The sequence below is a fragment of the Delphinapterus leucas genome, chromosome 7, assembly GCF_059928025.1.
Source record: "Delphinapterus leucas isolate spDelLeu-1000000601 "Yukka" chromosome 7, BTC_Dleu_Yukka2, whole genome shotgun sequence".
In the NCBI taxonomy this organism is placed as follows: Eukaryota; Metazoa; Chordata; class Mammalia; order Artiodactyla; family Monodontidae; genus Delphinapterus; species Delphinapterus leucas.
In genome coordinates this window covers 54,845,640-55,060,722 of record NC_143135.1, presented here as the reverse complement: position 1 = coordinate 55,060,722, position 215,083 = coordinate 54,845,640, and the positions used below count along the sequence as shown (strand labels likewise).

Here is a 215,083-nt window from a genome sequence, read left to right as displayed (position 1 = left end):
AGGAATTCAAGTATCATATGAGCAGTTGGGCTTAACCTTTTAAATTCCTTTTACTCTGAATTCTCTGTGAATTATGAGAATCTTGATTTTTCTGACAAAGACCTGGAAGGGAGCATAAAGATGGCTCCGGTGTGGCACCCTCATTTATAAGTGAATGTCCGAGCCCAGAGAGACTGGGTTAGTAGAAGCAAGTCTGGAACCCAGGCCTCTCAGTCTAATATGGTTTTCATGACAGGGATCTGTTGTTATGCCTTTTCAGTGGCCAACCACGTACCTCGTCAAAGCCAGAAACTGTCACATTGGACTCTATCCTTACGCCTCATATAAAACCAGCCATCAAGTCCTTTAGATTCTGCTTCCTTAAATGTTTCAATTCTCTTCTTGACTCGGTGTTTCTGTCCTGATGCAGCCTTCATCATCACTCCTAAGGTACGGGATTAGCTTCCTAATGAGCTGCCTGCTTCAAATCTTGCCCCCTCCGGTCTACTCTTCACACAGCTGCCAGAGTAATCTTTCTAAAACCCGGATCGGATCACATCATTCCCCTGCTTTAAACCCCTTTAAGTGGGTCACTTCTGGCCCCAGGATAAAGTCTAAACTCCTATCCTTGAAGGCTCTTTATGCCCCTTGTGTCCTCTCCAGCCTCATACTCCGTGTCCCAAACATTCTCTACTTCTCCAGCTGTAGAGGATTATCTGTAGTTATTCCCGATACTTACCATGCTCTCTCTTGCTTCACACCTTTGCACTTGCTGAGCCCTGGAATGTGCTCTTCAGATTGTCTCCTATGGTTCTTTTCTTTTCATTCTTCAGGACTGAGCCTCATTCTGCAACCTATCTGTGTCTCCTGTGGGCTTGGTGCGTTGCACAGCCTCCTATACATTCTTCAAGCATGGTATTTATTGCAGGTTCACAAATGCCAACCCCTGAAGCACGTAGGCAGGGGAGAAAAAGGGGTCAGGTGGCTTTGTCAATCTAATAAATGCATCCTAGGTAATTTTCATGAATGTATTTTTCAAAATTATGAAAAATAATAATCCTTGTACAAATTTAAAAAGGGGGGGTGGTGTCAAGTGACCTGGAAGAAGATAACAGAGACTTGAAGAATCAGCACATTCTCTGTCAGAAGGCAGTTGCTATTCAGCTCCACTCAGTTGTTCATAGGTATGGGCCTGGTGATGTCAGATTTTCTGATTCTTCCAGAGAAGTCAGAAACCTGCATTTTCATGTGAAAAATAACCACGTTAAAAATTTTGGTAACTAAATAAAGTAAATGTTAAAATTACTCTGAGACAAACAGAACCTGTCTCCAGGTAGATTTGTGCCAGTTTGAAACTTCTGCATCGTTACTGCATATTTACATGTCTGTTTCTTCCAACCAGTCTGTGAATAGCTAGACCGTAAGAATGTCTGTGTTGTATCCCCAGCATAGCTCCCGGCACATACCAGGCAAGGAAAGAAGGAATGAGCCCGTGAATCCAGAGCAAGGTTAGCTGTACCATGACATGCCTGCAAAACCCAGCCCTGAGAGTCAGGTTTCTGAAAGGACTTTATAATTGGCTTTGACATGATTGACCTCAGCAAACAGAATTATGGAGAAGGTACACACCTAGCACTTGGCAGACTGCTCGTCTTAGGAACCGCTCAAGCTAGAAGAAATTTAAGTGTGGGCAGAGTGAGGGCTGTGCAAGCACCTTACAAATTGAATCGAAGGGTTTAATGATTAAGACATGGGACTAAGTATAGTGTCATGGAAAAAGAGCTTCTCTCCAGGCTCTGCAAATTTCCAGCACTGACCATGCAGAACAGATTCAGAAGTAGGGGCTGTCAGCAGGTTCTATACAAAGTTTAATAACCTCACTGTCAGGTACTTCTGTCTCAAAGAAGTTTGTACTAAGTTCTGTTTAATGTAGAGACAACTCACTTAGGAACATTGATTACACCCACACCTAATTCAACACCCACTGGAGCTGTCTCATCTTACATTTGACAAAAAAAATTTTTTTATTGCATCAACCAGAGAAAGTCTAAATTTTATCAAACATCCTTCCTAGCTATATAAGTGTCTGGCTTTATGAGCTGAGGGAACTGAGATCTAGAAACATCCTGTCATCTGACAAATGGCTGGTTGTAGAAAGGGCACTGAGCAAGACCTTCTCAGACCTCTAGGCTGAGTCTCAGGTCTGTGAGGATCTCTCTCCCACGGGCCTCCTAAGGTGGTAGAGAGATCAGGACACAGCATTGGGTTCTAATCCTGCCTTTGCCACTTTCTTGCTGGGTAAGCTTAGAAATTAGATCACTTTCCATTCCAATGGGCTTAGCTCATCTTTTATTGCCAGGCCACATCTTAAGTTGCTGTTCAGTCTACGGATTGGCTGTCCTGAGGTCAGATGCCCAGTGGGGCCAGTCAGGCAACAGGATCATGTGGAGCAAAAATCAGCTTTCTGGGCTGTGGCTTCAACAGGGGCTGGGGTGGAGCAATTTTATTTAGTTATGACCATGATAGACACCATACCTAATAAATAAAGAGTTCCCAAATGTTTGGTGAATAAATGAACCTCTTCTTGTTCTTTAAGACTTGTGTTATGTCCTTAGTGATGTCTTCCTTAATTTTCCTCCCATTCTGGTAGGATAAGTTAGTCCACCCTTTGTGCCACCACTGGACCTTGTAACTAGTATAATGTTAGCACACTGTATCATTACTGTCTTGTTTATTTGTTTCTCTCTCACATAACTCCTGAGAGCAAGAACTATATCTTTCCTGTACCCCTAGGATCCAGCAATAATTGGTCATAAGAATATTAGTAAGAGACTCTCAGTAAATGAATATAAAAGAGAAGTACTGAATAAATGTGAGAATAGAGTAGATAATTCCTTTGGGCTCCAACATTCTATGAATCTGTGAAATTATAAGCTGATATATTAAAAACCATAAAAGGAAACCAGTTAGCTTTACACAGCAGCCCCATTAGGAGAAAGATACTGACAATGGTTTCAGTTTATTGAGTCCTTACTACATGCCAATGTGCCAAGACTTTCTATGAATTACCCAACTTAACACCTATGATAACTCCAGGTACTAATATGATCCCTATCTGACAAATGAGAACAGTGAAACTCTGAGAGATTAAATAAATGCCCAACCAGTGAGTGGCCGTGAAAGCCACGGTTCAAAGTCAAGGCTATCTGACACCAAAGCTGATACTCATAACTCTTTAAAGAGGGGGAAAAATGAAAAATAAGGTAATGCTGATTACTATTATAATTCTGTCAGTCTATTCTAAGGCTTCACAAAGGCCACCTGGTATTTAATAGAGCAAAGGCTATCCATGCCAGTAGGGACCATTAAAAGGCATTTAGTCCAGCCCCATCATTTTATAGTGAGGGAATCTGAGGCAGAGAGAACTGTCTGGCAAGGCTCAGGTTTAGTTAGTAGAACAGCCTGCCTAGAACCCTAGTATCAAGGCATAGCTCCTTTTACTGTTATTGATGTGTGGCCTCAGTTCATTCAGGGCTCTGCTCATATGTCATTGCACAAAGACACTTTCCCTGACCACATATCTGAAATAGCCCCTATCACTCTTTTTCTTATCTTGCTTTATTTTTTTTCATATCATTCTACTTATATTATGTATTTGTTTACTTGTTTATTTTGCCCACTAGAATATAAGCTTCATGAGCACAAGACTTTTATTGCTGTTTCTCTGGAGCCTATAGCAGTGCCTGGCATATAAGGTACTTAATAAAAATTGGTTGAATTGATGACTAAACATTCCAAAACATCAATTGCAATGTGATTTTAATGCACTGAAACTTTTCTTTGGCTTTCAAACTTCAAGTCAGAAGGCTTTCTTTATTTTTGCCTTTATTTTCGCTTACTTATGGCCTAACATTTGCCACAATATTAAACTTTGGTAAACTTCTGTCTCCTCCCCTGATTTTCAGCCCCCACCCCCCAGGACAAGGACCTTCCCTAAGTCATCCATGTACCCCAAAGCCTAGCACAGGACCTGGCACGAGCAGCTGTTCAAAAATGCTTGGGGGGGGCTGGAGTGGACAGAGGTAAGAGTGACAGTCACAGGCATCATTGCTTAGTGATTTATTCTCTTAAGGCTCCATCAGCAGGTGGAATGGAAGACCCCTCCCACCCTGATGCCTTGGGTAACCAAGGCATTATACTCCTTCACTGCCTTCTCTGTCTGGAGGACCCGCACATCAATGCCTTTTTTCTTGAGGTATTCCACAGTTGATGGGGGTACCTGGGAAGAAGGAAAAAGATGAGTAAATCAGGGGGAAAGGCCCCCAGGGTTTCTTTCCCTGCTATGAGGCAAGTATATTCTACAGAACTGGACAGTGACAACCATCACTCCTCAATCACCCAGCGTGTCACCAGCCCAGAATTTGGCAGTGAGTCCCAAGGAGTCAAAAAGCCTTCTAAGAAGTTAACAGAAGTACCATGAAACATGTGCAGACAGCTCAGGTGATATGGAAACTGGAAAGAGCATGGATTTTGGAGTCAGTCTTGAATTTAAGTCCTTACTAGCATTGTGACTTTGGGTAAGTGAATTAAATTCTCTGAGCCTTTGTTTCCATGTATGTAAATAGGGATAACAATACCTGCTTACAGGGTTGGTATGAGAATGAATTCAGCTAAGGCATGTAAAACGTTAAATGTTTGAGTCAGTCCAACCTGACTGATTCAAATCCAGATAAATGTTAAATGTTTGAGTCAGTCCAACCTGAGTCTAAATTCTAACTTTGCTATGTACTAACCAAGAGACCTTTGAAAGTCTTTCAACTGCAATTTCCTCCCCTATAAAACGGGGACAATAATACTTAAAATCAAAGGGTTGGTGTGAGGATGAAATTTTATGAATGTATGTACACTGCAGCTCAAACGTCTTCTCAGAAAGGCCTTTCTTGATCACCCCATTTAGAGCAGCCCCTCATAAGTCACCATTTTCTTCACAGCACTTACTATGATCTGAAATTGTCTACATTTTTATTATCCATGAGGGCCATGAACCTTGCCTTGTTTAGCTTGTTGTCCCTGGTACCTAGAATAGTGTCTGCCCCATAGAAGGTGCTGAATAAATATTTGTAAATGAATTTATATAAAAGATTCTCAAGAGTGGCAGCTATTGGATATTTTCTCAACTCTGGCTTGCCTTCAATATTATTTTAAATAGATTTTAATTAGACTCTTCCTTGTCCGAAGGAGCTCTGAGTGAAATGTTTTTTTAAAATGTCCTACATTACTTTTTTATATGTTTGAACAATTTTATAATAACAGTAGTCTTACAGATAGGGATCATTTTAATGGAGGAAAAAACTAGGTTAAACTAAAAAATATAAAGGGCACCTCCATTGGTAGGGAACTGGATTTTACGACATCTTTATAAAGGACAGAATGAGGTAGATCTCTATAAACTTATGTGAAAGGCTGTCCACAATGCAATAATGTAAGTGAATAAAAAGTTACAGAACAATATGTATAGAGCGATCCTATTTATGTAAAAACATGTATATCAGTATGTGTAAGTGTGTATATATTTGCAGATGCATAGAGAGAGCATTGGAGCAGTTACGATTGGGAAGGGGAAATCTTTCACCTTTTTAATTCTACATTTCCGCATTGACTCTTTTACAACAAGCATGTACTATTTCTGTAAGTACAATAAAAATAAACTTTCTTTTTCTGAAAGGGGAAAAAGGCTTAACTTGAATGTGCCCAAGAAAAGAAAAATTAAAAGTACTGTAAAAATGGAAAGTACTGTAAAAATCTAAAGAGCCAAATATTGATAGCTGTAGAGCTTAAAAGAAATTCCAGGATTGAGGAATTTCTGAAAAATAGTTGAAACAGCACAGGCCTATGATTAGAGACTGGAGAGTCCAACCCTGATGAGGAAGAATAGTGCACAGCCACTATTTTATCCTGGGCCATCCCCTGGCTCAGCAAAATGAGGGTGCATGATACATAGAGATGAACTTCCAAGAAGGACATATCTCTAAGGTAAAGATCCAGGAGATTACCAGAAGTCCTCAGGAATGCTGTGCTCACCAATACCTACCTTCAAGGCCTCACTCATCCCTCGGCCAATGACAAGGATCTGCACACCCTTCTCGACAACTTCCTCCACATCTGCAGGCTGCACACCAGGAGAATGCTGGACATGGAAAGAGAAAGTATACCAGCCACCTGCTCTTTTCATCTTTCTTTGCGGTCACCATTCCTGTTAGAGTCATTCATTCACCGAACAAATGTTTACTGAGGTTTACTCTAGGCCAAGCCTCACTAGGGCCCTGGGAATAGCAGAAGATACAGTACTGCCCTTATGGAGCTCTAAGTCTAGTGAAAAATATAGAAGACTACAAAGAAATTTCAGTAGTTTTACAAGTGCTACAAAGAAGTAATGTTCAGGGTGTAGTGAGAACATACAGAAAGGGCACCTAATTCAGACCTGGGGAGTCAGGGCAGGGGGTCAGGGAAGACACCCCAGAGGATGTGACATTTAAGCTGAGACCTAAAGGACAAACAGGAATTAGCCAGGTTAAAGGAAATCAGGGGAACAAGGCATACCAAATACAGGGAATAGCATGAACTAAGGCTCAGAGGAAAGAGCAATCTAGTGAACTACAATTGGTTCCATATGACTGAAGTGTAAGTGACAAGTGAGTGGAAAGAGATGAAGCGGGAGAAGAAAGCACCTGCACACCATGCCAAAACTTGGAAAGCTCCATACCGTTTCCTTTTTCTGATCCCCTTTCCCACTTAACTCCAGGAAAACTTTGATGCTTTAAAACCTATCAGTCTGTAAAGTCTTCCCAGATTCTCCCAGGGATATTTAAGGTAAGGTGTTTAATGAACATTAATCCAACGTTAAAGGATGGTGGCTTCTGAACTGCTTCCACATCAGCAAAGGGGATACAGGAGTTAGAGTTTGGTAAATACCAGCCCAACTACTGGGGAGTGAGTAAGAGTGGAAAATTGTCATGGAAGACATGCTGTTTTAATTGCGTCCTGAAGTATGACTAGGAGTATGCCTTGATGCAGTGGTTGTAGAAGGGGTACATTCTAATCATAGTTAGACATGGTTTAGGGAAAGAGCTGCTGAATATACCAAGACAACAACAAATGTACCAAAGAAAGAAGGGTTTTTCAGTCTAAAAAGCTGATGGTTTAGAGAAGATAGGATTGAAATTTGTTATAAAAGGTAGAAGAACAAATATGAGTATTTTTATTAAATCCTGGAATAATAATATCTTACATGTTTAAAGTTGCAGTTTTCATAATACAGCTATAGAAATTATTCCATGTGATCTGCATTAATAGTAGCACAAAAGCATCCATTCTCCTTGTTTTATAGATAAAGAAACTGAAGCTCACAAAATACACATTAGCCAAGATGACACAATTACTAAGTAGCACAGTTGGGATTTGAACAGAAACATGTTAACCTTTGTTTAATGCACTTTATTAGAATACTGTAACCTAGGGAGCAACGTTGAAACTTGAAAGAACTAGCCCTAATGACCACAGAGTTGTGCTTAAGCCCAGTGCCCGGCCCACTGTAGGCACACAATAACTGTTACTTTAGGTGTAACCTGAATCTTCCCTAAGGCAATTGCCTGTCACCCACACACACACATGAGCTAAAAAAACAATAAAGGAGACAGACTGAAGTATTAAAAAATACTTGATTAACCCCCCTAAAAAGGCAGGAATAAAAAACATGAGGACAAACAGAAAACAAATAGCACTATGTTAACACTTAAACATAACTGTAGCAGTAATTAACTTTAAGTGGACTAAGTAGTTTAATGAAAGGCAGAGACTGAGTTAAAAAGCAAGACCCAACTAAACACTACTTACAACGTATATACTTGAAATATAAAGGCATAAGTTGAAAGTAAAAGGATAAAGAAAGATACAAAATGCAAACACTAAGAAAGCTGATGTGGTTATATTAATATCAAGATAGGAAGTATTACTACAGATAAAGAGTTTCATCTCATGATACTTAAAGGACCAATTCATTAAGAAAAACATAACAACCCAAATCTGTACACTCTTAGTGAAAGAGCTACAAAATATATGAAAACAAAAATAACATGTCTGGGACTTCCCTGGTGGTCCAGCCGCTAAGAAAACGCCTTCCAATGCAGAGGATGCAGGTTTGATCCCTGGTCTGGGAACTAAGATCCCACATGCGGCAGGGCAAATAAGCCCACGTGCCACAACTACTCAGCCCGTGTACCACAACTAAAGAGCCCCTGTGCCACAACTACGGAGCCCATGCACTCTGGAGCCACAACTAGAGAGGAGCCCACATGCCACAACTAGAGAGAAGCCCACACGCTACAAGGAAAGATCCTGCATGCTGCAGCTAAGACCCAACACAGCCATAAATAAATAAATAAATAAATATTTTAAAAAACCCAAAAATAACAGAACTAAGAAAAGAGACAAAACCACTATAGTTGGATTTTTTTAACATCTTTATTGGAGTATAATTGCTTTACAATGGTGTGTTAGTTTCTGCTTTATAACAAAGTGAATCAGCTATACATATACATGTATCCCCATATCTCCTCCCTCTTGCATCTGCCTCCCACCCTTCCTATCCCACCCACCTAGGAGGTCACAAAGCACCGAGCTCATCTCCCTGTGCTATGCGGCTGCTTCCCACTAGCTATCTGTTTCACATTTGGTAGTGTATATATGTCCATGCCACTCTCTCACTTCATCCCAGCTTACCCTTCCCACTCCCCACGTCCTCAAGTCCATTCTCTATGTCTGCGTCTTTATTCCTGCCCTGCCCCAGGTTCTTCAGAACCATTTTTTTGTTTTTTTAGATTCCATATATATGTGTTAGCATACGGTATTTGTTTTCCTCTTTCTGACTTACTTCACTCTGCATGACATACTCTAGGTCCATCCAGCTCTATGGTTGGAAATTTTAACAACCTTCTCTCAGTAAATGATAAAACACATAGACAAAGAGTCTAATTAAGGAAATGGGAGCTTTTAGCAACACTGTCAGTTAATTTGACCTAATAGACATTTATAGGTTACTACACCCAACAACTGCAGAATACACATTGTTTTTTCAAGTGTACATGGAACAGTCACTAAGACCTTATGCTGACATAAGTCTCAGTAAATTTCAAAGAAATGAAATAACAGAGAATATGATATCTGACAAAATAGATTTGTTGATAACAATAAGATATTTAGAAAAGCCATAAATAATTGGAAATTGAGCAACAAAGTATTTTGAACTAAAGGGTAAAGGAAAAATACATCAAAATTTGTGGAATACAGCTATATAATGCTTATAGGCAAATTTATCACTTTAAATACTTAAAATAGAAAAATAATTGTCTAAAATCAATGGTGTAAGCCCCCACCTTAAAAAGCTAGAAGAGAAGCAAATCATATTCAAAGCAAGCAGAAGACAGATAATAATGAATATATGTATGTAAATCAATGAAATGGGAAACAAATGACAGAGAAAAATCAACAAGGCCAAAAGTTGGTTCTTTCAAAAGATTAATAGAATTGAAACCATTGTAAGACTGATCAGGAAAAAAAGAGAAGACACAATTCATAAATACCAGGAATGAAGGGGACATTACTATAGATCATACAGATAGCAGAAGAATAATTTTAAAAATTGGGAGTAAATTTACACTAATAAATGTGACAACTTAGAAGAAATGGACAGATTTTTTTGAAACACACAACTTATTAAAATACAAGAAGCAGAAAATCTGAATAGTCCTATAGATGTTAGAAATTGAATTTATAATTTAAAACCCTTCCACAGAAAAAATTCTAGACACATATGATTTCAGTGTTGAATTCTATTTTAAACATTTAATGAAAATCCTCAACAAAACATTAGCAAATCCAAGGTTGGTTCAATATTTTAAAAATCAATGTAGTTCACCACAAAGTAAAGAAGAAAAATTACACAGTTGTGTCAAATGATGCAGAAAAAGCATTTAATGAAGTTCACCATGTATTTATGATTAAAAAAAAAGAAAACTCTCAGAAAACTAAACTAGAATAGCCAAGATATGGAAGCAACCTAAATGTCCATCGAGAGATGAATGGATAAAGAAGATGTGGTACACACACTTATGGCCACCTAATCTATGACAAAGGAGGCAAGAATATACAATGGAAAAAAGATAGTCGCTTCAATAAGTGGTGCTGGGAAAACTGGACAGCTACATGTAAAAAAATGAAATTAGAACACTCCCTAACACCATACACAAAAATAAACTCAAAATGGATTAAGGACCGGACACTATAAAAACCCTCAGAGGAAAACATAGGCACACCACTCTTTGACATAAATAACAGCAAGATCTTTTTTGATTCACCTCCTAGAGTAATGAAAATAAAAACAAAAATAAACAAATGGGATCTAATTAAAAGCTTTTGCGCAGCAAAGGAAACCATAAACAAAATGAAAAGACAGTCCTCAGAATCGAAGAAAATATTTGCAAATGAAGCAACTGACAAGGGATTAATCTCCAAAATATACAAACAGCTCATGCAGCTCAAAATAGAAAAAAACCAATCCAATCAAAAAATGGGTGAAGACCTAAATAGACATTTCTCCAAAGAAGACATACAGATGGCCTACAGACACATGAAAAATGCTCAACATCACTAATTATTAGAGAAATGCAAATCAAAACCACAATGAGGTGTCACCTCACACCGGTCAGAATGGCCATCATCAAAAATTCTACAAACAGGGCTTCCCTGGTGGTGCAGTGGTTGAGAGTCCGCCTGCCAATGCAGGGGACACGGGTTCGTGCCCCGGTCCGGGAAGATCCCACATGCCGCGGAGCGGCTGGGCCCGTGAACCATGGCCTCTGAGCCTGCATGTCCGGAGCCTGTGCTCTGCAACGGGAGAGGCCACAACAGTGAGAGGCCCGTGTACCAAAAAAAAAAAAAAAAAAAAGTTCTACAAACAAAAAATGCTGGAGAGGGTGTAGAGAAAAGGGGACCCTTGTACACTGCTGGTGGGAATGTAAATTGGTACTGCCCCAATGGAGAACAGTATGGAGGTTCCTTAAAAAACTAAAAATAGAGCTACCATATAACCCAGCAATCCCACTCCTAGGCATGTATCTGGAGAAAACCATAATTCAAAAGGATGCATGCACCCCGATGTTCACTGCAGCGGTATTTACCATAGCCAGGGCATGGAAGCAACCTAAATGTCCATCAACAGAGGAATGGATAAAGAAGATGTGATACATATATACAATGGAATATTACTTAGCCATAAAAAGTAACAAGATAGTGCCATTTGCAGAGACGTGGATGGACCTAGAGACTGTCATACAGAGTGAAGTAAGTCAAAAAGAGAAAAATAAATATAGTATAATATTGCTTATATGTGGAAATTAGAAAAACGGTGGAGATGAACTTATTTGCAAAGCAGAAATAGAATCACAGATGTAGAGAACAAACTTACGGTTGCCAAGGGGGGAAGAAGGGTGGGATGAATTGGGAGATTGGGACTGACATATATACGCTACTATGTATAAAATAGATAGCTAATGAGAACCTACTGTATAGCAAAGGGAACTCTACTCAGTGCTCTGTGGTGACTTAAATGGAAAGGAAATCCAAAAAAGAGTGGAGATATATATATATATGTATGACTGATTCACTTTGTTGTAGAGCAAGAAACTCACACAGCATTGTAAAGCAACTATACTCCAATAAAATTTAATTTAAAAAGTTCAGGGCTTCCCTGATGGCGCAGTGATTAAGAATCCACCTGCCAATGCAGGGGACACGGGTTCAAGGTCTGGTCCAGGAAGATCCCACATGCTGCGGAGCAACTAAGCCCGTGTGCCACAACTACTGAGCCTGTACTCTAGAGCCCACGAGCCACAACTACTGAGCCCACGCGCCACAACTACTGAAGCCTGTGTGCCTAGAGCCTGTGCTCCGCAACAAGAGAAGCCACTGCAATGAGAAGTCCGCACACTACAACAAAGAGTAGCCCCTGCTCGCCGCAACTAGAGGAAGCCCACGCGCAGCAACGAAGACCCAATGCAGCCAAAAATAAATAATAAACAAAATTTTTTTAAAATGTGGTTCATATATACAATGGAATATTGCTCAGCCATACGAAAGAATTAAATAATGCCATTTGTGACAATATGGATGGACCTAGAGGGTATTCTCCTAAGTGAATTAAGTCAGAGAAAGATAAATACTGTATGATTTCATTTATATGTGGAATCTAAAAAACAAAACAGAAATAGACTCATAGATACAAAGAATAAACACATAGTTGCCAGAGGGGAGGTGGTGGGGGAGATGAGTGAAATAGGTGAGGGACATTAAGAGGTACAAACTTACAGTTACAAAATAAATGAGTCGGGCTTCCCTGGTGGCACAGTGGTTAAGAATACGCCTGCCAATGCAGGGGATATGGGTTCGAGCCCTGGTCCAGGAAGATCCCACATGCCGCAGAGCAACTAAGCCTGTGCACCACAACTACTGAGCCTGCACTCTAAAGCCCACGAGCCACAACTGCTGAGCCCACGTGCCACAACTACTGAAGCCTGTGTGCCTAGAGCCCAAGCTCCACAACAAGAGAAGCCACCACAATGAGAAGCCCACACACCGCAATGAAGACTAGCCCCTGCTCGCAGTAAGTAGAGAAAGCCCGTGCACAGCAACAAAGACCCAATGCAGCCAAAAATAAATAAATAAATAAATTAAAAAACAAAAACAAAAAACAAATGAGTCACAGGGATGAAATATGCAGCATGGGGGATATAGTCAATAATAGTGTATGGTAACAGATGGTAACTAGACTTATCGTGGTGATCATTTTGTAATGTATAGAAACATGAAATCATTATGTTGTGCACCTGGAACTAACATAGTGTTGTAGGTCAATTATACTTCAATAAAAATAAATAATAATTATTATTAATATTTTAAAAATAAACTAAACTAGAAGGGAACCTTCCTTAGGTAGAGGACATCTAAGAAAAACCTACAGCTAGCTAAACATTAAGTATAATGTTGAAATGTTAAACATTTTCCCCAAAAGATTGGACATAATAATTTACTTCCTTATTATCTCTTGGACCTGTCCATTCCTCTCCATCTCCACTGCCAGTACCCTGGTCTAAGCTGTCATTACTTCTTATTTAGCCTGTTGCAGTAACTTTCTAACTGGTCTCCATAAAACCACTTTAGCCCTTTCCAATTAACCAGTCTTCAAATTGTAGCTAGAGGAATCTGCAAAACACAAATCCACTCAAGTCACTCCTCTGCTTAACAGCACTCAATGGCTTCTCATTGCCCTTAAAATAACTCCCAAACTCCTTAACATGGTCTGTAAGTTCCCAGCTGCCTCACCAGTCTTACTGCATATCACTTTCTTCACGTTCTAGCAGGAAAACAGTTTGGCATTTTCTTAAATACGTACTTACACAATTCAGCAATCACTTACCTGGGTATTTATCCTAGAGAAATGAAAACTCACATTCACACAAAAACCTGTACATGAACGTTCATAGCAGCTTTCTATTGGGGGTGGGAGGAGGGGTTGTTAACTCTTATTTCCTAAACTTAGAAGCAGCATATCCTACTCTAGATTTTTTTTTCCAGTTTTACTGACATATAGTTGACATACAGCACTGTATAAGTTCAAGGTGTACAGCATATGACTTATGTATATCATGAAATGATTCCCACAATAAGTTTAGTTAACATGCATCATCTCACATAGATACAAAAAAAGAAAAAAAGAAAAAATCATTTTTCTCTTGTGATGAGAACTCTTAGGATTTAGTCTCTTAACAACTTTCATATATATCGTATAGCATTACTAACTACAGTCATCTGTAGCAGCTTTACTTGTAGTAAACCAAACTGGAAGCAACCCAAATGTTCATCAACAAATTGTGTTATAATCCAACAATGGAATACTACTCAATAATAAAAAAGGAACAAATTATTGATACCTATGACAATATGGATGAATCTAAAATGTATTATGCTGAGTGAAAAAGGCAAGTCTCAAAAGACTATATACTGTATGATTCCATTAATATGACAAATAAATGTAACGTGTATTAGGTCAATTGGCAAAATATTAATAAGGTCTGTTTATTAGATAATAGTATTGTATCAATGTTAATTTCCTGATTTTCATCACTGTGTTGTAAGAGAATGTCCTTGTTTTTTGGGGAAATACACACAGGTATTTAGGAGCAAAGGGGTAGAATACAGCAGTTCAGAAAAAAGCCTGTTGGAGAAGAGGATGATAAAGAAAATATGATAAACTTAACATTTGGGTCTGGGTAAAAATGAGAATTCTAATATTCCTGTAACTTTTCTGTAAGTCTTAAATCATTTCAAAATAAACAGCTTAAAAAATAACCCTGTAGTATTGGCAGGTTATAGATTAGCAGGAGGAGACCACATATAGGTACACATACCTACTCACTACTTCCTGATTTATTTCGCCAAGGAAACAAAGTTTAGCATAAGCCAGGTGGCTACACAAAGCAGGAACAGATGCAGCCCATCTTTTCTGGCTTTCTCCATGTCTCTTGATTCCCTGTGGGGTGTACAACTACTGCTGACACTCTTCACTCAGTGAGTGTTCCAGAGCTGATAACATAGCCAGTCTCTCACACTAACACCTTCTTATGTTCTGACTTAACTTCATCAGCATCTTCTTAAGGAATTTACACTAAGACTATATGAGCTTACACTTAAGGGAATATCAGAGTGTTCTAAATTAGAACACCTGCACGTCAAAGAGTGAACCAAATTAATCAGCAGCAACGGTACTTCCTCATCGTGGGAGGGGATGCAGAGCTAGTGGCCAGGTGGCTCTGAACAGTATCTCTGCCTCCAGCTTTCCCTATTCTCCACAAAGATCAGAAGAGATTGGGGGGAGATTAGATTCTTTATCTCTAAAGTAATTTAGGTTTATACATTAAAAAAAAATATTTGTTTATTTGGCTGCATCAGGTCTTAGTTGCGGCATGCAGGATCTTCGTTGTGGCATGCAGGATCTTTCATTGTGGCACACAGGCTCCAGAATGCGTGGGCTCAGTGGTTGCAGTGTGTGGGCTCTCTAGTTATGGTGTGAGGGGTCAGTAGTCCTGGCACGTGCGGGCTTAGTTGCCCTGTGGCATGTGGGATCTTAGTTCCCCGACGAGGGATTGAACCTGCATCCCCTGCATTGGAAGGCAGATTCTTAACCACTGGACCACCAGGGAAGTCCCTAGGTTTATACATTTTTAAAAGGCAAAACAAAAATGGGGATATTTTTTCATTTGATTACAATAATTGGTTCTTAAAGAATGCATCGATAAAACGATTGGATTAGATGCTTTTTTAGTTCCACAGCTCTGTGATCAATCCTAGAACCACCCTGAGCTGAACAGCTATGGTATGAAGAACTAACTTTTTTTTTTTCTGGTACAACGACCAAGGTAAATATTTAACAGAATTACAAATCAGGGCTGGAGAGCTTCACCTGCCTTAAGTAAATGCATTTATCTGAAATACTGAATGATTCCTTCATTTAACAAAGAATAGGGGCTTCCCTGCTGGCGCAGTGGTTGAGAATCTGCCTGCCAATGCAGGGGACACGGGTTCGATCCCTGGTCTGGGAAGATCCCACATGCCGTGGAGCAACTAAGCCCGTGTGCCACAACTACTGAGCCTGCACTCTAGACCCCATGAGCCACAATACTGAGCCCTCATACCTTAACTACTGAAGCCCATGCGCCTAGAGCCCGTGCTCTGCAATGAGAAGCCACCGCAATGAGAAGCCCACGCACTGCAATGAAGAGTAGCCCCCGCTTCCCGCAACTAGAGAAAGCCCGCGCGCAGCAGCGAAGACCCAACACAGCCAAAAATAAATAAATTTATTTTAAAAAACCCCAAAGAATAGCATCTACTTTGAGGAGCACCATGATCCCCAGGCTGTAAGAGCTCACATTCTAGTATAAGAAAACAAGGCCACTGCTCAGTGAAGTGAAAGGTCATAAAAGAGTGCAAAACCATAATCCTCTCAAGATTCAGAGACTGCAGACAGCAGGAGCCCATCAGAGTTGCTGAAGCAGTGGAACTCAATTTGGCTGTTGCGTGCTTTACTGCAGGCCCAGGGTGTCGCATACAGAGCCATGAAAGATAACTGCAACAGCCTGTGGATCCAGGCCTTGGGGGGTGATTACTTACAGCCTTGCGCATAGGTCTGTGTTTGGAGCATCAGCCTGTTATTGAGGCATCCTCACCCTGCCACCAGCTCCCTCTCTGCTTCTTGCAATCCCTCCCGGCAAACCACTAAGGCTCTCTGCCCTTAGTGAGTGTCTGATTCTGTTCCTCTTTAAGAGGCTTTCCATAACATGTCAATGTTACGGAAATCTTATTGTTTTTTCTTGGAGGAAAGCTATTAGCATCTTTTCATGTGTCTGTTGGATATATGTATGTCTTCTTTGGAAAGATGTATATTCAGGACCTCTGCCCAATTATTAATTGGGTTATTTGTTTGTTGGTGTTGAGTTGTATGAGTTCTTTGTATATTTTAGATATTAACCCCTTATTAGATACATTGTTTGCAAATATTTTCTTCCAAAGCCTTTTGATTTTGTTGTTAGTTTCCTTCATTGTGGAAAAGCTTTTTAGTTTGATGTAGCTACATCAGGGAAATAGAAATAAAAACCACAATGCAATATCACCTCAGATCTGTCAGAATGGCTATTATCAAAAAGAGAGCAAATAGCAAGTGTTGGCGAGGATGTGGAGAAAACGGAACACTTGTGCACTGTTGGTGGGAATGTAAATTGGTGCAGCCACTATGGAAAACAGTACGGAGGTCCCTCAAAATATTAAAAATAGAAGTACCAGACAATCCAGCAATTCCACTTGTGTATTTTTGCAAAGAAAATGAAAACACTAAAAGAATGAAATCTTGCCATTTGCGACAACAAGGATGTACTTAGAGGGTATTAAGCTAAGTGATATAAGTCGGACAGAGGAAGACAAATACTGTATGATTTCACTTATATGTGAAATCTAAAAAACAAAACAAATAAACAAGTAAAACAAAACAGAAATTAGACTCATAAACAGAGAATAAACAGGTGGTTACCAGAGGGGAGGTGGTGGGGGAGATGAGTGAAATAGGTGAGGGAGATTAAGAGGTACAAACTTAACCGTTACAAAAGAAATGAGTCACAGGGATGAAATGTGCAGCATGGGGAATATAGTCAATAATAGTGTAAATATTTTGTATGATGGCAGATGATAACTAGACTTATTGTGGTGATCATTTTGTAATGTATAGAAATATCAAATCATTATGTTGTGCACCTGAAACTTGCATAGTATTGTAGGTCAATTATACTTCAATCAATAAATCTGTCTATTGATAGAGTAAAGAAACACGACAACAAAATGCAATGCATGACACCTGACTGGATCTTGGGTTGGAAAGGAAAGCCAGCTATAAAAGATATTATTTTATTGGAAAAATTGTTATAATTTGACTATGGAGTTGATGCTATTTACTATTATATAAATGTTGGATTTCTTGAGTGTAACATTATGATTATGTAAGGCAGAATGCCTTTGTTTTATTAGATACAGGCTGAAGTATTTAGAGTTAAGTATCATGATGTCAGTACTTACTTCCAAATGATTCAGCAAATATAGTTATTCAGAGAGAGAGAGAGAGAGAAAGCCACCGAAAGATAAAAAAGTAAATGTGCCAGAATATTAAAAACTGGCAAATCTAGGCTGATGGTATACAAGTGTTTATTATTTTTTTCCAATTTGTTATATAGGTTCAAAATATTTCAAAATAGAAAAAGGGGCGGGAGAGGTTCAACATAGGCTTTTCAGGTCAACCAAGTTTAGAAGGTAAATGGGAGAACACAAGCAAAACCAAACACACACAAAAGCAGAAAGGGTTAGGGACAGCTCAGCTCATCTATCTTTCCTTTTGTGTCCTAAGTACTAGAACCTTTAGTCTGATCAAATGGACAAGACTTTGAGAATTATGTTATACTTTACACCTATTGCCTGTATTATATATAAAAATAAACCCACAAAATCGGCAATAGTTATAGAGGGCATTTGGGGGGAAATTTGAAGATAGGCTGTATACTAAATAGTAATATTGTATCAAGGATAATATCCTTATTTGTGAGAATGATATTGTGGCTATGTAGGAGAATGTTTATGTTCTTAGGAAAGAAATGCTAAAATATCTGCCATTTACACTCAAATGATTGGGGAAAAATGTGTGTGTGTGTGTGTGTGTGTGTGTGTGTGTGTGTTTAGAGAGAAAACACCAACATGGCAAAGTATTAACAACTTGAAGATTTTGAGAAAGGGTGTGTGGCTATTTATTGTAATATTCATACAACTGTTTCATAGGTTTAATGTTTAAAATTAAAAGGTGGGACTAAAATCAACTACATGTCAATAAAAAATTTTTTTTAAATAGGTGGGGTAAAGTTTCCACATTTCCTTTGGTTCTCTTTAGGTGCCTGCTAATTGGTTTGGCTTTATTTTAAATTTACACTTTTGTCATATCTTCCTCCTTGTCTCCTTTCAGCCTAACAAAAGGATATATAAATGAAAGACCTATGCATGTTTCCACATAGAAAACTCTTCTCCAATAAGATAGTTATTGCTTTAAGATAGAAATGAGTGAGGACAGTATGCAATAGTAGAAAAGTATAGGCTTTATAGTAAGACTCAGGTTCAAATCTTGGTTCCAAAAATTATTAGTGGTGTGACCCTGGAAACGCTATATTTGATCAGGCACACAGCAGTTGTTTAATGATTGGTAGAGATTTGGGAGTAGGTAATAGTAATTATTATTTCAAGGACACTGGTTGAAGACAGTAAATTTTCTTGATATTTCCATCCTGCAATCACTATATCATCTGCCCCTTCCCACCCTTAAACTGATAAAAAAGGAATCACATTAACCTACCTCAGAAGGAATGTCACAAAGTATAAAAAAATTTTTTTAATGACATTTATAATTAAAAATTCAATGCAGCCAACATTTATTGAGCCCATATTTTATGGGCACTGTGCCAAATGCATAGTTCTCGCCCTTAGGGAGTTCACCACTTAGTGAGGGAAACACGTAAATACACACTCAGTACAATACAGGTGAACTGCACTAAGTGCTAAAATAGAGGCACAAAGTATTATAGGAATACTGAGAATGGAGTAAGCAGCTCATTCTCACAAGGATTATCAGGAAGTGCTTCATAGAGGAGATAAAACAAAAGCTAGGAATTAAAGGATATATAAGGTTTCAACAGGTACCAAGGGGAGCAGGTCATTTCAAGTAAAGGAAATGGTTTTAGGGACTTCCCTGGTGGCACAGTGGATAAGACTCTGTGCTCCCAATGCAGGGGGCCTGGGTTCGATCCTTGGTCAGGGAACTAGATCCCACATGCATGCCGCAACTAGGAGTTCACATGCCACAACTAAGGAGCCCACCTGCCGCAACTAAGGAGCCTACGTGCTGCAACTAAGGAGCTGGTGAACCACAACTAAGGAGCCCGCCTGCCACAACTAAGACCCAGTGCAATCAAATAAATAAATAAATAAATAACAATAAATAAAAGGAAGTGGTTTTAGCAAAGGTATAGAGAATCAAAGATCATGGTAGGTTTGTAAGGGAATATGTATTTGGTATGGAATAGCTAGGTCTTCAGATGTGTTATGAAATATAGGGGATGAGAATGAAGGAAAAATTTGGAACTGTATCATTGTTTTAAAAAAATGGCCCTGAACACTATCCTAAGGAGTTTTTGCTTAATTCTGAGGTCTATGGAAAGCCTTTGAAATTTTCTAAGCAGAGCAGTGACATGACTAGCTTTATGTTGGCCAAGTCAACAAATGTACTTTGTTGGATATGGTGGAGGAGAAAACTGGAGAAATAAAACTTTTGTCTGATGTTTCTCTTCTAGGTGACTGGGTGGATAGTGATTCCATTAATGGAGACGGAGAACACAAGAAAGTACCTGGATATTTGTGTGGGGTGGGGAGGTAGGGAAAAGGAAATGAAATCAACTTTGGATATGTTCGGTTTAAGTTGCCCAAGGAACAACTCATATGCAGACGTACAACATGTGATTGAATATTCTGATAGTTTGGATAACTGTTCAGCAAATATTCACTCTTTTTGCCCTCTTACTGTGGGCAGAATATACTTCTGTGCCCTACTGATGTGGGAACTTATGTTGGTGAACCTGGGGCAAGCAAAGCCTTGAAGTATACTTGCTCAGTGGGGCTTATGTTTGTGAGCTTCAGATAACACCATGAGAAGATCAGGTCCTGGCTAGTTCACTGGTCTAAGATGGATAAGAGACATATGGAGTACCCAGCCAGCTTGCCAACTGCAGCCTGGAGTAGAGCTGCTCCAGCTAGACCTATAAGCATGATAATAAACACTTATTATTGTAAATCACTAAGTTTTGGGTAGTTCGTTAAAAAGAATAGCTGAACAAGGGAATTCTTGGGCAGTCCAGTGGTTAGGACTCGATGCTTTCACTGCTGTGGGCACAGGTTCAATCCCTGGTTGGGGACCTAAAATCCTATAAGCTGCGTGATGCAGCCAAAAAAAAAAAAAAATAGCTGAACAATACTACTATATATTTAGAGCATGAAAAATAACTAGAGATAATACCTCCATCAGTTCATGGCATAAACAACTGTAGTACTCTAAAGTAAAAAGAAATCCCCTAAACACTCTCAGGCAGTTAATTCCCTCAAGGATTCCCTATTAAGCAGCATTTGATGTACAAATCAGAGTGTTTCATGTCCAAGACTTTTAAAAGAATTAATGCAGTCATTTCTATAGTTGAGAAACATACTGTAGAGCAGTATTATGTGCTAGGCGTTGTGCTAGGTAACTAAGGGAGAAAAGAAAAAACTTAAAAAGATCAAGTGTCTACTATGTGACAGGCACTGTGGTAGATGCTTTACAAAGATGAGCATATTTAGTATTCAAAGCAACCACGTGAAATATATTATTTTCCAGGTCCCATCCCCAAGAGATTATGATTCAGTAGTTGGGAAGAGTGCAGGAGATACAGAACATGCATTTTAAACAAAGCTCTAGGTGATTCTGATGCAAGAGATCCATGAATCACACTGAGGAATACTGAATGAGAGAAAGAATGAATTTGCATGATGGTAAGTGGCATGCATTTTTCAAATTTATTCTTCCCAACCCATTTCTAACTCTTACATGAAGCCATGACAAACAGACATTATTATTCTCCTTTTATAAATGGTTAAACTGAGGCACAGTCAGGCTATATAACTTGGTTAAGGTATCTAGTTAAAATGTGACAGTGCCTGGACCTATAAATCTAAATATCTACTAGATATCTCTTGATGCCCTATTGTAAGTTCAAGCTCAACATATTCCAAAAGAATTAATCATTTTCTCTACCCAGCCTCTGCCCCAAACACAAACACATCTGTTCCTCCTCTTCATATACCCAGTCTCAATAAATGGCACCACCATGTACCCGTTTATCCATGCTAGTATTCTCCTTTGCCTGCTAAATCTAATAAACTGCCTTATCCTGCCAATTTCACCTTCTTTTCTTAAATTAATTTTTTTTTTTTTTGCGGTACATGGGCCTCTCACTGTTGTGGCCTCTCCCATTGCGGAGCACAGGCTCCAGACGTGCAGGCTCAGTGGCCATGGCTCACGGGCCCAGCCGCTCCGTGGCATGTGGGATCTTCCCAGACTGGGGCACGAACCCGTGTCCCCTGCATCGGCAGGCAGACTCCCAACCACTGCGCCACCAGGGAAGCCCTTAAATTAATTTTTTACTGAAATAGAGTTGAATTACAATGTTGTGTTAATTGCTGTACAGCAAAGTGACTCAATTATACATATATATATACATACTTTTTCATATTCTTTTCCATTATGGTTTATCACAGGATATTGAATATAGTTCCCTGTGCTACACAGTAGGACCTTGTTGTTTATTTATTCTGTATATACCAGTTTGCATCTACTAATCCCAAACTCCCAATCCAACCCTCTCACCTTCTTAATAGTTTTCATATTTGCTGTTTCATATCCACCCACACTACTACTAACTTAACAATAACAGCTTAATTTATTGAGTGCCTACACCATATCTAGCACAGCACAGTAACCCTTAGATCAACTCTGTGAGGTGGGTAATAGTACTATCTCCATTCTATAGAAGAGGACTCTGAGGCTGAATAGCTTTGATTTGATGTCCTTTTGCCTCTATACAGGTAAGTTCTAGTCAACAGCTCAGCTTTTCTCCTATCTTTCCTAGTTCTTCTCTCTCCAACTAGTTCTAGAACACCTCCTCTTGTTTATTCTACTGACAAATGAAACTTAACAAGATGAAAACTAAACCTACAGCAAACTTTTCCTATTTTCCTGTTATCATCACTGGCAACTTCACAGTTTTGTAGTCTTTAGTGTTGAAGTTTACAAGAGGAATCATGATGTAGTAGAAAGGGACAGGGAAGAAAGTTAGAATCTGACCTGAATTTACTATTTGACTTCACATTTTTCTAGCTTTCTAGCTCTAAACTCTGTGCTTATTAAGTTTCTTTAAATACAGAATGAGGTTAAGGGTAATACTAACTCATGTAGTCTTATATGGGAAAAATATAATATATAGCGTTAAATCCATTTCTGAAGAAAAAAATCTCTCCAGTGTGGCACACTCATAAGTTGGTACTCCAATATATCTTAAACCCATAGTCTGGATAATTTTTGTCAGTCAAATCAATCTCCTGCTTAAGTATCTGAAATGGCTATGTCTAATCTACTGAATAAAATGTAAACTGAGCTCTGCAGACACCCGACACCCTCAACTATACCACTGCCTATTCTTACACCACACTAGCTTTACTCTATGAAACAATCCAATGGAGTCATTTGGTTCACAAGCATTATAGCTTCTTATTCCTCAGCCTGCTCTCATTCTGTCCCTTCTATATCTCAAAGCCCTCTCATTTCTTTTACCAATCCTTTCTTTTTATAAAGAAAGGTATATTCCTTTCTTTAAGATCCAGGTTGGTAGCTAACAAACAACTAGGTGTCTGGATCAAAACAATGAGTGCATGCAATTCAAAACAAAGGCACCAAAATGAGACTGGTAGGAGGGGTGGACTCACGATATAATCAAATCCTATACTCCCCGGGTGGGCAACCCACAAACTGGAGATTAATTATATTACAGAGGTTCTCGCACAGGAGTGAGAGTTCTGAGCCCCACTAAGGCCTTCCAGCCCAGGGGTCTGGCACCATGAAGAGGACTTGGCTTTGAAGGCCAGCAGGACTTGAACGCAGAAGCTCCTCAGGATTGATGGAAATAGAGACTTCACTCTTAAAGGGCATACACAAAATCTCATACACCCTGGGACCAAGGATAAAAGCAGTAATTTGATAGAAGACTGGCCCAGACTTACCTGCTGGTCTTGGAGGGTCTCCTGGGGTGGGGGAGACCCTGGGGACATAGACAATGGTGGCAGAAACATCAGGGAGCATTCATCTGCATGAGCTCTCCTGGAGGCTGACACACCTTGGCACATCAAGACCCGGCAGAACGGAACAGGCTGTAGGCTTTACTGCTGGGATGCCTGAGGCCAAATAACAAACTGGATGGGAACATAGCCCCACCCATCAGCAGACAGGCTGCCTAAAGACTTCCTGAGCCCACAGCCACCTCTAGACAGATTCTAGACACAGCCCTGCCCACCAGAGGGCCAAGACCCAGCTCAACCCACCAGTGGGCAGACATCAGAACTAAGAAAACTATAGTCCTGCAGCCTGCTGCAGGCTAGACACTACCCTGGGACCAGCTGGCCCCTGGCCCTTGGGTGACGAGAGGGGAGTGTAATCCTGGGATACATAGGACGTCTCCTACAGAGGACTACTTTTCCAAGGTGGAGAAACATAACTAACCTACCATATACATAAAAATACAAATAGCAATTTAGAAAAGATGAGGAGACAGAGGAATATGTTTCAGATGAAGGAACAAGATAAAACCCCAGAGGAAGAACTAAGTGACATGGAGATAGGCAATCTACCCACGAAGGAGTTCAGAGTTATGATCGTAAAGATGATCAAAGAACTCAGGAGGAGAATGGATGCACAGAGTGAGAAATTAGAAGTTTTTAACAAGGAATTAGAAAGTATAAAGAACAACCAAACAGAACTGACAAATACAATAACTGAAATGAAAAACACACTAGAAGGAATCAATAGTAGATTAAATGAAGCAGATGAATGGATCAGTGAGCTGGAATACAGAGTAGTGGAAATCACCACTGCCAAACAGAAAGAAGAAAAAAAAATGAAAAGAAATGAGGACAGTTTGAGAGACCTCTGGGACAACATCAAATACACTAATATTCGCATTATAGGGATCCCAGAAGAAGAGAGAAAGGGCCTGAAAAAACATTTGGAGAGATAGTAGCTGAAACCTTCCCTAACCTGAGAAAGGAAATAATCACCAAAGTCTAGGAAGCGCAGAGTCCCATACAGGATTAACCCATAGAGGAACACACTAAGACATGTTGTAATCAAAATGACAAAAATTAAAGATAGAGAGAATATTAAAAACAACAAGGGAAAAGCAACAAATAACATACAAAGGAACTCCCAGAAGGCTATCAGCTGATTTTTCAGCAGAAACTCTGCAGGCCAGAAGGGAGTGGCACAATACACTTAAAGTGATGAAAGAGAAAAATCTACAATCAAATAATACTCGACCCAACAAGGCTCTTGTTCAGATTTGATGGAGAAATCAAAAGCTTTACAGACAAGCAAAAGCTAAAAGAATTCAGCACCACCAAACCAGCTTTACGACAAATGCTAAAGGAACTTCTCTAGGCAGAAAAGAAAAGGCCACAACTAGGAACAAGAGAATTACGAAATGGAAAAGCTCACTGGTAAAGGCAAACATACAATAAAGGTAGGAAATCATCCAAACATATAGCTAGTAGGGAGGTTAAATGACAAAAGTAGTGAAATTATTTGTAACCACAATAAGTGGTTAAGGGATACACAAAACAATTAGATGTAAAATATAATATCAAAAAAAGTAATTGTGGGGCTTCCCTGGTGGTCCAGTGGTTAAGACTCTGTGCTTCCACTGCTGGGGGTGTGGGTTCGATCCCTAGTCAGCGAACTAAGATCCCACATGCTGTGTGGCATGGCCAAAAAAAAAAAAAAAGTGTGAGGAGAAGAGAGTACAAATGCAGGTTATCTAAAATGCATTGGACATTAAGAGATCAGCAACTTAAGCATATATACAGACTGCTACACAAAAGCCTCACTGTAAACAAAAATCTCTAATAGATATATGCACAAAAAAGAAAAAGGAATCCAAACATAACACTAAAGATAGTCATCAAGGACTTCCCTGGTGGTGCAGTGGTTAAGAATCCACCTGCCAATGCAGGGGACACAGGTTCAAGCCCTGGTCCGGGAAGATCCCACATGCCACAGAGCAACAAAGCCCATGCGCCACAACTACCAAGCCTGCGCTCTAGAGCCTGTGAGCCACAACTACTGAGCCCACGTGCCACATCTACTGAAGCCTGGGTGCCTAGAGCCCGTGCTCCACAAGAGAAGCCACCACAGTGAGAAGCCCGTGCACTGCAACAAAGGGCAGCACCCGCTCACCGCAACTAGAGAAAGCCTGTGTGCAGCAGCGAAGACCCAACACAGCCAAAAATAAATAAATAAATAAATAAATTTTAAAAAAAAGATAGTCATCAAATCACAAGAGAAGAGAACAAAAGAAGAAAGGGGAAAAAAGACCTCATAAACAAATCCAAAACAATTAACAAAATGGCAATAGTAACATACCTATTGATAATTACCTTAAATGTAAACAAACTAAATGCACAAACCAAAAGATATACACTGGCTGAATAGATACAAAACAGGACCTGTATATATGCTGCCTACAAGAGACTCATTTCAGATCTAGAGACACATACAGACTGAAAGCGAGGGGACAGTAGAAGATATTCCATGCAAATGGAAATCAAAACAAAGCCACAGTAGCAATATTTTTATCAGAGAAAGTAGACTTTAAAATGAAGATTGTTATAAGAGATAAAGAAGGACATATGCATAATGATCAAAGGATCAATCGAAGAAGAAGATATAACAATTGTAAATACATAGGAACACCTCAATATATAAAGCAAATGTTAACAAACATAAGAGGAGAAATTGACAGTAACACAATAACAGTGGGGGACTTTAACACACCCCACTATCCCATCCCCACTTCTGTGGTCACCTTGGAAAGCAACAACCTGGAATCACAGTGAAAACCACCAGCTTTGCAATCACCTAATGGATTAAAGCTCCTTCAAATGCCCATTCCCAGAGAACTGTCATTATTTGACCTGTCTGGTGGTTCCTTGGAAGGCCCCACTCATAGGCTCTCTTTATTTGATCTGACTTGGAGCTTGCCAGTGCAAACCATCTTTTATCCCAGAGAAGCTTGTCAAAAACAGTCACAGACAATTGTTTAACAGTGCAGCCTGCCTGAGGCAGTAGACAACAGGGCAAATGAGAGGTTCCAATAAACTAAAATGAAAAAAATAAGAAATGAGATGTTTATGGGGGCTTTGAAAAGCTCAGGTATGAACCTTGGTATTGAAAAGGCCAAACACATGTCCAGGATTGTGCACATGCTCAGGAATGACATGAAAAGGCCCTAAGATCACAATTCTGGGTACCCTTGAGAGTCTGCATAAGCAAGGAGCAAGCAGAGTTTTAAACTGTCTGGCTAAGTGTTGATTGCATACCCCAAATTGCATACAGAGCCCCTTACCATAAAGTGGAACACCTATTGGTTTTAGGCATATAGGGAAACTTCTGTCATTGTTTCAGGAAACCATATCTAAAGAACTAAAGGAAAGTGTGAGAACAGTATCTAACCAAATAGAGAATAACAATAAAAAGATAGAAATTATTTTTTAAAGGAAATCCTGGAGCTGAAAAGTACAATATTGAAATGAAAAGTTCACTAAAGGGGTACAATGGCAGGTAAGAATCAGCAAAACTGAAAGATAGGTAAATTGAGATGATCCAATCTGAGAAAAAGGATAGAAAAATGAATGAAAACAATGAACAGAGCCTCAAGAGAACTGTGGGACACCGGAAACCCCTACCAAAAAAACCCAAAAAAACACACAACATACTCCCTAACAGTTTTCACAGAGGAGAAGAGATAGAAGGGGCAGAAAGAATATTTGAAGAAATAATGGGTGAAAACGTCCGAAATTTGATGATGAACAACAATCTACACATCTATGAAGCTCAATACATTCCAAGTAGGATAAACTCAAAGAGATCCACATGTAGATGTATCATAGTCAAATTGTCAAAAGTTAAATATAAAGAGAGAATTTTGAAAGCAGCAAGAGAGAAGTGACTTGTCAAATCCAAAGAAATCTTAATAACATTTGATTTCTCATTAGTAACCAGTTAATGCCAAAAAAAGTGGGATGACATTTTCAAAGTATTGAAAGAAAAAGACTGTCTATCACAAATTGTATATCCAGCAAAATTATCCTTCAGAATGGAAGGATCAACTTCCATCACTACTGGATGAAGAGCTCCATTACTTGCACCTAAGTGTAAATTATTAAAACAAACAAACCAACAAACATAACCTAAAAAAAATTTTTTTTAACCCCAATCATGCAAAGACTTTGGAAAAGGTTCAAAGAGGAAACAGCAAATTAAGAAATACGTGTTCAAGAAAAAATATAAATATTTGGTAGGAAAGGTGAAAATCTGTGATATTTCAAGAAAGACTGCTGCCTGCCTCCCTCCTAGTTCAGTGAGGTGAGACTCCACTCCAGACTGCTGCAGCCAAGAACATAGGGCTATTTCTTCTCTCAGCTACCAGCTGTAAGGCTTTCTTCCTGGGAGAATCAGGACATCAATGTTTCTCATACTGCCTGCAGCTATCTATTGCTGAAGCTTAGTCCCAAGTGAGTGTGGTGGAGAGGTAGGGGGTCCCCTTCTTTTATCCAACCTCCACTCATGGAGTGGAGACCCTGTTTTGGGTATGGCACACTGAGAATACTTGAGGAGCTGCAATATAAAGGAAATGAGATTTCAAATCACAATGAGATAACATTTCACATCAGCTAGGGTGGTATAATAAAAACAAAGCAAAACAAATAAGAGTTGATGAGGAAGGATTTAGAAAAATTGGATCCATCATACATTTCTAACATCTATAATGTAAAATGGTGCAGTTACTTTGGAAAACAGTCTGGCAGTTCCTCAAAAGGTGAAACATAGAGTTACCATATGACCCAGAATTTCCAATCCTAGGTACGTGCTTAAGAGAACTGAATGATTTTGTTTATATGAAACATCTAGAATAGGCACATCTATAGCAACAGAACGTAGTAGTTGCCAGGAGCTGGAGGGAGGGAAGAATGGGTAGTGACTGCTAATGGTTATGGGGTTTCCTTTGGGGTGATAAATATATTCTGGAGTTAGTAGTGGTAGCTATTGTACAAGGTTATGACAAAAAATCCATTGAATTGCATACTTTAAAACTCTAATGGTGAGTTTAATGGTATGTGTATTATATCGAGAGAGAGAGAGAGAATGAAAGAAATAGTTACTTTTTACTTGGAACTTTGTCATTATGGCTTAGGAGTTTGAAAATCACTTGGTCAACCTTATGCAGTGTCAACCATACACTAATAGCTTACCTCAGTTCCTGTTTCTCTCCAATCCCAAGCCCGACTTCCCCCTGGCCACACTTTGCAGTCCTTATAGATTTTAGTAGAGCCGTGTACTTTCATTTGCCCCCATGAGAGGGAAGCAATTTCAGGGGAAGACATAAGGAACTTAATGGAACTCTGAAATTAAAAGAAAAATATAGTAAATCAGTTTTAAAGTAAGGTTGAAACAGCTCCAAAATACAGGAGCTATACTATAAACAGAATGTATTTCAAATTATAATGCTGTATACAAAATATAGTAAGCCCTGGTCCTCTATGAGTTAAGAAGCATCTTTCTTATTTATGTGGTTGTCACTTCTTCTCCAGAGGTCTAACAAGTGAAATGTTTTTCTTGGGATCCTGAATCATCCAACCATGGAAACTAGATACTACAATTACTTCTCAGACGCTGGAGGGAATTCTCTGGATTTTTTTTTGTTTTTGTGGTACACGGGCCTCTCACCGCCGCGGCCTCTCCCATTGCGGAACACAGGCTCCGGACGCACAGGCTCAGCCGCTCTGCGGCATGTGGGATTCTCCCGGACCGGGGCACGAAGCCGTGTCCCCTGCATCGGCAGACGGACTCTCAACCACTGCGCCACCAGGGAAGCCCCTCAGGATATTTTTGAGAGATGAAATTAAAGGTGGCGATTTACTTCAGCATGATGGAGTGAGGAAGTTGACAAATCCTTTCCCTAAAAGCAGGTATAAAGCTGGACAAAACTGTCAAAATAAAAATTTGGCACTCTGGAAATAATATTAAAGATATATTGCAAACTGAAAAACGCTTATTCAAGAAAATCACTGAATTTCAGATAAGAACAGTAAGATGTTTTGTTGTTCTTGCCTGGGATTACTCCCATGCCCCTACAACAGTTCTGTTGGCACAGAGGTTCAACTTGATTGGGGCAGGGCATGAAAACCAACAGTCTTGCTGCTAAGGCAGAGGAGGCTCACTTGATTTAGAGCATTTTCAGTTAACCTGGTGATTTCAGTGGCAAGTAAATATGGATGGCAGGTGGCTCTGCTTCCTTAATATTGTAAGCCTGTTTGGAACAAGCAATGGATTGTCAGAGTAGACAGGGATTTAAAAGGAATTCCCAAGAGGTGCTTGATAAGCTCTCTATCCAGAGTGGAGCAAAGGCTGTGAGCATATGCATCAAAGACAGGAACAGGCCTAAGTCATGGAAATGTTCTGGGCCAATGGAGCCTATAGAACATGCAAAGTGAAGAGGTGAGGGGGCTCAGAAGGACTCAGAAGAATGTAAGAGCCAGGGAAGAGATGAAAACATCTGAACATTGAATGTACTCCCCAGCACAGACGCTGATCCATCAGTAGAGAGGGTTAAGTCTTACTGGCTTGAGGTGTTTGAACACAGTCTTTAGCTGTACACTAAGACATATACGCACAGAGGAGAGCCCCTAGGAAGCCAAGCTTAAAAGTAAAAACAAGGGGAACTCCCTTACGGTCCAGTGATTAGGACTTGGCACTTTCACTTCTGGAACCAGGATTCAATCCCTGGTTGGGGAGTTCCCACAAGCCATGTGGCACAGACGAAAAAAAAAAAAGAGGAAAAAAAAAAAGCCCTTAATACAGATTTCAGTGGCCACATGTTGCATGGGAGACAGAATCCACAGATTTAGTTTAGGCAAGTGACTAAACAGAAACAAATAAACTAAGAACAACAATGTAGGGGGAAAATCCAAATCCAGACTCTATAATACATTATCTAAAATACCCAGTTTTCAATAAAAAATTACAAGACATGTAAAGAAACAAAAAAATGTGACTCATACTCATCAACTGAAACAGTATCTGAGCACTCCCATATATTTGATTTAGCGAAGACTTCAAAGAAGCTACTCTAAATATGTTCAAAGAACTAAAGGAAACTATTCATAAAGAATCAAAATTATGATGAAACGGGACGGGCAAGTTAGGGGGATGGGATTAAGAGATACAAAATGCTCTTTATAAAATAGATACGCAACAAGGATATATTGTATAGCACAGGAAATTATAGCCATTATTTTGTAACTTTTAGTAGAGTATAATTTGTAAAAATACTGAATCACTATGTTGTATACCTAAAACTAATATAATGTTGTAAATCAACTACACCTCAGGGACTTCCCTGGTGGTCCAGTGGTTAAGAATCCACCTTCCAGTGCAGCGGACGCGGGTTCCATCCCTGGTCAGGGAACTAAGATCCCGCATGCCGCAGGGCAAGGAAGCCCGTGTGCTGCAACTACAGAGCCTGCATGCCACAACTACAGAGGCTGTGTGCTGCAACTAAGACCCGACGCAGCCAAAAATAAATAAATAAATATTTAAAGAAAACTATACTTCAGTGTGAAAATTATGACAATGACTCAATGAATATAGAATCTCAATAAAGGGATAGACATTTCAAAGAAGAATCAAATGGGAATTCTAGTATTGATAAGTACAATAGCTAAAAGGTGCTTGATTCAGGTTTCTCCAGAGAAACAGCACCAGTAGACTATATATATTAACAGATTTATTTGACAGAAGTGGCTCATGCAGTTGTGGGGATTGGCTAGTGCAAAATGTGCAGGGCAGGCTGGCAGGCTGCTCTCAGGCAAGAGTTGTCATTTCAGTATTGACGTGTTATTTCTTCTTCCTCAAGGAAACCTCACTTTTCCTTTTGCGGCCTTTCAACTAATTGAATGAGGCCTTCCAAGAGTATTGAGGATAATCTTCTTTATTTAAAAGTCAACAAATTGTAGATGTAAACTAGGTCCACAAAACACCTTCATAGCAGCACCTAGATTAGTGTTTGATTGGATAACTGAGTGCTATAGCCCAGCCAAGCTGACACACAAAATTAACCATCAGTCTACCCCTTGTTAATATGGTACCTATATACATGTCCTTAAACTGTATTTAATCTCCAAATAAAGACAATAACAAAGTGATATTTCTCCCTAATATTAATAACTACTAACCTATTTTTAAAATGTGTAATATAACAAAGGACATAAACACACTATCTTTGGTGCTATGGGAGGAAGACACAAATTTATAAAACATGATTCTTGTTGAGAAGTTAATATTACACTAGAGGAGAGAAGACATATGCAAATTACTAACAATTTTTTAAAGGTGACTTTTAAAAATTACAAGGTAACTTTTGAAAAGTGGTATAAGGAAATTGTAATTAACTGTTATGAGGGTTGAGAAAGACTTCTGTACTAGTCTGCTAGAGTTTCCATAGTAAAATAACAAAGACTGGGTAGCTTAAACAACAGAAATTTATTTTCTCATAGTCTGGAGACTGGAAGTCCAAGATCAAAGTGCCAGCAGGGCTGGTTTCTGGTGAGACCTCTGTTCCTGGCTTGCAGATGGATTCTTTCTTGCTTTGTCCCCACATGGTCTTTTCTCTGTTCATGAGCACTCTTGATGTCTTTTCCTTTTCTTATAAAGATACCAGTCCCATTAGAACCCCAATCCTCACGGCCTCATTTAACTTTAGTTACCTCCTTAAAGGCTCTATTTCCAAATATAGTCCCATTGAGGATTAGGGCTTCAACATATGAACTTGGGGGAGGCACAGTTTGGTCCATAGTAGCTATCCTATGGCAGTACTACACAGTCTTGATTACTGTAGCTTTGTAGTCACTTTTGAAACCAGGAAGTGTGAGACCTTCAACTTTGTTCATCACTTAAAAAACCATTTAGGATATCCTGGGTTCCTTGCACTTCCATATTAATATTAGGACCAACTTACACATTTCTACAAAAAAGCCAACATAATTTTTCTTTCAGTAAAAATAATTATTTCATCAGAGAAAGCTCTTAAGAAATAAGAATAGACTGATGCATAACTCTTAAGACAAAAGATGGTAAGGCACTTCTAAAAGTGTTTCTTCAATGAATACAATTCTATTGCAACAGAGAATTCAGTTATCATTAAGAGAAAGAACCAGAAAATGGCTGGATTAAATCTTGTTTATTACTTCTTTTTATTTTCATATATTTTCCTATGAAACTATTTTGAAGACCATAGATTCCTACTTCTGTTGACATTTAACAGTTTTTTCACTACATATAACATATCCATATACTTCTAGAAGTATTTCTTGTAAAAGTGAGTTTTAAACAAACCTAAGTAAATTTGCTCATTACTAATTAGGAATTCCCAAACTGGCTCCACAATTGAATCCAGTTCACTTCAATATACATTTGCCAGGCTTACGATATCTGTAAAAAAAATTGTGTGACAAATGCAAAGATAATATGTTGGGGAGACAGAAATATGTATAAATTATTCCATTATAAGGCAGACTGTTATCAATGTAATTTGACAAAATTGAAGGCTAAGCCATTAAATTTTAAAATCAAAGCATAATTACATTCAATTAAATGCAGAAATATCTTTTAGAGTTCAAGAGTTTTCACAAATGTATAAACTTGCTAGTCATGAAACAGAATGTATCTCGAAATTTCCCTTGTGCACCTTTCTAGTCAATCCCCTTCCAAGCTCAAAAGAAGCTTTTGATTTCTATTCCCATATATTAGCTAGACCTTCATATTGATGGAATTTTACAGTACCTACTCTTTTGTGTCTTTCTTCTTTCACTCAAAATGCTTTTGAGATTCACCTATGTTGTAATATATATCAAGTGTGTATCAGTCTGAGTAGTAGTCTGTTGAAAGACTAGTCACTATTTACCCATTCTTCTTCTGATGAGCATTTTGTTTCTTTTTGGTATTTTGAATAAACTAGTCACTAATTCTGAATGCAAAACTATTTTGTCTTTTCCCCTAAGAGAATGTGAAATTTGAACTATCTTAAGAAATTTCTTATTCATAAATAAAGACTGAGTGTAGGTAATTTAATGCTTATTTAAAGGCTTCTTTATGGAAGTAGCAATAAATCAATTACAGTTTTTTTTTAAAGCTACTTATTTTTTCTATCTTTACCTTTTAGTCTGATATATATAATGCAATTATTTAACTACGTAAATTGGGATTAAATTCTTGTAACCCACAAATTCTCTTAGCCCAAGGCAAGAAGAGACGGTGCTTATCATTTATTTTTTTTCCAAGAACAGACTTAGTGAAGGTATGACCTAAACCTTGCTTTGTAGTACAACATCTCTCATCTTTTGGGTGGATATAACTTTTGATGCCCAAGGACTTTGTTCTAATGCCAATCTTGATTACAAAAGCAGAAACTCTAACCTTATTTATCAGTCCCCGCTTTGAGTAACAGTGTCAGCACTGAGAAAAGAAAAAAATTATATAAAGCTTTTTTTTTAGAAAGTTATATTTACAATCCCATGGGAGAGCAGGTGAGGTGCTGGAAAAGCTGAAAGCAAAGAGAGAGAAAGGAAAGAGGCAGGGGGGTAGTGTTCAGAAAACGATATAACTAAATCTTTCTTTTGGTTTGAAGGTTTTTTTTCCATCAAAATTCATTCACAAAGATATGATTTTATTTAATATTGTGTACCTGCCTTTCATTTAAGGTCAATTAAGTTATGATCTTATGAAGATTTTTGTATCTTTGCAAAACTGATAAGTTCTGGGTCAAATTTTTCTTAAACTGGGGTCTTCGGGGCCCCAGGTATAGAGATATATATACTTGGGAGTTTGAGAGTTCTACCAATATATTTCAGTTTATTTATTTATTTTTTTAATTGAGGGATAGTTGATGAACAACATTATATAAGTTTCAGGTGTACAACACAGCGATTCACACTTTTAAAACACAATTTTTAAAGGTTATACTATATTTACATCCATTATATTGTAAAATATTGGCTATATTCCCTGTTATACAATATATGTTTTAGTTTAGTTCTGTTTCATTCCAGTGTTGTTTAAAATATTTTACTACACATTAAATTAAGACTTCTCTTTTGCTATGATAATTCATCACATTTTCCTAAAGTGAGACTTTTCTTTCTTTTTTTTTAAACTTTTTTTTTTTAAACATCTTTATTGGAGTATAATTGCTTTACAATAGTGTGTTAGTTTCTGCTTTATAACAAAGTGAATCAGATATACATACACATATATCCCCATAAAAATATGGAATGCTTCATGAATTTGCATGTCATCCTTGCGCAGGGGCCATGCTAATCTTCTCTGTATCATTCCAATTTTAATATATGTGCTGCCGAAACGAGCACTTTTTAAACTTTTCTATTGTGGCACAACATAGATAACATAAATCTTACCATTTTAACCATTTTTAAGTGTGTAGTTCAATGGCATGAAGTACATTCATATTGCTGTATAGACTTTAATTACATCAGTATTTCTTAAACTGATATTTTCAAGAGTATTTGTAAATTTTATTTTTCTTTTTTATAAAATTAATTTTTATTGGCATATCTTTACAATGTTGTGTTAGTTTCTACTGTACAGCAAAATGAATCAGCTATACATATACATATATCCCCTCTTTTTTGGATTTCCTTTGCATTTAGGTCACCACAGTGCATTAAGTACAATTCCTATGCTATACAGTATGTTCTCGTTAGTAATCTATTTTATACATAGTATCTATAGTGTATATGTGTCAATCCCAATCTCCCAATTCCTCCCCTCCCAGTATTTGTAAATTTTAAACCAACATTTTTTTCTTTAAAAAGGGTTTGTAGGGACTTCCCTGGTGGTGCAGTGGTTAAGAATCCGCCTGCCAAAGTAGGGGACACAGGTTCGAGCCCTGGTTTGGGAAGACCCCCACATGCCGTGGAGCAACTAAGCCCCAGCACCACAACTACTGAGCCTGCGTGCCACAACTACTGAAGCCCACATGCCTAGAGCCCATGCTCCACAGCAAAGAGAAGCCACCATAATCGCACTGCAACGAAGAGTAGCCGCTGCTCGCCACAACTAGAGAAAGCCCGCGCACAGCAACAAAGACCCAACACAGCCAAAAATAAATAAATAAAATTTTAAAATAAATAAATTAATAAAAAGGTTTGTAATTTTTTTTTTTAAAGTTTTTTGCTGCACCCCACTGGTATGTGGGATCTTAGTTCCCTGACCAGGGATCAAACCCTCACCTCCTGCATTGGAAGGCAGAGTCTTAACCATTGGACTGATGGGGAAGTCCCAAAAAGGGTTTGTATATTATTTGAGATTAAGAATCAGTATTCTAGGTAATAAAGTCCTCTTATAATATAGAATTTTTTTCTCTTGATAAACGAGTATTCTTTCTTTCTTAGTCTGATATAGAACATTACAGTTTTTCCCTTTTTTACCTAGAAATGCAGAACAAAATTCAATTTTTAATTGTGGTAATCATTTTTTCTGTTCCCAATATAATTACTTGCCTATATATTTCTTTATTTTCCTTTAATTATAAATGGTCCTATTTTAAATGGTTTATATTATACTTTGAAATTCTTTTTAGTAAGTAGATACTATATAAATTTTAAATGCACACTGAAATTTTTGGCTCAAAGTAGTAAACTATCAATTACAAATAGCTGAACTCTAAGTTTTAGGAATTTTCTTCAATAGTAGCAACTAATATTTTTAAAGTATTTACAGTGTGCCAGGGCATTGTGCTACTCAATGTACTGTGAATTATCTAGTAAAATCCTATGTTGTAGGTACTATTATCACCCCGACTTTACAGAGGTTCAAAGAAACAAAAAATCTTCCGCAATGTCCTGAGGCGGTTCCGTTAGAAATCAAGTCTTGCTGAACTCCAAAGCTCAGGCTCTTAACCAAAATGCACATTGTATCCCAAGCCGCACATTCTACTTTGCATTACTGATGGTTTTTCCGAGATTCTTTGTGGGAGAATGCTCATTGCTTCTCCCAACGAAGCGGAACCCTGTCTTGTAACAAACTTTTTGCCCTTGCACAAAGTTTCCTACCATGTCCACCCTCAGTGCAGTCCTAGTCCACCCTCTGATCTTGGGCCGCTACAGAGGCTGGTCCCCAGATCTTCGTGCCTCAACAAAGCCCCTCCCCCTCACACGCTGGCAACCACAGCAGGGCCCTGTCCGCTCACACCTTGGTCCCTGTGAAGAGCCTGGTCCCTTTAGACCCTGATTTCCTAGCAGGGCTCCAACTCCGCAGACTTGTGATCCCGGCAGAGCCTCGTTCCATCAGGCCCTCGTCCCCCAGAGTTTTCAGACACTGCTTTCCAGCACAGGTGCGGTTCTTGTACCTTAGCAATATCCCTCAGCAAACTTTCACTGAGACATCTCCATACAAAGGTTCCATCCCAACCCCTAATTCAGGGCACCTCTCCACCTTTCCCTTCTCCAACTTTTTCTCAGAATCGTTTTTTTCCCCCCTATTCTGCTCTTTTGTTGCTTCTTATTCACTCTCCTCAACTTCCCCCACCATCTGGTGCCCCAGTTTCTGTCCCGGGAGTGCCCCCCCAAACTTACCCAACGCCCTCTTTCCAAGGAGCAGCGATCTCGAACGGCTCCCTGCTTTACCTCTCACCTTTGCTCCCGAGGACCCGGCCAGGCGATCCCCCCACAACTCGCGCGGCCCTGAAAAAGTCTTTTGGCCTGTTATCGAGTGAAGCTCCGCCCTCTTCAAGCCTATTGGTCACTGTTCCTAAAACTCCCGCCTCTCCAGCTTCCAGCCCGCCTCCCTGCCCCGCAGCCCTTGTTTTCATTCCCCTTGTCACACGAGGCAGTGGCGAACCCGAAGTGGGAGGAGCGAGGGAGGGGGGCGGAAAGAGAGCAGAAAGCGAAAGGCACGGGGCGCCTCTCTTTCCTACGTCTGACTCGGTTCTCGACTGCTCCGGGCCGCCGTTGTATTGTGGGATCGCTGCGCCGTGCCTGAGACGCTCGGATCCGCAGGGGCGCCCACTTGCTAGCGCCTCCTGTCGTCTGTAAGGTTGCCCTGCCATTCCTCGGCACCCCAACTCCCCCCACCCCCCTATCGCCTCCTCCTCCATCCTCCAGTTCAAAATGGCGGCGGCGGCGGCAGCGGCGGTGGCTATGGCTCCTCCGGGCTGCCCGGGTTCTTGCCCCAACTTCGCCGTAGTCTGCTCCTTCTTGGAGCGCTACGGGCCGCTGCTCGACCTGCCTGAGTTGCCGTTCCCCGAGCTGGAGCGGGTGCTGCAAGCTCCGCCGCCGGACGTCGGCAACGGAGAAGGTAAGCTAGGGGCCCGAACGCCCGGCGGGAAGCGGCCCTGGCATGCTCCTTCTCTCCGCTCTTCACAGACACCCCGGACCTCCGCGGCTCTGTCCTCCCGCTGGGGCGCAGTTCAGCCCGGCCGATCTTCTCCTCCCAGCCCCCGGGGTCTTGGGCAGTGGGGAGGCGGGGCGGAGGCCCCATAGGGCCACTCCGCCCGACGCCCAGCAGAGGTGGGGGCGTCGCGGGCTAGGTCTGGGCTGGGGGCGGGGAGGGGTCATTGTGCTGGTCGGCCGCCCCTGGGACTGCTATCCCGCGGCGGGGACCGGGCCCCCCAATCCTTCTCCCTCTCGGTGGCGGGGGAAGGGGAGCGCAGGTTCCGGCCAGCTTTGCGCTTTTCTCCTCTACTCCTCCCTCACTCCCTCCCCTCCTCCCACCATCCTCGCTACCATCTCCGGGGAGGCTGGGCTCATCTTCTTGGGGCGCCCCTTTCTCTCCCTCCACCTGGGTGGGCGGGGGCAGCGGACACTTCATCTCTCCCTCCCTCTAGTGGGAACTCCCCCGAGAGAGTCGGCTCTGGTCTCTTTTCCTTTCCCCTCCAGGGCTGGTTTAACCCCCCAAACTCCTTCCTCTGAGTCCGGAGGTTTGCTCCTCCTCCTTAGGAGGGGGTCCTCCTCCATTCTCGCTTTGGGGCGTGCAGTCGGTTCAGCTTCTCCACTTTGGAGGGTAGAGGGTTAATTTCTCCTCCCCCATAGTTTTCCTCCTCCCCACCTCCCCCCAAATAATAGAAGAGCATCTCCCCACTTTTCCAGTCCCTTCCCCCTTCATCCTGGCATAAGGCTTAGGGGAAGAAGAAGTCGCCCTCCCATTTGCAGGGTAGGGTGGGGTGGTTAGTATGTAGGGTGGAGGAGGGGCTCAGACGGAGGGGAAACAGTTGAAGAAGGTGCTTGTTGCTCATGTTTCTCTCTCTGGTGCCGCCGGTCTATTATTGGTGTTCGCAAGCGGTGCTCCTTCCACATAAGGCCACCGCGCGGCTTCAGGGCGCATGCTCTGCCCGGCCCCATTGAAACTTCCTGCTGCTGCGGCGGCGGCGGCGGCGGCGGCGGCGGCGGCGGCTGGTGGTTCTTTTCGCTGGAGCATCTCCGCGCTGCGCCTGCTGCTTCCAGCCCTCATTGAGCGCATACACTCACTCCCTCCCTATTTATTCCCGATCCATGCCTCTGCTTTCTGGCACATTTCTTTTTTCAGAGAAGGGTTTTTTTGTTGTACTCTGAGCATTGCCTTTATCTGGGAACAGCCCTTGGCTAGAGAAGAAACGTTTCCAAATAGGTCTTTTTTTTTTTCCCCTTTTTTGTCCGTATTAGGTGGCCACAGTGGACTGGGTATTGTGCAAAACAGATAGCTATTTCCTTTACAAGAAATCAGGGCCGGTCTTTAATTCTCCATGGAAATGAAGAAGTTTCTGTTAACAGAATATATTTACATAGCTAGGAAGAGCCCAAGTGTGAAGTTGTTCAAAATATTACCTGTAGAGAAAATTATATTATGGCTACCAAAGACTCAAATTAATACAGCAGTTATGGTACAGGCATATATCTCTTCTTACCTGCCCAGATCTCCTCTACCATTCATAAACTCTGGCAAATAAAAGATTATATTATATAAAGACTTCTGCAGAATTTCTTGAAAAGTTAAACTCCCCAATATAGTAATTTCAATTGCAATTTGATGGCTATCAAATTGTATTTACATTTCTTTTACGGAAATGATCATTATGAAGGAGAGTGGTCATTATGAAGGAGAGTGCCTTATAAGTTACTTTTAGGATACCTTGGGAAATGATGGTAATGTATCTATAAGAGAGAAATGTGGGAATTTGAGGAAAGGGATTGCTGGTAAATTGTTTTTGGAATGTATTTGGACCAAGTTGGAATGCAGGCATAAATTTTCTGTCCTGGCATTATATTTTGGGTGGTATATAAGATTGCTTGCTTCTCCATTCCTTTTAAGTATTTTGGCCACTGCGTTTGGCTTCTGTTAGTAACAAGAAAAAATATCAGAGTCAGTCTAATACTTCATGTTACTTTTCTATCTAGGATTGAACAATGGGCGACTAGCTAAGTAAAAAATGAGAAGTAATACGAGTTGAGAGATTATACCAGTGGGTTCAGCCATGCATTACTGTTGGTATAGTTTCAACTATAATAATAGATCTTGTCATAAGGTGATCCAAGAATAATAATTAATGTTACGCAGTTCAAGATCCTTGGCTAGTGAAAAGTCTCTGCAGGTGAAATGCTGCTACTGTGCAGGGAAAAGATTTTCAGGCCTTTGGTGATGGTTAACCTACTTGTAGTAGTTGATAATACTGCTCCCACTAAGAAGATTTGGACTGAGTCTTGGGGAAGGAGTTGTGGTGTACTAGAAAGAGTTAAAAGACATTGGTTTTAGTTGAACTAAATATTTTGCTGATAATCTCTGGACAGCTGAATCAACCTCTTGAATAGTGTAAATATGTAGTTTGTGGGGCAAATTACTTAATTTCTATGGACCTCAGTTTCTTGAGTAAATAGAGGTAATATCTGAGGATCAAATGAAATGTTTCAAAAATCCTTTCATAAACCAAGTACTTATAAATATTCTTTTTTTTTTTTTTGGACATGCCGCACTGCCTGCTGGATCTTAGTTCCCCAACCAGGGATTGAACCTGGACCCTGGTAGTGAAAGTGCCAAGTCCTAACCACTGGACCGCCAGGGAATTCCCTAAATATTCTTGTATTACAAATTTTATTAAAGATATTTGTGAGGTAGAAGACACAAAAGTACATTTGGAATGAAAATGTTAAATTTTTAGCTTGTAGTGAGAAAGGAGTTTAAGCACAGTGTAATGTTGAGCTTTTGTGCTCTTGGGGAAAAGTCTGTTATAATCAAAGGAATTTTGCTCTATATACATTTTAGTATTTTTAAAAGGCAGTTCTTAGTGCCATTTCAATAATCCTATTTTATAAAACTTTTGGTTTTTCCTAGTGCGATTATTCCTTAAAAGGTTTGTAAAGTATATTCTTCTGAGTTGCCAGTTAAATTCTTTTTTACCTAGTCATTGTTGTAGGTATATCGACATTATGACATCTTTGAACAAGGCTGTGTTTCTCTATATTGTCCTTGTTTAGGCCCTTTATGATCTTTCCCTTAAATTTTTGTTTATAAGTCTTAATTTGACATTATGGCTTCGGCTTAGAATGCTCTTCATCCCCTACAGTGTCAATTATTAAATTTGGTTTTATAAACTACTTGTTTAGTCTTAAGGATATAAGCTACCATTTATTGAGCATTTACTATGTGCAAACATCAGCTCCTTATTTCTTACAACTATTCTCTGAGGTTGGTACTATTATTCCTATTTGGCAGGCATAGAAACTAAGGTTCAAGAGATTGATTCAGCTGTCCAGTGCCCAAGATTATACAGTTTTTGGTAGAATCTTAGATTTGTTATTGATATTAGTTAGAATAGGAAAAGAATGTGCCAACTGAAGGTATGTTTTATTCCCTCTCCCTCAGTCTACTGTAGCCCTCCCAATTCTGTGCTCTGTATGGACCTCCCCAGCTTCCTCTTGATGGGAGGTGGTTGATAAGGAGGTATGACTGTAAACAAAAGTGGACATTGACTTTGTGGAATTACCAACATCCAAGGCTCCCAAGTGTCTTACCTCTCCTCCAGAGGGCATTCTTCTTCAAGAGAAAAATATAGTTTTTCATTCTTTAAACATAGTCTTTGTATGGGTACTGATTGAGAAGTTATATGTATCTAATGACAGTCTATTAAGGTGTGTATGGATAAGGTTGACTGAGTTACTGTATAGTATTAAGTTGAATCATTAGTTTTTTGGTTTGTTTTGGTTTTTTAATTTTTAGTGTAATTTTAGTTTTGATTTGTGTTTCACATTTTTAAATGAATTGAAGTTTAACTCTTGCAGTCAAAATGTCAAGTATAAAAGCATATACCGGGCTTCTCTGGTGGCGCAGTGGTTGAGAGTCCGCCTGCCGGTGCAGGGGACACGGGTTCGTGCCCCGGTCCGGGAAGATCCCACATGCTGCGGAGCGGCTAGGCCCGTGAGCCATGGCCGCTGAGCCTGCGCGTCGGAGCCTGTGCTCTGCGATGGGAGAGGCCACAACAGTGAGAGGCCCACGTACCGCAAAAAAAAAAAAAAAAGGACATACCTTATTTTTTTAACTGGACTTGTGATTGAAACTTAATATGTTCTCTTCTGTTGGTGATAATCGAATTGTGTGACAGCAGTTTTTAGGTTCATTCATGAAGTAGAAAGATGACTTTACCATAACTAGAGTCACCATCTGTTGCTTTGAGCAAAAGATCTTACCAGGTACATGTGCCAGGAGTTGCATGGATCTACAGTGGTAGGCTGTTGGTGGTAGCATTGCTGGAACCACAACCTCGTTTGGTCGAAATGTCTAGTTTTGGCTCTTCCACCTTTGAAAGAAGAAATATTCTTTAGACATTTATTAGAGGGAAGGAGAGAAAGGTATTTCTTTTCCATCATTTTTGGTATATCACAGAGTTGAGGTAACCAAAAGTTATGGACGTTCGGAGGGAGGTTGTTGGCATTGTCCCAGAACTGGAGGTAATAGGGACAGGAGTTTTCTGGCTAAAATTGGGCCTGTTAATGAAAACTGACTTTCTTCTTTTTTAAATTACTACAGAGTTTGCCTTGAAATTTACCAGTGTTGTTAAATTCTCAGCTAGTAAGGAAGGTAAGCATTTATTAGCTACTTCATTTACTTAATTTGTATATTGAATATTTGCTATATTCTAAGTGCAGTAAACATTATGGTGATTATGTATTTTTTAAAATACCCTTTTTTTTTTTGGCCATGCGGCTTGTGGGATTTTAGTTCCCGGACCAGGGACTGAAGCCAGGCCCTTGGCATTGAGAGCGCAGAGTCCTAACCACTGGACCACCGGGGAATTCCCTATGGTGATTATTTTAAAAAGACATTAAACATGGGCCCTTCTTTTAAGGATTTTCTAATCTAGTAAGAAGTAACAAAGCTGAGCTTGAGTTACTATCATCATTCAAATGCTTATTTTTTTCTCTGGGATTTTTTTTTTTATATATATAAATTTATTTATTTATTTATGGCTGCGTTAGGTCTTCATTGCTGCGCGCGGGCTTTCTCTAGTTGTAGAGAGCAAGGGCTACTCTTTGTTGCAGTGAACAGCCTTCTCATTGCGGTGGCTTCTCTTGTTGCGAAGCACGGGCTCTAGGCACGCAGGCTTCAGTAGTTGTGGCACGTGGGCTCAGTCGTTGTGGCTCGTGGGCTCTAGAGTGCAGGCTCAGTAGTTGTGGCGCACGGGCTTAGTTGCTCCACGGCATGTGGGATCCTCCTGGACCAGGGATCAAACCCGTGTCCCCTGCATTGGCAGGCGGATTCTTAACCCCTGCACCAGCGGGGAAGTCCCCTCTCTGGGATTTTTTTATCAACTGGAGTTAGTAGTCTATGAATTCTAGTCTATAAGTTAATAGACTAAAATTATGTCTATGACAACTTTATGGTGAGATGTACAACCTCATATAGTGTGGGAAAGTAAGAACAATTCAGACCCAAAGTACATTTTAGCCTGAATCATGTATTCAAGAAAGGTATTTCTGTGTGTTCCTGGATTTGAGAAAATTTCTTTGGCTCTCTACCTGATGGATATAGCCTTAATATACTGTGCCTGGGTGTTTTTGTTTTTCTGTTTTTACTGTGTGGCAGATCCCATTACAAAGGGTATCAGCGTGTTTTCTGTTTTCTTTTTATGTTAGAATTTTTGAAGTATCAAATATTGCTTGAGAGAGTAATCTGGGGCTTCATTTAAAAAAAAAGATTGATTCTTTCAACAAATGTTAATTGATTACCTAATGTGTGCCAGGTACACTATACACTGGGGATACATTGGTGAGCAAGATAGATAAGATCCTTGTCCTTATGGAGCTCATAGTTTAGCAGCAAAGATAGACAATGAAGCAGTGATTTTTAAAAAAAATGTTATTATATGGGCAAATATAGTGTACACTCTGTAATGATACATATTTTTAGTGAACTTTGTTTTATAATTTGTTTAGCTTTGTATTTATCCTATCTGTATGCCTTTTTTCCCTATATTTGTACAAGTTTATCTTAATAATTTTCTGGATGGTAGGATTATAAGTTGTTTTTTCTTTGTATCATATTTTTTCACATATCCTTTTCAATACTAATTATGTATCTCTTTGGTAATCACAAAACCAAATTATTTAAGAGCAGTCTTATACCAAGAAGTGAAATGGGTGAAAGTGGTCAAAAGGTACGGACTTGCAGTTATAAAATAAATAAGTCATGGGGATATAATGTACAGTTAATTTTACCATGTATAATTATACAATGTATAATGGTGAATATAGTTAATAATACTGCATTGTGTATTTGAAAGTTGCTGAGAGAATAAATCTCAAAAGTTCTTATCACAAGAAAAAAATTATAGTTATGTGGTGATGGATGTTAACTTATTGTGGTGATCATTTCACAATGTATACAAATATTGAATCATTTCGTACACCTGAAACTAATATAATGTTATATGTCAATTATATCTCAAAAAAAGAATTAAGAAAACTAGTTTTCTAAGAGGCTTTATAAAAGAAAAATTGAGTTGCTGCCTTATTTACTTTTAATCTTGAATTACCTCTCACCATGAATATTACCACCATCCACCCAAGTCACCCAGATCAGAAACCAAGGAGCCAACTTAGACCTCAGTCTCTCACATACTCTATTCCATGTCTTGAGTCTATTTCTTTATCCCATTTTATATTCAACCTCACTTTTCTATCATCATTACTACTCTGTTTTAGTCAAGCTGAACTGCTTGCAGGTCTCTGAAGGTATGAAAGGTTGTTTCACATCTTTATGCCTTTTCTTCATCCTTCTACCTGAGTTGAATATTCTCTTTCCACCTTCCTTCCCTGGCCTGCTCACTGTACTCCTGCCCATCATTAATCTGCTCTTTAAGCACCAAGTGCTCATGTGAAATTTTTCCTGCTTTCTCTGTCTCTCAAGTTAAATTAACCATTTCTGCCATTTTACCGCACAGTGTCCTGTGTAGATTTTATATCCCAATACTCATAACAGAGACTTCCCTAGTGGCACAGTGGTTAAGAATCTGCCTGCCAGTGCAGGGGACACGGGTGCAAGCCCTGGTCTGGGAAGATCCCACATGCTGTGGAGCAGCTAAGCCCCCGAGCCACAACTACTGAAGCCCGCACCCCTAGAGCCCTTGCTCTGCAACAAAGACAAGCCTCCTCAATGAGAAGCCTGCTCACAGTAATGAACAGTAGCCCCTGCTTGCTGCAACTAGAGAAAGCCCGCGCACAGCAACGAAGACCCAACGCAGCCAAAAATAAATAAATAAATACTTATAACACTTTTTGCACTTACAGTCTAGCCTATGAGACTTTAATCTCCTTGAGGGCAGGGGTAATGTTAGTGAGATGAATAGTTTTTTCCCAGTTTATTATAATGCCATGTTCTGTTCTAAAACTTCATTTTATTTATTTATTTATTTATTGCGGTACGCGGGCCTCTCACTGTTGTGGCCTCTCCCGTTGCGGAGCACAGGCTCCGGACGCGCAGGCCCAGTGGCCATGGCTCACGGGCCCAGCCCCTCCGCGGCATGTGGGATCTTACCGGACCGGGGCACGAACCCATGTCCCCTGCATCGGCAGGTGGACTCTCAACCACTGCACCACCAGGGAAGCCCTAAAACTTCATTTTAGAATTAAATCTTAGTTAAAGTTAACTTTTTAAAAAAATATTTTTAAAAATTTATTTATTTATTTTTGGCTGCATTGGGTCTTTGTTGCTGCATGCGGGCTTTCTCTAGTTGTGGCGAGCAGGGGCTACTCTTCATTGCGGTGTGTGGGCTTCTCATTGCTTTAAGAGAGGAGTTGCATTGGGAATATAAAAGAGCAAATACCTAACTTTTCCCAGGGGATATCATAGCATCACTGTAGTTATTATGGAAATTTGGATGATTGAAGAGGAGATGGAAGAGCATTCCAGGTAGTGAACAGCATGGGAAAAGGCACAGAAGTGTGAAATAATATGGTGTGTCTAGGAAATTGCAACCAAACTTTAGGCATTAGCTTTCCAAAAGATTTGTGGTTGAGGAACTTCAGACCATGTGAGAAAATCACATTGGGACACATGAGTTATAAGCTCCTTAGAAGCATATTCTTTTTCTTTAAAGCAAAAAAAAAAAAAAAAAAAGCACATGAAATAAAGGCAACATGTCAATGACTTAGCTCCATAAAGAATTCATTTTGCTTTATTCACTTTGTTTCTAGCATAGTACTTAGCATATAGTAGATGCCCAAATGTTGGTTGAAAGAAAAAATGTCACCTATTTCAAATTAGTAATGATGGCTATTTTGATGTACTTTTAGTTTTTCTTTTTATCCTTTGCTTGCTAGAGGTTTGTCATGGTGTAACTCTCCTTTTCATTTTGGGTATTGGTTATACAGATATGTACAGTTGACCCTTGAACAACAGGGGATTTAGGGATGCCAACCCTCAGTGTGGTGGAGAATCCGCATATAACTTCACAGTCAGCCATCCGGCTGTCTCTGTATGGAGTTCCGCGTTGGCAGATTCAACCAATTGCATATCACATAGTTAAACCAACTGTAGATGGTGTGGTATTGTAGTGAATAAAATCTGTCTGTAAGTGGACCTGTGCAGTTCAAACCCTTGTTGTTCAAGGGTCCACTGTACTACTAAATCCCCCTCTCTGCACTTGTTTTTTTTTTTCTTTTTCTTTCTTCCTTTCCTCCCTCCCTCCCTCCCTCCTTCCTTCCTTCCAACTTTCCTCCCAGGTCCTCTCCATCTTGGGTTTTATTATTACTATTATTGTTTTTAAACGAGAAGTATACTTTTATTTTTTATTATTATTTTTTCTATATTTATTTATTTATTTTTGGCTGCATTGGGTCGTCGTTGCTGCGCCTGGGCTTTCTCTAGTTGCGGCGAGCGGGGGCTACTCTTTACCAATTCTGTTTTTGGCTTATATGGTTGTACCAGGTCTCCCCCCACCCATTTATTTATTTATTTATTTATTTATTTATTTTGGCTGTGTTGGGTCTTCATTGCTGCACACGGGCTTACTCTAGTTGTGGCAAGCGGGGGCTACCCTTTGTTGTGGCGCACGGGCTTCTCATTGTGGTGGCTTCTCTTGTTGTGGAGCATGGGCTCTAGGCGCGTGGGCTTCAGTAGTTGTGGTTTGCAGGCTCAGTAGTTGTGGCACATGGGCTTAGTTGTTCCACAGCATAAACCTGTGTCCCCTGCATTGGCAAATGGATTCCTAACCACTGCGCCACCAGGGAAGCCCTGGTTGTACCAGGTCTTAAGTGCATGCCAAAGCATACGTGTTAACCTCTGTCTTCTAAGCTTATTACTTTTTATAGGAATCCTCAGAGTATAGTTTTAAAATCCACTTTTTCTTTTACCTGTCTGAAGTCATCTCAGGGAAAAGTCGTTATTACTTCTCTGCTAGTTACTTTTTAAATAAAAAAAAATTCTCAGCTCAATTTCTCTGAATTGTTTTATATCATCTCCACCAGGGGTAACTTGAAGTTCTTATTTTTTTTTTTACGGTACGCGGGCCTCTCACTGTTGTGGCCTCTCCCGTTGTGGAGCACAGGCTCCGGACGGGCAGGCTCAGCGGCCGTGGCTCACGGGCCCAGCTGCTCCGCGGCATGTGGGATCTTCCCGGACCGGGACACGAACCCGTGTCCCCTGCATCGGCGGGCGGACTCTCAACCACTGCGCCACCAGGGAAGCCCAGTAAAGCTTTTTTTACCTGAGATATTTTGTCATTTTCATTTGCAAAAAAAATTTGTTGTAATTTTAGAGATTGCTATGTTCTGCTGGGTAAAGATTTGTTAGTTGTTATACATTCTGTTTCCCCCTCCCCACAAATAAAGAGATGGAACTTCAAATAAATTGAAATGCCACTCTAAATAAATAGATATGTTAAATATGTAGTGTGGATTGAGTCCATTATATAGATGAGAATACTTAAGTAAATGTATGTCCTTTGTGTGTGTTGATAGTTGATGAGTAATTCTTGATTAATCTTGAAAGATTATTTAACAGAAATTTTGAGTTGAATTCCTTTTTAGGAGTGACTCTCCAACTGTTACACATGCTATTAGACACCATGTAGTAACTCAAACCTGTATTGTTCCTTGAGTTATAGTTTAAGGCTTGTCTCATGCCATTTAGTTAGTAAAGGATAGCTCCATCATTTTGAAAGACAAAATGTTACTATGTATACTTCTTAAGCTAGAATTATCAATAATGTAAATAATTGTATCTACAAGGAAATTAATATTGGGAGATTTTTTCGATTTTTTTTCTGAGGGTGATACTAGAGCACAGTAAGTTGCCTTTTTTGTATTTTATTTAATTAATTTATTTTTTAACATCTCAACTGGAGTATAATTGCTTTAAAATGTTGTGTTAGTTTCTGCTGTATAACAAAGTGAATCAGCTATATGCATACCTATATCCCCATATCCCCTCCCTCTTGCGTCTCCCTCCCACACTCCCTATCCCACCCCTCTAGGTGGTCACAGAGCACTGAGCTGATCTCCCTGTGCTATGCAGCTGCTTCCCACTAGCTATCTATTTTACATTTGGTAGTGTACATGTCAGTGCTGCTCTCTAACCTTTCCCCCTCCCTGTGTCCTCAGTAAGTTGCTTTAATAACTCAAGCAATGTAAGAATCTTAACAGGCTTCCTCCCTGATCCTGTCCCACACCCAACCTGTCATGTTTTAATTAGCTGGGATTTTAGTTCCATATTGTCATTCTTTTTTTTTAAATTAATTAATTTTTTGGCTGCATTGGATCTTCATTGTTGCGTGTGGGCTTTCTCTAGTTGTGGCACGCGGGCTTCACATTGCAGCGGCTTCTCTTGTTGTGGAGCATGGGCTCTAGGTGCGCGGGCTCAGTAGCTCTGGGGCTCAGTAGCTCTGGGGCTCAGTAGCTGTGGTGCACAGGCTTAGTTGCTCCGCGGCATGGGGGATGTTCCCGAACCAGGGCTTGAACCTATGTCCCCTGCATTGGCAGGCGGATTCTTAACCACTGTGCCACCAGGGAAGTCTTTGTAATTCATTTATATTTATGTTTCTCAGCAATTATTTAAATTAAACTGTATGTTTTACTAGTTTTTTCACTCACCACTGTTTTTGATTCCCACATTTTTCCTTTTAGATTCATTCTTTTGCTGTAGTACATTCTTTTTCAAACAGGATTTCTAAGAGGTGAATTTTGAGTTCTTGCATGTCTGAAAATATATTTATTTTGTTCTCTGTTCTGACTGCCCATTTAGATTGAATACAGTATTCTAGTATTCACAAATAATTTCCCCCAGAGCTTTGATGATACTGCTCTTCTGTCTTCTAGGATCCACTGTTGCTGTTGAGAAATCTGTCAGTCTGATGCTTTTCGTTTATGAGTTTCTTTTTCTTCGTGATTTTTATGATTTTTTTTCTTAATCCCCAGAGTTCTGAGATTTTTTAGGATGTGCTTTTTTCTTTCAATTTCCTTGCTTTTGCTTTTACCGTGTGTGTGTGTGTGTGTGTGTGTGTGTGTGTGTTTGAAAGTGCGGAGTCCTAACCACTGGAAAGCCAGGGAATTCCCTTACTTTTACTTTTTAAGATGATAAAATTACAAATTTATTTGAAGTCCTCTGTATATTACTCCTGTTCTGATTCTCTTTTGTCTGTTCCCATAGGCAACCACTGTTCTGAATTTTGGAGTTTATTGTGCCCATGAACACTTTTATACTAAGAGTATATATTTATGTATATATAAATAATACATTGTATGGATTTATATGCTTTTTTTTATACTTTTTTTTTTATAAGTTTGTTTTTGGCTGCATTGGGTCTTTGTTGTTGCGCACGGGCTTTCTCTAGTTGAGGCGAGTGAGGGCAACTATTTGTGGCCGTGTGCAGGCTTCTCATTGTGGTGGCTTATCTTGTTGCGGAGCACAGGCTCTAGGTGCACAGGCTTCAGTAGTTGTGGCACCTGGGTTTCAGTAGTTGTGGCTCGCGGGCTCTAGAGCATAGGCTCAGTAGTTGTGGTGCATGGGCTTAGTCGCTCCACGGCACGTGGGATCTTCCCAGACCAGGGCTTGAACCCGTGTCCCCTGTATTGCTAGGTGGATTCTTAACCACTGTGCCACCAGGGAAGCCCTGGATTTATAGGCTTTAAAACTTTATATATAATCAATATAATACTATATGCATTCCTCTACAGCTTCCTTTATTGCCTCTCAACAGTATTTTTGAAACATATCCATGTTAATGCCTTGCTGTTTTAGTTATTTACTTTAACTGCTGTATGGTTTTCTATTACATGAAAATACTGTAATTTTTTTTTAATTGGTGGATATTTAGGTTTGTTTTTGTGCTATTAAGAGTAATGTTGTAATGAATATTCTGGCAGCTTTGCCTAGAGGTAGAATTGCTGGGCTAAAGGGTATACAGTCATCCCTTGGTGTCAATGGGGGATTGTTTCCAGGACCCCCTTGTATACCAAAATCCGAGGATGCTCAAGTCCTTTTATTTAAATGGCCTAGTGCAGTCTGCCGTCCATATCTGCAGGTTCTGCATCCAGGGATACAGAAGGTCCATTGTTTTCCTTTTAGCCTTGGTATAGTTGGATTGATTTCCAAATTAGCTTTATCAATTTATACATTGCCAATAGTGTATGAGGGTTCCCATTTATCCAGGTAATCAAATCATAGCATTGTCAGACTTTTTAAATATTTGATAATGTGGTTGTGAATTAGTTTCTTATTGCTCTGATAAGGTTGAACATTTTTTCATGGTTTTTTTTGCCATTCACTTTTCTCTTGCGTGAATTGCCTTTTTATAGCATTTCTCCATTTTCTTTGTTGTTTTCATTGATTTGTAGCAATTTTTTATGTATTTCAGATGTCAATCCTTTGTCATTTTTATATTTTTATTTATTTTTATGTTAATACTGTATATCGTTTTTACTGTTTTTATAGTATCTTGTTGATCCAGACTTTAAAATTTTAGCGTGGTATAATTGTTAATTATTTATTTTTACATTTATACTTTTCATATCTTATTTAAGAAACCCTTCTCTTTATGATTTTGAGGCATAAGGTGTTCATCTGTATTTTCTTCTAAAAGTTTTGTTTCTCAAACTGTAGTCTTAAACCTCCTGGAATTTATTTTTGTATTATGTAATTTTTTTTTCTCCCCTCACTAATTGGTAATGCCATCTCTTGTATACCAGTTTCCACATATACGTGGGTCTATTTCTAGGCTCTTTATTTATTACATTGGTGTATCCTTCATGTGGTTTTACTTGCTATAGCTTTAAAGTAAGTCCTTTTATCTGCTAAGGCAATTTCTCGCACCATATTCTTTTGGAAATGCTGTTGGTTATTTTTAGCCCTTTACGTTCTCATCTGAATTTTAGAATTGGCATGTCAAACTTCACAAAAATCTTTGGTTAGATTTTATTCTGATACCAGCTGGTATACAGGCTTACCTTGGAGATACAGATTGGGTTCCAGACCACTGCAATAAAGTGAGTCACATGAATTTTTTGGTTCCCCAGTGAGTATAAAATTATGTTTACACCATATTGTAGTCTCTTAAGCATGCAATGACATTATATCGTTAGAAAAACAATGTACATACCTTAATTAAAAAATACTGTATTGCTAAAAAATGCTGACCACCATCTGAGCCTTCAGCAAGTTGTAATCTTTTTGTTTTTGTTTTTGGCCGCACTGCACAGCATGTGGGATCTTAGTTCCCCAACCAGGGATTGAATCCACATCCCCTGCTTTGGAAGCACGGTGTGTTAACCGCTGGACTGCCAGGGAAGTCCCTGTTGTAATCTTTTTGCTGGTGAAGGGTTTTGCCTCAATTTTGATGGCTGCTGACTGATTAGGGTGGTGGTTGCTGAAGGTTGGGGTGGCTGTGCAATTTCTTAAAATAAGGCAAAGAAGTTTGCCACATCGATTGATTCTTTCAAAAACGATTTCTCTGTACCATGCAAAGCTGTTTGATAGCATTTTACCCACAGTAGAACTTCTTTCAAAATTGGCGTCAATCTTCTCAAACCCTGCTGCTGCTTTATCAACTGAGTTTACGTAATATTCTGCATCCCTATTTGTTATTTCAATAATTGATTATGTTTGCCTTCTTATGTGGGTGCTTTTCATGTTGTCTCAAAACAATTACAATAGTAACGTCAAAGATCACTGGTTAAAGATCACCATAACAAATATAATAATAATGAAAAGTTTGAAATATTGTGAGAATTACCAAAATGTGGCACAGAGGCAGTAAATGAGTAAATGCTGTTGGAATAATGGCGCCAATAGATTTGCTCCATGAAGGTTTGCCACAAACTTTCAATTTGTGAAAAATGCAATATAAGTGAGACAGTGGCATGGACACATGTACACTACCAAACGTAAAATAGATAGCTAGTGGGAAGCAGCCACATAGCACAGGGAGATCAGCTTGGTGCTTTGTGACCACCTATAGGGGTAGGATAGGGAGGGTGGGAGGGAGGGAGATGCAAGAGGGAAGAGATATGGGGACGTATGTATATGTATAACTGATTCACTTTGTTATAAAGCAGAAACTAACACACCATTGTAAAGCAATTATACTCCAATAAAGATGTTTTTAAAAATGCAATATTTGCAAAGTGCAATAAAGTGAAATAGTAAAACGAGGTATGCCTGTACTGCAATACAATTCAATTCTGACACCAACCATCTGGAACTAGGTCAGATATCACAGGTTGAAGGGCATGGTCACCAGCAAGATTGCCCCCATTGCAGATGATAGCTGCTGGTTCCCATGGCCTGCTTCAGGTTTGAAAATTTGCTAGGCTGACTCACAGGACCCAGAAAACTGCTATACCTATGATTATGGTTTTATTTTAAAGGATACAATTAAGAACCAGCCAAATGAAGAGATACATAGGGCAAGGTCTGGGAGGGTCCCAGCATAGAGCATTCATGCCCTCTCCCTGTGGAATCAGGGTGCATCATCCTCCTGGCACATCAGTGTATTCACCAGTCAGGAAGTGCCACAGAGCTTCAGTGTAGCAGAGTTTTAATTGGAGATTTGACCATGTGATTGAACTCCATTTCCAGTCCCTTACCCCTCCATGGAAGTGGGGCTGATACCACATGACTCAAAGCCCCAACTGTCTAATCATGTGATTGGTCTTTCTGGCATGACTAGCCCCTATCCTAAACCCTTGCATTTCTGGGATAAATCCCAGTTGGTTATGATATGTAATTTCTTTAATATGCTGCTGGATTCAGTTTGCTTGTATTTTGTTGAATTTTTGTGTCCATATTCATAAAGGATACTCATCTTTGCAATTCTTGTGATTTTTTTTCTCTGGTTTGGTGTCAGGATAATACTGGAGTCATAGAATGAGTTGGGGAGTATTCCCTCCTTTTCTATGTTTTGGAGGAGTTTGAGAAGGATTGGTGTAATTCTGTAGATGTTTGGTAAATTCACCAGTGAAGCTATTGAGTTCTGGGCTTTTCTTTGTGTGGGAAGTTGTTTGATTACTAACTTTCTTTACTTTACTTGAATCTCTTTACTTGAATCCCCTATGGGTATTCAGACTTTGTATTTCTTCTTGAGTAAGTTTTGGTAGTTTGTTTCTAGAAATTTGTCTTTTTCATCTAGCTTATGTGATATGTTGATGTTCAGTTGTTCATAATATTGTCTTAACAATCCTTTTATTTCTGTAAAGTCATTAGTAATATCTCCGCTTTCATTCCTGTTTTCGTAGTTTGAGTCCTTTCTCTTTTTCTTCATCAGTCAAGCTAAAGGTTTATCAATTTTCTTCATCCTTTCAAACAGTCAACTTCTGGTTTCATTGATTTTGATTCCACTTACATTAAATTTCCAGATTAGGTAAATCCATAGAGACAGAAAATAGATCTGTGATTGGCCTGGGTTGAGGTGGGGGGAGATTTGGAAGGGGCGTAGGCTCTTTCTGGATTGATGGAGATGATCTGTAATTAGACAGTAGTGATGGATGCACAATATTGTGACTATACTAAAACAACTGAATAGTACACATGAAAATGGTCTAAATGATGGATTTTATGTTATATAAAGTTTATTTCAATAAATTTTATTTTTCTTTGGCCGCACCACATGGCATATAGGATTTTAGTTCCCCCACCAGGAATCGAACCCACGCTGCCTGCAGTGGAAGCATGGAGTCTTAGCCACTGGACTGCCAGGGAAGTCCCCCAATTTTTTTTAGTTATATGACTATATGTGTATGGGTTTATTTCTGGACCCCATATTCTATTTCTATAATATATTTGTCTGCAGTCCAATGTCACTCGTCCTTCACTCAACTCTAGCTTTGTAATGAGTCTTGAAGCCAGGTAGTTTAAGCCCTTCACCTTTATTATTATTCTTTTTTTAAAATATTTATTTATTTAGTTTTGGCTGTGTTGGGTCTTAGTTGTGGCGCACAGGCTCTTTGTTGTGACGTGCAGGGTTCTCTCTAGTGTGGTGCACAGGCTCTCTAGTTGTGGCACACAGGCTCTCTAGTTGTGGCGCGCAGGCTTAGTTGCCCCGTGGCACCAGGGATCGAACCCACATCCCCTGCATTGGAAGGCGGATTCTTAACCACTGGACTACCAGGGAACTCCCTTTATTATTATTTTCAAAGGTGTTTTAACTATTCTAGGTCCTTTGAATTTCTGTATGAATTTTAACATAAGTTTATCAATTTCTACAAAAAATTTCCCTGGAATTTTTATTGGGATTATCTTGAATCTGCAGATGAATTTGGGAAAAATTGATACCTTAAGATAGTGAGTTTTCTCTCACAGATATAGAGAACAGACTACCAGAGGAAGAGGAAGTAGGGGATTAAGAGCTACGAACTATTAGTATAAAATAAGCTATAAGGATATATTGTATAACACAGTGAATATAGCAAATATTTTATAATAACTATAAATGGACTATAACCTTTAAAAATTTGTGAATCACTGTATATTATTATATACCTATAATTTATATAATTTTGTATATCAACTATATTTCAATAAAAAGATACTGAATCTTCTGATAGATGAATATGTTACATTGCTCCATTTATTTAGGTTTTATTTAGTTTTTCTTAGCTGTGTTTTTCATTTTCACTATACACGTCTTCCACATCTTGCATCACTTTTATCCCTAAACGTTTTATGTTTTTTTATGATAATCTATATGGTATTGTTTAAATTTTTTATTTACTAGTTTTTCATTGCTGATATATAAAAATTCAGTTGTTTTTTGTATATTGATCTTGTATTCTGCAACCTTACTAAACTCACTCGTTTTTAATAGCTTTTAAAGATTAAAAATTCTTTATACATGATTCTGTTATCTGTAAAGAAAGTCTTACTTCTTTGCTTCCCATCTGCATGCCTTTTATTTTTTGTTTGTTTTTGTTTTATTTATTTTAACATCTTTATTGGAGTATAATTGCTTTACAGTGGTGTGTTAGTTTCTGCTTTATAACAAAGTGAATCAGCTCTACGTATACATATATCCCCATATTTCCTCCCTCTTGTGTCTCCCTCCTACCCTCCCTATCCCACCCCACATGTCTTTGATTACTTTTTCTTCCCAGAACTACATGTAGAGTTGTGAATATAAGTGGTGGTTATATATGGACATTCTTGCCTTCATCCTGATCTTAGGGGGAAAGCACTCAGTCTTTCCCCCTTAAGTATGTTGATAGCAGATTTTTCACTATGCCCTTCTTCAGGTTGAGAAAGTTCCCCTTTATTTCTAGATTGCTTTATCAGGACTGGATGTTGGATTTTGTCAATTTTTTTTTTTTTTGCATATACTGAGATGATTATGTTTTTTCATTTAAGTTTGTTCATGTGAATTATATTGATGGGCTTTTTTAAACTAATCTTGCATTTTTGGGGATAAACCCCATTTTTAAGTCATTGGTATGGGCTGAATTGTGTCTCCCCCAAGTTTATATGATGAAGCCACAACCCCCAATGAGACTGTGTCTGGGGTAGGGTCTTAGGAGATAACTAAGGTTAAGTGTAGTCACAAGAGTAGGGCCCTAATAGGACTGTGACCTCTTACAAGAAGAAGAGAGATTCCTCTCTTTCTGTTTGCCATGTGAGGATTCATTGAGAAGTTGGTTGTCTTCAGGAAGAGAACTCTCACCAGAACCTGACCATGCTGGCTCCCTTGCTTTGGACTTCCAGGTTCAAGACCAGTGAGAAAATATATTTCTGTTGTTTAAACTACACAGTCTGTATGGTATTTTGTTTTGGCAGTCGGAGCAGACTAAGATAGTCATTATCAATTACTCTTTTTATATGTTTGCTAAAATTGTGTTAAGAAATTTTACATCTATGTTCATGAGCAGTATTAGTCTGTAATTTTCTTTCTTTTGATGTGTTTTTCTGATTTTGATATCAAGGTAATACTGGCCTCATGGAAGAAATTGGAAAGTATTTCCTCCTTTTCCGTTTTCTGGAACTATTTGTATAGAATTGGTATTCTTTAAATCTGTGGCTTAATTTACCAATGAAACCATCTAGGTCTGGAGTTTTCTTTATGGGAAGGCTTTAAACTACAGATTCAGTTTCTTTAATAGATATGGGATTATTCATGTTATCTGTTTCTGTTTGGATGAGCCTTGGTAATTTGTTTCTTCAAAAGAATTTTTCCATTTTCCTGAAGTTACAAAATTTATCAGCATACATTTGCTCATAGTATTCTTATGTTTTTCGTGTCTGTAATGCGTCTCATTCCTGATACTGTTAATTTGTGTTTCCTTTTCCCATTTGTGTTTCCTTTTCCCTCTTGGCTCAGTCTGGATAGAGATTTATCAATTATTTTTTTAGTTTTAAATTTTTTAATATTTATTTATTTGGCTACGCAGGGTCTTAGTTGTGGCATGCGGGATCTTCGTTGCAGGATGTGGGATCTTTAGTTGCGGCATGCAGGATCTTAGTTGCGGCATGTGGGATCTAGTTCCCTGACTAGGGATTGAACCCAGGCCCCCTGCATTGGGACCTCAGAGTATTAACCACTGGACCACCAGAGAAGTCCCAAGAGGTTTATCAATTATTTTAATTTTTCTCAAAGAACCAGCTTTTGGTTTCATTGATTTCTGCTGCTTATTATTTCCTTTCTTCTGCTGCTTCGTCTTTTTTTAAAAGTTATTTATTTTTGGCTGCATTGGGTCTTCGTTGCTGTGTGCGGGCTTTCTCTAGTTGTGGTGAGCGGAGGCTACTCTTCATTGCGGTGCATGGGCTTCTCGTTGCCGTGGCTTCTCTTGTTGAGGAGCATGGGCTCTAGGCGTGTGGGCTTCAGTACTTGTGGCTCGCAGGCTCAGTAGTTGTGGCACACGGACTTACTTGCTCCGTGGCATGTGGAATCTTCCTGGACCGGGGCTCGAACCCGGGTCCCCTGCATTGGCAGGCAGATTCCCAACCACTGTGCCACCAGGTAAACCCTTTCTCTCTTTTTTAAAATAGGGCTTTGATTTATTTTTTTCTCTCATTTTTTTATTATATAACTTTCAAGTATACAGCATTGTAGTTTAACATTTGTGTACAATACAGAGTATCACCACCTCAAGTCTATTTACCATCTATCACCATACAGTTAACTCTCTTCACCCATTTTGCCCATCCCCGCAATCACCTTTCCCTCTGGTAACCACTGTTCTGTTCTCTGTATCTATGCATTTGTTTGTTGGATTTTATTTTGTCCTATTTTAGATTCCACATATGAGTAAAATCATACAGTATTTGTCTTTCTCTGCCTGACTTATCTCACTTAGCGAAATACCCTCAAGTTCCATGCATGTTGTAACAAATGGCAAGATTTCCTTTTTTATGGCTTAGTAGTATTCCATTTGTGTGTGTGTGTGCGTGTGCGTATCTGTGTGTACACATACCATGTCTTCTTTATCCATTCATCCATTGGTGGACACTTAGGTTGTTTCCATATCTTGGCTGTTGTAAATAATGCTGCAGTGGACATAGGGGTGCATATATCTTTCCTTATCCGTGTTTTCATGTTCTTCGGAAAAGTACCCAGGAGTAGAATAGCTGGGTCATGTGGCATTCTATTCTTAATTTTTTGAGGAAATCCATACTGTTTTCCATAGTGGCTGCACCAATTTACATTAAAAAATTTTTCTTTTCTTTTCTTTTCATTTTCTGCTCTGTCTGGGTGAATTCCATCATTTTTCTTTTTGCTTGCTGATTCGTTCTTCTACCTATCCAGTCTGCTGTTGAACCTCTCTAGGGTATTTATTTATTTTGTTCAGTTATAAGTTTTTTCAAAAAGTTTGTTTGGTACTTTCTTATATTTTCTTTCTCTTTGTTGAAGTTCTCACTTGTTCATACATTCTTCTCCCAAGTTCAGTGAGTACCTTTGTGAGTATTATTTTGAACTCTTTATTGGGTCGATTGCTTATCTTTATTTTGTTTAGTTCTTTTTCTGAGATTTGACTTGGTCTTGTGATTGGAACAGATTCCTCTGTCTTCTCTGATTCTCTTTGTTTGTTTCTATATATCTAGTCTTGAAGGAGTGGCCTTATGTAGGAGATATTTTATAGGGCTCAGAAGTGCAGTCCTGCCTGGCCTTCAGATCCCAGCACTCAGTGGGTACCCCTATGTGGGCTGCTTGCACCCTCCCATTGAGTCAGAGTCGCAGCTGCTGCTTTGGTGCACTGGTCCTGAGAATGGCTGTGGGGACTGGCTGCTGGGTGCTGGTAGGAGGGGTTTTCATCTAGCTGGGTTTCAGGCCTGAAGAAGGCACAAGAGGTGGGTGAGGCTCTTGGTGGGCCATGCCCACTGGCACTAACAGGTTAGATGGAGATCTCCAAAATGGCTCCCGCCACTGTCTCAGTCCCTAGGAAGCATCCCAAGTGGTTCCTCCCTCTCAGGTAGATGCTTTAAAATTAGTGAGTGGGTCCCCTTCCCCTCTGGTCCAGGTACTTTTCAAGCTCATGTTTATGCACTGGTTTTTCAGTTGACTGAGTCTGTGTGCAGTCCCCTTAAGAGCAAGTTTTTTGTTCCCTGTAGTTCTGTAGTTTTCCTGGACCTATTCCTTGTTGGTTTTTAAAGCCAGGTGTCCTGGGAGCTCTTCTATTCAGGATTTAAGAGTTGGGATGCCCAATGTGGAACTCAAATCCCTCGCTCTTCAGGGAAAATAACCATACCTTTGTGATCCTTCCCAGTTGTGGATTGTGGCTGGGGTGTGGTTTTTCCTTTGGTGTCACTGTTTCTCTGTTTCTTCTACCCATCTCAGTGCTGTCCTTTTAGCCTTTGTTGTGGAGACTCTTTTCATCCAGTTTTCAGGTCCCTTTCAGAGGGAATTATTCCATATGTGGTTGTGGATTTGGATTTGTTGTTTCCATGGGAGAAGGTGAATTCAGGATCTTTTTACATCATCATCTTGAACCTGGCCTCTTTCGTTTGCTCTTTTTTTAAAATTTTAGTTGAAGTATAATTGACATACAATGTTACCTTAGTTTCAGGTGTGCAACATAGTGATTAGATATTTATATCATTATGAGATGATCACTACAATAAGTCTAGTTACCACCTGTCACCATTTAAAGTTATTACAATATTGCCTATGTTCTATATTCTGAATCTTACATCCCCATGACTTATATATTTTATAACTAGAAGTTTGTGCTTCTTAATTCTCTTCACCTATTCGCCTGTTTGCTAATCCCACTATTCCCCTCCTCTCTGGTAACCACCAATTTGTTCTGTGTATCTATGAATTTGTTTTTGTTTTGTTTGTTTGGTTTTACACACACACTAATGATTTTTAGTTCTATAAAGTTCTCTATAAGTACTTGTTCAGCTGCATGCCACAACACTTACATGTATTTTCATAATTTTTCTTTTTCACTATCATTTCCTCAAGTAATTTTATTTCTGTTTTTTGGGACTCCCAATTATGTGTGTGTTTGACCACTTGAAATTGCCTTACAGTTTATTGATTCTCTTTGAATCTTTTTTCAGTCCTTTTTCACCATCATTTTGTTTGTTTTTTATTGCTGTGTTTTTAAGTTCACTAATGGGAGGGTGGGTAGTAGGGATAGCCAGTCTAGCCTCTATGCTATTTAGTGTATTTTTAACATCAGACACTGTAGTTTTCCTTTCTGGAATTTTCATTTATGTCTTTTTTTATATTATCCATGTCTTCACTTAACATGTTCAGTTCTTCCTCTGGCTTTTTAATCACATGTATTATAGTAATTTATAATCATATAATAAGTTCTCCTGTCCCTTTTTATTCTATTATTTGGTCACTTCTGAGTCAGATCCAATTGGTTTTTCCTTCTCATTATGTGTTTAATTTTTCTGCTTTCCTTTTTGTGTCTGGTAATTTTTGATTTGATACTAGACATTGTTAATTTTAACTACGCTAAATGCCAGATATTTTTGTACACCTATAGTATTCTTAAACTCTGGGATGTGATTCAGTTACTTGGGAACTGATTATTTAATATCTTCCCTCTAAGCTTTGTTAGGTGGGATGGGATATGTGTTTATTCTAGGATTAGTTTTCTTCCAACTGACACAAGACTCATTTTTCTGTAAAGAGTCAGCAACTATCTTAGGCTTTGTGGGCTACTCAGTCTCTTTCTCAGCTACCTATCCCTTCTGTTATAGTGTGGAAGCAGCCATAGAGAGTATTTAAATGAACGAGCATATTGTGAACTTTATTCTTGGACACTGTAATTTGAATTTCATGTAGTTTTCAGTTGTCACAAAATGTTACCATTTGACTATTTTTCAGTTGTTTAATAATGTAAAAACCATCCTTAGTTCTTGGGCTGTACAAAAACAGGAGGAGGAGCAGATTGATCTGTGGGATGTAATTTGCTGACCTCTGTTCCAGTCAATGCTATTTGAAATATGACCTTTTTCCATTTTGGCTGTTGGGGAATAGAACTTGCTCATAAGACTTGTATGGGTGTTGGGCATTGTTTCCTCTGTTCCTTTTAATGCTTCTTTCCTTGACCTTGGGTAGTTTCCTCACATACATACACTGATTAGTATTTTGTTGAAGACTCAGAAGGGACTGTTTGTGGATTTCCAGAGTGGTCTCTGCACCTCTCACCTCTTTGTCACTCTACTCCATGAACGTTAGCTCATATCTTTAATTTGCCTTTTTGACTCCCAGCTTCACCTCTTTGACAGAGGGAAATTGCCAGGTTTTGACCGGGTCCTCCCTCTTTGCCTCCTTACCCAAGTAATACACTGGAGCAGTTTAGTGTTTATCATCTTTGTTTCTAATCTTTCATGTATCATTGTTTATTGTCTTTTGTCACCTCTTATGTAATGTCTCGAGTACCAGTGTCTCATATATTTTGTTCTGTTGTTTAGTTGTTTTAGGCATAAGGTAAATACAGTTTCTGTTACTTCATATTTATTGGAACCACAAGCCTATTACTTTTTTTCTCTCTATCTCTTTGTTTTTCTTTGTTTGTTTTTTACTGTCATTTTAAGGGATTTGTGGAAGAGGGACAGCCCACCTTCTTGGTGTAATGTACCTCCATCATTTTGAGAATGGAAATATGGGGGCCTTTTATTCCCCAAGTGTGCATTGAGTGTCTACTGTATGTTAACCCCTTTTCTGGGTCTTATGGATAATATTTTAAAGGAATTTACATTTTAGGGGGTCTCCAACATTGGATAATGAACATAATGTCCACCTATGAAATAGGAAATATATGTGTTCCTTAGGGATTTACTAGCTTGAGTGAATCATAACCAAAGGTCCACAAATCATTTAAGGTATTTTTAAATGCCAATTTTAGATTAAAAAAATACATATCTATTTGTCCAAATGCCACATAGGCTAAAAATGACATTGTATCATTGCTGTTTTTCTTTCTTTTTCATTTTTTGTTTTATTTTTACTCGTTTCTTTTTTAAAAATATTTTTATTGGAGTATAGTTGGTTTACAATGTTGTGTTAGTTTCAAGTATACAGCAAAGTGAATCAGTTATGTATATATCCACTCCTATTTTTTTTCTGTTTTGACATTCTTTTCCCATATAGGCCATTACAGGGTATTGAGCAGAGTTCCCTATGCTGTACAGTGTTTCATTATTTTATAATATTTTTTAAAATTCAGTCATTTGTATCATTGCTTATTTATATATTTATTTATTTATGGCTGCATTGGGTCTTCATTGCTGCGCGGCGCAGGCTTTTCTCTAGTTAGTGGGGTCTACTCTTTGTTACAGTGCGCGGGCTTCTCATTGCGGTGCCTTCTCTTTGTTGCGGAGCATGGGCTCTAGGTGCACGGGCTTCAGTAGTTGTGGCGCACGAGCTTCAGTAGTTGTGGCATGCAGACTCAGTAGTTGTGGTTCGTGGGCTCTAGAGTGCAGGCTCAGTAGTTGTGGAGCACAGGCTTAGTTGCTCTGCAGCATGTGGGATCTTCCTGGACCAGGACCCGAACCTGTGTCGCCTGCATTGGTAGACGGATTCTTAACCACTGTGCCACCAGGGAAGTCTGATCATTGCTTTTATATGAAATATTCTCAACTCCCTGTGGTAATATCTTTTCCCCACATTGATCAGATATTATTACTGATAGTTAATAGTAACTTTTGCTAAGTAAAACACAGGAGATTTTAATAAATTCAGTTTGGCAAACCAGATTTCTTAAAATGTAGTATTTGTGTTGAGAAATAATGGGACGCAATGTGGTGTAGAGTGAAAACATGGTGTTTAGTGTTAGTTGGGTTAGAATCTTAGCCTTGCCACTTGATATTTGTGTGAGCTGGGCAAGTTATTAATTTGTGAGCCTCTTCATAATGGAGACATGTCTAAAGTTTTAAGGATCCAATATTCCCTTTTTCTTTTTTTGGAAATGTTAGAAACCAGTATCTGATATCCCTATTGTTTCTTTTTAGGTACTTGACATGTGAAAAATAGATTCATTTATAATTCATTCTTCTTTAAATTTGTATGATCTGCTCAGATACATATGCCTTTCATTTTGTTTTAAAAAATGAGGAATTTCATCTTTGGCCATGATGGAGCAATAAGGAGTCTTTACCCACTTGTCGCAAATAGTAAACTGGACCAAAATATATGAACCGTCTCTTATTAGATAGGGCAGAGTAGGACTGTGGTCCCTGAGAGAGGGGAAATAAGAATATGAGCTCTACAACTACCATGGCTTCCTGTCTGGAAGCAAATTTGGGATTGAAGAAGCAGGGAGAGGGAGCCTAATTAGGCTGCAAGCCTCACTCAGTTGAGGAGACACAGATTGGATTTTGGAGAGACTTAGGCAGCTAGAAGTTGCATGGCCAGTTTCTGAAAAGATAGGAACTATGCAAACAAAAGAACTCCAGAAATGTTTATAGGGGCCACGTTGAATCTTTGCTGAATACTAGGTCATGAATGCATAAAGTAAAACGCTATAAGGCTAGGCAGTGAACATCCAGGGAATTACTAGCAGAACATTTACCGAATTTATGCAGGAGACATTTAATTCTGACCAGAGTGAAGGGTCTTTTGGAGCACCCAAGGCATTCAGTGGAGACCCCACTGGATTTGTCATGTAGTAAAGACAGAAAAGTCCTCAGAGGGATAAATGGATCTGTAAATAAATGCCTGCCAAAACAAATCCCAGCTCTCTGTGGAGTGGTTGCAAATACCCAAAAACAGTAGTGTGACTTTGATATTTTCCAGCATCTAAGCAGAAATCACTAGACATTGCAAGAAGCACGTCCAGGGTAACCTATAACCAGTAGAAAAATCAACCCAAAGAAACAGATTAGAAATGACAGAGGTGATGGAGCTAGCAGACAGGGATGTTAAAAATAACTATTATAGGGACTTCCCTGGTGGCACAATGGTTAAGAATCTGCCTGCCAATGCAGGGGACACAGGCTCGAGCCCTGGTCTGGGAAGATCCCACAAGCCATGGAGCAGCTAAGCCCATGTGCCACAACTACTGAGCCTGTGCTCTAGAGCTCACGAGCCATGACTACTGAGCCCACGAGCCACAACTACTGAAGCCCACGTGCCTAGAGCCCATGCTCCACAACAAGAGAAGCCACTGCAGTGAGGGGCCCGCGTGCAGCAACAAAGACCCAGCACAGCCAAAAATAAATAAATAAATTTATTTTAAAAATAGCTATTATAATTAATAAGTGTATTTAAAGAAAAATATGAACGTAATGGCTAGAGAAATGGAAGATATAAACAAGAACCAAATGGAACTTCTAGGGCTGAACAAAAGGGGTATCTGAAATAAAAAGTTAACAGATTTAACAGCAGATTGGACAGTGCAGAAGAACAGACCAGTAAACTTGAAGAAACAGCAGTAGATTTAAACTTAAAGTGAAGCGGAGAAATAGAACTGAAACTAGTCAGTGGCTCATTGGTCTGTGGGACAATACCAAGTTGGCTCAACAAAGTGTATTTGACATCCAAGAAGAAGGATGGAACCAAAAATATTGTAAGAAGTAATGGGTCAAAATTTTCCAAATTTGATGAAAATTCTGAACTCACAAGGTCCAGTAATCTCAACAAACCCAAAGCAGGGCAGACCCACACAAAAATACCATGATATAACCAGTTGCTAAAAACCAGTGATAAAAAAGAGTATTTTGAAGGCAGCCAAGTAAAAAGACATTATGCACAGAGAAACAATGAGGATTTCTTGTCAGAAAGTTTGCAAACTAAGAGATGATGAAACATTTTTAAAGTACTGAATAAAAAAAAAAAATTGTCAGGCTTCCCTGGTGGCGCAGTGGTTGAGAGTCCGCCTGCCGATGGAAGGGACACGGGTTCGTGCCCCGGTCCGGGAAGATCCCACATGCCGCGGAGCGGCTGGGCCCGTGAGCCATGGCCGCTGAGCCTGCGCGTCCGGAGCCTGTGCTCCACAACGAGAGAGGCCACAACAGTGAGAGGCCCGCGTACCGCAAAAAAAAAAAAAAAAAAAATTGTCAATGTATAGTTATATATTCAGGAAAATATCCTTTGAAAACAAGGGTTAAAATAGAAACCGTTTCAGAGAAATAAAACCAGAGAATTTATTACTAGCTAGTTGAAATATACAATAAGAAACATCTTAGATGGAAGGAAAATGGATCAGATGAAAGCTTGGATCTAGACAAAGAGATGATGAGTGCAAGAAATGATAAATATGTTTGAATATAAAATACATTTTCCCTAATTTTAAACATCTTAAAAGATAACTGGTTGTTTAAAGCAAAAATCATAATTTATGGTAAGTTTTACAACATATGTAGAAGTAAAATGTATCACATCCATAGTATTAAGGATGACAGCAGGGAAATAGAAGTACTACGGTGTTGTAAGGGTAACAGGTGTTCACATTTTTGTGAAGTGAGAGAATATCATTGATGGTACACTGTACAGAGTTAAAGATGTATATTGTAAAACCTGGAGCAACCACTGAATATTAAAATAAAGAAGTATGCCTAGTTAGCCAATAGTAGATATAAAATGAGATGCTAGAGTGTGCCCAGTTAATCCAAAAGAAAACAGGAAAAGATGGAAGAAAGGAGCAAAGAAATGGTGGAATATACAGAATATAAATGGTAAGATTGTAGATTTAAATCCAATTATATCAATAGTTGCATTAAATATAAATGGTTTTAATCAGGGTTTGGCAAGTTTCTTTTAAAAGCCAGATATTAAGAATATTTTAGGCTTTGTGATCAGTACAGTGTCTCTTGAAACTGTTCAGTTCTGCCAGTGTAGCATGAATGAAAGTAACCATAGATATTACATAAATTTATAAGTATGGCTGTGCTCCACTAAAACTTCTTTTATATAGACACTAAAATTTGAATTTTATGTAATTGTCATGTGTTGCAAAATACTGTTTTTCCTTTTATTTATTTATTTTTTTAACCCCCAACCTTTAGAAAATGTAAAACCATTCTTAGTTCACAGGCTGTACACTAGCCACCTGTGGTATTTTAGTTAAAGTTAAATAAAAGAGATTGTCAGACTGGATAAAAAAGCAAGACCCAACTATATGCTACAAAAATCCACTTTAATTAGACAGTTATAGGTGAAAAATAAAAGGATAGAAAATGCTCTACTGTGCAAAACGAATCATAAGAAAGCTGGAATAGCTATATTAATATCAGAAAATGGAAACTTCAGAACAATGCTACAGGAGTTAATTTATCAGGGAGATGTGATGATTCTGACAGTGTCTTTTCCCCCAGTAACAGCTTTAAAATATGTGAAGCAAAAATTGACAGAACTGAAAGATACACACACAATCTAAAGTTATAATTGGAAATTTCAGCACTCCTCCTAGTAATTGATAGTGCAACTAGATAGAAAATCAGTCAGAATATAGGACATGAACAATGTTATCAACAAACTGGATGTTACTGACATTTCTAGAACACTACCCAACATGGCAGAAGATACATTCTTTTGAAATGACCCACTATACCTCAGATGTTAGTGAGGATGTGTATCAACTGGAACTCTTATACAATAATGGTGGGAAGATTAAATAGTGCAACCACTTTGGCGAAATGTTTGGGAGTTTCTTATTAAGTTAAACCTACATATACTATACAGCCTATCAGATTCCACTACTATCTACCCAAGAGAAATAAAAATGTATGTCCACACAGAGACTTGTACACAGATGTTCATAGCAGCTTTACTTGCATTGCCCCAAACTGGAAATAACCCGAATGTTCATCAGATGATTGGATGAACAAATATATTCATATAATAGGATACTATTTATAGTAAAAAAGGAGTGGACTGCTAATATATGCAGAACGTGAGTGAATGTCAAAAATATGCTGAGCTAAAAAAGCCAGACAAAATGAGTACATACTATATGATTCCATTTATGTGAAACGCTAGAAAAGACAGATCTTAGTGACAGAAAGTGGATCAGTGGTTGCCTCAGGTTAAAAGTGGGGTCACTGTCTAGGAAGAGGGTCACAAGGCAACCATTTGTTCAGTCATAGTCTCTTCTGGTTTCTTCTTTGTTGTTTTTTGTTTGTTTTTTGCTTATCTTAGTTTCTTCTCTTGTCACATTAGGAAACAGTCATTCATAAAGGCAAGTTTATGGTTGGCAATTTGTAAATTGATAAGCCTGGGTATAGTTGATTGCTTGGTATAAATGCACATTGCCAAGATGGATAGTCTATTTTACATGTTTCCTTTAAAGGTTTTAGAAATTTATTTGTTTCTCTGTCTGCTTCTTTAAGTATGAGCAAGAAACGTATATTATTGTTTATTCATTTGCTAATCAACCAGTTGCTTGGGTTATGAGTTCATGTTTGTGAATAAATTACTTTAAAATTTTATTTTACATTCTTTTCCATGTTATTTTTCTTTATGGTTTATCAGAGGATATTGAATGTAGTTCCCCTGTGCTGTTCAGTAGGACCTTGTTGTTTATCCATTCTATATATAATAGTTTGCATCTGCTAATCCCAAACTCCCAATCCATCCCTCCCCCACCCTCTGCTTGGCAACCACAAGTCTGTTCTCTATGTCAGTGAGTCTGTTTCTCTTTCATAGGTAAGTTCATTTGTGTCATATTTTAGATTCCACATATAAGTGTTATAATATGGTATTTGTTTTTTTCTTTCTGACTTACTTCACTTAGTATGATAATCTCTAGGTCTACTCATGTTGCTGCAAATGGCATTATTTCATTCTTTTTTATGGCTGAGTAGTATTCCATTGTATATATGTAGTACATCTTTATTCATCTGTCAATGGACAGTTAGGTTGTTTCTACGTCTTGGTTATTGTATCAATAAATAGTGCTAATGTGAACATTGGGGTGCATATACCTTTTTGAATTATAGTTTTGCCTGGGTATATGCCCAGGAGTGGGATTGCTGGATCATATACTAACTCTATTTTTAGTTTTTTGAAGAACCTCCGTACTGTTTTCCACAGTGGCTGTACCAATTAACATTCCCACGAACAGTGTAGGAGGGTTCCCTTTTCCCCACACCCTCTCCAGCATTTATTATTTGTAGACTTTTTAATGATGACCATTCTGACTGGTGTGAGGTGGTACCTCATTGTAGTTTTTGATTAGCATTTCTCTAATAAAATAGATTTTTTTAAAGGCCACATCATCTATTCATTCAATAAGTGCTTATTGAATGTATGGTATGCAGTAGGCACTGTCCTAGGTGCTGAAGATAAAGGCCTATTTAATGTGGGATAGAGGTGATCAGACAGGCATTTATGATACAGTGAGATGTATAAGCAAAATCATTTTGGAATATCCAGCAGGGGCACTTAATCCTGATAAGAAAAAAGAATAATCAAAGAATGGATAAAAGAATGATTTCCTAAGGAGTGACAACCAAACAACTCTGAGGATGAATAGAGGTGGGTTGATGATAGAGAGAGCTGCACATGCTAAGGTACAAAGACTAGAAACAGCATGGAATGTTTGGGTATTCCATGAAGTTGAATATGGTGGATTTGTTGAGCCATTAAACCAAAACTAGCAACTCATTAGTCTGGACTTCTAGAGAAGTCTGTATGAGAAAAAGTAACCCATTATATTTGTGAAGCCACTCTGGTAAGGTTTTCTATTACTTGAACATATCCATAACCAGTAGAGTGAGACAACATATTTAAGTTGAAATGAAGGGATGGATGAGATATCTTAGGAACAAAAGAAATGAAGTCCTAAAATAGAACCAGCTTTCAAGGAAAGGGCAGAAGTGGGCCTGCAAATGAATCCAAAACAGGGCAAAGAAATAAGAGGAGAAATCAAAAAAGTGGTGTCACAGGGTGGCCAAGTTTCAAAAATGAAGTTGTGATCACTGCTGTCATATGCTGCCAAGTTAAGGCAAAGACTAAAGCATCCATTTAATTTAACTAATGGAAGTCAGATTGTGGTGGGTTTGGAGCAAATGGGACAGGTGAGAAAATGGAAACTGAGTGCATAGAACTTTTTTCAGAAGGGTAGAGGAGGAGTGTGTGTTAGCTAGAGGGGACTTTATCATACTATTAGTATGACCGCCCCAAGTTGATTTTTCTTTTTGGTTTCTTTCTTTTTTTTTTTTAATATTTATTTATTTATTTAGGCTGTACCAGGTCTTAGTTGTGGCGCGTGGGATCTTCCTTGCGGTCTGTTTAGTTGCAGCATGCAGGCTCTTAGTTGTAGTATTCAGGCTTCTTAGTTGCAGCCTGTGGACTTCTTAGCTGCAGCATGCAGACTCTTAGTTGCGACATACATGTGGGATCTAGTTCCCTGACCAGGGATCGAACCTGGGCCCTCTACATTGGGAGTGCCGATTTTTATCCACTGGACCACCAGGGAAGTACCCCCCACCCCAAGTTGATTTTTCAAAAGAAATCTTCACAAGTCCTTTACTCTTACTTGAATTGTTTTTTGAGGCCAGCAGCAGTTTAAAAAAATATATCCATTGAAAGTCATATATATTAAAAAAAAGTCATATGTAAATGAAAATACTCATAAATATCACATTTTGTGGCTTTTCAAGGGACCCAGTCTTAGTAAACCATTCCTTCTAGGAACATTTTTTTTTTCTTTAAAGTGTAGCACGTAAGCCTGCAGTTGGTGTACTTTCAGTTAGATTCTTACGCAGATAAGAACTGAGGATTGAGATAATGATGCTTCTTTGCCAACAATGAAGAGTAAGCGGTGGGGATGTTAGTTTTTCAACATAACTGAACAATCTCAGTGGAACACGTTAAGATCTTGACTATCCTGAACCTGTAGGAGAAAGGGTTCTTTAAACTGGGATATTTGTATGTCTTTTGGGTTGTCTCTAAACTCTTTGAACATATTTACAGAAATTTTTATGTTTACATTTTCTTAGGATGTCCATAGCTTTCATTCAAAATTAAGAGGTTGTCTTATGTTGGATTCCCCAGGCAGTAGACCCTGAGACAGAAATGTGAGTGCAAATAGTTTATTTGGAAACTGATGCCAGGAAACACTGACAAGGGCAGGGGAAGTGATACTGGAAAGGGGGAAAAAAAGCCAATATGGGATGTGTTTTCAAGTATGTTATTTTATAGGCTACTGGGACTAAATCCTCTGTTGAGCTGAAAGACAGTGTAGATTATATCTCAGATTCATCCCAGCAAAGGGGTTAAGGAGCTCTTTCAGTTACTGGTTTAGGGATGCCCTCAGGAATGCTTAACTCCCCTGCCCTGTAGTCAGAAAAAACCCTCATGTGAAGACTTGCACATGCTTGCAGGTTGGCCTGTACTGGAATCATAAGTGCTGAGGGGATAAAGGTGAGGTGCTGCCAGCATCTGCTACAGAGGTAACAAAAAAATACAGTTTTATTTCTTGGTTAAATGAAAATGTTTTAAAATTGTTTAATTGACTGGAAATTCTGTGACATTAAAGAATTATTAGTTTTTAGGTGGTAATAATATTATTATGCTTATTTTTAAAGAGTCCTTATCCCTTAGAGATACACAGTGAAATATTTGTGGATGAAATCATGATATCTGGAATTTGCTTTAAAATAACACGTTAGGGTGGATCAAGGTGGTATGAATGGTTAAATAACCCATATAAGACTGCCAGAAAACATGCCCTGTTGTCTTTTTCTTTAAATTGTATCAAATGTTAATAAGAACAGATCAGCTCCTTTAGAAATCTTCAGGCAGAACCTGTTTTTTATTGTTTTGCTGATGTTTCAATTGAACATACTTAAATCACCAGTATTTTATTCAGACAACCTGGTTTGCTTATTAATAATTTTTAATAGTCAGTTGACTGGCCCCTGAATAAGGTGTCAGCATTTGCTTTAAATAAGACATGATCACCATCTGGTGGTGAATAACAGTAACTTTGGTTTGTTTATTGCTTTATGGTTTATAAAGTGTTTTCATGTACATTTTCTCATTTATTGAAATAACTGTAGAAGTTACAGTGAATTCATTTGTTATGCTTTCTGCCAAGATTTTAGGAAACTGTAAGATGACATGGTATGTTACTTATATCGTTATCTCTGCTTGTCAAATGAATGTTGATTGAAAGAAAAGTATGATCACTTGTTAGCAAGGAATAAAGATGACATAAATTTCATAAAGAAATAGTTATTTTTTTCAATTTATTTATCTTATTTATTTTGTTTTTGGCTGCGTTGGGTCTTCCTTGCTGCACATGGGCCTTCTCTAGTTGCAGTGAGCAGGGGCTACTCTTCGTTGTGGTGTGTGGGCTTCTCATTGTGGTGGCTTCTCGTTGTGGAGCACGGGCTCTAGGACACGCAGGCTCGGTAGTTGTGGCTCGTGGGCTCAGTAGTTGTGGCACACGTGCTTTAGTTGCTCCGCAGTATGTGGGAACTTCCCGGACCAGGGCTTGAACCTGTGTCCCCTGCATTGGCAGGCGGATCCTTAACCACTACGCCACCAGGGAAGTCCCAAGAGATATAATTCTTTTAATTTAAGTTCATAGATCTGCAGAATGGTCTTTACAAGAAACATCAAACTGATTTCCTAACACCTAAAATCGTGGTATTGAATCATAAAGGCATCTTTTAGTGTGCTTTTAAGTTTTTAAATACCACGGAACATACATGATGGGGATAGAAATCTAGCACTTTATAGAGGCCTGGTGTTAGGAAATCACTATATAGGTATTTATTTAATTAAACTTGTGGACTTCATTATTGACTCCTGTATACAAATGTCCATGGGAGCATTCACATGTTCCATCCCTTTCCTCAAAAGGGAGAGAAAAGGGGAAATAAAACCCTGCCAATAAGTTGTTTTGGGTTAGTGCTGTCACCAGATGGCTCACACAGTGAACTGAAATTCTAAAGCTACTTTTGCCATCTTTTTCATCTCATCTCCCTCATCACTTTCCTACATACTTTTCAGATAATTTTTCTTTCACACCTAAAGGAACTTTCTTTTTTTCTAGCTGTCTGAGAACTTTAAAAATTTCCTCACTCCATCTCTCCCTGTTGCTTTCCTTCTCCTTTATTTTCTTGTCCCATTCTAGTTCATCAAATAGTTGAATGAGCCAGGAACTGTGCTTGGTGGAGGGAATACAACAATGAAAAAGGCAGATAGATCTGACCCTTACCTTGGAGCTTACATCTGAGGGTGGCAGAGAGGAAGAAGAGGAGATAGATGATAGGTAATTACAAAGTGAGACTGTAAAGGTAGTTAAGACTATATGATGTCAAAGAGCCTACCTTTATTTTCTTTCTCTTTTCCTGTTTTATACTTAGTTCTTACTCTCTCTTAATTATCAGTATTGGGGATAAATTTAAAACAATTTTTTAGCTAGCATGCTTGGTTTTCTGCTTTATTTAAATATTAAAATTGTAACATAATTTTTCCCATTATTGTGTTTAACATTATGGATAAAATCAGTTCTTGTGGGGTAGCAAGGCAGTTTGCAGCTTGGCTTTGGTTTCAGTGGATACAGCCTCTTTTGCAGGTTGAGCATTGTCTAAAGATGGTGCTTTACATTTTGAGTAACAGTGTTTGCTTTTGAATTCTAAAGCACAGTGTTTCTCAACCTTATTTTTTCTTTTTCCCATGATCACACTCCTAAAGAGAAAACTTTAATTTAAAATTAATTTCTCCCTAGCAAGAGAATTTAAATACTAAGGGGTAAGATTTTGTCAGGTAGGGCGGTTAAGTTGCTGAGAACTGTAAACCATATCTGAGATTTTTTGCCCTCCTCAAGGATCAGTTTTTGCCCTCTTGGGTGCAGTATTGCTCCCACGGAGAATATATACTGTAGTGGACTTTACTTTTATAATTGTAAATTTTCCAGAAAGCAATTTGGAAGTGAAGTGACTGTTTCAAAACTTTTAACTATGGAAGTGGATAGGAAAACAGCAACAGCAGTCATGGTTGCACAACTTTGTGAATGTTATTAATGCCACTGAATTTTACACTTAAAATGGTTAAGATGACAAATTTTATGTTATTTGTATTTTACCACAATTTAAACATTAATCATAAAACATACCAAAACCCATTGATTTGTGTACTTTAAAAGGATGAAGTGTATGGTATGTAAATTACTTTTCAATAAAGCTGTTGAAAAAAGAAAGAATGGATTGGGAGGAGGAGTAGTCTTTCCGTTGTTACAGAAAGCTGGATTACATTTTAGAAGTGGTTAATGCCTCAGAGTGCATAGGCAGGAACAACCCAAGGTTAAAGATAAAAACCCAGATACTGAGCTATGCCGAAAGGGTGGCTTGATTCATAAGTCAGGTCTTCTGAACTATTCCTCCATCCATTTGGTACTTTAAGAAACATTAGGAAGAGCCTTGGATTGGAAGGCCAGAGGTCTGGGATCTTGCTTGGGCTCTCTTCGACCTTGAGCAATTGACATCACATCTTAGTTGCTAAGTTTTCTAGTTTATCAGAGAGTGTGCTTTCAGTTCAAAAATGCTAAATCCTATGACGACTTCTGTGTTATTCTAAGGCAAATAAATACCTGCCTCAATACTTAGACTTGGACATTGAATATTAGAGCTGGAAGACTTTAGATCATCTGGTACAACTCCATTTATGGATGAGAAAATTGAGGTTTGCACCTCTTTCTCTTGACTCTTTCTAGTGCTTTTCATAATATACATGTAACGCAGTTTTAAAGAATACTTAGTTGGGCTTCCCTGGTGGCGCAGTGGTTGAGAGTCCACCTGCCCATGCAGGGGACATGGGTTCGTGCCCCGGTCTGGGAGGATCCCACATGCCGCAGAGCAGCTGGGCCCGTGAGCCATGGCCGCTGAGCCTGCACGTTCGGAGCCTGTGCTCTGCAACGGGAGAGACCACAACAGTAAGAGGCCCAAGTACCGCAAAAAAAAAAAAAAAAAAAAAAAAGAATACTTAGTTGAAATATTAAGTGCAGGCTTTTAAGTGCAGTATGAACATTTGAAATGATGAAGAGTATGAGAAATAAGACATGGTACACATAAATTTATTTAACTTTATTATTAAATGTCTATGTGTATATGTTGCCTTTCAAAATCATGACTAATCAAACGAAAAGTTGTGGTTTCTGCTTTTAAAAATGAACAAATCAATAGGAATCACATAGAAGACAGATATATAGCAGTTACTTTCTCAGATTGAGATTGGTGAAGGTGCTTGTTAGAAAATATTTTAGAAATTTTGAAATTTCCTAGATTTTGCAGTTTTCCTTGAGGGTACTTCTCTAAATCTCCACTGCTACCACCTTAGTCCAAGCCATCATTATCTCTTGCCTGAAGTATGGCACTAGCCTCCTAGTTAGTCTAGTTGTATTCCCCACTTATACAAAATTAGAAAGCTGTATAATGCAGTTTCACATGCTCATCACCTAGATTCAGTGAAATTTTGTAATTTTGTTTCATCTGTAACTCCATCTGTCCTCTGCTGCTTAGGTTATTATGAAGCAGAGCCTAGACAAAGAATGATCTTTTCAAAACTTAGATCAGGAAACTTTCCTAAATTCCTCCCTTGATTTCTCATTACACTCAAAATATAATCAAAACTCTTTACACGGACCTCAAGGCTTTATAAGATATGACCTTTGCTTACTTCTTCAGTGGCATCTTTTACCATTTTCTCTTTCCTGCCACAATGGAAGCTTTTATCTGCCTCAGGTCTTCTCTACAGGCATTTCCTTGTGCCTGGCATATTCTTCCCTTCCTTGGCTTGGTTGGCTGCTGCTTTTCATTCTTTTTTTTATTAGAGAGCCTTTCGCTGATGGTTTTATCCTGTGTAAAAATGTTTACCTAAAATGTTAGCAATTGGTGCATTTAGGTGAAGGGTGTACTAGTCTTTCAACCTTTCACTAGATTTAAAATTATTGGAGGAAAAGATGTTGAGGGAAAAAAATCCCTCCTCTTCCTTAAATACCATGATATCATTATTTCTTTCTTTTAAAATTTGTTTTGGGTCTCTCTTTCCTTCCTTCCCTACCCATCCCCCCACCCCTCCCATGATTATTAAATTGAGTAGAGAGAAAAGAGAGAAGGGAAATATAATTATCTGATTAGAGTTGGAGGCGTATGTTATTGGAAGCCATTGCCTCAAGTACCTCGGATTCCCTCTGCCAGGATGCTGTTTTTCAAGTACATATAAGGAAAGAGTAACCCTTTAAAGACTGACTGATGTGAGGGTGGCTCACATCATCTTACCTAGAGGTCTTTCCTCCCCATAAACATCTACCTTCTCCTTCAGGAAGAGGTGCTGAATGCTGGTTATTCGAGCCTCCAGCCATACTGATGTTTATAGTAGTACACTGATTACTTTCTTTGTAGCAGAGATGTTTTCACGGCTTTGGTTCTGAAATAATCTGAGCCATGTTTGGTGTGTTTCTTTACCTATATGGGAACAGCAGTATGATTCTAAATGAAACCCAAAACCTAAATGGAGCATTAGAAACCCCTTGGTTTGCCTGCTTACATAACAACTATTCTTGGATTTTTTTTTCCATTATGGTAATAATGGAAAGCTGAGCTTAGTGATTTATATTACACTTACCTGGCATCTCGCATCTATAAACTGTAGCTTTTCAGATAATGACCAAAGTTTTAGTTCATAGTCTTGAGGCTTTTTTTTTTCTTGCTTTTCTGAAAACTTTAAGGTGATTGATTAAATGAACTTTTTGCAGATAAGGTATATAAAAACATACTAGTTACTTCAAGGATCAAGTGGTCTGTGGGACCAGTGTCATTATGGTTAAAACTGTGCTCCCCCAGCAGAGTTTGTAGAAACTGGCAGTAAGTAAAATCTTTTTGTAAGCTTATACTTAAATCCCTGTATCTGAAATCAGTGTTCTTTTATCAATGGCCTACATAAAATCAACTGTTTTGTGACTCTAAGTGTATCGCTGCTTACAACCGTAGAGGAAGTTTAAGTAAAAGACTTCATTGAGAAATGAGAGGAATTATGTAATTTAGTTATTATGACCAGCTGTAAATTTCTACCATTAAAAAGAGAATTGTATATAATAAAACTAGAATTTCAGAAGCAGCAGCATTCTTAAGGCTTGGTGCTGGAAAGATGCTTAGAAAAATGTAAAACTATAGAACATCTTTGGGTGATTGGATCAGTAATACATTCTGGGATCCTAACCACTTACTGCTGTTTCATACCTGCATCATTTTGGCAGGCCCTTCATGAATTCACACAGCACCTGACCTTTTCTTCTGCTTCAGAACCTTTCACCTTCTTGAGGCCTTGTGAAAGAAACGTGTCTGTTAAAGGTTATATATCAAATCTGTCATGTGAAAAGGTAGAGATCTTGGTTCAATTGGGACAAAACCTGTATTTTTCAGAATGACATGAAATTGGTTAATAGATAATTCTTAGAAGGAAGTTAATAATTACCTAATGTTCTCGAAATGAAATTATTTAGGAAATGTTTCAGGTGATAAATAAGTGAATTTATAGATCGTCAGTGCGTGTTATAGAAAATGGTCATGTGTTTAAAAATATGATTGATATTTTATAGCTGCACTGCCCCAAACCCTAGCCACTTACCACATGTGGCTATTTAAGTTAATTAAAAATTAGTAAAATTAAAAGTCTAGTTCCTTAGTTTTATTAGCACATATCAAGTGCTAAGTAGTCACATGTAGCTAATGGCTGCTGTTTTGAAAAGTGCAGGTATAGACTGCACTGTTTAGAGAATGCAAAGTATGGGAATTATAATATTTTCAATTTAACTTTTCTATTGAAGTTTTTGTCTGCTTCTTATTGACTGGCAAAATATTAAGAGCTACAAGTGTCCATAAGGTTATTAGCCTGTCAGTTCTATTTGTAACAAAAAAATATAAGTAAATTGGATGTTAACTAGACATATTGTGGTGATCATTTTGCAGTATTTACAAATATCAAGTCATTATGTTGTACACCTGAAACTAAATATAGTGTTATATGTCAGTTGTATCACCAAAAAAAAAAAAAATTAAGTAAATTGTTAGTAAACTGTGAGTTCTAAATTTTAGTTTTAAATGTGCTAGCTCTATGTGATCCAGCACAGTAGCCAGTAGCCATATGTGGCCCTTGAGCACTTGAAATATGGCTAGGGTGAATTGAGATATGCTGTAAGGGTAAAATGATATGTTTTGAATACTAGGTATCACCCCAAAAGTGTACAATGGATGAAGACGGTCAAAAGGTACAAACTTTCAGTTATAAAATAAATAAGTCATGGGGAGGTAATATACAGAATGGTGACTACAGTTAATAATAGTGTACTAAAAAAAAAAAGAAAAAAAAATAATAGTGTACTGCATATTTGAAAGTTGCTAAGCAAGGAGAGCTTAAAAGTTCTCATAAGAAAAACAATTTGTAACTATGTATGGTGGTGGGTGTAACTAGACTTATTGTGGTGATCATTTTGCAGTGTATACAAATATTAAATCATTATGTTGTACATCTGAAAGTAATACTGTCATATGTCAATGATGTATAATTTTAATTGAGTTATAAATTAAAAAAATAAGTAAAATGTCAAGTAAAAGTCTGAAATTTTAAATGCTGATAGTATGTTGAAATAACATTGAGATATATAGTGCTACATAACATAAATTGTTAAAATAAATTTTGGCCTTTTTTTTTACTTTTATGAATGAACTAATAGAAAATTTGAAATTATGTGGCTCATTTTATATTTTTATTGGATAGTACTGTGTAACAGCCAATGCTCTAATAAGGAAATCTACTTCTACATGCCTAAATCAAGAATGACTATATTTGCGAAGTGGGATGAAAAACATTTTTTGCATATATTTACTTTTGTCCTCTTGGATTTTTAAAAATAGTACCAATTGCATCAAAACTTTTTGTGATTTCATTTGTCTGTGATGTGGAGGATATGCATAAAACACAGGTGCAGAGCTTTTACCTGATAAATGAGTGATATAGATAATATGAATACTGTGGGCATTCCAAGGAAAAAGATGTTGCTGGAATCATTGGAAAGGTATCTCAGAGACTTTAAGGGCTTTTATTGACCCAACATTAAAAGATGAATATGATTCAAATGGCAGAAAACAGTAAACTGGAGCGCTTGAATAAAAGCCCAGATAGGTTGTAGACTGGGTATGCTTAGTGGATAGTGAACAGGCCAGAATGACTTGAATCAAGCATTTCAGTGCAGAAGTAAGAGGGAAGGATTGGAGAGTTAGGTTGAAATTGAATATTGGGACTCTTTGGCTAGGGTAAGAAATCTAGATGAGTTTATATAAGTATTTGGAGCCATCAAAGATATTTATGAACTGGGAAGTGACATGAAAGCAGTATTTTTTTTTTTAAAGATTGGTTTGGTTACAGGAGAGTATCCATACCTGTTTTTCTGAAGTGAGAAGGTGGCAATGATATCATAGAGAAATTGGGAGAGATAGGGAGCAGGTTTGAGATGTAGAAAGGTAGAATCATTAATAAGACTATTATGTTTGGGGAAAAGGAAAAAGGAGAAATTGAAACTGACCTTGGTTCCCCAAATGTCATGACAGAAGTGAAAATAAAGGTATTTTAGCTTTGTATAATGTTTTCTTTTTTTAATTATTATTAATTTATATATTTTTGGCTGCATTGGGTCTTTGTTGCTGCGCGCGGGCTTTCTCTAGTTGTGGCGAGCAGGGGCTACTCTTCGTTGTGGTGTGCAGGGTTCTCATTGCGGTGGCTTTTCTTGTTGTGGAGCAGGGGCTCTAGGCACGCGGGCTTCAGTAGTTGTAGCATGTGGGCTCAGTAGTTGTGGCTTGTGGGCTCTAGAGCATAGGATCAGTAGTTGTGGCGCATGGGCTTAGTTGCTCTACGGCATGTGGGATCTTCCTGGACCAGGGGTCGAACCCGTGTCCCCTGCATTGGCAGGTGGATTCTTAACCACTGTGCCACCAGGGAAGCCCTGTATAATGTTTCCTGTTTTTAAAACTGTAAGATAGCCAGTTCAACCCTTTATTACAGACGAGGAATTTGAGAGTCATTGTTTAAAGAACTTGACCAGAATCATGGTCTCCTTGTCTTAAGTAGTAGAGTTGAGGATTGAGCCCAGGTCTTTTTCTTCCTGATGTATTGTCATTGGCATCTACTCAGTTGCCTAAGTCAGTGCCTCAGTTCTTCTTGATGCTTTCCCTTTGCTCAGTCAGCCAGTCCCTAAGTTTTATTATTTGTTTCCTAAACATATCTCAAATCTCCCCACTTCTCTTGGTACCACCTCTGCCTTCAGGTTACTCCCATCTTTCTGGATTGATATTTTCCTGAATTTATATCGTCTCTACCCTGCACACCACCTCCTAAAACAAATAAGCAAATAAAAGCTATCTGTTTTCCCACAGTTCAGTTTTTGAGATCTTTCTAAATTATAGAGCACTCTCGCTTAAACTTTTTAATAAAATGTAAACTTTGTAGCCTGTTCTTATAAGATTCTTCATGATCATACCCCTTTTCTGAGTGCTTCCACTTCCATGCTCACTTTGTTTTTCAGCCTTTTGTATCTGCTGTTACTTTCATAAGCAGTGTCCTTTCCCCCTTTTCTCCACTTCACCCTCAATCCCGTGTATTCTGGTCTTGGCTTAGTTTGATTGTCTGTTTACTCATCTGTAATCATCCCTCCCCTGCTTCTTTCCTTTACCTCCAGCTCACCCACCATTTACCTCCCCCCCCCCCCAGAAGACTCCCTTAAGTAGGCTCATTAAAGGTAGAGACTATTTCTTGCTTACTAATAGTGGACCCACAGAAATTTGTTGAATAGTGAAATGTTTTTATGCTTCAGGGTCATTTCAAGTTAGAAGTGGCTTTACTGGAGCGTAAAGAATCTGAAAAAATGAATGAAAACAATTAGTCCATCACTTCCCAACCTGTACTTCAGAGCACTTGTATACTACAAGGTATTGTGTGTTTCACAGAAAAAGATTCCATGATCAAATATATTAGGGAATGCTGCAGATTATATCCAAGATAGGGATATAAGACTATTTATATAAGACTAATCAATTAAGGCTTCGGGAAGTTCTGTGGTAAAAATAAATATATATTTCCCTAATGTATTTGATTAGGGAAACTTTTTAGATAGTATAAATGTAATTTCTCTTAGGTTACTAGCAGTATTTGGTATTTGGGAAATGCTAAATGTGTGTGTCCTTTATTTCCCTCAGGTCTAATTAATACAGTTATACCATATAATGAGATGATGCCCAGGGGATATTTGGAGGAACTCTGGTTGTTTACAGTTGGAAGAGAAAACTTGAGGGAAGATACAGCTGTGTTCAAATATTTGAAGTTTCCAATAAAAGAGGAATTGAAAGTATTTTCTTTGAAACTAGAGAATAAGAGCAAGAAACGGGAGGAAGGTGTAGGGAGGCAGATTTTTTACTTTGTGTAAGGGTAACTTTCTAATAATTAGAATTTTGGAAGGTTAAGTAAATTTTCTGTCCCTGTAGTTTGTCAAGCAGAGATTTATAGGGATGCTATAGAGGAGTTTACCACATTAGATAAGGGATGGATCAGAAGAGTAGTTTTCTTCAACAGCTTGAAAACCAATTAGACTCTATTTCTGAGATATCTGTCAATTTGGAATTTATATTCGTTGATTCCTTTCTGATTCTGTGAATCTGTGTCTTGGTCTGCAATCTCAGTCAAGAAACCAAATATGTGGTATGAGAAACACAGTAGAAATTTTAGTTGTATAGTTAAGTGATTTTACTTTATGGTATTTTTTATAGACTTTATTTTTTAGAGCAGTTTTAGATTCACAAAAAAAATTGAGCACAAAGTAGAGAGAGTTCACATATACCCTCTTCCTCCGCACATGTACAACCTCTCTCACTGTCCACATCCCACACTACTATGGTACATTTGTTGAAATTGATGAACCTACATTGACACATTATTATCACCCAAAAGTCTGCAGTTTACATTAGAGTTCACTCTTAATTGTTGATGTTTTGAAAGAAAACATGAATATTCTTGTTCATGTTTAAAAAAGTAGTTTTCAGTTATTTCTTGCCCTAGTTTAGTCTTTTCTGATTCAGAGTTCTAAAAGATAACTAAATCAACATCTATTTTGAAAAAGTATTCAGCATTGAAGAAAGTTCTTTTTTTATCATCCTAAATGTTTACAAATGTTTTATTTTGCTGGCTAACAGTATTTTTTCTTCCTTTTAAGTACCTAAAGAATTGGTGGAGCTCCATTTGAAGTTGATGAGGAAGATTGGCAAATCTGTTACAGCAGATAGATGGGAAAAATATTTGATCAAGGTAAATATTTGTAAATCACCTTCTCTATATTCTATTTAGCATAAATCGATGTTATGTTTCATAATATGCTCTGATTTTTAAAATGGTCTCCTAAAAGTTGCAAAATATGACTCAGAAATCTATATGATTACTACAGGTATATGATTCTTCTTTGCAGCTACTAAGCAATAGTCTAGAGTCCCAAAGTTAGATTTCAGAGGTGTTATCTTTTGTGTCAAACACTGTGCTCAGGACTTTCCATGTTTTCTCTCAGTTTCTTTCATGATTTCTTAAAATCGTCCTGGTCAACTCAATTAAGCTATAGATAAGGCCCAACAAAGTTGTCATTTTTCTTTGAGATCACATAGTATGTGTAGACAGAGCCAAAATTTGTCTTTTACTTAAAAAGTAAAATGTCCAAAGACCTTTAGGTCAGTATGGAAGGCTTCCAAGTTAACAGTAGGCCCAACCTATCCTTAATGAGAACAACCTGGGTAATCAGAAAATGATTGCTTTAGGATAAACCCTATTAAGGGCATGACCATTCAGGGAAAATTGTCTGGATGGAATTGCATCCAAACTTTTGAGATCCACACAATTTTGTGAGGGGTGGGGGGTGATATTTTGAACTCTTAACATACTAGAATATTAGGTTACATTTTTAGGCGATTGAAAACCTGTAATTTTCTTATCGTCTTTTTAAAAATGTATGTTCATGTATACATGTATTTTCATACCTGCTTTTGCAGGCGTGTGCATATGATTGTAGAGTGCTATGAAAAGAGGAACCATCAGGGAACAGGAGTTGCTTGTTCTTGTCATAAAAAATCACATGTGCTGTTTCAGTTATCTTTGCTGCGTAACACACCACTCTAAATTAAGTGACATAAAACAATAATCATTTTAATCAGCTCAGTGACTCTCTGGGTTGGGAATTTGGAAAAGGTCACTTTCACTGTACTCTGTTCGTTGAAGCAACCACAGTTCTCCCGAGATTCAGGGAGAGGAGGCATAGACCTGAACGCTCAGCAAGTGGTAGGAGTGTCTTAACTTTTGAAAAGCGCAATATGAGATGAGATATATTTCAATATTTTTGCACAAGTTTGAAGCCCTGGAAAGTTGGCTCAGCATTTCAAAAATTTGATGCTGTGTGATTTTCTAAAAGCCTTGATTTATATTTAATTAAATCTCTGAACTATATTAAACTGTGGATAATAAATGAGCAAAGTTTTAACTGTTTAAAGTCCTTTTAAACATACCAGTGGGGCAGGGGGTGGATACCAGTGAAGTTGCTGCTTTGCCTTTAACAAAATATGTATTAACAACCTAGGTCTGGACCTTAAAAAGAGGTGCTAGAATTTCAGGACAGTAGTTTTTAACATAACATTTTAAAGGGTGTAGTTGTTTGTAAATCTGTTTATTAAAGTGGGTTGGTTTGTTTTGTGTATGTTCTGAGAACTGAGGTAGAAATATCTTGTATACTACTGTTAACAAAATTTGGGTCCACGGATAATCTCCTTTTGCCCCCTTGTATCTCAGTTTCTTCATAAAATGTGATAATTGGAACAAGATGATTTTATAAACCCCTTTAGTTTTATGGTCATAACTGCAGGTTCTAGCTCAATTTTTTTGAGTTGAGATACATTCACATAACATAAAATTTGCCCTTTGAAAGTGTACAATTCAGTGTTTTTAGTATATTCACAAGGTTGTGCAACCACCACCAGTATCCAAACCAGAACATCTTCATCGCCCCAGAAGAAACCTCATACCCCTTAGCAACCACTGATCTGTTTTCTGACTCTATGAATTTGCCTATTATGGAGGTTTCATATAAATGGAATCAGAATTTGTAGTAGCCTTTGTGTCTGGCTTCTTTCACTTAGCAAAATGTTTTCAAGGTTCATCTGTGTTGTAGCATGTATCAGAACTTTGTTCGTTTTTATGCTTGAATAATATTCCATTGTGTGGATAATATTACATTTTATCTGCTTATCAGTTTATGATATTTGCCTTGTTTCTACCTTTTGGCTATTATAAATAGTACTGCTATGAACATTTGTGTACAGATTTTTGGGTATACAGGTGATTCGATTTTTTGAGTATATATCTAGGGTAGAATTGCTGGGTTATATGGTAATTCTTTGTTTAACTTTTTGAGGAACTGCCAGACTGTTTCCAAAACAGCTCTAACGTTTTTCCCTAGGAACCTGTGAGGGTTCCAACTTTTCCACATCCCACCTTACCTACACTTATTATTGACTGATTGATTTTAGCCCTCCCAGTGGGGATGAAGTACTATCTCATTATGGTTTTGATTTACATTTTCCTTATGATTAAAGGATGTTGAACCTTCTTTTCATGGGCTTGTTGGACTTTGTGTGTATCTTCTTTGGAAAAATGTCTATTCACATCCTTGTCCATTTTTTAATTGGTTGTCTTCTTGTTTTTGAGTTTTTAAAGTTTTTTTATATATTCTGCATACTAGACCCTTACCAGATATATGGTTTGCAAATATTTTCTCCCATTATGTGTGATGTCTTTTCAGTTTCTGTGTAATCTCTTTTGATGCATGGAAGTTTTCATTTTGATTAAGTCCAATATTTTTCTAATGTGGCTAGTGCTTTGGTGTCATATATAAGAAACCGTTGCCCAAGCCAGGTCATGAAGATTTAATTCTATATTTTGTTTTAAGAGTTTGTAGTTTTAGTTCTTAAATTTAGATCTATAACCCATTTAATTTTTGAATATTCTCTCAGATAGGAGCCCAACTATATTCTTTGCACATAGATATCCATTTGTTCTATTACCATTTGTAAAAAACATTCTTTCCCTCACTGGATTGCCTTGACATCCTTGTAGAAAGTCAATTGACCATAAATGTGAGAGTTTATTTCTGAAGTTTTCATTCTGTTGACTTACATGTTGTTATTTATGCTGGTACCATATAGTCTTGATTACTGCAACTTTGTGGTAAATTTTGAAATTGTTCATCTTTTCCAAAATTGTTTTGGCTGTTCTGCCTCACTTTCATTTCCTTACGAGTTTGAGGATCAGCTTATCAGTATCTGCAAAAATGCCAGTTAGGATTTGCATAGGGATTGTATATAATCTATAGACAAATTTGGGGAGTATTGGCTTCTTAACAGTAGTAAGTTTTCTGATCCATGAAAATAGGATGTCTTTCAAAATATGTAGGTCTTTAATTCCTTTCAAAAATGTTTTGCAGTTTTCTGACTCCAGTCTTATACTTTTGTTCAATTTATTCCTTAGCATTTTGCTGTTTTTGAGGGTATTGTAAATGGAATTTTCTTAATTTCATTTTCATATCATTCACTGCTATTGTGTAGAAATATGACTAATGATTGTATGTTGATCTTGTATGTTGCAACTTTGCCAAACTCATTATTAGCTCAAATAGCTTTTTTTGTGAATTCTTAAGATTTTCTATATACAAGATTATGTCATCTGCAAACATAGATAGGTTTACTTCCCCCTTTTCAATCTGGATACGCTTTCTTTCTTTTTCTTGCATAATTGCTTTGCTGGAACCTCTGGTACACTGTTGAATAGAACTGGTGAGAGCAGACATCCTTGTCATGTTCCTGATCCTAGGGGGAAAGTTTTCAGCCTTTCAACTTTTAGTATGGTGTTATTTGAGGGTTTTTCATTGATGTCCTTTATCAGGTTGAGGGAATTCTCTTCTTTTCCTAGTTTGTTTAGTGTTTTTATCATGAAAGCTGTTGGATTTTGTCAGATGTTTTTTCTGCATCTATTGAGTTAACCACACAAATTTTGTCCTTTATTCTATTAATGTGGTATATTACATTGATTAATTTTCATATGTTGAAACCTTGCAATCCTGTAACCAATCCCACTTGGTCATGGTCCGTAATCATTTTTATCTGTTGCTAGATTTGGTTTGTTAATTTATTTTTGAGGATTTTTGTGCCTATGTTCATAAGGGATATCCGTATTTTTTTTTTCTTCTTGAGGTGTCTTTGTCTGGTTTTGCTATCTCGGTAATGCAGGCCTCTTACGTTGAACTGAGAAGTGTTTCCTCTGCTTTTGTTTTTTTGCAAGTGTTTGTGAGGTATTTATTAGAATTTAGCAGGGAAGCCAGGTGCACTTGGGCTTTTCTTTGTTGAAAATTTTTGTTTGTTTATTCAGTCTCTTTAATTGTCATTGATTTATTCAGCTTTGTATTTCTTCTTGTGTCAAGTTCAGTAGTTTGTGCCTTTCTAGGAAACTGTCCATTTTATTAGCTTATCTAATTTATTGGCATACAGTTGTTCATAGTATTCACTTACAATTCTTTTTACTTCTGCAAAGTCTGTAGTAATGTTCCTTCTTTCTTTCCTCATTTTACTGACTTAGTGTTCTCTTTTTTCCTGGCCAATCTAGTTAGAGGTTTGTAAAATTTTATCTTTTTAAGGACCAACTTTTGGTTTAATTGAATTTCTGTTTTTCTTTTTTTTTAATTTATTGATTTATTTATTTTTGGCCACGTTGGGTCTTTGTTGCTGCGTGCAGGCTTTCTGTAGTTGCAGTGAGTAGGGGCTACTCTTCGTTGTGGTGCGTGGGCTGCTCATTGCGGTGGCTTCTCTTGTTGCAGAGCACGGGGCTCTAGGCGCGTAGGCTTCGGTAGTTGTGGCTCGTGGGCTCTAGAGTGCTGGCTCAGTAGTTGTGGCGCACCAGCTTAGTTGCTCTGCGGCATGGGATCTTCCCGGACCAGGGCTGTAACCTGTGTCTGTAGCATTGGCAGGTGGATTCTTAACCACTGTGCCACCAGGGAAGTCCCTACTCTTCTTTTCTAACATGGAAGTTTAGGTTATTAATTTGAGGTATTCCTCTTTTTCAATATAGGCATTTTCAGCTATTGCATCTAATCCCTGCTTAGTTACATTTAGTAAATTAGTATGTTCTCTTTTGTTTTCATTCATTTCTAAGTATTTTCTCTTTTCCCTCGTGATTTCTTTTTTGACCCGTTGGTTATTTAGTAGTGTGTTGTTTCCACATGTTTGTGAATTTCCCCAATTTTTTCCTGTTTTTGATTTCTAATTTCATTCCATTGTGTAGGAGAACATACTTTGTTTGATTTTGATCCCTCTAGTTTTGTTGAGACTTTTTTTGCCCTTACTTAACATATATCCTTCTTCAATATTAAAAAATAATTTTTCTACTTAGATATTTATAGAGATTTGCTAACTTCATACGTATATTTACAGTCCTTTTTTTCCTGTTTTTTAAGACTTTCACTGCCCTGTAAATACACTCTTATGTATAAATGTGTATTTTTCCCTTATCCTTTTTTGATATGCTAAAGTCTCTACTATTTTAGTAAAGAACTATAAACTCTCCATTAACTCTTTATTTCCCTTCAGCTGCCACCCATCTGCTCTTCTTCCCCTTTATATTAGTTATTTATTGCTTTCATGACAACTTACCCCCAAACTGAGCAGCTTAAAACAATGAACATCAAACATTTATTATCTCATAATTTTCTTGTGTTAGGAATCTGGCTCAGTGTCTGTCATTAGGCTGTATGTAGTCAAGCTGTCAGCTTGCCTTGCAGTTTTCTCTGAAGGCTCAACTGGAAGAGGATCCACTTCCAAGCTCAGTCACATAGCTGTTGACAGGATTGGGTTCCTTGTCATGGCTTTTTCATAAGGCAGCTTAAAATATTGCAACAGAGCCAGTGAGTGAGAGAGAGTGCCTGAGATGGAACTCATGGTCTTTTTGTAGCCAGATCTTGGAAATGACGTACTATCACCTTTGCCATATTTTATTTGTTAGAATGAAATCACTAGATTTGGCTCATAACCAAAGCGGGTGGAGTGAAGGAACAAGGGAGGGAATGACATAAGGGGAATGAATACCAGGAGGTGAAGATCATTATGGGCCACGTAGAAGCTATCTATCTTACAGACCTCTTGAAATAATTTTCTTTATTTGCTAGTCTGTTTCTTTACCTCCCATTTACTCCTTAGTCCATTGAAAATTTCCTCCTCTGCATAATTCCATTCCAATAAAATTTCTTTTTCAGTTCAAGCGTTTGAATAGTGTCGCTTATTACTAAATTCAAGTGACACTATTTATTACACATCTTCCCAGTTTCTCTACATGTTCTTTCCTTCAAACATTCTTCTTTTGCCTTCTTTCCTACAGTACTTTCCTGGATTTCTTTCTATCCCTAGTAGTCTCCTTTGCCAGATCTTTCTTTTTATCTAAGCTCCTGAAGGTTTTTGTACTACAGAGTTTTGTTTTAGACCCTCCTCTAGTCTCATTTCACATACTCTCCCTGGATTATCTTATTTATTCCCATGGCTTTAAACCCCGTATGCCAGTGAGTCATATTTCCATCCTGAATCTTCTTAGTTCCAAGGCCAGTATACTCAATTACATAGTGAACATCTTTACTCAAAAAATAAAGTGAATCTGTGTCAGTGTAGAGACTAAACTTCTGTAACAAAATGATTCCAAAATATAATTGCTTAAATAAGCAATAGCTTGGGACTTCCCTGGGGTCCAGTGGTTAAGACTCTTAGCTCCCAATGCAGGAGGCACAGGTTTGATCTGTGGTCGGGGAACTAAGATCCTGCATGCCCTACAGCGCAGCCAAAAAGGGGGGGGGAAAAGCAATAAGTTTATTTCTCTCTGTCATAACAATGACTGGTCTAGACTGTTGAGACAGTTGTGTTCCATGAGGTTATTCAGAGACCCAGGTTTCTTTTATTTCACTGTTGTACCCTAGGACATTTTGCTTTCCTGTGTTGTACAATGTACTTCAGCCTCAGAAAGGAGAAAGAAAGTAAGTTCAGGGCATGCAGTTTTCTTTTAACAAGCAAAGCAGAAGTTGCATATGTTACTTCTGTTATTTCATTAGAAACAACACAGTCACATGATTATACCTATTCGTAAAAGAGGTTAGAAAATGTCAGGTCTTCTTTAGTGGCCACAAACTCAGGAAAATGGAACAGGGTGGCCAGATTTGTGTGGGACAACTGCACAATATTTGGTTCCCTTCCCTTTGGGAGGACTATACATCCCCCTGCTGGTAAATTCAGGCATGGTCATGTGATTAGGCTGGTCGGTGAAATGAAGGAAAAGTGGTATGTTAGTTACACTTTCTGGAAAAAGCTTTAAGAGCAATGTACATTCTTCATGTGTTTTATTACCTTTGATATGATGACTGATAATTTTCTAGATAAATGCTGCTCATTTGGGGGTGAAGATAATGTGCAGCAGAGCCACTACCAACCTGTTATCAAGATACAGTGTAGCCCAGGAATAAACTTTGTTGCTATAAACCTAGGTGTTCAGCAAGCTATTTCTTAAGGGGTAAGATAGTAAATATTTTAGGCTTGTGGTCCTTATATTTTCTTTCACAACTACAATTTCTAAATAAATGGATATGGCTGTGTTCCAGTAAAACTTTATCTACAAAAACAAACACTCAGTCTGTGGGCCAGAGTTTGCCAGCTATTGCTGTAACTCTTTGAGATTTGGGAGTCCTTTGTTACTGCAGCATAACCCTACTATCCTGACTGATACCCTTGGTTAAATAGCATCAATACCACATACTTTCTCAAACCAGAAATATAAGTATCATCCTTGATTCCTTTATCATTTCCCAAACTAAATCTTGGCCGCTCTCTCTGAACTGTTCATTTAACAGATGAAGATATTAAGAACCAAAGGGACCGCATGGCACAGGGATATTAGCTCGGTGCTTTGTGACAGCCTGGAGGGGTGGGATAGGGAGAGTGGGAGGGAGGGAGACGCAAGAGGGAAGACATATGGGAACATATGTATATGTATAACTGATTCACTTTGTTATAAAGCAGAAACTAACACACCATTGTAAAGCAATTATACCCCAATAAAGATGTTAAAAAAATAAAAAAAATAAAGAAGGAAAAAAAATAAAAAACCAAAGGGAGATACTTATTCTTGGCCATGTATCCAAGTTAGTAAAAGAGAACCAGAACTTGGATAGATCTGCTACTTTTATAGTGTTCTTTTTAATAGTCTAGAGTTTATTGTTCCTTGACTTGGTAAATGGTACTATTATATATTCAGAGCTGCTGGTCACTCTGGACTTCATATCAACCAAGTAAATCACTCTCAACTCAGTATACTCAACCCTCTTTGTTTCTACCCTGCTTGCAGTCATTTTCTCTCACCTGGATTAATGTGGGAACCTCCAGATTGGTTTCCATATCTATTTCAGTTACCACAGTGAAAATGGTAAAGCGAAAATCTGAATGATCTTTCTCTTCTGTTTTACGCCCTTAATTATGACTCCTTGTTGTCTTCTGAATGGAAAATAAATTTTTTAACATGGGAACAAAGTTTTTTATGTGATGGACCTTGCTATTTTTTTCTCTGGATTCTTTTCTTGCTGTTCTCTTTACCACATCAGTATGTACTGTGTGGTAGTACATACAGTACAGTAGTTCTGCCATGAAGAAATACTTTTGGTTTCCAGAATGGTCATGCTGTTTCTTGCTCCTTGCTTTTTTGTGTATAACTAAAGTAGGCCTTGCCCTTCAGTCTCATCTTATCACCTTGTTTTATTTCATTCATAGAACGAAAAATCCCAAGTTTATTATTTAAGTCTGTCTCTTCCACAAAAACCAAATCTCAGTGAGGGCAAGGATTTTTGTCAATCTCTATTATATTCTTAGCACCTGAACCAGTGCCTAACACATAGCGATTGCTCAGTCAATATTTGTTGAATCAGTAATTGGATAAATGAACGAACACTGTCCTAGCAGAAGCCAGCCACATGAGTGTGTTTGTGTATGTATGTCTGTGTGTGTGTCTCTGTCTGCTCTCCTGTTCCCCTGCTTCCGCTCCACATCCCCCACACACATCAAAGTGCAAGTTCTTTGAAATCAGGGAAGTATGCATATTTTTCAGTGTTTTCATCTAATATTATGCCTTGCTAATTGTAGGTACTCAAGCATGTTAAAAGGATACTATTATGAGATACCAATTTTTAGCGCCTATGATTTTAGTTCTTCTAAGAGTATTTTTTTTTTTAGAATCTTTATTGAAGTGTAATTGCTTTACAGTGTTGCGTTAGTTTCTGATGTATAACAAAGTGAATCAGCTATATGCATACGTATATCCCCATATCCCCTCCCTCTTGCGTCTCCCTCCCACCCTCTCTATCCCACTCCTCTAGCTGGTCGCAGAGCACCGAGCTGATCTCCCTGTGCTATGTGGCTGCTTCCCACTAGCTATCTATTTTACGTTTGGTAGTGTATATATGTCCACGCCACTCTCTCACTTCATCCCAGCCTACCCTTCCCCCTCCATGTGTCCTCAGGTCCATTCTCTACATCTGTGTCTTTATTCCTGTCCTGCCCCTAGGTTCATCAGAACCATTTTTTTTAGACTCCATATATATGTGTTACCATACGGTATTTGTTTTTCTCTTTCTGACTTAACTTCACTCTGTATGACAGACTCTAGATCCATCCACCTCACTACAAATAACTCAGTTTCGTGTCTTTTTATGGCTGAGTAATATTCCATTGTATATATGTGCCACATCTTTATCCATTCATCTCTCGATGCACACTTAGGCTGTTTCCGTGTCCTGTTACTGTAAATAGTCCTGCAGTGAACATTGTGGTACATGACTCTTTGAGTTATGGTTTTCTCATGGTATATGCCCAGTAGTGGGATTGCTGGGTCATATGCTAGTTCTGTTTTTAGTTTTTTAAGGAACCTCCATACTGTTCTCCATAGTGGCTGTATCAGTTTACATCCCCACCAACAGTATAGCAGGGTTCCCTTTTCTCCACACCCTCTCCAGCATTTATTGTTTGTAAATTTTTTGATGATGGCCATTCCAACCAGTGTGAGGTGATAACCTCATTGTAGTTTTGATTTGCATTTCTCTAATGATTGGTAATGTTGAGCATCTTTTCATGTGTTTGTTGGCAATCTGTATATCTTCTTTGGTAAAATGTCTTGTTTACCTCTTCAGCCCATTTTTGGATTGGGTTGTTTGTTTTTTGATATTGAGCTGCATGAGCTGCTTGTATATTTTGGAGATTAATCCTTTGTCACTTGATTTGTTTGCAAATATTTTCTTCCATTCTGAGGGTTGTCTTTTTGTCTTGTTTATGATTTCCTATGCTGTACAAAAGCTTTTAAGTTTCATTAGGTCCCATTTGTTTATTTTTGTTTTTATCTCCATTTCTCTAGGAGGTGGGTCAAAAAGGATCTTGCTGTGATTTATGTCATAGAGTGGTCTGCCTATGTTTTTCTCTAAGAATTTTATAGTGTCTGGCCTTACATTTAGGTCCTTAATCCATTTGGAGTTTATTTTTGTGTATGATGTTAGGAAGTGTTCTAATTTCATTTTTTCACATGTAGCTGTCCAGTTTCCCAGCACCACTTATGGAAGAGGCTGTCTTTTCTGCATTGTATACTCTTGCCTCCTTTATCAAAGATAAGGTGACCATATGTGCATGGGTTTATCTCTGGGCTTTCTGTCCTATTCCATTGATCTATATTTCTGTTTGTGCCAGTACCATATTGTCTTGATTACTGTAGCTTTCTAGTATAGTCTTAAGTCAGGGAGTCTGATTCCTCCAGCTCCATTTTTTACCCTCAAGACTGCTTTGGCTATTCAGGGTCTTTTGTGTTTCCACAGAAATTGTGCCGTTTTTTCTTCTAGTTCTGTGAAAAATGCCATTGGTAGTTTGATAGGGATTGCATTGACTCTGTAGATTGCTTTTGGTAGTATAGTCATTTTCACAATGTTGATTCTTCCAATCCAAGAACATAGTATATCTCTCCATCTGCTTGTATCGTCTTTAATTTCTTTCATCAGTGTCTTATAGATTTCTGCATACAAGTCTTTTGTTTCCTTAGGTAGGTTTATTCCTAGGTATTTTATTCTTTTTGTTGCAGTGGTACATGAGAGCGTTGCCTTAATTTCTCTTTCAGATTTATCATTGTTAGTGTATAGCAATGCAAGACATTTCTGTGCATTACTTTTGTATCCTCCTACTTTACCAGCTTCATTGATTAGCTGTAGTAGTTTTCTGGTAGCATCTTTAGGATTCTCTATGTATAATATCAGGTCATCTGCAAACAGTGACAGTTTGACTTCTTCTTTTCTGATTTGGATTCCTTTTATTTCTTTTTCTTCTCTGATTGCCATGGCTATAACTTCCAAAACTGTGTTGACTAATAGTGGTAAGAGTGGGCACCCTGTCTCGTTCTTGATCTTAGAGGAAACGCTGTCAGTTTTTCACCATTGAGAACGATGTTTGCTGTGTGTTTGTCATATGGCCTTTATTATGTTGAGGTAGATTCCCTCTATGCCCACTTTCTGGAGGGTTTTTATCATAAATGGGTGTTGAATTTTGTCAGAAGCTTTATCTGCATCTATTGAAATGCTCATATGGTTTTTCTCCTTTGATTTGTTAATATGGTGTATCACATTGATTGATTTGCATATACTGAAGAATCCTTGCATTCCTGGGAAAAACACCACTTCATCGTGGTGTATGATCCTTTTAATGTGTTGATGGATTCTGTTTGCTAGTATTTTGTTGAGGATTTTTGCATCTATATTCATCAGTTATATTGGTCTGTAATTTTCTTTTTTTTGAGTATCTTTTTCTGCTTTTATTATCAGGGTGATCATGGCCTCATAGAATGAGTTTGGGAGTGTTTCTCCCTCTGCTATATTTTGGAAGAGTTTGAGAAGTATACGTGTTAGCTCTTCTCTAAATGTTTGATAGAATTTGCATGTGAAGCCATCTGGTCCTGGGCTTTTGTTTGTTGGAAGAATTTGAATCGCAGTTTCAATTTCAGTGCTTCTGATTTATCTGTTTATATGTTCTATTTCTTCCTGGTTCTGTCTTGGAAGCTTGTGCTTTTCTAAGAATTTGTCCATTTCTTCCAGGTTGTCCTTGTTATTGGCATATAATTGCTTCTAGTAGTCTCTCATGATCCTTTGTATTTCTGCAGTGTCAGTTGTTACTTCACCTTTTTCATTTCTAATTCTATTGATTTCAGTCTTCTCCCTTTTTTTCTTAATGAGTGTGGCTAATGATTTATCAATTTTGTTTATCTTCTCAAAGAACCATCTTTTAGTTTTATTGCCCTTTGCTATCGTTTCTTTCATTTCTTTTTTATTTATTTCTGATCTGATCTTTATGATTTCTTTCCTTCTACTAACTTTGGGTTTTGTTTGTTCTTTCTCTAGTTCCTTTAGGTGTAAGGTTAGATTGTTTATTTGAGATTTTTCTTGTTTCTTGAGGTAGGCTTGTATAGCTATAAACTTCCCTCTTAGAATTGCTTTTGCTTCATCCTGTAGGTTTGGATCGTCGTGTTTTCATTGTCATTTGGCTCTCGGTGTTGTTTGATTTCCTCTTTGATTTTTTTCAGTGATCTTTTGGTTATTTAGTAATGTGTTGTTTAGCCTGTATGTGTTTGTGTTTTTTACATTTTCTTCCCTGTAATTTATTTCTTATCTTATAGCGTAGTGGTCAGAAAAGATGCTTGATATGATTGCAGTTTCCTTAAATTTACTGAGGCTTGATTTGTGACCCAATTTGTGATCTATCCTGGAGAATGTTCCGTGAGCACTTGAGAACAAAGTGTAATCTGCTGTTTTTGGATGGAATGTCCTATAAAGATCAATTAAATCTATCTGGTCTGTTGTGTCATTTAAAGCTTCTGTTTCCTTATTTATTTTCATTTTGGATGATCTGTCCATTGGTGTAAGTGACGTGTTAAAGTCCCCCACTATTATTGTGTTACTCTCGATTTCCTCTTTTATAGCTGTTAGCAGTTGCCTTATGTATTGAGATACTCCTATGTTGGGTGCATATATATCTGTAATTGTTATATCTTCGTCTTGGATTCATCCCTTGATCATTATGTAGTGTCCTTTCTTGTCTCTTGTAACATTCTTTATTTTAAAGTATTTTATCTGATATGAGTATTGCTACTCCAGCTTTCTTTTGATTTTCATTTGCATGGAGTATCTTATTCCATTCCCCACTTTCAGTCTGTATGTGTCCCTAGGTCATAAGTGGGTCTCTTGTAGACAGCGTTTATATGGATCTTGTTTTTGTATCGATTCAGTGAGCCTGTGTCTTTTGGTTGGAACATTTAATCCATTCACGTTTAAGATAATTACCGACATGTATGTTCCTATTACCATTTTCTTAATTGTTGTGGGGTTTTTTTGTTTTTTTGTAGGTCCTTTTCTTTTCTTGTGTTTCCCACTTAGAGAAGTTCCTTTAGCATTTGTTGCAGACCTGGTTTGGTGGTCTGAATTCTTAGCTTTTGCTTGTCTGTAAAGCTTTTGATTTCTCCATCGAAACTGAATGAGATCCTTGCCGGGTAGAGTACTCTTGGCTGTAGGTTCTTCCCTTTCATCACTTTAAGTATGTCCTGCCACTCCCTTCTGGCTTGTAGAGTTTCTGCTGAGAAATCACTGGTTAACCTTATGGGAGTTTTCTTGTATGTTATTTGTCTTTTTTTCTTTGCTGCTTTCAATAATTTTTCTTTGTCTTTAAATTTTGCCAGTTTGATTACTGTGTGTCTCGGCATATTTCTCCTTGGGTTTATCCTGTACGGGACTTCTCTGCGCTTCCTGGACTTGGGTGGCTATTTCCTTTCCCATGTTAGGAAGTTTTCGACTATAATCTCTTCAAATATTTTCTCGAGTCCTTTCTCTCTTCTCCTTCTGGGACCCCTATAATGCAAATGTTGTTGCGTGTAATGTCCCAGATGTCTCTTAGGCTGTCTTCATTTCTTTTCATTCTTTTTTCTTTATTCTGTTCCGCAGCAGTGAATTCCACCATTCTGTCTTCCAGGTCACTTATCCGTTCTTCTGTCTCAGTTATTCTGCTATTGATTCCTTCTAGTGTAGTTTTCATTTCAGTAATTGTATTGTTCCTCTCTGTTTGTTTGTTCTTTAATTCTTCTGGGTCTTTGTTAAACATATCTTGCATCTTCTTGATCTTTGCCTCCATTCTTTTTCCGAGGTCCTGGATCAACTTCACTATCATTATTCTGAATTCTTTTTCTGGAAGGTTGCCTATCTCCACTTCGTTTAGTTGTTTTTCTGGGGTTTTATCTTGTTCCTTCATCTGGTACATAGCCGTCTGCCTTTCCATCTTTTCTAACTTTCTGTGAACATGGTTTTTGTTTCACAGGCTGCAGGATTGTAGTTCTTGCTTCTGCCATCTGCCCTCTGGTGGATGAGGTTATCTAAGAGGCTTGTGCAAGTTTCCTGATGGGAGGGTCTGGTGGTGGGTAGAGCTGTTTGTTGCTCTGGTGGGCAGAGCTCAGTAAAACTTTAATCTGCTTGACTGCTGATGGGTAGGGCCGGGTTTCCTCCCTGTTGTTTGTTTGGCCTGAGGCCACCCAATACTGGAGCCTACCTGGGCTCTTTGGTGGGGCTAAAGGCGGACTCTGGGAGGGCTCACGCCAAGGAGTACTTTCCAGAACTTGTGCTGCCAGTGTCCTTGTCCTCTCTGTGAGACACAGCCACACCTCGCCTCTGCAGGAGACCCTCCACTACTAGGAGGTAGGTCTGGTTCAGTCTTCTCTGGGGTCACTGCTCCTTCCCCTGGGTCCTGATGTGCACGCTAGTTTGTGTGTGCCCTCCAAGAGTGGAGTCACTTTTTCCCCCAGTCCTTTTGAAGACCTGCAATCAAATCCCAGTAGCCTTCAAAGTCTGATTCTCTAGGAATTCCTCCTCCCGTTGCCAGACCCCCAGGTTGGGAAGCCTGACGTGGGGCTCAGAACCTTCACTCCAGTGGGTGGACTTTTGTGGTATGTGCTCTCCAGTTTGTGAGTCACCCACCCAGCAGTTATGGGATTTGATTTTATTGTGATTGTGCCCCTACTACTGTTTCATCGTGGCTTCTCCCTTGTCTTTGGATGTGGGGTATCTTTTTTGGTGAGTTCCAGTGTCTTCCTGTCGATGATTGTTCAGCAGTTCGTTGTGATTCTGGTGCTCTTACAAGAGGGAGTGAGCACACGTCCTTCTCCTTCGGCATCTTGAGGCAAATCCTCATTGTTTTTTCTTTATTCTGCTCCCTGGCAGTTATTTCTACCATTTTATCTTCCAGCTCACTTACTGTTCTTCTGCTTCAGTTATTCTGTTGTTGATTTCTTCTAGAGTATTTTTAATTTCAGTAATTGTGTGGTACATCACTGTTTGTTTGCTCTTTAGTTCTTCTAGATCCTTGTTAAATGTTTCTTTTATTTTCTGCATTCTGTTTCCAAGATTTTGGATCCTCTTTACTATCATTACTCTGAATTCTTTTGGGGTCGGTTGCCTGTTTCATCTTCATTTATTTGGTTGTAGGTTTTTACCTTGCTGCTTCGTCTGCAACATATTTTTTTGTCATTTTATTTTATTTTATTTTTGATGGGTGGTGCTGTATTCCTGTCTTACTGGTTGTTTGGCCTGAGACGTGCAGCACTGGAGTTTGCAGGCAGTTGGATAGAGCTGGTTCTTGGTGCTGAGATGAGGACTTCCTGGAGGCCTCACTCCAATTAATATTCCCTGGGGTCTGAGGTTCTCTGCTAGTGCAGCTGTTTGGATTCAGAGCTCTCACCACAGGAGTTTGGGCCCGACCTCTGGACTGGGTACCAAGATCCTTCAAGCTTCATGGTGCGGTTAAAAAAAAAAAAAAAGGAAGAAAAAAAAAGCAGCACAATATCAAAGAATAAAAAACAAAATAAAATTAGAAAGATAAAAAATATATTAGGAAAAATAAAACTGTGGTTGAAACAGTCTCAACAAGGTAAAATAAAACTAAGACAGAAAAAAGAAAAAAAAGGGTGGGTGGGTGGGGAAACAAGCCAAAAGGAGAGATCACTAACGAAGTCTAAAGAATAAAATAAAATTGCAAAAATAAGAGATTTATTAGGAAAAATAAAAATATAAATGAATCAACAAGGTAAAACAGAACCCCAATCTAAAAGGAAAAGAGCTTTGGCTCTGGGGGCGGAGTTTAGGCTGGGGGTGGAACTTAGGCAGAGGCGTGGTTTAGGCTGGGGCAGGACCTAGGCAGTTGGTGGCGTGACATTTGAGCGTGGGGCAGGGCCTCTGCCTAGGACCTGTGCGGAAGGGGAGAGGCAGCCGGTTGAAAGGAGGGCCTCTCGAGTGTGCAGTTCTGGAGTTTGGAGGTAGGGCCCTGAGTGAGTGTGTGTGGGTGGGGTTTAGTCCCAGCGTGTTGGATACGGTCTCCGAGTGTAGAGGGAGGGCCCTGGGTAGGGGTGTAGGAGCGAGGCTTGGAATCTATGTTTCAGGAGGGAGGCTCCGAGGTCAGAGGATGAGGCCTGGGAGCCCAGCAGGCTCCCCAGTGCCTAAGTGGATGGGAAAGCACTGACCCCATTCCTTACCCTTCCTTCGTGCCCCTTCCCCACCATTTCCCCCAGGATCTCCCCTGTGACAACTGGATCCCTAACCATGGGTGGGTCCCGCTGGGTGTAGGAACTCCTTCCCTCCCCCAGCCACCCTTCAGGGATGCTGGTCCCAAAGTCCGTCCTTGACTTTTGCTCCCCCTTCCCTCCCTCCCGCTCTCTCAGGGCCTGCTCTGCTGGAGGGGGCCTAGGTGGGCAGAGGATCAGGCCCGGGATCGCAACAGGTTCCTGGGGGTCCAAGTGGGCAGGGGAAACCTGGCCACACTCCCTTTTTATCCTCTGGCCTCCCAGTGGTCCCCCAATTTCCCCCTTCGTGCGTGGGGTCCCTTCCCCTCCCCCAGCGACCCCCTTGGGGCGCCAGTCCTCTCCCACCTCCACTTCTCCTCCCCCTTCACTCCCCCTATGCCCCACGTCCTACCCAGTCACTGGGGGTTCCTCCCGTCCCCTTAGGTGTCCATGGTTCCCCGCCGGTGCCTGGTAGGTGCCCTGGTTGTGAGGAGACGTGAATTCCATGTCCTCATAGTACACCATCTTCACTCTGCCCCTCTAAGGGTATTTTATACTTTTAGCTTTCTTTGATGCCAGCAAAACTTTAACACATTTGTCTTAAAGAATCCCATTGTTCCTAATTTAGGTAGCCCTAAGGTCTAGCTTAGAAAAGCTAAGGTTGAGAGACATTACGCTGCATATAATTATGTCTCACATAGGTCTGAGTACTAACTTGTATTCATTTGAGAGTCAGAAATTGCTCTTGGATTTCCTCAGTTTGGAGGACCTTGTGGTATTCCCATGAAATGAGGTTAGAAACAGGTTTCCCACAGCCTCTTTTTATTTTTAATATTAAAAAATGTAGAATGCATAGATTAAAACTAAGGATAATATAATGCCCATATTTCTGCCACTCAGAATTAATGCTTTTCTGTTTTAGTAGTCCTTTCACATTTTTACTAACTTGAATTAGATAGTACTTCTCATGAAATGTGAAATCTGTCCCCACTTTATCATTATTTTTTGGCAAATATTCCAACTTAATTATATTAGTGAACATACATATAGTCTGTTAAATCGTAGAGCACTTTTGTACATTTTGCCTAAAAGTCTGTTAATTTTACAACACTAAGCAGTTTTATTTTACAACACTAAGCAATTAGCTTTTACAGACAAAATGACAAACATCTCTGTTACTGATAATCAAGTACCCTCATCTACTTAGCCATTGATATATTTGTCGACTTGGAGTTTTATTGTAGCTGCAATGATTTAACTTTTAAAAATTAGTTTTAATGTATAAATAGGCCATGTTTTGAGATTACAGAACAGGTATAGATATGCTTTTAATCTTAGTTTTCTTTGAGAATTTTGTGTTCTGTGCACATAAAACATTAATTAGATTGAGAACTTCCTTCTAGCACAGCAGTTTTCAGCTTGTTTTTCATAAAGCCATAGGGTTTCCCCAGAATTGCTTCTGGGCCCGAGTGTTAGTCCACTAGGGCTACTATAACAAAATACCACAGAGTGGGTTGCTTAAAATTTATTCACAGTTCTGGCGGCTGGAAGTCTAAGAGCAAAGTGCTGGCAAATTTGGTTCCTAGTAAGCACTCTCTTCCTACCTTGTAGTAGGCCTTCTTGCTGTTTCCTCAAATGGCCTTTCCTGTGGGTGTGCTCAGGGAGGTGGAATCTCTGGTCTCACAGACACCAGTCCTGTAGGATTAGGGTGGCCCTGCTCTTAAGATCTCCTTTAGCTTTAATTATGTCCTTAAAGCCCTTACCTCCATATACAGACACATTGTGGGTTAGGGCTTCAACATATTAATTTTGAGGGGACACAATTCGGTTCATAAAAACTAATGAAATATTTTGTTGGAAGAAAGTGATTATGCTGATTAATAAAAAGGGAAGTGGGGTTGAAAACTACTCATACATTATGTAGGTCCTTCAACATAAGAATTTATTGCATTCATGTACAGCTTTTCAGGAGCCTATTTATTTTGTGAAATGGAGATTCATCCCTATAAACTGTCTTTCCTGGGATTCTATATCTCTCTTAATTTCTTAGTAGTTTAGATTCATAGAATCTTAAATGATGCAGACAGTCAGGAATTCCCATTGACTTGAGGGTCATTGAAATTTTGATTACAGTACGGTATGCTTCAGTAAATTATTGTAGAGTCTGGTTGTAGTGATTTCTAGACTAAAGTTTAAAAGTGTTGAATTAAGAATCACAGAGTTCAGGACTGGATTAAGATGGCGGAAGAGAAGGATGTGGAGCCCACCTCTTCCCACAAATACATCAGAAATAATCATTATGTGGAACAATTCTCACAGAATACCTACTGAAGGCTGGCAGAAGATCTCATAAACCCCAAATGGCAAGAAAGATCACCATGTAACAGGTAGGACAAAAGGAAAAAAAAGGGAATTGACACAGGACGTGCACCCCTGGGAGGGTGCGGTGAAAAAGAAAAGGTTTCCTCACCCTAAGAAGTCCATTCACCAGCGTGGAGATCAGCCATGACAGAAAGGGAGCTTCAGAGGCTCAGAGGAGAGTGCAGCAGTTAGCTTGGGGCAGGCAGAACAGAGAGAGACCTGCACAGAAGATCCTGGACATCTCGCTGCACTCCCCAGCTTGAGACACATGTCTGCTGGTGTGCATGGGGGCTGGGTGCTGAAATTTGGGCTTCAGAGGACAGACACACAGGGAGAGGCTTGGGGTTGGCTGTACAGAAACAGCCTGAAGGGAATGGAGTGTGGTCTGAGCCACAACTGGGAGTTTGCACAGGAAGGAGCCAAGGTCTGCCATTGAAGCCCCATTGGTAACGTGAGCCCTCTAAGGGAGGGCGGGCCTGCCTCATCCTTGATGTGCTCACGGCAGGCACGACTCTGCCTCTACAACCTCTGGGGGCACACAAGCACCTGTGAATCAATACAGACATACAGGGAGAAATTGGTGGGAATACAATAATAGTAGAGTTTAACACCCCACTTACATCAATGGACAGATCTTCCAGACAGAAAATCAATACGGCAACAGAAATCCTAAATGATACAATAGAATAGTTTGACTTAGTTGTTAATTTTAGGACATTACATCCAAAAAATCTTTTCAAGTGCACATGGAACATTCCCTAGGATTGACCACAAGCTAGGACACAAAACAAGCCTCAGCATTTTAACACATGATTGACTGGAGATGTATTAATACATCTTTTGTTACCTGAACGTTATTGACCAGAGATGTATCAATATCGTTCTACAGAGTGGTACAATTAACATCACCATGTGAAGTTGTTGGAGCTTAAAATTGATCAAGTATTCATTATACAACTTATCATTGTCATTATCATAAACATTTTGTTCCGTTAGGTTTTTGGTCCAACCTTGTGTATGTTATAAACGCAAGTTTATTGCCATAAAATTTTCAAAAAACGATGCATCACGAAATTTAAGTGAAGAAGAATTTTCCAGTGAATTTTATGCAAACACTTTCTGTGATTGTCTGAGTGACATGTATACTAGTGTCTCAGAAGATGGTAGTTCTTCAGAATATAGTTCTGATTCAGTCGATCAATAGTCAGTCAATAGTCGACTTCAATTCAATAGTCGATCTAACTATTAGACCAACAGAAAGACAAAGCCTTAGTGATTGATTCTGATAAGGAAAGTGAAAATGAAGCTCACCGTGCTAGAGAACGCTCCTTTGCTGCTACAGAAGAGTAGATTGAAGACAGCATTTCACGAAAATTAGAAGGCTTTACAGGTGTGTCACGTGTAACTATTGAATGTAATAACCTGCAAAGTTTGTGATATAACAGAAATAATTTTTGGTAACGACTTTTTCAAGTTGGTCGCCTCTCAGTCAAACTTGTATCACCAACAGAATGAAAAATTATATAAAAAGTATGATAAGGTTTTAAAATGGACTGATGTAACTAATAGTGGCATGAAGAAGTTTCTTGGATTAATTTTTTTTTTTTTTTTGCGGTACGCGGGCCTCTCACCGCTGTGGCCTCTCCCATTGCGGAGCACAGGCTCCGGACGTGCAAGCTCAGCGGCCACGGCTCATGGGCCCAGCTGCTCTGCGGCATGTGGGATCTTCCCGGACCGGGGCACGAACCCATGTCCCCTGCGTCGGCAGGTGGACTCTCAACCACTGCACCACCAGGGAAGCCTGGATTAATAATTTTGATGGGACAAATAAGAAAGTCACACTGGAAAGAATATTGGTTGACTGATCCCTTACTTGAAACACCTATCTTCCCAAAGATTTTGATGAGAAGAAGGTTCGAACAAATAATGACATTTCTTCACTTGAATGATAACTTGGAAACTCCACTTCCTGCAGACAGAATTTCAAAAGTTAAACCTCTTTTGGAATATTTTCTCCAAAAATTTGAATCAATCTATATACCCAAACAAGAGCTATCACTTGATGAGGCAGTGAATCTGAGTTCATTGCCTCATGAACTCAGAGGACGACTCAGATTCAAAACATGTAAGTGAATAGGACAACTCAGATTCAAAACATATAATCCTGGAAAACTTACAAAATATGGAATTTTGGTCATGATGGTTAGTGAAAGTGAAACTGGATATATATATGCAACCTTGTGATTTACACAGGTGAAGGAAAGAAACTGCAAGAAACAATATTATTGGTCCTACAACCTTATATTGGTTCATGGCACCATATTTACCAAGACAATTATTACAGCAGTGTGTCCACATCTGAAACTTTGTTGAAAAATAAAACCAGAGTTTGTGGGACTGTAAGAGAGAATCGTGGTCTACCAAACCAATTAAAGGAGAAATATAAAAATCTACAGAGGGGAGAAATGACATTCTTATGGAAGGAGAAGTGATTCTTCTCATATGGAAAGACAAGAGGCTAGTCCGCATGGTGACAACTATTCATGATGCCTCCACAGCATCTACAGGAAAGGAAGACAGGAGGACTGGCCATCAGATAACTAAGCCCACTTGTATATTAGAGTATAATAAATATATTAAAGGAGTTAATTGATCCAATCAATATCTGGAAAACTTCAGTATCCTCTGGAAAACTCAAAAATGGTATAAGAAAGTGGGTTTCTCTTTGAATAGTTGTGGTTTATTCAATGAGTTTAAAATTTATTGCAGCCTTAATGCACAGAATAAAATGACTTACAAGCAATTTTTGTTAGCAATTGCTAGAGAATGGGTAACTGACTTTTCTGGTGAATGTAGTGTTAGTCCTACACCTGGCCCTTCTTGTAGCGTTTCTAAAAGAGCCCCCACAGAGATCCACCTTGTGGACTATCAGGTAAATTAAAAGTCCATATTCTAGAGAAAATAATACCTACAGGATTATAAAAAACTACTTGCTGGAAGTGTAAAGCCTGCTCTTCCAGGGGAAAGCACAGTGATACATGGTATATTTGCAATAGATGTTCTGTTCCCCTGCACAGAGGTGCCTGCTATACTGCCTATCACACTCTAACAAAATATTAGAATGCTTTACTACAACATATACAAAGTTTCAAATAAATACATTAAGTGCAAAAAAAGTTGTTGATATCTACTCAGATGTGGTATTTCAGTATTCACTTACATAACAGATTGCTGGCCACAAGCGATAGTTTCTGCAAAAATCCCCCAGTCAATAATGTGTTAAGAGTATAGAAGTTATTTTGAGCATCTTTTCAATGGCATGAAACTAGAAATCAATCACAGAAAGAGAAAGGAGAAAAAAATGATTACGGGGAGACTAAACAACATGTTACTAAAATCCAGTGGGTCAACGATGAAATCAAACAGGAAATTAAAAAATACCTCGAGAGAGATGATAATGAAAACACAACCATACAAAATCTATGGGATGTAGCAAAAGCAGTTCTTAGAGGGAAGTTAATAGCAATACAGGCCTTCCTCAGAAAACAAGAAAAATCTCATATATACAACCTCACCTACCACCTAAAAGAATTAGAAAAAGAAGAACAAACAAAACCTAAAGTCAGCAGAAAGAAGGAAATAATAAAGATCAGATAGGAAATAAATAACATAGAGATTTAAAAAACAGTAGAAAAATCAGTTAAGCCAAAAGCTGGTTCTTTGAAAAGGTAAACAAAATTGACAGCCCTCTGGCCAGGCTCACTAAGACGAAAAGAGAGAGGAAGCAAATAAACAAAATAAGAAGTGAAAGAGGAGAATTAACAACTGATACAGCAGAAATACAAAAACCATAAGAGAATACTATGAATAATTATATGCCAGCAAATTGCACAGCCTAGAAGAAACAGACAAGTTTCTAGAAACATATGGCCCACCAAAACTGAATCAACATGAAATAGACAATTTGAATAGACTGATAACTAGAAGTGAAATAGAATCTGTTAAAAAAAAAAAAAAAAAAAAGCAGCCCTGCAAACAGAAGTTCAGGACCAGATGGCTTCACTGGGGAATTCTACCAAACATACAAAGAACTTGTACTGATCCTTCCCAAACTCTTCCAAAAGATTGAAGAGAAGGGAAAACACCTAAAATCATTCTGTGAAGCCACCATCACCCTGATACCAAAACCAGACAGACAATACCAGAAAAGAAACAGGCCAATATCTTTGATGAATGTAGATGCAGAAGTTCTCAACAAGATATTAGTAAACCAAATCCAACAACACATAAAAAAAGATCATACACCATGATCAAGTTGGATTCATCCAAGGGTCACAAGGTTGGTTCAGTATATGCAAATTAATGTGATATACCACATCATCAAAAGAAAAGACAAATACCACAACTTCCTGTAGTCCAGTGGTTGAGAATCCATCTTGCAATGCAGGGGACTCCAGTTCGATACCTTGTTGTGGAAGTAAGATCCCACATGCCAATGGGGCAACACAACTACTGAGCCTGCATGCCACAACTACAGAACACATGTACTGTGGCGCCCATGTGTCACAACTAGAAAGTCTGTGCACTGCAACTAATGAGCCTGCTTGCTCTGGATACCGTGAGCCACAACTAGAGAGAAGCCTGCTCACCACAATGAAAGATCCTGCGTGCTGCAATTAAGACCTGATGCAGTAAATAAATACATACATACATACATTGAAAACTTTTTTTAAAAAAAAAAAGAAAACACAAAAACCACATGATCATCTCAATAGATGCAGAAAAAGCATTTTATAAAATTCAACATCCATTCATGATAAAAACTCTTACCAAAGTAGCAGAGAGAGAACATATCTCAACATACTAAAAGCTGTTTAGGACTTCCCTGGTGGCACTCTGGTTAAGAGTCTGCCTGCCAGTGCAGGGGAGATGGTTCAATCCCTGGTCTGGGAGGATCCCACATGCCTCGGAGCAGCTAAGCCCGTGTGCCACAACTACCGAGTCTGTGCTCTAGAGCCCGTGCACCACAACTACTGAAGCCTGTGCACCCTAGGGCCCGTGCTCCACAACAAGAGAAGCCACTGCAGTGAGAAGCCTGTGCACTAAAATGAAGAGTAGCCCCTGCTCACTGCAACTAGAGAAAGTCCGCGTGCATCAACGAAGACCCAACGCAGCCAAATATAGATTTAAAAAAAAATTTTTTTTAATTAAAAAGAAAAGCTGTTTATGACAAACCCACGGCCAACATAATGCTCAGTGGTGAAAAGCTGAAAGCCTTCCCACTAAATCTGGAATAAGAGACGGATGCTCACTCTCACCACTTCTATTCAACATAGTATTGGAAGTCCTAACCACAGCAGTCAGACAAGAAAAAGAAATAAAAGGTATCCAAATTATAAGAGAAGATGTAAAATTTTAATTATATGCAGATGACATGATAGTATATATAGAAAATCCTAAAGACTCCACACAAAAATTACTAGAATTGATTAACGAATTTAGCAAGGTAGCAGGATACAAGATTGACATACAGAAATCTGTTGCATTTCTTTACACTAACAATGAAATATCAGAAAGAGAAAGTTTAAAAAAAAATCCCTTTTAAAATTGCATCAAAAATAAAAACTTAGGAATAAACCTTAGCAAGGACGTGAAAGACTTATATGCTGAGAAGTATAAAACATTGATAAAGGGCATCCCTGGTGGCGCAGTGGTTGAGAGTCTGCCTGTCGATGCAGGGGACATGGGTTCATGCCCCAGTCCAGGAAGATCCCACATGCCGTGGAGCGGCTGGGCCCGTGAGCCATGGCTGCTGAGCCTGCGCGTCCGGAGCCTGTGCTCTGCAACGGGAGAGGCCACAAAAGTGAGAGGCCCGCGTACCACAAAAAAAAAAAAAAAATTGATAAAGGAAATTGAAGATGATTCAAAGAAATGGAAAGATTTCCAATGCTATTAGATTGGATGAATTATTACTTTTTAAATGGCCATACTGCCCTAAGCAGTGTACAGATTTAATGCGATCCCTATCAAACTACCCATGACATTTTTCACAGAACTAGAACAAATAATCCTAAAGTTTACACGGAACCATAAAAGACCCAGAATTGCCAGAGCAATCCTGAGGAAAAAGAACAAAGCTGGAGGCATAACCCTCCCAGATTTCAGACAATACTAGAAAGCTACAACAATCAAAACAGTGTGGTATTGGTACAAGAACAGACATATGGATCATTGGACAGAATAGAGAGCCCAGAAATAAACCAACACACCTGTGGTAAATAAATCTTCGACATAGTAGGCAAGAATATACAATGGAGAAAGGACAGTCTCTTCAGTAAGTGGTGTTGGGAAGGCTGGACAGCCACACTTAAATCAGTGAAGTTAGATCGCACCCTCACACCGTAAACAAAAATAAACTCAACATGGCTTAAAGACTTAAATATAAGACATGACATCATAAAACTACTAGAAGAGATCATACACAAAACATTCTCTGACATAAGTAGTACCCATGTTTTCTAAGGTCAGTCTCCCAAGGCAATAGAAATAAAAGAAAAATACACAAATGGGACCTAATCAAACCTATAAGCTTTTGTGCAGCAACAGAAACTATGGACAAAACCAAAAGCAACCTATGGCCTAGGAGAAAATGCTTGCAAACGACATGACCAACTCGGGCTTAATTTCCAAAATATACAAACAGCTCATATGACTCAATAACAAACAAGCAACCCAGTGAAAAAGTGGGCAGAAAACCTAAATAGACATTTCTCCAAAGAAGACATACAGAGACTTCCCTGGTGGTCCAGTGGTTAAGAATACACCTTCCACTGCAGGGGATGTGGGTTTGATCCCTGGTTGGGGAGCTAAGATCCCACATGCTGCGGGGCAACTAAGCCTGCGAGCCCCAACTGCTGAGCCTGTCTGCTCTAGAGCTTGTGCGCCACAACTAGAGAGAATCCCACGTGCCGCAGTGAAGAGCCCGTGTGCCACAACTAAACCCAGATGCAGCCAAATAAATAAATATTTAAAAAAAACCCAAAACCTAGACATACAGATGGCCAACAGGCACATGAAAAGGTACTCAACATTGCTAATTATTTGAGAAATTCAAGTTAATACTGTAGTGAGTTATCACCTCACACTGGCCAGAATAGCCATAATTTAAAAGTTTACAAATAACAAATGCTGGAGAGGGTGTGAAGAAAAGGGAGCCCTCCTTCACCATTGGTGGGAATGTAAATTGATGCATCTACTACGGAAAAGAGTATTGAGGTTTCTAAAAAAACTAAAAATAGAGTTGCCTTATGAGCCATCAATCCCACTCCTGGGCATATATCCAGAGAAAACTCTAATTCTAAAAGATATATGCACCCCAGTGTTCATAGCAGCACTATTTACAATAGCCAAGACATGGAAGCAACCTAAATGTCCATCAACAGAGGAATGGATAAAGAACATGTGGCATATATATATACAATGGAGTAGCACTCAGCCATAAAGAAGAATGAAATAATGCCATTTGAAGCAACATCGGTGGACCCAGAGATAAGTGAAGTAAATCAGAAAGAGAAAGACAAATACCGTATGGTATCACTTATATGTGGAATCTAAAATATGACACAAATGAACTTATCTATGAAACAGAAAGAAACTCACAGACATAGGAAACAAACTTATGGTTACCAAAGGGGATAACCGGGGATGGGGGGAGGAGTGATAAATTAGGAGTTTGGGATTAGCAGATACTACTGGATATACAACAAGGTCCTATTGTATAGCACAGGGAAATATATTCAGTATCCTATAATCATAATAGAAAAGAATATGTGGGACTTCTCTGGTGGCACAGTGGTTGAGAACCCGCTTGCCAATGCAGGGAACATGGGTTTGAGCCCTGGTCGGAGAAGATCCCACATGCCGTGGAGCAACTAAGCCCATGCGCCACAACTACTGAGCCTGCATTCTAGAGCCTGTGAGCCACAACTGCTGAGCCCACATGCCTCAACTACTGAAGCCCACGCGCCTAGAGCCTGTGCTCCGCAACAAAGGAAGCCACCAGAGTGAGAAGCCCACACACTGCAAAGAAGAGTAGTCCCCACTCGACGCAACTAGAGAAAACTAGTGCACAACAATGAAGACCCAGTGCAGCCAAAAATTAATTAATTAATTAATTATTTTAAAAAGTGTGTGTGTGTGTGTAACTCAACCCCTTTGCTCTACAGCAGAAACTAAAAGATAGCATCGTAAATCAACTGTACTTCAATTAAAAAAAAGAAATCAAAGAGTTCCAGCTCTGCTGGATAAATAAGTTTCACATTTCTGTGACTCAGCACTTCCAAGTAGAACATAAAATAATACTGAGAAAAAAGAATGCCCCAAATCTCAATATTGGGAATCATCATGTAGTAATCATAGGTGTGCAAGTACTTGGAAAAGTAAACTTCATGGAAATGCAAATTGAGAGTTTCACCAGTAATTTGCTTGAATTTCTCAGGTAAACAAAAGATTTATTTTATTTTCAATGTATGTTAAAACTCTGTTGGCAAGAAAAATTATCCCATTTACTCACATTATTGCATAGTTTTTGGTAAGTGGTTACCTCCAAAATAAAAATGTTAGAAGGAGAAACCACGTGGTAATTTTTCTCTTGTCCCTATTGATGGGATAACTTCTAACATAATGTGAAATTCCACTCCATCATGATTGTTGTAATAATAACAGCTACTTCCATGCTCTTCTTTGAAATAAAATGCTATTCTGTAAAATTTATAGAATGTCCATTTGGAAACTTTTGAGTAACAGTTTGTTTAAAAATAGTAATCCTGAATTTATAACTTCATTGTATTATTATAGTCAACCTTCTTAAGAATTGCCCACAGGGACTTCCCTGGGGGCGCAGTGGTTAAGAATCCGCCTGCCAGTGCCGGGGACATGGGTTCGAGCCTTGGTCCAGGAAGATCCCACATGCCACGGAGCAACTAAGCCCGCGTGACACAACTACTGAAGCCTGTGCACCTAGATAGAGACTGTGCTCCACAACAAGAGAAGCCACCACAGTGAGAAGCCCGCGCACCTCAACAAAGATTAGCCCCAGCTTGCCACAGCTAGAGGAAGCCCGTGCGCAGCAACAAGGACCCAACACAGCCAAAAGTAAATAAATAAAAACGAAATAAAGGCCCTTCTATCAGTTAAAAAATGTATAGAATCTAAAAAAGATTTTAAAAAGAAAAAAGAATTGCCCACATGTGCTGTATTCAATATTTCAGTTCTACTGAATCTTCCCCATCTGGTTCTGACCCCACCACGCCACCAAAACCAAGTCTTGTCATAATGAGCCTTGCTGTGTTATCAAATCCAGTGGACATTCTTTAGTTCTTCTAAAGTAAATACTTTATCAGCCTTCCACATTTGAACCTTTTTTAATCTCTCTCAGCTTTTCTTGATTTCTTCCTCTGGTTGCGTGGTTTCTTATTTTGTCTTGCTGGCTCTTCTCTTTGACCCCTGAACATTTCATGAGTAGTACACAAGACAGAATCATCTAGTAGAAAAGCTGGAAGATTCCTTAAAATCAGTCATTTAAATGCGGCTTCTAACCATAAATGTGGTTAGCTAAGAAACCACAGCTACTAAAGCTAGTAGATTTTCACCCACCTAATCAGTAAATAGTTTTTGATGGCCTACTCTGTTAGGGACTCAGTAGGGTATTACAGGGGATATATAAGACACTGATGTTCTTGAGTCTGGAGTTCAGTGAAGGAAGAAAATAACAGATATACAAATGCATAAAGTGCCAAGCAGAAGTGCGGTGTGGTATCAGGAATAAAGTCATCTGCGGGTATGCAGATATACTCAAAATTTTCTCATCTTTTCAGTGTTTGTAGTAAAGACTGACTCTTAAAAAATGAATAATCATTGATTGCTTTCCTTCTTTCTAAAGAGCAATGCTTAGGAAAATAATGTGAAAGATATAAGTAGACCAAAGTTGTGAGATAGGAAGTGTTCGACATGAAAGCATACTTCGAGAAGTGGTCACTCAGTGGTTTTTTAATGAAAGGCATTTAGAACAGCTGATATGAGTTGTATGGTAGACAAAAGTTGGACCCTTATGGCCTTTGTTCCTTGATGTTACATTCTTTAATATGTTATTTGGCAAAGGGGGCTTCATGGATATAATTATATTTATTAATCTGTTGACCTTAAGATAGGGTGATTTTCCTGAATTATTCAAATGGGCCCAATGTAAATTACATGAGCTGTTACAAGCAGAAGAGGTAGACAGAAGTCAAAGATGAATGCAGTGTGAGGACTCAGCATACTTCTGCCAGCTTGAAGGTGGAGGGTTATGTGGAAAGCATGAGAAGGAAATGAATTCTGCCAACAATCTGAATGAGCTTGAGTGGTTTTTTTTGCCCAGAGCCCCCAGAAGGAGCGCAGCCCTGCTAACACCTTGATATCAGCTTCATGAGGCGAAGCAGAGAACCCAGTCAAGCCGGACTACACAGGACTTCTAACCCATAGAAATTGTGAGATAATAAATAGGTGTTGTTTTAAAATGTTAAATTTGTGGCATTTTATTATGCAGCAGTAGAAAACTAATACAGATTTATTGTATGAATGAAGGATTTATAATTTGATGAGAAAACTCACATATGATTGGAAGTTTAAAAGAATTCCTTGCAAAAATATTTTTACATCTTTCATTTTCATCAAAAATGTGCTCTTTTCCTGTAAAAGCCAGAAATAGAACATGAAATTCTCAGATTAGTGCATTTAATTATTTACTCCAAATCTAACCTGATGCCAAACATGAAACAGATTTACTTTTTGGTACTAAATGAGGTATTGGGTTGGACAGAAAGTTCATTCGGGTTTTTCCGTAGCATCTTACGGAAAAACCCGATTGAACTTTTTGGCCAACCCAATAGGTTAGCTGGAAAGAGTTACAGAGTTTTGATGTTAGAAAATCTGGGCTCCATTCTTGGCTTCTCAGTACTGTTGATGTCAGGAAACTTTGTCACTTGTCTGAACCCAAGCTGACTGATCTGTAAAACTGGGAAAATGCAGTCTTATTAAATGGAGAAACTAACAGTTTATCTTGCAGAATTGTGAGAATTTAATGAAGTAATGTATGAAATGCACTCAAAACTATCATCTTCACATATTGGCTTCAAGAAGAAAACTATTATTGAAGATAATATAATATTGAAGGTACTATTGAAGTTTACATTCTTACCTAATTTTTAAGATATATAAAAGCTAATATTAAGGTAATTTAGTTAATAGAAGGTACCACACCACAAAAACTCTTAAAGTATTTACTGGAATGGCAGGTTGTTACTAAATTCTGAAGGTAAAAATAGATGGCTTTAAATGAAACAGGAAGACAAATCGAGATATGCTCAGCATGGAAATGTCCTTTCCCTAATGACTAGGGAATCAAATTTGTATCTGTTGGTTGGCTGTCTAGGCCACTTTAGTCTTTACATTTTAATAGCCTTAAATACAGTCCTTTATAAAAAAGGGAGGAGAAAGTACCTTCTATATGCATATGCAGATTATTACCCAGACCCTGCAGAGTAGATCCATGTATTGATATCCCCATTTTACAGATTAGGAAGCTGTAATTGCCTTTCTAAAAATCTCTGTCCCTCACCAAAATTCACGAGAGCTAGACCCTGTGTGCCTTATTCACTTCTATGTATATCAAAAGTCCTCATATTATGGCCCCCTGCCTATTTTTATAAGGCTTGTGAGCCAAGAATACTTTTTTGCAAAGAACATTTGAAATCAGTTCATTGAAAGAGGGAGTACTTGCTTTAATTCCAATTAAGTGAACTATTATCTGTCCCCCAAATAGTTCTCTTCTTCTCATTAATACACCTGTATTACAAAAAAATTGTACTTAATTATTATACATTACACATAACATATAATGTATATGATATACTACATAGCATATCACATTTCACATGTGGTTATTATATTTTAAATTTCATCAAAAATATTGTGGAGGCAGCTCCTGGGTGGAGTCGGCCTCGGTGGGCCTCGGTGGGCCCATCCTTGAGTTTACATCTGAAGGAGCCCTGGCTGGGCTGAGGAAGGCTGCAAGGCTCGTGACCTTGGCAGCGTCTGAGGCCAAGCTCGCTGGCCCAGCACGGAACCCGGGCAAGCTGGAAGCTAGGCTCAGCAAGCTGCCTGCCATGTTGTAAGCAGCCCTTTGAGTGTCCCAGGTGATGGCAAAGAATGAAGACGCCTGCCAACAGCCAATGAGGAACTGAGGCACTCTGACCTGATGTGAGTGAGCTTGTGAGCGGCAACTTCCGTATCAGTTGAGTCTTTAGATCACTGCAGCCCTAGCCAATAGCTTGACTGCAACCTCATGAGAAACCGTGAGCCAGAACCACCCAGCTAAGGTACCAATTGAATTGAGAAGCACACCTCCTCCCAAGAACAGTAGTCCAGCTATGACATAACGCCTGGGTAGGGTTCGAAGTAGCAGCCAGGCTGTAATACGAGCTGGAACTTCAATCAAGGCAGAGAAGAAACAGTTCAGGAGCTGGCACGAGGCATGGCCAAGGACACTGTGAGTCCTCACTGACTGTCAGGAAGCAAATGTGCTTCCGTTGAATAGCTGCTTCTCCTCGTGGCCTCCTGCCTGCAGGGTTGAATCCTCTAGGCTGTGCTCTCAGGCCTTAAGGTTCTAGACGTGACCTAGCAAAGACATGTACAGCTTCCCCAGCAGACTTTGGTAAGATTCAGAGTACAGTGGGGAACCCATGGGTGGAGTACCCCTCAAACACATTTTTCCCTCTTAATCTGGACATTCAAAAATCACCAGTATATAGCTGCATCAGTGGTATGGAGCAAGACCAATAAAAAGTTGGAGATTAAAAAAACAAAACAACATATTGTGTAATATGTATAAAATGGATAACTAATAAGAACCTGCTGTATAAATAAATAAAATACAATTTAAAAAAACATATTGTGGAAATGTTTTCTCTCTTGTTACATAGGTGCCTGTATAAGATCCTTGATTTAGCCTCTTGGCCAGCAAAGCCTAAATATCAATATTTACTATCAGGCCCTTTACAGAAAAAGTTTGCTGACCCTTGGTATGCCTAGCACAGTGCTTGACACATAGGTGCTTAATTATTATTTGTTGAATGAATGAATGAATAATGATTATAAATAACTTTGCAAAGGACACAAAGCCAAGTTACCAACCCAGATCTTTCTGACTTTATAGCCTTAAAAACAATAAAGTTCTCTTTATGGGCAAAAAGAAAGAAATCCTTAGGTTGTTTTTTGTTTTTGTTTTAATATTTATTTATTTTGGGTGTGCTGGGTCTTAGTTGCAGCATGCAGGATCTTTGTTGCGGCATGGGGGACTTTTTTTTTAGTTGCAACATGTGGACTTCTTAGTTTTGGCATGCATGCAGGATCTAGTTCCCCAACCAGGGATTGAACCCTGGCCCCCTGCATTGGGAGCGTGGATTCTTACCCACTGGACCACCAGGGAAGTCCCCTTAAGTTGTTTTTAAAAAGGAACATTATAATTATTTGCGTATATTATTTTCTTCTCCAAATCACCAGGAGTGAACATTTTATGTGAAACCTGATAATAGTATGGATACTGGGTATAATTGATAAATACTTGACAATAAACATTTTTTATGTAAAGTTATGTTACATTATAGCTTTTCTAAAAATATAATTTAAAAATCAAAGTACAAGTTTTATTGTGGCCAAAAGCTGTATCAGGAATTTTTTTCTTTAGCCATTCTTTCTGCATTGATAGTCTAGAGGAGGAGTTGGCGCACTGTAGCCAAATCCAGCTAGCTGCCTGGTTTTGTGAAAAAGTAGTATTTGAACACAGCTGCATCTGTTTGTTTACCGATGATCTACAGCTGCTTTCATGCTCAAGTGCCAAGTTCAGTGGTCTGTTTAATGGACTGTATGGTCAACAAAGCCTAAAATTCTTACTATTGGCCATTTATAGAAAAAGTTGGACACCTGGTCTAGAAAACACATTAACCACCTATTTCTCTTAGTTCTGTCGTTTATGAAATTAGAATACCAGAAAGCCACTTGGTGTTGGACAGATAAAAAGGACAAGGATGAGCAAAGAATGCATCTGTACCTGCTGCAGAACTGCTTTTGCCTGTTTTTATTATCTCTCATATTAGTTGTCTGCTGGTTCGTAAGCAGATTGGAACTATGTCTACCTTTTGGACCACAATTTACCCAGCTCTAAGCATGTTGAATTATTGAACAAATGTATTTGTATGGAGTCTAAGCAATAAATCTCCTTGAGAGTTTATTACTAGAAAAAGTTTTACAGACGGTGACTCCCAAAGCTCTAGCTCTAGCTCAGGCTTTTCTTTTTTTAACATCTTTACTGGAGGCTTTTCTTTTTTTAACATCTTTACTGGAGTATAATTGCTTTACAATGTTGTGTTAGTGTCTGCTGTATAACAAAGTGAATCAGCTATATGTATACATATATCCCTTATACTGGATTACAAACGTCTACATTTATATCCAACTGACTGCTTAGTGAACTGGTTTGATGTAAGCAAATCAAACTCAACATATATCGAAAGCTAAATTCTGTTATTCCTCAATCCTTTTATACATACTGAATCCATGATGTATTCACGTCACCACCAACTTGGTGAGCCCAAGCCATGATTCTGCCATTAAACACAAAGGTTTAAAAGTAACTGTTATATCACTTACAGAGTTACTTAGTGATTCTCTTTCTTTTAAAAATCTAAACTATGTCTTAGCATTCAAAGCTCTTAATGATTTAGCCACATCTAATGACATTCACTCCTGTGTACGCTGCTACTTGACTCACATTCTGAGTCATTCACAGAAAATACTGTCTTTTTCATTCTTCAGAGTTTTTGCATGTACTGTATGTATCTTCTGCCTAGAATGCCTTCCCACCAACTTGCTTTCCTGGCAAACATTTATCTTTTAGCTTTCACCTCAAGAATTACTTTCTTCTTGAGACCTTTCTTCTCTCAGGAAGATGTTCCTCCATGGATTTATGTGTAACTCCATTTTAGAAGCTACTGTATGTTTTTGTTTGTTTGTTTGTTTGTTTTTTGCGGTACGCGGGCCTCTCACCGCTGTGGCCTCTCCCGTTGCGGAGCAACAGGCTCCGGAAGCGCAGGCTCAGTGGCCATGGCTCATGGGCACAGCCGCTCCGCGGCATGTGGGATCTTCCCAGACCGGGGCACAAACCCGTTTCCCCTGCATCGGCAGGCGGACTCTCAACCACTGCGCCACCAGGGAAGCCCGACTGTATGTTTTTTATATTGCATGTTCACTATGTACCAGGCACTGTGTTTAATATTTTCCTTACATAGCTCTCTCTTGAAGTAAGTATTATCCTCATTTTATGCACAAGGAAATTGATTTTAAGAAACTAAATAACTGGACCAGTCTCTCATTGCTAGAAATGGCAGAACCAGCACTGAAACCCAGGACTTTGTGAATCCAGTGCTTTAAAACACCGCTAGTATTGCCCCTCATATTTGTCTTTGTTGTAAATTCTAAGCATCTTGAATGCTTTTTGCATATTTTATGCATCAATATTAGATGAATTAATCACTTAAACATTTTCATTTTTCTTTCATTTGGCTGCTAATAAGCTTAACTCTGTATATACTTCTTAGTTGTATTAGTTGGTTGCATTAGTTTTCTAGTGGAATTTTTTACCTTCCCAGTTAACGTGCCTCTTGACCTTTTATCTTTTTCCTAGTGGTACCATTGTGCATATGTATTATGGAGAGCTTTTTCTTTTCCTTTTGAAGTCAGTGGAACATAATTAATATAAAATTCTGTTTAAATCCAGAGCAAATTTCTGACATCTCCTAGGCCTTGTTCCTTGGCTCATAGCAGATGTTACCAATCTAAGCTTTTCCTGCCCAGTCTAGATTTAGCAGACTACACTGCCACCACAAATCGTCAGCATTGGCATCTGTTTGTCTTGTCTTGTTTGTGTCTCCCTAAAACAGTTGAACTGAGACCTGTAGAATGAGCAGAAGCTTGTTAGGAAATTACTAATAGCTTGGCTTCACTATAATATAAAGTACCTAGAGAGAAGGCAGTGAGTGGAGGCCTAGGGTTCACGTGAAAGAAAGTTACTGTAATAATCCAACCGAGCAATGAAGAGGCCTGAATTAAGGTTTTGGCAGTAAGTATGGAAAGAAAAGTGTTTATGTGAGAGCTTTTTGGAAGGTAGAGTCAATAAGTCTTTGTAACTGGTAGAGAGGGAAAGAGAGAGGTGTCTAGCAGCTCACCTCAAGAACGGCATTCATTGTTGTGCTATATCCTGCACTTGCTAACATATATTTCCCAATTTCATCCAGAATGTAAAGGAACCTGAAAATCTAGCTGGTGACTTTTTACTTTTAAGGTGGAGTTACCCTCCTAAAAGAAACCCAGTGAGTAGAAATTTAAAATAGCAGTTCTGCGACGACCCGTTAACGTCTTGCTTCATTGGATAGGCCTTGGCCTTGTTGAGCTTCAGATTCCTTTTGGTGAGTCACAAAGAAATTTCTCTGCCAGTGAACTCTTATGCCTCCATGAAACTCCTCTATTTCCTGTGGTTGTTAATGACTTTAGATACCATGTGAGCAATTTCAGACACCTTAGCCATGGATAATGAATACCACCATGGCAATAAACAGATATGTGCCTTCAACAAATTCATTATCTGTGCCTCTGCTTTCCTGCTGCCCTGCCTCCTGCCCAAAAACAGCAATAAAGAGGCCCTAAAAAGTAATGGGAAAGCTAATTTTTAATAAATTATCCTTTAAAGGAGTGGATTTCCTTTAGCCTCAGAATTATTTCTAAGAGACAGATGGTAATTTATTATTGCTATTTTTCTTAAATTTTGTGATTTCTTCACTGCATGCCACACAACCAGTGATTTAGAGACAGTTTTTCAATGAAAAAAGAAATACTGTCACATTGAATGTTACCATGGATTTTAAAAGTCTCTTGATTTTAAGAAATGTTAAAATATTAAAAAATATATGCTAATTAGAATAAGCAAAGAGTATGTGCTGGTGCTCAATACTTGAGGGATAATGACCTTCAGTAGAAAATAACCTAATGTGTCTCTTTTGGGGTGTCTATCCACCACTTAACAGAAAATGACCTCATTTGTCCCTCAAAAGTAAAGGGAAGATAAGAGATCATCTGTGTCCTTTGGTTTCTAGTAACAGGTTTAGAACTCTTTGGAAAGTGAATAAATTTGGCAATAGATGCCTTTAACCTAAATGACAATTTCAGTAAAGCCCATTGCCTTTACTCCTTAGGAAGCTTGTCATGTGTTAGCAAGTCATAAGGGTCATCTTTTGTCATTTGCTAATTTGGATATATTTTGACAAGGGTTAGTTATTTCTGTACTGCCATAAATACTGTTTTCAAAAGTAAACTAAGGTTGTTATCTTTCATTTTTATTTGCCTTGTTAATATTAATTTGTGTTTTACTTTATTTGAGATATAATTCATACAACATAAAATAATAATACAGTATAAAATTTGCCATATTAAAATATATTCATTGATTTTTAGTATATTCATTGAGTTTTACTATAGTCACTGTGTTGTACAACCATAACCACTATCTAATTCCAAAACGTTTCCGTCACCCCAAGAAGAAACTGTACCCATTAGCAATCCGTTCTGTTCAAACCCCTTCCTGCTCAAATCCCCTGGCAGCCCCCATTCTACTTTCTGTCTTTATGGATTTGTCTATTATGGACATTTCTTATAGATGGAATCATAAAATAAGTGGCCTTTTGTGTCTTCTTTCATTTAGCATAATGATTTCAAGGTTTATTCATATTATAGTATATATCAGTATTCCATTCCTTTTTATTGCCAAACACTATTCTGTTGTTTGGTTTATACCACATTCTATTTATTCATCATCAATTGATGATCATTTGGATTTTTTCACTTTTTGGCTGTTAGGAGTAATGTTGCTATGAATGTTGGTATACAAGTGTTTGTGTGGCCATGTATTTTCATTTCTGTATGTACCTACGAGTATAATTACTGGGTCATATGGTATTTTTTTGAGGAACTGCCAAACTGTTTTCCATAGTTGCTATACTATTTTACATTCCCATCAGCAATTTATGAGGGTTTCAATTCTCCAAAGCTTTTATTTTAATAATAATGATAAGAGCTAATATTTGAGAACTTACTATATACTAGATCCTATGCTATTTTAAGTACATTATCATTTAATTCATAGTACAACCCAGATCATGGAGAATAAATAACTCCCGAGGTCACATGGATAGTAGATGATGAAGCAAGGGTTGAACATAAGTTTGTTGCCACAGAATGAATACTTAATGCTTTATTTATTGGAAAGCATTTTCACATACTTTTTAACTTTGCAAAATGTTCCTTAAAGAGTACCATTTACTCTGTGGTAATGTGTAAGCAGCCATAATTTACCCTCATAAATGAATTGCATGCGGTGGTGTACAAAGAGCACTGGATTTCTAATGGGGAAAAACCTGAACTCTGCTAGTTACTAGGTGCATAAGTTTAGTTACTTCTTTGCTCTGTTTTCTCATGAAAGTATATGTGAATACTTTTCAGCATAGTCTTGTCAAATAGTTGGAACTCAGCAAATGTTGTTTAAATATTAATAATAAATTATCAGAGAAACAATGGCAGTTTTACTTTTTTTTTCCTGTGGCTGGCATTCCTTTGGAAGTTGTTAGCAACTTGGGCCAAATTATTTATACTTGTGGATATAGAAATGTTTGGTTGCATTTTCTTTAGTTTTCTAGTGAACTTCAGGTGCTCCAGTGAATGTTTTATGTTGATAATATACCTGCAGGCTTTTCCAGTCAGAAGGGATCAGTGCCTTAATTATGGCTGGGAAGACCTGTGGCAAGAGTGCCCTTGTAGTTGACTTAAGAAACCTGCTTTTCCCCTCCAGAGATTTTTTTTCAAGTGTGCACACTTGTATTGGTCATAACCTCTCAATTATATACTCAGGAGTACTGCTTCTTCATAACCACATTTGTTTATTTAGTAAACATACCTATAATTGTAGTATTAGTGTGTTTTGAAAGAAGTTACATAAAAATACCAATTTAAAGTTATATCTCATTGCTTTAGCTACTAAGCAGATAAACCTGGGAAGTAAAAATAAAATCTCCTAAAATTTCCTATGTATAAGAAGCTTTAGGAACCCATTGAAAAATATGATAATATGTATGTGTCTTTTATTTATTTATTTGTTTGTTTGTTCATTTTTGGCTGCATTGGGTCTTCATGCGGCGCGCGGGTTTTCTCTAGTTGTGGTGAGCAGGGGCTACTCTTCGTTGCAGTGCATGGGCTTCTCATTGCGGTGGCTTCTCTTGTTGCGGAGCATGGACTCTAGGTGCGCGGGCTTCAGTAGTTGTGGCTTGTGGGCTCTAGAGCGCAGGCTCAGTAGTTGTGGCGCACGGGCTTAGCTGCTCCGCAGCATGTGGGATTTTCCCAGACCAGGGCTCGAACCCATGTCCTCTGCATTGGCAGACAGATTCTCAACCACTGTGCCACCAGGGAAGTCCGATGTGTATGTGTCTTGATTCTTGTCTGAGCTGAAAATGAGAGGATGGAGTATATAAGATGTATTGAGAATTTATTGTAGTATTTTTAGAACTTCTTTTGATTGTTGCTTGTAGTATGAAATATGTATTTCTTGAGATTTAACAACTTGCAAAATGCAGTAGATACCCTACCTCATACCATATGCAAAAATTAACTCAAAATGGAATAACAGCCTAATTAAAAGAGCTAGAACCATAAACCTCTTAGAATAAAATATAGGGATAAATCTTCACGACCTTGGCCTTGGCAGTAGAGTCTTAGATCTGACACCAAAAGCACGTGAGCAACCAGAAAAACAATAGATAAATTGGACTTTATCAAAATTAAAAACTTATGTGCATCAAATAACGTTATGAAGAAAGTGAAAAGACAACGTACAAAATGGGAGAAAATATTTGCAAATCGTATGACTGATAAGAACTTAATATCTAGACTATATAAGGAACTCCTAAAACTCAACAACAAAAAGACCAACCCAAGTTTAAAAAGGAGCAAAATTTTTAAGTAGACATTTCTCTAAAGATATACAAAGATTAATAGTTTGCACATGAAAAGATGCTCAACATCTTTAGTCACTGGGGAAATGCAAATCAAAAACACAATGAGATATTACTTTATACTTAATAGGATGACTTTTTTAAAAATGGAAAATAAGTATTGGTGAGATTGTGGAGGTATTGAAACTCTGATGGGAATGCAAAATGGTGCAGCTGTTGTGGAAAACAGTTTGGCACATCCTCAAAAAGCAAAACATAGAATTGCCGTGGGACCTATCAGTTCTACTCCTAGCTATATACGCAAAAGAATTGAAAACAGAGACTCAAACAGATACTTGTATGCCAGTGTTTATTGTAGCGTAATTCATAATAGCCAAAAGGTTGAAACTACCCAAGTGTCCATCAGCAGATGAATGGATAAACAAAATGTGGTGTATTCATACAATGCAATATTTTTCATCCCTGGAAAGGAATGAAGTTCTTATATGTGCTACCACATGGGCAGTCCTCGAAAACATTACGCTAAGTAAAAGAAGCGAGGCACAAAAGGACAGATATTGGATGATTCCACTTATAAGAACTATCTAGAATAGGCAAATTCATAGAGACAAAGTAGATTAGAGATTACCAGGTGCTGCAGGGTGGGAGGAGAATGGGGACTTATTGCTTAAAGTGTAAAGAGTTTCTGTTTGGAAGGAATTCCCTGGAGGTCCAGTGGTTAGGACCCTGCGCTTCCCCTGCTGAGGGCCAGGGTTCAATCCCTGTTCGGGGAACTAGCATCCCACAAGCCACATGGCATGTCCAAAAAAAAAAAAAAAAAAGTTTCTGTCTGGATAATAAAAAAAACTTTTGGAAATAAAAAGTGTTAATGGTTATACAACATTGTGAATGTGACTGATAAATGCCAGTGAATTATACACTTAATGGTTAAAATGGCAAATTTTATGTTTATTTATATGTAAACATTATATCTCTGTATACTAAATTCGTATATATTTCACAGTATTTAAAAAGGCAGCATTTAGGGAATTTTCTCTAGATCTGGCAGTGATCTTAGCTTCAACATATATTCACTATCATATTGGATACAGAGTATAACAAGGCAAGCCATTCAGTATAATGTAGGGTTAATTACCCAGAAAATAAAAGTAGGGAATTAAATCAGTCACCAATAATTTTGTTTAAATATGACATGTTTTTTTAATATATCTGAAACAAAAGTGTCATGAAACAATGTTTATGTACAGTTTGAAGAATACCAATATACTTCCTACCAGCTCTTAATTCTCTGTGTATTTTCTGCTATGTTCCAGTTGGTTCTTGTGGTGTTTTTCTGGATCCATTTTCAGGTTTGCATTTATATAAGTAGCTGTGGCACTGTGAGTATCTGATCTTCCTAATCTCATCTCTTTTATTAGCAACAAAACCTCCATTTTACAGGTGAAGATCCTGAAATTCAGAAAGGTGATTGACCTAGACAAGATCACACTGCTGTTAGAGAGAGCCTGGATTTGAATCTCAATCTATTTTATACTAAAGCCTTATTTCCCTTTCTATTTAGATTATTGATATAAAGTAGATGTTTTGGAAAGAGGTACTTACCAATCACACTTTCCATTTAGGCCTATTTTAGGTATATGGTTACTCTTACCTATGATACAAAATAGCTATGGTAGAGATTTTATTTTTCTTGCTGGATTTTTGTCAGATACTTGCAAGGTACCTTTTCCTTAACTAAGACTTCAGAATAGAGTACTTTTGAGAGTAGCTTCTCAAATTTTTGACATGTGTAAATGTGCCAAATTTGTAGGTTAACAGATTCCAGCTGCCTGTCCCACTAAGAGTTCCTTTAGCAGGAGTTGTAGTGTCTTACTTATCCTGATGTCAAGCACAGTGTCTGGCGTACAATAAAGTCCTAATAATGGACTGTTTATCCTTTTTGTGGAAGGCACTAATTAACTGATACATACCTATGTTCTTGTCAGTTGTTGGGGTTTTTGTGTTCTTTTGATTTTCAAAACCATGTTGTAAGAGAAATCTTGCCATCGAAATATTTCATATATATATATATATATATATATATTTTTTTTTTTTGGTGAAAAAAAGAACCATCCAAAATTTATTCTCCGACAGACGGCATCAGCAGGTAAAAACTACAGGGGTTTCTCCGTAGATCATACATTCACAAGGCATTGTTAGCTTAACAACTGAGAAAGCCTCTGGTGTGTTTTCTGTAACAATATCCACTTCACAGTGTAAATAGGTACTATTATTGTGTTCACTTACAATTCCAGAAGGAAAGGCACAACTTGGCAAAACAAAAAAAAATTATTTTTAGATCCTAAAGTCAGGTGCAGTTACCAAGAGACAGACTTGAGAACAGTCTCAATCCACTTTTCCACATAGAGGGGCAAAGACTTCCCCCAGAAATGTGGGTCTTTCTTTCTCCTTCCTTGTTAAAATCCTCAAGAGTAACACTTCATCGTCTGCTTAATATCACATGTACGAAAGGGGGATTAAGAAAAAAAGAATCACAACAACATCTTGAACTTCCAGCTGCTCGCACCAATGCATCAACTCTTAGGTTTACGACAGGGTCTAGGAACACTTCAGCGGTCATCAAATAAGAAAATAGAGATTATAGCTACAAAAATAACACATGAATGACGTAGATAAATTAAAGCTTTCACATCCAGGACTTGCCTGTTCCAACTTGGTAGCCTTCATGCAATACTCGGGGAAAAAAAATCTTCATAATTACTTGGCATAAGTCACAGTCAAGGAACTTCTGGTACAAATTAATATAAGAAGTTATTAGTATATAATAAGGAAACACGCCCTTCCGGTGAGTTTGTTTCTTCAAGAACGGACACCCAGCACTTCAGAGTAGGCACCGGTGAACTAAATTAAGTCACGTGCGATTCCCTGCTCAGGTGCTCACCTCTCCTGGTTTTAGAAGAAGAAGCGCATCTGGAAAGCAGAGGGAGGACCTTGGCACTCTTGGGGCCCCACCTGAACTGTATTTAAATAAGCAGCAACACACACACTGACTCTCTAAAGACTAAAATCCGTCCGTTTGAGGGCATTCTACTTAAGGTTCCAAGGTTGAAAAAAAAATTGGAATTCTACAACCTTGGTTTAAAAACCAAAAAAGTACATTCAAAAAAGAAAAGAGGGGCTTCCCTGGTGGCGCAGCGGTTGAGAATCTGCCTGCTAATGCAGGGGACACGGGTTCGAGCCCTGGCCTGGGAGGATCCCACATGCCCCGGAGCAGCTAGGCCCGTGAGCCACAGCTACTGAGCCTGCGCTCCGCAACGAGAGGCCGACACTGAGAGGCCCGCGCACCGCGATGAAGAGTGGCCCCCGCTTGCCGCAACTAGAGAAAGCCCTCGCACAGAAACGAAGACCCAACACACCAAAAATAAATTAATTAATTGATAAAAACTCCTACCCCCAACATCTTAAAAAAAAAAAAAAGAGGGGGATTCCCTGGTGGTGCAGTGGTTGAGGGTGCGCCTGCCGTTGCAGGGGACACAGGTTTGTGCCCCTGTCCGGGAGGATCCCACATGCCGCGGAGCGGCTGGGCCTGTGAGCCATGGCCACTGAGCCTGCACGTCTGGAGCCTGTGCTCCGCAACGGGAGAGGCCCCAGCAGTGAGAGGCCCGCGTACCGCAAAAAAAAAAAAGAAAGCAAAGAAAAATGGGTGTAGGGTTGGGAGAATACAAAACAGGTCCCTAAACAGACGACAGACCTTGTCCATTTACCTGCATACAGTCAGCACTGAAGTAAGTATAACAGTAACCCCCACCCACCCTCTCCAGCCCCCAAACAGGCAAAACAGTTGTCTTCTCCATGGTGGTTCAACACCTTCCAACTTGAAATAAGTGACAGTCTTTTATTTCCTGTATATTTTTAAGGAATTAAAGAAACATCCATTCTGTATAACTCTTAATATACATTCTTATAGGCAGTGTTCCCAGATAGCCCGTCATAATAGTAAGTTGACTCTGTAGTTATATCAGAGAACATTGATACAGTAAATACTGAGTGTCCACTATTAGCAAGGCCCTGAACTTGGGAGATACTGTAGGAAATAGAAAGATGAATCAGACTTTGTTTTTGCTTTCAAAAATCTTGTAGTTTTACAGAACATCCACCCCAAATGAAATAATGTTTGTGAAAGTTCTACTGTAAATAGTAAAACATTTACTTGGTAATATACTAGGCATAAAGCTTGTTGTTGCTTTGTAAGATATGTGTACTAACGATCTGAATCTTCCTTCTCTTGAGTATCCTCTGCCAGGTTTAGCTGCAGCTTCATCACCTTTCCCGTGAATTATTGCAAAACGGGCTTTAGTGGGTCTACTTGACCTCGGAATCTATACTCTTGTCTGTCTTGCGCAGTGCAATAGAACTGTTTTTCATCAGTACTTCCAAATGCTTGTTGAGTCCTCATATTTATGAGCCATGACCTACTTTCATGGCCTTGTCTCTACCCACCCCCACCCCCCAACACTCATGATCTAGGATTCTAAGGGCTCAGCATGAAGAGCTCCTCTATTCGCCTTCACATTGACAGAACATACCAAAATATTCATATCCCCATTGGTTTTCATAATCTGTTCTGTTTTTCTTGAAATACTCTTTATTTACCTCTTTTTCTGGTAAAACCTCATTCATCCTTTAGGTCCTAGCATAAATGTCACCACTTAAATAAAACTTCTTTGATCGCCCTTCATCCATTGGCTGTATAAGGGTTTCTCTCCTCTGTATTTTCATAGTAGTTCATAGATATATCAGTTACTCAGTTTGTAGATGACTCTGACTGCTTTCTGCCTCTATAATTATTTGTTTTCATGACCATCTCGCTCTCTGAATTCTGAACTTCTTAGAGCAGAGACTGTCTGTTAATTTATCTTTGCCCTCCAAATACTAAATGTGCTCAGTAAATGTTTCATTTAGTCCTCTGGAAAGAATATTATATACAAAATAGTCGTACATATTTAAGTATTAGACCAGGGGGACTTGGTGAGGTGTAATTTGAGTATAATAAAGGAGCTGAATGATTTCTAATTCTCAGTCTAGCTTTTTTCCATAGCTTGGTTGGTGATAACTGACCTAATTGGTGTCTTAAATGTATTACTAATTTCACCATAAATTACTAGAGATACTAATTCCTATTTCTTGGCTGAAGCACAGAACCTCCTAAGGATAACAGTACACCCATCTAAGGCTTGTGAGAATTGACTGAGTTAATATTTTAAAGCAATTGGAATAGTATTGTCACATGGTAAACACACAATAAATGTTAGCTATTATTATTATCCTGGTAAGAATTTATAATGTTCCCTGAGATGTGTTGTGTTGCCTATAGAAGTTATTGGTGGTTATCTTAAAATAATAGTATTTTAAATTAAGGTAAAAACATTGTTTTTCTATGTCTTTCATGTATTCATCAGATATTTGTTTTGTACCTGCTGTGTGTCTCATACTTTGTCACAAGCTAGGGATACAAAGATGACTTCTCAGAGCTCAGCCAAAAAATTCTTCTTGACTCAGATTTGAAAAGGTTTAAGTAAAGACTGTATATGGGGCTTCCCTGGTGGCGCAGTGGTTGAGAGTCCGCCTACCGATGCAGGGGACACGGGTTCGTGCCCCGGTCCGGGAGGATCCCACATGCCGCGGAGCGGCTGGGCCCGTGAGCCATGGCCGCTGGGCCTGCGCGTCCAGAGCCTGTGCTCTGCAATGGGAGAGGCCACAGCAGTGAGAGGCCAACATACCGGAAAAAAAAAAAAGACTGTATATGATCCAGTGGAAAGATCTCTGAACCAGGAGTCATAAGCTTCAAGATTCAGCTCAGTCACTAACTTTGAGAAGGATATTTCTTAGATGTCTAATACATACCTCAAACTCATTAGGTACGAAAGAGATCTCTTTTCTCTCAGGTATTCCTTTATATCTTCGTTAAAAGCACTTTCATCCTTCCATTTGTTCAAGGCAAGGAAGTTAGATGTCACCTTTGGTTTTTCTTTCCATTCACCTTCCATATCTGTTCTTTCAAAAGTCCTTATAATTCTACCTTTGAAATACAGCTGTCTACTTCTTTCTGTTCCCACTACCACCACTATAGGCCATGTCATCATTATCTCTTGCCTTAAAATTGGTTTCTTAGTTTCCATTCTTTTCCCTCTGCAATCTATTTTACACACAGCAGCCATTTTTGAAACATAAATCCGATCTAATTATTCCCCCATGTAAAATCCTCCCATCATATTGAAACCCTCCTACCCTGTTGGGGGGAATGTAAATTGGTGCAGCCACTATGGAAAACAGTATGGAATTTCCTTAAAAAACTAAAAATAGGGGCTTCCCTGGTGGCGCAGTGGTTGAGAGCCCGCCTGCCGATGCAGGGGTCACGGGTTCGTGCCCCGGTCCGGGAAGATCCACATGCCGCGGAGCAGCTGGTCCCGTGAGCCATGGCCGCTGAGCCTGCACATCCGGAGCCTGTGCTCCGCAGCGGGAGAGGCCACAACAGTGAGAGGCCCGCGTACAGCAAAAAACAAAAACAAACAAACAAAAAACCTAAAAATAGAGCCTACCATATGATCCAGCAATCCCATTCCTGGGCATATGCCTGAAACTAACACAATATTTTTAAATTTTTTAATTGAAGTATAGTTGATTTACAGTGTTGTATTAGCTTCTGGTGTACAGCAAAGAGATTCATATATATATATATATATATATATATATATATATGGTCTTCTTTTCCATATGGTTTATTACAGGGTATTGAATACAGTTCCCTATGCTATACAGTAGGACCTTGTTGTTTATTTATTTTATATATAGTAGTTTGTATCTGCTAATACCAGACTCCTAATTTATCCCTCCCGCTATCCCCTTTGGTAACCATAAGTTTGTTTTCTATGTCTGTGAGTCTCTTTCTGTTTCATAGATAAGTTCATTTGTGTCATATTTTAGATTCCACATATAAGTGATATATCTTACGGTATTTGTCTTTCTCTTTCTAATTTCACTTAGTAGGATAATCTCTGGGTCCATCCATGTTGCTGCAAAATGGCATTATTTCATTCTTTTTGATGACTGAGTGGTATTTAATTGTATATATATGCCACATCTTCTTTATCTGTTCATCTGTCGATGGACGTTTAGGTTGCTTCCATGTCTTGGCTGTTGTAAATAGTGCTCCTATGAACATTAGGCGTGCATGTATCTTTTCGAATTAGAATTTCCTCTGGATATATGCCCAGGAGTGGGATTGCTGGATCATATGGCAACTCTTTTTAGTTTTTTAGGAACCTCCGTACTGTTTTCCATAGTGGCTGCACCAGTTTACATTCCCACCAGCAGTGTAGGAGTGTTCCCTTTTCAACACAACCTCTCCACCATTTAACACAATATTCTGTATGAGCTATGCTCTCCCCCCCACCCCCACCCCCACACAAAAAATTGTAAAAAAATCCATCACATTTGAAATTAGATTTTAATTTCATACCCTGGCCTACATAAATTTGGCCTTTGGTTACCTCTTCAGCTTTATCTTTTGCTGCTCTCCCTCTTACTCTACTTCACTTATACTGATTTTGTTCTGTGGTTTTATAATATGCCAAACCTTAAGGCTTTGTGCTTGCTGTTTCTTCTGTCTGGAATATTCCTATGCCAGGTCTTCATGTGGCTGATTTCTGTTTTATCAGTCATGTCTCAACTTTTTGTGTCAAATGTCAACTTTTTAAAATGAGGCCTCCCCTGAGCACCCAATGCAGAGTAGCACTCAGACTTTCCTCTTTCACAGTATTCTATTTTATTTTCAACATAGCCTTTGTCTCTACTTGATATTTTCTTATGTTCACCTATTTGACTGCCTCCTAGAATATAAGCTCCATGGTGGCAGGTTGGTTGTTTTCTTTACCATGGTATTCCAGGTCCTAGACTAGTTCCTGCCATAGAACAAGTACTCAATAAATATTTGTGGAATCGCTGGATAAATGAATCTCTTTAAATTTCATGTCTCTCAGTTAAAATAAAGGTTTTCATCTGAATGATATTCAGGGACTCCCCCATCAAAGGTAAACAATGGCAGACACTAGTTAAAGGCTGTAATGACTGATTTTATTCAATAACTACGGTGGTAGTGTTAGTGCAAGTTCATGTGCCCGACACATAGTGAGGCCAAACACACCGAGACATCGGAGTTTGGAGCAGAGAAAGGTTTATTGCAGGGCCACGCAAGTAGACAGGTGGCTCAAGCCCTAAAAAGCCCAGAGCTCCCCGAAGGGTTTCAGCAAAGCATTTTTAAAAGCCAGGTTGGGGGTAGGGTTCTCAGGGTATGTGATCAGCTCATGCACAATTCTCTGATTGGCTGGTGGTGAGGGAATGGTGGAGTCACAGGGGTTCACATTATCAGTCCTTAGGCTCCAGGAGGCCTGGGCCTATGTGCTCACGGTCATCAAGTAGTTAACATCTTCCATTTGGTGGGGGGTTTTCACAACTCAGGAAATGGGCATCAAATACTGTTACCTAGGTACTTCAGAGAGGAGCTAAAGCAGAGGATATGGGGGAAAGGGCTGTCCTGGGAAGGCCCCCATGGGGTCCTACTCGGTTACAGTAGTAGATGGAGCTTGAGCTTAATTTCAATTTGCCCAGAGGTGGCTGGTGTTTTAAAGGGAGAATGAGGGAGTTGGGGAGATGGTAATGAGGGAGTAAAGGGGTCAAGCAGGGTTAGGGAAATTCAAAAATCACAAACACCTGGTATGAGAGTTGGTCAAAGTTAGCTTGATTAGGGCTTTTGTGCCTGCTAACTGTGCAAGTTACTAGACTTCTACCTTCCCGCGGAGTCTGATAATTACATACAAAAGGGATGGCTGTCAGGTCCTTGGGGACACCCTGTCTTGTAGGAGATACATACACATCTCAGAGGGACAGAGGAGAGGTTTACAATTTTAAGTTTATTTTTAAAATTAATGGGGGAATTCCCTGGCAGTCTCGTTGTTAGTACTTGGCGCTTTCACTGCGGTGGCCCAGGTTCGATTCCTGGTCGGGGAATTAAGATCCTGCAAGCTGCGCAGCATGCCAAAAAGAAAAAAAGGAGGTGAGGGACCTAGATCAGGTATTGGCTAGAACAAACAATAAATTCTTTTGGCAACCTTGAGTTTTCTAGACAGCAGTGAGGGAGGAGCAGGGTTGTGCTAGGGACGTGTCCTTAGGCTGATAGAAGCCATGCTAGAGTTTGGTCTGCTCTCTCAGTGCAGGTGTTTGGGTATTCATGCTGAGAGTTTTTGCAGTTTTTCTGTACCCCTCCTCCTTTTTAATGCCTTATCTTTCGAACTGCCAAAAAGAGAAGAGTTACTGGTACTTCCATTGTGTATATGAATCTAAGATTAATATGTTAATGATCTCACTGAGATAAATTCTGTGTATTTGCTGTGTAGGCATGTGAAACTACCTTTCTTATAAATATTGAGCTGATGTGAACTTTTAAATGGCCCCCACGCCCCCTCCCCTTTATTTTCCATCCTCAACCTTGTTTTTCTCTGTGTAGAAGAAGTTAAGAAGAACAGACACAGGGAGTTTTGGAGTGATAGCAGGCAGCCAGCCAAGAGGTCTCCCAGGCTGAATGGCATTCAGCCTTGCAGGCCCGGGACATTTGATTTTGTGTGTGTATTAGAAAGACTGTTCCTTAGGCACCATACAGGGGCTAGCAACAAGATGTGACCGCTCATTAACTACATATAGAGAGAGTCAAACTTAAAACCAGTATTATGGAATTATAACTTATGGTGATAAATATGAATGTTTTGGATATTGGAACATTCTCTAAAGAGGAATTGCATGCAAAACCAAATTATAATTATATATTGATACAAGGCTGCTTGGTTAGAATCAAGTTGGAACATGGGGAGTTAATGTGAATTACCAATCTACTAGGGATCCCCTTGCTTTAAGGTCCCAAGAATAACTGTCTAGACAGTCTCTGATAAACAAAGCTAATTTCTGGTTCTCTAGGCAGACTGTGGCCCCTGGGTCAAATCTGGCCTGCTGCTTGTTTATGTATGGCTTGAAAACTAAGAATGGTTTTATATATTTCAATGGTTGGGAGAATGGTTGACATATGAAAATTATATGAAATTCAAATTTCCTTATAAAGTGGTATTGTAATACAGTGAAGCTTACTTGTTTATGTATTTTCTGTGACTGCTTTTGCACTATAACAGCAGAGTTGAATAGTTGAAAAAGAGGCCATATGGTCACAAAGCCTAAATTATTTCCTGTTTGTCCCTTAGAAAAAGTTTGCTGACTCTTGGTGAGATTATATAGTCCTGCATAAGAATTATTTAAGTGTCATTTAGAGTACCTTTTTTATTTGCAGGTTTTATTTGCAGTATTTACTTCGTGGTAACAACATGTTAGGGCTACTTGGGCAAATCTAATTAATGTGCCTTTGGTTGGGGGGGAGTACCTCAAATGGCACAGTAGTATGTCTACATTGCCCTTAAAGAAACAGAAAATGAATAGCATGTTTATCTCTGAATATCAGCACAACAGAGGTTTTACACTCTAAGCATTGTAAATGAAGGTCAGTAAATTGAAGCTAAGTAGTGAGGAAGCAGACGCTTATATCTTAATTATCTCTGTATCTACCTCTCTTTCTCTTTCCTCCCCTTTCACACAGTAAATGATAATCAACAGTTGTTCAGCTATATTTGGTGTCTGACGCTGTGAGCTGTTGGCCATGCTTTGGAGCTGTGTCATTCTCAGCCCCTTTGGTGAAACTGAACTTCCCCACACTCAGCTTTAGCCTACATCTTCTTCTAGGGGTATGGTATACAGTAGAGCACTCAAGAAATGCTTCATCCAAATCATAAGCTTGGCTCTGTGTTGTTGACTGTCCCTCTGTCTGATTTTTTTAAATTGAGATATTATTCACATACCGTGAGATTCACTCTTTAAAAATATGCAATTCAGTGTTTTTAAGCATATTCACAAGGATGTGCGCTATCTTAACTGTAGAACACTATCATAATTATAGAGCATTTTTGTTACTCTGAAACGAAATCTGCCCATAGCCACCACTGTCTGTTCCTCCCTCTGCTTACCCACTAGCAACTGCTAACGAATTTTGTCTATATGGATTTGACTCCTGTGGAAATTCCATATACAAACTTCCATAAATTTGTGACCTCTTATGTCTGGTTTCTTTCACATAGCATCGTGGTTTTTTGGGGGTTTTTTTGTGTTGTTTTTTTTTTGCGGTACGTGGGCCTCTCACTGTTGCGGCCTCTCCCGTTGCGAAGCACAGGCTCCGGACGCTCAGGCTCAGCAGCCATGGCTCACGGGCCTAGCTGCTCCGCGGCATGTGGGATCTTCCCAGACTGGGGCACGAACCCGTGTCCCCTGCATCGGCAGGTGGACTCTCAACCACTGCGCCACCAGGGAAGCGCTAGCATCGTGTTTTGATGTTCATCCGTGCTGTACAATATATCACTACTTCATTCCTTTTCATGGATGCATAAAATCCCATTGTATTTATATTCCATGTATTATTTTATTCATTCATCAGTTGATGGAAATTTGGGTTGTTCCCACCTTTTGGCTATTATACTGTGATGAACATTTGTACAGTATATGTTTTCATTTTTGGGGAGTACATACCGAGGAGTGGAATTGCTAAGTCATGTGGTAACTCAGTGTTAACATTTTGAGGAATTGCTAAACTTTTTTTTACAAAGTGGCTGCACCATTTTACATTCCCATCATTTGCTATTATCCTTTTTTTAAAAAAATTTATTTAATTTATTTATTTTTGACTGCATTGGGTCTCCGTTGCCGCGTGAGCTTTCTCTAGCTGGCGGCAAGCAGGGGCTACTCTTCGTTGCGGTGCGCAGGCGTCTCATTGCAGTGGCTTCTCTTATTGCAGAGCATGGGCTCTAGGCGCGCAGGCTTCAGTAGTTGTGGTGCGTGGGCTCAGTAGTTGTAGCTTGTGGGCTCTAGAGCGCAAGCTCTGTAGTTGTGGCGCACAGGCTTAGTTGCTCCACAACATGTAGGATCTTCCCAGACCAAGGCTCGGACCCATGTCCCCTGCATTGGCAGGTGGTTTTTCAACCACTGCGCCATCAGGGAAGCCCCTATCCTTCTTTTTGATTACAGCTATCCTAACAGGTATGAAGTAGTATTTCATTGTGGTTTTGATTTGCATTTCCCTAATGACTAAGGACATTGACTATCTTTTCCTGTGCTTATTGGCCATTTATATATATTCTTTGGCAAAGTGTCTATTCACATGTTGACCTTTAGGTTTTGATATAATCATTTGAGGTCTTCCTTGTGTAATATTCCAGAAATTTCCCTTATTCTGTATATCTCAATTTTTTTCCTCTACAAAATGTAGTGCTGTCAGTCAGAGGAAGTATGGTATTCCAGAGAATGGAGAGCTCATTCTTCCTTTTTGCCTTTGAAGATCCCCCATGATATAGTTCCTTGCCATACTGCATTCTGTCCTAACTTGGTAAAAAAAAAAAAAAAAGATGACACCGGTACAGGAGAGGAAAAGGGTAGCCCTCCCAGGAGGGCCAGCCTGGTCTTATTCCTAGGTTGAGGTGGTTATATAAAGCAGTTTCACTTGCCTGTTTGTTTTTCTCCTGCCAGTGTTTCTAGCTAATTGCCCAAGCTCCCAGATAATTTTGTGCCTTGTATTGGTTCTTCTCCCTTGGCCTTCATTATACTCTTTGTTCCTTGGATTGGAAAAAGAGCATGAAGTTTCTAGGTACTTTTTATCATTTTTTATGCCTATTTCACAATCTTTAAGGTCAGTATTATTACTGCTCCCCTTTTATGGCTGAGGAAACTGGCTCACAGAGGTCATAAAGCCCATGGTGCATCGCCTGATAAGTGGAATGGTTATCCAAGTCTTCTTTCCTCATCCTTTTAAAGAGTCTCTGGTTTGCTTGCAATGTTTGTATGAGAAGAGAAGCCTAGAAATTTAAGTTAATGCCACATTATAGAAGGTCTCAAATGCCAAGCAGTGGAATCTTTACCCATGATTAGGAGGATTTTGAGTTGGAGAGTTACTTGAATAAAAATGTGCCTACAGTTTGGCATAGTTTTTTTAGCTTGCTTCTATTGTAGGCATAGAGATGAATAAACTATTGTTCTTGCCATCGAGGAACTTCTAGGCTGTTTGGAGAGGTGGAATCAGATAATTACTTGCATTTGGGAAAATGTGCCACAAAAGTGTGTATAAAATTCTTGAGAGCAGAGGAGAAAGCTGCAGGGATCCCTGCTTACCTTAAATTCAATCATCAGACAGTAGTAAACATTTCTGGTATATTTAAGTAATAGGCATTTCAGGGTGGGATTGGATTCAGTTGTGTTTGGTATAAACTTTTTCCTTTATATATTAACAAAACTGTTAACATAATTGTACAACAAAACTACCAATGTAAATTTAAATTGCTTTTATGTATTAAGACTTTAACTTTCTCTGACAGATATGTCAAGAGTTTAACAGCACCTGGGCATGGGAGATGGAGAAGAAAGGCTATCTTGAAATGAGTGTTGAATGCAAGTTAGCACTCTTAAAGGTAATAAATTTATTATTTGTTACAGTTATTTTAATTAAAAAATTCACTTTTGACTCCTTCTGGTTGAATTGGGAAATAACTAGAAAGTAGACTTTTGGTGGGGGGCTTACGCCTGCAGCATGTGGGATCTTAGTTCCCCGACCAGGGATCGAACCTGCACCCCCTGCAGTGGAAGCACCAAGTCTTAACCACTGGACCACCAGGGAAGTCCCCAAGTAGACATTTTCACTGTTAGCAGAAAAGGACAATAGATTTTTCTTTTTCTTGTTTATTGTTTGGTGATAAAACTGTTCTTTGAATTACTGTTTTGGGTTATTTTTCAATATACAAGTATATCTAGGTTTATGATCTCTGCTTGTAGGGAAAATAGTAGAATGGGTAAACCCCACATTAATTTTATGCATTATTTGCAGCCTTCACAGTCATTGTTAACAAATACGGTAAACTGTGGTTAATCTTTTACTGATTTACTAAATTAGTAATTTGATCATTAGTTTTCCAGATGACATGGGGCATGCCAGTGTGTACTTAATAAAAGTCTCACATAACCAAACCTACTTAATTAAAATAGGTCTTCTCAAAGTATAGATTTATTTTCAAGTTTGAGTTCCCCTTTTTCTCCTTGCTTGCTTCAGTGTGTTGGCCCTAATTATTAGCAATGTGGTCAGCATAATGAAGGGGAAAACTACCTTTATAGAAGAGAGTCTACGGGCCTAGACACCACAGGCAAAGGCAAAGAGGCTATGATAGAAACGTCATGTATTATTTGCCCGGGCAGATAGGTTCAGGGAAGAAATCTGACTTTATACACTAATCATACACAAAAATTTTAATTAAAAATCAGTTCTTCCAATTTGGTGATGTCTTTTTTTTTTTTAAAGAGAATTCCACAGAGTAAGTTATCAATAAGACTGCCTTCCTTAAAAACTGTATATGTCTCAAGCTTTCAAAAACAGATAGCCATTTCAAGAATGAAGTTTGTCTAAAAGCTTTAAGAGAGAAGGAGTGATTGAAAATTTTATACCATGAACAAATTTGGGAAACTTTAGTACAAACAGACTCATTGCTTTAAAATATAACTTCACTTTTGTGTCATTGGTTGGGTTAAACCTATAAATTTCTGTAATACAAAAATTAAATGTTAACTTAGAAATTTATGTTTTAAAGTTGGTTACTGTAAAATAAGTGTACAAAAGGGGAGAGAGGAAAGTGAAAGATGGATAAAACTAAAAGTATTCTTTCTCCTATCCCCAAATCTGTTCCTTGGTTGAACATATCACATTTATTTTCATGGAGAAACATTTATGGGGTATTTTAAACCATGTCATGACTATTTTCCAGTACCTCTGTGAGTGTCAGTTTGATGACAATCTCAAATTCAAGAATATTATCAATGAGGAGGATGCCGATACCATGCGTCTCCAGCCAATTGGCCGTGACAAAGATGGCCTCATGTACTGGTACCAGTTGGATCAAGATCACAATGTCAGAATGTATATAGAAGAACAAGATGATCAAGATGGCTCTTCATGGAAATGCATCGTCAGGTATCTTTTATTGGAATTTTTTTAATGTTTATTTGCATGTTTCTTACTTTGATCTCTTCTCTATTGGAATATAATCTCTAAAGCTGGGTGATCCTTTTCTTTTTATGGGATTGGGAATTTGCAGGACCTAGCCTAGTGCCCAGCATAATACCCATAGCAGGTGCTCAATTATTTGTCAGATAAATATATTTAGCAGTGTGGTCCATATCAGGACAAATACCTTGTACTTTGGAAAGCTGGAATCTGAAAAATAATGATGCATAGGTAATATGCACACAGAAACTCATCGTTGGAAAGAAATGTAAGAAAAACATTATATATATATTTTTTGGCTGTGGTGCACAGCTTCGGGATCTTAGTTCCCGGACCAGGGATCAAGCCCATGCCCTCGGCAATGAAAGCCCAGCGTCCTAACCATTGGACTGCCAGGAAATTCCCAGAAAAACATTATTTGATTTTTATTTAGCTATATAGTTTTCTATTAGACATTATTTGTTTATTACTCATTAATGTGGCTAATTCATCTGACACTTAACTATATTTTCAGTTTTTCCTGTGCATACATTTCTTTACTGAGGTCTGAAGAAATCTGAGGAACATTCTACTTTTTTTGCCCTGATCTTTTTTTTTTTCTATTCTTAATTTCTTTCGTTTATTTATTTATTTTACTTATTTATTTTTGGCTGTGTTGAGTCTTAATTGCTGCACGCAGGCTTTCTCTAGTTGTGGCTAGCAGGGGCTACTCTTTGTTGTAGCACGTGGGCTTCTCATTGCGGTGGCTTCTCTTGCTGCAGAGCACAGGCTCTGGTCGCGCAGGCTTCTGTAGTTGTGGCTCGCGGGCTCTAGAGCACAGGCTCAGTAGTTGTGGCGCAAAGCCTTAGTTGCTCTGTGGCATGTGGGATCTTCCCAGACCAGGGATCGAACTCATGTCCCCTGCATTGGCAGGTGCATTCTTAACCGCTGTGCCACCAGGGAAGTCCCTCTATTCTTAATTAATTTTTTTTCTTTTACATCTTTGTTGGAGTATAATTGCTTTACAATGTTGTGTTAGTTTCTGCTGTATAACAAAGTGAATCAGCTATATGTACACATATATCCCCATATCCCCTCCCTCTTGCATCTCCCTCCCATCCTCCCAATTCCACCCTTCTAGGTAGTCACAAAGCACCGACCTGATCTCCCTGTGCTATACAGCTGCTTCCCACTAGCTATCTGTTTTACATTTGGTAGTATATATATGTCAGTGCTACTCTCTCACCTCGTCCCAGCTTCCTCTCCCTGCCCCATGTCCTCAAGTCCATTCTCTACGTCTGCGTCTTTATTCCTGTCCTGCCCCTAGGTTCTTCAGAAACCTTTTTTTTTAAGATTCCATATATATGTGTTAGCATATAGTATTTGTTTTCCTCTTTCTGACTTACTTCACTCTGTATGACAGGTTCTAGGTCCATCCGCCTCACTAAAAATAACTCAGTTTCGTGTCTTCTTATGGCTGAGTAATATTCCAACGTATATATATGCCGCATCTTCTTTATCCATTCATCTGTTGATGGATACTTAGGTTGCTTCCATGTCCTGTTATTGTAAATAGTGCTGAAATGAACATTGTGGTACATGACTCTTTTTTTGAATTATGGTTTTCTCAGGGTATATGCCCAGTAGGGGGATTGCTGGGTCATATGGTAGTTCTATTTGTAGTTTTTTAAGGAACCTCCATACAGTTCTCCATAGTGGCTGTATCAATTCACATTCCCACCAACAGCACAGGAGGGTTCTCTTTTCTCCACACCCTCTCCAGCATTTATTGTTTGTACATTTTTTCATGATGGCCATTCTGACCAGTGTGAGGTGACACCTCATTGTGGTTTTGATTTCTATTTCTTTAATGATTCCTGATGTTGAGCATACTTTCATTTGTTTGTGGGCAGTCTGTATATCTTCTTTGGAGAAATGTCTATTTCGGTCTTCTGCCCGTTTTTGGATTGGGTTGTTTGATTGATTGATTGATTGATTGATTGATTTTTGGGTACGTGGGCCTCTCACTGTTGTGACCTCTCCCGTTGTGGAGCGCAGGCTCAGCGGCCATGGCTCACGGGCCCAGCGGCTCCGCAGCATGTGGGATCTTCCCTGATCAGGGCACAAACCCATGTCCCCTGCATCGGCAGGTGGACTCTCAACCACTGCGCCACCAGGGAAGCCCAGGTTGTTTGAATTTGATATTGAGCTGCATGAGCTGCTTGTGTATTTTGGAGATTAATCCTTTATCACTTGCTTCGTTTGCAAATATTTTCTCCCATTCTGAGGACTGTCTTTTGGTCTTGTTTATGGTTTCCTTTGCTGTGCAAAAGCTTTTAAGTTTCATTAGGTCCCATTTGTTTATTTTTGTTTTTATTTCCAATACTTTAGGACGTGGGTCAAAAAGGATCTTGCTGTGATTTATGTCATAGAGTGGTCTGCCTATGTTTTCGTCTAAGAGTTTTATACTATCTGGCCTTACATTTAAGTCTTTAATCCATTTTGAGTTTATTTTTGTGTATGGTGTTAGGAAGAGTTCTAATTTCATTCTTTTACATGTAGCTGTCCAGTTTTCCCAGCACCACTTTTTGAAGAGGCTGTCTCTTCTCCATTGGATATTCTTGCCTCCTTTGTCAAAGATAAGGTGACCATATATGTGTGGGTTTATCTCTGGGCTTTCTATCCTGTTCCATTGATCTATATTTCTGTTTTTGTGCCAGTACCATACTGTCTTGATTACTGTAGCTTTGTAGTATAGTCTGAAGGCAGGGTGTCTGATTCCTCCAGCTCCATTTTTCTTTCTCAAGACTGCTTTGGCTATTCAGGGTCTTTTGTGTCTCCATACAAATTTTAAGATTTTTTGTTCTACTTCTGTGAAAAATGCCATTGGTAGTTTGATAGGGATTGCATTGATTCTGTACATTGCTTTGTGTAGTATAGTCATTTTCACAGTGTTGATTCTTCCAATCCAAGAACATGGTATATCTCTCCGTCTGTTTGTATTGTCTTCAGTTTCTTTCATCAGTGCCTTAAAGTTTTCTGCATACAGGTCTTTTGTCTTCTTGGGTAGATTTATTCCTAGGTATTTTATTCTTTTTGTTGCAGTGGTAAATGGGAGCGTTGCCTTAATTTCTCTTTCAGATTTTTCATTGTTAGTGTATAGCATTGCAAGAGATTTCTGTGCATTAGTTTTGTACCCTGCTACTTTACCAAATTAATTGATTAGCTCTAGTAGTTTTCTGGTAGAGTCTTTAAGATTCTCTGTGTTTAATATCATGTCATCTGCAAACAGTGACAGCTTTACTTCTTCTTTTCCGATTTGGATTCCTTTTCTTTCTTTTTCTTCTCTGATTGCCATTGCTAAAACTTCCAAAACTATGTTGAATAATAGTGGTGAGAGTGGACAACCTTGTCTTGTTCCTGATCTTAGAGGAAATGGTTTCAGTTTTTCACCATTGAGTACGATGTTGGCTGTGGGTTTGTCATATATGGTCTTTATTATGTTGAGGTAGGTTCCCTCTATGCCTACTTTCTGGAGAGTTTTTATCATAAATGGGTGTTGAATTTTGTCAAAAGCTTTTTCTGCATCTATTGAGATTATTATATGGTTTTTCTCCTTCAGTTTGTTAATAAGGTGTATCCCATTGATTGATTTGCATATACTGAAGAATCCTTGCATTCCTGGGATAAACCCCACTTGATCTTCTTGTACCATCCTTTTAATGTGCTGTTGGATTCTGTTTGCTAATATTTTGTTGAGGATTTCTGCGTCTGTGTTCATCAGTGATATTGGCCTGTAGTTTCCTTTTCTTGTGACATCTTTGTCTGGTTTTGGTATCAGGGTGATGGTGGCCTTGTAGAATGAGTTTGGGAGTGTTCCTCCCTCTGCTGTATTTTGGAAGTATTTGAGAAGGATAGGTATTAGCTCTTCTCTAAATGTTTGATAGAATTCGCCTGTGAAGCCATCTGGTTCTGGGCTTTTGTTTGTTGGAAGATTTTTAGTCACAGTTTCAACTTCAGTGCTTGTGATTGGTCTGTTCATATTTTCTATTTCTTCCTGGTTCATTCTTGGTAGGTTGTACTTTTCTAAGCATTTGTCCATTTTTTTGAGGTTGTCCATTTTATTGGCATTGTGTTGCTTGTAGTAGCCTCTCATGATGCTTTGTATTTCTGCAGTCTCAGTTGTTACTTCTCCATTTTCATTTCTAATTCTGTTGATTTGAGTCTTCTCCCTTTTTGTCTTGATGAGTCTGGCTAATGGTTTATCAATTTTGTTTATCTTCTCAAAGAAGTAGGTTTTAGTTTTATTGATCTTTGCTATTGTTTCCTTCATTTCTTTTTTATTTATTTCTGATCTGACCTTTATGATTTCTTCTGCTAACTTTGGGAGTTTTTTGTTCTTCTTTCTCTAATTGCTTTAGGTGTAAGTTTAGGTTGTTTATTTGAGATGTTTCTTGTTTCTTGAGGTAGCATTGTATTGCTATAAACTTCCCTCTTAGAAATGCTTTTGCCGCATCCCATAGGTTTTGGGTTGTCGTATTTTCATTGTCATTTATTTCTGTGTAGTTTTTGATTTCCTCTTGTATTTCTTCTGTGATCTCTTGGTTATTTCGTAGTGTATTCTTTAGCCTCCATGTGTTTGTATTTTTTACAGTTTTTTTTTTCTGTATTTGATATCTAGTCTCATAGCATATTTGTTGAAAAAGATGCTTGATATGATTTCAATTTTCTTAAATTTACTGAGGCTTAATTTGTGACCCAAGATATGATCTATCTTGGAGAATGATCCGTGTGCACTTGAGAAGGTAGTGTATTCTGTTGTATTTGGATGGAATGTCCTATAAATATCAGTTAAGTCCGTCTTTAACTGATAAAGACAGAATTAACTGATATTAAAGCTTGTGTTTCCTTATTTATTTTCATTTTGGATGATCTGTCCATTGGTGAAAGTGGGGTGTTAAAGTCCCCTACTATGATTGTGTTACTGTCGATTTCCCCTTTTATGGCAGTTAGCATTTGCCTTATGTATTGAGGTGCTCCTATGTTGGGTGCATAAATATTTACAGTTGTTTTATCTTCTTGGATTGATCCCTTGATCATTATGTAGTGTCCTTCTTTGTCTCTTCTAATAGTCTTTATTTTAAAGTCTATTTTGTCTGATATGAGAATAGCTACTCCACCTTTCTTTTGATTTCCGTTTGCATGGAATATCTTTTTCTATCCCCTCACTTTCAGCCTGTATGTGTCCCTAGGTTTGAAATGGGTCTCTTGTAGATAGCATATATACGGGTCTTGTTTTTGTATCCAGCCAGCCATCGTATGTCTTTTGGTTGGAGCATTTAATCCATTTACATTTAAGGTAATTATCGATATGTATGTTTCCATTACCATTTTAATTGTTTTGGGTTTGTTTTTGTAGGTCTTTTCCTTCTCTTGTGTTTCCTGTCTAGAAAAGTTCCTTTAGCATTTGTTGTAAAGTTTGGTGGTGCTGAATTCTCTTAAGTTTTGCTTGTCTTTAAAGGTTTTAATTTCTCTGTTGAATCTGAATGAGATCCTTGCTGTGTAGACTAATCTTGGTTGTAGGTTTTTCCCTTTCATCACTTTAAATATATCCTGCCACTCCCTTCTGGCTTGCAGAGTTTCTGCTGAAAGATCAGCTGTTAACCTTATGGGAATTCCCTTGTAGGTTTTTGTTGCTTTTCCCTTGCTACTTTAAATATTTTTTCTTTTTTTAAATTTTTGATAGTTTGATTAATGTGTTTCTTGGCATGTTTATCCTAGGGTTTATGCTGAATGGGACTCTGCACTTCCTGGACCTTCCTGGACTTGATTGACTAGTTTTTGACTATAATCTCTTCAAATATTTTCTCTTACCCTTTCTTTTTCTCTTCTTCTTCTGGGACCCCTATCATTTGAATGTAAGTACATTTAATATTGTCCCAGAAGTCTCTGAGACTGTCCTCAATTCTTTTCATTCTTTTTTCTTTATTCTGCTCTGCGGTAGTTATTTCCACTATTCTGTCTTCCAGGTCATTTATCTGTTCTTCTGCTTCAGTTATTCTGCTATTGATTTCTTTAGAGTATTTGTAATTTCATTTATTGTGTTGTTTATCACTGTTTGTTTTCTCTTTAGCTCTTCTAGATCCTTTTTAAATGTTTCTTGCATTTTCTCCATTCTCTTCCTGAGATTTTGGATCATCTTTACTCTCATTACTCTGAATCCTTTTTCAGGTAGACTGCCTATTTTCTCTTCATTTCTTTGGTCTGGTGGGTTTTTCCCTTGCTCCTTCATCTGCTGCATATGTTTTCTCTGCCCTCTCATTTTTTTTGAACTTACTGTGTTTGGGGTCTACTTATCACAGGCTGCAGGTTCATAGTTCCTCTTATTTCTCGTGTCTGCCCCCAGTGGGTTAGATTGGTTCAGTGGCTTGTGTAGGCTTTCTTGCACAGGGACTGGTGCCTGTGTTCTGGTAGATGAGGCTGGATCTTGTTCCTCTGGTGGGAAGAGCCTTATCTGCTGGTGTATTTTGGGGTGTCTGTGAACTTAGCATGACTTTAGGCAGCCTCTCTGTTAATGTGTGGGGTTGTATTCCTGTCTTGTTAGTTGTTCGGCATGGGGCATCCAGCACTGGAGCCTGCTGGCCATTGGGTGGAGCTCAGTCTTAGTGTTGAGATGGAGATCTCTGGGAGAGCTCTCACTGATTAATATTACATGGGGCCAGGAGGTCTCTGGTGGTCCAACATCTTGGACCCTTTCCCCTAATCTTTTTCGAAAAACCTTGATTTCTTATATTTGTATTGACAAATATATTTGAATGGAAACATTGAATGTAAAACCTTAAAATAAAACTTTCTTTTAAATTGATAAGTGACTGGGACTGTTATTCAGAATCTTTGTGTGTCCAATTTTCTGTTTTTGGTAATTAATTATTTAGAATTTATTCTTTTAATTCTCACAATTTATATTAAGTTTGAAAATATCGGGATTTATAACTACAGTAGGGATAAGTAATAGATATATATCCACTGGCTTATGAAAAACTCCTTTAACTGTAACTCGTCTTTGTTTTTGCTGAGATTTAGCAGTGGTCATTTATTAATGTTTCGAAGAGATAATTCGTAGAAATTCATAATAGTTGTTTGGGTCAGGGAGGCTCAACTTGCATGCCCTAAGGATAAACATTAAATGAGCTGTTGGGGGATTGTTTTATAAGCATCCTTTCCTCATATTATAATATGGTTTTCCATGTAGTTAATTTGCTAAATTAAGATCAACAAAATGTTCCTGAAATAAAATATACTCACCATCTTTCCCTATGAATACATACATTAAATGAGGTTCTGTTCGTTTTGTTTTACCACCACTTCTAATTCCTATATCAAACTTGGATAGTTGTTAAAGACATATTGTCTTCTGCTTTGTAGATGAAGAACATATGGCAGAGAAAAATTATGGTTATTATTAATCAGTCATACACGCTTAAAACAACTTCAGTTTACACTGTTTTAAGTAGATTATACCCCAGTGCATGATGTGAGAGAAAGAGCATTGATTTTATAGTTAATAACTGTTTGAATCTGGGTTCCTTTGCTTATCATCTGTAGGCAGCTTACTTAATTTCTCTGATACTCTTTCCTAAAATGAAAATGATAATACTTCCCTGTTAAGTTGTTCTGAGAACTATAAGAGAAATCATACTAGGGCCATAGTACATGCTTGATAAAAATTTGTTCCTTTTCTCCCAGTTAAACTGTTGTCTTTTCTTACAACTTCTATCCCCAGAGATTGAAACTTAGTTTCTTTATAAAAGAAATATTTATCAGCAGGAAGAAAAAAGGGCAAATTTGCCAGGCAACTTTCCCCAAAAATGCAGTAATATTTGGGATCATTAATAAAACATTAGGTTTTTGACTCTGATTTCAGGTAATTAAAGCCAAATTCTAAACACCTGATTGTCACACTAATGTTCCTTTATTTCATTAAACTAATAGATTTCTATCACATGCCTACTTGTGTAACTGGCTCTGTGTTGAGCAATGGGGAATATGGTAGTGAATAGTACAGCTCTGACATCTCTAGATGAGCTTCATGCACCTTTGGAATCCTTTATATTTTAAGTAGTAGCTCTTAGTTGTAATTAATGTGTGTATTTTCCGGGGAAGTACCATTGTTTCGATAGATTCTCAATGTGTCCTGTGACACGACGGTATTTCAGTTAGCTTTAACTTGACATACTAGTACTATTTTGGACAAATGTAGTGAACCGTTTTATCCATATAGGTCTCTCATTTTTGTGAAGGCTTTGTGAAGGGAGGGCTTCCCTGGTGGCGCAGTGGTTGGGAGTCCGCCTGCCGATGCAGGGGACGTGGGTTCATGCCCCGGTCCGGGAGGATCCCGCATGCCGTGGATCGGCTGGGCCCGTGGGCCATGGCCTCTGGGCCTGCGCGTCCGGGGCCTGTGCTCCGCAACGGGAGAGGCCGCGGCAGTGGGGTGCCCGCGTACCGCAAAAAAAAAAAGAAATGAAAAAGAGGACATCACTGTATATCCCATGGACATTAAAAGGATAATAAAGGAATGCTGATGCTGTGAATAACTGGATTCCCACAGATCTGATAACCTAGATGAAATGGACCAATTAATTGAAAAGGACAATGTGCTAAATCTCACAACAGAAGAATAGGTAATATGCACAAGTCTCTATTAAAGAAATTGGATCAGTAATTAACCTTCTAAAATGGAACACCAGGCTCAGATGGGTTCAGTAGTGAATTCTACCAAACATTTATGGAAGAAATTATACCGATTTTCTTCAGTCTTTTTCAGAAGATAGAAGGAGAGAGAATAATTCCTAACTAATTATGTGAGGCCAGCATTACCTTAATACGCAAACCAGACAAAGATATTATAAAAAAAGAAAGTTATAGACTAGTATCTCTCATGAACATAAAGACAAAAATTTTCAAAAACTATTAGCAAATTAAAACCAGCAATGCATAAAAAGTATAATACACCATGACCAAGTGGGATTTATCCCGGGTATACAAGGCTGGTTCAATATTTGAAAACCAGTTTTCACACATCACCAGGTTAAAGAAGAAAATACCACATGATCATGTCAATACATACATAAAAATCATTTGATAAAATTCAACACCCTTTCATGATTAAAACTCTCAGTAAAGTGGGAAGATATGGAAACTTCCTTGATTAAAAAATATATATATTGGGAATTCCCTGGCGTTCCAGTGGTTAGGACTCTGCAGTTCCACTGCTGGGGCCCCGGGTTCCATCCCTGGATGGGGAACTAACATCCCGCGAGCCATGTGACACGGCCAAAAAAACCCCAAAAAACAAACAAACTGATTTGCTATGGAGGCAGAGAATAAATCCTAATCAGAATTGGAGGATTTCCAGTACTTGGCTTTCAACAAAAGTTAAGGGGCATCTAATAGATTTGTTAGCTGAATATTTAATTTAAAATTATTTTTAAAAACTACAAAAACCTACACATAACATCTATTTAATGAGGAGAAACTTGAAGTTTTTCCCACTAAGATCAGGAACAAGGCAAGGGTATCTGCTCTCTTCATTCCTTTGCAGCATCATACTGGACGTTCTAATTAATGCAGTAAGATAAGAAAAGGAAATAAGAGATACAGAGATTGAGAAGGGAGAAATAAAACTGTCGTTTTTTGCCAATGACATCATTTTCTATGTAGAAAATCTGAAAGAATCAACCAAAAAATCTCCTGGAACTAATTCGTGATTATAGCAGTGTTGCAGGATAAAATGTTAATATACAAATGTCAATCACTTTCTTATATACCATCAGTGAATGTGTAGAATCTGAATTTAAAAACATAGTGCCTTTACATTAGCTCCCCTAAAACTGAAATACCTAGGTATAAATCTAACGAAATATGAAAAAGTGTATACGAGGAAAACAAAATTCTAATCAAAGAAATCAAAGAAGAATCAATAAATGGAGAGCTATTCCATGTTCAGGGACAAGAACACTTAATATTGTCAAGATGTTACTTCTTCCCAACTTAATCTGTAGATTTCACCGCAATCCCAATCAAAATCCCAGCAACTTATTTGTGGATATCAGCAAACTGACTCTAAAACTTATAGACAAAAGACCTAGAATACACAGTGTTGTAGAAGAACAAATTTGAAGTACTGACAGTACCTGAGTCCATGACTTAGTATAAAACTATCATAATGAAGAGAGTGTGGTATTGGCAAGAGAATAGACAAGTAGATCAGTGGGACAGAATAAAGAGCACTGAAATAGACACACATAAATATAGTTAACTTACATTTGACAAAGGAGCAAAGGCAATACAGTGGAGAAAAGATAGTCTTTACAAATGGTGCTGGCACAACTGGACATTCACATGCAAAAAATTGAATCTATACACAGAGCTTTACAACGTTTACAAAAATTAACTCAAAATGAATCACAGACCAACATGTAAAATGCAAAACTATAAAACTCCAAGAAGGTAACATAGAAGACAATCTAGATTACCTCAGGTTTGATGATAACTTTTTTGATGCAATACCAAAGATGCAATCCATGAAAGAAAGAATTGATATTCTGGACTTCATTAAAATTAAAAAATTTCTGCTCTGTGAAAGACAGTGTCAACATAATGCAAATATAAGCCACAGAATGGCAGAAAATAATTTACAAAAGACATATCTGATAGAGGACTGTTATTCAAAATATACAAAAAACTCTTCAAGTCCAACAGTAAGAAAACAAACAACCTGATTTACAATGGGCCAAAGACCTTATCAGACAGATGGCAAATCATCACAGGAAAAGATGCACCATGTCCTGTTTCATCAGGGAAATGTAAATTAAGACAACAGTGAGGTATTACTAGACACCTATTACAGTGGCCAGAATCAAGAACACTGATAACACCAAATGCTGGTGAGAATATGGAGCAATAGGAACTTTGATTCATCGCTGATGGGAGTGCAAAATGGCACAGCCACTTTGGAAGACAGTTTGCTGGCTTCTTACAAAATTAAACATTACCATATGATCCAGCAATCACCTTCCTCGGTATTTGCCCAAAGAAGTTGAAGACTTACGTCTGTACAAAAACCTGCACATGAATGTTTGTAGCAGCTTTACTCATAACTTGGCAAAACTTGAGAGCAACTAAGAATATCCTTCAGTAGGTAAATGGATAAACTGAGGTGCATCCAGATGATGGTATATTGTCTAAAACAAAACAAATGAGCTGTCAAGCCATGAACAGACACGGAGGTTAAATCATATTAATAAAAGAAAGAAGGCAGTCTGAAATTATCTGTATGATTTCAACTATATGACGTTCTGGAAGACATAAAACTATGGAGAAAGTAAAAAGAACAGTGGTTGTCAGGGTTTAGAGAGGAATGTCAGGTTGTCAGGTTGTCAGGGTTTAGAGAGGAATGAGGGATGAATCGGTGAAGCACAGAGAATTTTCAGAGCAGTAAAACTACTCTGCCTGATACTATTGTAATGATGGATGAGTGTTGGTATGTCCAGACCCGTAGAATGTACCACACTAAGGGTAACCGTAACGTGAACTATGGACTCTGGGTGGTAGTTATGTGTCAGGATAGATTCATCAGTTGTAACAAACATAATCTTAAGAATGGAGGAAGCTGTGCATTGGCATGGAATACATGTGAAATCTCTGTACCTTCTCAATTTTGCTTAGACCCTAAAACTGCTCTTAAAAAATTAAGTTCTTGGGCTTCCCTGGTGGCACAGTGGTTGAGAGTCCGCCTGCTGATGCAGGGGACACGGGTTCGTGCCCCGGTCCGGGAAGATCCCACATGCCGCGGAGCGGCTGGGCCCGTGAGCCATGGCTGCTGAGACTGCATGTCCGGAGCCTGTGCTCCACAACGGGAGAGGCCACAACAGTGAGAGGCCCGCGTACTGCAAAAAAAAAAAAAAAAAAAAATTAAGTTCTTAAGTTTTTTTAAATTTAATGCTATAACATCATAGTTTTAAAACTTCTGCAATTTCCATTCCTATGTGTGTAAAATTTATAATATAAATATATATGAGATGGATAGATAGGAAGTGGTTAACTGAAATATAATTGTATTTTAAGTTTGAACAATTAGATTTAGTAAGTTACTTACAAAATAGTAAAAATTGTTAAGTTTCATTGAACCAACATTGCCAACATTGGCAATGAAATTGCCAACATTTGAACATTTTAACCTATCAAACCGGCAGTTATGTATGGCGTAACCAAGTATTATGTTTCAAAAACAAAAATGTAAAAAACAAAAATGTTTGAGCTCTAGCCAGTGTCCCACTCATTTCAACTAATGTTCAAAACAAAATTGCCGTGAAAAAATAGTATTTGTTATAGTTATTTCATCACTACTTTAGTCCTCAATGAAAGAGGATAAAGTACAGAAAAATATTTTCTATGTCTGACGAAATAACATGCTATAAGTGATATTATGCTAGGGGATATGTCAAGCAATTTTCTTTAGGAATGTAAAAGATGAGCAAAATATATGAATACCATGACGTGGTAGTTATTGGTTATTAATGATCAGAGAATTTTAGCACATCTTAGACCAGACTTCATTAGGCGATTCTTCAAAATCAGAAAGCGACTGCTGAAAGTGCTTTTATACTAGGTCTGCTAAGAAAGATAAAGTTTTATGCAGACTGTTGAACAGTTTCTTTGTAAAGAATATATACATATGGCCCATATTCACATGAAATAGTGTTTGATATCATTATTCATCAGAGAATTCCCAATTTAAGCCATAATGAGATACTACTTTACGTCCACTGGAATAACTAAAATGAAAATGACTTACAGTACCAAATGTTAGCAAGTATGTGGACCAACTGGAGCTCTTAAACACCTTGCTGGTGGGAATGTAAAATGGTATAACCACTTACACTTCGGCCATTTGTTCGAATGTTAAACTGTTACCCTATTACTCAGTGATTTCACTCTTAGGTATTTATCTTAGAGAAATGAAACCAAATGTTTACAAAAAACCTTGTATAATAATGTTCATAGCATCTTTGTTCATAATGGTCCCCATATATGGATTATTACTAGGCAATAAAAAGAAATGACCTATAATGCATGCAACTCTGTGGATTTGTCTCAAAGGCATTATCATATGTGAGAAGCCAAAAAGTACATACTGTTTTATTCCATTTAAGTTCTGGAATTAACTGATCTATGGTTACAGTGTTCAAAACTGTAATTCATTTTTGCTTTTGGTGGAGGAGAGGGATTGAGTAGGAGGACAGGGCAGGGGGGACTTTTCTGGGGTGATGTGTAATATTCCTTATCTTGATAGATGTGTGGATTACACAGATGTATGCATGTGTCAAAACTGATTAACTGAACACCTAAGGTCTGTTCATTTCAATGGATGTCAATTATACCTCAATAAAAATATTTTAAGTATTGACAGTGGTTTGACAATCATTTTCAAAGAGCTGATTTCTAAATAGTATACCGAGTTTTCATGAACCCATAATTAGAAAATCTGTCAAGACATGCTGCTAATATATAGCACAGTGATTGAAAAGATGGTCTCTGAAGTCAGACTGTCTATAATTCAGTTCTGCCTTTAATATGTACTAACTGTGACCATAAGCAAATTACTGTACCTTTCTGCATGTTCTCACTTTCCTAGTCTTATAAAATGGGGGTAATAATAGTACCTATTTAATCAGATTATATTGGAATTATATGAATTAATTCATGTAATGCTTCTGGAGTAATTCCTGGAGCATAGTGATCACTCACTAATGTTAACTTCTTTGATATCACTCATTAATACCTTTCTTCAGTTTCTTGGCCCCCTTAAGGAATACTGTCATACTCAGTTATCCTCCTTTTTGTCTACTCAGTAATTTGGACTTGCATGAAAAAGATGGAAAATTATTGGTAAACCTTGGAATCATATATTACAGGTGTTTGCTAAAGACTTGCTGTATAATTAACTGTCCTGTACTCTGGAGGTACAAAGACATGATGCCATTCCTAAGCTCTGCATATTGTGGGAGATACAGGGAAATAGTAAATGGTAATATAGTGTCATAAATGTGATCTGTGATGGAGATCACTCCAGTGTGCTATGGAGGAACCAGATACCTAACCCATACTTGGCAGAAGATGATACCTATGCTTGGCTGTGTTTTTGTTTTGTCTTTTTTTTTTGCGGTACGCGGCCTCTCACTGTTGTGGCCTGTCCCGTTGCGGAGCACAGGCTCCGGACACGCAGGCTCAGCGGACATGGCTCACGGGCCCAGCCGCTCTGCGGCATGTGGGATCCTCCCGGACCGGGGCACGAACCCGCGTCCCCTGCATCAGCAGGCGGACTCTCAACCACTGCGCCACCAGGGAAGCCCTTTTGTTTTGTTTTGTTTTTTAATTGAATTGGGCTGTCAGGTCAATTGCTTCTGAACGGTTTATCCCTACCACTAATTCTAACTCTGAACATCCCTTAGACTAAGAAAAATCATATTCCACATTATTTGATAGGAATATATAATTATATATTCCAATCATATATATATATATTATACAATTAGGATGATATGTTCTACTTCACTCAAGTCTAGATTAACTTTAGGTACAGATAGTTAAGAATCCATTAAGTCAACATCAGTCAATCTGCCCATAACTTGAGCTTCCAGCCTTTCCACTTCAATATGTTTCTCCCATCACAGTTAAGAACATCCATGTTTACTTGGATCCAAAACTTGGGAGGCACATCATTAACTTTTCTTTTTCTCTCACTTCCCATCCATTCTTGCAGCAAATCCAGTCAGCTCTCTATGCAAAATGGATCCAGTGTTTAAATGTTCCTCATTCCTTTCATAACTACATTCTTGTCCAAGTCACTATCACTTTTAAAAAATACAATTTAGTGATTTTTAGTATATTCTCAAAGTTGTGAAGCTATCACCACTATCTAACTCCAGGGCATTTTCCTCACCCCACAAAGAAACCCCATACCCTGTGCATTAGCATTTACTCACCATTTTCCCTTTCCCCAGCCCATGGCAGCTGCCAGTCTACTTTCTGTTTCCCTAAGTTGCCTTTCTAGACACTGTATATACATAGAATCATACAATATGTGGCCTTCGTGTCTGGCTTCTTTCAGATAGCATAATATTTTCAAGGTTCATCTATGTAGTAAGAATCGGTACTCCATTCCTTTTTATGGCTAAATAATATTCCCCCTTGTATGGATATACCACGTTTATCCATTCCGTGTTTGTCTTTGAAATAATGATTGGAGTTAGTCTGAAATGCACTTTGGGCTGAAGAGAACAGAAATGTAAACACCTGAGATCATAAGAGAACATGGCATTTTGGAGGAATATATCTGATTTAATATGCTTCAGTGAAGAAATGTTTTAAAGAAAAGAAAGCAATGGAGAGAGGGAGGGCAAAACAACTGAACTGTTGTTAGAATCCACAGTCTATTTTAAAAGGTCCTGTAGGGACCTCCCTGGTGGCACAGTGGTTAAGACTCCGTGCTCCCAATGCAGGGGGCCCGGGTTCAATCCCTGGTCTGGGAATTAGACCCCACATGCATGCCGCAACTAAGAGTCCACATGCCACAACTAAGGAGCCTGACTGCTGCAACTAAGACCCGACACAACCAAATAAATAAATATTTTTTTTTAACCCCACAAATTTATTTAAAAAAATAAAAGGTCCTGTAGAGGACCAGATGGCTTCACAGGAGAATTCTACAAACCCCCCCCCCTTTTTTTTTTTTTGGTTTTAATTAATTTTTTTTATTGGAGTATAGTTGATTTACAGTGTTGTGTTAATTTCTGCTGTACAGCAAAGTGAGTCAGTTATGAATTTTACCAAACCTTTAGAGAAGTGTTAACACCTATCCTTCTGAAACTATTCCAAAACGTTGCAGAGGAAGGAACACTTCCACACTCATTCTATGAGGCCAGCATCACGCTGATATGAAAACCAGACAAAGATATCATAAAAATAGAAAATTACAGGCCAATATCACTGATGAACAAAGATGCAAAAATCCTCAACCAAATACTAGCAAACCGAATCCAGTAATACATTAAAAGGGGACTTCTCTGGCCCAGTGGTTAAGACTGCACATTTACACTGCTGGGGGTGCAGGTTCGATCCCTGGTCAGGGAACTAGTAAGATTTCATATGCCATGTGGCGCAGCCAAAAAAAAAAAAAACTCAGAACGTTAAAAGGATCATACACTGTGATCAAATGGGATTGATCTCAGGGATGCAAGGATTTCTCAATATCTGCAAATCAGCGTGATACACCACGTTAACAAATTGAAGAATGAAAACCATATAATCATCTCAATAGATGCAGAAAGCTTTTGATAAAATTCAACGTCCACTTATGATAAAAACACTCCAGAAAGTGGGCATAGAAGGAACGTACCTCAACATCATAAAGGCTGTATATGACAAACGCACAGCTAACATCATACTCTATGGTGAAAAGCTATAAGTATTTCCTCTAAGATCGGGAACAAGACAAAGATCCCCACTCTCACCACTTTTATTCAACATAATTTTGGAATTCCTAGCCACAGCAATCAGAGAAGAAAAAGAAATTAAAAAATACAAGTTGGAAAGGAGGAAACTGCCTTAAACTGCCACTGTTTGCAGATGACATGGTGCTGTACATAGAAAATCCTAAAGACGCTACCAGAAAACTACTGGAGTTCAGCAGTGAATTTGGAAAAGTTGCAGGAAACAAAATTTACATACATGAATCTGTTGTGGTTTACATATATTTATATACACATACACATATACGCACAATGGAATACTAAGTCTTGAAAGAAATTTTGCCATTTGCAGTAACATGGATGAACTTGGAGGGCATTATGCTAAGTGAAATAAGTCAGACAGAGAAATACAAATACTTTATGATATCACTAACATGTGGAATCTAAAAAATACAACAAACTAGTGAATAAAACAAAATATAGGCAGACTCACAGATATAGAGAACAAACTAGTGTTTACCAGTGGGAGGGGGAGGTACAGACTGTTGTGTGTAAGATAGACTCAAGAATGTATTGTACAACATGGGGAGTATAGCCAATATTTTGTAATAACTGTAAATGGAAAGTAACCTTTAAAAATCGTACTAAAAATAAAAGGTCCTGTAAGAAATTTGGATATAATTTTAATATATATTTATTAAAATACTCTCTAGTTCTAATTTAGGGTTTTTTAAAAATTACTTAGCATACTAAATCTAATTGTAAGATCGAAACAGGAGAAATCCAGATGGGTAGTTTTCTGTTTTCATATAATGGCTATTTTAGGTTTGCATTTTAATACTGTAGCCAGGCTAGAAGCCTTTAGGGGAGTTCTTAATTAATTTTTCTGCTAAATTTTTTTGTTGCTTAGAGTAGTGGAAGTAATTGACGTGGATTTTCTAGCAATATTGGCACTCTTGTAATGTTCAGCTTTTAAAAATAGGTATAGTGAAATACTTCAATATTTTTTTCAGTTCCCAGCATGACCTCAAAAAATAACAAATGGGTTGAGGTCATGCAGTTCCCAGCATGACCTCAAAAAATAACAAATAGAATTCTCAGTGAAATATCATAGTAAAAGCATTAAGTGGATAGAGGCTTAGGTTAGAGTCAGGTTGGTCTACTGAAATTCAGAGATAGAAACTTAGCCAAAAATAAATTTATTTAACATATCTAGGTTTTAATTTTCCTTTTTTGTGAAGTGGATGTAGTACCAGACATGATCTTGAAAGTGCATCTAATCTGACCTTCTACTATTAGGTAATTAAAATCCTAAAACTATTCATTTTATTGTATATGCTAATGTGATAGTTATATATAAACATGTATTCATTTCCATGCACAATATTTTTAATACGTATAAACCTGTGCTCATTGTCATACACAATGACAAAATGGTTGTCATTTTAATTTCTGAAAGATGTCAGTCGCTGGCAATTGTATTACTTTCTTTGGAAGCCAATTTAATAATACTTGAGAGAATCTAGTCTTTTATACATAAGGAAACTCGGGGCTAATGAAGATATATGACCTGTCCAGGGGTACATCGCCATTTAGTTTAGGAACAGGGATTCTATTCATTCATTAAACATTTTTTTAGAGCCTACTTCATAAGGCAGCTAGCACAGAGGTGGAAACAGAGGATAGAGGACATATGTGGCATGACAGATAAGAAAACAAGTAGTTTCATCTTAATACTAACTACATAGAATTAGAGGTGCATGCACAGTGCTTTGATGACACAGATGGGAAGATCATGGTGCTGTTTAATTAACTTAGTAGCAGATCTAGAACTAAGTTTCTCAACTCTTAGTCCAGGGTTTCCTTTTTATTTTCACTGTTACACCCTGTTTATCTGAGCAGGAAAATATTTAAATTAGTTTTCTTGTTTGTAAGTGGCATTAAAATTGACCATACTACACCTGCGGATTTGGTAGAAAAAACATAATTTGTAGATTGGTATCTTATTTATTTGGGATTTTCTTGTAATTTTTATTCAAAATGAATTCCCTTCCTGTAGTTGTAAACTCTAATTGACAAAGCAGCATCCATAACTTAAAATTTTGGGTTTTTGAACTGTGTTAGTAGACTTCCTTAGCAGTTTCAAATATTATTCTCTCTGTAGGTGGAAAAGAGTTCTTATTCCCATATGAATCAAAAACTTGAATCATTTAGTTTAAAAAAAATTCTTCTTCAAGCAAGTTTTCCATTGATTTTGTACTCCCTAGACATTGCATAGTATTTAAAAAAAATTATCCAACTTAGCTTTTTGTTTAATTTTTGTTCCTATTGTTCTTTTTAACCAAAGAGATTTGCATTGCCATTCAAATCAATAGAATAGTCTTAAGATTCCTCTTTGGGGAAGAGTTTATTTTAATATGTATTCATTCCTAATAGTTAATTTTAAAATTTAAGGTTAATTAGGGTTAGCTGTACTAGTGTTTTTTTTTTTGTTTTGTTTTGTGGTATGCGGGCCTCTCACTGTTGTGGCCTCTCCCGTTGCGGAACACTGGCTCCGGATGCGCAGGCTCAGCGGCCATGGCTCACGGGCCTAGCTGCTCCGCGGCGTGTGGGATCTTCCCGGACCGGGGCACGAACCCGTGTCCCCTGCATCGGCAGGTGGACTCTGAACCACTGTGCCACCAGGGAAGCCGTGTACTAGTGTTTTTTGATGTTCTTAATATGTTTTTCTTTTTTCAATTTTAATTTCTAATAGATATATTCTGAAATCTCTTTAGAACAGAAGAAAGATTTTTAAAATTTTATTGAAGTATAGTTGATTTGCAGTGTTGTGTTAATTTCTGCTGTACAGCAAGGTGACTCCGTTATACATATTCTTTTTCATATTCTTTTCCATTATGGTTTATCACAGGATATTAAATATAGTCCCGTGTGCTATACAGTAGGACCTTGTTGTTTATCCATCTTATATATACTAGTTTGCATCTGCTAACCCCAGGCTCCCAATTCTCCGACCCTCCCCCCCAACCCCTGGCAACACAGGTCTTAGAAAACAAGAAAGATTTTTATGCTGTCTTTTTTTTTTTTTCCACTTTTTTAGAAATCGAAACGAGTTGGCTGAGACCCTTGCACTCCTGAAAGCACAAATTGATCCTGTACTATTGAAAAACTCTAGCCAACAGGACAACTCTTCCCGGGAAAGTCCCAGCTTAGAGGATGAGGAGACTAAAAAGGAGGAAGAAACACCTAAACAAGGTTTTTTTTGTGTGTTTTGTTTTGCTTTGTTTTGTAATTTCTTCTCTTTTCTACTCCTCTTCCCAGCTATATAAATTGAAATTCCCTCAATTTGAAAATTTTTAACCCTTCCTGTAAAAGGAGGTACATTTTCCTTTTATTTAATGAAAAAAAAAAAAGAAGCAGCGGCAAAAAACCATTGAGGACTTTGGTCTTTTATATTGAACATTTTAAAAATTTAAATTAAAAATGTTCATGTCATCAAAACATAATATCTGTTACTAATTTAAGAGTACAAGGTATTAGTGAACTTTTTAAAAATTATTGTGGTAAAATATACATAACAAAATTTTATCATTTTAACCATTTTTAAGTGTACAGTTCTATGGCATTAAGTTCATTTGTGTTGTGCAATTGTCACCACCATTCATCTCCAGACTTACCTTCCCCGACTGAAACTGTGTACTCATTAAACGCTAATTCCCCTTTCCTCCTCCCCTCAGCCCCAGGCATCCATCATTCTACTTTCTTTCTCTATGAATTTGATTAACTCTAGGAACCTTATTTCAGAGAAATCATGGCAGTATTTGTCCATTTGTGACTGTCTCATTTTCATTGAGCTTAATGTCTTCAGTGTTCATCCATATTGTCCAAGTATCAGAATTTTTCCTTTTTAAGGCTAATATTCCATTGTGTGTATCTACCACATTTTATGTATTCATCTGTCACTGGATGCTTGGGTTTCTTCTACCGTTTTTCTGTTGAGAATAATGCTGCTATGAAAGTAGATATCTGCTTTCACTTCTTTTGGGTATATACCTGAAGTAGAATTACTGGATCTGATGGTAGTTCTGTTTTTAATTTTTTGAGGCTCTGCTATACCATTTTCTACAGCCACTGCACCATTTTACATTCCTACCAATAATGCATAAGGGTTCCAATTTTTTCACAAGGTACACATCACTTGTCACTTTCTTTTCTTTTCTTTGTTTTAAAATAATAGCCATTCTAATGGATGTGAAGTGGTATCTGTGGTGTTTTTTTTGCGGTACGCGGGCCTCTCACTGCTGTGGCCTCTCTCGTTGCGGAGCACAGGCTCCGGACATGCAGGGTCAGCGGCCATGGCTCACAGGCCCAGCCACTCCGCGGCATGTGGGATCTTCCCAGACCAGGGCACAAACCCATATCCCCTGCATCGGCAGGCGGACTCTCAACCACTGCATCACCAGGGAAGCCCTATCTGTGGTTTTGATTTGCCGTTTCATAATGACTATAATGATGTTGAACACCTTTTCATGTACTTAGCCATTTGTATATCTTCTCTGGAAAAATATCTATTCAAGTTCTTTGCCAATTCTTTAATTGTTTGTGTGTGTGTGGTGTGGATTGGTTTTCTTTGTTTTGTTTTGGGTTGCCCTTAGCAAATCCTTAAGTCTCCAAGAATTATAATTATTAAACTTGATTTCCTGATTGAGTTTCCTAATATGCTTAACTGAGCAGATCAAATCGTAACCTCTTCAGAAGGACAGAACCAAATCCTAACTTTTCTAGAAGCAGAGAAACCAACTGAAATTTTGTCTAACATCATTTTAGTTAATACTTTTTGTTGATAACATACCTTTTAATGACAGGGGAGAGAATTTGCTCTCCTTATTATGCTTTCTTCCTCTACTGTTAGTTTTCCTTTACTATTTTGATTAGAATCTGAAAGCAATATGTTTTTACCTTATTTGCTGCTTTGAGGGAATTAACCATAGTCATCCCCTAGCTTCAAGCACTGTATAAAAACAAGTAATTATGCCTTTTAATGTAGGCTATAATGTTCGTACATATTAAGCATTGCTTTTAGCAAAAATCCTGTTTACTGTCCTCCTTTGACCAGTGTTTATATGATTTCAAATATCTTTGGTGGTCTTACTCATAAGCCGTATTTCTGATTTGAAAAATTCTTTTCTATATCTTAAAATTCAGTTTGTAGCCTACATCAGTAAAACTTAATTTTAAAGTACTCTAAACCCACTATTGAATTTTAAGATGTTTAAATTGAAGTATAATTGACATATAACATTATTATTCATTTCAGGGGTACAACATAATGATTTGACATTGTATGCCTTGTGAAATGATCACCACAATAAATTTAGTAATTATCTGTCTCCATACAAAGTTACAAAAAACTTTTTCTTGTGATGAGAACCATTAAGATTTACTTTCTTAGCAATTTTCAAGTTTACTATATAATGTTATTGAATTTTCCAGATTTTTTTAGTAGTATCCCTAAGGATTAGTTCTGAGTTTAGACTTAATCTTCATTTGGTCATTCATTACTGTGTTTGCTTCTTCTCCAATGTATTTAAATCAAGACCAAAGAAGTCAAGGCAATAGAAATTTAAGAGGCAATTATTCCTATTAAGTGAACTTAAATTTTACACTGATTTTGAAGGGGGGGGGGTCATTGTATAGTTTAAATTAGAAAGAAAAACAAACTATTTCCTCAATAAAGTAAAGCTCTTTCTTGTATCTAATTCTAAAATTTCACTGTTGGGGGCCTTATGTTGGGGGGAATTTCAACAATAACACCAACTAACATTTATTGGGCCTGTCCTGCTTTTTTGCAGCCTACCAAATGCTTCATGTGCATTTTTATTTAATCCTCTTAATAAAAGGATTAGCAGCTCTTTGAGGTACTACTATTATTATTTCAGTTTTACAGATGAAGGAATTTGGAAGGTTATAAGCTTGCCCAAGTCATATAGATAATGTGTCAGAGTCTAGATTTGAACTCTGATTCTTGTAAAGCCTATGCCCTTAACTAGAGTGATCTAGAACTGTACTTCTCAAATTTTAATATGCATGATGTTTACCTAGTGATTTACCTGATTCACCATTTTTCAGAGGCCAAGTTGATGCTGCTGGTCAGAGGACCACAGTTTGAGTATCAAGGTTATAAATAGGCAGTCTTCTCCTAACCTTGAAAACAAATATGGTCATCCCTTGGTCTCTCTGGGGATTGCTCCCAGAACCTCTGCCGATACCAAAATCCAAGAAGGCTCAAGTCCCTTATATAAAATAGAATAGTATTTGCATACCACCTATGCACATGCTCCCGTGTACTTCATTTAAATCATCCATAGATTACTTATAATACCTAATACAATGTAAATGCTATGTGAATAGTTGCCTGTGTATGGCAAATTCAAATTTCGCTTTTTGGGACTTTCTGGATTTTTTTTTCTGAATATTTTCTATCTGAGGATGCAGAGGGCCAACTGGACAACAAAGGCTTTCATACAGCTGTTTCTGAAAATATTTCTCAGTGAATGCTGACGTTCTGACTCTCAGTACAATTAAAAGAAAGTCTGTAGGGCAGGACATCTCTTGGAAAAGCAAAGGAGGGGAGGAGCAAGACATTTAGTTCTCTGGTCTTTTTCTTTCTCTTAGATAGTGTCTCTTCTGTTTCTCTTATTCTAACAGCAAAATAATTCTTATTCATTCGACAGATACTTATTGTGCACCTACTATGTGCCAGGCATGATTTTAGGCATGGGAATTTAGTAAACGAGGCAGACTAAAATCCTTGCTTTTGTGAAGCTTACGTTGTAGTGGATAAAATAGCTGACACGTATATCATCACAATGTGCTAACACTGTTCTCAGTGCCTTACTTTTTTTTTTTTCTCAATCCAGATTTAGTTTGTCAGTAAGATGTTATTGATAACATGAGCTCTGTGGCCTAGTGATTGAGTTGACATTCCAGTTTTTGGTTTATAAGAGGAGCAGAACTTAACCAACAGTCAAGTTCTCAGGAGAAGGAGAAAAGCTTTTCTTAGCCCATGGAACATAGATGGCCTAGTCATGGTGTGATGCTAAGAAGCTTTGGTGGGGGGAGGGATTAAAACTTTTAATATCATTCAGGGAAGGATCTTTACCATATCAATTAATATTTCCCAAAGACTCCAATTTATTGGGTTGGTGATATAATGGAAACATTTTTGATATTGCAATTTATGAGTTGATTTATTCATTTTTTGTGAAATTGGTTCAATAGGAAATGTAGCAGTTAAGGGATAATCTGGTGCACTTTCCTTACATTTGGTATCTAGAAATGGATGTTATGGCCTGCATTCCAAAATAGGTTTTCTGAATTCAGTCTTTTTTTTTTTTAATTAATTAATTTATTTTTGGCTGCATTGGGTCTTCCTTGTTGTGCGTGAGCTTGCTTTAGTTGTGGCAAGCTGGGGCTACTCTTTGTTGCAGTGCACGGGCTTCTCATTGTGGTGGCTTGTCTTGTTACGGAGCACGGGCTCTAGGCGCGTGGCCTCAGTTGCTCCGCAGCATGTGGGATCTTCCCGGACCAGGGCTCAAACCTGTGTCCCCTGCATTGGCAGGCAGATCCTTAACCACTGTGCCACCAGGGAAGCCCTGAATTCAGTCTTAAGGAGAATAATTAATATTGTTTACTTTGCCTTCCTGAAGTAATATTGACAGAGTGGAGAGAATAGCTACAGGATAAATTACTGTAAACCAAACTAGTAAAACAAAGTTTACTAGTACAGTACTGAAAACTTAATGATGACCTTCAGTTACAAAAATTATGTGAATATCCTGCATGTAGATGCCCTATATATACAAAACCATTCTTTAAAATTCTATCAATTTGAAAATGCCTGATAGAATTTTATTTTTTTAATAAATTTGTTTATATATCACAACACTTTTTTTTTTTTCAAGATGTTGGGGGTAGGAGTTTATTAATTAATTTATTTATTTTTGCTGTGTTGGGTCTTTGTTTCTGTGCGAGGGCTTTCTCTAGTTGTGGCAAGCAGGGGCCACCCTTCATCACGGTGAGCAGGCCTCTCACTATCGCGGCCTCTCTTGTTGCGGAGCACAGGCTCTAGAGCACAGGCTCTAGAGCGCAGGCTCAGTAGTTGTGGCTCACGGGCCCAGTTGCTCCGCGGCATGTGGGATCCTCCCAGACCAGGGCTCAAACCTGTGTCCCCTGCATTAGCAGGCAGATTCTCAACCACTGCGCCACCAGCGAAGCCCCGCCTGATAGAATTTTAAAGAATAGTTTTGTATACAGGGTATCTATGTTCAGGATATTCATACAAATTTTTGTAATTGAATACCATCATTATTTAGTTTTTAGTATTATACTAGCTCTTCATTCCACTCTATGAAGGAAGGAAGGGAGAGAAGGGAAGAAGAAGAAAAGAAAAAGAAACGTTTCATGATTAGAGAAACTGTTGAAGTTTTCTTTTCTGATTGACTTTGTTGTGCCTAGAATCAGAAGGTGATAATTTAAGTTATCGTTCATAATTTTTGGAAAATGTCAGTGGCATGGTTTTTGACTCTCTACAGATTCCCCTATAAAAGGAACATATTGATGGCAAAAATAAAAAACTATAAACAGTATGTGAAATTAAGATCTTAAAGGGACTCAGGTACTCTAGGCCTTATGACTTCTCAAACTTCTCCAGCCAAAGCTCCCTTCCAGGACTAAACTCCACACAGAGCTTTGTGCAATCTGCTGGGAATAGGATCTAAATTAAGTACAATAAGGACAATGGAAACAAGCAAAAAAGAAGGTGCAAATAAAAGTATGAGAGAAGGCTAGAGGTCGGTGACCTCATAAAATAAATCACTTTAATTTTTAATATAAAAATGCAGAGCTCTATAGCTGTGAAATTAGAAAAACTGTCTACTTGCCATAAAAATGAGCAACTAAAAAATTAAAAAAGATCCAGGTCAAATCCCACAGAATTATAATAACAAAAGAGAATAAGAAGTAGAATAACATCACTGCAGAGAATGAAAGCTTACCCAAAAGACATTCTTACTAAACATAAGAAAACTTAATAGGTGGTAGAGTTATGATTTTTCAAAAATCTATGAATAACATCTCAGTCAACAAACACAAGAATTAGTGCCCTTAATAAATAGCAGATGGACAGGTGTGTGTTTTTTTAAAAAGTTAAAAACAAAAACAAATGAATAAAGAGATAAAGATTCGAGAGAAAGAGATAAGGATTTGAAGATACGTAATGAAAATCCAACAGAGGCCCATAAAATAGAAAACCAAAGCAAGGGAACAGGCAAAAATGCTAAAGACTATGCTTAACAAAACTTCTTGAAATTAAAAAAGGATATGAGACTACATATTTAAAAGACACTGTGTACCTTGGAAAATCAACCCAGAACAACCAACATCAAGACATATTCTAGTAAAATTATTGGGCTTTGAAGAAAGTACTTTGGCAATCCTGACAAAAAGACCAGGTAACTTATAGGGGAAAGAATATAAGACTGCCATCACTATATTTGAAAGCAATGACTTATGCCAGAAGAAAATGCCATAACATATTTAAGGGGGAAAAATGTGAACCAGAGATTTTATGTCTAGCCAAACTGACTTTTACATAGAGGCTGCAGGTAAAGTGCTATCGAAGACCTAATTTCCCATGAGTCTTTTTATAGGGATCTTCTAGTGAATGAGCTTCAGATAGCCAAAAGGACTAACAAAACCTCAATGGTGGGTGATATAGAAATAAATATAAATGTATTCATTTGTACGGTTTAATATACATACATGTATTTCTTACCTCTGTTCATGAGAGGAATCTAAGAACAATGATACCCCAGTAGCAATAAGCACCGTTAGCTTCTAGATTTTTATTTCAAAATATTGTTTTCCATTAAAAGGAACTAGTGCCCCTTAAAGACAAGATTGATTCAGGAGATGGGCAGGGAAAATACAGGATAAGCCTAGAATATCTTAGAATGACAGAAATTAAGGACATATTCAAAAAATAATTTAGGCATCTCAGTAGTACACGGTGCCAACTGGAAGGAGCTCTCAGTGGTGAGAGCAGAACCGTTTTAGCAACAAATTTATATGATGATAGATTTTAAATCTTAGAATAAAAGAAATATCTATAAGTTCCTACTTATATAAGTACCTAATTGAATAAATAAATAAATGGAGGTGAAGGGACAGGTCTTCCCTGCAGGTGAATGTCAATTAATTCCTTTTGCACTGCAGGGACTACATTTCCCTGCAGTGTAGAAGGAATGAGAATAATACAAATTTACCATTAGGGAAATACTGCAGTAGTAATTGTTGCAGGCAAGATCTCTAACAGACACTAAAATTAGTGGGTGCAAATTTGTGGAGAAACAGGATATTAGCATAATCTCAAAGTATCTCTCCAAGACATTTACTTTCCAGTGGTTAACTTTCCAGTGGAATGAGCAGCCAACACCACCATAACTGAATGGTCAAGGTATGTACATCATCATGTAGCCTCTGATATAATGCACAACATTTCTTTTGTGAAATTTTCATCAAAAATGTATATCAACCTAATCTTGAGAAAACATCAAACAAGACCAAATTGAGAGGTATTCTCCAAAATAACTGTCAAGGTCAGAAAAGACAAGGAAAAAATGAGGAATGGCCACAGATTGGAGGAGACTAAGGAAACACAAGAACAAAATGAGACATGGATCCTCAAACGGAAAGGATCTGGTGAGGGGTTGGGGGAAAAGGCAAAATTTAAATAAAATCCATTTATGTTTAATAGTATTTTACTAATGTTAATTTCCTGGTTTTGATAATTGTGCTGTGAGTATGTAAGTTGTTAACTTAGGGGAAACAGGGTGATGATGTACTTGAACTATTTTTGTAACGCATCTATATGTCTAAAATTATTTCAAAATAAAGATTTAAAAAAGAATGTTGGGTGAGCATTAACTTGGTAGTTACATGTAACTAAATCTAAATGACAGATATAGAGAACATGTAGTCTTTAATGGCTGTGTGTTTTCACAGTGGAGCTATAGTAAGACAAAACAAATGGAGAAAGAATGGGAAGAGTACATGCAAAAACTTGTGAACCTTTCATTAAATCACTTTGGTGATGGTGGTGTCATTGTTATTCTGAAAACGTGCATAATATGAGGAAAAAGTAACTGATATTCTAATTATATCATCTGTGGTGTCCTTGAAAACCAAGATTCTCAGTGTGGGAAAAAGAAATAAGATGTAAGACAGAAAAGTTAAGGAAAACAACTATCATTATGAACTCATGGGTTAATTTTATTATTTTCTAGCTCTGTCCACTGAAAAGACTTAAAAACAATGGCCAACCCAGTAGCCGTGAGCATCCTTTAGCACCCAGATCGTGGTCTTGAAATACAGTTTCCCATTAAAGTAAACCAAGGCGTCTTGGAAAAGTGGCTGATTCCAGTTCTGGGGCATAATGAGCCAAGAAACATCCTGTCATTCCAAGTAGTGTGGACTGTATCAAAGTCATTTCAGAAAGACTCAAGAGCCAACTTAAAAAGGTTTCCATTGTCTAAGATGGGACAATTTAAGCATCACAAGGATAATAACTGTAGTGGATTAAAACACATTGAATATGTCTTAAATCCATGACTTCATCATAATACTAATAGAAAAACTGGTTACCTTTGGAGGATGCCAGTGGAGACCAAATTATTATTTTGAAAATTGTTAAATAAATAAAAAGAATTTAACTTTAATCCTGACTTTTCAGTATTAACTGTACCACTGTATAACAAAATAATAAATTAGTAAAGTTTATTTTTATAGGGTTTATGATCACAGATGGAAGATTGACAGAATGGGAATATCATTTTGTAATCCCTAATAAGAAAAGGTTTTAGATGCTCAGCATTAACATCTCTTAACATCACAAAAAGAGATGATCACACATTAATGCCTCTTGATAAAGAACATACCACCACTGAAGTAGTTTTGCCACAGAAATTGAACCTGAATCTGATGCAGACTATAGATTAAAGTGATGATTTACAGGGGAAAAAAGGACAGAGGAATATGGGAATGCAGTCAGCAAAATCCAGAAATTATAGAATTGAGTCACCATCAAATTACTTGATTTGGTGACTCAAATAAATTGCAAAAAAAATAAAGGATGGAGGAACAATAGTAGGTTAAAGAGACCTAAAAAAGAAAATAAAAGGTAAAACTAAACTATAAAGCAAAGTAAGGAAGTGATTAATATAAAAGTCAAGGTAATAGTTATACTTGTTAAAGAGGGAATTACTATTGGGAAAAGGCTTGTGTGTGGCTTTTCGGGTGCTGACAGGGTTCTATTTCCTGTTTGCCTTCTAATAATTAAGTGGTTCATTTGTTTTCTGTGGGTAACTTTACTTTTTAAATTTTTATTTATTTATTTATTTGGCTGCGCTGGGTCTTAGTTGTGGCACGTGGGGTCTTCATTGCAGCATGTGGGATCTTTTTTTTTTAGTTGTGGCATGCAGGATCTTTTAGTTGAGGCACGTGGGATCTTTGTTGTGGCATGTGGGATCGTTAGTTGTGGCATGTGGGATCTAATTCCCTGACCAGGGACTGAACCCAGGCCCCCTGCATTGGGAAGGTGGAGTCTTAACCACTGGAGTACCAGGGAAGTGCCCTGTGGCTTTATTTTGTTATACTTAATTATAAACAACTTCTTGATACCTTTTTGGCAGATATCAACCATGTTGATGTCATCAATTTTTAAATAAGTTACAAAAGGATTGGCACCAGTTCGTATCCCTTTAACATGCAATAAAATGATAGTACTGATGTTTTAGTGAAGGCAGCTCCTATTATTTGTCCATTAAATGCATGTTGGTAATATCAAATGATGATTTCAATATTTTGAGCCCAGAAAACTACTAGAGCTCATTAATGAATACACATAAAACTGTTGCATTTCTGTACACTAACAATGAAAGATCAGAAAGAGAATTTAAGGAAACAATCCCGTTTACCATCACATCAAAAAGAATAAAATACATAGGAATAAACCTACCTAAGGAGGCAAAAGACCTGTACTCTGAAAATGGTAAGACACTGATGAAAGAAATCGAAGATGATGCAAAACAGATGGAAAGATATGCCATATTCCTGGATTGAAAGAATCAATATTCTCAAAATGACTGTACTACCCAAGGCAATCTACAGATTCAGTGTAATCTCTCTCAAATTACCAATGGCATTTGTAACAGAACTAGAACAAAAAAGTTTTAAAATTTGTATGGAAACACAAAAGACCCGAATAGCCAAAGCAATCTTGAGAAAGAAAAATGGAGCTGGAGGAATCAGGCTCCCTGACTTCAGACTATACTATAAAGCTGCAGTCAGCAAAACAGTATAGTGCTGGCACAAAAACAGAAATACAGATCAATGGAACAGGATAGAAAGCCCAGAAATAAGCCCACGCACCTATGGCCAATTAATCTACCACAAGGAAGGCAAGAATATACCATGGAGAAAGACAGTGTCTTCAACAAGTGGTGCTGGGAAAGCTGGACAGCTACATGTAAAAGAATGAAGTTAGAACATTCTCTAACACCATACACAAAAATAAACTCAAAATGGATTGAAGACCTAAGTGTAAGACCAGAAACTGTATAACTGTTGGAGGAAAACATAGGCAGAGCACTCTTTGACATAAATCCAGCAGTATATTTTTGGATCCACCTCCTAGAGTAACAAAAATAAAAACAGGGACTTCCCTGGCAGTCCAGTGCTTAAGACTCTGCTTCCACTGCAGGGGGCATGGATTCGATCCCTGGTCGGGGAATTAAGGTCCCACATGCCGTGGGTGTGGCCAAAACAAAAACAAAAATAAACAAATGGGACCTAATTAAACTTAAAAGATTTTGCACAGCAAAGGAAACCATAAACAATACGGAAAGACAACCCACAGAATGGGAAAAAATATTTGCAAATGATGCAGCCAACAAGGGATTAATCTCCAAATATACAAGTAGCTCATGCAGCTCAATATCAAAAAAAAACAACAAACAACCCAATCAGAAAATGGGCAGAAGATCTAAAGGGACATTTCTCTAAAGAAGACATACAGATGGCCAAAAAGCACATGAAAAGATGCTTAACACTGCTAAGTATTAGAGAAACACAAATCAAAACTACAATGAGGTATCACCGCACACAGTCAGAATGGCCATCATCAAAAAGTCTACAAACAGTGAATACTGGAGAGGGTGTGGAGAAAAGGGAGCCCTTCTGCACTGTTGGTGGGAATGTGAATTGGTACAACCACTAGGGAGAACGGTATGGAGTTTCCTTTAAAAAAGTAAAAATAGGGCTACCATATGATCCAGCAGTCCCACTCCTGGGCATAAATTAGGAGAAAACCGTAATTCAAAAAGATACATGCCCCCCAATGTTCATAGCAGCATTATTTACAATAGCCAGGACATGGAAGCAACCTAAATGTCCGTCAACAGATGAATGGATAAAGAAGATGTGATGTGATATATACATATATATCTATATATATATATATAGATATATATCTATATATATATATATATATCTATATATCTATATATATATAATGGAATATTACTCAGCCACAAAAAGAATGAAATAATGCCATTTGCAGCAACATGGATGGACCTAAAGATTATCATACTAAGTGAAGTAAGTTGGACAGTGAAAGATCAAATATCATATGATATCACTGATATGTGGAATCTAAAAAAAAAAGTGAGGGCTTCCCTGGTGGCGCAGTGGTTGAGAGTCCGCCTGCCGATGCAGGGGACACGGGTTCATGCCCCGGTCCAGGAAGATCCCACATGCCACGGAGCAGCTGGGCCCGTGAGCCATGGTCACTGAACCTGCGCGTCCGGAGACTGTGCTCCACAATGGGAGAGGCCACAACAGTGAGAGGCCCGCGTAACACACACACACAAAAAAAAGTGATACAAATGAACTTATTTAAAAAACAGAAACAGACTCACAAACAAACTTCTGGTTACCAGAGGGGAAAGGTGGGGGAGGGGAATAAATTAGGAGTTTGGGATTAACATATACACACTACTATATATAAAATAGATAATCAATAGGGATCTACTATATAGCACACGGATCTCAATATTCTAAAATAACCTAAATGGGAAAAAAATCTGGAAAAGAATAGATATATGTGTATGTATTACTGAATCACTTTGCTGTACACTGAATCTAACACAACATTTTAAGTCAACTATATTCCAACATAAAATAAAAGATTTTTTAATTTATTGATATATATCAATAATGCTATATGTTGTATTTTTTAGATTCCACATATATGTGATATCATACAGTATTTGTCTTTCTCTGTCTGACTTATTTCACTTAGCATAATGCCCTCCAAGTCCATCTGTGTTGCTGCAAATGGCAAACTTTCATCCTTTTTTATGGCTGAGTAGTATTCCATTGCATATATCTACCACATCTTCTTTATCCATTCACCTGTTCATGGACACTTACGTTACTTCCATACCTTGGCAATTGTAAATAATGCTGCTGTGAACATTGGGTGCATGTACCTTTTCAGATTAGTGTTGTTGTTTCTTTTAGATATATATACCCAGGAGTGGAACTGCTGAGTCATATGGTATTTCTACTTTTAGTTTTTTGAGAAACCTCCATCCTGTTTTCCACAGTGGTTGCACCAGTTTACTTTCCCACCAGCAGTGTATGAGGGTTCCCTTTTCTTCACATCCTCACCAGCATTTGTTTGTGTTCTTTTTGATGATGGCCATTCTGACAAGTGTGAGTTAAATTTTTTTCTTGTAATAAAAAGTCATGTGGTAAGCAGGTCAGGTCTGGTTCAGCAGCTCCATGAAGCCGTCAAGTACCCTTCCTAATCTGCCATCCTTAGCATGTGGCTTTGATTGTTCCCTCTCCAGGTATTGTGTGCAGGCTCTGGACAAAAAGCAGGGGAGGGCTTCCCTGGTGGCGCAGTGGTTGAGAGTCCACCTGCCGATGCAGGGGACACGGGTTCGTGCCCCGGTCTGGGAAGATCCCACATGCCGTGGAGGCTAGGCCCATGAGCCATGGCCGCTGAGCCTGCACGTCCAGAGCCTGTGCTCCGCAACGGGAGAGGCCACAACAGTGAGAGGCCCGTGTACCACAAAAAAAAAAAAAAAAAGCAGGGTAAGGGGCAGAAGGCATAGGTCAACTGAACTTTGTAAGTCTCACCCAGATTTCCTCATGCATCTCATTGGCCAGAATTGGTTCACATGACCCTTAGCTATAAGGCATCTGAAGAGGCAAGTACTTTCTTGAACAAAATTAGAGTTGTAGTAGTAAGAAAGAAGAGATTGATACTGGATAGGTAACTAGCAATGTCCTTCAGTGTTAACTTACATAGACATTCAGTGTTTCATTACATAGTGATTGGGATGGGTGGGAAAGCCCATAATAGGTGATTAATAGATAATTGTTGAGTAAATGTGCTTTAAAAACCCACAGTAAGTAACACTTGTCTCGAATCACCTTAAGTTTGTCAAGCAATGTTGCTGTTGCATTGTGATTTTAGAGGTGAATTTTTCCTTGAATCTTGTTACTTCAAATTTCATGTCTCTTAAACTTATTTGCATCTTCCTTTACAGTTAGTTTCCTTTTGACAGAACTTGTTAGAAATGCTTGTATAACTGAATGACCTTTTTACCAATTATGATTGTGCTTAAAATTTCATTTCATGTCATGGTTTTTGTGTCTTCGGTTTTAGGGATACATCCGTGTGATCTACAGGAGCTAGAGATAGAATTGTTGTTATGTTTTTCTCTTATAAGAGCTAAGCCAAAAAAAAATATTGAATATTTTGGAGTTAAGAGAAATATAAGCCAGTGAAGAATAATTGTTGAGGTCACTTAGTCCAGCTGCTTTATTTATACATGAAGAAATGAGGATCAGAGAGTTTGTGACATATCTAAAGATACACCACTAGCTGAATTAGGATTACCGAACCTAGGAGTCTTGAAACTAATGTTACTCTTCATTTTATTTTGCCACGTTGTTACGCAAATCAAAATCAGTTTAAAGGACTTATTCATTCACCACCCGAAAAGCAAAGTGTCATTTTAGCTTGGGTGGGAGTCACAGTGAGAATCCTGGGTTGCTTTTTTTTTTGGCGGTATGCGGGCCTCTCCCGTTGCGGAGCACAGACTCCGGATGCGCAGGCTCAGCGGCCATGGCTCACGGGCCTAGCTGCTCTGCGGCATGTGGGATCTTCCCGGACCGGGGCATGAACCCGTGTCCCCTGCATCGGCAGGCGGACTCTCAACCACTGCACCACCAGGGAAGCCCCTGAGTTGCTTTTTGAACCAAAATATATAGAAAAACTATGAAATTGTGTTTAGTATACTCTTTGTATTAGGCTAAAGTTATTTATAAAGATGGTAATCTGTATTTTAATTGTTAACCAAGATATTTATTTAATTAGACTTCCTGATACATTAACCAATTTCAATGAATAGGAATTTACTAAACCTACTTAATCAATGGGAAAGGGAAGACATTCAAACTATGTAATTTCTGCCATGTCTTTAATTTTCTTAGTGACATGCATATGTTAAATAAGTATATGACAGTTAAAGAGGGAGGCACAATACTCTAATATCAGGTTCTCAGTAGTTATCAGTGGTTCTTGAATTTTTTATTTGCAGTATGATTGAACATAAAAGAAATGGTGGTTTGTAATAAAAGTACTTAACTTTTTAAAAGAAATGTTGAATTCTCAGTTTAAAGAATATGTCCTACTTCATCTCACTTCTGTCTGTTACATTTTATTCCCACGAAAACGTTGAAACTCTGGTGTATCAACTTGGCAAGAATCTGTTCATAAAAAAGTTTTTAATTCCTATCTTCGTAAAACTTCATTAAGAAGTGAGGTTTTTCAGTTGCAAGGATAGGGTGAGGAAAATTTAGGTAAAATTAGTAGTTAAAGAATTCTGAAAACACTGCTCAGATTCCCTGAGCACAAGTTTAAAGCGTATATGCATTCTCTGTAATTCCATTCAAAGATTTATGATATTTACTAAATATGACTCTTGTTATATTTATTTATTTATTTTTAATAAATTTATTTATTTTATTATTGGCTGCGTTGGGTCCTCGTTGCTGAGCGCGGGCTTTCTTTTAGTTGTGGTGCGCGGGAGCTACTCTTCGTTGCAGTGTGTGGGCTTCTCATTGCAGTGGCTTCTCTTGTTGTGGAGCTCAGGCTCTAGGCGCGCTGGCTTCAGTAGTTGTGGCACGCGGGCTCTAGAGCGCAGGCTCAGTAGTTGTGGTGCACGGGCTTAGTTGCTCCACGGCATGTAGGATCTTCCCGGACCAGGGCTCGAACCTGTGTCCCCTGAATTGGCAGGCAGATTCTTAACCACTGCGTCACCAGGGAAGCCCCATACTTTTGTTATATTTAAATTTGCACTATTAGATACTCCATGAAAGTTGGAAATATATAGCCGATAAGGTAAAAAGAGGAGTTGACAGATAAACACAGTTTCCTTATAAAATACTAACTTCTGGAATGTTCAGTAATGGCATTTGATAAAGTAAACTGTAATATAACCATATTGAGGGATGTTACATAATTAAGTCCAATTTCTGTAAGGCATTTAATATCATAAGAAAATGCTAGTGTTTCAGTGAGAAAAATGGGGCAGCATGATCCCAGTGTTCTCAAAAATATATAAGACTAGAAGGAAGTAACCTAAAATAAAATATTAATAGTGATTGCCTCTGAGTATTTGGATTATGGGCATGTTTTTTGTTTCTCTGTTTTTTGTTTTCTGTACAGAATTGTTACTTTTATAACCTGATAAAACATAAAACATTTTCCCACTGCCTTGCTCATGTTACCTCAGTTAAATGAAGTTAAATGAAGTGCTCAGTGACTTGCAAAGAAGAACAGTTGTCAGGTTTTAAAACAAATATGGTCTTTTGGAAATGTTTTATGATATATTCTTAGTTTCATATTTTTGAGCCATCACTGGAGCTTGAATAAATTATTTGAGATGTATAAATATTTACATTTCATTGAGAACATTGAAGCTAAAAGTATAAAGCAGAAACCTGAGTTTTTCTAAATAATAGTTTTTTTAATATCTAAAAGTTGTACTTCAGAGTTTGGTAATTTTCTTTACTGTGTGATTTTATTTTTTATTGTCAGATGTCCAGTGACAGAAGCCACCTCTTTTAAGAGAGAAACTTCGAATGGAAATATATTTTATGTTTTGCCTTATATATTTTATAATCTTGAATGCTTAGATTCATGTGAACGTTTTCTGATTTTTAGAGCAACGGAAGGAAAGTGAAAAGATGAAAAGTGAAGAGCAGCGAGTAGATTCAGAAAACTGTTCTACACCCAATGCTCTAGAAGAGACTACTGTGAAAATAGAAAAAGAAGATGAAAAGGAACTTGTAAAACTGCCTGTCATAGTGAAGCTAGAAAAACCTTTGCCAGAAAGTGAAGAAAAAAAGATTATCAAAGAAGAAAGTGATTCCTTCAAGGAAAATGTCAAACCCGTAAAAGTCGAAGTGAAGGAATGTAGAGCAGATCCTAGAGATATCAAAGGTAGCATAGAGAAGCCAGAGCCTGAGAGGCTAGATTTTGCTGGCAATGTTAAATCTTCTCAAGAAATCACTGAGAAGTCTACTGAAGAAACCGAGAAACTTAAAAATGACCAGCAGGCCAAGATACCACTAAAAAAACGAGAAATTAAACTGAGTGATGATTTTGACAGTCCAATCAAAGGACCTTTGTGTAAATCAGTTACTCCAACAAAAGAGTTTTTGAAAGATGAAATAAAACAAGAGGAAGAGACTTGTAAAAGGATCTCTACAATCACTACTTTTGGTCATGAAGGGAAACAGCTGGTAAATGGAGAAGTTAGTGATGAAAGGGTAACTCCAAATTTTAAGACAGAACAGATGGAGATGAAGTTTTATGATACAAAGGAAGATAGCTGTAGCCCCTCTAAGGACAGAAGTGTCATCATGGAGGGAAATGGAGCAGAGTCTTTAAATTCTGTCATAACGAGTATGAAAATAGGTGATCTTGAGAAAGAAGTGGTCACTTTAGGGAAAGATGCAGATAGTTCAATATCAGCCTTAGAGACACAGAGCCACAAAGGGCACATAGAGGAAACTGGTCCTCCAGAAATGGAAACTCCTCTTGAGACTTCTGAAATAGCAAAGGATCTCTCTTTAAAAACTGCTTTATGTACCGCTGAATCTTGTAGCATGAGAATTGAAGAGAGGTCTCCCAAAAGTAAGAAGGATAAGCGCCCACCAGTCTTAGAATGTCTTGAAAAGTTAGAGAAGTCCAAAAAGACTTTTCTTGATAAAGACACACAAAGATTGAGTCCGATACCAGAGGAGGTTCCAAAGAGTACTGTAGAATCAGTAAACGCAGGGTTTCCCGAGACAGCTGAAACTTCTCCATCGTCTAACGTGACTGTCCACTGTGAGAAACTAGCCTCAGAAAAAGAAGTGGTAGAGTGTCAGAATAGCAGTTCCACTGAAGGTCAGTCTTTGGAGAAAATAGACGCAGAAATTTTAAAAGTGGATGCTGAATCCACAAAGGTAGAAGTGGATGATCTGGACAATGCCCAGACCTCTGGCACAGGTGATCCTTCTGAGACAAAGAGTTCTATGCAAAAAAGCAAATTTAAATATAAGTTGATTCCTGAAGAAGAAACCACTGCCTCAGAGAACACAGAAATAACCTCTGAAAGGCAGAAAGAGGGTATCAAATTAACAATTAGGATATCCAGTCGGAAGAAGAAGCCAGATTCTCCTCCCAAAATTCTAGAGCCAGAAACCAAGCAAGAGAAGACAGAAAAGGAAGAAGAGAAAACAAATGTGGGTCGTACTTTAAGGAGGTCTCCAAGAATATCTAGACCCACAGCAAAAGTAGCTGAAATCAGAGATCAGAAAGCTGATAAAAAAAGAGGGGAAGGAGAAGATGAAGTGGAAGAAGAGTCAGCAGCTTTGCAAAAAACTGAGAAAAAAGAAAATTTGAAAAAAACAGAGAAGGATACAAATTCTAAAGTAACCAAGGTAAAATTTCTTCTACTCTGAGTTTTAATTTTTCTTAGAAATACTTGGCTCTGAGTGTTTGTAGCTGTTTGCTTTTGGCTAAATTAGCTCATTCAAAGATAACTAAAAGAACAACCACCACAAAAAAGCCTCTCTTCCTACATCTGAGATGTTTTTTCTTAGTAGTTATCTCCAGACATTAAATTTCAGACTGTATAATCTTGTCATCTTTTAAACTTTTTCTCTATTATAGGCAATATAGAAATATATTCTCTGTATTGTAAACTATCCAAGTAATACCTAACCTGTATGATTGAAAAATGAAAATTCCTTAGAAACACTATTAACAGTTTGGGCTTCATCTCTTTGCAGTCCTTTTTCCATATATTCATGTCCATGTTCGTAAATACTTCCCATTCTTTTAAAAAATAGATCGAATCAAATTATTTTTCTATGAGCTTTTCACTTAACAGTGTGTGTCTGAACTCTACATATCAGTAGATATAGTCTACTTTTTGGTTATTGGCAGCCACGTAGTATTCCATAGTGTGGGTGTACCTCATTTTATTTAACCACTCCCTGCTTGATTGACATTTAGGTCGTTTCCAATTTTTCACTATTACAGGCAGTGCTGCATTGAAGATCCTTTTGGACATGAGTGAGTATTTCTTTAGAATAGACCCCTAGAATTGGAATTGCTGGGTCAAGGGGCATATGTGTTTTAAGTTCTGATGGCTTTCTCTAAATTGCCCTCCAAAAAAGGCCCAGTTAATGTACCTTCTCATTGCCAGTGTTTGAGAGTGCCTCTGTGTCCCCATTTTAATCATTATTCATAGAGCCAGAATTTTTTTTTTCTATGACCCTCTTATTTTAAGCAAAATCTAGTACAGGTCTTTGGCTAGCCTATGGGAGTTTGTTGTAATTAAAAGTGCTACTTTTGTTTTTGATATATATATATTTTTTTGTTTTTTGTTTTTTTTTTTGCGGTACGCGGGCCTGTCACTGTTGTGGCCTCTCCCGTTGTGGAGCACAGGCTCCGGACGCGCAGGCTCAGCAGCCATGGCTCACGGGACCAGCTGCTCCGCGGCATGTGGGATCTTCCCGGACCGGGGCACGAACCCGTGTCCCCTGCATCGGCAGGCGGACTCTCAACCACTGCGCCACTAGGGAAGCCCCTGTTTTTGATATATTTAAGTGGTCAGATTGTTCTTAATTGCAAGTGATCCTTTGTCCCCTGAAATACTAAATTTTTAAATTTTTACTTAAAAAAATTTCCCCTTCTGTTGTTAGAATTATTTTGGTCTTTGGTGGGGACTTACACTGTAGGAGTGAACAGAAATATGACTTAAAATATTGTGAAGCCAGCCAATAAAAAGCAGTTCCCAACATTATAAAGTTATTCTCTGAATAATATTTTTTAAGTTTGTCAGGATTTTTATATGCATTTTTGACCCATTAAATTTTTTAAATTCATCACTAATACGGGAATTAAATTTTTTATGTAACAATATAGTCATTGCTCTATTATAGAGCCTTTGAAAAGTGCATGATCTTTGACCCAGAATCCTCTTCGAGGAATTTATCCTAACCACAGAAGTGTGTGTAAAAGTTTGTATTTGCAAGGATACACTGTTTATGAAAGTGAAAAATGGAAAACTACCTAAATGTCTGTCTAGTAGTGGATTAGATAAATATAGCTATGTGATGGCTTATACATATATATACATACACACGATGTTAGGAGACTATTTTATAACTAGGGAAAATAGTTATACGACAGAATGTTCATTATAATTCTCCCTTCCAAAAAGTAGAAAAAATTAATGGAAATATATACCAAACTTTAATAGTAGGTATATCTGTGGATGAAGCCACAATAATTTTTCTTTTCTTCTTTGTGTATTCACTAAATATTCTACAATGCACATGTAATCAGAAGTGTTTTTTTTTTAACATTCTTATTACATCAGATTATCCTAATGTTTTACTTTATACAAGGTAAAACCCAAAGGCAAAGTTCGATGGACTGGTTCTCGAACACGTGGCAGGTGGAAATACTCCAGCAATGATGAAAGTGAAGGGTCTGACAGTGAAAAATCATCTGCAGCTTCGGAAGAGGAGGAAGAAAAGGAAAGTGAAGACGCCATCCTAGCAGATGACGATGAACCATGCAAAAAATGTGGCCTTCCAAACCATCCTGAACTAGTATGTACCTGATCTAAATGGACAGTATTCAAATTATTGGCATGCTGTGGTGTGAAGCAGCCTAACTTCTGGGTTTGATCATGATTTCAGTTTTATGTGTGCAAAATAGCCTTTATTTCTGTTTCTCAGATAATAACCCAACTCTAGGGAGGATTAGGATCTTGCTTTCATTCTTACCTGGCTTTATATTGCTATTTCCTCTACTTAAGCATGCACTTCTAATCTCTCCTCACAGATCAATTAGTTTATTCAAATATTTCTATTCTGTTTTTTTCCTTTAAAGTTTTCTTCTTTTCCTTTAAGTTACTTTATAATGATATTTCTGAAGTGGCAGCTTTAAATAAGTAAGACCTGAAGGGCCTGTTGCCTTTCTGTAAAAACATGTAAGTCAAGTAGTAACCTAGTAGGGCTTTAAACTTTAGAAAGTGGACAGTTGTAAAAAAAATTTTAAGAGGATAATTATAGACTAGATATATTCAGAAAAATAGTGACAGATTTACATGGGACTTTCTTATTTAGGAAGTAAGTTCTTCAAAGATTGCCTAAATCAGGAAAACCATTCCTAACCTATATATGTATTTTTGCAGTTCATAAGTGCTTTCTAAAGAACCTGTTGAGGAAACACTCTTGTTAGCTCAATTCTATGCAACCGTTCTGTTCTTTTGAATAGATTTGACTTTAAAAGCAAGGTCCACCTATTAAGCAGAAAGAGACATAAAGAAAGAAACTTCCACATAGGTTGAGTTGTATGGGAGCAGAAATAAGTTATGTAAAGTTGCCAAGCACAGTTCCTGATAATCTGTTGTGTGCTGGGGTAAAGCTGTTTTCTTCCTACATGTGAAAATCGTATCTGGAAACCAAATCAGTGAAGTTCATCAAATCCCAGTAGTTGCAGAGGGTTCAAGTAAAAGATGTAACTTAGACCCAGAGAATAACTTTAGCTCTGAGAAGAACAGTTGTCAAAAGTACACTGAGAAGACCCTTCTAAGCATTTTTATGATCATCAAACTATAAAAGTTAGGTAAAGACTTTCGTGTGGAGAAAGGCAAAGAGAAGATTGAGATAGTGGTCTTTTCTGCCCCTAAATCAAGTAAAAATCAATATTTGTGTTCTTTCCCTACCATTTCCTAATATTTTTTTACACTGAGAGAATGCATTTTGACTGGGGCAGCAATAGACGTCAATGACAAAGGGGTGTGAAGAAATGAAAAGTAAAATGAGGTGAGCAGAAATGACATCCAGGAGATGGAGAAAGTTGTACCCTTCTTGGAACACACATAGGATTTTTATTTGGTTATCTTAATAACTGCTCTGAAAATCCCATTGCTGGTTATTGTGCCAAAGAGAAAGACATTGGAAACTGAAGATCCCAAATATGGTGGATTTCTTATGCTAGATATTTAAGGATAATCCTCAAATAAAAATATTAGGCAGCTGTTGTGTGTTAAGTGGTAGGGAAATGATGGTGAATTAGATGTGGTCCTTGTTCTCTTTGAGCTTACAGCAGAAAAGCAATAAATTCATAGATGAGTATAGAACTCGATCGGGTTTTTCAGATGTTTTAGTGAAAATAAGTGGATCATTGCCTGAAGCTTGGAAATCTCACGTAGTAGTATTTATTTTAATGGGTTTTTACCTTTCTTGAAGAATAGAGACAATCATCATTTTAGAAATAAATTGAATTCTAAAAGTTTATTTTTAACTTTGTTATTTGAAATTTAGATTATGTTTTAACATAGAAATGATGTGATAAATAGAATCAGTGCCCAGGTTAGTCCACATATGCCTATGTAAGCAATCAATCACATAACTGAAGTATAATGTTAATATAACTTAAATTGAATTCTGGCTATTGGTAGCAAATGGAGAAGGGAGTTTTCCACTTTTAAAATGTGTGCACATTCCGTCCCCCGCTCTAAACCCTCCCCATGGTACATGTTAGCAATTCAGAAACTATATATAACTATATACAAATAAAACTATATACAAATAAATAAAGTGTAGATAATGGGAGCCAGCTTTCTCACTGTTAAAGGAGTTACAAATAAGGCTGAAGGCTAGAATGAACCCTGTGGTGCTGGATTAGATGGTGAGTTATTAGTATGAACCCATACTTATTTTAATATAGATATATGTATATACATGGGGTACTATACATACTTGTATTTCCTAGCTCTGTCCCCTGTGAGAACTTAGAATCAGGGATACCCAGGAGCAGTGAGCACTCAGCACCCAGATCTCGATTTCTAAATACCATTCTCCGATAAAGGAACCAGTGTTTCTGGGGAAAATGGCTGATTCTAAGGCTTGGGCAAGGAAAATATAAGATGTGCCTAGAGTATCCTGTATTACCAGAAAGTAAGGAAGTTCTTTAAAAAAAAATAAAAGCATGCAAATGAGTCCTAAGGACACAGGGGCCAACCTGAAAACTCCTAGTATATCAATGGCTAGAACAATTTGAACAATAAATTAAATAATTGTTTTAGATTATAACCCAAGGAATAAAATAATATTCATTAGTTCATTCTGATAAAAATAAATAATTGAATAAACAAAAAAATGGGGTAATGGGGGAGGGACTTTTTTTTTTTTTACAGAAGAATTCCAAATAGCAAATGTTGAGGGCATGAGGAAAACAGAAAATCACCATTAGAACACCACAGTAATAATTGTTTTGTTTTGTTTTGCTTGTGGGATCTTAGTTCCCAGACCAGGGATCGAACCCAGGTCCCAGGCAGTGGAAGCGCAGAGTCCTAACCACTGGACCAGCAGGGAATTCCCAGTAATAATTATTGGAGCAAGATCCACTGATGAGTCCTAAAACTAGTGGGTGAAGCTGTAAGGAAAACCAGGGTATAGCATAACTTCAACATATCTTCCCCCCAAATATTTATTAATTACTGTGGTGATTTTAACTTATCTCTACAAATTCTTTGATACTCCTCTCTTCAGAAAGTGGAGCTTAATTCCCTTCCCCGTGTGTATGGGCTGGAGTTATCACTTTTAATGAGAATAGAGTATAGAAAGTGAAAAGTAACTTTACAGTGATGAAAAACAACAGACACTACTATAACCAAGTGATCAAAGTTAATATCACCAGTAATAAGTCATATTGTACAATTTGAACAGTAAGTTATCAAATTGTTACACTATCATGTACCCCCAGATATGATGTAGTGAGCAGGGCATTTCACCTCTATGGTATTCTCAAAAACCCATAACTTCAGTCTAATCATGAGAAGACATCAGACAAACCCAAACGGAGGGCAGTCTGCATAATATCTGAGTAGTACTCTGCAAAACTGTCAAAGTCATGGAAAGCAAAGAAAGACCAAGAAACTGTTACAGATCAGGGGAAATTAAGAAGAGATGATGAAATGCAGTGTAATATCCTGGGTTGGATCCTAGAATCAAAAAAAGGACAATAGTGGAAAAACTGGTGAAGTCCGAATAATGTCTGTTGTTTAGTTAATAGTTTTATACTGATGTTAATTTATTAAGTTTTGGTAAATGTACCATGGTTATGTAAGATATTAACGTTAGTGTCCTATCTTGGCAACTCTTCCATAAATCTAAAATTATTTTAAAATAAATGATTTTTTTAAGTTCATGAGTGTGTACCATTTTAAGTTTTAGAGAACTGGTCATCTGAAACTCGAATAGCAAAAAATAATCAGCTTAAGATTAATTATTCGTAGCTTTTTTATTTGAACATAATTGTCCTTAGTGTAGTTCCATTCCTCTCATGTTTGAATTTACATGATAAAAGGAGCCATGAATGTTTCTTACAGATAGGTAATTGAAATGCTATTTACAGTGGAAATTATTTGTATTTTAAAAATCCTGTGTGTGGTAGGGAAGTTTATGGTACTTCAGCTATAAAACTCTGTTATAAAGAATGTGTTATATTCCTCATGGCGTACAAAAAAAGGATTTTAACTCTAGTTCAGAAAAGACTTGTTATTTTTCACTTAATTTATTAGCTTAACGTTTTGGTTTTTTTGGTTCTAAATTTAAAAAAAAAATTATATCTTAGAGGGGAGTTTCCTGGCGGTCCAGTGGTTAGGACTCCGCACTCTCACTGCCAAGGGCTCAGGTTCATTCCCTGGTCAGGGAACTAACATCCCACAAGCTGTGCAGTGAGGCCCCCCCCAAAAAAAAGACGTGTTAGGATCCTAATTATCAGAGCTTTTTTATTATTATGCTATATGCAGATAAAGAGTATAGTATAGTGTATTACTTAGTTTTATGCTAAGAAATATAGAATGTCCTTATTTTAACTTGAGTCATTGAATATTAGTCATAGTTAGGTTGACAATTAATCTGTGGTTTATTTTAGATTCTCCTGTGCGACTCTTGTGACAGTGGATACCACACTGCCTGCCTTCGCCCTCCTCTCATGATCATCCCAGATGGAGAATGGTTCTGCCCCCCTTGCCAACATGTATGATGACCCAGCACAGTTTTGTTTTTCCAGTCTTTGATTTTATGTTTAAATTAATAATATTTCTTGACAGCCACTAAACATTTTAATCTTCAATTTTTAGATATTGTTCATCTCTTGTTTAAATTTCTGTGAAATTAGAGACTATTGATAAAAACTACCTTTTAGGGCTTCCCTGGTGGCGCAGTGGTTGAGAGTCTGCCTGCCGATGCAGGGGACACGGGTTCGTGCCCCAGTCTGGGAAGATCCCACATGCCGCAGAGCGGCTGGGCCCGTGAGCCATGGCCGCTGAGCCTGTGCATCCGGAGCCTGTGCTCCGCAACGGAAGAGGCCACGACAGTGAGAGGCCCACGTACCGCAAAAAAACCCCCAAAAAACAACTACCTTTTATTAGTATCTTTTAGGTCTTCCCTTTATTTTTTTTCCAAACCAATTCTTAGAAGACCTCTGGGTTTTGTAAAATTATAATCTCTGGTTTATTTTTTCTCACATTCGTTAAACGCACAAAAACCCCCCAAATTAAGATAATATACAAGGGAAGAAATAAGTTTCTTCCTTTTGTTTATCCCTTTGTTTCATTCTCTTTTTCATTTCTGCCTACCTTCTTTTTATCAGTTTTATAGATGGTATTATGAATTATGCACCATTATAATATTACTATGAATAGAAACATGGATTCTGTTTCTCTCGTATCTCGATTCAGGTGGATTTCTTTTAAAACTGAAGAGCAGGATATTTTTTTTGCATCCAAGAGGTCTTTTCTCTCACAAGCCCAGTCTCATTTTACTTTAAAAATGATGGTGTTGGGACTTCCCTGGCAGTCCAGTGGTTAGGACTCCGCACTTCCACTGCAGGGAGCATGGGTTCGATCCCTGGTTGGGGAACTAAGATGCCGCAAGCCGCACAGTGCAGCCATAAAAAAAAAAAGATGGCCTTTATTGCATTTCTTAGTAAAGTGGAATTTTTTTGGCTTAGCATCACTTTAGCAATTACATTCTTCAGCTCTGTTTTGACCCAGTAACCATGTGGCATGGTTTTGTAAATTTTTTTCCATTCTCTTTTTAAAAAAATAGTGATTGGCACCATTGTATTTTATTGTACATAAACCTTCTTCCTTAAAAATGTCCTAGGATTTAAAAAAATTTTTTAATCACTGTCATGTATATACAGTGAACCAAATGCTATTTTAAACATTGATTACTGCTAGCAAGATAGGCATTGAACATGTTTCTCAGCAAAGCTATAAGTTTCTTTAACATGTGTGTTACTTTAAAGATACCCTGCTCATCTTCAGTTCAGTGGATGAACTGAAGCAGCATGTCTTTATTTAATTAAATATAAGGAACATTTCAGTGTTCACTACGTGGCCCCTTATCAGCTCTCAATAGCATGGTATCTGTAGCTAATAGGCAAGAGATAAATGATTGTGGAAAGGTGTGTAAAATGACACTCATCTGTTTTATTTTTTCAGAAACTACTGTGTGAAAAATTAGAGGAACAATTGCAGGATTTGGATGTTGCCTTAAAGAAGAAGGAGCGTGCTGAACGCAGGTATTGTGATATGTGTGTTAATGTTTTACTTGGGAATTTGACCTCAGAATTGTCTTCCAGTATAGACTAATGTGTCTGTCTAAAGCAGGGTTTGGCACACTCTGACCTGTGGGCCAAATATGGCCCGGCTAAGAATGGTTGTTTCTTTTTTAAGTGATTAGAAAAAAACCAAAAATTATATGTCATGGCACATGAAAATGGTATATTCTGATTTCATTGTCCATAAATAAAGTTTTATTGGAACATAGCCATGCTCATTTGTTTATATGTTGCCTGTGACTACAGCAGCGGAGTTGAGTAGTTGCAACAGGGACCTTATGACCCAAACCTAATTTATTATCTGTCCTTTTACAGGAAAAGTTTGCCAATCCCTGATCTAAAATGTATATCAGAACCTACTCTGAATAAGTATTGACCCAAGTATTGTGGAGTATATGTAGCTAAGTATGTAGGGAGTACAAGAAAACTGTAAGAACTGGTCTACAGTTTAGTTACCCATGTCATCTCTTTGGGTGGGCAGAATTAACACTGGTGAAATAAAGAGCATTTAAATGCTGAACTGTGTGCTACTGACTGTAAGCATTGCCTCCCTTTTCAATATGCCACTGCAGTGTGGTCTAAAGCAGTTGAAGAAGGCTTCTTGGAGGAGGTAAGATTGGAGTTGAGCTTAATCTTTAAAGGGGGCTCAAAATCAAGACAGTAAGTTTGTATTTATTTATATTTATATGTACCTTTGTTGATTAGTCTATTGCTAAACATTCCTTCATTCCTGCTGTGTTCCAAACTGAAGAGAAAAGATGAATTAAGACAAAGCTCTTGCTTACCTGGAGCTCACCTTCTACCAGAGGATGCAGATGTATGAACCAGTGATTCAGTAAAGTAGACAAATCGAGGTATATTTAGAGCAATACTAGAACATTGTGGAGGAGCACTTTAGTTCTCCTAGGAGTTGGGGTTATCAGGGAAGTCCTTGGAAGATAACTAGGGGTTATATAGGTGGACATGCAGAGAAAGGATATTTCAGGCAAAGAGCACAGTACAAGCAGAGAGAGTGTAAAAGAGTGGTGGGGGATGAAGCTATAAAGGAAACTGAGGCCAAATTGTGAACAGCTTTGCATAACTGGCTAGGAAATTTGAATTATTCTCTAGAGGCATGGGGGAGCCATCAGAGGAGGGAGGTGCATAATCAGAATTTTATTTCAGAAAAAATGCCCTGGTAACAGTAAGAAGAAGGAATTAGAGTTGAGGCTGTTGGAATAAAGTCTGTGAGAGCCAGTGAGGCCTGAACTAGAGCAGTCATCATGATAATACAGTAGAGAGGTTGAAGAGAATTTTCAGAGGATTAATCAGTAGGACTTGATGCCCATCTGAGAAAAATCTAAGCAGTGTCTCCTGATTGCTCCTTCATTTGCTGCTACTTTAACTTTTACCTCCTGTCACATAGTATTCCCCTCAAAACTTTAGTTTGCGTTGAGACAGTCTGCTCATTCCATAGTCCACACACTTTGTGCCAAGTTGAACCTTAAAAATGAGTTCAACTTCTAGATCCTTTTTCCTCTTTACTGCTCACCTTGAGCTCTCTCTGGCTCATGATGTATGCTGCTTAGTTTAAAGGCAAAGTTTATCTCTGAAGTTCACTAGGAGATAAAAGTAGTACTTTTTTTTTAATTGGTTGTCTAAATACCTTTATATTTAGGAACTAACAGTCCTGTATACAGTTATTAGGACTATTTTGATGTACGAACTGCTCCTGTCATAATTTTTGACACTGGAAAAGATCTAACTAAGGATGCTTCAAATTAAATCATAATTAAAAATTAGACTCGGTCTTCCTGCAATCTGCCTGCCCTTCTGAGAAATGAGTTCATGTTCTGAAGCTGATCTGACTTAGCAGTGTAGATAGCTAATAGGCTCACCCTTTAAGGACTTGGAAGAAAGTAGATTCTTTCTAAAAGCCAAGAATGTAAACCACTAAGAGTTTGTCTCATACTCACATTATATCCGTTTATTCTTTGGAGGCCTGTGATGCTTGTACATTTTCTATGTGGAAAGATTGGTGAACGTATATTTTACTCTTGCCTCACACACTTTAGAATATGCTGCTGCAGTTAAGAAATACTTTCAGTTTTAGAAATTTATGTTAAAATGTGCCACATTTGTTTATATTATTGGTCTCCCATTTACTAGTTCATCTACTTTCTCTTCTATCCTTGGTAATCCTCTTTACTTAAATGTCATCCTTTAAGAGGACATCTGTTATTGTGCCTTTACATCACACTAAATCCTATACGAGGCCATTCTAACAAGGCAAGTTAACTGTTACTGTTGTTTGTGAATTCCCCCAAAAATCTGGTTAACAAAGCTTTCATTATTTATAACTCCTAATATATGTATATATTAGGAGCTCTAAATAGCAAAATATGTATGTTTCTAAAGTAAATAATATATTAACTGTAAATACAGGTGACTTCATCTCTTTTTAAAAGTGAGCATTTTTATTCATCCTGTTTCAAATCTGTGAAATAATTTCTCTAGCATTCATCCTAACAACTTAGAGCCTTGCTTACTGTCTATGTCATAGCGCTAGAGCATCTTTCCCCTTGTTTGTTCTTTTAGTCAACATTTAATGAACATTTATTGAGCACCTGCTTTATGCTGGGCAATGTAATCAACATGAGGTGTATGATATGTGGCTCTACGGTATGGTGGAAAAGAAGGATGTGTCAGTGAGTAATTAGTAACTAGCCAGCAACTGTCTACAGAGCTGGAGCTGTGATGCTCTGTGAAATCTCATGTTTCAGAAGTCCATTCAGCTGATATGTAAATGTCCCTTCCTGGACTTCGTGCCAGAAATTATTGGGAATTCAAATAGCTATGTACTTCCAAAGTACTGTTACTAGTGCTTTGCTAGCAGAGAGTTGGATTTAATCAGGGTTGGAATTTTCCAGGTAATATAACAGAGGGAAGGAGAGAAAGAGACAAGGAATTTGAGAGTGTATGCAAAGGAGTATTTGTAATGATGGACCATGGAGTCTAAGCCAGGTAAGGGGGAAAGTAAGGACACAAAGGGAGTGCCGGACAGTGAAAAAAGGGTAGGGTCAATGGATAGAGGTCCCACTGGAGTCAGGGAATGGTTGAAATCAGTGTAACAGAGGGAGTGAGCTGGAAAGTGAGTCAGTAGAAGTCAGAGAACAGGTTCCTTGAAATTGAAATTTTAGAAAGGGTGTGGTTATTGGTAATAATAAGGTCTGGGCCCAATATGATCATTGAGCTAGGTGGTGAGATAGAATGGAAGATGTGACTTTCCATAAGATTACTGAGCAAGAGAATGCCTTGATGAGAAATCATACCTACCTTCAAGATCTTACTCAGATATTACCACCTATTTAAAGCCTTCCCGAGTTTCTCAGCTCTTCAGAGAAAATCCATTCCTTTTTCTCATTTCCATTATACCTGTTCATAATGGACTACAGTTAGTTGTTAAATAATTGTGAGGGCAAGAACTATGTCTCACTTACCTGTCAATTTCCAAGCCTGACACAAGTCAAGACCTAACATGGAACAAGTGTTTTTTCCATTGAGTTGAGAAGAGAAATAAGGTCAAGTGAAAATAGAGCTTTTGAGGAAACTGATACCACAATAAACTTGGTTAATGTAAAGAGGGACATGTCAAACATATTTAATAACAGAGAGCTGAAGTTTTGAATTATCCACGTAGTCTTTCCTATTAATTTCAGCTAGTACTGTTCTTCCTTTCCTAGTTTTTAGTTCATTAACTGTACTAATTTTTTTTAAAGTTTTGATTAAAATAACTTTATTTTCTTACATGCCAGTTTTATTTAATAGCTTCATAACCCATCTCTTAAAAAGACTATAAAATTCTTGTTAACCCAGGGTTTATGGGGCAGTAAAGGCTGTGTTCTAAAGGACCCACACAACTGGATCATTAATGTCCTATATGGGACATCACAAATAAAGGGAGGAAGAGTGGTTACTATTTCTGTTTAGTTGAACATACACTGGCACATATGTAAAAGCTCAGCTGTTCTTAGTGTATTTGAATTAACTTTGGGAGAACCAGAGAAAGCTTCTGTTCTGTATAGCAATTCGTTGTGTAAAATTTGTTGAATTAAAATCAACAAAGATTTCTTTGAAATGAAACTCTATGTCATTAGTGTCCATAAATCCACATTTTCTGGAGAAGTCTTAACTGGCTCTGAAGATATCTTTGTTGTAAGCATCCTAGGGTGCAGAGACATATGGCTGTATTGCTGGTTTTCTTCTCTGCAAACAAGAAGTGGATGGTCTTAGAATCATTCACATACGATATTACTGAGAACTTCCAGCATAACAAAGATCCAGTTTGTCCAGAGTTGGTGTTCCATCTAATCACTTCATCAGTGAGTCACAAGCATGACTCTTTTCATCAAATTTCATTGTCTGTTTCACTTACAGGTTTTATTTTACCTGGCATAAGTCACTTCTAAAGCTAAGTTTTCATACCTTTAGGAAGTTTTGTGCCTGCCACAGATACCAATATTATAAGTTTCATGGATAATAACTAACATGTCTGTGACCTAGCTTCTGCTGTTACCATGAATCATAATTTTAGTATTATCTGTGTTAGTAATGTTTTCATAACAATTTTATTTTTAGCAAATCTCACTTTGTGTGCTTTTTTGTTTTTTACTTAAAGGAAAGAACGCTTGGTGTATGTGGGTATCAGTATTGAAAACATCATTCCTCCACAAGTAAGTTTCTGGTTTATAGTATTTTTAAAGAGGAGACTGCCAAAATTGTTCTAAAATTTAACTCACTTTATGTAATATGAGTGGTTTTAAATATATAGTATACCTATTTTATTAAAAATGAAAATTTAGCACCTTAAAGAAATCACCCAGGGCTTCCCTGGTGGCGCAGTGGTTGAGAGTCCGCCTGCCGATGCAGGGGACACGGGTTCGTGCCCCGGTCCGGGAAGATCCCACATGCCATGGAGCGGCTGGGCCCGTGAGCCTTGGCTGCTGAGCCTGCACGTCCGGAGCCTGTGCTCCGCAACGGGAGAGGCCACAACAGTGAGAGGCCCACATACCACACACACACAAAAAAGAAATCACCCATTTCCCTCATGATTAAAATTATGTGTATGCAGATAGCCCCAAAATGTAATATCACATCCAAACCAAGTTTAAAGCTCACCCCACGGAGTTTATGCTCTATTTTTTTTTTTTTTTTGTACCCTAAATTGGGTAATTCGTTTTTAGCTTCTTTATGTGCTATTTATGTGAAGTGACTAAAAAATAGTTCAGGGAGATTTGGTTTTTAATTCCCTGCTTTGGGGGTTATCAGAAACTTCAATTTGTGTTCTTACAGTTCAGTTTCTTTGAAGGGATACCGTTGTTTTGCAGTTATTAATCTAATTTATAATTGAGAAAGCTATCTCATGAGTGAAAGTATATGTAACATGATATTCATTTGAAATGAAGAAATTTTCTTAGTTTCATATGCAGTTTCATTCAGGCTTAATTAAATCACACACTGAAATAACCTGTCTTGGTTAGTTATTTTTCTGGAGCACCTTGCCCCTTTCTTCTTCTAAACCCATTATTTCATTTATTCAGCCTATCTTTTGATTTATGTGTGTTAAGTTTCATTATCGGTGGATAGACTTCATCATGATTGTTTTAAAAGAGGTAATTATAAACTCACAAAAGCATAAGTTTAATACAGAAGTGTTTTCATTCTTTGATCACCAATATTCTTTTTAATCTCTGTACTTAGTGTTGCCATGTTTATTCAGTTTTATGGGAATCATTTCACTTTTTTTAAACCTTTCACATGTGCTGCCTAGATGGACATTAGAAAGCTATTAATTCCAAGGAACTTTGTTCTGTTGTGATTAATAACCTATATACTTATTATCATATTTTTAAATCAGGAGCCAGATTTTTCTGAAGATCATGAAGAAAAGAAAAAAGATTCCAAAAAATCCAAAGCAAACTTGCTTGAAAGGAGGTCAACAAGAACACGGAAATGTATAAGTTATAGGTATGAAATCTGTGAGAATGAAGGAGTGGAAAATGTTTTTGAAACAACCTGACCCCAAAGTATATGCTTTTCCCATTACAATGACAGTGATGATTAGAAATTGTATATATATTTCTTACTTACCGTCTTTAGAATCATAGAATTTTAGAGCAGCCAACATCATCTTTTCCAAATGTAATTTGCTCGTGTTATCCTCTTCTGTTTAACATACTTTGTCCAATTTCTGTAGCTCTGGGGATAAGAACCGATGCCTTTAACAAGGCCCACAGGCACTGCATAGCCTGCCCTGCACTTAGCCTTTCAGCTCCACCTCATCCACATTTTCCCTTACTCTCTCAGCTTAGCCACACTGTCTTCTTTCGGTCCCTTTGTGTAGACTGTTTACTTGAATTTCCCTCCTGTTTTTTACCTTGTTAACAATCCTCTCTTAATCAAACCCCTCTATATATGCCCTCATAGCAACCGGTTTTTTTTCTTGAAAGTACTTCTATATTTGTAACAATCGTGATTTTAATTTTTTGATTAATATTGCTCTCCCGCACTATACTGTTAACATGAAGGTAAGTACCATGTCCGTGTTATGCATCCCTCTGTTCTTTACAGCTAGCATAGTGCTCCATCAGTGCCTATTGAGAGACTCAATAAATATAGTCTGGTTTACCATCTGCCACCAGAAATATCAGAGAGAGATTTTTCCATAGTCACTCTGTTAGTAGCTAAACCTAGACTAAAACATTATCTCCTAATTGTTTGTTCGTCTAGTATTCTTTCCACGAAACCACCCTGTCTCACTCACATAATAAATAAATGATATTTTAATTATTTTAGACCATTGTTAAACAACACCAAAACAATCTTTTAACTTGAATAACTGGAGATGGAAAACAGAGTTGATTTTATAGAACTTTAAGCTTGTTTCCTGTTTATAAACTTTTGTCAGTGATCATGAAAGAGTTCCCCTTGTGTAGTTTCTGTTGTTATTGTTAAAACTTTATTTTGGGTTGGCTGGAAAGTTTGTTTGGGTTTTTCCATAAAGCGTTATAAATAAAATAAAATGCAGTAGGATCAGTAAGAGTAAAATCCTTAATATTTAGGGGAATGGCGTCCATCTTATTCCTTAAAAAAAAAAACTTTGAAAAAGTACCGTTTTTTAATAAAATCATTAAAACTAGTGAAGTCAAAACCTACTAATGGAAAGTGCAAGTGTTAAAGTCAATTCTACTAAAACACAACAAATGCATTCCTAAAAATTGCCATTGTTTGCAAAATTGCACAAAAACTATAGGGATTATGGGAAATATGGAGTTAGGGTCACACACTCAAAAACTTCATTAGTGACACATTAAAAAAAAAGATAACAATGGGAGTACCATTTGACACATCTTAAGTGGTTAAGAAATAACAAGTACTACAATAAATATGACATTTTATGTTGAAAAAAGACGTGAAGCTTGTCTGTGGAAGTGATTGTGAGGAGAGTTGCAGTTTGTAAATTGTTGTGTAGTGGTAGGAGAGTTATTTGAAATCAGCCAGAAAGTTGTAATACCAGATGCAGATGGCTCTAGCTTATAACACACATGATGAGCTTGGGTAGCTGGTAAATATTTGTAAGGTGTGTGCACGTGTTTGTTTTGTGTATTCCTACACAGCTGGTGCAGTTTTCTACATTTACCTAGTGTTTCTCACAAGGAAAATTATATATAAGCAAGTATGAAATACATGTTATGCTTGAATTATTTCCTAATAGTTATGTTGGAACAAATTTACATTATCAGAACAAGCATCATAGGGGAACTGTATTGTCTTTCAATCCTGATGTAATTGTGGTTTTCAATGGGAGAAGAAATTTGTTTTATTAGCATTTCATCTTGGGTATATACCCAGAAGTGGGATTGCTGGATCATATGGTAGTTCCGTTTTTGTTTTTTTTGAGGAACCGCCATGCTGTTTTCCATGGCAGCTGCACCATTTTCCATTCCCACCAGCAGTGTACAGGGTTTCTGGGTTCTCCACGTCCTTGCCAACACTTGTCTGCTTTTGTTTTTTTCATGGCGGCCATCCTAGCAGATGTGAGGTGATGTCTCATGATTTTGATTTGCATTTCCTTGATGGTTGGTGATGTTGAGCATCTTTTCATGTGCTTGTTGGGCATTTGTATGTCTCTTCTCAGTTTTTCTTTTTTCCTTCTGCTTCTTAGTAATTTTTTCTTTTTCTTTTTCTTTTTTTTTTTTTTGCGGTACACGGGGCTCTCACTGCTGTGGTCTCTCCCATTGCAGAGCACAGGCTCCCAACGCGCAGGCTCAGCGGTCATGGCTTACGGGCCCAGCCGCTCCGCGGCATATGGGATCTTCCCGGACCAGGGCACGAACCCGTGTCCCCTGCATCGGCAGGCAGACTCTCAACCACTGCGCCACCAGGGAAGCCCCTAATATATTTTTTTTAAGTTTTATTCGTCATATTCAAGCTCTAATAAATACACCTAGAATTTACTTTGTACATGGGTTGCAATGGGACTGTTGTGAGGGTAAAATCTAAAGCACTTAATATATCAACACAGAAAAGAAACCCTCCCCCCCAAAAAAAATTTCATCACTACTATCATTTAATAATTGTTTATCGGATTCTTATAGCTCCTAACAGAGGATGATGTCAAAGTTGACTGGAAGGAGCATTGGATTGGGGGCCAGAAGACTTCAGATTATAGCCCTCACCACGCCACTAATTAGCCATGTATCTTTGAGTGGTTGGTCCATTTCCCTGGGTCTTGGTTGACATACCTATGATGGTGAACTAACCCAGATGATCCCTTCAGCTTAAAATTATATAACAGTAATATAAACTATGTTTTTTATCATAATATGTATTGTGTGATTCATTTATTTATACCCTGCCTAGTTCCCAAAAGGAGGTAAGGAAGATACATATTCTTATGTAAGGAGCAACTTTTTAAGTATAACACCAAACACAGAAAAAATAGTGAAAAGGAAATTTGATTATATAAAATTAAGAAAGACTCAGACAAAAAGCACTTACAAAAGAAAATGTTTGGTTGCAAAGAAATTTTGTAAAGGAGTTAAAATTCAAAAGGAATGGCTTATGAGTTTTTAAAATAACAGTGAGTATATAGTTTTTTTCATAGTGGAAATAGTTTTTCCACATGGTGTCTGCAAAGACTGTTGCATACTTCAGACATTAACATTTCTGAAGGCAAGGATAAAAAGCCATTTTTGTTAGGAAATCAGTTCCTTAAGAAAAATTAAGTTTCCATGTATTTTGAAGACTAGAACTAGACAGCATGATTTGTGTTTGTTTATTTGAGAGGGATGCTGACTGGGGATGGGATGGGCACATATTTGTAATGATAGCAGGACAAAATGTCAGTTTTCCTGTCTCAAAACTTGAAAAAATAAGCAAAGGTTAAAGGGGAAATACACTTTGGGGACTTCCCTGGTGGTCCAGTGGTTTAGACTCAGCACTTCCACTGCAGGGAGCATTGGTTTGATCCCTGGTTGGGGAACTAAGATCCCGCATGCCACGGCGTGGCCCAAAAAAAGGGGGGGGTGAGGAATATACTTTGGATAGCAATAACTGCAACATATGACAAAGATGTTAAAATCTTTAATGCATAAAAAGCTCTTACAGATCTGTAAGGAAAGATGAATATACTGGCTAATAAAATGGAGAAAGGACACAAACCAGTACTTGCGAATGAAAAAGTAAAAATGACCAGTAAACATGAAAATAATATTGGCTTTACTGGGTATTCAAATTAAAATTAAGGAACAAAATAATTTTGTTTTTCCGTATTAGCAAAAAAATCTTAACGGTAAAATTCACTTCACGGTTGTATTTTAAATTGCTACAACCCTTGAAGAACAATTTGTATGCCTTTAAGCCAACAATTTTATTTGTAGCAAGAATACCAGGAACAAACCTATAATCCAACAAAATCTCATAGTGGAACCAAGGGGCATCTCACCAAACAAAAGAAAAGATAGAGTTATGAAAAGATACTGAGGAATGGTAGAGTTTAGGTGAAATTTAAATGAAGAGTAAGGCTCAAAGCAAAGCAGGACTGTGAAAGGGTCAGTATCATATGTGTACGGCATGGTAGACAAAGGGTCCTATTTACTTGAAAACAATGAAGATAGAGTGTGGAGTGTTGTGTCCAACCCCTTATCCAAACTCTGAATCTGGAATGTAAATCAAGGCTGCTTATTTGTGTTAAAACTGACTTAGATCCTCTAGGCAGGGGTGGGTGTTTCATTCTTACTGCTATAATTTCCTTTGTCCAAGGATTCTGATGGTCTCTGAATTTAGAAAACAGAGTGTCTCAGTAAGAAAGTAGTAGTGGCTCAAAGAAATAGATTGTTATGGCACTTTACAGCTGCATCTTGTCCTTCGGAGAAATCCTGTTTTCCATTAACTTTATATCTGGCTGTATCTGAATCTGTTATTCTAGCCTGATGAATAGATACACAGATTTTTACTTTCTCAGAATTTATCTTAAGGAAAAGCTAAGCTCTATCTATAAGGATGTTTTTCATAGCATTGTTTATAATCATGAAAAAATTGGAAGTAAACTGTTGCATATAAAAATATGTAGAAGAAGAGTTCTTAACCTGAAACTTGTGAATCCTCTGAAATTATATGTAAAATGTTATGTTTGTGTAGTTATATTTTCCTAGAGAGGAAATCTATAGCTGTAATGAGTTTCTCAACTCAAAAGGCAAAATATTTGGCTGTTAGTCATTTTTTTTTTTTAAGGATTTTTGATTTTATTCTTTTTTTCTTTTTGGCTGCGTTGGGTCTTCATTGCAGTGTGCGGGCTTCTCATTGTGGTGGTTTCTCTTGTTGCGGAGCACGGGCTCTAGGCTCGCGGGCTTCAGTAGTTGTGGCGCATGGGCTCAGTAGTTGTGGCTCGCGGGCTCCAGAGCACAGGCTCAGTAGTTGTGGCACACGGGCTTAATTGCTTTGCAGCACGTGGGATCTTCCTGGACCAGGGATCAAACCCGTGTCCCCTGCGTTGGCAGGCGGATTCTTAACCACTGCGCCACCAGGGAAGTCCTGGCTATTGGTCTTAACTCTGTTGTTAATCACTGTGTAACTTTAATCCAATGCTGTCCAATTTACCGTGGTTATGGAAATGTTCTGTTACTTTGCTGTCCAGTATGGCAATCAGTAGTCATATGTCACTGTTGAGCACTTGAAATATGGCTAGTGAGGAACAGCATTTTTTAGTTTAATTATTTTAAATATAAATAGCCACATGTGGCTAGTAATTACCATATTTACATGATCTTCAAGTCACTTTTTCTTTTGGTCACCTCAGTTCCAAAGTGAAAGGAGTTTTGTATGTGAATAAATCTTAGGAATCATCTAGTCTTGGTTTTTTGCTTTAAGTTGGAGGAAATAGCCCTTGTGAGATAAAGTATGTTTACCTAGTTTTAAAATTCTGACCATCTGTATATGAATTTCAGTAATAATAATAATAATATAATCTTTAATAACAACAGTAGTATACTTCTCACACTTAGTATTATTTCTGGAACACGAATTTTGTTCAGTTTACCTTGTCATATGATTTGTATAATCGGGTTGGCCTGTGGGCCAATCCAGCTCACTGCCAGTTTGTGTATAGCACGTGACCTAGGAGTGGTTTTTACATTTATAAATGGTTGAAAAAAGAACCAGAAGGATAAAATTATTTGAAAATTACATGAAATTCAAATCACAGTGTCTATAAATAAAGTTATATTGGAACACAGCTACTTTCCATTCACTTACATTGTCTGTGGCTGATTTTGCACTACAATGGCAGAGTTGAGTAGTTACGACAGAGATCGTACAGTCTACAAAGCCCATTACAAAAATATTTGTTGCTGCCTGGTATAGGTGATCTTTGAAAATGAAGAACAACTTAGAATTAGATACTGATTTACAAAACTCTGTTTTACCAAAGAAATTGAGGTTAACAGGACTGAGGTGGTCTAATCCAAGTCCCACAGCCCCAGAGTAGCAGAGAGCAGTTTCACATTCAGCCCTTTTTTACTTCAGAGGCAATTTTCCTAACCCATATGCCAGGACAGGCTGTAATGTGATTGTTGTATGTATTTTAGATTTGATGAGTTTGACGAAGCAATTGATGAAGCTATAGAAGATGATATTAAAGAGGCTGATGGAGGAGGTATGTGTTTATCATTCTCTCTTTTTCATCTAACTCGGCCAATATGTTAACTAAAATGCCCTGATTAGAAGCAGTGAGCAAGCATATTTTCTTATTCTCCTCAGTATGTATCACGATCACTACTGATGTTAACTGTCTGAGACTGAAAATAATCTCTGGACACGGTGTCAATGTATAGACTCAGAGCTTCTAATTATGTTAAAAGTAGTATTATTTTGTAATCTGATATGAAACATAAATGTTCCTCCCTAGGTTAAATGTTCTTCCCTAGATTAAAAAATTTTCTTCTGCTTCCAAACAGAAAACTTTGCAGTTGTCTTTCCATTTTTAGATCACTGCTGCTACAAAGTCACAAAAATTGTGGATAATCAGAATCTAAATGATTGCTTTAAATTAAAAATCAATTTATTAATTTCATAGTCTTCAGTGGGTGACATTAAAATAGAAGAATTTGAAGATAATTTAATTAAAGAGCTATGTAGGAAATCACCAGTGCTCCAGTGTTATTATGAAAGCTCTAGAAAGGATTAATAATAAGTAGGCTGTTTGTAGTAAAACTGAAGAAGTCACTAGCTTTTCCAGACATGTGTGCCTTATGTATATCTTTGCTGCTAAATTCTCACTTTCTCTGCCCTGCAAACACAGTTTAAAAAAAAAATTTAAAAATGGATTGGCCTCTTTCTAAAGCCACATCCAAAAGACAGCTTTCAAGAAGAGATTCTTTTTTTTTTTTTAATTTATTTTTTACTTTTTGCTGTGTTGGGTCTTCATTTCTGTGCGAGGGCTTTCTCTAGTTGTGGCAAGGGGGGCCACTCTTCATTGCGGTGCGCGGGCCTCTCACTATTGCGGCCTCTCTTGTTGCGGAGCACAGGCTCCAGACGCACAGGCTCAGTAGTTGTGGCTCACGGACCTAGTTGCTCTGTGGCATGTGGGATCTTCCCAGACCAGGGCTCGAACTCGTGTCCCCTGCATTAGCAGACAGATTCTCAACCACTGCACCACCAGGTAAGCCCCAAGAAGAGATTCTTGAGTGACTGCTGATAGGTATGAGGTTTCTTTTTGGGGTGATAAAAATGCTCTGGAATTAGTGGTGATGGTTGCACAACTTCGTGACTATACTAAAAACCGATGAATTATACACTTTAAAAGGGTGAATATTATGGTACATGAATCATACCAAAATTTTTGAAGAAGCACGTTCTCTACATAGTAAACTTCTATTTAGTAGGATAAACAAAAGAGAGCTCTGTCAGCTAAAGTTGTGAGAAAATTGCATATCTGTAGGAAGAAAATAAAGAAATCGAATGAAAATCTGCTAAGGACAATCTGTAGATATTAAAGGGAAGCTTTTAATAAACATATACTTGTCTCTCTCTCTCCCTCCCTCTCTTCCCCTCACCTGCCCTACACCCTTCCCCCTGGACTCAGGAGTTGGCCGAGGAAAAGATATCTCCACTATCACTGGCCACCGTGGAAAAGATATCTCTACTATTTTGGATGAAGAAAGAAAAGAAAATAAACGACCCCAGAGGGCAGCTGCTGCTCGCCGGAAGAAACGCCGGCGACTAAATGATCTGGACAGTGACAGCAACCTGGATGAAGAAGAGAGTGAGGATGAATTCAAGATCAGTGATGGGTGCGTGGTCTGTCAGTAGATCCCATTCTCTGCGTCCAGGCTTGAACAGGCCTACCAGATAAGCTCGGCCCTGCTCTGATGGAGCTTTTGTTCTTCATGCACATAGACAATCTGTTTTCAGGATACTTGAAACAAATTCAGCGATGCTGATTTTGGTTCTTTCTAGATTAAAACGAAGTTTTATGGGTTGTTTGTTTTTTGGGGGTGGCCCACACGATGCAGCACGTGGGATCTTAGTTCCCCAACTAGGGATCGAACCTGTGCCCCCTGCATTGGGTGTGCCGAGTCTTAACCACTGGACCAGGGAAGGGAAGTCCCTATGCTTGTTGGTTTAATATTCAACATTGTATTTAAATTTCATGAACAGCAGTTAGCATTCATTTGTGGTGTACCTCTGTGCCACCTTCTGCCACCATGACCATGAGAGGTTCCCAGTCAAATGTGAGAAGTGGACAGGTATGAGTATTTAGAAACTATTCTCTGGTGACCCATAGGGGTTTGGGTTGGGGCAAGTAATTCAGTATGGAAGATCAGGAAAGGCTTCCCTGCAGAACAGGTATGGAAAGAATACCACAGAGTTTCTCCTCTCATTGTTTAGTGGAGGAAACAAACATATAAACCACAAAAAAGTCATTCTGCATGATTGCTACTAAAACATAAATCAGGGTACAGAGAAGGGCCAGATCAATCCAGGGAGGTCAAGGAAAGCCTCAGAGTAGAAATAAAGCTTTATCTGAAATGTGAAGAATGAATTGGGCAGATTGATGAATTTGAGATTAGAAGCAGTGAAGGAAAGAAAGTATTCTAAGCAGAGAAATCCTGTCCAGGGCAGCCAGGCATAAAACGTCATAGAATATTTAGGAAACTGCTGGTGTGTCAGGATAAGAAGAATTGAGGAAGCAGCAGAAAGTGCCCTGCTGGAAATGTGGCCAAGACATAAAAAGGAACCAGATGATGGAGTATTTTGTTTGTCATGCATAAGAATTTGGACTCTTTCCTGAAGATGATGAAAACCCCCTGAATGGTTTTAAATACCAGACTAATATGAGGTTTATGTTTTAGAAAGATTCATCCTGGCATTCGTTCGGAGGATTTACTGAGGGGAAATGAGTGTAGAGATTAAAGAGACTTTGGGGAATTGCTGTAGTAGTTTAGATGGGATATGAGAGCCTGAACTGAGAAGAGGTATCAGGTTTGAGATATTATCTTTATGAGATAGACTCGGGAGGAATTAGTCATTGATTAGATGTGAGAAATGAAAAGGGAGAAAGAAATTAGGATAAATACCATGTTTCTGCTTTGAATTACTGGATGGGTGACAGTACCAAATACCAGGCTAGGGAACAGAAGAGAGGAGTAGGTTAGGAAATAATGAGGTCACTTTTGGGCATGTTGAATTTGAGGTATGTGGAGGACTTCCCAAGAGGCCAAAGCAATTTACGTACAAAAATCAGCATCCATTCATGTTCATAACTCCTTCAAAAAAAAGGAGAGGGGGCAAAACATCTCTTCATTTTATAAACAGGGAAACTGATACAGTTAACTGGATATTTTACATTAAACGTTACTTAATAATTCACTGGACTTGTTAGAATTTGAACTCAGAACTCAAAAACGGGTTCACGGTTTTAAGTGTACCATCATAATTCATTTGGTTTCTCTTGGACAGATCTCAAGATGAGTTTGTAGTATCTGATGAGAACCCAGATGAAAGTGAAGAAGACCCACCATCTAATGATGACAGCGACACTGATTTCTGTAGCCGAAGACTAAGGCGACATCCCTCCCGGCCAATGAGGCAAAGCAGGCGTTTGCGGAGAAAGACTCCAAAGAAAAAGTACTCCGATGATGATGAAGAGGAGGAATCTGAGGAGAATAGTAGAGACTCTGGTAAAAATAATTTGTATCCACATCTCACCAAGTCAGTAAATTCTTATGACTTCTGGAATTAAGATTTCTTAAAATAAAATTCCATTCAATTGTAATATAAGCTTTCTGATGAAACTTTGAGTTCTATTCTTATGATTCACCAGTAATTAAATCTTTCACATAAAGCACATCTGAGAAGATAGATACAGATGGATATGTTAACTTCATGCCAGACTCATTTAGGATTGTGTTGAATCCTTTTGGTGCCAAGTGTTTCCATGCCTAGACTTTACCTTCATAGTGTTTCTTGGGAATCATTCTTAATAATCTGAGAACATTTTTCTCAGATGTCCAGCTATTAGAGAAAGATCACCAATTATCTCTAACATTTAGATCATGATCAGTGATTATGATTGTTTTTATAAATTATCAGTGGTTGATGTTATTATAGCTTATGCTTATCTCTATTAACTAAATAAATAGTGAGAGGCACAGCAGGTAAAAGAACAGATAGGAGTGCTTTATGGGATTGGCAGATAGGTAGCTGTCGTCTTACTGAGGAAGTGCCACAGACAGGAGACAGGGTTATATCCCCGACTTGGGCCAGGCTTGTGGAGTTCTACATAACTACAGTACAATATCAGAATCAGGAATTTTATTGATAAAATACTATTATCTAATCAACAGTATACATTCAAATTTTATCAGGTGTCCCAATGTTGTCCTTTATATAAACATCTTTTCCTGGTCAAGTATATAGTTCAGGATTACATATTGCATTTATTCATGTCTCTTTAGTCTCCTTTAATCTGTAATATTCCTCAAACTCTGTTGACTGTAGCATTTTTGAAAAATACACACTAGTTATTTTGTAAAACATACCTCATTTGGGTTTTTGTATCCTTGTGATTAGATTCTAGTTATACATTTTTGACAAGAATATCACAGAGTTAATGTATGTCCTCCAGGTCTCTCTATTATTTTCCCTTTGTAATTAATAAATAATTCATAGGAAGATATTCTGAGACTGTAAATATCCTGTTCCTTATCAGATGTTTCACCCACTAGCTTTAGCATTTATTCATGAGTTTTCTAACTCCTTCCTTCCTTTTATATTTAATACTTGGTGTTCTGTAAGGAAGAGCTTTCTCTTCTCCCCGATATATTTATTTCTTTGTATCAGTGTGGACTTACAGATTCTTATTTCAGTCGGTGGATATGGTATGTTACCATCACTATTTTGATACACTTTGCCCTAGATTTGGCCAGTGGGGACCCCTTTAAACTACTGGCTAGCTGTTTTGAAATATTTGAAATCCATTAGAAAACAAAGCTAGGTATGATGATTCAGTGGAATTTGTTAGCATTCCTGAAAAACTTCTCTGACACAATGCCATAGTGTGACTTTGGTTTATTGATCAGAGGTGACATGACAAGAATAGTGCTATTTAGCAGTGCTTTGAAAGTTAAAGTAGTCCCATGAGCTGTATTTAGCAGATTTTAATTCCGCATGGAAAAAAGGCAAAAATATAACTCCAGTTCTGTACTTATTTGAAACAGGCTCATCAGTTTTTTGTGGTTAGATAGTTTAACCTCTGCAGTACATTGTGAAGCTATGACTGTAGCCATACAGCTACATATATATAGAAATAGCAGATTATCATGAGGCAAAATAGTAACTATCCACCAAGAAGAGCAGTTGTGGCAGCCATGCAGCTCACTGGGTAGCTCTAGGTTGTATGAGATAAGGATTATGTAAAAAGGGGTTTTTTTTGTTTGTTTTTTTTTTTTTTTGGCCGCACCGCAGGATATCAGTTCCGCCACCAGGGATTGAACCCAGGCCCTTGGCAGTGAGAGTGCGGAGTCCTAACCACTGAACCGCCAGGGAATTCCCTGTAAAACATTTTTTAATCTTGAGGATTGACTGCTAATAGGATACATTTGTGAGGTTTGGCATTAAAGCCCCCCCAGATGTACTCATATTATTAAGAAGAAAATGAGAGACATGAAAGTTACTGTTCATTTAAAAGTTATGACTGAACTCTGCCTAATAGCTTTATATTTTTATAACCTAAGCTAACTACTTTTCTATTTAGTGGAATTAAAATTTGTACTTGATGGGACTTCCCTGCTGGTCCAGTGGTTAAGACTCTGCACTTCCAATGCAGGAGTCCCGGGTTCAATCCCTGGGCAGGGAATTAAGATCCCACGTGCTGCATGGCACGGCCAGAAATAAATTTTTTTTTAAAAAATGTGCTTGATTTCTTTTTCCTTTCTCTCTCTCTTTTTTTTTTTTTTTTAACAGAAAGTGATTTTAGTGATGGTTTTAGTGATGATTTTGTAGAAACTCGTCGAAGGCGGTCAAGGAGGAACCAGAAAAGACAAATTAACTACAAAGAAGATTCAGAAAGTGATGGTTCCCAGAAGAGTTTACGACGTGGTAAAGAAATCAGACGAGTTCACAAGCGTAGGCTTTCCAGCTCAGAGAGTGAAGGTAAGGAATAGCTCTCCAGTTTACAGAAGTTTGGACAAGGCAGCAGTACAAATTATAAAGTGAACTCAGGATGATGATTCTGTACCATTTCTTAGAAATTTAATATAACCCGTAATATCTGTGAGACAAAACCCATTATTTTATGCCTGGTCAACTTATAGTTTAAATAACTGATACTTGATAAGATACTAACTTTTAAGGTCTTCATTGTAATAATTAAATTCTTCATTGAAACTAGAAGAGTATCAGAAAATTATGATCTGAACAAGATTTCTTCTGCTCCCTTATTATTTATGGCCCTCATTTTGAAATAACCTTCTATGTCCTGAATACCTGAACAGTTCCAAACCAAGGGTGCCTACTGTCTGTCTCCACCATAACAGTGAGCTTTAGTTGGTAAACTTTTATTTCTTAATAGCTTTAGCTGTGTCCCATACCAGAAGTACAGGAAAAGATCTAAAATATGAACTTGTGATATCCGTTTAGTCTTTGTAGTTATTCCAGAGTTCTTCCCAAGTTCATTTTAAATGAGTCTAACCCTTACCTTCCCCCATTTCTTTTTTATATATTTATTTCTCCATTGTTTATGGTCTGTTTTGAAGATTATTTGCTTTCATAGATCCTTGTCATTTAAGTTTGAGCCCAAGCCAGGAGAGCATGGGAAAAAAATGTTTGGATATGGGAGATTAAAGGAGGGAAGTAAACATCTGGGTGAATGTATATTTATCTTCATGTGTCATTAAAGACAGATATAAATTCATTAATTCAACTATTAAAAATAAATACTTACTGAACTAGTCACTGTCCTCGGCACTGGGAATAGAAGAGTGAAAAGAATAACCAAAAACGTATAACTCTGTCATGTAACTCTTACTTTAGTTGGGGGAAGAGAGACAATAAACATGATAAATGAGCAGAATATATGATATATTAGGTGGAGATAAATGCTACGGAGAAAAGTAAAGGAGAAAAGGAGCGTAGGTGAAATTTCAGATAGGGTACCAAAGGAATGCCTCACTCAGAAGACAACATTTGAGTAAAGACCTGAAAAAAATGTTGATACCCACATGTGATTAGTGGATACCATATTAGATGGTACAGTAAACCATTGTATAGACTTTGGAATTTATTCTGTGTGAGATGAGAAATAATTGGAGGATTTTGAGCAGAGGAGTGATACGATCTGACTTACATTTTAATTTGCTATGGTATCTGTATTATGAGTACATTGAAGGGGACAGGGAGGAAATCTAGGCATCTAGTTGGGAAGTAGACCCATAGGATTTACTACTGGGTTAGATGGGAGAAAGAAAGGAATCACGGATGACTGAGCGATTGGAAGAATAGAGTTGCCAATAACTAAGATGGTGGAGACCAGAATGGTGCAGGTTTGAGGAAGAAGTTTAGGAGCTTGGTTCTGCCTGTTTAGAAATCCAGGCATAGATGTTGAGCAGGCAGTTTGATACATGAGTCTGGAACCTATGGATTGGTTGCCTAAAACAAATGTGAGAGTCATTGGCATATGGATGGTATGTAAAGCGATGAGACCAGGTGAGTCAAGTATAAACAAGAGAAGACGTTTAAGGACCACCAAGGACATTGAATAACATGGAATAAGAGTTAGCGCAGTATTTCAGATGTCCTGAATTGGGTGCTTAGTTTCTTTCCTTATCAGTATGTTTACATGACTCCCTAATTTGAGGGCTAGTGGGAAGGAGTTGCTTAGTTTGTGACCAGCCTATCTTCATTTAATTTAAGGATTCTGCTCTTTCCTAAAATCACGGGCAAAGTATACTGTGAATCACATTGGGCATTGTTGTGGGACTGAGAGGAGAGAGAAATAAGGCCAGTTATTGAAGGGAAATAGTTATGTACAAGCAAGTCTGAAAGCAGGACATGGGATGAATATGGGGAGGAAAAGGAGAATTACTTAAATCTGTTAAAGGAGAATTACTTAGCTCTGTTAATGGTTAACTGTGCCAATGGCTTAAATGTGCTGTTTATTCTAGAGAGCTATATATCCAAGAATTCTGAAGATGATGAGCTAGCTAAAGAATCAAAGCGGTCAGTTCGAAAGCGGGGTCGAAGCACAGATGAGTATTCAGAAGCAGATGAGGAGGAAGAGGAAGGTAAACCATCCCGAAAACGGCTACACCGGATCGAGACAGACGAAGAGGAGAGTTGTGACAATGCTCATGGAGATGCAGATCAGCCTGCCCATGACAGCCAGCCCAGGGTTCTGCCCTCAGAACAAGAGAGCACCAAAAAGCCCTATCGGATAGACAGTGATGAGGAAGAGGACTTTGAAAATGTAGGCAAGGTGGGGAGCCCTTTGGACTATAGCTTAGTGGACTTACCTTCCACCAATGGACAGAGTCCTGGCAAAGCCATTGAGAACTTGATTGGCAAGCCAACTGAGAAGCCTCAGACCCCCAAGGACAACAGCACAACCAGTGCAAGCCTGGCCCCCAATGGGACAAGTGGTGGGCAGGAGGCAGGGGCACCAGAAGAGGAGGAAGATGAGCTTTTGAGAGTGACTGACCTTGTTGATTATGTCTGTAACAGTGAACAGTTATAAGACTTTTTTCCATTTTTGTGCTAATTTATTCCACGGTAGCTCTCACACCAGCGGGCCAGTTATTAAAAGCTGTTTTATTTTTCCTAGAAAACTCCACTACAGAATGACTTTTTAGAAGAAAAATTTCAACAGACCTTGAAGTCTTTCTGTGAAGTGACCAGTTTTGAACTTTGAAGATAAATAATTGCTGTAAATTCCTTTTGATTTTCTTTTTCCAAGTTCATGGTCCTTGGTAATTTCAGTCGTGGGAAAAAAATCTTATTGTAACAACAAAGATTTGTATATTTTTGACTTTATATTTCCTGAGCTCTCCTGACTTTGTGAAAAGGGTGGATAAGAATGCATTCCGAATCTGTGAGGGCCCAAAAACAGAATTAGGGGTGGGAGAAAGCACTTGTGCTTTAGCTTTTTCATATTAAATATATATTATATTTAAACATTCATGGCATAGATGATGATTAACAAACTGCTTAAAAGTTCACGTCTGTATTATTGCAGTTTGAGAATTGTAGATAACATCATACATAAGTCATTTAGTAACAGCATTCATGAAATCAGCTTGTTTACTATTGGAGATAACCACACTTAATAAAGAGACTGAAAAAGTACCATCGTAAAAAACTCTAACCTAAGTTTCTCTTATAGCGGAGTTTGTTGTTTAAAAAAAAAAACCATCTGAAAAGCATTTGTACAGTAAAATGTATAATGAAGCTTTGACAACCAGATTGTGCTAGTAAAAAATTTTTTAAACCAGCTTTATGCAGTGGTGATGAGGTGGCCTTTAATATGCTGTCATGGAGAATTATTAGTGAGGTGAGTGTGGTCTTTCATAAGGACCGAGGGGGCTGTAAACTTTGCAGATAGTGTAACTCTTGTCTTCTAGCCACTTAATATTTAAATATCTGAAATATCATTTTAAAGCAAGTACATCTATACATAACATACACGAACAGATGGATGCTAAGCTGACCGCAGTGTTTTAGCACATTTGTAGAAGGGGAAAGGATTTTCAGGTGAATTTTAACTGGTCTATTCTTGCCCTTAGTATCTACTTCAAATTGAAGTCTACAAACAAAGCAGTTCCTTTGGGAGGTTTTTAGTTTGAGTTTTAGTGTGTGTGTGTGTGTGTGTGTGTGTGTGTGTGTGTGTGTGTGTGTGTGTGTTGGAATTTCCTATCTGCCTGGATATATTAGCAGGGTTTGAATGTAGTTTTGGCCTTTGGCCATTAGACTTCTATTAAAATTCATTAATAGTCACACGACCAATATAGAATTAATTGAAAACCGCCAATGTACTTAATAGGTATGACATCCTTTTCAAACATCTCAACACTTTAAAGAAAGATAAAGCCCTTTGTTTCAAGAAAAAGGGGTTTGTAACTAACTAAATATCTAACATGTAATTGACACTAAAATATGAACTTGTCTTAGTTTCTGTTACAGCTGTAAAATTTCAGGCAGAGCCATAAATAACATTGTACAAAGTGTAGCACTTGTGATTAAACCTTGCCTGTCATATTCTGAAACCTTCAGCCATTACTTCTGTGAATACTTTTGCCCTGGGATTGGGTTTTCTGTTCCTGTGCTGTGTCTGTTGCCGGCAATGGACACACCATATCTGCTGCTGGCCCAAGGAACTTCATTAATTTTTCTTTCCAAATTAAGCATTATATGTGCTAGTCAGTGTGTAGTAAAGCACTTCTCTTTTTTATTATTAAAAAGCTGGCATTAGACTTGCATTATAAATACCTCTCTAGAAACTTTATACTCCTTTTCCTCTCTCCACAGGTGTTGCCCTTAAATCTTATCTTTTGGCCTTGAAAGTTTATAGCTGTTGTTTTTCACTTGTTGGTTCTTGTTTTTTTTTGTTTTGTTTCACTTTAGTTCTGTAGTACCTACCCATTGATATTTTTGCTTTGATTCTAGCAGTGTATATGTATCTGTATAAAAAATAAAAGAATGAAAGCAGCCTAAAAATAGGATGCACCAATAGCATGTGGTTCCAAGCAAGTTGTGATTTTTATTTTGAGACAGTGTTCCACCAGAAGGGAGGGAAGGGCTTACATTCACAGACAGTAAGTAGGGCTATGTAAGGAGCCACATTCACTTACCAAGCCTGCTTTCTGGCTAGGTTTGTTTCATTTATTTGAAAGTCAGTTAAGAATGTTGGCCTTTTTAACTATCTAAAACAGGCAGGCAATAGAAGGATTCCTATTAATGCAAGGTAAGTGGTTAGAATGAGCAGGTGGCCTATCCTGCCCCCAGTCTCCCGCTACCATTTTAGTCCCACTGGGTAAAGCCACTAAGGTGCAGAAACTCCCATGTACCCTCTCTCTACCTCTGGACACACCAGCTTCTGCTTCAGCCTATTAGTTTTCTTCAGTTAAGCAAATGACAAGAAGAAGTATTAAATGGGTAGATTATTTATTTTACAGGATGCCTAATGTGAAATAAGGAGCTCTTTTTACTCTTCTGCTATAGAGAGCAAAAGGTAATTTTTATCTTAGTAAGGACTGAGTATTCTATTTAGCAAATGTCCCACTGACATTGATACCATTTTTGCTGCCTGTTATTTACCAAACTTGAATTCAGTGTTTGTGAACTTGATAGTGTTTCCCTTTGCATTCCCTTCACATTCTGATTAAACCAGTTAACTATGCTTCATCTACAAAGAGTGCAATCTAAGCACCTGATAGTTACAAATTGCTATCATGCAGGTAGGTTAGTTATGGCTGATTAAACGTTGAACAGTTCAAAAACAATTCTGCTGCTTGGTGTTTAGATTCAGTCCCTCAAAGAGTCTGTGGTTGCTGAAATACTAACTCTGAACATGCTTTGAAGAAGTTAAAAAAGAACAAAATGTAGGAAAAAGTGAATTTTCTATTTCCAAAGACATAATTCAGTCATTAGGAACGGGACAGAGTATAGGAAAGCAGCAGTTCATCTAGAGTTTAGAACATTTTGGATCCTTGTAATTAGAGTACTAACCATGGATTTTAGGCTCCCAATAGCTGCCATGTAATAGAGTCCTTTAATACTTTAAGCCCCCTTTTTGGAAATACAAATTGGACTCCCAGTATCAAACTCCACAGTCTATAGCAAATATATTAAGGGGAGATGTAGTTTAGTACTCAGAATATTTAGTTTGCAGTTTCTGTAAAGGTTTGAAAACTAGACAAATTTTCACAAAGCAGAAACTTTGAATTAAAATATGTGAAAAGAACTGAGACTGAAAATAACATGTTTTGGTTTTGTAGACTTGTGCTGATGAAATAGTGTTTCGTGTAAACATTTTCTGTTGTTGGCACATTACTAGAGAATGACGGCAGCAACATTCTCAAGAATATACGTGATTTATTGAGGTCAGGTTTCCTTGGCACATCTTTTTCCAGTTGGTCAAGGTTGCAGATTCCGAGAATTAAAAGGAGTTTCATTTAGAATAAATTCATGTCTACTGATAATTTTTTTTAAATGATCTACCAAAGAATCAAGGACTTCAAATGCTAAAGAAGTTGTTGAAAAAAAGATTTTTAAATAAATTAACAGGACATTACAAACTCCAGTTTTTACTTTTTGGTTGATAGAACCCATCCCATAATATGCATTTGGGCAAAGAACATATATTAAGAAAAATGTAGGTGTTTACTGTTATTTAGAGTTTAAAAGTTGGGGAAATGTTAGCTATTTTTAAGTGGGACTGATGGAATTTCCTCTGTCACAAGGAATGCCTTTTTAGCTTATGTTTGTGAATTGAAAGGAACCTAATGAATTTACAAGTTTAATATTCAGAAAAAGTTGTGAACTGCCCTTCACCAACACAGTGGAACAAACAGGTCCCTGATTCATGGCATTGCCTCACAGTGATAGGACAAGTATTCAAAGACCCAGATCTTTTTTTAAATGGAATAAACATATATATGTATGTGTGTATATATATATATAAATTAATATGTATATACATATCTTAGATGTTAGAAGAAATAAAAATGAACCCTTTGAAATTATTTGACACTATAAAAAATAAGACATAATTGTAACTGATGTGAAATTATGAACATCATTTAATTACACAAAGCCTAGAGAAAAATAGTGAAGTTCCTCTTCTTGGTTTAACATCCTGGTTCTCCCAAGAAGCAAGAATGCCAAGACTGCATACCTTCTGTATCTACCTAGTCCTCTGCTTAATATCTGTTATTAAACTTTCTTAGAATAAATTCCATTCCTATTTTATCCACCATTCCCAGTTTGTACCTGTAAACCTACCTTGGAAGTGGCAAGCTAACTGCTGATTTACTTCATTGTTTTTATACCAATCCTGAAAGACAAGACCCTTTGCTATCAATGTATTTAAACTGAGTTATTTTGTTATGTGTATGCTTAATAATTTGTTTTCAAAATATTTCACTCTTAAATTATCATTAACATTTTGAGTGCCAAGAATTGCTAAGTAACTATGTAACATATATTGAAGATTGTCATTCTCCAGCAAGCAAGCAGTCATTAATAAGCAAAAATGTAGTGCTCTTGGTATATAGCTACTCTAGATGGTACACTCGACACTTTTTAAAAATTCATATAAACCCTCTCAGAAATTGATTAGGATATGATTCCATTAGTGAATTTTTTCATTTTTGTCATGTAAGCTCAATTTTTTTTCATTTTATGTTTATACCATTTTGCTCTGGGAAATGCTGCAAACCCAATTCTGACACATTGTAGTGATTTCAGTTAAAGATTTTTATTTTAATAACTAAGATGTCTATCCTATGCATAAGTTATATGAGAGGGCATAACAAATTATTGGACAAGTAGAAATTTATTAATTAAGCTCCTTAGACATTTTGAATGAGAAAAAACATTTTTAAAGGAACTACATTTGTGTTTTTTGCCAAACCGGTACAAGCTAGAAAATGCACTAGGGACTGAGTGACCTGCCTTGTTCATTTTGCCACTGGATGATGTAAGTTAAGAATGGAATTGTTAACCCTAACTATATATTTTCTTGACTTTCATCAGTTTCTAAAGAAATCTAATTCAAGTGTTTGGGATTTTGTTTGACATGTATTTATTGAGTTCTGTTCTTAGACCAGGAGCTAGCTGCATGTCGTGCTTATGAATGGCCCAGAACACAATCATTGGGAAACTTAATGGCTCAAGACCTTCTGAATCATTTAACTTATTTTGTATGTTGCAAAAAAAAAAAAAAAGTTTATTTTGCTTGAGAGTCACATTTTTTTATAAATGTACAGCTTTTAAGGGAGGGGAGGTGGAAAAATACCCTAAAATAGGATGTAGATTTTTACAATTGTGTTTATGCTAGAACATCTACAGGTGCATTATGTAATTAAACCTAAAATTGTTTAAAAATTTGTGCCATGGTCTTTTTCATTATCCTGCCCTTTAGCAGAGTTGGTGCACATCAGTACTGCTATATGGACAAGCCTTGAAATTAGGCTAATAACCCTGTCTCCAAAGCTTTAAGATCATTGCATGAAAATTACACACACACACATACGCACATATACATACATGTAGACATATACACAGATCTAGTTTATATTAGTGTAAATTTTCAATTTAAGAACAGCTATAATGGCCCAAATTTGGCAGTTAGCGGCATATTCTTTAAGTGCGTGATTTTCGTGATGCCTAACTAGGGTATTCTCAATGTTGGTCTGATGTTTTGTTCTCGTATCACAGTAGTCTTGATAATGGTATCTGGATTATAGCTTGCCCAAACATGCCAGGAGGTTTTGTATACACCTTGAAAGGATGTGTCCTGTGCTGGGATTGGGGGGGGGGGTTGGGAGTGGAACAGAGCTTGGTTTCTTTTCAATCTGTAAAAGAAGGAGAAACTAGAATTGTTTGATTTGGTTCTTGTAGACTCAATTCAGTAGACTTAATTCCACAGGAATATTTGTCTGCTGGAGGCATGGCAGGAAGGGATATCAGGTTCAAATTCCAATTCCCTTCTTACTTGATAAAAAGTATTTTGAAATCTTGTAAATCTGCTGATTCTAGCAGCCTTATATGGCACATTTTACCATAAGTTATATTGACACCTTTGTTTAAGTGCCATTACTTTTTGCCATCTGATAATTTACCATTCTAATTTCTCACCTTTGTAGCGCAAGTGTATTCTTGTAAAGAATTAAATCCATAAACTTCTACCTAAGTTACCTGTATCTATTGTCAGTTAATGTAGGATGTCAGTTTCTTTGCTCTCCTCATCCATTCGGAAATGAAGCCTGGGAATCATTTATTTCCAGGCAAAGAATACAAATTCCAGATAAGAATTTGTAGATGGCTTATGTTAGATTTTCATTTTAAAGTAGTAGCTAGGATCCAGGGAGTGTTTAATCAGAATGCCTCTTGGATTTTCAGACGTGCTTATATGAAATGCTTTATTTTCCTATGCATAAAAAATTATTCCTGGAATAGGTTCTCAGAATGCTTTACTTTGTTTCTAGGAGATGAGAGCTAAAGCAGAAACTCCAAGATTAGCATAAAACTCTTGAGGTAATAAGCAATGTGCTATTAGTTAAACAGGAGAAGCTGGCATGCTCTCTGCCACGTATGACATACTGCATGTATCGGGGGGGGAAGAGATTTGAAAACTGGAAATGTGATTCCAATAATGCACAAAGTAAATTTTGTGCATAGAAAATATAGGAATTCCTGGTAGCTTAAAGCTTCAGGGGTTAACTGCAGTGTATGAACACCTAGTGTGTTAGAATTGCAGTGCATAGTTGTTTAAATGCAATATTCCTTGTTAGTGACAACCAGAATACATTGTGGCTCATGCCAGTATTTTTGTTAATGAAATGTTCAGTGTCTCACTATAGTCTGATCAAAACTCTTGGTGTTTTAAGATAGGCCCAAAGCTATTTGATGGCTATTGGCCTAATTGTGTAAATTTTCTTTCAAAATGTTTTATTATAATACTTCTGTCATTTCTTTCACGTAATATATGTCAATTGTGATAATAAAAAAATTAAATAATTTGATGTATTTAGCATGATGTGTTTGCAAACTTAGTTTATTTTAAACTTTGTAGCACATAGAAAGTTAAGAATTTTCAATAACAGTTGATGAAGGTTGAAAATTTTTATCACCTCAGGAATAGATGAATTGTTCCCTTACTATCTAGAAAGTAAATTTGCAAGTGCATCAATTTCCCCCAAATAATGTTTAAGGCTATTTGCCAAGGATGTGAATTATAGATATTAGAAAGCTTTCTTGATTTCTATCTTTAGCCTCTGGAGAACAGACACATTAAAGAGGCCTTGGACTTGTTCTGTGTGGCCCTGTGGGAGCCACAGAACTAGGCCAGAGGGCAGAAGCCATAGGCAAAAGCTTTCTATTTATTCTATGGAAATTCTTTTTTACAGAGTTCTCTAATAACTTGGATGTGAACTGTCACCAATAGGGGATGTTTGGGTTTAGGTTGAACTGCCATTTGGCAGGACTGTAATAGATCAACACATTTAAAAAGGGGTTAAAAAAAATAAAAATAAATAAAAAGAGGTTAGATATTTAAGGGGCCCTTCCAATCCTGAGTATAATTCTCATCTACAAATGTTGATTTGATAGATTTTCCTTACTCTTGGAATACAGTAGGATGCACAACGAACTCATTTTTTTTCCCCAACAAGCTAGTGGAGTTCATTATTTGCAATTCTGATTTAAAATATTGATAAACTATTTAGGTAAAGAACTTTTTGGATCAGAATTTCACTTAGTGGAGTGAAAGCTGATGTATGCTGGCAAGAAATGACCAGCTACAGTGCTTCTTAGTGATTTATTTGAAATGTTCACTTAAACTGAATTGGTCAAATACGAGTGAGATGCTGTGTTGGAGGCTAAGGGTGACAGCGCTGTGGCAGCCTTGAGAGAGCTCTTTTCTGGAGCTGACAGTGGGGTCCAGAACATGACTGTCGACCCCCATCCCTTTCAGGTTATGAGACCAGAGAATGTAAAAGAGTTCTTTTCTTTTAAAAACTGAGAATTGGTCTACTATACTGTGATCATTTAGTAGCGGTAGAATTATAAAAAGTAATGAAAACTTTCTAGTGAAACTAAATTAAATGTTGGGTGAGATGAATGCTTGTGTGTCATTTTGATTCTTCAGTCACTTCACATAAGTTCTTTAAGGTCCTAAAAGTCTAAAATGAAAAAAAAAACACTCTAAGGAAATGTGAATTCATATTTGCAACATTAGTTTTACACATAAAGTCATCCCCAAAGCAAAGTCAACTAGGAACTTACTAGTTCATGGTATAGGTTACGTATAGCTTCCTTATTGTTCCTCTTTGCCCATTTCAGAGCCACCTTATCCACACTCGAGCACCCGTCCTTCTCTCCAGTCTCCAAGGAACAGATGTCACCTCTGTTTTTGCCACATCCCCTCTGCCTGTGTCCTTGATCTGGCCCCTTCCCTCTTGCCTGCTTTGGGACTTCCCATCTCATTGATTTCTCTCTGACCTCCATCCCTCTATATTCACTTTCTCGATACAAAACTCTCCCTTATCATGGAAAACAAGTGTCATCCTGTCTCCCATCCAATCTGTTTCCTACTTGACTACCAGTCTTTAAAATAAATAGGTTATAGAAATGTTAAACTATATTTGAAAACTCTCACTGAAATGTCAGAAATTCCAAAGAGAAACTCTAGGACCCTAGCAGGCTTCTCAAGAACATACCTGAACTCCATCATGAGGAACAATTGTTATAGAAAGCTGAAATTTACAATATGGGAGAGGGTCCTCCCTTTTCCCTGCACTTGTTTCATGTTTTTCTTTTTGAAATGTCCCATTTTCTTTTCTCTTTGGCATTATTGCTTGCTAGTGGGATGCCAGTAATTGCATCTTTTTTTTTTTTAAGGATGAATTTTGAGGTTAAGTAGGGCTTACCAACATCAAAGAGAAGCAAGCTGACTCAATTCTAGAAAATCAGAAAGTTGGCTTCAGATTCAGACTGATTGAGAAGGCAAGGCTGAAATTTTACTGGGAGGTACTACACGCAGAATCAGGACACTGCGAAAGAGGCAAGGATGAAAGGCAGGGACCCACAACCAGAGAAGGCACATTGGAAGGGGAGAGAAGGCTAGGAAGCAGCCTTCAGGATGACTGTCCTCTCCATGACACAGCCACTTTTAATAGTCTGGATGTGCTTATGCAATGGTTTCCAAAATAAATGTTGTCAATTTTATTTTTAAATCTTTCTTCTTAGTTTTTAAAATTGAGATATAATTCACATGCCATAAAGTTCACCATTTTAAAGTGTACAATTCAGTGGTCTTTATTGTATTCACAAGGTTGTTGTCACCCCCCAAAATAACCCCATATCATTAGCAGTCACTCACCATCCCTCCCCCCCGAGTCTCTGGCAACCAGTAATCTACTTTCTGTCTGTAAGGATTTGCCTATTCTGGACATTTGATATAAATGGAATTATACAATATGTGGCCTTTTGTGTCTAACTTCTTTTATTTAGCATGTTTTCATGATTTCACCTATATTTTAGCATGAATCAGCACTTCATTCCTTTTCAAGGATGAATAATATTCTATTCTATGGATATACCAAATCATGTATATCCATTCATCAGTGGAGAGATACTGGATTGTTTCTACTCTTGGGCTATTATGAATAATAAACATTTGTGTACAAGTTTTTGTGTGGACATATGTTTTCAATTCTGTTAAGTACATAGCTAGGAATGGAATTACTAGATTATATGGTAACTCTTTGTTTCAAGTTCTAAGGAACTGCTAAACTCTTTTACACAGCATCTGCATCTTTTTACATTCCCACTAGCAATGCACGAAGGTTCCTATTTCTCCACATCAGTAACACTTATTGTCAGTCTTTTTTTGTTATAGCTCTCCTAGTGGATATCAAGTGGTTCCTCAGTGTGGTTTCGATGTGCATTTCCCTGATGATTAACGATGTTGAACATCTTTTCGTGTGCTTACTGGCCAGTTGTAAATCTTCTTTTCAGAAACATCTATTTAAATCCTTTGTCCATTTTTAAATTGGGTTACCTGTCTTTTAAATTGTTGAGTGTCCTTTATATATTCTGGATACCACACCCCTACCAAATACATGATTTGCAAATATTTTCTCCGATTCTGCAGGTTAGTTTTTTTTTTTTCCCCCCCTTTTTTTCTTGCAGTACGTGGGCCTCTCACCGCTGTGGCCTTTCCCACCGCGGAGCACAGGCTCCGGACGCACAGGCTTAGCGGCCATGGCTCACGGGCCCAGCCGCTCCGTGGCATGTGGGATCCTCCCAGACCGGGGCACGAACCCACGTCCCCTGCATCGGCAGGCGGACTCCCAACCACTGCGCCACCAGGGAAGCCCCTGCAGGTTAGATTTTTACTTTCTTGATGTTGTCCTTTGATGCACAAAGGTTTTTCATTTTGATGACATCCAATTTTTTTCTGGGTGTTTTCTTTGCTTGTGCTTTAGATGTTTTACCTCAGAAACCATTGCCTAATGCAATGTTACAAAGATTTATGTTATATATTTGTAAGAGTTTTATAAGTTTATGTTTAGATCTTTGATTCATTCTGAGTTATTTTTGTATATGGTGTGAGGTAAAGATCAAAATTCATTTATTTGCATGTGGCTATCCAGTTGTACCAGCACCATTTATTGAAAAGACTGTCCTTTCCCCCATTGAATTATCTTGGAATCCTTGTCAAAACTTAATTGACCAAAAATGTATGAGTTTACTTCTGGACTCTCAATTTGATTCCACTTATGCCACTACTACACAGTTTTGATTACTGTAGCTTTGCAATAAGTTTTGACATCAGGAAGTGAGTCCTCCAACTTGGCTTTTTTTTTTTAAGATTATTTTGACTGTTCTAGGTACCTTGAATTTTTATATGAATTTTAGGTTCAGTGTATCAATTTCTGTCAAAAAGGCAATTGGAATTCTGATAGGACTTACATTTAATCTGCAGATCATTTGAGGGAATACTGGTTTCTTAACAATAGTAAGTCTTTTAATAAATGAACATCAGATGTCTTTCCTTTTATTTTAGGTCTTCCTTAATTTTCAAGAAAGTTTTGTAGTTTTCTTTTGTTAAATATATTCCTATGTATTTTATTCATTTTGATGGTATTATAAATAGAATTGTTTTTCTTAATTTTATTTTTAGGTTGTTCATTGCTAATGTATAGAAATACAAATAATCTTTTACTTAGGAATAAACTTAACCAAAGAAGTGAAAGACTTGTACACTGAAAACTACAAAATGTTGCTGAAAGTAATTAAAGAAGACACAGATAAATGGTAAGACATCCCATGTCATGGATTGGAAGACTTAATACAGTTAAAATGTTAATACTATACACTAAGATATGTCACCTGGGCTCATTTATCACCTCACCATCTGTCTTAGAACTTGTTACAGATTTGAGGGATAATTTGTGGCAGGCTATCTATGAATGCCAAGGGCCTGCTGTACATAGCCCTTCCCAGATTGTCCCTGCCTACTTTCTAGCCCCAGCATGTGCCACACACAAATTCTTGCAGTTCTCAAGCATCTCATGCCTCTTTTGTACCATTGAGTGGAATCACCTCCACTCCTTCTTTTCTTTCTCTGTCTTTGAACTCCTCACTCTCAAGTCCCAGGTCTCCATGAAGTTCTCTCTGGATTCTCATTCAGAGCAATCCCATGGCACTTGGGTCTGTGCAGACTTCAATACCACACTTACCACACAAGATTATAATCCTTCCTGTATCTCTTATCCCAAAGACTATGGGGCCTCTGGGTTCACTGAATGAAGACCAATCTGGAGGCTCTTACAACAGTTTACTTAAGAGGTGACATGGCTTGAAGTGGGCTGGAGGAAGAGTAAGGGAGTCAGGTCATGAGATAGGAGTTAAGAAATGACAGGACTTGGTTGATTGGAGGCATTAGAATGTAGTGGTTGAAGGGTGTACGCCGTGCTGCCCAGCAGCTTAGGTTCTAAATCAAACTCTTCCACTTGGTGGCTATGGACCTTGGACAAGTTACTTCAACCTTCTTTCTTGTTTTCTTATTTGTAAAATAGGAATAATGACAGCATTTATTTCCTAGGGTTGCTGTGAAGATTAAATGAGTTGATACATACTAAGTGCCTAAAACAGTTAGTACCTAGCACATAGCCCTCTGTAAGTGTTAGTTGCTATTTTCTTGTTAAAATAATAATAATAATAATAATTGTTATTATTACTGGATATGAAGAGTGAAAGAGAGGAAGGAAATAAGGCTAAGTCCGAGGTTTCTAACCTGAGCAACTAAATGGAAGGTGGTATTTTTTCATAAAACAGGACATTGAAGAAATAACAGAATTGAGAAGATTGTAAATTCAACTTTTTTTTTTTTTTTTCTTTTTTTGCTTGCAGAATCTTAGTAACCCAACCAGGGATTGAACCCGGGCCACAGCAGTGAAAGCCCGGAATCCTAACCACTAGGCTACCAGGGAACTCCCGTAAATGCAACATTTTTCATTAAGACTTTATTCTTTTAGAGCAGTTGTAGGTTCACGACAAGTTTGAGGGGATGGTACAGAGATTCCCATATACCTCCCTCCCACTCATGTAGCCTCCCCCATTATCTACATCCTCTACCAGAGTGGTACATTTGTTACAACTGATGAACCTACATTGACACATCATCACCCAAAGTCCATACTTTATAAGTCCAGTTTTTGATAAGTTGAATGACAGGTGCCTGTGGAACTTCCAAGTGGAGACGTCTAGTAGGCTGTAGGGTGTAAATGTCTGTAGTTCATGAGACAATTCTGGGATGGAGATATAGATTTGGGAATCATTCACACAGGGTAATTCAAATAATGGGCATGGATAAGCTTGCCAAGTCAAGTGTTTAAGGAGCAGCACAGTGGCTAATACTGTTCAAGGTTCTTTCTCTTTCTCTTCTCTTTAGTTAGTGTATTAATTATCTGTTGCTGTGTTTACCCCAAAACTCAGTAACTTAAAACAACAGCTATTTGGGACTTCGCTGATGGCCCAGTGGTTAAGAATCTGCACTTCCACTGCAGGTGGCTCGT

At 38.0% G+C, this 215,083-nt stretch overlaps 2 protein-coding genes and 1 non-coding gene across 4 annotated transcripts; 1 reads left to right on the top strand and 2 right to left on the bottom strand.

Moving 5' to 3' along the window:
- Window positions 1–4,081: 4,081 nt before the first annotated feature.
- AAMDC (adipogenesis associated Mth938 domain containing) lies at window positions 4,082–37,375 on the bottom strand. Its single transcript, XM_022593909.3, has 4 exons — window positions 37,225–37,375; window positions 28,828–28,977; window positions 6,071–6,166; window positions 4,082–4,258 (listed from the first exon to the last, which is right to left on the bottom strand). Exons 2-4 carry the CDS (start codon window positions 28,957–28,959, stop codon window positions 4,118–4,120), a joined length of 369 nt encoding a protein of 122 aa, XP_022449617.1. The 5' UTR covers window positions 28,960–28,977; window positions 37,225–37,375; the 3' UTR covers window positions 4,082–4,117.
- On the bottom strand, window positions 34,892–34,998 carry LOC115802642 (U6 spliceosomal RNA). Its single transcript, XR_004023157.1, has one exon. It is a non-coding gene; the product is annotated as a U6 spliceosomal RNA (small nuclear RNA).
- Window positions 37,376–37,474: 99 nt separating the features above from the next.
- On the top strand, window positions 37,475–207,383 carry RSF1 (remodeling and spacing factor 1). Of its 2 annotated transcripts, none has more exons than XM_022593906.3 (16): window positions 37,475–37,945; window positions 81,199–81,290; window positions 133,720–133,812; window positions 135,154–135,359; window positions 155,004–155,158; window positions 171,264–173,029; window positions 175,007–175,213; window positions 179,553–179,657; window positions 181,129–181,208; window positions 185,905–185,959; window positions 187,144–187,253; window positions 193,373–193,440; window positions 194,869–195,076; window positions 196,746–196,966; window positions 199,251–199,439; window positions 202,105–207,383. In XM_022593906.3, the coding sequence occupies exons 1-16, from the start codon at window positions 37,759–37,761 to the stop codon at window positions 202,122–202,124; spliced, it is 3,762 nt and encodes a 1,253-aa protein (XP_022449614.1). In that variant the 5' UTR covers window positions 37,475–37,758; the 3' UTR covers window positions 202,125–207,383. The 2 variants fall into 2 exon arrangements, with proteins under 2 accessions (XP_022449614.1, XP_022449611.1); XM_022593903.3 differs by having other exon boundaries at window positions 37,476–37,945; window positions 201,449–207,383.
- Window positions 207,384–215,083: the final 7,700 nt, after the last annotated feature.

Excerpts from the sequence above, each read along its gene's own strand:
- AAMDC (XM_022593909.3), bottom strand. The coding sequence starts at position 28,959 with ATGTCTTCCCCTGAAATTGCTTCCCTCTCATGGGGGCAAATGAAAGTA. Across the intron at positions 6,167-28,827 it reads GGAGAGAAACAGGAACTGAG|CATTCTCCTGGTGTGCAGCC; the intron begins GTAAGCTATTAG and ends TTCCATGTCCAG. Across the intron at positions 4,259-6,070 it reads GGATGAGTGAGGCCTTGAAG|GTACCCCCATCAACTGTGGA; the intron begins GTAGGTATTGGT and ends CCTTCTTCCCAG.
- RSF1 (XM_022593903.3), top strand. The coding sequence starts at position 37,759 with ATGGCGGCGGCGGCGGCAGCGGCGGTGGCTATGGCTCCTCCGGGCTGC. Across the intron at positions 195,077-196,745 it reads GAATTCAAGATCAGTGATGG|ATCTCAAGATGAGTTTGTAG; the intron begins GTGCGTGGTCTG and ends TCTCTTGGACAG. Across the intron at positions 199,440-201,448 it reads TTCCAGCTCAGAGAGTGAAG|AGAGCTATATATCCAAGAAT; the intron begins GTAAGGAATAGC and ends TGTTTATTCTAG.